The sequence below is a fragment of the Corythoichthys intestinalis genome, chromosome 19 (genome assembly GCF_030265065.1).
Source record: "Corythoichthys intestinalis isolate RoL2023-P3 chromosome 19, ASM3026506v1, whole genome shotgun sequence".
Lineage (NCBI taxonomy): Eukaryota > Metazoa > Chordata > Actinopteri > Syngnathiformes > Syngnathidae > Corythoichthys > Corythoichthys intestinalis.
The window spans coordinates 33342818-33588057 of NC_080413.1; the positions used below are offsets into that span (position 1 = coordinate 33342818).

The 245240-nt window shown below is 39.1% G+C and overlaps 4 protein-coding genes across 9 annotated transcripts; 3 read left to right on the top strand and 1 right to left on the bottom strand.

Moving 5' to 3' along the window:
* Positions 1 to 14081: 14081 nt before the first annotated feature.
* si:ch211-63o20.7 (Serine/threonine-protein kinase pdik1l-B-like) lies at positions 14082 to 40659 on the top strand. The gene is made up of 4 exons (XM_057823558.1): positions 14082 to 14229; positions 17940 to 18634; positions 21405 to 21630; positions 38492 to 40659. The coding sequence occupies exons 2-4, from the start codon at positions 17951 to 17953 to the stop codon at positions 38716 to 38718; spliced, it is 1137 nt and encodes a 378-aa protein (XP_057679541.1). The 5' UTR covers positions 14082 to 14229; positions 17940 to 17950; the 3' UTR covers positions 38719 to 40659.
* A 10894-nt stretch (positions 40660 to 51553) lies between these two features.
* LOC130907930 (uncharacterized) lies at positions 51554 to 63041 on the top strand. Of its 3 annotated transcripts, none has more exons than XM_057823472.1 (3): positions 51554 to 52142; positions 52239 to 53447; positions 62986 to 63041. In XM_057823472.1, exons 1-2 carry the CDS (start codon positions 51891 to 51893, stop codon positions 52974 to 52976), a joined length of 990 nt encoding a protein of 329 aa, XP_057679455.1. In that variant the 5' UTR covers positions 51554 to 51890; the 3' UTR covers positions 52977 to 53447; positions 62986 to 63041. The 3 variants fall into 3 exon arrangements, with proteins under 3 accessions (XP_057679455.1, XP_057679456.1, XP_057679453.1); XM_057823473.1 differs by having other exon boundaries at positions 51556 to 51909; positions 52005 to 53447; positions 62986 to 63039; XM_057823470.1 differs by having other exon boundaries at positions 51556 to 53447; positions 62986 to 63039.
* Positions 58049 to 116977, bottom strand: elp3 (elongator acetyltransferase complex subunit 3). The gene is made up of 15 exons (XM_057823469.1): positions 116836 to 116977; positions 116438 to 116537; positions 115952 to 116090; positions 115807 to 115877; positions 115482 to 115545; positions 112891 to 112959; positions 107932 to 108086; positions 95477 to 95638; positions 95262 to 95388; positions 63516 to 63709; positions 63100 to 63190; positions 59270 to 59335; positions 58978 to 59205; positions 58815 to 58896; positions 58049 to 58661 (listed from the first exon to the last, which is right to left on the bottom strand). The coding sequence occupies exons 1-15, from the start codon at positions 116855 to 116857 to the stop codon at positions 58570 to 58572; spliced, it is 1662 nt and encodes a 553-aa protein (XP_057679452.1). The 5' UTR covers positions 116858 to 116977; the 3' UTR covers positions 58049 to 58569.
* Positions 100699 to 230186, top strand: LOC130907928 (kinesin-like protein KIF13B). Of its 4 annotated transcripts, XM_057823465.1 has the most exons (43): positions 100699 to 100928; positions 113314 to 113392; positions 119441 to 119546; positions 119914 to 119996; positions 127211 to 127304; positions 138271 to 138283; positions 138384 to 138444; positions 138834 to 138926; positions 143913 to 144093; positions 146136 to 146223; positions 148397 to 148531; positions 148671 to 148783; positions 152948 to 153059; positions 153194 to 153406; positions 153674 to 153784; positions 153922 to 154056; positions 155183 to 155313; positions 159887 to 159973; positions 160108 to 160292; positions 169414 to 169645; positions 169726 to 169888; positions 170018 to 170164; positions 170317 to 170466; positions 177076 to 177189; positions 177281 to 177454; positions 177549 to 177706; positions 181839 to 181971; positions 182065 to 182205; positions 184676 to 184705; positions 184815 to 184914; positions 185062 to 185188; positions 185279 to 185334; positions 185416 to 185534; positions 185661 to 185837; positions 186097 to 186189; positions 188832 to 188984; positions 192005 to 192082; positions 192219 to 192275; positions 193572 to 193668; positions 193824 to 193906; positions 213497 to 213559; positions 221437 to 222502; positions 229501 to 230186. In XM_057823465.1, the coding sequence occupies exons 3-43, from the start codon at positions 119530 to 119532 to the stop codon at positions 229740 to 229742; spliced, it is 5805 nt and encodes a 1934-aa protein (XP_057679448.1). In that variant the 5' UTR covers positions 100699 to 100928; positions 113314 to 113392; positions 119441 to 119529; the 3' UTR covers positions 229743 to 230186. The 4 variants fall into 4 exon arrangements, with proteins under 4 accessions (XP_057679448.1, XP_057679447.1, XP_057679451.1 ...); XM_057823464.1 differs by lacking the exon at positions 113314 to 113392; XM_057823468.1 differs by lacking the exons at positions 100699 to 100928; positions 113314 to 113392; positions 213497 to 213559 and having other exon boundaries at positions 118176 to 119546.
* The last annotated feature ends 15054 nt before the right edge of the window (positions 230187 to 245240 follow it).

Below are 245240 nucleotides of genomic sequence, written 5' to 3' on the forward strand. Positions count from 1 at the left end.
TCCAGCCTCAACCAAAGCGTTGAGGGGGTCCAGTTCGGTGGTCCTTAGCATTGCATTTCTGCTTTTTGCAGAGGATGGGGTGCTGTTGGGTTCATCAAGCTGTGACCTCCAAATCTCATGGGAGAGGTTTGCAGTCGAGTGTGAAGCGGTTGGGATGAAGATCAGCACTTCCAAATCCGAGACCAATGTCCTCAGCCGGAAAAAGGGTGGCGTGCCCTCTCTGGGTCAGGGATAAGATCCTGCCCCAAGTGGAGGAGTTCAAGTATCTTGGGGTCTTGTTAACGAGTGAGGGTAGGAGGGAGCGGGAGATCGACAGGCAGATCGGTGCAGCGTCTGCAGTGATGCGGACTCTGCACCAATGTTCCATCTAAGCTGCGCGCATGCGCAACCACGCATTACTTGCACAGACTCAGCGCACAAGAAAATCGATACAGCGCACAAAATAAAATTCAAGAGAAACGTATTGTAGTGTCACTAGGATTACTGTCGGCGCCGCAGCTATATTGATGTGTTCAATACGGCAACGCGACGCTTTTATTGGTGCGTTCGATACGGCAACATGACGCACATTGGTGGGTTACTACACCATTATTGTATAGAGTTGTGAGGTGCATGACCTAGGTGGGTGCGGAGAAAAATAAAGAATGAAAAGTGAGCTAGACTCCTGTGATGATTTATGGAAGCTACATTCCACTGCAAATTTTTGCAAGCGCGCAAGTATTAGTTAATATCTAATTTTAGGACTGAAATAATCTATAATAATCTAGTTAATTAGACCAACAAAATTGTTTTCAGTACCATTTTGTAATGTAACTCAATGAGCAACAGGAATCTAGCCAATAATGTGACACAGTTCACTTCACTTACGCTACGCAGCCCATAAGTGCCTTGCAGGTTAGCTAGCTAACAACAGTGCAGCGGAGTTGAGACATATAACATAGTACACATCTCATGAACAATAAGACTTTTGTCCTTTTCATTTTAACAGGACCAAATCAATTATATTAAAAGTAAATTGGTGCTGTGTTTTAATTCTTTTAACAAGCAATGTAACTTGCTATTATCTAAGGTTTTGAACAGGCGTGATAATGGTGTGTGGCCACAGAGTAGACATGTGATGTTGCTCACAGTGGTCCTCAGTTTGCTCAGGGAGCTTGTGTGTCTGTTCAGACACATGAAGGATTAGAGGGAACATTGCTCTGCACCGGTGCGAAGTGGTGAAGAGGGAGCTGGGCCGAAAGGCGATGCTTTCGATTTACCAGTCGATCAACGTTACTAACCTCACCTATGGTCACGAGCTGTTGGTACTGACCCAAAGAACAAGATCCCGGCCGAAATTAGTTTCCTCCACAGGGTGTCCGGGCTCTCCCTTAGAGATACGGTGAGAAGCTCAGTTATCCGGGAAGGACTCGATGTCGAGGCGCTACTCCTCCGCGTTGAGAGGAGCCAGTTGAGGTGGCTCGGGCATCTGGTTTGGATGCCTCCTGGACACCTCCCTGGAGAGATGTTCCACCGGCTGGAGGCCCGGGGATGACCCGGGACACGCTGGAGAGACCATGTCTTTCGACTGGCCTGGGAACGCCTTGAGATCCTGCCGGAGGAGTTGGTTGAAGTGGCTGGGGAGAGGGAAGTCTGGGCTCCCCTGCTAAAGCTGCTGCCCCCGCGACCCGACCTCAGATTAAACGGCAGATTATGGATGGATGGATTAAAGACTCAATAAAAACACAAATAGTAATTACTTGCCGCTTTTAATCGATGTGCGCATGTGTTGGACGCCTCGCCGCGGAGAAGGAATTGCAGTAACCCGTTATTATTCGTCGAGTGACAGTGACAATCTACATCATCACCCCGAGCGTCCATTGGGCGCTTAAAACATGGCGCTGTAGGTCAAAACTTGTTCTAAATATTATAGATTTTTAAATCAAAGGCAATATTTTATGTGTTTCTAATAACATATTTTAGTAAGAGTCAATGGTGGCTTATTAGAGCCTACAAGTCTTTGAGTCAGAGGTTCCTTTAAATGATGACTGTTGTGGAACGTATGACGGCAGAGGAGGTTGTTTATTGATGTTCATTTTGTGTTGGGTAGAGCTCAGGACAGACCTTTCAGGATTAAACGGGAAGGTGTTGACCTCAATCAAGGAAATAATTACTGTTGCCCTTCCTATTGCTAGAATCTATAATTAGCCAACAAAGCTCCTATAGAAATACAGTGAGTCAGGTTTTAAATTCTTATTGAATCTATTATCTTTTCCGAAAGCTTGTAATGTCATGTTGATTTTTTTTTTCTTTTTTTTAAACGGGAAATTCAATTTGGCTTCTTGGTTTGTTTCCCCCACAAAATATCTCTAATAAATTCCCTAACTGGAATGCACATTTTGTACATTACAGCCACCGTCTGCGTCTGTCAGTCGGTGACATATGATAATAGAATAAAGGGCATTTGCTTCCAAGATAAAAGCAAGTCAAGTGTGACTGACTTCATCCTGCCCAAGTAATGAAGACCATCTAAGATTAGCATCACTGATATAGGCAATGGATCACAAATGCACATACTCACATGCACGCTCCTTTTGTGCTCCATTTTTCATATTCCCTCAGAAATTTAAACCCCAGCTTAATGTTATGTTAATATGCAATGAAAGACACCATTCACCTGCTAATGAAAATTAGCAACATGTCGCAGTGTTTAACTCTCTAAACAAAGAATATTTACACATAATAGCCTCTGGACATTCTTCGACAATAAATATAACAACACTCACAGGCACATGCTCTTTGTATGCTGCCAAAAACAAGTTCTTTCAACAAAGCTATATCGGGACGTCTACTACTATGCTACTTTCAGTGCCGCAGTTTTCTCTTTTGAAGGCACCAAAACAAATCCTCGCTCAAATAGTCACGAATCACAAACCTTCGCTCCAGAACCAAGTAGATCACAGTGGTGTGGACTAAGGTCATACAACAAACAGACTTGTATCACTGACGGTGACAAGTCTCCAAACGTAATTGTCCCCTTTCAAGCTCTTGTAGAATATAGACAGATGCCAAACACTGGTGACGTTTTTAAATGGTTAATGACGGATCGTTCGGACGTGTACGGATAAGCCTTTATAATGTAGAGCAGACATGTCCAAAGTCTGGCCCGGGGCCAAATGCGGCCAGTGGTCAAATTTCATCCGGCCCCCAGCCTCTGCAATGAAATCAATAATGTCTGGCCCGCACACAGACCGAATAAATTGCTCAGCAGTACTGCTACCAGTATATGAAGTAGCTTACACACTAAATGCTGCTTCTCATTTACCCACTAAAAGGCAGCAGCACTCTAAGCAACATCACCCCGCATGACATTTTACTCCCAATTTTCTAAAATGGCGACGACCAACAAAAAAAAAAAAGTTGACTGCGACGGCCGACGCTTCAAGCATAGGTGGAAATTGGACTATTTCTTCACTAAAATACGCAAAAACTGTGTCTGCCTCATTTGCGAAGAGACAGTCGCTGTTTTTAATTAGTTCAATGCAGGGGTGAAAGTGGGCCAGAACGGTCAAGGAACGCAGTTCCGGTATAAGATTCACGGCCGGAACGCAGTTCCAGTATAAGATTCACGGCCGGAATGGTGTTCCAAACCACGGTGCTTTGATTCTGAAAACGTGACGGCAGCAAAACGTTATGTTTCAAAAAAAAAAAAAAAAAAAAAAAAAGCTAAGCTGCCACACATGCCTTTCATCTCCAAGAAGAAAACAATTTACCAACATCAGATTTGCATACACAAGTGTTAACTACAAGCATAATAAAATGGTTGTGTAGCGTAATCCGTTTCCAACAATATTTATTATTAATTTTATTCCACGGACGGGATGGAGGTTTCCCCAGCTGCTGCTGTTATCTGAGTCTGACGATGATGAGTCGCGTCAATGTGCGAATGCACGCAGCAAGGCAAAACGACTGGACTCATTTATCCGTTCAACTGGCTGACATACTGACATGTGATCAGGGGTGATAGTTAGCTCTGATTGGTTCAGATGTGGAAGTTTTCTGGATCAGCAAAAAAAAAAGTTTTTTGAATTGATGCGACAAAAAAGGGCAATGCAACATAAAATGGATCAAATCTTTAAAAGCAAGGAAAGAGTTGAGGTTTATTTATCATATTTAGTTTTATTTGCTCTGATGGGAAAGTTCAGAACATCTTAGCTGTCAATGTGCACTTTGGACTTATATTCGTTCATTTATATTAGGCAACTCATTCATTTCCCTATGATTTCAATAAGTCAATGTTTGCGCGATCTTCAAAATATATTCCATTTCACTCTGCATAATATTAGCCTGGTACACCAGACTCAACGCTGTTCCAGCTATTGAGTCTGGCCACCCTTCCCACGGAAACAATTTCCAGGGCGGAGCAAGCCACAGCATACAGACAGCGGAGTGGACCAATCAGCGACGGGCAGACGTGACGTTAGTAAAATGGCGACTTCAGGATGACGGACTTGCGCGCGGAAGTAAACATACGAAGAGAGCGGAGTTTATTCGACATGGCTAGCGCGAGACAGATTGTTGTCAGTGACTCGTGTCGATGTGTTTTTGGTCATTTAAAACTGATTTTACCGTGGATTGGAACATATTCTCGGCTCTGCCGTTCACCGTCTGTGTTGCTGAAGGGACGACTTTCGACGCGCAAGAGTGACGTTGCTTGTGAAGAACACGTGACGCAAATAAACGAATCTGATTTGTCGATTGATTTTGTATCTGCTCGAAAAGGCCGTTAATGGGAGGGGTTCCAGACTATTTCTCTGAGTGTTTGAAAAATACAGGGAGAATAGTCGAGAGGAGTCTGGCTGCAGCCCGCCTCTCTCAGTACCCTGCGCCGCTCTTCTCAGTACCCATCCCGCAGACAGGAAATGACGCAACACCGCAGCTCTCAGTCCCCTCAGACCGGAAATGTCGTCAACCCTTGCGACGAAAACAAGTTACGTTATTTCACCTCTCGCGAAAAAAACACGGTAAGTGGCCGCACTGAAAAAAAGTTTTTAAAAGCGTATGCATGTTTAAAAATGTTAAATAGTTAAACAAGACTTGCGGTGAAAATATGAAGTGTTTATTCTGAGTTGAAAAGACCGTACTTATATCTAGTATTCTTAATGTAATTTAAATAATGTCTTCCTTTACTAACTGCATGTGACTTTGCTCTACTTATATTGTTTAATACGTACTGATGAATTCAGCAGCGAATTCGCTAATGCTGCTAATGCTTTTTACATTTTTTTTTCACAATGAACAGTCTTCTTTGTGTAGTTTTCATTATATTGCACTCTTATTTTTCATTATGTACATGCCTGCAATTCGCAGCTCGCTGTTTTTGTTGTTGTATGGTATTGTTGTTTTGCCTTCATTTGTTTTGTCTGGTCCTTTGTAGTTTGAATGTTGTCACATGATCCAAATAGGACAAGGTTGTAATTTTTTCTTGATATTGTTACTCTGCTTAGCTATATATTTTTTCATTATTTTGTTTTTTTTTTTACTAGCTGCAAGATCACCACCCCATTGGGAAGAAACTAAATCACGACCCCCAAATGGTAGTCTTCCCATGCAGATACAGGGATGTCACACAGATCCAAATGGAAGTAAGTAGCATAAATATTAATGTACTTTAGATTTTGGACTGTGCTGAATACTTTTTTTTTGATAGACATCGAACACTGTAAAACCCACTGTGCAGACAGGACCAATGGTGACAATATAAGACCATGCCGAGCTTCATGGACGGTTCAAACTCATCCTGCCCAGGAACGGCTGGTATGTTTTATGTCTGAGACAAATGTTGTGCTCAGTGGAAATCTGGATAGGCTTATTATTCCTTATATTAGTTAACAATTGGACATAATTGATTATTTACTCTTTGTTTATTTAACCAATCAACATTCTCATTAGCTTATGCAAATCTTGAATATAAAGAGGCCAGAAATGGTGTTGATTGTCTAAAAAAAGAAAGTTTGATTGACACGTGCTGACTTTTGGAACGTTGGCCTGAACAATGAAATGGAATCAACTGTGAATTTTGAGGATTTAGTTTCTCTAAAGAACATAATGTCACTTGTACAATTAAGTAAAATGTAACTTTTTGTTTTTGTTTTTTTGCAGATATGAAATGCATATTTATAACTTGTCTAACAAGTAGCTCATTCAAAGGTATAAAAAAGTATTTTTTGGGCGTGTGTAGGGTATTATTTTAACTATGTAGCCTACAGAATGCTTGTATGGGCTCATGTAGGTGTCTGCGTACGTTTGTATTTATATAACATATGTCCGTGTGTATAGATTATGTATTTTTCAGGGAAGGACCATATTTGTGGCTGACCCCTATGTTGTTGCAACATGGTGAAAGCCTACAGGATGTGACCCACACATGCATCTGCCTGTAAGGCTGATTAGTAACAACTACAACTTGGAGCATTGGTTCATTTTCAAAGAACAGTCAAATCATAACAAATTAAATGATCCAAATTCCAATTATTTGTGGGAAGAAAAACAGATCCAATCTTGAGATCAGAGAACTATTGTTATCTCTAATGAAATTCAGTAACCATTCATATTGGCATGGCGTTTCCATGATGATCCAGAATAGCCTTGTTTGGTTTTGAAGGTATGTTCCAGTCGATCCTTTTATTTTGCCCCTTCAATTAAAGCAGAATTGCACTCCAGATGATTCATCCAATCATTTGAAGCAAAATTCTAAAATGCCACTCTAAAATTGCGAATGTTTTGTTTCAAGGGCATTGGCCCGGTCTCAACATTGGTAGGGACGAATATAATGCAAATAAGGTTGCTCAAAAGTTGGTGGGGAAAACTTTAGCATCCTGAAAAGTTGGTCGTGTTATGTCCCTACCGTCCCTATGCAAACCTACGCCCTTGTTTTGTTTGCATGAATCATTTAAACCTGACTGGTTGGTGTTCTTATGCATGGAAACACGTTTGTAATTGTTTAACTACTGTATTTAATATAAACCTATATTTTCAATTGCAGAAAACGTTGACAGTCAATCAACAGGGGGACATGGAAAGAGAGGATTGGAAGTGAAATAGAGGTATTTGTAAAAGTGTGTATTCATTGATTCAAAACTTGAAGGAAGTGACTCGGTTAAATTCTTACGTTAGGGTTTTTCGGGACAGCCATAGGGGAAGGACTGTGGCATCTTCATGTTGGTAGGTGAGTTTAACTGTCCAATTTTGTCCTCTGTTATATTTGTATTCATTTATCCATTTGTAGTATGCTCTTTGCACTGTTCTGGATGCTCTCTTTGAGTTTAACCATTGTAAAATGAAGTTCACCGAATCATTCAAATTGGGCTACAAAATATCCTTGTCGTTATTCTTTATTTACACTTGTTTTTAATTTTTGTTAGACTGATATGCCAACTCTGAGGAAGTGGTGGTGTATATTGCTAGTGGACAATTTCAAACTTGGGTGCATGGTAAGTCTTTGAAACTGTTGATATGGCATTCATAGGAAAGTAGGTGCACAGCACCTTAATTCTTTGTTGGAAAATGTGGAATACTTATTTTTGTATTTTTTCAACTTAGGTGAGCCACAGGAAAGAGTTTGCCCATTGGACAGATAAGGCAAAAGCATTACTGCAGGGTGAAGTGCCACCAGTCTATCAGCTACAGAAGTGAAATTTGAATATAATTGCTGAGGTCAGCTTTTAAAGACTTTTTAGTGTCCATTACTCTGACGCACTTTTGAACATGTCCCCCTTTATTCACTGATTTTTTTTTAGGAAGAGGTGCAACCACAGCTCCTTCAAGTTAGTGGTGGCCCACTCCAAAAAGATATGGCGGGAAAAAATGGTAAGATTGTTTATATATCTAGTTTAATGCAATGCCTGAAAAGAAAAATCAAGTATAAAATTAACAAAGCATCATTTTTATTTTACTTATGTAATATTCAAATAGCTGTTTTCTTTCTCTTTTCCAATGAACAGTTTTGGTAAAAGGATTGTGCAAGACAGCACAAAAGCCTTGGACAGGGCTGGGGGGGGGGGGGGGGGGGGGGGGGGGGGGGGGGATCAATGCAGTAGGAGTTCCCAAGCATTCTGCAGATGGAAGAGGATGAGCACGAACTACAATGTCTTGGAGCCATTCAAGTTCTGTTTCAACCATCTGGAAGATGGATTTACCTTTTTTGAGGAGATTGTTGACCAAAGAAAATATCTGGTATTCTCTCAATAATAATAAAAAAATAATAAAAATAAAGTTTACCATATTAGAACTGGTTGTATTGAGTTCATTTTTCTACACTTATAAATTAGTTGTTTTTTTTCTTTTATCCCAGATGTTAGTTGTAGGTAGTTTTAATTGGCTTGCCGAAAAATGTCAGGTAATTAAAACAACCTACAACTATTGTCTGGGATAAAAGAAAAGAACAACTAACACATGACAACTATTTTGTCATTTCTGTTTGAAATAAAGGTGCCTTTCCTGGAGCAGAAAGTTTAATATAGTTTCTGAATTAGTTAATTAGGATCTTCACCCACATGAATGAATTTAAGTAGCAAAATGAAAGACAAAATTGGTTTGGTTGCAACATTGAGAGAATATTACGTTTTTGATACATTAAATTGTAATGAAGCTATATTAATGTGTCCGTTCATAAAAATGTAAGGATGACAGCAATTTCTAATAATTCTCAATTGGAGTATATGATACAATTGACAAACTAAAGTACACACTGTGATAGGTCACATGCGATCTCTCAGTCACCAATTAAACCTTTATTGCAGTAGTGTGTATTTTAATTTTGATGTACTGTAACCGTGTTTTTCATTTTGGTAAAATCAGCAAACTGACCGCGCTTAAAGAGTTAATCTCCCGATTTCACCAAATCAATTTAAGGAGCATGGAAATAAATTATTATTTAAATAATAATGAGTGATGCTGAAACCGAAAATAAAAGACGTGCGAAAAGGAAAGTAAACTAGTATTTACGTTCGAATGGACGCTAACTATTACGATAAAACCGGAAGCTCGGAGCTCGAGCGCTGTTTCATGTTGTCATTTCCGGTCTGAGAGCTGCGATATTGCGTCACTTCCTGTCTGCGGGATGGGTACTGAGACGAGCGGCGCAGGGTACTGAGAGAGGCGGGCTGCAGCCAGACTCTCTTGGAATAGTCTGGCAGAGCCAGGCTAGCATAATATGTCATTTGTACTTATTTTTCTGAATGTATGTTACTTATATCTCATTAAAAAAATTAAATGTTTACATTAATTTAAATTTTAATATACATCCTACAGTGTACAAGTATTTCATACACTGCCAATGGGAAAACCCATTAGCAGTGTTATCAAATACTTGTTCTCCCCACTGTATGTTCTTAAGTAGTTAAAATTGAGATTTGGCATTTAGTATGTGAGGAAATGAGGGAAAATAAAAATTAGGAGATGGAGGTTCGGGTTATTGCTGTTTTTGTTAACTTTTATTTTGCAAAACATTGAAAAAAAAATACAATTTTGAATGAAAATCCGTTTTTGTATGTCTTATAGAAATAACTGTGCCAAAACAGTTTTATTTGCGTTTCAGTAGTTTTAGGAGGTTTAACCCCCCCCCCCCCCCCACGCACACACACACACACACACCCCAACCCCCCAAAAAGAAAGAAAAATAAGTAAATAAATAAATAAATAAAATTTCTAGGGTTGTTCCGATCATGTTTTTTTGCTCCCGATTCGATCCCGATCGTTTTAGTTTGAGTATCTGCCGATCCCGATATTTCCCGATCCGATTGCTTTTTTTTTTGCTCCCGATTCAATTCCAATCATTCCCGATAATTTTTCCCGATCATATACATTTTGGCAATGCATTAAGAAAAAAATGAAAACAACTTGGACGAATATATACATTCAACATACAGTACATAAGTACTGTATTTGTTTATTATGACAATAAATCCTCAAGATGGCATTTACATTATTAACATTCTTTCTGTGAGAGGGATCCACGGACAGAAAGACTTGCTTGCTATATTGTGACTAAATATTGCCATCTAGTGTATTTGTTGAGCTTTCAGTAAATGATACTGTAGTCATGCCCAAATGCATGATGGGAAGTGGAACAATGATTGTGCGCAGTGCTACAAATTTACATATCTTCTCTGCGTTGGCAAATAACATAAGGTGTTAAGATAAAGATCAATTGCTACCTTGCTTCCCCACATTGCTTCCCATGATATTTCTAATGGTAGGGAGCAGGATTGTAAGGTTTTAGCCAATTAAAAAAAGGCTCCAAAGGCTGCCAAAAATCACTTTACTCATTTTACGCTGCCTTTTATTTCTCTATATAGATAAAACGGCGCCATTACAGATTAAGCGCGACAATGCGTGAGTGGGTTGTGCAGCGCATGCATTAATTGCGTTAAATATTTTAACGTGATACATTTTTTAAAAAAATTAATTACCGCCGTTATTAGGATAAATTTGATAACCTTACCTTAAGCCAAAACTAAATACTCTGGAAGAATGAAACATATTATGTCTGTAACATTAAATACAATTAGAAAACGATTTAATTAAAAAAAAAATATATATATATTAAAAAAAGGCATGGCCGATATTTTTTTACCGATTCCGATACTTTGAAAATGACGTGATCGGACCCGATCGACGATCGATCGTGATATCTCTAAAAATTTCTGACTCCATGGGGACCTTCACATCGGGGAGTTCTGGCAAGAAATTTTAGCCACTTTCACCCCTGGTTCAATGTGAGGCGATATTACCAAACAGACACGCTGACATGTACGACAAGATTACAGGCAAGATACGTAGCGAGAAATTGAAGCAACTTAAAGCTAATTTAATTCTACAGCAGCAGTATTTCGTAAGAGCCCAACAGATGAAAGAAAACACTACAAAGGCGAGTTGCAACACTTTGTGGAAATTATTAATCAAAAAAACAATAAAGCAAATGTGACACACAGAATGGCTTGCTAAAATTTGCTTAAATATATTATTCTACGTAAAGGACGTCAGCTAAGGCCCCCCCCCTACATTTTTACCACACCAAATCTGGCCCCCTTTGTAAAAAGTTTGGACACCCCTGATGTAGAGCAAACTATTCCACATCGGGCCGCAGTGAGTGCAGGTTCTTTCCAATACAACAGGATGACATCTTTGCACCAATTTGGTGCCTTACAAGTGTAATCAGTTGATTGTAGTCAGGTGTTGTTTATATTAGCAGAAACCTCATTGGTTAAACAGTCTGTGCTAGATCCAGGGTTTCCCCTAGGATTTTTTGAAACTGTGGTGGTGGGCTGCATCAGTCAAACAGTCTTCATGTCGTGCCACAGCGAAATTGCATCATATCATGATAAATGATAGTTTTTATCACATTTTCCCCCCAGAACAACCATATTAAAGATCTATTTGAAATATTTCATTAGCCAGGCTACTGTCGTAGCTAGCTGTAAGCTACAGTACATGTACATAAAGCGCGTAGCTGATTACAGCTTATTTACCCTACGGAATAATACGACTTTTTTTCTCGTAGCAATAGTACGACTTACATCTCGAAGTCCTTCTTTTTCCTTTTATTTGGTCCTAATATGTACTACATTAACACAACAATAAGTCCTTCTGTTAACGGACCAATTTCAAGGAGTAGGGGGAAATTCTAATAGCCGTGTAAAGAGTTTTACTAGTTTCGGTGAGTAGGTGAATAGTTTTTTTTTTGTTGTTGTTCGTGAACTTCATTTCCACACAAACGCACATCGAGGTACCATTTAGCTTAGCAAGGGGAGGTATGAGAGTCATTTTTCAAGTGTCCCAGAACTCGCGAAACTTTGGGGGAAAAAAAAGTGTATTTATCAAGGTTTAGTCAGCGATGATTGTGTATATCCGTCTGCCGAAACAGCCTGATGGCACAGATATAAGTGCGCCTGCCCCTCTGCTATTGGATGCGTTGTTGACATTAGCGTGGCGGCACTCTGAAAATACAGTAAGGCTCTATTTTGGGCCCCGCCTTTCGGCGCCAATTCATTCAAACTTGCCATTCCTTCCGAGACGGCCGTCCACCGTTCACTTTCGCCGAAAAGTCCGATCCAAAATACTGTAATGCCCTGGATGGGGGGAAGGAGAGGAGTTGCTATTGGCTTACCCACTTTATTGTGGCAACAATAATAAACAAAAGCAACAACAAAATAACAGCGGGCTGCCGCAACATGCGACCACTATCTCTCGCTATCTCGCCTGTTCTCCCATGCGTTCTACTCGCTTCTCTCTATGTCACAGCTCCGCAGTCCGATTGTCTCTTAAGGGGGCCGCGCTTAGTTACGGACATTACAATACACAATGAATATATTACCGTCGCTTGAGGAGTGGTTTGGGCACCCCGATGTAGAGGCATTGGACACATATCCGATTTATGTCCACATCCCAGCCAGTGGTGGTTCTAGGATTTTTCTGAAACAGGGACCAAGAAGGTGGCATGTAACCCAAGTGTCACTGCAATCTTTGTTCACTGTTTGTTTTCTTCAACAAGTCAATACACAGATTATCCTGCATGTGGCGGTAAAAACATGGAGATGAACCGTAAATTTTGTAACAATTCGTATTTAAACATACTGTTTGCAAGTAAGGATACAATTTGTGGAACAATAACTTTAATCACTTTTTTGAAAGCCATTTTAAAAACGAAAGCAGCAATAATATTAAATACTCTAGAATAGGCCTGAACGATATTGGAAAAAACTATCATTGTGATTTTTGGGGTCTTTGCGATACATTGATATTAAAACTAGAAGAATTTTCACCAGATAACATGAATAGCTCTGTTTGGGCCAGGCCCAAACGATATTGGAAAAAAATAACATTGCGATATACATTGCCAAGGTCCCACACTTCCTTTTTGCATTACATTTTTCTCAAGGTCGCGGGGGTGCTGTCACGCCTATTCTAGAGCATGTTAAATATTAATGCTGCTTTTCGTGTTTAAAATGGCTTTTCAAAAAAGTGATTACAATTATTGGTCCATTTATTATATTGTTACTTGTACACAAAAGTATGATTAAATATGAATTGTTACAAACTTTACTGGTTCATCCCTGCTTAACAGTGTCAAGCAAAGATGTTCTTACAGCCACATGCAGGACAATCTGCATATTGCCTTGTTGACCAAAACAAACACTGAACAAAGATGGTAGCTACACTTTCCAGATAGCAGACCAACGTTGAAAAGATGTTGGATCAACATTCCGGTGTCGATCTTATATCGTTGAATCAACGTCACTTTTGCACCCTCAATTAATGTTGTTTCAACTTTGACATCCTTACAAATTTAAACGTCATTTCCATTATTAATAATATTGGAACAACGCTGAATCATCGTTATGTTTCCGACCAAAACGCTCGCTCATCCATAATTCAATGACTTTTCAATCATATTTCCTTGTCAATCATAAATCAACTATTTGTCAACATTAGTTCATCAACTATAAAACAATGTTAAGTCAATCATCGCCTGACATACCATAGAACAATGATGTTTGAACGCCACTTGACGTCGAAAAATTCGATGTCAGTCATACTGATGATTTTGATGAAAAATCAACGTTTACTCAATTTTGGTCTGCTATCTGAGTTGACTTCCGCGGGTTACATGTGGCCCCTTCTTTGCCCCTGTTGCAGAAAAATTCTATAACCGCCACTGCGCACAAACCTGGTAAAATAGCATCCAAGGTTATGAAAAATAGAAGTAAAAATAATGATAACAATAAAACTTTAGTCAAACTATATTTAAACAAAGTAGGAGACGGATGGATATTAACATGTAAAATATTTTTAACGTTGTGTAAATCTTTGAGGAGCTATTTTTAGAACGTTACTCACGCTAAACTAACTTTATCTAGAACGAGAATATTGAGGCGCTGTGCAAAACGCAAGAGCAACATTGTGATTGGCTAAAAACATTTCAAATCGAGAAAGACCACCTCGGATCAGCCTACTGCTCTTAAATAACCAATCAAAACATACTACTGAATTTGTGTGGGCCAATCACGATCAGCATAAACTCTGAGCGCGACGGTCCGAATGCGGAAGTCTGCGTGCAGTTTTTTTTTTCTAAGTCGTGTCCCGGAAATTTGCAGCAAATATGTTGACATTTTGATATACAGTACTCCAAGGAGGATCGTTTACAACCTTTTCCAAGTTAACTCATCGGCGGTTATCATTTTTTGGGAGGTAAGTTGTGTTACAAAGCGCAATTAAATGGTGCCGCGTCTGTATCTACCGTAGGTTGCGTAAATTTAAAGATGTGCTCGATGTCGTGCTGTGTTATTAAATGACTTGTGTTGTGTCCACTTCTGTTGGTTCGAAGTCCAATATTAGTACAATATTTTGTGTAATTATACCATACTACAGTATGAATTGTGATTAGTAACAGTCTACTTCGCCTTGCTGCTGTGCAAAATGCTGTAAACACACACTGATGTACTAAACTATCACAATACAGTATACACATTTCTATGACATGTCAGAGTTTGAATTCCTGTATTTCTCAGAATTTTGCTCGTAGTAATCTATTAATTTATGACGGAAGTAAAACATCACTTTAAAATGTATGCGTAAAGATATGGTGGCCATATTTTGATTTCCCAAAAAGGGGCCGACACTCCGCCCGGCTTCGAGATACTTAAATTATACTCGAAGTTCACTCAAAGATCTAGTATGTCTTTTCCGTATGGATAGAAAATCCAGTGTTTTAACAAAATAATAGCTATATAACCAAAGACACAAATTCAAATGGTCAGAGGTTAGTTAACAGGCTTTATTATTCCTAAAATAACAATGTTAAAAAAAAAAAAAAAAAAAAAACTGGAATGAGATGATAATTAAATACAAAAAAATGCCTCTTCTGTATTAGTGAATCATCCTTGAACAAAGTAATAGCTGTCTTTTCAATTCCTACTGTACAAGTAATTTTTTAAATAATACCAGTTCTGTTGAAAATCCAGCTTTGACAAAAAGCTATATTCTTTTCAGTAAAATAATGTAAATTAGTGCTGCAATGATTAATCGATTAACTTGAGTAATTTGACTAAAAAAAAAAAAAAACCTTTAAATAAAATTTTGCTGCTTCGAATATTCGTTTAATTAGAGTGGCATTGTAATGGTTTGTTTTTGAAAGTGTTTGCATTTAGTTAATTGATTTTGGGTGTATACACTGCCCTCTAGTGGCAACAGTGAATATGACATAATGGTGTACCGCAAGCAACACGTCACTTCCGCTCATTAATATTCATGACATTAGCTACTGTTGCTAAGTAGGGAAAAGATACCGTTTGTAGGAGATGCATACAGAGCTAAACCTACCAATTCTCTCCAAAAATGATGTGCCTAGTGCCAAATTGACTGGCAAAGATGTGGAAGAACATAATAATGTTCAGTTAAAGAGATGGCTTGAGTGTCGAAGGCTGAAAAAGACGCAAAAAACGAGCCGACCTAAGCATAGCTTCAGCTTTTTTATCGACGCGACTGACAATGGCATTCTCCTGTTTCAACAAGCTACCCTTTACCATCAGCCCTGTCTTTCTTATATATCCTCTGGTTGTCCTACGTCTCTTACCGATCCTGGGGGTAATTTAGTTAGCTTTGTTTCGCGATCGCAAATGCTACTCAGTGACAGCCAATGAACACGTTTAATTTTTTCATTGATAACACATCTTAATCTTATAATTTATTTTCACTTCTCCCTTACTAAAGTTGTTTTATTTATATATATATATATATATGTGTATATATATGTATGTATATATATATATATAGAAAAAAAAAATATATATATATATATGTATATATGTGTATATATATGTATGTATATATATATATATATAAAACAGAAACTGTAACAGTGGCAGTCAGATACCATTGTAATTCTTTTCAGGTAATTCATTGTCAGACAGAGGCAGTACGGCACAACGTTACGCTAAAAAAATAAGTTAAAAATATAAAAATGGCTTACCTCTTTGTCCTCTGAAAGACCATGCCAACCCAACATAATGTTTACTGCATATGAAACGTGAATGGATTCGCCGAGCTGGTGTTAAAGTCCGCGCAAGTTGATTCGGTCTTCACATCTTTTCCTCCCGAGTTCTTGGTTTCCGGAAACGTATGAAGAAAACATCCTTCATGTGTTGTAATGTCTAGAGTCGTTTCTACAAGTTCCAAAAAAGCAATGCGTGATCGGCATGTTCGTTTTTGAAAGATTACCGGAGAAAAGTAGCACTAGTTACGTTGGGTCTATGCGAGGGCGGGTCTATAATGTCCCACTTCGGCTTTACTTCTGCTTTACGATGCGACGTCACGGTCTAAAAATAGCCTGCGTGTGGTACGCCATTCGTTTAACGTGGCTGAGTCCAGGTGATTTTAAGACAACATAAGGTAAGTTTTTGTTTGACCTATGTTATATGTGGTCATATTTAATATGTGTATTGCATACGTAGTTTAGTTTGTAGGTATCTTTAGCCGTTTTTTTTTTTTTTTTTTTTTTTGTGGGAATGCAGTATAGGTTTGAACAATTTGGTAAAAGTGTTGTAAAATAACGTTGGCATTTTATAGCTTTTTTTTCCCAGCATTTTTAAGCTAGGGGACTTTTGCAATGCAAGTTAGCCAATCATTCTTTTGTTGTACTTGGAGCTTCAATTAGAAGAAGAAAAAGTTGTACCGTTTGAGGCTAAACTCAGGTATTTTATTTTTAAATGCAAGTGCAGTTCTGCATGGTTTGAAGAAACACTCAGGAATTTTGTATTTGCATTTAATGCTTTTTTGAAAGTGCAATCTTGGCAAGCCTTTTTTAAATGTCTCCTAAGAAGGCATGCTTTTGTTCTTTATCTTCCTTGTTTGCCCATGCGTATTTTGCTGTAGAACTGATCTTTCCAAGCAGTTTTTGGTTGCTCAACAAATAAGTATGAAAGTCTTTTCTCCAGGGCGAATGTGGGGAATTTTTTTTGCAGTTCATCTGTGAAGATGCACTTGCGCTTAGGCATTTTTGGGGGTTGATGGAACACTGCTCCGACGTCTGTTTTAGTGCTGCAATGATTAATGGATTAACTCGAGTATTCGATTAGAAAAAAATATTCGAATTAAATTTTGTTGCTTCGAGTATTCGTTTGATTAAAGTGGCATTGTAATGGTTTATTTTGAAAGTGTTTGCATTTCGTTTTATTGATTAGGGTGGATACACTGCCCTCTGGTCTGCCTCATTTCACATGGCTGAATCCAGCTGCTCTGTGTTAAGACCAATGTAAGCTAAGTTTTTGTTTGAGCTAATGTTTTTTAATGCATTCATAATTTAGTTTTTAGATACAGTATATAGCCTGAAGAATTTGTTAAGAGCATTGTAAAAAAATACGTTAGCATTTTATAACATTTAAGCTAGCGGATTTTTGCTATGTAAGTTAGCCAATTGTTCTTTTGTTGTACTTAGATCTTATTTATTAATTTTTTATTCCGTTTGAGGCTCAACTCAGGTATTTTAATTTTTTATGTTCCGTATCTGATTACTTGATTATTCGAACTAAGTAGTTCATCGATTAATCTACTACTAAAATAATCGATAGCTGCAGCCCTAGTCCTTTTTCTCTGTTACTGAGCACAGTAGAACCAACCACTGGGCAGGCTCCCTAGGAACACGTCACAGGCAACACAGTACCGTAGTATTCTGTGAAAAGCGTCAGTCAATTTCAACACGCGCTAATTAGTCCTGTGAAAAGTAATGAAAACCGGACATTTTCATGATTTTATAAACTACCCCCCCCCGGACGCCCCAGACACGATGTAAAAAGTGGACATGTCTGGGCAAAAGAGGAGGTTTGGTCAATGGTCAGCCTATGTAAAGATGTATTCCTGAAACGCTTATGTTAAAATTAACTTGTGTCACCTTTGTACATCAGGCGCATGAGACATGGAGGAGCTCTACACTTTAGAAAAAGAGGTAGGACGAGGCAGCTATGGTGTGGTCTTTGAAGGTCATATTGCCAAAACAGGACAAAAGGTGGCAATCAAGCGTCTACCCTGCAAGGACCCGGAATGCATTGAACTCTACCTGCAAGAACTGTGGGCCATGAGAGCTACAGCCAAGAACCATGTCAATGTTATTGCACTACATAGCTGCCTCTTGCAGACAGGGCGGAGGAGTTTAAAGCCCTTAAGAAGGGGGAAGCTGCCTTTAGATCTAGTCGAAAGTGTGTTGAAAGGAAGCATTGTTCAAGCAAGAGGGTCCCAGTCTATAATTCAAAGAAGGACTAGCTCTGTGTCCAGACTTCGAGACAGAACCAACACGCTTCCATCAAACCTTTCAACGCCACAGAAGCCTTTAAACAGAGCAAAGAAGAGACCGACCCAGAACACGGATGAGCAAACTGGACCCCTGCACTGCTCGGCCCTGTGGCTGGTGATGGAGTACTGTGACGGAGGCGACTTGAATCAGTACATACTTTCCCGGCCGCCGGACACCTATAAGAATCACAGTGTGATGCAGCAGCTCAGCAGTGCCGTGGCCTTTTTGCATAACCTCGGCATAATCCATCGAGACTTAAAACCTGACAACGTACTTGTCAGTGTGACACCGAATGGTCCTATTTTTAAGGTAAGTACAACATCTTTGTAATTGAAAAAAAATACATCTTATCCGTGTTTGTAGTAGTTTTAAAGCATTTTATGAAAAGCTTTTTCAAATCTTGCACTGTATGTTCCTTTAGTGCTCTTAGAAAACTACCTGCTTTAAACCCCAAACTGGTTGCCAGCCAATATACACTGCTGGCCAAAGTATTAGCACCTCTGCAATTCTGTCAGATAATGCTCAATTTCTCCCAGAAAATTATTGCAATTACAAATGCTTTGGTAGTAATGTCTTCATTTATTTTGCTTGCAATGAAAAAACACGAAAAGAATGGGGAAAAAAATTAAACCATTATCATTTTACACAAAACTCCAAAAATAGGCCGGACAAAAGTATTGGCACCCTCAGCCTAATACTTGGTAGCACAACCCTTAGACAAAATAACTGCAAAAAAATGCTTCCTGCATCCATCAGTTAGTTTCTTACAATGCTCTGCTGGAATTTTAGACCATTCTTCTCCAGGTCTCTGAGATTTGAGGGGTGCCTTCTCCAAACTGCCATTTTCAGAACCCTCCAGAGGTGTTCTATGGGATTCTGGTCTGGACTCATTGCTACTCCACTTTAGAAGTCTCCAGTGCTTTCTCTCAAACCATTTTCTAGTGCTTTTTTGAATCTTTGGATTTTTTGGATCATTGTTCTGCTGGAAGACTCATGACCTCTGAGGGAGACCCAGCTTCCTCACACTGAGCCCTACATTATGCTACAAAATTAATTGGTAGTCTTCAAACTTCATAATGCCATGCACACGGTCAAACAGTCCAGTGCCAGAGGCAGCAAAGCAACCCCAAAACATCAGGGAACTTCCGCAATGTTTGACTGTGGGGACTGTGGTCTTTTCTTTGAAGGCCTCGTTTTTTTCCTGTAGAAGAAGTTTTGGCAAAGTCCAGCCTGGCTTTTTTATGTCTCTGGGTCAGAAGTTGGGTCTTGCTGGGTATCCTACCATATAATCCCTTTTCATTCAGACACCGACTGATAGGACGGGTTGACACTGTTGTACCGTCGAACTGCTGGACAGCTTGAATTTGTTTGAATGTTAGTCAAGGTTTTTCCATCCGCACAATCTGTCTTTGAAATGTCTTGTAGTTATTGTCACCACCTGTTATGTGGCACATGTAAGTAACAAGTGCTTTTAATTACACAAATTAGAAAAGCATTACATGATTTTTTTAAAGGGTGCCAAGACTTTTGTCCAGCCCATTTTTAGAGTTATGTGTAAAATGATAATGATTTAATTCTTTTCAGATTCAGATTCAGAATATTTATTGTCATTGTTACAAAAAAAAAGCACAACGAATCTTTGTTTGGAGCATCCATCCAGCCCATACAGCTAAGTTGGTAAAGTGCAAAGTGCAAACCCATAAAATAAATACCCATCAGTACCAAGTGTAAACATTGACACAGTTTTGGACATATGTACAGCAAAGATTCAACAGCAGCATGAGGTCGTGTCAGTGCTAAAGTGCAGAGCAAAAATATACCAGTTGAAAACGGGCAAAAATCAGTGCAAAACCCAGATAAGTTAATCAAGTATAATCAAGTACAGCCTACTGGTTGTCAACCAATGGGTAAGTGTCAGGGAGGAGGAAATAGTGGATAGTGATATACTGCAACAATACAAACCAGCTCAGAGTTATTGTTGTTGGTGGATGTGGATTATTGTCCGTAAGGGGGTGGGGGGGGGCAGAGTTCAGTAGCCTCACAGCCTGTGGGTACAGACTGTTGGACAGTCGTGATGTTCTGGCCTGTATGGACCTGTACCTTCTCCCTGAGGGCAGCAGGTGGAAAAGACTGTGAGCAGGATGGTGCTGGTCTCGCAGGATGTTGTGCACTCTTCTCAAACAGCGAGTAGAGTAGATGGTGCTGATCTCAGGGAGAGTCATTCCTATGATTCTCTCGGCAGCTTTCACCACGCGCTGGAGCGCCTGCTGGTCTGCCTTAGTGCAGCTGGAAAACCCATTCTCTTTTGTGTTTTTTCATTGCAATCAAAATAAACGAAGATATTACTACCAAAGCATTTGTAATTGCAATCATTTTCTGGGAGAAATTGAGCATTATCTGACAGAATTGCAGGGGTACCAATACTGTTGGCCAGCAGTGTATATTTGTATAGACATCTCCGTCAGGTTGGCCCAACATCAGATGCAAATTCATAGAAAAATTTTGTCATTCGTTTATGCTAGGTTTGTGCTCGTTTGTGCTGAAAAAAAAAAATTGTTCGGGATGCTATCATTTTTTTTAGATATTAACAATTCCTTTTAGGTCAATCTGAGGTCAACCAGCCCCTCATTTTGACTAAAAATGGTGTCAGTTGTTTGTGCTATAAAAACTTTGTGCTGCTATCGTTTTGGAGATATTGAGATATTACTTTTGAGTGATGACGTCACGTAGCCCCCCATTTATTGCAAAATGGACCCGAAATGGTGTCATTCGTTTATGCTTCGTTTGTGCTGTAAAAAGTTTCGTTTGTGCTGCTATTGTTTTATAGATATTGAGAAATTAATTTTGAGTGATGGCATGACTCGCCCAAATTAATATCTCAAGTCATTTATTTGGTCTTGTATTTTTGATTTTTCAATACAATACAAATGGCAACCCAACAAAAGACAATGGAACGACGCTTGAGCCATTTTCGTTTTTTGCTACACTTCATAAATAATGAAGGTCAACTATAAACCTGTACATGTTTTTTTACTTACTTACATATTGCATGTACACTATATTTATGTCCAAACTCAAGGTCGCTGATTTTGGTCTGAGCAAGATGAGTGAGGGCTTGGCGGATGGAAACCCTATCAGAAAGCACTTCTCTTCAACCTGTGGCTCAGACTTTTACATGGCTCCAGAAGTTTGGGGTGGACTGAACTATACAGCTCAGGCAGATATCTTCTCGCTAGGTGTGATGTTCTGGGCTGTCCTGGAGAGAATCACCTTCCTGGAGGAAGGAACCACGCAGGAACAACTCGGTGAGTTAACAAAGGACAGAAATTGCTGTTCAATAAAATGCCTATGTATACATTACATACATTTATAGTATTTGTAGAAGCAAAAGATGTGAACAACATTGGCTTTTGAGAGGCTGCATGACTTGAAGACTGCTAGAAATGAGAAGGAAACAATAGGCTAACACTCATCTATAGGGCTGCAACTAATGATTAATTTTATAATCAATTAATTGGACGATTAAACAATTAATCCGATGAATGTCACTTTTTTTCATTTACCCTCACAATTTAAGTTGAAGTTGTAAGTAGGCATGTGCCGGTTACGGGTTTCAAGGTTTACCGTGGTATGAAAACGTCTCCGGTTTAAAAACCACAAAAATTTTCCGTCATAGCGTAGTACGGAATTAGCTATTTTTTTTTTATGTCCCAAAAATGCAGCGAGAAATGACTTTGAGCGGAAGCGCTACCCCTTCCCCTTCCGGTTTTTGCTCTGTCGGTGACACTGCTGTTGCTTTTTCAAAACCCGCTCAAAAAATTCACTAGTATGGAAGTATTTCGTTACTGAAAAGAAACAGATGGCCGCGGCTTAGAGGAGGAAGGACAGTCGACGTGCAGGCAACACTTCCAATATGATTTTACATTTACTTTACCATCATGCGTCACTTTACACAAAATTTAAGGTAAGTAAACGCTGTCATGAATGTTTCCCACCAGCTACAAGAGTTCACTCCAGCGTGTTCCATATTTCTAGTGATAGTAAAACAAATACTATAACGTAAGCTTGTTTAAGAGGCTGCTAACGGGCTAGTTAGCATGACAAGACAGCTAACTAGTTTCCTCTCTATTAGTGTACTTTTGTAAAGTTTTCCGCCATTGTAAACATCTGTTCAAAATAACACTTTCATTACACTGCCTGTTGTGTTTTCTTCCCCCTCACGGCTTAGTGTTTAGGGTGTGTGTGTATAATGTGTAAATAATGATACGAGTCATACACACATACGCTGTCTTTTGCTCTCACTCTCCATTAATATTCAACTAAATAATATTAATGTAGTAGTAGTGGTATATTAACCCAGAAAAGGTCAACATACTCACATTCCTGCATCATAACTTGGACTGAGAGAGAAATATGTAGAAAATGAGAAAGTCTCTAAAAGTCTTGAGAAGGAGCTTAAAGTCAGTGAAGTGCCTGCAATATGTATATAATAATTGTTTTTACTTTTTTATTGAAAATAATCATTTTTGTTCTAATGTTTAGCAACTTGAGCTGTGGGTTTAGTCTAAAAGTTGTATTTCAATGTCATTTAAAATATTTCAGTTATTTATTTTTTGTTATTTTATTATATTCATGTTGATGTTCCAATTTGCAAATATGTTGTGAAAAATTTTTAAAATCCTTTTTAGTGGGGGAAAATACTTACCGGTATTTCATCTCAAAAAACAAATTTTAGAGCTATAATTGCAATGCTGTGTTACCGTGAAACCGCGGTATTTTTGCTTTATCATACCGTCAAAATCTCATACCGGCACATGCCTAGTTGTAGGTACCAATGAAGACAAAATGGATGACTGTTTCCTTAAAAAATATATTTTCTGACAGTTTCCTGACTTAAAGTTTTTGATAAAGGTTCTTAGTATAAAACATAATAAGAATTTCTCAGTACACCAATCAGACATAAGTCCTGTTCATTCAAATTAAAAAAAAAAAAAAAAAAAAGGCTGCTGATTGACATTTTTTTTCTTATGGCAAAGAGCTGATCTAAATTGTGTCCCTCTGACTACTAATAATAACAGCCAAGAGTGCTCAGTTAAGAGGCTAGACAAAAAGGGAAAAGGGAAGGAAAATGACTCTTTACACGCCCCACTGCATACAATAATGTTAAAGAGACATTTGAGAGTAAAGCTTTAGCTGGCTTTGATCGCCAAAGAGGAAATCGGTATTTGCTGCTTACACTGCTTTACCAGGCTGAGCCCTGACTGGGAGGTCAAAAAGGTTGAGTGTGTGTGTGCATGCCTGCGTGCGTGCTCTCACAGGTTGGTGATGCTGCGCACTGAATCGAGTTTGACTCCATTAACTGGGACATATTAAACGTGTCAGAACCTATAAATTATGCATTCGTCAAGCATGGCCGATGATTCGTTAATGTAAATGGCACCAAGATGAGGAATGGTCGAACATTTTGGAAACTGATTCAAGCGACGCTGTCTGTCTTAATTTAAGACGACAGTGTTTGCGTGTGCGTGTTCGTATACCTCATTTTCTTCCTGCTGTGGGAGTGCAAGATAAGAATTTGAGTGCGGTAATATTCATTCTAACACACACGCCTTTTTATCAGGGTCTACATTAATGAAAATTAATTGTAACTTGAAGTTAATGCTAAGGTTGAGAATAAGGCTGAGTCAATGAATATGTAGCAATATATGAATATGTTGCAATTCGATATAAAAAGTATATTTTTAAAGACATCAATTCATATACGATTTGGTCCGGAGGTGGCACGATTCCATACGATGTGGAAAACAAGATACCTTTTTTCGGTAGACATCTATCATAAAGAACCCAATGGACCTATCGCAAAACCACGCCCCCAAATCACAAAAGTCGAACACCAAGGAGTAGAGTTGCATAGGAATACCCTGAGGTCGTGACTTATAACATCTTTTTTGTAATTGTAAAATAGCAAAACCAGATGGTTTAACTCCGTGCGTGGGATACCTGTATTTCCGACACCAGGTACCCTAAAAGATTGGAGGGAGGAATTATTTTGTGCCTTCAAAGACTAAAAGAAGGCTCGCAAAATGAAAGCTTTATGCTTGCTCAAAGATAAGTTAATAATCGATTTGTGAAATAAAAAAAATTTGATAGCATGTAGTAGAAACTATTAACGTTAGTTTGCCAACATTTGACTGCCTACTTGTTTACTATCCTGTCACTACACAAATAGAATAAAATATTTAAAAAAAAAAAAAAAAAAAAAACATAAGCTGTCAGGACCCCAGCACTGAAAGTCCAAAGTAAACACCACAAACCTTCAATAAAAAAAGGAAGAAATACTTGCATTTGGTCACAAACGCACACGAAGGAAAGTTTTCCTTACCCACACCTATCATGCTGTCAACGTTGAGCATTTCTTTACATCGTATTCATGTTGCACATGTAATTTTTATGAGGCAAGTTGTTTATTTAGCACCTCTGGATAGGCCTGAACGATAATGGAATGGACGTGCTAACCATTGTCCCACTGTGCCACCTTCATATTTTGAATTATTTTAAAACAATAACGTAGAAAAAGGCTTGTTTTTATTCAGTGCTTCATTAAGGCCATGTCTGCATCTAGCAGTTTTTTAATTTATTTTTTATTTAATTTTTTTTAAAACCCTTATACGTTGCGAAAAAATAATTACGTCCACACCCGCACGTTTGTGGGGAAAAAAAGCTCCCACAGCCAACCACATTCATTCATTTTTAAGTACTTTCATAACAATGCGCGAAAAATAATTGTCCATAATACCTCCATCCTTCGCATGTGTTCTTCAATATGAAGCACTGCAAGAGTTTGTAAATAAATGGAAGCAAAAAAAGCACCTAATTTACTCCAAATGTAAACATGTCTCATATGTGACATAGGGACAAAGTTTGTTGTAATCAATGATGTTTCTCCAGTTAAATCTTCGGTTATCAGTGTCCACATGATGGCGCCACAATTGCAGAATTCCCACATCTTCACTTTGGACGCAGTTTTTAAGAACCCTCTTTTAAATGTGCGTTTGTGTGTGGATGATATGCCAAACCGTAGAAAAAGTTCTTATTTTTGCTAAATACCCTGCTATGTGTAGACATGGCCTGAGTGAGTCCACTCAAATTGACTCACGCGTTAACGCTCACACTGCTAAGAATAGCCTCTCACTTACACAATGAATGAGTTGGCACAACTTCAGACTGGGCTGCAGGTTTAATGATGATCAACACATTTGTGCCTTCGATCGTAGCGCTACCGAGGCTTACCTGGCCAGATCAACGCCACAAACCTGTCAGTCATCGTTAACTTTAAGTCCCAAATGCCAGCTGCACAGGTGACCAAGAAAAACTGTGTGGTTGCACTGCTTAGCAGGAGGGAGGGCCTGTACGAGAATCAACCAGAAAAGTAGCATTTCACCTCGATTATAATAATGGTCTCCTCTCTGTAAATTTTAATACCATGGCCATACTGCTCCACTGCATATTGCATCCCTCTGTCAGCTTCTAGACGAAATTCATTAAAAAACAAACAAACAAAAAAACATTTCATTTAAACAAAAAACAAAACATTTCATTAAAAAAACAAAACAAAAAAACAAGTCCATTGCCAGTTGTGGTAGTGCAAATTCAGAAATTTGAACTCCCACCATCATTCATCAATCGTCTACTCAGTCACTTTCACTGAGAGAATTTGACAGAGCCTTGGGTTGTCAGAGTTTTACAAGGTGGCCGGGATTTGCGATAGGTCCATTACAGTACATTATATTAAAATTACATTTTAAATGCATTTATTTATCTAAATCAAATCAAAGCAAAATGTAGTTCATGAAGGAAGGTACTATACAATGAAATTGGGGGGGACAATGCGTCGTGCTTAAAGTCAATACAGCAAGTACAGTGGTACCTCTACTTAGAAAATTGATTGGTTCTGGAAGTAGTTCCGTAACTTCTGTAAATAAAGACGCGTTTTCCATATAAATGCATTAATCTGTTCCAAGCCCCCCAAAATTCAAACATAAATCTTTTATAATGCAAAAAAAATGCATCAAAACATGTAAAAAATACATGATAAACTATTATAAATAAATTATTGCACAATAAACATGAAATCGTTTGTTCGAGTTGTGCTTAATGTAAAAAAAAAACAAAACAAAAATAAAGGATAAAAGTTTATACACTCATGTAAAGCGGTCGGAACACAAGTGGCGAATGAAGAGGACACTGGGATACACACATACTGTACACATACAGTAGAGGTCCCTCTTAGACAATTGGATGCCAGGAATGCTAGGCAATAGACCCTACCCACGTGACTTCACAACTCCTTCCTCCTGACTGGTGCCGCCCAATTGTCCCTCAACACATCATGTTTCCCTGTTACGGCTACATACATTCCTCCTATTTACGGCGTGTTTTACTGCTCGTTAACATTAATAATCAAAATGGTGAAGGCGTGTGTGGCGGTCGGTTGCAATAACAGAGAAGATAGACGGAGAAGACGGAGAGACTTGAAGTTCTACCAGATTCCGAGAGACCCGGAGAGAAGAGAGCGAGATGGGCTGCTGCAATTCGACGAGAAAACTGGGCTCCAAACGATTACCACAGATTATGTAGTAGTCATTTTATATCTGGTAAGATGCATTTAATATATATTTAGAGGGTTTTGGGCTGACAACCACAATTAAGATCATTGCTAGGCTAATCGCCGACAAAATACACGTATGTATGTAGTGAGAGTGCTATCGCTAAACCATATAAACATTAAAAGCCCTAACTCCATTGACAAATGACATGAAATACATTAGACTTGACAGTGGATGTTAGCAATAACAAAAGATTTTGAATTGAAAATTTTGTAACTCACCTTTCCAAGCACAAGATAGATTCCTGCCGAATTTTCGTGGACGAGGACCTGTTTCACCCAACTAGCAACGAAGTATTTATAAGCCTCCAAGCTCTTAAAGTTTTTCAAACTTTCGTGAGAATAGGCTGATTTTGTGTGGACAAGATAGTTGTACAGTTCAGGGTAGCTAGCAGATGTCAGGCAAACCTAAATATGGCGGAGACAGCGGGTCGAAAAACATCGATTTAGGCATCAAATATGGATCTGGCGAATGGATAAACTGAAGCTTTTCCACATAATGCCTTTTATGCAACGCATCAAGTGAGTTTACGGCATCCGAAAGCACCGGGTCTTCCATGAAATGCATTATAAATTGCTCGATCAATTGAGACCATTGATAATACAGACACAAAATGACGGACTAGTGGGCGGAACCATACAGCGAGCACGTGATTTTGTGACGTCTGTGGGTAGGGTCTATAGCCAGTTGCAGAGAAGCTATAAGTATGTTACGTTCAGTACACTCTGGGAGCTGCGAGTACCAGCTATACTGTATTTTCGCCGTTCGTATCGTGAAATTTCTTTCATAACAAGAGGCAACATTTTTCGGTTGAGGTGTCTTAACCTGAAAATTCTGTCCGAAGAGACGTTTGTAAATAAAGGTACCACTGTGAAACAATAGACAAGTTTCCTGAGCGAAACATAGGCGGAGCCATCTTTGACATTTTCTGCAACGGACTTTCGATTTATCCTGAAGACGATACACAAGAAAGCCTGCAAACAGTTTGCTGAAGACATGTCAACAAAGCACATGGATTACTGGAACCATGTCCTATGGTCTGATGACACGGGCGGGCTTTCTTGTGTACCATCTTCAGAAGAGGCTTCCTCCTGGGGTGACAGCCATGCACGCCAATTTGATGTAAAGTGCGGCGTATGGGCTGAGCACTAACAGGCTGACACCCCCCAACTCTTCAATATCTGCAGCAGTGCTGACAGCACTCCTGTATCGAGTCAGATGAAATGTTGGAGGGAAAAGGACAAGCAGTAATCAATTTGGGCATTTAGGGATGTACGTAGTTTCAATGGGGTGTACTCACTTTTGTTGCCAGGGATTTGGATATTAATGGCTATATTTTGAGTTATTATTAGGGGAAAATAAATTAATTCTATTAGCTGCACACAGACTACTTTTCATTGTATCAAAGTGTCATTTTGTCAGTGTTGTCCCATGAAAAGATATACTTAAATATCTGCAGAAATATAAGGGGTGTAGTCACTTTTGTGATACACTGTATGTCCATCAACGTGGGTGTTGTGGTAAGGCACATCACATTGTCTTCCCTTGCCTAACAGCGTTTTCCTCCTGTAAACAAACGAACAAAAAACGAGTAACACCTGAATTTTTGCATTTAGATTAAAAAGCCTGTGTACGACTTGTAGTAGATTAGTGTTTTCCATTTCTTCATCGTTGAAGCTAATGCACAGCTAATGATGTCTCAGTGGTGACGCAACACAAAGAATTGTCGTCAAATTGAACATAATTGTACCTGTTATTGCTTTGTGGTGGCACTGTCTTGGTTCCACATCTGCCTTCATGAACACAAAATTCCCATATTCATGTATTCGGACACATTCAACTGGATGCTTCAGAGAGTTTGAGGTCCCTGATTATGTTACCATCTACTGCCATTAAATCAATAAAATCCAAAACTATTTTGGTTGTGGCGACTCTTAGGGCCCAAATACACCAGATGCATGATCGTTGCGGTTCCGGTCCGGTTCAGTGTTGACTGTGTGCCACGCAGTACGTCAGGGCTCCGTGTGTGGGGGGTAGAGGGTCGGGGCCCTATTTTGCCCTTGGTTGTGTCGGTGGGTTTATATCTTTGTGCACATTTAGAATTTATGACACATAAAATCTCATAGAGGTGTTATGAACAACTGTTAAATAATCTGTAATATTTATGAAATGGATAGCGAATTATATACTACATGAACTAAAAAACAGCGTACTTGGAATTGGTGTCTCAACACTGCAGATTCCTGTGCCCAGCGCAAACTGTTGTGTTTTCTATGAAAAGTCAAATAAAATGTAGGAAAGAAAGAGAAACATTTTGAATAGACAACCAGGTCGAAACTTGTGGGTGTCTCTTTATTCTCTTTTGTACTTTTCTCCATCGACTCTGTATACAAACCGACATTGTGTGTGCGCCGGGCACGAGAATTTCTGCAGTGGAGCCACTTTCAGATACGCTGCTTTTTTTTTTCCGCTCAAAGTTGTCAGCACGTCGTGTGTTTGATATCATTGCCAGAAAAACACACATAATAGGACACTTTGCAGCTTCCCTTTTAATGCTGTCCTTATAATAACGATCTGCTGCATCGTATATCACTTTGTGACTTTCCACCTCCATGATGAAACGTTCTTCGTCCATGTTTGCTGGTGTTTAAACCGTGAACAAGCAACTGGGCTGTTACGTCCAGGCCCAGCTCCGCCCATTTTGTTGGATGTGTGTCCGGCAAAAATAGAAAATAGCCTATACCATCCGGCGGGCTGCGGCACGCCGGAGATAGTCCGCAGGCAATCCGGAGCACTGACGCGGCCGGTATACGTTGAACAATAGGATATAATGGGAATGGATTGGCTCCGGCGCTATTTTTTTACCGGAGTCTGACCGGAACTGCAACGATCATGCATCTGGTGTATTTGGGCCCTTAGCCATTTTTAATGTTGTCCTCCAATGTTGATGACGGTATATTTTTTGAGGGATTTTGATGAGTAATGCCACTCCCAACTCCACTGTTGTTTTAGATGGAGAAAGTGTAAAACTGAAGTCGCGAGCAGAAATGGGGAACTACCTCGTAAACCTGTCTAAAAGCAGATCAAATCCGAACTCAGTAAAACCATGAATCTACATACTGATCTACATTTATTGCAACATGGTTTGTTGATTGGCTGACAACTGCAGTTGCGCACTTCTTCAGAGCAACTTCTGATTGGTCGACAGCAGCGCAGCAAGCAATTGAAACGTTATCGAATTTGACCTTGGAGATGTGCTCCTTGATGTGTTTTTCACCTGCTGAATGTGGCTGTGAGGAAGGGAATCAAGGATTCATCAAAGTTGAAAATTGATGATACTTTGAAACAACTTGGCTGGTATTTTTCAAAGAGCTCGAATAGGCACTTAAGATTCGAGGCATTCCAAAGAGAGTGAAGTGTTGCTCAAGATGGGTTTTGATGGGACCTGCTATGCCGAGGATCATTGTTACATTGGGAGCCACTTTACAAGCTATTTGTGAAGGAGTGCAAGAAGAAAAAACTGAAGTGGATTCTTTTTTTGTATCTATTTAGGTTCCTACTATCGATACGGTCGTCCAGTATCTCCTGCCTTTAGGACTGATGTTGTCAAATCTTTTTTTTTTCGTCCCAAATGTAGTTGCTACCAAATGCAAGTGAGCAGGTGTTGTTTTTTTAATTTATTTTTTATAACTAACCTTGAGGTTGCATTGACTTTTGATGTAACAATTCAACCTAAGGAAAGATGACCTTTACATTTCTGCCTTTAAAAAAAAAGAAAGAAAAAGGAACAGACGGCTACACTATCATGATTTTTTTTTTTTTTTTTCTCAGGGCCCATTTCTTCACAGAGCTTGACACTTACAGCATAGTGTAAGGGGTTATCGTACAAGGTTGTCAAAAGTACCAATACTGAAATGTTTTACTGTATTTAATTAAGCCTGTCGCAATATGCAATAATTCCATTTATCGCACGGTTAATAAAAATGAAGGCGGTAATTTTTCCGCTGCGATTTATCGCCTTGTGTGCACGTGTGTGCGCGCGTGCGGCAGACGTGCTGTTAAAAGTACGGCTTCCTTGTTACCAACTACGAAAAATGCATCTTCGTTCCGGGTCCTACAAAAAATAACGCAGGAGCCTATCCGTTCCCATTATATCCTATTGTTCAACGTATTCTGTCCGCGTCAGTGCTCCGAATTGACTGCGGACCATCTCCGGCGTGCCGGAGCCCGCCTTTGGTTTAGGCTATTTCTTATTTTTGCCGGAGACGCATCCGTCAAAATGGCCTGGAGTCAACAGCCCAGTTGCTTATTCACGGTTTAACCAGCGAACATGGACGAAGAACGCTCCATCATGGAGGTGGAAAGTCACAAAGTGATTTATGATGGAGCAGATCATCATTATAAGGACCATTAAAAAGCTGTATGGTGTCCAATTATGTGTGTTTTTCTGGGAATGATATCAAACACACGACGTGCTGACTATTGTTTTTGATTAACACACGGCTCTAACAAAACTTCCTATACCTGTGACTCTTGGCAGGCTGTGTCTTTCTCTCTCATTGCGGCATCACATGAACAAAACAACATCACCGTTGCGTGCGCTTCAGGGTGCCTCGGAAAACATCCAATCAGAATATTACACATGGAACGCCATAGCAGCAGCTATCAGGAGAAAATTTTTCATATGCCTAAATGCTTAAGTCATTAAGTGCAATTTTATTTTTTTCCTGAAAAAGACATTTTATTTATTCTGTTTCTGTGCGGTATTAATATTGTTGTCCTTTACTTAAAAGAGATATGGTCTATTGTTTTTAGTTGTGATTTCTTTAAAAGTATTTTTGAATTTAAGAGTAAACATTTATCGCGTTTAAATGGGTGTACTTGATCTATTAATATATACTGTATTTTCACTGTATTATTGTTAACTGGTTTAAAATATATATATTGGGGCAGGGGGATGCAATAATATCGTATATTGATATAATTTATGCGATAAATTATCGCACACTAAAATTTGTTATCGCGACAGGCCTAACTGTATTCAATATTTGATTGGAAAAGTATTGATATTCAGTCCATCCTCTGCTTCTAGACAGAGACCAAAAAAGGAACTGATGTCCAGCATTGAGTGTGTTTCACAGAATTAACCCTAAATATTGTTGTAATTGATGACATTTATTTTATGAATTTATTTGTTGTGTTTTTGCACTACCATGACAAATTTGTACAGTATTCGAGTATGAATATCGAGTTTCATCAAATTTTAGTATTGTTACAATACTATTATCATACAAATTTTTACATTTTTTCCACAGGAAATCTTTCTGACCAAAACTGAGCTGCTCTTGGTATAATATGAAACCTTATTCCCAAATTTAGTGCCTACAAACGTTCTATGGCTTAAACTGGATGAAAATGGATACCATTTGGAAGGGGAGAGAGATTTCAGGAGCTTCCTTCCAAAAAGAAGAGGCGAAATAGAATTTAGCAGATACAATCCTCTCTGTCAGGCAGATAATAGAGGAGGCAGCTGGAAGTAATTCACAAGATAAAATGCTTTGTGACTTGACTCTTTCGTTTTTCAATAGTCACACACTCACAGTGTTTGACATGGCAAAAGAATAACCATGTACTTGTGGATTTTGATATAAAGTTAAAGTATTTAGCTTTTTAGGATTCTATTAAGCTGATTTGGAAAACTTGACGTTAAAATCCAGTTGGGCTGCAGCTATCGATTATTTAATTAATCGATTAATATACCAATTAGTTAGTTTGCATAATCGAGTAATCTGATTAGGAACATTTAATGTGTTGCACAAGAAATTTTCGGAGATGTAAAAAAAAAAGGCATGCTAAGATCGCACTTTCAAAAGAGCATTAAATGTGAATACAAAATAAAATTCCCGAGTTTTTCTTCAAACCATGCAGAATTGCACTTTCATTTCACAAGAGCAATAAATGCATTTAAAAATGAGTTGAAATACCTGTGTTTAGCCTCAAACTGTATGAAAAAATGTAATAAATGAGGCGCTAAGTACAGCAAAAGAACAATTGGCTAACTTGAATAGCAAAAGTCCACTAGGTTAATTGCAGATACCTGTAAACTAAATTACGAATGCATAATAAAAACATATTAGCTCAAACAAAAACTTGCTAATGTTGGTCTTAACAAGGAGCAGCTGGATTCAGTCATGTTAAATGAGTTGTGTCATATTCACTGTTGCTACTAAAGGGCAATGCATCCACCCAAATCAGTAAAACTAAATGCAAACACTTTCAAAACAAACCATTACAACACCACTCTAATTAAATAATCCTTGAAGCAGCAAAATTTGATTCAAAACTTTTTTTAATTCGAAAAAGTTAATCAATTATACTTGCAGCACTAAAATCCAGTCAAAATGGCGAGCTCTTCGGATGAAGTTCTTAACTAATTTGTCACTCCAGGAATCGGTGGTCAAAAAAAAAAAAGTTAATTCATCTGAGAACAATCGGGAAATCTGCGGAGAGAAATTCTTGAAAGTTGTTCATTCATTCATTCATTCATTTTTATCTGCGAATATTTAAAAAATGATTTAAACAAAGTGTCGTCTATCCAGTTGATTTCCTTTTTATACAATGGTACCTCGATGTACGAACGCATCGACATACGATCCTTTCGACATCCGAAGTAAAATTTGACTCGTCTTTTGTCCCGACACATAACATAATCGAAATACGATTTACAACAGTGTCGCAATTTCATTGTTTACCTGAAAGTCGCCAGCACAGTGGATTTTCTTGTGAGAGAAATCAACATGGGGCCCAAGAAGGTTAGTGCAGGTGGTGAAAAAAAAGAAAAGGTGACGCTCACTATTGAATTGGGATTAAGATGGAAATTATAGAAAAATACGAGCGTGGTGTGCGTGTCAGTGAATTAGCTCGACGATACGGCCAGAATATGTCTGATCTGAACGGTCCTCCTCCGACCACCGTTCGGCTGTCTTTAAAAGTTAAAGCAGAAGTTCGCAATTTTTGACATTAGGGTTAATCTCCCAGTTAGCTGGGGTTTAATTCAGGCATGAAAATCTCTCACCTTTCGGCGAAATTCGCCGTTTCGAAGTCAAAAATGGCGACCTACGTGAATTGCGTAGATCCGAGGAGAAATTCTTTTTGGGAGGAGGAGGGGGGGTCGGGAGGTTTTATTTAATTATTATTATTGTAACGAATCGAGTTATAATGTGGCGAGGGTGTTAGCATGTGTTCCTGAATGCACCGCATGACGTAGAGGGGTGAAGGAGGTGCGGGAGAGCGAGGGACGTGCCTTCAGTGTTTACGTTTGTTCTGGCGGGGGAGATATGTGCGTTGGCTGCGGCAGATAGCAGTCGTGTTGTTCAATAAGTTTCCACAAATGAAGAATTTCAATCTGATAAAACGGTTGACTATTATCAACGTTACATTATTATTATCATCATGTGATTAACTTAGTACGTAAACTGAGCACTTAAGAAATCGGTTCTTTAAAAAATGTCACACTTGGACAGTCAGCAAATCCTTCTAGATGCTTCGCTGACGAGAACCAATCATCGGCCCAAGGTGCGTTCCATTATTCCAAACGCGCGCACTCCTTACTGTACATGGAGTGCTCGGAGAGCCTTTGGGTGGCATTGCATAGCTGCGAAAACAAAAAGCAGGCCTTATCCACACCGGGGCAGACCAGAGCGCAGCATACACACTTGCCTGTATTTGCCAGCAGATTGAATTTGGTGAGTAATGCTTTCAATCTTTTTCACATTTTGCGATATAAAAAAGTTACTGCCATTCGTTGCAGCTTGCGTTGAACACTGCCAGAGCTAGCCAAATCTCCCATGAAAAAAAAAAAAAAAGCTCCCGTTAAATTGGCGTCAAGCTTGTGTATTTAGCGGTAATATAAACGAAGAAACACACTGTTGAGTCAAATTAAGCGGCATGCTCTCGGATGGAGGTGGCGCCTCACATCGCTCCCGTCGTCCGCCGGAGAAGCGTTATTTTCGGCTTGGATTTGAGCTGACGGCCGGTGTCGGCACAACACCGGCCCGACGAGTGGTGGGAATGAGTCCTGCTTCTTAAAGCTTTTCAGAAATACAGGGATCCCTCGTTTTTCGCGGTTAATGGGGACCAGAACCCGCCGCAATAAGTGAAAACCGCGAAGTAGCCCCCCCCATTTTTTTGTGCGTGTTCAATGCATTTATTCAGATTTTACATTGGAAAAAAGATACATATATATATATGACATGTTTTTTCACTTTTTTCACCAAAGTATCATTTATAAATGGTTTTCAAGCACTTCAAAATGTAAGAATTATGATAAGTTTTAAACATGTTACTGCCCCACCGAATTATTTTTAAACAAGAATAAAGTAGTAAGAAAATGCTTGGCTTTATTAAATGCTTCATAGTGAGTCTACTCAAACCCTCTCAGGCTTTGGTAAACGCTGATTGACACTTGTGCAAAGTTTTTCTTTTTATATATATTTTTTTGTTTGAAGCAACTTATTGGATTGAATAATAAAGACACAAATTTCCTAGCCAAAATGTGGCCCAAACGCAAAACAACATTACTTCAATGGAAAAATTTGTTTCAATCAAGTAAAATAGTTTTCAAATGCTTTTTTTGTCTCAAATTTATTTTTGCAATCAAAAACAAATTTTTTTAATTGAAGTGACTTTTTGGGGATTAAAAGTATATACTGTATTTTGATTGAAGCAACTTTGTTTTTGATAGAAGGAACTTTGTTTTTTGATTGAATAATAAAAACACGATTGAATAATAAAAACACAAATCTACCTCCATCGTTATTGAGAGAGAAAGAAATTAAGAAAGCTTTAAAACTAAAAGCCACCGGGGAGTCTGTTTTTTTGTTTTTTTTAATATTTATATTTCATTACATAGACATGCCTCGTAGGGAAGGGAGATTGAGGGATAAAAAAAGGAGTTAGATGAGGCTGCTAAAGGCAGTGGATACCTCATCAGCTGGGTGAATAGCAGACCTGGTAAGAACAAGTTTGCAAGGATAGTCGAGTATTAAATACAATTATAAACACAATTACAATGTTATGTTTCTATAAGATTTTATGTCATTGCTTTATTAATCATTAGGTGCTAGAGTTGTTAAGTATGGATAATAATGAAATAATAGTTTTAAGAAAACTGTGCTGTTGGTGGCTCAGTGACCATCTAATGTGGTTTGTTCTCAGATGAACAAGTTGAGGAAGGAAGTTTTGATGCAGAGGTTGAGGGAAGAAAATAGGCAGACTGACTGAGTCAAAGCCAGAAAGTGTTGATGACAGTTTTGATTTCTATTCACTGTTGCCCCCTCCCAATTAAAGTATGTCACAGTCGCAGCCAATTATTATCTAAAGCTGGTTAAAATTGAAGTTATGTTGTTTAAAGGCGTATTAAATACTTGTTCATGTGCTCCTTTTGATCTATGAGCACCCGCCCCTCCACCGGTCTCTGCACGGCCCTGCTGAAACACAGTGTGGGTCGACAGAGCTCAATATTTTGTTGGGGTGTACAGTGTACTAAAACATATTTCCTCCACACCCTTCTCACCTTTTTAACCGCTGACCCATTTTCATGCCTGTTAATTAGTCGGTGGAGTTGATTTCATCAAAGTCTGTGCAGTTTGCTAGTTATTTATTAGTTTCAGGGCTCTGGAGTGGCTAAGCTAGTGCAAGTCAATGGTCCTTTCCAATAGTGCTTCTGATAATTATTACACCACATCTAATCAGTGTCCGTTTGTATTATGTTTTGGAGAAGCATATTAGCATTTCAGTTATTGTTAGATAGAAAAGTTGTCTCATTTCTTTTTATAAAGAAACCACACATATAAACCCATTCATACAACAGCTTAGAATCTCCTTTGAACACAAACTCCCATTCAAACTACAAATAGTCATACAAGAGTGTGTGCTTTGAAATTGGATTTGGATTGTAATTATATGAAGACCTGATAAAGAAAACCCATTAATTACAGTCTGCCTCCTCCGTATTCAATTTTGTTGTTTAGTTTTTTTCATGAAAATTATTCATTGACACAATTTATATCAGCACTTTGCCCACAAGGAATGTCAATCAGCAGTACCTTTTTTCATTTGAATTAACAGGACTTTTGTCTGATTTTGTGTACTGAGAAATTATTTTTATGTTTTATATTCAGAGCCTTTATTACCAACTTTATCAAGTTTTATGTACTTAAAACAGTACAGTTATAGACTACTAAGTCCGGAAGCTGTAATAAAAATTATTTTTGAAGGAAATAGTCATCCATTTTGTTTTCATTGTTACTTACAATTCATTTCGGTTTATAGACAGAATTTCTTGGTGCAGTCGAAGCATTGAGGGAGTCTGTTTTGGTGGCCTCAGCATTGCATCTCTGCAGATGATGTAGTGCTGTTGGTTTCATTCATCAAGTCGTGATCTTCAACTCTCTCACTGGAGCGGTTCGCAGCAGAGTGTGAAGCAGTTTGGATCAGCACCTCCAAATCCGATTACATTGTCCTTAGTAGGAAAAGGGTGCCATTCCCTCTCTGGGTCAGGGATGAGATCCTGCTCCAAGTGTAGGAGTTCAAGTATCTTGCGTTCTTGTTCACGACTGAGAGTAGGAGAAAGTGGGAGATCGACAGGCGGATCAGTGCAGCGTTTGCAGTGGTACGGACTCTGTACTGGTCCGTTGTGATGAAGGGGCTGAGCCAAAAGGCGAAGCTCTAGATTTACCGGCTGATCTACATTCCTACCCTCACCTATGGGTTGTGACCAAGAGAACCAGATTTTGGATACAAGCGGCCGAAATGAGTTTCCCCTGCAGGGTGTCCGGGCTCTGCCTTAGAGATGGGGTGAGAAGCTCGGTCATCTGGGAGGGACTCAGGGTCGAGCCGCTTCTCTTCCGCGTTGAGAGGAGCCTGCTGAGGTGGCTCGGGCATCTGGTTCGCCTCCTGGAAGCCTCCCTGGAGAGGTGTTCTGGGCATGTCCCACCGGCAGGAGGCCCCGGGGATGACCTAGGACACACTGGAGGGACCATGTCTCTTGGCTGGCTTGGGAACAACATGGGATCCTGCCGGAGGAGCTGGTTTAAGTGGTTGGGCAGAGGAAAGTGGGCTTCCCTGCTAAAGCTGCTGCCCCTGCGACCTGACTCCAGATTAAGCGGGAGATAATGGATGGATGTTACTTACAATCATCCTAAAACTACTTAATTAAATAACAACTTAGTTAAATTGAGAAGGTAATTGAAAAAAGTGACATCCGGTTAATCGATTAATGGTCTGATCAATTGAGTATAAAAATAATTGTTAGTTGCAGCCCTCTTTGATAATCTTCCTGATCATTTAACTTGGTTACATGTAACTCTGTTCCTCCTCAAGCCTGGTTGTGACGTAAGCACAGTAACGAAATGATTCACTGTAGTTATTTTCGGACAGGAAGCGTCAGTCTAAGACGATTTTGATGGCTGTATTATTTTTACTTGTGCTTTTCTTGTAGGTGCTTATGTGTGTAAGGGTCGCTGGTTGATGCCCCTGGGTGAAGCCCTATGGGAGAACGCGGACCTCCAGCTGTGCATTCCCGTAAAGCGGAATAAATTAGACCCTCCCGGCTCGGCCGTGTGCGGCCTCCTTCTTGACATGCTCGCCGCAAACCCGGATTCCCGGCCGACAGCAGACCAGCTGGAGTCCAGAGTGCTCAGCGCTCTGAAAGAGGACTCCCGCTGAGACAAAGCGCTCCTAATGGCCACAGCCACCACATGGCAGCATTGCCTGTGGAGCCATCTGACTGTGGCGTTTCCTCTGTGAGTAAATAATAGTGGAGATAAGAGGGAAATGCAGGAGTTCTTCAAACTATTCAAGGAGATTGTTCATAGTGCTTCTGTTAATCATTACACCACAGCATTTCTTTTGTCGTAAGCATGCATCTATTAAATCATTATAGCATTCCCTGCCCACATTACAGAAGCTAATTGTTCCTTTTTTCACCACACTGAAGCAGCGGCCTATCTGAAGCTTGCATAAGAGTTTTGGTGTCTACACAAAGCAAAAACTGGAGCAAGGATTTCTAATCAAAGTTGGGGCCCTTCTATGTCAAAGTACCACTGTATTGTATTTTCGTGACCAGAAGCACTTTATTAAAAGGAGCAGTCTCAGTTGCGGGTGCAATTTCTGTATTTGACACATACATTAGCTGGTCTGTATTTTTAGGTGCAACATATGGTAGCATGTATGCACGCTAAAGCGTGATACGCTAACATGCAATATACGCCAGGATGCAACCACGCTAGCATGCATCCTAGCATACGTTTTTAAAAAGGCAGCAGGAGTGTAAACACGCTAGCATGCATCCTAGTTTACGTTTTTAAAAAGGCAGCAGGAGCAAAACTCAATTCAGTCTTGCTTAATTTAAGTACTGCAGTTAACAATCTACTCATGTTGCATTTTGTTTGGCCAAGTCGTCATCCAACACGTCCCTATCATAGTGATGCCGGTGCTCTGTCGATTAGTGCCCCCCTTCGAATTGATATCTAAAGCGGCATGCGTATGTTAACCACATCCCCCAATGGTTATCAAGGGTCAAATATCCGTCGATTTGATCAATCATTTTGGCTACAACGTCGTTGCTGTTGATGCTGCGAGTAATATTTTTAAAGTACAGGTAGTCCCGGGTTACAAATGAGTTCCGTTCCTATGCTGACGACGGAACCCAAATTTCCGCGTAAGTTCTAATTAACCCTTTAAATAGCCCCCTAAATCGCAAAATAACTATCCCAAAACATGTATAGTACTGTGCTCGCCTAGACGTTTGAGTCTTAGGTAGATAGCGAGCCAAGCCCCGAAATGATGATGTCACACGTCCGTGTGCTTTGCTTTTTTATTCAGCTACCTGTGACATCAACACTTAGAGAATGAAACTAAAATAAAATGAAATTAAATCAGTTTCATCTCAACAATTCAAATGTGCGTTTATAAATAGCTGCCGATACAGCAATAACAATCCACTCAAACGATTGGCATGTATCTGTGTCTGCACATCATCAAAAACAATCGCATTAACTTGCTCCAAGTATTGACCACAATTGAAAACACACAATAAACAGCACAAAATGTGTTATATACAGATGTTGCCTCTGTGGATGCTTCACAAACTACAAATGCGCATGCAGGCTTGCAGCTGTTATCTTTTCCCTCCCTCTCTCACCGGCTATGAATACAATGACAATTAAATGCGATTTGAGTGAGATGCTCTCACTGAAAAGCTTTGTCTAATATTGTGTTAATATGATATGTGGTGTTTGAACTGCAGGGATTCCCCTACATTCAACAGATTGTGGCGCACCGCCACACCAAAATAAAAGCCGCCACGCCTTTTTTTGATTAATTAATTTATTTTAATTTTTTAAATGCCATTTCAAACTAGCGGCAGCTGACTATGAAGAGTTCAGCGGCAACGAATTCATTGTGTATTGTAATGTTCGTAATGTGTATTGTACTATGCGTGGCCCCCTTAAGAGACCATCGGACTGGTGAGCTGTGACGCAGGGGAAAGTGAGTAGGAAGAATGGGAGAACGTGCGATATCGCAAGAGATAGCGGTCGCATGTCGTGTCAGCCCGCTGTTATTTGTTATTGTTTTTCTGTATTATTGTTGCCACAATAAAGTGAGTAAGCCAATACAGACTTCTCTCCTTCTTCCCCATATCCGGGGCATTACAATAGTTTGGATCGGACTTTTCGGCGAAAGTGAGCGGTGGACGGACGTCCTCGACGGAAAGCCAAGTTTGAATGAATTTGTGCTGAGAGGCGGGGAGCGCCGCTGCGCTAACTTCGACAACGAGGGGCAGGTGTACTTATTTCTGTGGTATCATATAGTTTCGGCGGACGGATATACGCAATTACGGCCGACGAAACGTATAAATACTAGGGCTGTCAAACGATTAAAATTTTTAATCGAGTTAATTACAGCTTAAAAATTAATCGTAATTAATTGCAATTCAAACCATCTATAAAATATGCCATATTTTTCTGTAAATTATTGTTGGAATGGAAAGATAAGACACTAGATGGATATATACATTCAACATACGGTATATAAGGACTATTTGTTTATTATAACAATAAATCCACAAGATGGCATTAACATTATTAACATTCTGTTAAAGCGATCCATGGATAGAAAGACTTGTAGTTCTGAAAAAAAAAAAAAATGTTAGTACAAGTCATAGAAATGTTATATTACAACCCCTCTTAATGTTTTCGTTTTAATACAATTTGTAAAATTTTCAATCAAAAAATAAACTAGTAGCCCGCCATTGTTGATGTCAATAATTACTTACACAATGCTCATGGGTGTTGAAGCCTATAGACCCTACTCACGTGACGTCACAGCCACGCCCCCGCGCCATGTTGTCCGTCTACTCGTCATGTTAATGCATTAGCACTTCGTAAATTCCTCCTATTATGGCGTGTTTTTCTGCTCGTTAACATTAATAATCAAAATGGTGAAGTCGTGTGTGGCGGTCGGTTGCAAAAACAGAGAAGATAGACGAAGAGACTTGAAGTTTTACCGTATTCCGAGAGACCCGGAGAGGAGAGCGAGATGGACTGCTGCAATTCGACGAGAAAACTGGGCTCCAGACGACTACGACAGATTATGTAGTAGTCATTTTATATCTGGTAAGATGCATTTAATATATATTTAGAGGGTTTTGGGCTGACAACCACAATTAAGATCATTGCTAGGCTAATCGCCGACAACATACACTCAGACGTTGTGAATGAACTACCTGAAAATATATAATTATAAGGGGATAATAAGACAGTTGTCATACAATTCATTTACAATTTCACTATTGAGGTCAAAAGCCAAAAAATAAATTCAACTAGGGACAATCTGGAGTAGTGCTATGGCACTTCATATTTATTACATATTATATATATGTATGTAGTGAGAGTGCTATCGCTAAACCATATAAACATTAAAAGCCCTAGCTCCATTGACAAATGACATGAAATACATTAGACTTGACAGTGGATGTTAGCAAGAACAAAAGATTTTGAATTGAAAATTTCGTAACTCACCTTCCCGAGCACAAGATAGATTCCTGTCGAATTTTCGTGGACGAGGACCTGTTTCACCCAACCAGCAACGAAGTATTTATAAGCCTCCAAGCTCTTAAAGTTTTTCAAACTTTCGTGAGAATAGGCTGATTTTGTGTGGACAAGATAGTTGTAAATATCAGGGTAGCAGTTGTCAGGGAAAGACGGCGAAGACAGCGGGTCGAAAAACATCGATTTAGGCATCAAATATGGATCTGGCGAATGGATAAACTAAAGCTTTTCCACATAACGCCTTTTATGCAACACATCCAATGAGTTTACAGTGTCAGATAACACCGGGGCTTCCATGAATTGCTCGATAACTTGCACGACTAATTGAAAACTATGAGAATAGGTCTAAAAAATACGGACAATATGGCGGCCGGATACAGCGACACGTCATTTTGTGACGTAGGTGAGTAGGGTCTATAAAATCAGTCGCACCCAAGCGCCAGCAGAGGGCAGCAAAACTCCATAAAACACAACAAGTGAGTGTTTCACTGTGTACTGTCATTTAAATCTCTCTGAGCGGGGCATCTGCGTTAATTGCGTCAAATATTTTAACGTGATTAATTTTGAAAAATTAACGCCCGTTAACGCGATAATTTTGACAGCCCTAATAAATACGCTTTTTTTCAAGTTTCGCGAGCTCTGGGACACTCGAAAAATGACTCTCATACGTCTCCTTGCTATGTCAATGGTACCTCGTGTATGTTTGTGTGGAAATGTAGTTCTCGAACAACAACGAATCTAGTAAAACTCTTTATACAGCTATTAGAATTTCCCCCCCACTCCTTGAAATTGGTCCGCTGACAAAAGGACTATTATTGTTGTGTTAATGTAGTACTTATTAGGGCCAAATAAAAGGAAAAAGAAGGACTACGACGGGGGTCTGCAACCCGCGGCTCTAGGGCCACGTGCGGCTCTTTAGCGCTGCTCTGGAGCTTTTTGAAAGATTTTTGAAAATGGAAAAAGATGGGGGAGGGAAATATATTTGTTTTAAGAATTAGCCCTGTTTCTTGTTCCAGGGGGAATCTGAGTGGAATGCCTGGAAAAAATTGAACTGGTTTATTGTCAGTATTTTTGAAAAAAATTTTTTATATTTATATTTTTTATTATTGGTCTGTTGTTTCCCTCATAACAAGTACAAGTCAACCTCCACTGAGCAAACCAGTTAATAAGCCTTAAATTGGAAGCATATCAGTCTAAAACATGGTCTAAAAAGCCACCTTTGCCCAGATTTAATCAGCGTAGGAAAATATGGGACTTTGTTTTTTTTACCTTCGCCGAACCCGAGACTTACAACCCCTAGCAAAAAGTATGGAATCACTGGTCTCGGGCGAGCACTCACTCAGACATTTTATCATGTAGAACAAACTCGAATAAAAAGCTTGAAAAAAATAATGAATTAGTTCAAAAGTGCAACTCTTTAGCATTCAGAAACACTAAAAGAAATGAATGAATAAAAAACATTGTGGTGGTCAGTAAATGTTACTTTTATAGAGCAAGTGCAGGGAAATATATATGGAATAACTCCATTCTGAGGGAAAAAAAATATGGAATCATGATAAACAAACAAAGAAATAACAATTAAAAACACATCTCTTGTATTTAGTAGCACCACCTCGGGCTTTTATGATAGCTTGCAGTCTCTGAGGCATGGACTTGATGAGTATTCTTCATCGAGTTGGTGCCAACTCTCTTTGATTGCAGTTGCCAGATCAACCTTGCAAGTCGGATCCTTGCTGTGGACCTTTTTTTTTTCAATTTCCACCACAGGTTTTCAATAGGGTTGAGATCTGGGCTATTTGCAGGCCATGACATTGACTAGATGAGTTTTTCTCCAAGGAATGCTTTAACAGTTTTAGCTCTGTGGCATGGCGCATTGTCATCTTGGAAAATGACATATTTCTAATTGAAGGGATAAGAAAGCTGTCTAAAATTTCAATGTAAATTTGTGCATTTATTGAAAATTTAACCACAGCCTGTTGAGGTGGTTGCAGCCTAACTTTGCATTCGTAGGAATAATTGACTGAGAATAAGTGTTCTTTCAGCCAAAACCCGGCGTGTTTAATTTCCACCGACATGCGGATACATCCATCTCTCATGCTGTCTTCACAGGCAATCCCACAAATCAAAGTAATCAAAGTAAAAAAAATGATGTGCATGTAAGTAGCACTTTAGACAATTAAGTCCCATCCTGCCGTCTTGTGCTGAAAAGATAATATGTCAATAATAACACGCAATAGGAAAATTATTTCTACATCAACTGAGGACACATTTATGAATACAAAACATTTCTCTCAACACCCCCACTTGTTCTCATGTTGATGCCCTTTTTTTCCTTTTTTTTTCTTTTACCAAACAAATGAAATTTTACATTTTAAATTCCATAAATAACACTGTCAAACTTCAATTTTAACTTTGTTACAGGTTTTGTCATGATATCAGCTATCATGTCATCCATTGGACAATATGTCAATGTTACTCTTCCCTGATTCACAGTAGATCTAATAAAAATGATATTTTATGTCTACGTGCCTGCATCTCTGTCTGTTAACAGGATTTTTGGCAAGAGCGATTGTCCCCTGGTTGTCATCGTGTACATTTGTTGTAGTGTACTGATAATGATCAATGGTACCTAGTAGTTGTTCTAAATATAGGCATTCTTGTATGGTTGAAGCCAGTGCCATACAATGGGAAAACCCATTGGCAGTGTATCAAATACTTGTTCTCCCCACTGTATATTCAGCTTCACAGGTAGATAGTGCGACTGTAGGTTGTTTCTTTGTTTTCCAAGAAATTGGAGAACAATTGTTGCTCAAGAAAATACAGTATCCTGAAGTACTGCGCCTGTCGCTAGTATCAGCTGCCCAGTCAGCATCTCTATATGCCTGTATACCAAGTTTCGCATTGTCGTCTCTTTTGAAACTAAGGCTCTTTTTGGAAGTACCTTTTAGGTATCGTAAGACATGTTTCACAGTAGTCCACTGCTCCTCCTTGGGTTCACTAAAGTACTGTGATAACCTGCTTACCACATAGCGCAAGTCTGGTCTTGTGCATCATCAAGGACTGAGGGAATTTTGATGTTTTCTTCAGGCAGTCATCGTTGTAAATCTCACTGGAACAGCACCAAACAAAAGTTCCAGCATTATCACCTTATCAAGAGTCAAAAATCTGCATTGGAAGTAGAGCAGGAGAGCGTAGGAAGAGGTGAAGGAGAGATGGAAGTTGATGAGAATGAGCAGAGATGAATTGACTATTAACAATGGATGTCCCAATCTTGAAAATTGATGGCTGAAAAACAAAAAAACCCCCTCACTTTTTTAGAGAAACTTGTATTTTGGTTTAATTACATATATTTTAAAGCCCTATCTCTGACTTTTTTTTTTAATGATAGATAAGTGCTGAAAAAAATCGCATGACAGTGCCCAGCTGTGCCCCACTTGCCTGGTACATCAGACTCCCTGCTGTTCCAGGGATTGAGTCTGGCGACCGTCCGGCGGATCAAATTCCGAGGGCGGAGCAAGTCACAGCAAACAGACAGCGGAGTGGACCAATCAGCGACGGGCAGACGTGACGTTGTTAAAGCGACAAGTAATTAGCATGAGCGGAGAATGGAGAAGTTTATTCAACATGGCTAGCGCGAGCCATGTTGACTGTTGTCAATGACTTTTTTCAATGTGTTTTTGGTCATTTAAAACTGGGTTTACCGTGGATTGGAACATATTCTCGGCTCTCCCGTTTGCCATCTGTGTTGTTGTAGAGACGACTTTCGGCGCGCAAGAGTGACGTTACTCGTTAAGAACACGTCTGGTGAATAAACGAATCTGATTGGACGATTGATTTTGTACCTTGCTCGAAAGGCCGTTAATGGGCTGGGTCCCAGACTATTTCTCAGAGTGTTTGAAAGATACAGGGAGAATAGTCTGGCTGTGCCAGGCAAGTGCCCCACTATTGTATTAGGTCTAGTGATGCCCCTGGCGCTGATTTTTTTATTGGCAGTCACTCTAAACTTGAGTTGAGACAAAACTACAGTCATTCTAGGTCATTGATTGGTTTCTTAAAGGATTTATTCACGTTTAGGTTTAAGGCAGCAGTAATGCCTATCAATCAATTTTCTATACCGCTTGTACTGTAACACATGCATGGTTTTCGATTGATGGAAGAACACTGAGAACACAAGAAAGCGGTGGGGAACCACGGGGAGTGAATTGTGACGTAGCTGAGATCATAACTGAGGAAGACACGCTAAGCAACACAAAATGGATATTAGATAAATTTATAAAGGCAATGTTGTATAAGGTTAACTTGATTAGGGCACACTTTTAAACGTTTAATGGATTCGGGATTCCGACTGAGCTGTTGCCTGTACATCCATTAACATGTATAGCATTCAAGTACACGCTGAGCTCTTTGGGGACTTCCTCGAGTTAAGTTCGATGAAAGCATCATGCTGTTGCCGCCGGCCGTTCATTAAAAAGAGCATGTTGGAGGTAAAAGTCGTTTCCCGTTGTAAAAGACTATAATGAAACCAGAGCACTTATTCCTGTTGCTTTATGTAAATACGTTACGATGTTGATTGTTTCCCTATTTTTTGCCGTTGATCAATTTAATTAAATTACTTTCTTTTAATTGCCCTAATGCAGCACGGAAGCGTTGTGTTCATTGTGTCAGTACGCAAATTTCAAACACCCACAAACTGGGATTTGAGATGTGAAGGCAGAGAATTATATCGACAAGCTTGAATGCCAATTTGGGAACATAAAAAGAACAGGTTAGCAGAGAGGGCCAGAAGTATAGAAAATGGATGGCTTGTATTTAGTATTGACTTTAAAGAGAAAGTAACGTGAATATTTCAATGTAAAACAGTGCAAAGTATTTAAAACGTCTTAATGCCAAAATAGTACAATAGTATGTTTTATTGTTCATAATGATATTACACAACATGATTGTATATTTGATGCGTTTTATTCAACAGTACAGGTAGTCCCCGGGTTACAAACGAGTTCCATTCCTACGCTGGCGACGTAACCCGAATTTCCGGTCGGAATGAACCCTTTAGGTAACCTAAATACTAGAGGAGTGCAAAATTTCCGATTCTTAGATTATTCGCGATTCAGCCGTGGAAGATTCGACAAAGATTCACAAACATCCAAATTCCGATTATTGAAATGTGCCAAGTAAAGCGGAACTAAAACACAGTCAGGACGGTCTTCTGGACGCGATGAGGAACAGACCGAGAGTAAACATCATGCTCAGCTCACGGCTCTGGCTCAACTCATGCCGTTAGATAAAAAAAACTATAATACCTGACTGCGGCCGACAGCCGCTACAAACTATGCCCACAAAATGCTACGGTAGATATCACATGTATGAAGAACTAGATGCGAAATGACAGACTCAACGGCGTTAACAGCACATGTATAGAAAACTAAATCCGAAATGACAGACTCGCCGGCTTTGGTAAACAGCCACCATCTTAAAGGCTGTTTCTGGATGGCGGTTGTAGTGAACCTTGTGAGCGAACCGATTCAAAGTTTACTCAGGTGCGACTTATAGTCCGAAAAATACGGTAAATTAATAGACACATTTGCTTACAAAAACGTAGCGCAATGGCTGCACATTAATACCAAGGGAAATAAGGTCCAAATCTTCGGCAATTCAACAAGGAAAACGGCAGCTATTAGTGGCACCACTCCAGCGGTGAAAACGAAACCTCAGCCATGAGAGACAGAATGTGGGGAAAAAAACCCAGAAAATCACATTGTTTGATTTTTAAAGAATTTATTTGCAAATCATGGTGGAAAATAAGTATTTGGTCAATACCAAAAGATCATCTCAATACTTTGTTATGTGCCCTTTGTTGGCAATAATGGAGGCCAAACGTTTTCTGTAACTCTTCACAAGCTTTTCACACACTTTTGCTGGTATTTTGGCCCATTCCTCCATTCAGATCTCCTCTAGAGCAGTAATGTTTTGGGGCTGTCGTTGGGCAACACGGACTTTCAACTCCCTCCACAGATTTTCTATGGGATTGAGATCTGGAGACTGGCTAGGCCACTCCAGAACCTTGAAATGCTTCTTACGAAGCCACTCCTTTGTTGCCCTGGCTGTGTGTTTGGGATCATTGTCATGTTGAAAGACCCAGCCACGTCTCATTTTCAATGCCCTTGCTGGTGGAAGGAGATTTTCACTCAAAATCTCTCGACACATGGCCCAATTCATTCTTTCCTTTACACAGATCAGTCGTTCTGGTCTCTTTGCAGAAAAACAGCACCAAAGCATGATGTTTCCACCCCCATGCTTCACAGTGGGTATGGTGTTCTTCGGATGCAATTCAGTATTCTTTCTCCTTCAAACACAAGAACCTGTGTTTCTACCAAAAAGTTCTATTTTTGTTTCATCTGACCATAACACATTCTCCCAGTCCTCTTTCTGGATCATTCAAATGCTCTGCAGCGAAACGCAGACGGGCCTGAATGTGTACTGGCTTCAGCAGGGGAACACGTCTGGCAGTGCAGGATTTGAGTCCCTGGCGGCGCAATTTGTTACCGATAGTAGCATTTGTTACTGTGGTCCCCGCTCTCTGTAGGTCATTCACTCTGTCTCCCTGTGTGGTTCTGGGATTTTTGCCCACCGTTCTTGTTATCATTTTGACGCCACGTGGTGAGATCTTGCATGGAGACCCAGATCGAGGGACATTATCAGTGGTCTTGTATGTCTTTCATTTTCTAATAATTGCTCCCACAGTTGATTTGTTTACACCAAGCATTTTACCTATTGCAGATTCAGTCTTCCCAGCGTGGTGCAGGTCTACAAGTTTGTCTCTGGTGTCCTTCGACAGCTCTTTGGTCTTGGCCATAGTGGAGTTTGGAGTGTGACTGACTGAGCTTGTGGACAGGTGTCTTTTATACCGATGGTGAGTTAAAACAGGTGCCATTAATACAGGTAATGAGTGGAGCCTCATAAGACCTCGTTAGAAGTTAGACCTCTTTGACAGCCAGAAATCTTGCTTGTTTGTAGGTGACCAAATACTTATATTCCTCTGTAATTTGGAAATAAATTCTTTAAAAATCAAACCATGTGATTTTCAGTTTTTTTTTTTTTCCCATATTCTGTCTGTCATGGTTGAGGTTTACCCATTTTGACAATTACAGGCCTCTCTAATCTTTTCAAGTTGGAGAACTTGCACAATTGGTGGTTGAATAAATACTTATTTGCCCTCCTGTAGTTATGGTATTTGGTAACACTTTATTTGAAAGTGGTGCCATAAGACTGTTATTAGGCAATAATAATTATGACATGACACTGTCATGGGCATTAATGAATGCTTATAACAGATGTCATTTAATGTTAGTCGGCAAATTATTTAACTTTTGAATGGATGTACAAGATCCGAGCTGGACATAAATGGAGTTGGTAACATAGTTTGCTGGATGACATCTGTCATAAGCATTCAGTCATGCCCATGATAGTGTCATGTCATAATTATGACGGTCTTATGACGGTGTTATGAAGCTGCTGTCAAATATAGTGTTCCCAAATACCATAACAAGCAATTACTGACACAACTGGAACAGTAACTGAATAAATAATTATCACAGAACATGAATTTTGATATTTACATCTGTAGTGCTGCAATGCATGCGAGGAGGCATTTATTGCCTATTAACCCAAATAAATCCACAAATAAGCCACGCTGGACTATGAGCCGCTGGATTCAAAATGAAGCAAAAAAGTAGCGGCTCATAGTCCGAAAATTACAGTATTCCCCTTTTTGAATCTTGCGCCATGAAAATGACTGACTTCTGGCCACAGTCTGAGTGAGGAAGAAGGCGGCTGTGACGTCAGTGGATGAGATCATCTTCACTATACAGCCATACTATTGTATGCAGAAGGACTGCGGATTAATTCGTTTATTTTTCGCATCATGCCAGCCCAATGTGCTGCAGGCTTTTGTTGCTACACCAGAGAGTGTGATGTGAGGCTTTTGGGTTTCCAAAAGATCCTGTTCACCGCGAAGAATAGGCAAAACAAGTCAAACAATCCCAAGACCATTGGACGGTGGAGGAAGTAAGATTAGTGTTTTATATTATGTCAAATACTGGGATCATGGCACATGTTTTAATAAGGTGGCCTGCATTTTGTGGTTGACAATGCTTGACGTCGGCCGTTGAAACAGGGCGTGTTTGCCTTTATCGGCCGATGACCATGGCGTGTGACAAGCCGCCCAATGTCGGCAGGTTTGTCCGCTGAAAATAAGCCATTTTTCATTCGTTCGTTCGCGGCCATCACTTCCACGTCAAATGGATTGGTTGTCCACTCGTGAGAAACTCATTTAACTTCACAGCAGAAGGATGAAAAAAGCGTGTTATTCTATTTATTGGTTGTTTCGTAGAATATCCTGGAATGATTTCCTGACACATGCATCGATAATTGTTATATCGCAATATTGTGAGCCTTGTATTGCAAATGTTATTGTCAGGTACCCAGCTGTTTCCACCCCTACTTACAAAGTTTCAGTACTTTGTGTGGAAAACAGGTGCCAACCTTAACCTCAGTGGAGGGCACCAGGACCTGATCTACTTCTGCGAGTGTTGCAGTCAAGATTAAATCGAGGTGTTGCTCCTGTTTAAGAAAAAAGAGAGTCAGCAGACTGAGAAGGGTGGGAGGGAAAGTCCTTTGCCATTTCACAGCTGGTAAGCTCTGAGCGAGCGTCGAGAGAAAGTGTGAATGAGGCCGAAACCTCAATGCGTCAGGACTGCAACACCAGTCACGACACGAGCGCCGCATACAGGAAATTACATACGGCTGATTTAGTCACCCACAGTGCTCCCCGCCATCACTATGACCCTCCCTCATGCTATGAGAGCTATACTGGAGGTCAAGCCATGAGAGAATTAGTGCTTTATGACAAAACCCTTCCAAGAAATGCTGCTCTGCGTAGCAGTCAGTCAATTCACAATAGACAGAAAACGGATGGAGTTGTAATTGCGCAGGCTGTGTCAAATGAGCCACTAAAACACTCTTATGGGGCAATCATTGACAGTGTCCTGCGGGGACTGGTACACTCATCAGTGGGGGTGAATGACCTTTTTGGGAGGGAAGTTGTTTTGATTTTCAGACCTAGTGACGTCTGCAAACTCACAACTCGTCACCATATTTGGTAGTTAGAACAAAACATGATTACATTTGATGATGATTATCTACCAAACCATTCATGTTGCATCCATTAAATTGGATTAAAGGAATGAATGAAACCAATTTATATGACCTAATTACAAATGAATATGAAAATACACAACAGTTAGAAGGTAAGGACATTCTACAAGATAGCTAATAATTGGTTGTTGAGAGAAATGGTGGAGGAAATGTTTTGTATTCATAAATGTGTCCTCAGTTGATGTTGAAATAATGTTTCTATTGCTTGTTAATATTGACATATTATCTTTTCGCCACAAGATGGCAGGATGGGCCTTAATTGTCTAAAGTGCTACTTTTATTACTTCTTCTTGTTTGACTTTGATGACTTTGATTTGTGGGATTGCCTGTGAAGACAGCAATGAGAGAGGATGTATCCGCATGTCAATGGAAATTAAATACGCCGAGTTTTGGCTAAAAGACAACTTATTCTCCGTCAATTCTTCCTACGAATGCAACGTTGAGCTGCAACCACCTCAACAGGTTATGGGCCCAGGAGTCATTCGAAGGTAAAGCCAGGAGTCACTGTGTAGAAGGTTGCGAAGGACAGCGTGCTCACGGACTGCTGATTAGCGGAAAAAGCTAACAGGCAACATGGATCCACGAGGAACAAGTAGGTTACCTCGACTGGCATTTGACGGAGATGAAGCTAAATATGAGCTCTGGGAAACTAAAATGTTGGGACATTTTCATCTTATCGGGCTAAAGAAGACAGTGCTGGTAGGACCAACCACTGAAGCAGAGAGAGAAAATGATGAGATGAAAAATGCGGACGCGTATGCTGAAATGATACAACTACTTGATGATAAAAGCCTTTCATTAATAATGAGAGATGCGCCAAATGACGTAAGAAAAGCTCTGAAAATATTAAGAGAATATTATGCTGGGAAGGGAAAACCCAGGATTATAAACTTGTACACCATGCTAACATCTCTTCAAAAGGCACAAGAAGAAAGCATAGTGGACTACATAATAAGAGCTGAGACCGCCATCACAGCATTGCGAAATGCAGGTGAAACATTGGGAGATGGTCTACTTATCGCAATGGTCTTGAAGGGGCTACCAGAAAATTACAAGCCATTTACAATTCATGTGGTGCATACCGATGAGAACATGACATTTGCAGAATTCAAAACCAAACTCCGAAGTTTTGAAGAAACGGAAAAAAATGCAGCAGAATCAAGCGACAGAGTGATGAAGACTAAAGCAAGAGCTTCAAAGCAAGCCACAAAAGCAAACGCTCGTGACCGGATCAAAGACGACACAGAGTTGGTGTGCTTCAAATGTGGGATCAAAGGCCACCGTGCAAAATCATGTCGACAAAAGACATGGTATAGTCGGTGCAAAACGGACACGCACAAAGACACCACTTGCAGACGCAAGGAAAAACCGGACGGAGCGAGAAAAATTGCTGAAGATGGAGATCCTGACTTCGTGTTCAAGGTGAGAGATGAACAGCCTGACACCAGGCGGCAGGATACACACAGCATCCGGGAACGAGGCCTGATGGTGGACACGGGAGCGACATCTCATATCATCACTGACGAGACCAAATTCAAAAGCTTCCAGGAGACGTTCAAACCAGAGAACCACAGCGTCGAGTTGGCAGATGGTACCCGGTGCAGTGGAGTCGCACTCAAAAGACGAGATGCGGTGTGCTACCTGATTGACAACGGATGACATGATAGCTGATATCATGACAAAACCTGTAACAAAGTTAAAATTGAAGAAGTTTGACAGTGTTATTTTTGGAATTTGACATTTAAAAGTTCATTTGGTTGTTAAAAAGGCCATCAACATGAGAACAAGTGGGGGTGTTGAGAGAAATGGTGGAGGAAATGTTTTGTATTCATAAATGTGTCCTCAGTTGATGTTGAAATAATGTTTCTATTGCTTGTTAATATTGACATATTATCTTTTCGCCACAAGATGGCAGGATGGGACTTTATTGTCTAAAGTGCTACTTTTATTACTTCTTCTTGTTTGACTTTGATGACTTTGATTTGTGGGATTGCCTGTGAAGACAGCAATGAGAGAGGATGTATCCGCATGTCAATGGAAATTAAATACGCCGAGTTTTGGCTAAAAGACAACTTATTCTCCATCAATTCTTCCTACGAATGCAACGTTGAGCTGCAACCACCTCAACAGGTTGTATTTACTTTGATGTCAAATAATAAATAACGTTAATTATGTCTTATTATTTAAAACTGGGCTGCCAGCAAAAGGTACAAAGATTTAGAAAGCTTTTCTTGGTCAAAGATCTGTTATAGGTTCAATTTACATTACAGTTTAACATGGCAGACATTTAGAGGGTATGTAGTGCCTTGGGAAAATTTTAATATTCCATCATTTATCCATAAACGCATGCCTTTTGTATTCATATCATGCCACTTCGTGTAATTACACACAAGAAAATGAGAGAAATTTGGCTCAATTGTCAAGCTAAAACGACCGGCGCCCGAGATCTGGCAGATTGTGTGCGTGACGTCACGACAAGTGAAGAGAGTGCCACCGGCCGCTAGGGGGGCAGCGCCTGTCTGCATCAATATAATTCCTTCTAGTGAGGGGAAAATTAGGGGTGTTTTGAGCTGTGTATGCTGATGCATTGTGTTCGTCCTGCACATATTCCAGGTTCCCTCATGAAGAAACACCCCTCGTTGTCAATAAAAGAGAATTCAGAATTGACAGTGAGGGGTGTTTCTTCAACAAGAAAAAGGCTCAGTGCTTTAATACTGAATGGCGGCGATGATGGCAGACAATTTCGTTTCTAGTTTCAGCGACGAATCTGACGTAGGAGGACGCAACGAATGTTCATCTAATGGTGACGAGGAGAGTTACGAAGCTTTAATCGGTGTTTTAGGTTACCAATTTGAGCCCAAACGAACGCCAATGCAGCGTAATGAAACGGTCATTGAGGGGAGCAATGACACTGATGAAACACCGGCAGCAGATCGTGTGGGAAACACCAATGATTTGTTTTGCATTTCTTTTTGTGAAGCTGATACACCGTGACTGCAAAATAAAGGAATGCATAGAATAATTATCATTTATTGCGCTATCATAGCTTTTCGCTCTGCCAACAGACACAAATATGAATGGGATCAGAGGATTTGTTCTATATATTTTACGAACGATAATTTATACATGTGTCCAGTCCTGTATCCAATGCGTGACATTTTTTTATCATAAAAGAGTACTCACTCTGGCCATTTCGAGCTTGGCTGCTCCCCTCCTTTAGCCTCCTTTACCAGTCATCGTCCTCTTTCTTGATATCTCGGGACATTTAGGTGGCTGCACCTGTATGGTCGGCACCGCATCTCCTTTGAGCAGCAATCTTTTAGCAAAACCCGATTTCTCTTGTCCATAGTTCGAGAAGCTTTCAGGTGGAAAATGCGCACCACAGATAAGCGTGCCGGAGGCTGTGTCTAGAAAATTAGCCCTCTTTGCACGGGCGAACTTTACCCATTGTCTGTGTAGTCCAGCTTTTTTTTTCGCGTTCAGGAACTCATGGATACTATATTCCGATAAATAACTATTTGTACACCACATAGCACAGCAGTTTTGAACCATTTTTGTGATGTTTTCGTCAAACAAACCCCAACGCTACTCTCTCGTCGTTAAAAAACAATGGCACCTGGCTCCGCCTCGACTGTCAATCACTTGTCGTGACGTCTCCGCCCCATTCGGCTGTTTCCGGAACACTTTCGGAAATGTTCGTCATTTTCGATCTATTTTCGATAATTGCTCATTAATGTGATTGATTTTTTTGTTAACTTTATCAATATTTGTTATCTTGGCACATAACGGTTCTATTGATGTCTCACACCCCCTTTGCCGCTACATACTCTTTAAATAGCAGGGAAGTCCTCCCATTTTAATATTACAGAAGTAAATAATTACATATACCGTATTGGCCCGAATATAAGATGGTGTCATCTTATATTCGCGGTCTAGACTTTATACCCATTCACGGCGCTAGATGACGCCAGATATCATTGAAGCAATGTTCTGTTTTGACAGATCTCAGCCACTCTCCCCATTCACAACGCTAGATGGTGCCAGATATCATTGAAGCGATGTTCTGTCATGACAGATCTTAGCCACTAGTTTAACCGGTTTGCATTATTTTATTGCGATGTTTTTCCTTATTCAGATTTGTTTCAAGACTAGTTACAGTTAGACTTCACTTTGATCGTTAATGCAGTTATTGCAATTTTGTTGTTTTATCACAATAGATTGGTTTATTTACATTTCAAAAACCAGAAGCCATTCATTTACGAATGTGATTGCACTTTAGTTTACATATTTAAATGTTCAGATATTAAGATTTTAATGAGGCAAAATAACATGCTTTTTCTCTCAAATATATCGTTATAATTATTTGTTTCAAATGTACTGTAATTATTTTCAGTATAAAAATTAATTTGGTGTTCAAAAACTTTTTTTCAAACTTGAGTCTTGGAAAAAGAGGGGGTGGTCTTATAATCAGGGCCGTCTTATATTCGGGCCGATACGGTATATTGTTGCCTTTTTAGATATTTAGCATCAGTGTTGGTTTTGACAGCCCTTTTATTTATTGTTTTAGTCTTTTGGATGAAAATATTATTAGTCTTAGTCATATATATATTTTTTTTGGTTCTTTTTTTTTTTTTTAAACCTGTCCTGTTCAGCTGCTTGACATGCAGAATGGGAATCTGAGTGTCCTATTGGTCAGTTACATTTTTCGTGTATCACATGGGAGTATGGTATACAGTGAGGAGCAGAGGTATTTGCACCCCTTGTGATTTTGCAAGTTAACCCACTTAAAAAATAGGTAGGGGAAATTTCAATCATTGAAGCATTTCCACTCATAGAGACATCATGTAAAAAAAATTTTAAAAATCCGGAAAACACATTATATGATTTTTTAAATACTTTATTTGTAATTTACTGGGGTTCATAAGTATTTGTACTGCTGAGAATCAGCAATAATTTTGACACTCAAAGAGTTGTCAGTGTACCTTAAAGTCCACCTTTACCCCATGAGTAACCACCCACCCACCACCCGTTTGAGCTCAATATTGTCACCTTGGCACCCCACAGTCAGTCAAAATCCACCTGGTACCATGGGCAAGACCAGAGAGCTTATGAAAGACACCAGAGAAAAAAATTGTTTAGCTCCACAAAGCTAGAAAAGGTTATGGGACAATTGGAAAGCAGCTAGGTGAGAATAAATCAACAGTTGCAGCAATTGTTAGAAAATGGAAAAGGCTAAAAATGACTGATAATCTACCTCGGACTCAGGCTTCATGTAGAATCTCTCCTCGTGGGACATCACTCAGGATGCGAAATGTGAGGGCATAGCCTAGAACTACACGGCAGGAGCTAGTCAATGAACTGAAGACAGCTGGATGCACAGTTTCAAAGGCTACTGTCAGTAGAACACTTTGGTGCATTGGTTTATAATCATGCATTGCTCATAAGGTTGCCCTATTGAAGACAGTACATGAAGAATGCCAGGGACCATTTGAATGATGCATAGGGGTCATGGGAGAAAGTCATGTGGTCAGATGAGACCAAAGTAGAACTTTTGGGTGCCAACTTTACTTGTCGTGTGTGGAGGAAAATGAAGGATGAGTACAATCCCAAGAACACCATCCCCACTGTGAAGTACGGGCTTGGAAACCTCATGCTTTGGGGCTGCTTTTCGGCTAAGGGGACAGGTCGACTGTACTGTATAAAGCAGAGGATGAATGGTGAAATGTATTGTCAGATTTTGAGCCACAACCTCCTTCCCTCAGTCAGAGACTTGAATATGAGTCGTGGCTGGATCTTCCAACATGACATTGATCCGAAGAACCACTGAGTGACTGCGTAAAAAGCATATCAAGATTCTGGAGTGGCCGAGCCAGTCTCCAGACATCAATCCAGTACAAAATCTTTGGATGGAGCTTTATTGCCAAAATAAGAAAACAAATTTACCATGATTTTGGAGCATATCCTAACACCAGTAAGGATTGGAGGAGGGGCAGCACCTCTCACATACTCCACGTCCAATATGAAAATGCATGTCATGCATTGTGAACATATGAAACTGTCGCATTTAATGTCGTTGTCGTCTCGTCAGACGAAAACTGGTATTCGTTTTATGTTTTAGTCTCCCTAGCCATGTTTTTAATCTCGTCATCGTCATAAAAAATGTTTGTCGACGAAATACTTTCGTAATCGTCATAGTTGATGTAAACAACAATGATTAGCATATTTCAATTGATCGAGCTATCAATCAATAGCACATTTTACGAACGGAAAGTGTAACAAAAATGCCGGCCAGTGGACGTTCTGTTTCGGTTATGGTCTTTCAGTGAAAAAATTATTTACTGTATTAGCCTGAATATACGGCCCTGATTATAAGACGACCCCCACTTTTTCAAGACTCAAGTTTGAAAAAAGACGTTTTGAAAACCAAATTAATTTTTATACAGAAAATAATTACAGTACATCCGAAACAAAAGAGTATAACAATATATTTGGGAGAAAGAGCATGTTATTTTGCCTCATTCAAATCTTAATATCTGAACATTTAAATATGTAAACTAAAGTGCACTCAGATTCGTAAATGAATGGCTTCTGGTTTTTGAAATGTAAATAAACCAATCTATTGTGATAAAACAACAAAATTGCAATAACTGCATTAACCATCCAAGTGAAGTGTAACTGTTACTGTAGTCTTGAAACAAATCTGAATAAGGAAAAACATTGCAATAGAATAACGCAACCTGGTTAAACTTGAGAGTAGCTGATATGTGTCATGACAGAACATCGCTTCAATGAGATCTGGCGCCATCTAGCGTCGTGAATGGGTATGATGTCTAGACCGTGAATATAAGACGACCCCCTCTTTTTCAGTCTTATTTCAATGCAAAAAACACAGTCATATTCGGGCCAATACGGTAAATACTTTAAAATACTAAAACCTTCAGCCGCGAAATTTTTGTTCAATCACTAATATTTTACACTAAAGAAATGCATAAATTGTTTAGGCAAGTATGTTTTATTCGTGTTTTAAGGGTATATCTGAATTTAGTAAATGCTATTTACCCAGGCAGATGCCAAATCCTGTCACCAGCCACTAAGTCATCCAAATAATGCTACGACTTTTATTGAACCAAGCAAATTCTGACATTTCCAGAATTCTAGATGAAATAAAGCTTAAAAAAACTTGGGAAAATCATCTTCAAAAGTCAAAAAATATTCTCATTTATGCTGATTAAGCCATTGAAGAATTTCCAGGTTAATCCATTTGGGGTCCATGTAAATGTTTAACCATGTAAGGTCCTTCCAACTCATAGCCCATCTTCCTGTAGTAGTTCCTTGTTCCTACACCTGAAAAGAAGAGAACTGTAAATTGTAGCAGTATGTGCTCTTGGTATAACTCTACAAGCCATCAAAGGCCCTCTAGAAGGTTTCGCAATTGCCTATAGATTTTTTCACCAGTGAATAGATCAATATATATCATTCCATCTTTGTAATTCTCACCTGAGATGACCGCCAATTTGTCGGAGCCATGTTCTTCGGCAGCAATTCTCTCCGCTTCTTCCATCAACATCATCCCAAATCCCTTTTGAAGCAAGACAAAGACCAGTTACTGTATAAACTATTTTTACCATAAGAAAATTACATCAGTTTCTGCATCATCAACCTGATGTTGGAACTTGCTGGGGTCCCGGCTGCTGACGGGGACCACGCTGCCGTATACGTGCAGCTCACGGACGATGGACACGCCCCCTTTCAGCTCCGGGCGGAATGACTGCGGAGAGCAGCGACGTAGACGCAGAAGTCCGATCAGGATGTCCTGCTCAGGATCCTCGTAGGAGAGGAAGGTCTCCCAGCTACCGTTGGCCACGTAGTCCCTCCGCACTAACTCCACCTGAAAACACGGGGAAACTTTGTTTTACTCTAATAGGGATCATCTCAAGGATGAGTTCACCTACCTGATAAGGCCGAACTTTGTGGTGGATCTCCTGAATGCCCACTTCTCTGGTTCTCACATCTCGACACTGCGCACAAGCACAAGGAAAAGATTTCTTTTTAGAGAGTATTGGTAGAAATGTTGTTTTTGGCAGACCTTTTAATTGTTTTATAATAATGCCTTCTAGTTTTTGTTGATGAAAACTCAAGCCTAATTTCGTCTAGTTTTAGTCGACGTTTACTAAAAATGTTTTTTTTCTGTAAAATTAAAAAAATCTACTCCAAAGTAAATCGAGGTTTCCAGCTGTTTTGAATGAACATTGACAGGAGCACATATTGTAGTGTCTACAAGGACAACGCCAACTTGGTGTTAATACACAATCAGCAGTAGAGCTGGGAATCTTTGGGCACCAAACGATTCGATTACGATGCTCCGATTATTGATGCACCCCCCTCCTTTTTTTTTTTTTTTTTTTTAAATGTTTTGTACATTAGTTCCAAAATTGTTCAAAAATACTCTCAGGCTAAACCAAACTACAATTTCAGTATCAAGTTAACATATAACAGTAAACAAATATACAAAAATAACAGTAAATAAAAAAACTCCAGTCCCCATTCTGTATCAGCAATTCAATTAATTTAATGTTGTGAATCAACCGTTAAAGTTGTTAAAATTGCTCCTGTTATTCCATAATTTCCCTTTTGTCTACTTTCCACATGTGAAAGTTTTAAAACTATTTTAAAGATAGATTCAAGTCAATATTTTACCGATTTAGGAGTATTTTAGATAAAAAGTTAATTAGGTTCGCTTGGAAGGTTCGCTACAACAGCTTTGCAGGGAAGTGTACTGCTTTAAGATGGCGGCCATTAGCTTTCTGTAGATGTGCTGCTAACGCTACAGAATCTATATTGCATCTAGTCCTATATAAATGATATCTACCGTAACATTATGTGGATGTACTTTGTAGCAGCTTTTCGGCAGCAGTCAGGTATGTTGTTGTGTTTTTTTTTTTTTATCTCGTGGCATGAGTTGAGCTAGAGCCATGAGTTGAGCATTGGCATTACCCGAGGGGCCGGGTAATGAGAAGCATGATGTTTAGCTACTCTCGCTCCATGCCTCATTGCGTCCCGAAGACCGCGCGGCACGCTGTGTTGTACGTCCGCTTTACTTGGCATATTTCAATAATTGGAATTTGGATGTTTGTGAATCGTTCTTGAATCTTCCACGGCCGAATTGCGAATAATCTAAGAATCGGAAATTTTGCACATCTCTTAATCAGCAGGAAAAAAGTAAAAAAAAAAAAATTTTTTTCTTTAAAGTAGTTTCAATATGCACGTGAGGCTCTGAATCTACTGCCCCTCCTATCTTGATTTAACTTTAAAAAAAAAAAAAAAAAAAAACAAGGTTCATGGATACGTCATTCAAGAAATGTTTAGGGCATGTGACATATATATATATGTACAGTGCCTTGCAAAAGTATTCGGCCCCCCTTGAACCTTTCGCCACATGTCAGGCTTCAAACATAAAGATATAAAGTTTTAATTTTTTGTCAAGAATCAACAACAAGTGGGACACAATCGTGAAGTGGAACAAAATTTATTGGATAATTTAAACTTTTTTAACAAATAAAAAACTGAAAAGTGGGGCGTGCAATATTATTCGGCCCCCTTGCGTTAATACTTTGTAGCGCCACCTTTTGCTCCAATTACAGCTGCAAGTCGCTTGGGGTATGTTTCTATCAGTTTTGCACATCGAGAGACTGACATTCTTGCCCATTCTTCCTTGCAAAACAGCTCAGTGAGGTTGGATGGAGAGTGTTTGTGAACAGCAGTCTTCAGCTCTTTCCACAGATTCTCGATTGGATTCAGGTCTGGACTTTGACTTGGCCATTCTAACACCTGGATACGTTTATTTTTGAACCATTCCATTGTAGATTTGGCTTTATGTTTTGGATCATTGTCCTGTTGGAAGATAAATCTCCGTCCCAGTCTCAGGTTTTGTGCAGATACCAACAGGTTTTCTTCCAGGATGTTCCTGTATTTGGCTGCATCCATCTTCCCGTCAATTTTAACCATCTTCCCTGTCCCTGCTGAAGAAAAGCAGGCCCAAACCATGATGCTGCCACCACCATGTTTGACAGTGGGGATGGTGTGTTCAGGGTGATGAGCTGTGTTGCTTTTACGCCAAACATATCGTTTTGCATTGTGGCCAAAAAGTTCAATTTTGGTTTCATCTGACCAGAGCACCTTCTTCCACATGTTTGGTGTGTCTCCCAGGTGGCTTGTGGCAAACTTTAAACCAGACTTTTTATGGATATCTTTGAGAAATGGCTTTCTTCTTGCCACTCTTCCATAAAGGCCAGATTTGTGCAGTGTACGACTGATTGTTGTCCTATGGACAGACTCTCCCACCTCAGCTGTAGATCTCTGCAATTCATCCAGAGTGATCATGGGCCTCTTGGTCTTGGTAGATTTGCAGTGGTCTGATGCTCCTTCCATTTCAATATGATGGCTTGCACAGTGCTCCTTGAGATGTTTAAAGCTTGGGAAATCTTTTTGTATCCAAATCCGGCTTTAAACTTCTCCACAACAGTATCTTGGACCTGCCTGGTGTGTTCCTTGGTTTTCATAATGCTCTCTGCACTTTAAACAGAACCCTGAGACTATCGCAAAGCAGGTGCATTTATACGGAGACTTGATTACACACAGGTGGATTCTATTTATCATCATCGGTCATTTAGTTGCACGCCCCACTTTTCAGTTTTTTATTTGTTAAAAAAGTTTAAATTATCCAATAAATGTTGTTCCACTTCACGATTGTGTCCCACTTGTTGTTGATTCTTGACAAAAAAATTAAATTTCATATCTTTATGTTTGAAGCCTGAAATGTGGCGAAAGGTTGCAAGATTCAAGGGGGCCGAATACTTTTGCAAGGCACTGTAGATCCCTATAATGGTAAGCGTGGCTAAACGGCGGATTAAAAGACTAATTTCTCGTCAGCTGCGCTGTGCCATATTGTTGTATATAATCGAAATGTCTCAAAATATGATTTTAATTTACATAATAATGCTATTTAGGACTTTTTTTTATCCTGTTGTACCCACTTTAAAGGCTACTTTGGCCAAGATAAAACAAATCTTAGCATGTGTGCGCAAGCCTTGAGAGTGGAGAAGACACTGCACTGGTGAGTGGGGGGGGGGGGCGCAGCATGTCACGCAAGTGACACAACCAGACACTGCTAAGATGCAGGCTAACTACACATAAAATGTCACATATTGAACATATGATATAAACTATTGTGCATTTTCGTCTCAGACAAAAACTGGCATTAGGGGCTCATTATGTTTTAGTCTCCCAGTTTTTATCACGTTATAGTCTTGTTGTCGTCATGAAAAAAGTGTTCGTTGACGAAATATTTTCGTCGTCATCATTGACAAGAATGACGCTGCCTGGTCGAGGTGATAACTAATGGTACATACATATTTGTAAATGAATAAAGTCGCTGACTCAGTTACAAGGAAAGTACATTTCATGTTTGCGCCTACATAACGAGGTAAATAAAAAGGAAATCAAAATGAGAAAGTTTGCTGACAAATGTTGGAGGTTGCCAGCAGGTCTTGATGAGTCTGATGGTGCCGGTGTTATCCACTGGAGGTACTTCACTTCTATATTATGCTCCACTGGTTCTGCTCTATTCTCGACAGCTTTATAAATGTGTCCTCTTCTCATACCACTGCAGCTCGGGCAAATTCCGCAGGTCACATCAATCTATTCTATGATCTGAAGTCTTTGCTGATACCGGTGAGTGTTTTGATTCCTTTTTTAGTCTTTTAGTTTAATAGGGGCGTCTCACCTCAGTGCCCATGTCCTTCATCCTTGCAAGTGCCAGCTCACGTAGGTTTCCGTGCTCCACTCCTGAGCTCACCAATGGCATGGGGATGTCCCTAAGAGGCAGAGACATAGGAAACCAGTTTATGGGATGTGTGATCCTATGCATTAGAATTGTAATTAGGTCTACTCCTGTTGGAATGTGTGTACAGAAAAAAAAGCTAAATGGGGTTACAAAACTATTAAACGCCCTTTTAGCATTCTGGGTATGCATTCAAACAACCGCTACATATTAACAACTAATATTGCATTATTAAAAGCTACATATTAACAACTTAACGGAACATCTGTTATACTTGATCATAACAATTTGCTGGTTTACAAGTAAAGACTAAACTGAAAGCCTTACAGAGGGGATGCAAATAACTTCATGCACTATACCTCTGCACACGATAAACCCGTGTCCAGGGTGGCACCAGTGCCAGAATGCGGGCCACCAGGTCGACCAGGGTACTGGGTGTGTAGCTCTTGTAGCGACCAGTCTTCCATAGCTCATATAGGCCCGTGCCCCGGATAACCAGAGTTGGGTATAGCTTTAAACCATCCGGCCTGAATGCTGGATTTTCAAAAAACTCCTGCCAAAAGACAAAATGAATGTTGTTTTTTTAGTCTTCAGATACCATAAGTTGTGTAAATTCAAATGTATCCATGTGTGGTTTAAAAACCACTCAAATGCCTTAAGCCTGGGGTCAGCAACCTTTAAAGGGTACCATGGATAGAAAGACATGTAGTTCTTTAAAAGATCAATGTTAGTACGAGTTATATTAATTTGATATTAAAACCCTTCTTATAATGCTTCCGTTTTAATAAAATTTGTAAAATTGTAATTCGTAGGTCGCCATTGTTGTTGACGTCGCAGGGCGGGGATGTCACATGGCCACGCTGCCGGGCTTCCACCGTGTCACTCTTTAATTACATTAATTTGTCCTCGGTTCTGCCCTTCCAATTTGAACCCGAGTGGAACATTAAAGGACAGCAAAAGCAAAATGACCAGGGAAGACGGGATGAGTCGAGTAGTGTTCATGTGTCAAATTCGCTAGTGACAGCACTCCCCTGCTCTAGTGACGAGAGCAGGAGAGTGTTTGATGTCAAAAACTTTGCAGATCTTCATGGTAAACTATTGTGTGATCCACCTTATTCCAAAAATTGCTATGGAGATAGTTAGCATCCAGAGCTGCCGTGTACCTTAAATATGATTAGCGTATACAGTGAAACACGGCAGTTTGATTATTTTAGCTGACAGTCCGTGGCCATGCATCACAACACACGAAAACGTTTGCCTCTACAGAGACTTCTAATGGCGTCTAATTAAGTCTTACATTATTTTTGTCACGTAAAACACAATGTCCAGATTGTTGATAATCCTGCCAGTTGCTACCCGTTGAATAAGTGACACGGAAAACGAATACATGTCTTAATGCCCAACAGATTATAATGACGCCTTATTTTGCACATTGAGATCAAAGAGGCAGAGAAATGCGAGTGGACAAAGGCGTTCATTGGACCGCGCCGTTTTTTGGCATAAGCTTCGGAAACTCCTTCACAAAAAACATAAGTATCATATTGTGAAAATACAACAAAAATAATATTCATACCTCTTAAAAAAATAATGTTCACAATAAAAAAAAAAAAAAAACGCTTCAATCTATATTAATGAGGCCCTATTCTCACACAGTTAAACAAGAATGCAAAGAGAACTGGGATTCACAATCAAAACAGATATGCAAAATACATATAAAACTTGCCCAGACTTTGGTCAAACTCTTTTTATACATTTTAGCAACTCGTTTAGCTCAACAAATACACTGGATGACAATATTTAGTCACAATAAACAAACTATAATGCTGGGAGCCATTATCAGGAGTCTTGTACGTTGTAATGACAACACTCAAATGAACGTAAGTGACAATGGACCCGCAGTAAATAGGAAAGTACGGTGTCAGTCGAGGGACAAAACTCACCAATGACACCTTGTGGTGTATTTAAATTAGAGCTGAAACGAATACTCAAGCAATTCGAGTTTAAAAACTGATCCAAGTAATTTTATTCACCTTGAGGAATCGTTTAATTTTGCCAGCTCTAAGCATCACGTTTTGCTCGGACTACTTTTAATGCGGACGACGCGCTGACGTCACGTGCGTAGAGGACGAAGCAATGATTAAAAAAACTTACCGCAGCCGACAGCCGCTACAAAATACACCGACGTTGCTAAAAACTACGCCTGCAGGATGCTAGTGTGGTAGCAGGTAGTGTCCGATGCGTCTCATAGATATCGCATGCATTTAGGACTAGATGCGAAATGACAGACTCGGCCGCGTATGGGCAGCGTTAGTAAACAGCCGCCATCTTTAAGCAGTACACTTCTCATCGCTAATAAATATAACGTTACTGTCACTCGCTCAAGTAACGTTAGCCCTTCGGAGGGCTAGGTTTCTCTTGATTATGACCACTGTCGATGCGTGGCTAACGTGTCTTACATACAGGCTTTATTTAATCTGTAAAAACACAGTGCTGTAGAGTGATGAGGGTGTAAAATTAAAACATAATTAAGCTAACTGTCTGTTTTAGCTCAGTAGTCATTGCTGAATAAAACACCAAGTAGCACTGGTCCTTAATGTGCTCCAATACAGCAGGTATCATACATTTATTTTGAACACTGCAAAAACTCAGAATCCTATCAGTACTTACAATTTAGACAACTTAAAACTTAACTAGAATTTAAAAATAGCTTGACACAAATGGAAATTAAATTGAAACACGTGGGAAAAACACGGTTTTTCAAGTGATGTGTGTTATCAAGCGTAATTACATTTTTAGGTAAGAAATATGTTTTTTTTTTTCATAAGATCTATAAGTTTTTTGAGTGAAAGCAGTGATTTTTTTTTCTAGTCACATCTTAGATGCAATTGTCGGCTGTTTTCAACAATGTACATCGAAAATAAAGACATTGACTGAAAATGGTTCAGTATTGGATTAATTTTTTTCCCCCTCATTTATAATTGTTATTTACCTAAAAAAATCCGATTACTCGATTACTAAAATATTCAATAGCTTCTGCCCTAATTTAAATCACTACTTTACCTATATAAAATCATTATAACTCGGACTAACATTTATCTTTTAAGAACTACATGACTTTCTATCCGTGGTTTCCTTTAACACTCAAGGGCAACTTCAACATAGTTTATGTTTATTTGAGATCCCCATTATGAGAAATAGCACACCAATTCAGCTACTCTTCCTGAGGTCGTATCACATCACACACTGCAAGAACAAAGAGTCATATTTACAGACACAAGGAGTCATACAGAACAACAATAATAGTATGTACAGCTATGAGCATTCATTTCTCATACTACACTTTAGTTATGGATTTAAGAAGCTACTCATTTTTTGTTGCTTTTTCACCAAAGGCAAGGAATTTCATTGCTGCATTGCTCGAAACAGAAGTGTACGCTGGCTGGCTCAGTCTTGTTTTACATTTCGGCAAAGGGAAACTGCCTTTCAAAGTTTTTAGTGAGGTAGCCGTGTGTATTTCTCCAGAAGGGCAGCTTTTGGTAAAACAGAGACTGTGTTTGAGTTGTAATAGTACTCCTTAGGAAGTTAGTTAATGTATGGAACCATCTGTTTTTCACCAACATCTATGAGAGCTGTTTATGCATATTTGCAACACTAGGTCTATAAGAACATTTTACAGATTATATATTTCGGTAAGAATTTTGAACATCAAACAACTGCAAGGCTGTGACCCATTCAAGAGACAACACGATTTACTGTATCTAATGGTCCCACGACAATCCAGAATCAATAGGAACCCCAAACAGCTTCGCCTTCTCTGTTTGAGTTATCGCAACATTATTCATAGTCAGGTTGACCTGAGTATTTGCTCTTAATGAGTAGTTAGTACCAATCAAAAAACTTTGTAGTTTTTTCCACATTTAAAAATAATTTATTGCTTTCAACCCAATTAACAATACTTAAAAGTTCTTGCTCTAGTTTGGCCTTTACTTCATGGTCTGCCTTAACTGCTAAGTACAGAGTTGTGTCATCTGCAAGCATTAAAATCAATGATGGTAAATAATTTGTAAATGTCTCCACAGGAAAGACAAGACTGGGAGCACCACACACACACACACACACACACACACACACACACACACACACACACACACACACACACACTTATTGACATTAGAAATTGTTGCATCAGCTGCACTTGACAGTGGTATGAAAAAGTATCTGAACCTTTTGGAATTTCTCATATTTCTGCATAAAATCACCATCAAATCTGATCTTTGTCAAAATCGCACAGATGAAAAAACTGTCTGCTTTAACTAAAACCACCCAAACATTTATAGGTTTTCATATTTTAATGAAGATTTTATTCACAGAACAGTCACACAAGTCATGGATTCACCTACTATGTAAAGGCATGGTTGCCACACACCGTCCGAGTGGCAACCGTGACTTTACGTAGATGGTAAATTCATGACTTACTTGAGTGTCCTGTTGACAAAGAAAACTACTAAAGGAAACTTCTTTGTTGAATCTCACTAGCGCCAGGATAAATTTTAATAAAATATTCATGTATTTCATATAAAATTGAGCTGTAGCGCCTTTCATAAAAAAGCGTCACAAAGCGCTTTAAATATGTGTTCACATTAGGACTGAGCAATATGGCCTTAAGTACATATCACAGTAAATTGAACAGATTTACCTCGATAACGATAAATGACTAAGCGGACTGACAAATAATTTGAAAATCTGAATCAATGCATGAAATACAAACTAACCGTTCCTCGTTGATTTATTTAGCAGCTTTAATTTTAAAAAATTAACAATTGTACATGCAGGCTAAACATTAAGTATATAAAAATGTATTGTAAACAATAAGAATTCAAGTGTGAACATTTATAACAGCTTGTATGGCTTGAACAATGTCCAACATTATACAAATTAATATGACGACTGTGCAAATATGTCATTTTAACATAAATGATTTACAGCTTGAACAATACCCTTCAAACAGACAACTTATTGTTAATGGCTGCTGTGACATAATTACTCAACACAAGTGTTTACTTCAAGGTTTCAGGTTTTTTTCCCCTCAGTTTAATACATGCACGCACACATGCACCCCCACAAAGACACTCACACATTAAAGCTATATTGTTCTTCTGCCAATGAAACAGTGAAGATTTTATAATGGCAGTAATGACACAGAATAAAGCAAGCACATACAGAAAAATAGCTATGGCCATTAAACGGTCATATTATAGGGTTTCACTGTTGGATTGTACTTTACGCTGAATGCTTTACCATCACAAAACCAATCAGAGAAATCACACACACGGATACAAAATAACGCGACATACAAATTGCTAGATGCAGTCCGTGCCCAATCCACTGATTAGGTTCAGCCGTTTCGACAAGGTTAGAGCCGCTATCCGACTCATCAAGTTCATTTGTAGCATTAGCCGCTAGCGTTAGCCTGTGACATGGCTACCAGTAGAAAGCACTGAAAGCACCCTCTCCGCCGCCAAGAGTCTACTAAATGCCGGGCGAAAGTTTGGCGAAGCTCCCTTAAGCCACACTCCATCACGTTTGCTTGTTGCGTTAGCCGCTAGCATAAGCCTACGGGGCTTCTGTTTGTATGACTTCCTGATAATCACGTGACTCCAAACATAAGCACACTGACTGCTTTCTTAAAGGGGAATGAATATAGCCGAACACCACAGAGTCAAAGCGGGATGTAAAGACCATATTTTCTTGTTTTATTAAAATACCGAATTTACCGACATGGTCAAAATTACGTCGGTCATCGTGAAGAATTTTGGTAACGGTAAATTTTCGGTATACCGCCCTGCTGTCGTTCACATTGGCGCACACATTCATACACCAACACTGCTGCCACCATGCAAGGCTGGGGCCAACTAGGGAGACGTGTCTTGCCCAAGGACACAACGACAACGTGCACAAGCAGGAGATAGATTCAAGTCCCCGATCCTTCGATCGAAGGAGGACCCACTCAATCAACTGTGCCACCGTTGCCCCTTATACAGTTCTTTCATTTAAAGGACATTCATCCAAATCGATGTGGCTTGTCGTTATGCATTTTTGGTATTTCCAGTCTCATCAGTAGTTTCACTGACCACCATTCTTTGACAGAAATGTATTTAAAATTTTGACCACACGAGTAGTTAGACCACTTTTAGTCCAAGTACCACAAAATGCATGATTCCACATGATTAGTAATTGTGGCTATAGAAGAGCTCCACAAGCTTCAATCAAGAAAACTGTAAATCCCTCCTGTCCGCTGACAACAACGCTACAATGAGTTTTAATATATAGCCATAAAATCTGCACCATTAATCCAGGATTTGCTGCATTGCCTCACAAGGATACACAAGTATATAAAGCTTTTTCAACCTGAATTACTCGACCACATGAAGAAGAAAAAACAGACTGAGGGCTACTTGATCAGACATTTGAAACTCACACATTTCTGGTAAGACATAGACTAGAGGTGTCCTCTATCATCATTATAATCATAGAAGATGTCAAAGGGTGTCTTATCTTATGTCTTTACTTGATATGGTAGTTGGGTAAGTTTGTATAGTATGTTAAGTAAAACACTTGCTTACTAAAATCACTCCTAGCAAACAATATGGTTTATACATTTAGATAGCAAATAGAGGTGGAACCTGTAAGGAAAGCACCCCAGGTGAGGTCATTCAATTCAGTATCTGAGGAAAATTGGTCAGGAAATACATAACCCTCTAAAGTCACAAAACATCATTGCTTGAAATGCTGTCATGCCTGTGATCACTCCATCCACTTCAAGTTAAGCAAGTATCAAAATGTAAAGTGGTTTGACACTTATCACAAAAGAGGATCATCTTCAAAGCGTGAGAAGAAAGAGAAAACAGAAAACCAGAAGGTATGTGAGGTTGGAAATTCATATTCGAAATAGTAAGCAGCACTCTTCCAGCATGACACACCAGGATGTTTTATTGTACTTAAACCAAAAATAAATAAATGAAATGGTAGAAACACATGTAAAGTATATAGCTATTTGATACTATATATCCTCATTTACCTATTGATGACGCAGCATCAAGGTTCACTTCCTCAAGTAGACTAGGTCACCAGAGCGTGGAATCGAACCCACAACCTCTAGGTTTGGGAACGACAACCACCGATCCACACGGCCCTTAAATGACCTCAGTGAAGTTGCCCCCCCACATCCCACCATCAGACACATATTTATATAAAATTTATGTCATTCGTTTGTGATGAAAAAAAAATGTTTGTTTAGGCTATCGTGTTTGTGATATTAATTTTCTTTTCCGGTCAATTTGACGTCAACCAGCCCCCATTTTGATAAAAAATGGTGTCAATAGTTTGTGCTACGTTTGTGCTGTAAAAATTTTCGTTTGTGCGGCTATCGTTTTTTAGATATTGAGATATTAATTTCGAGTGATGACGTCACGCAGCTTCCCATTTATTGCAAAATGGACCCGAAATGGTGCCATACGTTTATGCTATGTTTGTGTTGTAAAAAATTTCGTATGTGCTGCTATCGTTTTTGAGATATTGAGATAATAATTTCGAGTGATGACGGTTGACGAAGCGTACCAACTCTCTCAATAACAGAGGGGTGTCCTGACAACTAGCGCAAACGTAGCACAAACGAATGGCACCCCTTCGGGTCCGTTTTGCAGTAAATGGTTGGCTACGAATCACGTCATCACTCTAAATTAATGTTTTTTTAATGAGTTTTCAGTTTTGGAACTACGTATTGGCACCTTGTATTTCATTTTAGACATTATAAAAATCTTATGTAGGACTGTATGTTCACTGGTAATGGTTTACAGTTAACTGTGTTTGATCCAACATTGAAAATGGTCGTTTCTTATTTTAATTTTTATTTAAAAAAAAAAAAAAAAGTTCCCAAGGTTACCAGGTGGCGAGTGCTACCTGACTTTAACTATTACCCCAGTCAATACCTGCAAAAAAGAATGTGTTGTCTATTTTTGCACATAAACTGTGAATTAAAGAATGTTATAAAAATAAAAACACAGGTTTACTAGTTTGATATTTCCTCCAACTCATTTTGCACTTTAATGAGAGCTGCTTTTTAGCTTTATGCTGTGATTTAAAAAAAAAAAAAAAAAAAAAAGCCTTTTTATTCTTCCTGTTGTGCTGAACCCGTACCGAACCATAATCCCCGTACCGAGGTATGTACCGAACCCTGACTTGTGTGTACCGTTACACCCCATATGAACAGTCAAGTGGAAAAAATTAGGACACCCCATTAAATATTCAGTTCTTGATTAAGAAATGTTCACATATCAATGTCGGATCTTGTTTTTCTTTATCTCTGGAAAAGAAAGTGATTGAATAGAAGGTAAACAACAAAAATCAACATTGTTTTACTCATTGTATCAAATTTATCAACAAAAATGCATATTATAACTGAGGAAAAAGTTAGCACACCCTACCACCTAATAGCTAGTGTTACCCCCTTTGCCTGAAATAATTTCAGTGAGACGCTTTTTGTAGCCATCTATCAGTCTTTGACATGGGTCTAAAGAAAGTTTGCCCCACTCCTCAACACAGAATACTTTCAGCTGTGAGATGTTTGAGGGTTTTCTTGCATGTACAGCCCATTTCCAGTCACCCCACAGCATCTCAATGGGATTAAGATCTGGGCTTTGACTCGACCATTCCAGGACTCATTTCTTCCTTTTCACCCAGTCCTTGGTGGATTTACTGGTATGTTTTGGATCAGTATCATGTTGCAGGGTCCAGTTTCGCTTCAGCTTGAATTTTTAACAGATGATTTCACATGTTTCTCAAGCACCGTCTGATACACGATACAATTCATGGTGGATTCTATGATGGTGAGCTGGCCAGGCCGTGCTGTAGCAAAGCATCCCCAAACAGTGACACTTCCACCTCCATGCTCTACAGTTGGTATGAGGTTCTATTCCTGGAATGTTGTATTGGGTTTACACCACATATGTCCTCTGCTCTAGTGTCCATATAATTCAATTTTAGATTCATCTGTCCAAAGAACATTATTCCAGAAGTCCTGGTCTTTGTCTACATCAGTACTTCTCAAATAGTGGGGCGTGCCCCCCCAGGGGGGCGCAGAGCGATGCCAGGGGTGGTGCGTGTGACCTTGGGGAACATGCTTTTTTTTTTTTTTTTTTTTTTGCCGCACTAGAATAAAGTGTACTTGCACATCCACTCAGTGGGTGGCAGTGGCGCTCTCATTTTCAAAGTGCGCGCAGTATTTTTGAAGTAAGCAAAAGCACACGGAAGAGACTCATGAATGAAGAGCTGGAGAGCTGTGCGCCGTTTTTGAAAGACGTTTTCCGGCCGGACTCACGCAGCGACCCACTGTCTCCTCCGGTTCTCGCGTGTCCGTCCGAGAAGTGCCATTTTCGGCTTGGGATCGTCACGACGACCGCCCTCACCTACGGTTCTCCCTCGGCTGCCGAGAATGCGCTTTTTTCGGGCCGTTTGCCTTTTGGCTTTGACATTTAATACAGTGCTAGACGATGAAAGACCACTGTTTACTGTCTCTAAAAATGATTATAGCGGACAGCCGGAAGCCAAATCAATTAGGACGCCACTTAAAGACATTAGACCCCAATCTCACTGATAAGCTGCTTGGTTGTTTTTCAGCGAAAACGTGCCAAATATTGCCAACAATCGTCCCGCTTTGTCAGTGTTATATAAGTAAACCAGTGAGCACTGTTAGCATGCTCAGTGCAATATAACCCCACATCATTGCAAACTGGAGGTTATACTGGGAGCAGCGAGCAGCGAAAATAAAAACTGTCCTTCTGTCCATAAACACTTCTTTTTTTTCTTCTTCTTCTATTCAGTTTTGTTTTTTCGGTCATTTTTTGGGGGGCATATTGTCCTCATGAATTAATGTTTCTAATCAATTTGACTTTGTTATTATTTACTGATTTTATTTTTCAGTATCAAATGGTCAAAAATGTACCTTGAGTCTATTTTTACTGTTTGGATGTGACTTTTTTTTTTTTTTTTAATTCAGGCAAATTGATGCGCGTTAAGTTTTTTCTGTTACAAACGAAACAATGTTAATAAAGTTATACTTTATAAGTTGATCTCTGTTATTTTCTCTAATAGAAAAAATGGATACAATGTGAGGCAGAGGCGTACTTATAATAGTAATATTATAGACAAATGATACTATTTACAGTGGTGGCAGAGTTTGGGGGGGCGCGAAACATTTACATCTTCCTTGGGGGGGGGGTAACAGAAAATAATTGAGAAGCACTGGTCTACATTCACTCCAGCAAACTTCAGGATGGTCTTCATGTTCTTCTTGAAGAGCAAAGGTTTCCTCCTTGTACACCTCCCATGACGGTTAAACTTGTGAAGTCTCTTGCTCATTGTATAGGCATGCACTTTCACATCAACAGTAGCAAGAGCCTGCTGTAGGTCCCGTGATGACATTTTAGGGTTTTTGGAGACTTCTTTTAGCATATTGCGGTATGGTCTCGGGGTGAACTTGCTTGGATGGACATGTATGCAGTTGTTTTTTTAAGTCCTCCACTTGTAGACTATTTTCGGGACAGTTGAATGGCTAAGTTTATATTCTTTTGAAAAAAATCCTTTACCAGACTCATAAGTAGAGGCGTGCGAAATGTCCGATTCTTAGATTATTCGCGATTCGGCTGTGGGAGATTCGAGAAGGATTCACAAACATTCAAATTCCGATTATTGAATTATACCAGGTAAAGCGGAAATAAAACACAGTCAGCGCGGTCTTCGGGACGCAATGAGGAACAGACCGAGAGTAAATATCATGTTCAACTCATGCCGCTAGATAAAAAAACAAAACAAAAAACAATAATACTTGACTGCGGCCGACAGCCGCTACAAACAGCGCCCAGTTGCTAGTTGCTACAAACATATTGCAACATACGGCTATGGTAGAAATCACATATATGTAGAACTAGATGCGAAATGACAGACTTGTCGGCGCTAGTAAACATCCGCTATCTTAGAGCAGTACTTCTCTAGAAGGTACCCTAAACCGGCAAAATCTTGACTTGAATCTATCTTTAAATGATGAAACAGTTTTAAAACTTTCGAAAGTAGACCGAAGGGAAATTATGGAATAACGGGCTCAATTTTAACTACTTTAACGGTTGATTCTCAACATTAAATTAATTGAATGTAGTTTAAAGCTGCTGATACAGAATGGGGACTTGAGTATTTCATTTAATGTTTTTAACTGTTAACTTGACACTAAAATAGTAGTTTGGTTTACCCTGAGAGGATTTTTTATCAATTTTGGAACTAATGTACAAAACATTAAAAGCGGGGGGGTTGGTGCATCAATAAGCGATTTAATAATCAAATCTGAGCCTCTGAATCTTAATCGAATCGTTAGGTGCCCAAAGATTCCCACCTCTACTCATAAGGCCTCAGACAGCTCCATTGATCTCACCATGGTGTTTTGACTCACTTCAACAGTCAGTCACTGTTGAAAGTATTCTGCGTTGAGGAGTGGGACAAACTTTCTTCAGACCGATGTCAAAGATTGGTAGATGGCTACAAAAAGCGTCTCGCTGAAGTTATTTCAGTCAAAGGGGGTAACACTAGCTATTAGGTGGTAGGGTGTCCTAACTTTTTCCTCAGTTAGAATATGCATTTTTGTTGATAAATCTGGTTTACTGAATAAAACAATGTTATTTTTTGTGGTTTACCTTCTATTCAATTACTTTCTTTTCCAGAGAAACAAGATCAGACATTGATATGCGAACATTTCTTAATAAAGAACTGAATATTTAATGGGGTGTCCTAATTTTTTCACATGACAGTATGTGAAAATGTCTTGACCCAAAAAGTATGAACCTCCATCTATTGTATAAAGTAGATGTCAAAGGGGAGAACACTACAAGACAGCTCTGACTTATTCAATAAAACCAAAAAGATGAAACAATCTGGACCAGTGTAGTGAATCAAAATCCCTTCATGTCATTTCAAACTTATTTTTTGCTGACTTTCAAGTTTGAAAAGAAGCCGTCATCCCTGTTCTAGTGTTCTTGGCACTAAATCTAATTGGACCAGGAAGGAAACCCGACTGCAATAATAATATCATCGACCTTAGTCCTTACCTATAAAAGAGATGATTTTGGTGGCTATTTGTTTGGGTGACTTTTCACTCAATTCTATGTTATTTACTGGTGATATCATAGCTCTTGCCGCTTAAAGCAACCCCGTTAAGGACAAGTCTCCCTGGACAGAGAGCATCTGTAAACCAGAGATAAGTGCGGGAGGATCGCAGGCTGGAGGGGAATTGTAATCGAATTTCACTATCAGGACAACCATGGGAGACGCAAGGAGGATGCAGAGTTGAGCTACAGACATTTTTTTTGCCGTAGTGACCGTGATCCGCTCTGACGGCTGTGTTTCTATAAGATCACATTATGAACAAATTGAATACATTAATTCAGGACCAAAATAATATCTGGGCTTCCTCTTTCGCAATGCTATTGGAGCTGTGCCAATGAGGCAAGAATTTAATTTTCAAGAAAGCTCTATTGATTCCACTGAAACATCATCTGGTGCTTGCATCATATCAGAAGCATTTGATTTGTTCTTTCCAATTAGATGATAAAAATACATACCACATTTTAAGATGGCAACTGTGTGGCATAATATGTGGCTTGGCTGCTTCACAACAAGCAGGTTCGGATTGGGTTGGTGGTCTGAATCTCGATTTGGATGTTTTTGAGTTAAGATAATACAGCCCATAGTTTGTGATATCTCTAGGTACTCTTGTGTTCTCCCAAATAATAACCACAAAGTAACAAAACCTAAAAACTATCGCTTGCCAGTAGATGTACAGGTGCGTGTAGATAAATTTTTTTAAAATGTGAAAATTTTCACTCAAATACAGTATATTCCAGTAGCTGAGGTGGGTAGTAACGAGTTACATTTACTTGAATAACCTTTTGAGTAAAATGTATTTCTAAGAGTAGTTTTACTAAGCTATACTTTTAACTTTTACTTGAGTAGATTTTTTTAAGAAAAAAACAATGCTTTTACTCCGCTACTTTGGGGTACACTAGTCATTACATTTTTCCTCTTTATTCCACAACCCCTATCAAAAAGTATGGAATCACCAGTCTCGGACGAGCACTCACTCAGACATTTTATCATGTAGAATAAACTCAGATAAAAAGATTGAAAAAATAATGAATTAGTTCAAAAGTGCAACTCTTTAGCATTCAGAAACACTAAAAGAAATGAATAAAAAACAAGAGTCAAGAATCTGCATTGGACAAGGTGTCAAGAGTCAATAATCTGCATTGGACAAGGTGTCAAGAGTCAAGAATCCGCATTGGATGAGGTGATGATGCTGGAACTTTTGTTTGGTGCTCTTCCAGTGAGATTTACAAAGATGACTGCCTGAAGGAGATATCAAAATTCCCTCTGTCCTTGATGATATGGGGCTGCATGTCAGGCAAAGGCACTGGCGAGATGTCTGTGGTTAAATCTTCAATAAATGCACAAGTTTACATAGAAATTTTCGACAGCATTCTTACCCCATCAATTGAAAATATTTTTGTCATTTTCAAAGATGCCACAGAGCTAAAACTGTGAAAGCATTCCTTGGTGAAAGACTCCTCCAGTCAATGTCATGGCCTGAAAATAGCCCAGATCTCAACCCTATTAAAAACCTGTTGCGGAAATTGAAAAAAATGGTCCACAGCGAGGCTCCGATCTGCAAGGATTATCTGGCAACTGCAACCAAAGACAGTTGGCACCAAATTGATGAAGAATACTCATCAAGTCTATGCCTCAGAGACTGCAAGCTGTCATAAAAGCCAGAGGTGGTGCTGCTAAATACTAGAGATATGTTTTGATTGTTATTTCTATGTTTGTTTCTCATGATACCATATTTTTTTCCCCTCAGAATAGAGCGATTCCATGTATATTTCCCTGCACTTGCTCTATAAAAGTAACATTTACTGACCGCCACAATGTTTTTTATTCGTTTCTTTTAGTGTTTCTGAATGCTAAAATTCATAGTTTTTTCAAGCTTTTTATCTGAGTTTGTTCTACATGAGTTCTCGTCCAAGACTGGTGATTCCATGCTTTTTGCCAGGGGTTGTACATATTAGATTTTATTTATTTATTTGTTTTTGCCACAGTAGCCAACAGTGGCACTACCGGTTTTACCAATGAGTAGGGATGGGAATCGAAATCCGATTCCAATTCGGAACCGGTTCCGAGTGTTTCGAGGCCTCGACATCACAATGAAAAAGCCTTAACGATCCCTTTAACGATTCCTAAAGACGCGTATTGCCTCGTGACGTGTGTTGTTGTCCAGACGCATCAAACTAGCATGGCGCCAAGAACCGCTCGCTCCAAAGTTTGACTACACTTCACCAGGAAAGAGTGTGAAAATGAAAGGTTACGACGGGTAAGTGCGAGCATTGCAGCCATAAACATAACAATGACAGCACGTAGGTTCAAACGCTCAAAAGTGTGTCTTCACTTCACGAGGAAAAATTACAACAAAGCGACTTGCAGTCATTGCAAGGTGGAGATAACTGCATCGGGAGGGAATACGACTGCGCTGTCCTCACAGAGAGGCTAAGGCTCAGTCCTGGCTATACAGCTAGCTAAACTCCCTAATGACGTTGCAGAAGACGTTGGTATAATTTGCTAACTTTATTCAACCATCACTTGAAGAGTGAAACTAAGAATAGAAATGAAACAAATCAATTTCGTCCCCAATAACAAACAGGTTTGCATCAACGTAAATCAGCGATGATTAGCTGCTAGTAACGGTATGGTTAGCATTCGTTCGCTAGCATTAGCGCATCGTTCAAACCACTACACAACTGGATTTAAGTGTCCGATCGCGAGTGGAAACACAACAACAACAACACAAAAGATGATACATACAGGCGTTGCCTCTGTAGATATTAACATTAACAAAGAACGTAGGCTTGTAGAAGTGTTTCCCTCTCTCACTAACTCGCTCACTCACTTGGATGCTGCATTTCTTCTTTGGGTGTAAGCGCGCTCTTCTTCACGTGAGCGCGTTCGTCTTCGCGTGAGGAAGCGCAAGGGCGCCCCCACTTGAGCGTGTAAGCGCCACAAAAACTAAAAGGCATGCAATTCAATGTAATGGTAAAATAATACACGTTAACCCAGTAGTCCCCAAACTGCAGCCCGCGGCCCAAATACGGCCCGCCTCCACATTTGGTCCGGCCATTTTGAATTTTTTTTTTTCCTCAATCGTGTTATTTATTTTCTGGCCTTTTCCTTGAAGAATTCAGAGAGGGTTATTTGGTTATTATCTATTTAATTAATAGTGCTTTTATTATTAATTATTATTATTATTATTATTATAAAGAATCCAGAAAGGGTTATTTGATTGTGGCTTTCTGAAAAACAATAATTTTTTACATTTATGCACTTCTGCAATCGTCACACTTTTTTTGTTACAAACTGACCCCGGCCCCTCATCAGAGAAGGGAAAAGTTATGTGGCCCTCACAGGAAAAAGTTTGGGGACGCCTGTTTTAACACATATTGCCAAAGGCAGAACAAAAACCTATCTGCCAAAATATACCAATATTTTTTATTTCTATTAGATAAATGTTTCAGTAAAATTTTACACATTCTTGTGTATTTGCCACTTATTGCCACAGTTAACATTGAGGCTTTGGGCCTCTTTTGATCTCGTTGTGAGTTTGTAAGGTTGTGACTTCTGATTAAACAAACTCGATGCCAATCAAAACGTTTGTTCTTCTTTTTCCCCAAATTAGAATCGATAAGAGAATCGATAAAGAATCGAATCGTTAAGCAATATCGATAATGGAATTGGAATCGTAAAAATCCTATCAATTCCCATCCCTACCAATGAGACGTCGCAACAATAATCACATGACTCCATTATACCACTTGGACTCAAGCTTGCCGTTCTATGATCACTCTGGCCTGTTCAATCATGTGGCGTCTTTAAAGCACCGTAGAAAATTAAGTATTTGACATAGAGCGTTGCAGTCATCATGACTGGAAAGCACAGATTTTAACCTCTCTCCCAGTTTTTATTTGGCACCGATAGACCACCAAGATATGATCCTTTTAGTTTCATAAGAGGAAATATGCTTTCCCCCAAAAATAAATAAATCAAACATCAAAAGCATTTACTCACAATGTTACTCATTATTTGAGTATTCTTTACACACTTTACTTGCACTTGCGTACATTTTTTGGATGATTAATTTTACTTGAGTAATATTTTAAAGCAAGGCTACTTTACTTGCGTAAAATATTTTGACAACTTTACCCACCTCTGTCCAATTGGTAAATCTAATGAATATTGAAAAATATACGGTCTCCTTTGTTTTCAATGAAAAGGCTAAAATAGCTTGAAAACTCCATCCACAAGCTAGCTTAGCCTTGCCACTCTGTAGCCCTGCAACTTCAATGTAAAGGTTCAAATAGTTTGAAAACCACAGTGAACAACAACATCCACAAGCTAGCTTAGCTTAGCCACTCAGTAGCCCTGCAACTAACAAACTGCATGGAATTTATTGAAACCAACTTCATCGACTAATTAAACCCCCGCTAACCGAAAATTAAGTCAAATATCAAAAATTCTGAACTCCCCCTTTAAGAAAGTGTTGGCACCGGTAGCATAAAATCCTCAAAGTTTCCACAAAAACGTGACAGCTGAGAACTCCCAAAGGCCTTGTGGTATGAACGTAGTCCAAGGCTACGTTCATAGCCGCACCACACGCACACCATAGTCTACAGAAGAATAAATATTGCAAAGTCGGAATGGCGGGAAGTTAATACAAAGAAAAGGAGGAACTGAGATATTTAGAACCAAGATAAGGTGTCAAGTGAGATGGGAGTGAAAGTGACATTTAATGCCCCCTCTCATTTCCATCTTATTACCATAACATTACCATACCATCACATAAGAAAACCAGTCAACAGACAGAGAGGCAGACATACTCACTATGTCAATTTTCTGTCATTTGGCAATATGTCGTTTAAAGGGTCTACGCTGGATATGGATCAGGGTTTAATAAAAGGCTACTTCAGAATAGTCCAAAATGTTCCTCTTAGCCATTCTTGGGGGTTTAAGCTGTGTGATTTGGGTCATTATTCTGTTGCAAGAACTGACGAAGGATAGCGTGAGGGAGGGTTAGATGAAGGTAGACATGAAATGATCAGTGTTGGGCACGTTACTTTAAAAAAGTAATTACTTATAGTTAGTCACTACTTCTTCCAAAAAGTAACTTAGTAATTGAATTATTCTATTGTAAAAGTAACTAGTTACCAGGGAAAGTGACTATTTCCATTACTTTAAAAAGAAGTTGATGTATGTCAAAGAATTTGAAATTTTCTGAGCAGTATTCGAGTCAGTTGAATAGAGAAGAACAGACAGGTAGTTGTGGTATAGAACCTTGCAATATATATTGCACCTCACCAGCAACAGATTTGTCCTACACTTGAAGTGCAACAAAAATAAACAGATTTGAATTGCTTACCACATATGTCGACAAAAACTTTGCCCCGGGACATAAATTACACTTTACATGCACGTTCTTTCCTTTAATTTCGACCAACTTGAAATAGTGTTTATATCTCCACCACGTAAAGGACAAATTTTCCTCTGAATGCTCTGCCATCATATCCCTCTGCATGTGTTTTGCGTGTGTGTTTGCCGCACGCGCTGTTCCGGTTGGTGTGTGAAAACACCGGCTCTGAAGTACGTGCGCTATTAGGCCCGAGCGTTTACGTCACAGAATGGGGGATCACGTGAGATTTGACAACAACACAGCCATATTGGAAGCAGGTCTGGCTCGCGGGACATTCAACTTTAACTTGCCAGTTCGATAAAGAGACAAACTCACTACTAAGGCGAAGAACAGATATGTGATCAAACTTAAGGATGTGAACAATGTTGACCCTTACAAGCAAGCCGAAGACAAATGGAGTAAAGATGTCGACTAAGCCTGTCGCAATATGCAATAATTCCATTTATCGCACGATAAGTAAAAATGAAGGGGGAAATTTTTCCACTGGGATTTATCGCCTCGCGTGCACGTACGTACGCGTGTGCGGCAGACGTGCTGTTAAAAGTTCGGATTCCTTGTTACCAACTACGCAAAATGCATCTTCGTTCCAGGTCCGGCAAAAAATGGCGCCGGAGCCAATCGTTCCCACCATATCCTTTTGTTCAACGTATACCGGCCGCGCCAGTGCTCCGGATTGACTGCGGACCATCTCCGGCGTGCCGGTATTGTTGACTGTGGGCGCTCCTGTCAGGGGTGGCCTTTCACGCGGGGCGGCTATTTTTCGGTACAACACCGGATATTTACAACGAAGTCCGCCAAAACATTGTTACTGACTTGGCTGCTCAACCTCACTTTGACAACAGACAGCTGACATGATGAACATTGAGTGGCAAATTAAGAGCGCTATGCTTCAAACTCGTCCTGTTTATGAAAGTCGATTGTCATATGCTGATGTTGTGCAGTAATGAGCAGACGCGACTGTGGCGTTTGCTAACTTTTTTATGAGCGCACACACTAGATATCATGAAATAGCAAACTAGATGTGCCTCGTCCCGTGCCATTGGCTACGTGAGCCCAGAGTGACTATGGGACACGTAGTCCATCGATGAATTATAACCACCATGACTGAATGGAAGTTAAGAAGGCCAAATCAATCCATACCAGTGACTATAGATAATGCTGCAAATATTGTTAATTCAGTACGTGACACAGATGGATTCGGACCACAATAAGGTTGTCTTGCTCATGTAGTAAACCTAGCTGCTAAGAGAGCTGTAGCAATCAACAGTGTGCCCCGCCTCACTTTACAAACAGTAAAGATTGTTCTCAGCACTTTTATACAAAATTTCTTCAGATCAGTAAGAAGTAAGCACATAAATATTATGCACTAAAATGCATGTCTATATGAAGGCAATTTAATTTTTGCTCATTAGCAAATAAAAAAAAAAAACGAAACAAAAAATACAATTGTTATTTTTTTTCCCCAGAGCATTAAATGTATTGAATCGGGTCGAAAATCGTGTCCCCCGTATCAAAAATCGTACCGAACTGTGAATTAACTGTATCGTTGCATCCCTATGGAACACCATAGCAGAAGCTATGATGGGAAAAGTTTTCATTTGCCTAAATGCTTAAGTTATTAAGTGCAATTTTATCTTTTTTTTCATGAAAAACACTTTTTATTTATTCTGTGTTTCTGTGCGGTATCAATGTCTTTTACTTAAGAGGCATGGTCTATCGTTTTTAGTTGGGATTTCTTAAAAAGTATTTTTGAATTTAAGAGTAAATATTTATCGCGTTTAAACAGGTGTACTTGATCTATTAATATATACTGTATTCTCACTGTGTTATTGTAAATTGGTTTAAAAAAAAAATGGGGGGGGGCGCAATAATATAGCATATCGCAATAATTTATGAGATAAATTATCGCACACTAAAATTTGTTATCGCGACAGGCCTAATGTCGACGGGCTTCCACAATTACGCGAAATGGACATTCTGCTGTATTCATTGTTTGGTGTATGTTACTAAACTCATCAGCGATTCCAAAATTACAAATCGCTACAAAACTACGAACAGTTTTGCTGCGGATGGGTGCAGGACCTGCACATTATGACTGTATCAAACGGCAACTCCATCGTTCTTGCAAAGGTAGGCTATGTGTGTTTACGATTTTCATTGCCATGAACCTGAATGCACACCAAGTCTTGGATGACAAATAAACAGAGCAGAGTAAACTCGCTACGGCTAGTAGTTTCTTCAATTTATTCAAAGTAAGTAACGCACCGCTTTTGACCGTCAGTAACAGTAACGGCGGAAAAAATAATTAGTTAGATTATCCCGTTACTGAAAAAATAACGCCATTATGTAACGGCGTTATTTATAACAGCGTTATTCCTAACACTGGAAATGATACTCATATATAGATGATCGATAGACATTCTGGCATGAAACAATTGCCAAGCCACACGTTCTCAATAGGGCTGATGTCAAAACTATTGGGAAGGCATTCCATTTGGAGGTAAACACTCTAAGAGGTGAGCATTGTCATTTTGGAAGATGGAGTTCGGTTTTCAGACTGCAGGAATACGGGTTTGCTACTGGAGATTGCCTCTTATGATAAGCCTTGTTTTCCAAGTGATGGAGATCCTGCTCTAAACCACCAAATTAGCTTCAAGAAAGGTAACGTTCTCCGTGTCTTCTTTGTTTTCGACCCAAACATATAAACAGCCATAAGCAGATATGGGTTCATTGCTGAGCATCTCCCCATATGTTCATGTTCTAGTGCATGTGATAGTGAAGGAAAGTTATTAGGTTCTTGAAGGCCCTTTGAGACTTGAGATTGGCTGTGTGCAGTCAATTCAGAATATTCTAGAGCTGAAACGAGTACTCGAGCAACTCGAGTAACTCGAGTTTAAAAACTGATCCGAGTAATTTTATTCACCTCGAGTAATCGTTTATTTTGACAGCTCTAAGCATCACGTTTTGCTAGGACTACTTTTAATGCGGGACAACGCGCTGTCACATTCGGAGAGGAAGAAAGGGAAAAAAAAAAAACTTACCGCAGCCGACAGCCGCCACAAACAACGCCGACGTTGCTAAATACTAGCCCGCACAATGCTACATTGGTAACAGCAGGTAGCGTCTGGTGCGTCTCATAAAGATCACATGTATGTTGAACTAGATGCGAAATGACAGACTCTGCCGCGTCTGGGCAGCGTTTGTAAACAGCCGCCATCTTAAAGCAGTACAGCGCTAAGCGCTAATAAAGAGCGCTAAGCGCTAATAAATAAGATTAACGATACTGTCGCTACTAGCTCACGTAACGTTAGCCCTGCGGAGGGCTACGTTTCAATTAATTATGACCACTGTCGATGCGTGGCTAACGTGTCTTACATACAGGCTTTAACAGAACATAGCATTGTGGGGTGATGAGGGTGTAAAATAAAAACTTAATCATGCTAACTATCAATTTTAGCTCAGTAGTCATTGCTGGATAAAACACCAAGTAGCACTGGTCCCTAATGTGCTCCAATACAGCCTGTATCATACATTTATTTTGAACACTGCAAAAACTCAAAATCCTATCAGGACTTACAGTTTAGACTAACTTAAAACTTAACTAGAACTTAAAAATGGCTTGACACAAAGAGAAATTCAATTGAAACACGTGGGGAAAAAAATCCTAACTTTTAAGTGATGTGTGTTATCAAGCGTAACGACATTCTATATATATATATATATATATATATATATGTATATATATGTATATTAATAAGATCTAAAAGTTTTTTGAGTGAAAGCAGTGAATTAGTCTTTTTTTTTTACTTTTTTTATTCTAGTTACATCTGGGATGCAATTGTTGGCTGTTTTCAACAATATACATCGAAAATAAAGACATTCATTGACTGAAAATGGTTCAAGATTAGATGAAATGTCTTGTTTTCTCATGTATATGTATAATTGCTCTTCACCTAAAAATATATTTGTTTTATCCGATTACTCGATTAATCGATAGAATTTTCAGTCGATTACTCGATTACTAAAATATTCGATAGCTGCAGCCCTAGAATATTCTAGTACAGAGCCATTGACCATATCCACCTTCAAATCTCGTAATCTTTATTAACCCACTCATAATGACAGGAGCTTCGGTATTTTGCTCAAGGATACCTGACATGGCTACAGGAGGTCAGAATTGAACCAACATCCTTATGGTTGTGAGACTCTTAAGGCTGATATATGCTTATTCGTTGCGGTGACGGAGGACCTACGCCTTTAACGCAGACCCGATTTACGACCGTACGTCTTAGCCTGACGTGTGCCTCCCAAAAATCCTGACTACACGTCACGTCAACACGTCGTTACATGAACATCAAAGGACTGTAATCGGTCCACGCAGAACGTTGTTTCCAGTTAAGCACATTAACACCACTGTTTTCAAGTATTTGCAAACGGCCTATGTGTCCCCTACGCTTTAACATTTGTATTAACAACATTTGTTATTGACTATTGAGTAGCTACAGCGGCAAATACATATGTTCCATCTCCGTTGCCATTGCTGTCTATGCCCTAAAGAAAACTGAAGGACTTCAACATGAGTCCCCAAAAAACGTACAAAGACGAAGCCACACCTCACTAGTGGCTTGGCGGTAAATTACAGGGCAACGCATTCACTTGACGCAGGACTTTAAATGCCTAATGACGACGTAGGGTCTACGCCGTCACTCTGCCGTCACCGCAACGTAGAAGCATAATTCAGCCCTAAGGATTGGCATCCCCCATTATATGAAACTTAGCCTTAAGTTAGGAAACAGTACAATGGCTCACTTCAAACCATCGTATTTTTGACTCATTTTTGCTAAACACAGTGGTCGAGCTGCTTATGCTACATCGTTGCTTGCTGCATCACACTTAACTTCCTTTGTAGAAAACAAAGCGACCTGATTCGGTGTGCGCTCACTGCAATTAAACTTATAAATTTCACCATTTTAATTTCTTGTAAACCAATTGTATAGTCCCAAGAATTGTACAATGACGACAGGAAAACAAAAACAATGCACAAAAAAATAAATAAAAAATAAGTTGCGGATCATATAAATGTTCAATTAACCCTAGGGACACAACAGCTCCCATGATTGGCAAAACAAATATTTGCAGGAGAAGTTGCCAGCTGTTAAGAGAAAAATATGGAGCTCAAACGCACACTGTACACTGTTACGCAAACCCCCCAAATAAAAAAGACTGGAGACAAAATGGCAGACGAGACTGCGGCATCGTAAAGTCAAAATCATGTAAGTCGGGTACGTCGTAACCAGGACACAACCTGTACTGTGATGTGTTTGGAAGTTTTGCTACACAAAAACAACAACAACAAAAATCCGGTATCGGATTGGGAATCTGTATCGGCAGATTCTCAAAATCGGATAACTCTGACTCTGGTGTAAAAATATTCGATCGGGACAACTACTAACTAGGGTTGTTCCGATCATGCTTTTTTTCCCTCCCGATCTGATCCCGATCGTTTTAGTTTGAGTATCTGCCGATCCCGGTATTTCCCGATCCGATTGCTTTTTTTTTGCTCCCGATTCAATTTGAATCATTCCCGATAATTTTTCCCGATCATATACATTTTGGCAATGAAAAAAATGAATAAAACTCTGACGAATATATACATTCAACATACAGTACATAAGTACTGTATTTGTTTATTATGACAATAAATCCTCAAGATGGCATTTACATTATTAACATTCTTTCTGTGAGAGGGATCCAAGGATAGAAAGACTTGTAATTCTTAAAGGATAAATGTGACTTTGTATATTGTGACTAAATATTGCCATCTAGTGTATTGGTTGAGCTTTCAGTAAATGATACTGTAGCCATTTAACTTCTGCCCAAATGCATGATGAGAAGTGCAACCATGACTGTGCGTCATGGTACCAATTGATATATCTTCTCTGTGTTGGGAAATAACATAGGGTGTTATGTATTGCTTACCACGATTATTCTACTTGTTGGGAGAGGGATTGTAAGGCTTTAGCCATTTAAAAAAAGGCTCCAAAGGCTGCCAAAATTCACTCTACTCATTTTACGCTGCCTTTTAGCTCTATATACTGTATGGGTAAAACGGCGCTATTATAGATTGAACATAACAATGTGTGAGTGGGTCGTGCAGCGCATGCGTTAAATATTGTAACGTGATAAATGTAAAAAATATTAATTTTTGCCGTTAACGCGATAAATTTGATAACACTACCTTAAGCTAAAACTAAAGACTCTGGAAGAGTGTAACACATTATGTCTGTAACGTTAAATACAATTAGAAAACGATTTAATTAAAAAATATATACATATTAAAAAAAGGCATGTCCGATATTTTTTTGCCGATTCCGATAATTTGAAAATGACGTGATCTGACCCGATCGATCGCACATCTCTACTACTAACCACTATAGTATGGTCAAAGCAACAAAAATATTTCCCTTGCATGAATTTCTAACTCAAAATGAGCACAAACAACCACTTCTTTCAATGACATTATTTTTATGTTATAAAATCATTATTATTATTATTTTTTTTTTTAATTTTGGGTTAGTGGATTATTCATTAGCTTCAGAGTAACTCAATTATTTTTTTCGCTCTGTAGCATCTATTTTCAAGTGATCTGTAAGGGAAATTCAGGTTTAGAACGCTTTCACAAAGCAATGACTCACAACTTTGCAGGTATGACACATTAGACACAGAGATTAAAGTCGTAGCGACACTAAAATTGATAAAGTGCACCAAACATTTAATGCTGTGACTCTGACTGACACATTCCCATAAGAACCGTAGAGGCGTGTCACAGTCTCACACTTACTGATTAGTTATCACTCTTTGTTTTGCCTCATTGCAGTTCTTAATTACTTCATTTTGAGTATTACAGTGCAAAAAAACAACCAAATAAACAGAAACTGTTCAAGGTATCAAACTGAGCTGTTGATATCCTCCAGTCACGATCTGTTCTGGTTTGTCACGTTCAAATTATAGCTGTGTTTCCAATCAGAGGAGCAGTGCGAGCCTACTGTTGAGAGACATCTGACAGTCTCTTCTTTTTGAGTCACTTCACAGTCGGGAATGACAGTGTTGCTATTTTGGATTCTACATGAAGGACTTTTTTGATTCTACACGACTGTGCATTAAGTAGCAATGACGCATACTGAGGTGGGGCAAAACCAGATGTGACAATGCCACGAACAACAAATCACCTTTCATGCTTCACCTTAATCACTGCATATCTTGAACTTGAAGAAAGTAGCCAATAATAACAACCTGGGGGGAATAAAAAATTTCAGCGCGGAAATAAGGCATAGTCGTGCTTGAATACCATGCCGCGAGAAGCTTTAGGTTGAACATGAAACGGGAAGTATATGACACTTTTCACCCTTGTCATTCTACTGTGCGGTTTAAGAAAGGGAAAAGGCTTTCTTATACAGTGGTATGAAAAAGTATCTGAACCTTTTGGAATTCCTAGCATTTCTGCATAAAATCATCAAATGTGATCTGATCTTTGTCAAAATCACAAAGATGTAACAACAGTGTCTGCTTGAACTAAAACCACCCAAACATTTATAGGTTTTCATATTTTAATGAGGATAGCATGCAAACAATGACAAAAGGGGGGAAATAAGTAAGTGAACCCTCTGCCTATGGAGACTTAAAAAGCAATTGAAACCAATTTTTACCAAACAATTTAAGTCAGGGATGTGCTCAATCACTGATGAGTGGTTTAAAGCCGCAATGCCCACTATAAAACACACACCTGGTAAGAATTGTCTCGGTGAGAAGCATTGTCTGATGTGCATCATGGCTCGGTAAAAAGAGCTGTCTGAAGAACTGCGATCAAGGATTGTTGATTTGTATAAATCTGGGAAAGGATACAAAGCCATCTATAAAAGTCTGGATGTTCATAAATCAAAAGACAGAGAAGTTGTCTATATATTGAGAGTTTGGCACTGTTGCTTCTCTCCCAAGGAGTGGCCGTCCACCAAAGATGATGCCAAACATTTTCTGTAACTCTTCACAAGCTTTTCACACACTGTTGCTGGTATTTTGGTCCATTCCTCCATGCAGAGCTCCTCTAGAGCAGTGATGTTTTGGGGCTGTCGTTGGGTAACAAGGATTTTCAACTCCCTCCACAGATTTTCCATGGGGTTGAGATCTGGAGACTGGCTAGGCCACTCCAGAACCTCAAAATGCTTCTTACGAAGCCACTCCTTTGTTGCCCTGGCTGTGTGTTTGGGATCATTGTCATGCTGAAAGACCCAGCCACGTCTTATCTTCAATGCCCTTGCTGATGGAAGGAGATTTTCACTCAAAATCTCTCGATACATGGCCCCATTCCTTCTTTCCTTTACACAGATCAGTCGTCCTGGTCCCTTTGCAGAAAAACAGCCCCAAAGCATGATGTTTCCACCCCCATGCTTCAGAGTGGGTATGGTGTTCTTCGGATGCAATTCAGTAGTTTTTCTCCTCCAAACACGAGAACCTGTGTTTCTACCAAAAAGTTCTATTTTGGTTTCATCTGACCATAACACATTCTCCCAGTCCTCTTCTGGATCATCCAAATGCTCTCTAGCGAACCGCAGATGGGCCTGGACTTGTACTTTCTTCAGCAGGGGGACACGTCTGGCAGTGCAGGATTTGAGTCCCTGGTGGCGCATTGTGTTCCCAGCTCTCTGTAAGTCATTCACTAGGTCCCCTCGTGTGATTGTGGGATTTTTGCTCACCGTTCTTGTTATCATTTTGACACCACGGGGTGAAATCTTGTATGGAGCCCCAGATCGAGGGAGATTGTCAGTGGTCTTGTATGTGTTCCATTTTCTAATAATTGCTCCCACAGTTGATTTCTTTACACCAAGCGTTTTACGTATTGCAGATTCAGTCTTCTCAGCCTGGTGCAGGTCTACAATTTTGTCTCTGGTGTCCTTCGACAGCTCTTTGGTCTTGGCCATAGTAGAGTTTGGAGTGTGACTGACTGAGCTTGTGGACAGGTGTCTTTTATACCGATAACGAGTTAAAACAGGTGCCATTATTACAGATAACGAGTGGAGGCTCGTTAGACCTCGTTAGAATAAGTTAGAGCTCTTTGACAGCCAGAAATCTTACTTGTTTGTAGGTGACCAAATACTTATTTTCCACTCTAATTTGAAAATATAAAATCAAATAATGTGATTTTCTGTTTTTTTTCCACATTCTGTCTCTCATGGTTGAGGTTTACCCATGTTGACAATTACAGGCCTCTCTAATCTTTTCAAGTAGAATACTAAATACTTATTTGCCCCACTGTACCTATAAATGTTTTGGTGGTTTTACTTAAAGCAGACACTGTCATTACATCTGTGTGATTTTGACAAAGATCAGATCACATTTGAGGGTGATTTTATGCAGAAATGTGAGAAATTCCAAAAAGTTCAGATGCTTTTTCATACCACTGTACCTCAGAAACTTGTTTATTAGACTATTTAATTGACAAATGTAAACAAGTTCGCTATCGCAAGAGACTAGGAAAACGTGGGTAGCACTGACGTCTTGAGCAATGGCGCAGTATCTAAAATACCAGAATTTGACTGGCCAAAAGAGTTCTGGCATTTAAAAATATCTGCTCACAGCTATTTTGTCTACTTGATGATTTGTTCTGAAAACATGCAACAGTAAACTTGGCCAGTATTTATTAGCCTACTGTGGTCAAATTTACATTTCATGTGACTGTTAGTGACAATGTTTAAATAATAAAAAAAAAAAAAAAAATTGCACATCTGTAGTTTACCTTTCGAGCTACTATTGTCTGCTAAAGAGAAAAGCAGTGTAACTTGTAAGGGATACTTTCATTATGTCAATTTGTAATGCTTAGCAATGGGTGAAATAGCAGGGCGGGGTGGTTTCCGGAAATCCCAACAAATATGGAGTACGGACTAGAGTGAGATGTGCGAAGCTTTTTTTTTTTTTATAAACAATTAGGTATTTGTTTCTTTTATGTAGCCTATCAATATTGTATGATTGACAGTAACATAGCCACACGCACTTTTTGTGGGCCTGTTCTCCAAAGCAAAAGGCTTAGTGGGACAAAGAAAAAAACGTTCTCTCTTGGTATTAAAAATGAGATAAGAACATTGCTTACATGGCTGACTGTCAGAGCAAGCTGAAAAATACTACAAGCTAGTCTGCAAAGTCTGATATTAGGCGTAGAGTTTAGCCGAACAGCTCCCAGAACAGAGTTGAAAGAGTTGACAGACAGGTTAATGTTTGTGACGCAATCAAAAGACTTGCCTTCAAATAGAAGTCTGACGAGAGTGAATTAATTGTGGCAAGCGAACGTGTGCTGCGCTGCTTTCTTTAAATGAGGCAATCAATCAAAAAATGTTGGTAGATGAACGGTGTCACGCGTTTACCAACTGACTAAGCAGATCCACTGACAAGCCATTATTGCCTACGTTTGAGCTTTAAACTAACAATGTGAAATGTATTGTTAGGCATAGGAACAAATAGCAAACAGTTGCAAAATTTACCTGAACACTAAGTATACTATTTTTTTTTTTGTCAGGACACTGCTAAGTGCCAACCCTTCAATCAATAGGGGAGGTTGGGGTAAGATGACACACTTTTTACAAATGTTTCCCTGCATGTAATGAAAAAATGTACAGAGACAGATTGACAACATATTCTTTTTGTTTCAGGATTAGAGGTGTAACGGTACACACGTCACGGTTCGGTTCGTACTTCTGTACGGGGGTCACATTTCGGTGCGGGTTTGGTACAACGGGAAAAACAAAAAAGGCTTTTTTTAAAATAATCACAACATTTGAAAGTGAACTCATTTGCTCCCTAAAACGTATAAATATGTTCTATTTTTATTTTTTTCAGTGTCCCAAAGACGTATAAAATATGTCCTATACGTTGTGTTTTTTTTTTTTTTTTTTTCTTTTTTCAAAAAAGACATCTCTGGGTTCTGATTCAATTTAGCACCAAAGCACAAAGCTGAAAATCCATTTTAAAGCAATTAAACTGGCCACTGGAGGGCAGTAGCGCATTTGGTAAGACCTGCAACCCGATTCAACAGGAACGAACGACCAAGCTGCACAGCTGTGGCGCCGGCAGAAGACGACCAAATGGATACCAGGCAGCGGACGACCGAGCAGAACAACCGGTAGAATGCCTGGGTTGCCAGGCGCTGGACGACCGAGCAGAACGACCGGGACCACTAGTGCAGCGGACAATGCCTTTGAGTCTGTGCTGCTCGCGAGCACAGCCCGCAGAGACTCAAAAAAAAAAAAAAAACTCTTTATGAGACAGATAGCGATGAGGGAAAAGTTTAACCAGCTATCGTGGCCGGAAAAGCGTCATCTTTCGGTTAGTTATGTGTAAATAAATTGTTACTTTGTTATCAAAAGCTCTATTTGTCTTGTTGTTTATCTTATTTTGTAGAAGGAAAACATTATTCAGATGTTTGGGATGTAACTAGAGCAAAAAATAGCTGTGTTAAAGTCAAAGTTATGTTTGAAACGTATGCTTTCACAAAAAGCTCAATTTCTCTGTATTTTCATGAGAAATTGGAAAATTGCTCAAACTAAGCTAGTTTCTAATGCTGGATTCTAAAGAATAGGAGAAGATATGAAAACTTTTTTTTTGCTGAAAGAAGAGAGTCTAATCTTTCTTTTGGTGGGTTCCATGTTTATGTAGCAATAGAACAGAATTTTCTGTGGGCTTTGCAAACAGTCAAAATCCAGTTCTATTGGCTAAAACTAAAAAGCAGCTCTTATTAAAGTGCAAAATAAATAGACGAAAACATCAAATTTGTGAAAATGTGTTTTTATTGTCCTAACATTCTTTAATTCACAGTTTATGTGCAAAAATGGATAACACACCGTTTTTTTTTTTTTTTTGTAGGGATCGACTGAGGTTACAGTTAAAGTCTGGTAGCAGCCACCAGGTGGGCAAACTTGGTACTTAAAAAAAAAAAAAAAAAAAAAAAAAGATACTACTAGACGTGTCTATTACCGGTTTCAAGGTATACCGTGGTATGACAACGTCAAGGTTTCAAAAGCACAAAAATTTTCCGTCATACCATCCCTAAGGTATTCGCTATTTTTGATGTCCTAAAATTTCATGGAGAAATCCCTCGCTTGCAGCTGTAAGGCTCAACCCTCCCCCACCGGTTGTTGCTCAGTGTCAGTGAGTCAGCTGTGCTACACAATGGCTGGAGGTGAAACCCCTGAACTTTTCCCCCCACCGAAGAGAACAAAATCGCTGGTATGGGAATACTTCGGCTACAGAAAAGTTTCAGACGGCCGCGGCTTAGAGAAGGAGGGCCAACCGACATGTTTGCGGAGGTAGGCTACCGAGGAGGCAACACCTCCAATAAGATTTCGCATTTATACAAAATTAAAGGTTAGTAAACACTGCTGTGAACATTTCCCACCAGTGCTAGTAGTGATCAATGACAACTTCTTCATCTATTTTGGTTTGACTTCTTTTTCCAGCAATGTCGGTTGTTCATTTAGATGTATGAACTCTACTACCTTCTGGATTGGACGAGGACTAACTCCTACATGGATTTTTTTTTTTTCTCAAAATGTATTCCTCAGTCTGACTGCGTGCACCGAACCGTGATGCCCATACGGGACGAATACAAATCTTTTATTCAGGATGTCTCCTATCAAATGATCTCCTCAGGATGCATTTCTGACAAAGCTATCCAAAATTATAAAATTTTATAAATTATTATTTACTTGCAGTTCTCTCGCCATTGAAGTTCAGGGAGCTTTTTCACTACATCACTCATTTTCCTTGAATGCAAAGGTGCTAGTGATTCCTCAGATCCTTCTTAGAAATCTGGCACTCACCTCGTATCCAAAGAGGCTGTTGACCAAGCCAATGTAATGATGGCTCAATTTACCCCATAGCATTGGCTACATTTGCTCCATACCCAGCATTTTGGGGGGATAAAAAAAGGCTAGCTCGGAAATTCATGCTAATCTTCAGGAAAGTGATTCACATAATTTTATAGGTTACAAAATCACCAACATGTACAATTTATAATTTTTGATCTAGAGTAATTTGCCTTGGTTCATTGGTAGTCGTTCCCCAACCCAGAGGTTTTGGGTTTGATTCCCCGCCCTGATGACCTCGCCTCAAAGCGTTTTGAGTGCCTTGAAAGATGGAAAGGCGCTATACAAAGTCTAACTCCATTTACCGTTGAGAAATCTCATAAGAACTAAGATGCAGAAAATTTAGTTTGACATGCAAAAATGTTTGTGTGTGTGTGTAATACAAGCCCTTAGCCTCATCCCAATGATGGGTGTTTCCTGTATGGCGTACCGCAAGCAACACGTCACTTCCGGTCATTAATATTCATGACATTAGCTACTGTTGCTAAGTGGGGGACAAACGAGAGCTTGTCCCAAATAGTAAATGAATGGAAATCGTGTACGAAGGAGATGTTTACAGAGCTAAACCTACCAATTCTCTCCAAAAATGATGTCCCTGGTGCCAAATTCACTGGCAAAGATATGGAAGAACGTAAAAATATTCAGTTAAAGCGATGGCTTGAGTGTCGAAGGCTGAAAAAGACGAAAAAAAACGAGCTGACCTTAGCTTTTTTATCGACGCGACTGACAATGACATTCTCCTGTTTCAACAAGCTATCCTTTACCACCAGCCCTGTCTTTCTATATTATATCCTCTGGTTGTCCTATGTCTCTGACCGTTCTTGGGGGTAATTTCGCAAATGCAACTCAGTGACAGCCAACAAACACTTTTAATTTTTTCATTGTTAACAAATCTTAATTCTAGAACTTATTTACACTTCCCCCTGACTAAAGTTTTTTTTTTTTTAACAACAGAAAATGTAACAGTGGCAGTCAGATACAATTTTAATTCCTTTCGGGTCATTTATTGTCAGACAGAAGCAGCACGACACGTCACGCTAAAAAATACGTAAAAAATATCAAAATTGCTTACCTCTTTGTCCTCTGAAAGACAATGCCAACTCAACAAAATGTTTCCTGCATGAATGTTTACTGCCGAGCTAGCGTTAAAAGTCCGAGCAAGTTGATTCAGTCTTCACATTTTTGGTTTCGGGAAACGTATGAAGAAAACATCCTTCATATGTCGTAATGTCTAGAGTCGTTTCTACAAGTTCCAAAAAAGCAATGTGCGATCGGAATGTTCGTTTTTGAAAGATTAATGGAGAAAAGTAGCACAATTTCAATGGTTTCTATACGAGGGCGGGTCTATAATGTCCCACTCCTGCTTTACGAAGCGACGTCACGGTCTAAAACTAGCATGCGTGCGGTACGCCATTTATGGTCACATGACACAGTTTGTGTACAGCTACCTAGATACAAGGGGTGGTTCAACTTACCCTTTTTACTCCTCTCTCCCCATCTCACTGTCCCTATAAATCACTTCTCCGTTTGCCATCTACCCGAAACTAAATTAGAAACAACAACAATAAAAATAATAAAAGTAGACTTACAATAAACTGTTCCACATCTCTCTCGATCCCGACATTTGGCAGGTCTGGCATCATGTGGGCCACCACTTTAAATCCAGCATCTTTCGCAAGGTGGAAAGACTCGCACACGGCTCGAACTGTATGGCCTCTACAGACATACGTGCACATGCATAAACAAACATCGTAAGGCCATGTCTTTGCTATATCTTGCAGACTCTTGCAATCAGCCAACTGACCTGTTCGTGTCTCTAGCCACGTCTTCATACACACTCTGGACACCGATCTCCAGTCGTGTGCAGCCGTAGCCCAGCATGTCACTCAGATGTCTCTTCAAGCAGTAATCAGGACGCGTCTCAATAGTGATTCCTACACATTTGGTGTTACTGCGCTCAGAGTACCTGTGAATGTTACATTTAAATAATTACATCAGAAGAATCTGTCCTTTTATCCAGCTTTTCTCACTGTCCGAGACTACGACCCGCACGTTCGACAAGCCTGGTGGAAGTGTGTGTGTTGCCCAGAGGAAAAAACACTTTTTATAATAATCCTTCAACGAATGGCTAATAATTTAAATTATAGTATCGATAAGATACGAATCACTGTTTTAATCTCCACAGTGTTGTTTTTGGCAGCCCTTTTAATTTTGGTCTTAGTCCTAATATTTTGGACAATAATACTTATTAGTCTAAGTCATATTCGGGCAATCTCAAAATGTGTTTGTTTTCGTCGGGTTTATTTTGAGGAAAACTCAAGATGTATTTTGTCTAGTTTTAGTCGACATTTACTAAAAAATGTTTTCGTCTGTGAAATTTTAAAAAATTACTCCAAAAGTAAAAGTTTCCAACTATTTCGAATGAGCATTGACAGACGAGCACATTTTGTAGCATCTACAAGGACAACGCCAATTTGGTGATTATACACATTCAGGAGGAAAACAGTACGTTATTTTCAATAAATTACACCCACCTGTACACCACAAACTGTATGTAAAAAATAATTGTGAGTTTAAGAGGACGTTCACTGTTAGCATTAGCCTAATACGAATGCAAACTCTATGCTAAGGCTACAAGTTACATTTAGTGTGTGATGATCATACACACCACAGAACTTTAACCTAAAGGAATATTGCATATTGTCTCTGGCCAAGAAAACAAATCTTACCGTGTGTGCAAGCCTGCATTGGAAACAACACACTAGTGAGAGTCGGGAAGTGGGGGCACAGACACAACCAGACACTGCTACAATGCATGCTAACTACACATAAATGTCACACATTGTCAACATGTGACGGAAACTGTTGCGCATTTTCGTTTCGTTCTCATCCTGTCAGACGAAAACTGGCATTCGTCTCGTTATGGTATAGTCTCCCAAAAACAAGTTTTTAGCTCGTCATGAAAAAAAGTCTTTGTTGACGAAAAATTTTCGTTAGCGTCATCGCTGACGAAAACAACACTGATCTCCACTAATAATTCAACATGTCCTGAATCCTCTACTTTGCCTTTTTGATGATTTACTTGACAGTGGCAACATTATTTGGGGTAATTTAGCAACATCAATTTAAATGCTGAGGGAATGTAAGGCTCATTACTCGCAGAGTTAACATTAACTGCGCATTAAGGACATGCAGACGCAATAAAATTAATATGATGGCAAAAAATGTGATTGCAAAGCAAACAGTGCTAAATGAGATATTAATGAGTATTTTCTTCATGTCAAAAAGCAATTTCAATGATTTACAGAAAGCTTTGATTGTAAATTGATTCACTTTTTTTGAGGTAAGAATCAGTACCAACCGATGGATTTTGATAACAATGAATGGACTACATTATGTGTAATGTAAAATGTGCTCCTTATTAGTTATACAGTTAGCCAAGAAAGCATTATCAGCTAACTCATTATACTTCTGTACAATGTTTTAGTTTAATTGTCCCAGACTTTACGGTTATGATGGCTGTAATTGCTCTCAATCAGGACCGTTTTGCTTTTTTTTTTTTTAACCCATTAAGCAAGCTTCTTTTTAAAATACATTATAGAGGTAAATTCAGGGGTGTAAATAACCAATTTAATGGCAATACGGTACAATATATGCCAATACTGTGAAGTCTGACATGATTGAATTCAGGTCTTTTGATGGATTTACGGTAATATGATGTACACATTTAACAGTGACATTGCATCTAAAGCAATAAAAAATAAAAACCAACCAACCACTTGTTTTAACACAATACCTATAAGATGATGATGTTGATTGATGCGTTGCCTTTTTATATAAAGTATTTGATTGGATCATTGCTTTACCAACCGATGTTTGACTGTTGATGCATAATGACGCATTACAGTGATCCATTTTAACAAAACAAGTCCACTTAAATGCATCTATCCTACAGTAACTATTTTCACTCATTAAAAAAAATCTAAACTTTCAATATAGGCCACACAACTATGACATTTTGATCATCTTACTGATATTTTTTAACTTCAAATTGGTAACAAGGCCTGAATGATGTATCGTTTAAACATCTCATTGGCAATATGTATTGCAATGTTAGTTTTTTCCAATATAGGTCAGGCCTATCCCAATGTGAAAATGATGAAAATTCTTCTAGTTTTAAAGTGCATATGACAACAGAAAGCATGTTTATTTCATATTACGGTATTTAATGCTCCTGAGAGGAAACGGACCGCTTGGCTGTGAGTGGAAGTGGTTGATATATTTATTCAACGTTTTGAATCCTGCGCCATTAAAATGAGTGACTTCTGGCTAGAGTCCCTGGTTGAGGAAGAAGGCGGATGTGACAAAGGTGAACGAGATCATCTCCACTATACAGCCATACTATTGTATGCAGAAGGACTGCGGATTCAGCCGATTTTGCGGATCAATTCGTTTATTTTTTGCGTTACGCTAGAACAGTACTTCTCAAGTAGTGGGGCGCGCCCCCCTGGGGGGGCGCAGAGCGATGCCAGGGGGGGCGCATGTGTCCTCGGGGAACATGCTTTTTTCTTTTTTCTTTTTTTGCCGGACTGGAATAAAGTGTACTTGCACATCCACTCAGTGGGTGGCAGTGGCGCTCTCATTTTCAGAGTGCGTGCAGTATTTTTGAACTAAGGAAGAGCACTCAGCACACAGAAAACAGACATGAAGAGCAGTGCGCCGCCGCCGTTTTCGAAAGCCGTTTTCCGACCGGACTCACTCACACAGCGACCCACTGTCTTGTCCGGTTCTCACGTCGCCGCCCGAGAAGTGCCATTTTCGGCTTGGGATCGTCACGACGACCGCCCTCACCTACGGTTCTACCTCGGCCGCCGAGAATGCGCTTTTTTCGGGCCGTTTGCCTTTTAGCTTTGACTTTTAATACAGTGGGGTGATGAGGAAAGACTACTGTTTACTGTGTCTGAAAATAATTATAGCGGACTGCCAGAAGCCAAATCAATTAAGACGCCACTTAAAGACATTCGACCCCAATCTCATTGATAAGCCGCTTGATTGTTTTTCAGCGAAAACGTGCCGAATATTGCCAACAATAGTCCTGCTTTGTCAGTGTTATATCAGTAAACCAGTGAGCATTGTTAGCATGCTCATTGCATAATGACTCCACACCATTGCAAAGGAGGTAATACTGAGTGTGAGCAGCAAAAATAAAAACTGTCCTTCTGTCCAAGGACACTCTTTTTTTCCTTTATTCATTTTTGTTTTTTCGGTCAAATTTTTTGGCATATTGTCCTCATGAGTAAATGTTTCTAATCAATTTGAATTTGTTATTATTTACGGATTTTATTACATTTTATTTTTCTGTATCAAATGGTCAAAAATACCTTGAGTGTATTTTTACAGTTTGAATGTGACTTTTTTTTTTTTTTAAATTCAGGCAAATTGATGCACGTCAAGTCTTCTCTGTTACAAACAAAACAATGTTAATAAAGTTATACTTTATTATAAGTTGATCTGTTACTTTTTTTCTTTATTAGAAAAAAAGGACACAATGTTAGGCAGATGCGTATTTATAATAGTAATTTTATAGACGAATAATACTATTTACAGTGGCGGCGGAGAGTTTGGGGGGGCGCGAAACATTTACGTCTTGCTTGGGGGGGGCGTAACAGAAAATAATTGAGAAGCACTGCGCTAGAACAATGTGCTGCAGGCTTTTCTTGCTACACCAGGGAGATTGGTATAAGCCTTTTTGGGTTTCCAAAAGATCCTGCTCACCGCGACGAATGGGCAAAACAGGTCCGACAATCGAGGGACCATTGGACGGAGGTGGCTTGCCTTTTGTGGGTGACAATGCTTGCTGTGGGGAAGCAGGCAGTGCTTGTCTTCATTGGCCAGCGACCATGGCGTGTGACAAGCTGTCCCATTTTGGCCGGTTTGTCCGCCAAGAATGAGTCATTTTCGACGTTCATTCCCCTGCTCCGTCCTCAGCAACGGAGGAAGAGCGTGAGAGAGGCATGAAAACTAGGGTACATGCTAACCCGAACCGAGCGGCTAATTAGTCTAGTCTCTTCCTCGCCTTTCGAACACGAAAAATCACACAAAACTACCCGACTCATGTTACACATGCCTGCGGTAGTGATTGCCTACACCGATCGGCCAGCCTCCGGCGGCGAGCAAGTTTCAGCTGCGGCCCAAGCAAGCAGTCCCGATGGACGGTCAGCTGCAGAAGCGTTGGCGGGGCAGTGGTAGGCTGGGGGGGACGGGGAAGCGATTCCCCTTCTCCTTCCCGGCACCCGCCATCACCCCCTCCTGTCCCCCAATTTTTTTTTTTTTTTCCCCCAATCAATTACAAAATTAACATACCTTGCTGTACCGTATTCATTTTTCCCCCAAAGCCCTTTTAACAGCTATATGAACCAAAATCTCTGTCACAACAGCCTGCTTTCATTTTCCAATGACTATTAGCTCCCCTCATGCCAGCTCATATTTCTTCTGATTCTGTAGGCGCTGGCAGTAAATATCCATCTTTTACAGTCTGCTGACCGATCTACACCAATTATAGCAGTTTGTGCTGCCGAGAGGACAATCAGATTGTGTGAAATGAATCAATAAGAAGTCTATTATCTTAGGTGATTATCTTGAGGTATCTCGCTGATGTGAAAAGATATGGAGCAGAGTGGCCATGGCAAGAGGTGAGTGTCAAACGTGGTCACACATCCTATGAACACATAAACATACACATCAAGCTTGTCCCCATTGCCACTGAAACTCCATAGCAATTACTGCAATCAAAGAATCTTAACAAAGGCCTGCTGATAGCTGATAAGCCTTTTCTTAAACACACACGCACAAATGGTAAACGCATACATATGCCGGGAAAATGACGCACAACCAAACTGCCCTCTTTGGTCTTATCAGACTTTAGACGAGTAAACAAACAAAGTCCTGTGAAAAAGCTATTATTTGGTCCAAATCGTCTGACGTCTTTACTCCTGAATAAATGCGTAATTCTACTTTGACTTTAATCTTTTCCTCAAAGTTGCTACTCATCCATTCTGAGCAGGCATGGGCCCGCTTTCATTCAAAGCTCAGTACCTCACTAAGTGAAAAATCAATGGAAGGAGCCCCCAAAAAACAAGAGCTGGCTGTATTTCTCCTGAATTTTGGATCAGACGTCTAATTGAGTCTGCTGACACTAGCATTAAACCTGCATCTAATGGAATTGTCCCTCATCTGATGAAATTGTTGCTGTTGTGGTGAGTTTATGTCAAGACTGAGCAAATGGTCAGTTTTTATGTGTTTTCGACACTCATGAGTAGCTGCAAGTACAGGGTGCACTTCGCCTGAAATCAAGATTGGCTAACAAGCTACAGTATATCACAAAAGTAAGTACACCCCTCGCATTTCTGCAGATATTTCAGTATATCTTTTCATGGGACAACACTGACAAAATAACACATTGACACAATGAAAAGTAGTCTGTGTGCAGCTTATATAATAGAGTTAATTTATTTTCCCCTCAAAATAAAGCCATTAATATCTAAACCCCTGGCAACAAAAGTGAGTACACCCCGTAGAAACTACATCCCTAAATGTCCAAATTGAGTACTGCTTGTCATTTTCCCTCCAAAATGTCACGTGACTCATTAGTGTTACTAGACCCAGGTGTGCATAGGGAGCAGGTGTATTCAAATTTGTAGTGCAGCTCTCACACTCTCTCATACTGGTCAATGAAAGTTCCAACATGGCATCACATGCCAAAGAACTCTCTGAGGATCTTAAAAGACGTAATGTTGCGCTACATGAAGATGGCCAAGGCTACAAGAAGATTGCCAACACCCTGAAACTGAGCTACAGCACAGTGGGTAAGATCATCCAGCGTTTTAAAAGAGCAGGGTCCACTCAGAACAGGCCTCGGGTTGGTCGTCCAACCGTTCAGCCGAAGCTTAGTGCACGTGCCGAGCGTCACATCCAAATGCTTTCTTTGAAAGGTCGTCGCAGGAGTGTAGAGCTGAAATGAATACTCGAGCAACTCAAGTAACTTGAGTTTAAAAACTGATGCGAGTAATTTTATTCACCTCGAGTAATCGTTTAATTTTGACAGCTCTAAGCATCACGTTTTGCCCGGACTACTTTTAATGCTGGACAACGCGCTAATGTCACGTGCGTAGAAGAAGAAGCAATAAAAAAATTTTAAAAAATCACTGTAGCCGACAGCTGCTACAAACGACGCCGACGTTGCTAAAACCTAGCCCACATGATGCTACGGTGGTAGCAGGTAACGTCTGATGCGTCTCATAGCGATCACATGTATGTTGAACTAGATGCGAAATGATATAGTCAGCGGCGTTAGTAAACAGCCGCCATCTTAAAGCAGTAGACTTCTAAGCGCTAAAAAATAAGTTTAACGTTACTGTCACTCGCTCACATAACGTTAGCCCTGCGGAGGGCGAGGTTTCTATTAATTATGACCACTGTCGATGCGTGGCTAACGTGTCTTACATACAGGCTTTATTTAATCTGTGAAAACATAGTGCTGCAGAGTGATGAGGGTGTAAAATAAAAACTTAACAATGCTAACTGTCAATTTTAGCTCAGTAGTCATTGCTGGATAAAACACCAAGTAGCCCTGGTCCCTAATGTGCTCCAATACAGCAGGTATCATACATTTATTTTGAACACTGCAAAAACTCAAAATCCTATCAGTACTGACAGTTTAGACTACCGTATTTTTCGAACTATGAGTCGCAGTTTTTTTTTCTTCATACTTTGGTTGGGGGTGCGACTTATACAGTGGGGAGAGCAAGTATTTGATACACTGCCAATGGGTTTTCCCATTGTCAGTGTATCAAATACTTGTTCTCCCCACTGTACGTGAAATTATTTAACAGATTATTATATCATTTCACATGTAATTTTGGTGTTTTGGAGTGACACTCATGGTTTGGTAAACTTGTTAGCTTGTTCTTTATGCTATATTTATCTGAATAACTCTTAATAGCAATGATTACATTTCCATACCGGCCACGTTTGCATTTTGTTGTTCTTGCATCATGTAACATTATCATACTGTACACTTATTCAGCATGTTTTTCTTTATTATATTTTTATTTTAAATTGCCTTTAAAGATGACGTATTTGTTCTATGTGTTCGATTTTATCAAGTAAATCTCCCTCAAAATTGCAACTTATACTGCGGTGTGACTTCTATATGTTTTTTTCCTCTTCGTTGGGCATTTTATGGCTGGTGCAACTTATACTCAGGTGCGACTTATAGTCCGAAAAATACGGTAACTTTAAACTTAACTGAAACTTAAATATAGCTTGACACAAATAGAAATTAAATTGAAACATCACTTTTAAGTGATGCGTGTTATCAAGCGTGATGGCATTTTTAGGTAAGCAATATATATGTATATATATTTTTTTATAAGATCTAAAAGTTTTTTGAGTGAAAGCTGTAAATTAGTCTTTTTTTTAATTCTAGTTACATCTGAGATGCAATTGTTGGCTGTTTTCAACAATGCACATCGAAAATAAAGACATTGATTGACTGAAAATGGTTAAATATTATATGAAATGCCTTATTTTCTCATGTATATTTATAATTGCTCTTCACCTAAAAATATATGTTTTATCCGATTATTTGATTAATCGATAGAATTTTCAGTCGATTACTTGATTACTAAAATATTCGATAGCTGCAGCCCTACAGGAGTGCTGTCAGCATTGCTGCAGAGATTGAAGAGGTGGGGGGTCAGCCTGTTAGTGCTCAGACCATACGCCGCACTCGACATCAAATCGGTGTGCATGGCTGTCACCCAAGGAGGAAGCCTCTACTGAAGACTGTACACAAGAAAGCCCGCAAACAGTTTGCTGAAGACATGTCAACAAAGCACATGGATTACTGGAACCATGTCTTATGGTCTGATGAGACGACGATTAATTTGTTTGGTTCCGATAGTCTCGAGCATGTGTGGCGGCGACCAGGTGAGGAGTACAAAGATAAGTGTGTCATGCCTACAGTCAAGCATGGTGATGGGAATGTCATGGTCTGGGGCTGCATGAGTGCTGCAGGTGTTGGAGAGTTACATTCCAATGAGGGAAACATGAACTCCAACATGTACTTTGAAATACTGCAGCAGAGCATTATCCCCTTCTTCCAGAAACTAGGTCGCAGGGCAGTGTTCCAGCATGACAATGACCACAAACACACCTCCAAGATGACCACTACTTTACTGAAGAGGGTGATGGACTGGCCAAGAATGTCTCCAGACTTGAACCCAATAGAACATCTTTGGGGGATCCTCAAGCGGAAGGTGGAGGAGCGCAAAGTCTCAAATATCCGTCAGCTCCACAACGTCGTCATGGAGGAGTGGAAGAGCATTCCAGTGGCAACCTGTGAAGCTCTGGTCAACTCTATGCCCAGGAGAGTAAAGGCAGTTCTGGATAACAGCGGTGGCCACACAAAATATTGACAGTTGACATGTTGTATGTTAGTATTGACAACTTTCACTAAGGGGTGTACTCACTTTTGTTGCCAGGCGTTTAGATATTAATGGCTATATTTTGAGGGGAAAATAAATTAACTCTATTATATAAGCTGCACACATACTACTTTTCATTGTGTCAAAGTGTCATTTTGTCAGTGTTGTCCCATGAAAAGATATACTTAAATATCTGTGAGGGGTGTACTCACTTTTGTGATACACTGTATGTATTCCCAAAAACCTTAAAGATACATTTAGCCCCTATCTTGAATTGCAATTTTGCCTGAACAAGAATATAACAGATGGTGAAACAGCTCTCTCTAGTGTCTGCAGAAAGATCAAACATTTATCAAGGGTCGATAAAAATCAAGCATGTTGGTCAACAGTAAGTGTTTGTGTTTAGTTAGTATTTTGTAGATTTAGAGACAATTCATGAAGGAAATAATAGAACTTGACTTACATGAGTGATGTCAATCAAATCACAAACCACATAGATGACAAATTTCAACCAGGTCACACACTCATCTTTCTTATGAGTTTACAGCAATAAAATTGTATACTTTCTAATTTATTACATTGTGTGTAATTATGTTTCCACCTTATGTGGTTTACAATATATGACTGTCTATACATTTAGGTAATTTCAAAATGCTGTAATATTTTCTTCTGAAATTTGGCACACACATACAGTGAGGAAAATAAGTATTTGAACACCCTGTGATTTTGCAAGTTTTCCCGCTTGGAAATGATGGGCGGGTTTGAAATTTTCATCTTAGGTGCCTGTCCACTGTGAGAGACAATCTAAAAAATAAAATCTAGAAATCACAGCTTTTTAACAATTTTTTTTGTATTATACAGCTGCAAATAAGTATTTGAACATCTAAGAAAAGCGATGTCAATAGTTGGTACAGTAGCCTTCGTTAACAATTACAAAGGTCAAGCGTTTCCTGTAACTTTTCACCAAGTTTGCACACACTGCAGCAGGGATTTTGCACCACTGCTCCACACAGATCTTCAATAGATCAATCAGGTTTCTGGACTGTCACTGAGAAACACGGAGTTTGAGCTTCCTCCAAAGATTTCCTATTGGATTTAGGTCTGGAGACTGGCTAGGCCCGTCCAAAACCTTGATATGCTTTTTACGGAGCCACTCCTTGGTTATTCTGGCTGTCTGCTTCAGGTCATTGTCATGTTGGAAGACCCAGTCATGACCCATTTTTAATGCTCTAACTGACGGAGGGAAGGAGGAAGGGAGGTTATTCCCCCAAATCTTACAATACATGGCCCTGGCCATCTTCACCTTAACACAGTGCAGTCATCCAGTCCCATGTGCAGAAAAACACCTCCAAAGCATGATGCTACCACCCCCATGCTTCACAGTGGGGATGGTGTTCTTGGGATGATACTCTTATTCTTCTCCAAACACTATGAGACCAAAAAGTTCAATTTTGATCTCATGCGCCCATTGGATTTTCTCCCATGACTCCTCTGGATCATCCAAATGGTCATTGGCAAACTTAAAACTGGCCTGGACATGTGCTGGTTTAAGCAGGGGAACCTTCCGTGCCATGCATGATTTTAAACCATGACGTCTTAGTGTATTACCAACAGTAACCTTGGAAAAGGTGGTCCCAGCTCCTTTTAGGTCATTGACCAGCTCCTCCTGTGTAGTTCTTAACTGATTCCTCACAATTCTTAGGCTCAGTGAGACCCTACGAGGTAAATCTTGCATTGAGCCCCAGTCTGAGGGAGATTGACAGTAATGTTTAGCTTCTTCCATTTTCTAATAAATTAATTGCTCCAACAGTGGATCTTAACTCACCAAGCTGCTTGGCAACTGACTCGTAACTCTTTCTCTCGTCTTTGGCCAGCTCTGTGGGGTGTATGGTGTGGACAGGTGTTTACTGTTCATGCAGCTAACCGCCTCAAGTCAAAAAGTCAGACTTAAAAAGTCCACCTCCACTCCACCTATTTAGGAGAACAGGTGGAGTGTAGGTAGACATTTTAAAGGCGACTAACAGGTCTTTGAGGCTTACAATTCTAACTAATAGACAGGTGTTCAAATACTTATTTGCAGCAGTATATTACAAATAAATTGTTTAAAAAAATCATACACTGGAATTTCTGAATTTTTTTTTTGATTTAGTCTCTCACAGTGGACAAGCACCTACCATGAAAATTTCAAACCCGCCCATCATTTATAAATTGGAGAACTTGTAAAATTGCAGGATGTTCAAACACTTATTTTCCTCATTGTAAAAAAGGACATTCTTATTAATCTATTTCAGGACATTAAATTATGAGCTGTAGTTTTCAAGTCATTGATAGCTGAATCTTGGACATAACAAGATGCCATGTCAGTGGGATTTTTTTTTTTTAAACAATTAAAATGTTAAATTTAAATGAGTTGTATCAATACTGCAAATTTATAATGGCATAATCAGGTTATTTTTTTAAAATATATATATAATTTTCTCCATCTTGTTTTGAGTGTTTAAGACTAGTTAACAGATTAATGCGTCATATTATTCCACTTAAGTAAATATTTCTATTGGCTCTTATTAAGTCCATATATCAAAGTTGGTCATTTTTCACTTAAATCAAGAAAAATTTGCTTTCAAATAATGTTTTGAACCATAACTTCTTGAATTAAGAACATTTCTGACAAACAAGCTTTTTTTTTTTAAGAATAAATATACTAATTTATTGCTTAAAATAAACCTGTTAAGCTTATTTTCAGCTAGCTATTTTTTTTTTATTTCAAGAAATCTAAGTGAGTAAAACTATTTTGAAGCACTGGCAGATAATTTCATTAATTTCATGTAGATTTACACTGAAAACAAGGGAATTAAACTCATTTTAAGGAGGTGTGTTTTTGCAGTGTACTCACCAAGTACAGTGGTACCTCTGCTTAAGAAATTAATTGGTTCTGGAAGTAGTTTCGTAAACTGAAAATTCAATCAAAACGTAACAAATACATGTTGCAATTAGTACATTGCACAAGAAAACATAAAATGAGACTTGTGCATAATATAAAAAAAAACTAAGAATACAGTAAAGTAAAGAATAAAAAATAATAGAAGTTAATACACTCACGTAAAGTTGTTGGGACACCTCATGGCCCGAGGGGCAAATGAAAAGGATGCTGAAATACACGCATACACATACAGTAGAGGTCCCTCTTAGCCAATTGGATGCCAGGAAGATGCTAGGCCATCGCTAATGACAGAGCAGTTATAAATATGTTACGTTCTATGAACTCTGGGAGTTGGGAGAAGCGGCCCATACTGTATTGTTGCCTTTGGTATCCTGAAATTATTTAATATTTTCCCATTGAGGCATGTCTTAACTTGAAAAGTCCATATGTAGAGACATTCGTAAGCAGAGGTACCACTGTATATATAACGATTTATTGTGCAGGCTTATTGTATACCCTTGTATTGCTGAAAATGTGTTCTTTTCCATATTGTTAGTGTAGTGCCTCTTTAATTCTTTAGTTGTTCACTGAGTTTGAGTCAAATTAGATTCAAGAAGTTTCAAGAATACTAAAATTAGTTTTATTTTATTACTGACGAGAATGTATGATGAAACTTTTATTGGCATATGTCCAAAATAAAGCATTAATTCATCCATTCGTTCATTCATTTACTGAAGTCCTTCTAAAGTTTCATGCAACGTTTTTTGTGTGTGTAGGGGTGTGTGTTTAATCCATATAAACTGTAGCATGCGAGAGTCAAAAACAAATACTGAGAATGAAATTTTTGAGTACCTTACAGCCTCTGCTACGTTGTTTGAAGTATGTCCTGACAAAGCATCGTGGAGATTCCGAATGAAGTAATCTCTGTAGTCTTCGGACAGCGCCATAAAGGTCCCACCCATCACAATGAATTCCACCTTGTCAACACTGTGGCCGAGCTGCTTTAGCTGAAGATCACACAAAAACATAAATACAAATTGCTGAGCACAATTTTGTGAAACCAAAAGATTACAAACAGTTATTGGAGATGCAGAATACCAAAAGTTATAAGGACTACCATCTGTCAAAAATAAATAAATAAATAAAAAGAAAGAAAAAGTGGAAAAAAATTCACAAGCAACATTTTTATCAGATGACTAGGTAAAAAAGCGACCTCTGGTGTCAAAGAGACATAATTTCAAAACTCAGCTGCTGCTGAACATTCTGTTCCAGCCGACATTTAATTGTATTTCAATAATACTGTATATTAAAGCAAGTTTTCCCTAGTTGAGATTTCTTTTTCCTAAAATGAGACAAATTCCGACATTTAATTTTATTTCAATCATACATAAAGGCAAGCCCCATAGTTGACATTTGTTTTCCTAATAAGAGACAAATAAGATGTGAGGGGGAAAAAATTCAGACTGCATATTGTGACCAACAGTAAAAAGGATGGATTTCTGCAAGATTCACTAAATGAGACCACTACAAATAAAATTTAAAGGTCTAAATAACTAATATATCAGAATAATTAAAAGTTCTATGATCACAAATATCTCGTCTTTTTACAAAAAAAAGTGCATACTTTTTGTTAAATCTAAGATTATTTCATTAACGACAAAGCTAATACACACTCAGGAAACTCAGCAATTATTCTTGTATTAATGTCAAAAGGTAAATAAACAGGAGTTTTGTCAGTTCCTATATATGACTAGTACAGATAGGGGTGTGACCAAATATTGAAATGGCGATACATTGTGGTACTTTGTATCCCAAAGGGATATCGATATGCTCCTGCCACGATATACGGTTTTAAGAAGGTGTCACTATTTAAACAAACAAAAGGAACCATCAAGTTGCTACCAAAATCTTCCACTAGAATAGTGTCTCTGTTAACTCAATGGCTGCCATTGACGTCGCGAGACACCCAATCCATTTATACTGGAGGGGCGAATGAACGTAGTTCATTCGAAACCAGAGCATTCGCAGCCAGTCTTCCCGATCTTCAGGGCATTTACAGGTCACTTTCTGTTCTTTTTAGGTCATTTACAGGTCACTTCCTGTTGGGTTTGAGTCGCTGTCTATTCATTTGGGGAGATCCCCGCGTCACTTCCTGTTCTGTAACCCAAAATCAACAAGAAGTGACCCAGAAATGCCCCAAAATCAAAAGGAAGTGACTGAAAATCAACAGCAAATGACCTGAAATGCCCCAAAATTAAACTTATTGTTTGCCATTGACCGCCATAGACGCCCAATCCGAATTGGACGTCTGCTAATAATAAACTCAGTTCAATTCATAGCAGAAGGATGAAAAGAGCTTGTTTTTATGTTTATATAGTAAAATATTGTAGAATCAAAATATTGTTGTAATTAATACGCATTTCTTGGACAAATTAAGTAAAAATTGCAGCATCACTGATGATCTCTCACTGCACACTGTGTGCCAAGGCACCCTGGCTAGCAATCACTGGTTTAGATTATCTGTTCAATGTTATGTTTGAGTATCATTACAGGGCATCATAGCGGGCTCAGTGGAGCAGCAGCTCATAAGTGATTTTCAATTTTGCCAGCAGATTCACGCAAGTCCGACAAAGTGCTCTGTTAAAAAACTATTATAATAGGACAGTTGATTAATGTACCTCCAACAATTCTCATTCCCTTACACAATACACTTAATTTATCATTTAATGCACGGCATTAATAAACCAAATAAAGCTTCTAGTCATTACACAGAGGCCTGCATTGTGAATGGAAAATTAAAAGTTCTGTTCATGTTTGTTCACATTTCTTAGACCAGGGGCCGGCAACCAAAATGTTGAAAGAGCCATATTCGGCCAAAATGACAAAAAAACAATTATGTCTGGAGCCGCAAAAAATTAAAAACCTTATAGAAGAATCACACACAATGTGACTACTTGTTTTTGTACGATACTGCCTCAAGTTTAACTTCATTACAATATTAATGAATTATGTTTAGGGCTGCAGCTATCGATTATTTTAGTAGTCGATTAATCGATGAACTATTTAGTTCGAATAATGGAGTAATCGGATAAGGAACATAAAAAATTAAAATACCTGAGCTGAGCCTCAAACGATATTAAAAAAAAAAAACTGAGGATCTATGTACAACAAAAGAACAGTTGGCTAACTATATAGCAGGGGTGTCCAAACCTTTTGTAAAGGGGGCCAGATTTGGTGTGGTAAAAATGTGGGGGGCCAACCTGGGCTGACGTACTTTACGTAGAACAATGTTTAAGCAAATTTTAGCAAGCCATTCTGTGTGTCACATTTGCTTTATTTTTTTTTTCTAATTAATAATTTCTACAATCTCGCAACTAGCCTTTGTGGCGTTCTCTTTCGATTCTCAGGATCCTGCGAAATACTGCTGCTGTGAAATTAAACTAGCTTCAAGTTTCTTCAATTTCTCGCTGCGCATCTTCCCTGTAATCTTGTCGTACATGTCAGCTTGTCTTGTTTGGTAATATCGCCTCACATTAAACTCTTTAAAAACAGCGACTGTTTCTTTGCAAATGAGGCAGGCACAGTTGTTGCGTATTTTAGTGAAGAAATCCATTTTCCACCTATCCTTGAAGCGTCAGCTGTCGCAGTTCACTTTGTTGTTGTTGTTGTTGATTGTTGCCATTTTAGAAAATTGGAAGTCAAGGGTCACACGGGGTAATGTTGCTTGAAGGGCTGCTGCCTTTTAGTGGGTAAATGGGGATCAGCATTTAATGTGTAAGCTACTTCATATGCTGGTAACAGTACTACTGACCAATTTATTAAGTCTGTGTGCAGGCCAGACGTTATTGATCTTATGACAGAGGCTGGGGGCCGGATGAAATTTGACCACGGGCCGCATTTGGCCCACGGGCCGCACTTTGGACATGTCTGCTATATAGCAAAAGTCGGCTAGCCTAAATGCAATAAAATGCTTACGTTTTTTTTTTTACAACGCTCTTAACAAACGGTTTGGACACATATTCCACAAAAAATGGCTAATTATACCTATAAACTAAATTCCGAATGCATTAAAAAAAATTAGCTCATTAGCTTATGTTGGTTTCAAGAGGGATCAGATAGTCAGCCATGTGAAATGAGGTAGACTAGAGGGCCGTGTATTCACTCAAATCAATAAAACCAAATGCAAACACTTTCAAAACAAACCATTACAACGCCAATTTAATTAAACGAATACTGGAAGCAGCAAAATTTCATTCAAATCTTTTTTTCTAATAGAATACTCGAGTTAATCGATTGATCGTTGCAGCTCCAATTATGATTAATTGCTTTGATAAAATTAAAGAAATGCAATACAGAAATCCAAATTTTGATGTCATTTGTATTTTGAAGGTTCGAAAAAAACAACAACAAAATAGAATGTGCACCTTATGTTTCCAACATAGTTCAACAAAACACAGCTTGCTTTTATAAAACAGCACCCTTTTGAAAAAGGTAAAGTATATACCGGTAATCGGAGTTCACGTACCTGCATAAAGGTGGTGGGTGTTCAATATTGGTCACAGCAAACGATGCATCAGAGTACGGTATGCTGCCGCTGAATTCATGTCCAAGATTTGCTGATTGGTGAAGTTGCCTGCCATTTTTATGGCCATTTCCTTAACTGTCTTAGTGCAAGAGACATGTATTTGATTTTCTGTATTATCTCGGTTTTATTTTTGAAGTCTGCAAATAGGTGATCTGAAAGGAATTTGAAACTGCCGCTCAGTTCACCGCAGTAAATAGTCGCCGGTTCGTTTACATACAACAGCCGCCCTGCTGATAGAAACGTGCGTCGCAGGCTGACGCAAAACTTAGTTGACAAAAATGTTGAAATGTAGTATTTATTCTACACATTTTTACAGCATTGGAAAACGTTAAGATTGTTTGTCATGTTTGTCCTCCAACAGAAACCATGTTTAAACATATACATATATACATACACATATATACAAATATATATATATACATATATATATATATATATATATATATATATATATATATATATATTATATATAATATATTTATATATATATATACATATATTTCCTTCTCCCAACTTTTTCCATTTTTAAACATTTTTAATACGCTCCAAGGAGCTACTAAGGCAGCGCTAAAGAGGCGCATGCGTCTCTCAAGACACGGGTTTCCGATCCCAGTCTTAGACCCTTGTATGGCGATGACTGTGTTGTTATAGTTTAGGTGAATTGGAAACAGTACAGTAGTGTTGCAACGATTAATCGATTAACTCGAATATTCGATTAGAGAAAAAGACACGGCCCTCTAGTCTACCTCATTCCACATGGCTGAATCCATCTGCTCCCTGTTAAGACCAACATAAGCTAAGTTTTTGTTGAGCTAATGTTTTTTTAATGCACTTGTAATTTAGTTTATTGGTACATTTAGCCATTTTTTGTGGGAATATGTGTCTGAACCATTTGTTAAGGGCATAGTAAAAAAAAACGTTAGCTGGCTGACTTTTGCTATGTAAGTTAGCCAACTGTTCTTTTGTTGTACATAGATCCTAATTTTTTTTTTATACCGTTTGAGGCTCAGCTCAAGTATTTTAATTTTTTTGTGTTCCTTATCTGATTACTCGATTATTCGAACTAAATAGTTAATCGATTAATCAACTTCTAAAACAATCGATAGCTGCAGCCCTACAGTACAGTGAGATTAAATGGATAAAGTTTCCATTAAAGTTGTGTGATGGTGCTTTGCATACTGGGACACTAACTTACATCATCACCAAAAGCATACAGAATGACTGACCTGCTCCACACGGTGCCTGGTTTGAAGGAAAGGATCGTATCGAGCTCGGATGGCTCTCATTGATGTTGGCTATGAGAAAGAATGACAACAGATCAATGCAAAACATGTCTCAAGACAAATACCAGGCAAAAATCATCTAAAAACATTTGCTACAGTCGCAATAACGTGATAATTTTGCACAAGGTTATTGTGTAGTCAGAATTTAATACCGTCCCACGCCCAGAGGTGGGTAGCAACGGGTTACATTTACTTAAGTAGCTTAAAAAAAATGTACTTCTTAGAGTAGTTTTACCCCGCAACTTTTTACTTTTACTTGAGTAGATTTGTGATTAAACACTTCTTACTCCACTACTTTGGGCTACACTAGTCATGATATTTTTCGTCTTTATTCTACATATTGACTTTTATTTTTTTTTTTACCAGAGATGCCGACAGTGGCCGTCTAAGTTGACCAATGAGATGTCGCAACAATAACCACATGACTCCATTATATTAATCAGAGGTAACAATGCTTTTTCACCACTAGAGGACACTCATGTTCTTTGGAAGGGTGATGTTTCATAGTGTTGCTCTGGTCTGAATTTGATTATTTTCGTGTCATCTTTTTAGCCTAATACTGTATAGTCATGTAATAGGTTATAGACCAGTATAAAAATAACATTTCATATACAGATAGAAAAATTGCAAATTATAACAGGATGGCACCACTGACTGTTTTATTTAACCATGTAAATAAACATCCAACATACGTGATTACGGTAATTAGTAGAAGAAAAGGCTTTCCCGCTAATTGGTGCATGGTCTTCATAGGCTGAATACATGATATATATAAATGGCTCAGGCCACTAAAAATACAGTGGGGCAAATAAGTATTTAGTCAACCACCAATTGTGCAAGTTCTCCTTCATGAAAAGATTAGAGGCCTGTAATTGTCAACAATGGTAAACCTCAACCATGAGAGACAGAATGTGGGAGGAAAAAAAAACAGAAAATCACATTGTTTGATTTTTAAAGAATTTATTTACAAATTAGAGTGGAAAATAAGTATTTGGTCACCTACAAACAAGCAAGATTTCTGGCTGTCAAAGAGGTCTAACTTGTTCTAACGAGGTCTGACAAGGCTCCACTCGTTACCTGTATTAATGGCACCTGTTTTAACTCATTATCGGTATAAAAGACACCTGTCCACAATCTCAGTCAGTCACACTCCAAACTCCAATACGGCCAAGACCAAAGAGCTGTCGAAGGACACCAGAGACAAAATTGTAGACCTGCACCAGGCTGGGAAGACTGAATCTGCAATAGGTAAAACGCTTGGTATAAACAAATCAACAGTGGGAGCAATTATTAGAAAATGGAAGACATACAAGACCACCGATAATCTCCCTCGATCTGGGGCTCCATTCAAGATCTCACCCCGTGGCGTCAAAATGATAACAAGAACGGTGAGCAAAAATCCCAGAACCACACGGAGGGACCTAATGAATGACCTACAGAGAGCTGGGACCACAGTAACAAAGGCTACTATCAGTAACACAATGTGCCGCCAGGGACTCAAATGCTGCACTGCCAGACGTGTCCCTCTGCTGAAGCCAGTACACGTCCAGGTTCGCTAAAGAGCATTTGGATGATCCAGAAGAGGACTGGGAGAAAGTGTTATGGTCAAATGAAACCAAAATAGAACTTTTTGGTAGAAACACAGGTTCTCGTGTTTGGAGGAGAAAGCATACTGAATTGCATCTGAAAAACACCATACCCATTTGGGGCTGTTTTTCTGCAAAAGGACCAGGACGACTGATCTGTGTAAAGCAGGGGTCCCCAAAGTCCGGCCTGCGGGCCGTAACCGGCCCGCCTCCACATTTGGTCCAGCCCACTGAACAATACCAGAGAGCATTTTAATTTCTTTTTTTTCCTCAATAGTGTTACTTATTTCCTGGCCTTTTCTGTGAAGAACTCAGAGGGTTAATTGGTTATCATCGATTTAATTGTGTTATTATTATTATTATTATATTATTTTTTTATTTTATTTACTTTTTTCAGCATGACAATGATCCCAAACACACAGCCAGGGCAACAAAGGAGTGGCTTCGTAAGAAGCATTTCAAGGTCCTGTAGTGGCCTAGCCAGTCTCCAGATCTCAACCCCATAGAAAATCTGTGGAGGGAGTTGAAAGTCCGTGTTGCCCAACAACAGCCCCAAAACATCCCTGCTCTAGAGGAGATCTGCATGGAGGAATGGGCCAGAATACCAGCAACAGTGTGTGAAAAGCTTGTGAAGAGTTACAGAAAACATTTGGCCTCCGTTATTGCCAACAAAGGGTACATAACAAAGTATTGAGATTAACTTTTGGTATTGACCAAATACTTATTTTCCACCATGATTTGCAAATAAATTCTTTAAAAATCAAACAATGTGATTTTCTGTTTTTGTTTTTTTTTTTCCACATTCTGTGTCTCATGGTTGAGGTTTACCCATGTTGATAATTACAGGCCTCGCTAATATTTTCAAGTGGGAAAACTTGCACAATTAGTGGTTGACTAAATGCTTATTTGCCCCACTGTAAGTGAGGAAATAAAAAAGCGCTCTCTTACTTCATAGCCAGTGTAAGATTGCGTGGAGTATTCAAAGTCTGAGTCCGGACCCCCAGGGCAGTATCTAAAACCATAAACATGACAGAACATAATAAAGACAGAAATTAGAATCACTTCAACAGGGTACAGGAGTAGAGGGTATATATAAACATATCTTTATCCGTGTTGTTCTATGAGATATTACAATTTGTTTGATTTGAAATAGTCGAGGTGCCCGTTTTTTGCCTGTGAGAGATCATTGTGCAACACAGACATTTACACAAACAAGCCATGGAATATCTTCAGCCATGCAATTTTAAAAGGGATGAGGGCAGCTGTCACATACACACATATGTTGCCGGTGAAACTGATGTGGGGACATCGATGTGGTTTGCACATCACAGCGACCACTGCAATCTGTGGGAAGCGACAAAATAAAATCTCACTTTTTTACAGATATTATATATATTACAAGTCAGAGCGACACATACCCCACTGGCAGTGCGAATTGGTTTGGCCTTTAGCTTGGGTACCAGAGCACGGCGGTATTGTGGAGGAACAGCAGCTATAATATCTACCAAACGAGGCTGGAACTCCAGGCCGTATTTGGCAGAAGTCTTTGTTTTTACTCTGAACAAAACAAAGAAAGAAGTGTCATCAGCTCACATATTTATCATTGTAGACAATTGATTCCATGTTGAAAAAACATAGCCTAATCAAGCTTTGATTGACACTATCCGAGAAATATAAGTCAATCCGAGGGTTCCCTATTGTGGTGGCAATTTATTGTTGTGTAAAACTCTCCTGCATCAAATTTAGAGTTGTTTTGGTTACCTGGTTTAAAACCAGAAAATACAATTTAGTCTAATTTTGCCATTTTATTGATGTAAGCATCTGTTGCATTTGTATATTTTCCATAACCTTTTCGCCCATAGACCAAAATAATGATATTTTATTATGTGACATGTGTTACATACTTGTTAAGGTTGATGTCTTTTCCCTCTTCGTGAGCTTCAACCAGCTGTTTGATGACATCGGCGATTGTTATCATCATTAGTTCAGCTCGACTGAGGTCACCTTCGGAGATTTCCAAGTTGTAAATTGACAAGAGCAACAATACACACAATTCTAACTGAACAGTGGCGCTTGCGAGTCAACCACAGGATAACCCATAAAAATGAGCAAGAGATACTCTCGTGGCCACCAAACATTGATGGCTTCCGATTAAAGCTGTACATTTCAACTGCTGACACTGACACACACGAAATTTTAATCATGGAAGATGAAAACAAATAGGAGATGAAGTTAGCTATAGCAATGAGCTAACTCATTGCGATTTTAGAGAAATATTTTAAATAAATGGTGGAAAACTCACTCTTCTTCTTTGGCTTCCCCATGGTTTCGTATACGTTAATCGCCCAAACTCTAATTGGATACAAATTACAGAACTTCACAGAGACATATTCACGTGTCGGGAAATATTGTCAACCATAGATATCATAATAAAGGATAGAAGCCTAAAGGTTGATTCAGCGGCATAAGTAGTGAGCGGCCATCTTGCATCAGAGAACTTCTCTGGCTCTGCTACAGAGGACGAACAGTGTTTTACATACTTTAATTCACATATGCATATATTTGTTCATTTCACATCATCACACATAATCATTTAATGTCCCGATAGCACTGTTTTGTCTACTTTGTGAACACCGGAGACGAGTACTGTTTTGATTGCGGTCTTGTCCAACGTTATGGCCACAGTTTCTTCATTCTAGTGTTTTCCAATGTTTTTTAAGAAATAGGCTGGCTCTTTCCCACCACCTGGCATAATGACAAATATAAACTGTAACATCTCAAAGGTTCTGGGCAGATCTACTTGAGAGCACCTGCGTGGGGCTCTGAGGGGACGTTTGACCTAGCCGGCCAGTTTTTAATTACTTTTTCCTTAATAATTGTATTCATCTTAGGTGATCATTGCTTTCTTATTGTTCCTGAATTGTGTGTCGCCGCCTCCTGTTCGTTAAGAGAATAAAAGAACCAGTGAAAAGGAAAAAAAAAAGAAAAAAAAAATTTTTTTTTTTTTCTTCTTCATTATGTATTTATGAATGAATATGTAGAGGATTATGTGTACTAGGAGTTGCCACCTTATCGTGGTGGAGGGGTTTGTGTATCCCAAAGATCTTAGGAGCTAAATTGTCTGGGGGCGTAATGTCCCAGGTAGGGTGACCTAGGGCAAACAGGTCCTAGGTGTGGGACAAGTAGAATAAATGAACAGCTTCACTCGCTGGGGCCCACTTCTGGAGCCAGACCTGGAGGTGAGGCATGCTTGCAAGCACCTGGTAGCCGGGGCTGATGCACTGTGGATTCCACTTCCCATGGGGCTCACCACCTGTGAGAGGGGTCAAGGGGGTGTAAAAAGAGGTTAGCCGAAGGTGGTCAGATTACCAGCTACAGAAGCTGGCTTTTGAGATGTGAAATGTCACCTCTATGGTAGGAAAGTTGCCATAGCTTGTGCGTGAGGTGCTCCCCCTGCAACCTGAACTCAAATATACGGGAGAAAATGAATGAATGAATGAATGAATATAGTAATAATAATAATATTCAGGGTGATTTTTAAAAATGTGCCCTAACTATTGCAGTATGTAAAAAAAAAAAAAAAAAAAAAAAAAAAAAAAAAAAACAATTAATAACTAGTTGGATACAATTATTGTATTTAAATTCACGGTGTCAAGTGTTCAGTGTGACCACCACCTGCGGCACAGACAACATCAAGCAGATATGACTTTTAATTTGTTAAAATTACTTAATTGTTAAAAAGACTTTTAATTCTTATTAAATTATTACTTACTTTTTATATATTAATTTAAGGAATTATTAAATTTAATTAATTAATTATTTAGTATATTTCATTAATTTTAAAATGAATAAATGTGAGACGATATTGGCACATTCTTTTTCAATCACCCTGTATGATATCTTTTACACTAGTTATAATCAATTTTAAGTATCAGGTGAATTTACTATATCTCTGCATTGATGACAAGCAAAGACGTTTTAAATTTGGTTCAAAATAAAGCAAAATATAGCTACTGAAAAGTATACTTCTCGAATGGCCCCGGCGCAAGATGGCCGGCGAGTGATGACTTTCATCCCTATTAGCTCACAGCGCCCATTACAAATCTCGCCTTATAAACAAGCTATCTATGTTGCTTACATTCACGTTGCATCAGAAGACGGCCTGTCGTTCAGCATTCATGACTGTCGTAAAATGACGTAAAAGAAAAACGGACATACGACTCGTCAAAATACTAAGTTAAAATATCTTTATAATATACCCCCCACTTAACTTGTCCATAGCTAGAGTATAAGGGTTTTTTTTTTCTTCTGTCACGTTTTTTTCTAAGGAGAAAGAGTTTTTTGAGTGCGGGCATCAGAAGAGCGCCGACAGCCGCTCAATATTTCCTACGATATAGATTAAATGTCACACAAACCCAAGCAGACAAGCATAAATATAACATGCATCGTGTAGAATTACAATTTTTTAAAAAAAAAAGATTTGAAAAAAATTAATTATAATAAAATAAAAAAGAACAAGATTACATTAGCTTTCGTAACTTAAAGTACATACTGCATTATTCTATATTTATCATTTCACCTGAAGCATCTGTGTGTGCGTTTGCGACATCTGGTAGTGGATATCAAAACCAGTCTTGAAAAACTTTTGGATCTGTTTATACATTATTGATGAAGTATTCTAGATTTTAGGGTGCCCAGAATGCTGATAAAATAATGTCATTATATAGTTTATTTAGGTACGAATGGCTGATTTCTCACGGTTTTTGGTGGCAAGGAGGTAAATAACAGATTTGTACAGCACACGGAAAGATCGGATGGTGGTGAAGTGACACATGCAGCAGTTGAACAGGTGGTTTACAGATCTGGTGCCGACTGGTAACTTGTTCGCTGGCTAAATCTCACCGCAGTAAATCCCTTGAGCTGCGAGGTGAGAGATGGCTTGACGGATCTCTACCGGAACTTTCAGGAAATATAAACAGGTGGACGAGCCCACGCAATGCCCTGTGGACCGCCGTAAGTGACTTTTGTACACCTACCAATATAAAGAAAGGTTAACTTGAGAAAAATTCAGTTTCGTATCATGTTTGGAATCATATTTAAAAATAGTTACGTATGTTTGTCAACCAGCGACCTTGGCTAAGTCAAAGAGAGATGTCGTCTGCGTGCTTCCACGCAGTTCTTTCTTGAATAATTTCCTTAAGTTTTAAGTGTAGCTTTTGTTTTTGTTTTTTAATTCTAATACAGCTGCAAGCAAGTGCGTAGTATTAAATTTGCATGCGTCGTCTCTGTTTGGCGGCCAAACTCGTCAAACACGGTGGGGATTAACGATATTGACTGGACAGGAACTATCAAATTAACCATTTACATGATTCTATCATAGGTCAGACAGAACCATGGATGACAACAAACTCAATGACTCCAACGTTAAAGTCGCTGTTCGTGTGCGACCAATGAACAGGAGAGGTGAGTTTAAATATCACACAGACCTCTGACAGTCACCATGTACGAATTCACACAGTGTTAATATTTCCACACAGGAACATTGTAGACTAAAATTTATAAACAAATAAAAGTTTGTTTGCTTTTGGAAACGGTTTGATATGCTGGCAGTTTGAATGGAAAAGCAGGTAATGAAGCCGGAGGAGTTAGACCACATCCTGTATGTATAGTACAGGGGTCGGCAACCCAAAATGTTGAGTCGTATTGGAACAAAAAAAAAAAAAAAAAAAAATTGAAAGACTTGTATATGCCTTATAATGAAGGCAACACATGCTGTACCCAGATAGCAGATCAACAATGAAAAGATGTTGGATCAACATTCCGCTGTCGATCTTATATCGTTGAATCCATGTCACTATTGCACCCTCAATTAATGTTGTTTCAACGTTGAAATCCTTACAAAACCTAAACGTCATTTCGGTTATTAATAATATTGGAACAACGCTGAATCAAAATTATGTTTTCGGCCAAAACACCCGCTCATCCATAATTCAATGACTTGTCAATCATATTTCGCGGTCAATCATAAATCAACTATTTGTCATTAGACATTAGCTCATCAACTATAAAACAATGTTAACCCAACCATCGCCAGACATACCATCGAACAACGTTTCAACGTCACTTGACGTCGAAAATTGTAAACCATACTGATTAATTTAGATGGAAAATCAACATTTATTCAATGTTGGTCTGCTATCTGGGTATTTATATTAGCTACAGTCATTTGAAAAAATTAGGACACCCCATTAATATTCCGTTTTTTATTAAGAAATGTTCACATATCAATGTCTGATCTTGTTTTTCTTCATCTCTGGAAAAGAAAGTGATTTAATTCCAGGTAAAAAACAAAAATTAACAGTTTTACTCATTAAACCAAATGTATCAACAAAAATGCATATTTTAACTGAGGAAAAAGTTAGGACACCCTATCACCTAATAGCTAGTGTTACCCCCTTATACCCTCTTAACTTCAGTCAGACCCTTTTTGTAGCCATCTATCAGTCTTTGATATCGGTCTGAAGAAAGTTTACCCCACTCCTCAATGCTGAATACTTTCAACAGTGACTGACTGTTGAAGAGAGAGAACACCATGGTGACATCAAAGGTGCTGTCTGAGACAATCAGAAAGAAGATTGTATACACTTATGAGTCTGGTAAAGTATTTCAAAAGATCTCAAAAGAATATAAAATCAAACATTCCACTGTCCGGAAAATAGTCTACAAGTGAAGGACATTCAAAACAACTGCCAATATGCCCAGGTCTGGCCGTCCAAGCAAGTTCACCCCGAGAGCAGACCGCAAGATGCTAAAAGAAGTCTCCAAAAACCTTAAAATGTCATCACGGGACCTACAGAAGGCTCTTGCTACTGTTGATGTGAAAGTCCATGCCTCTACAATCAGAAACAGACTATACAGGTTAAACCTTTATGGGAGGTGTGCAAGGAGGAAACCCTTGCTCTCCAAGAAGAACATGAAGGCCAGACTGAAGTTTGCCAGAGTGAATGTAGACAAAGACCAGGACTTCTGGAATAACGTTCTTCTGACAGATGAATCTAAAATTGAATCAGTTGGACACCAGACCAGAGGACATGTTTGGCATGAACCCAATACAGTATTCTAGGAAAAGATCCTCATACCAACTGTGAAGCATGGGGGTTGAAGTGTCATGGTTCGGGGATGCTTTACCTCAGCAGGACCGGGCCAGCTCACCATCATAGAATCCACCATGAATTCTATCGTGTATCAGAGGGTCCTTGAGGAACTTGTGAGATCATCTGTGAAAAAATTAAAGCTGAAGCAAAACTGGACCCTGCAACATGACAAAAAATACCAGGAAATCCAACGAGGACTAGCTGAAAAGAAATGGAGAGTCCTGGAAGTGCCCGGTCAAAGCCCAGATCTTGATCCCATTGAGATGCTGTGGGGTGACTTGAAGCGGGCTGTACATGACAGAAACCCCTCAAACATCTCACAGCTGAAAGTATTCTGCGTTGAGGGGTGGGGCAAACTTTCTTCAGAAATCAGAATCAGCGTCTCACTGAAGTTAAGGGGGTAAAAGGGGCAACACTAGCGATTATGTGGTAGGGTGTCCTAACTTTTTCCTCTGTTAGAATATGCATTTTTGTTGATACATTTGGTTTAATGAGATAAATGATGTTAATTTTTGTTGATTACCTGCAATTAAATCACTTTATTTATATATACATATATAAAAAAAAATATGATCAGACATTGATATATGAACTTTTTTTTTAATAAAAAAAACTGAATATTTAATGGGGTGTCCTAATTTTTTCACATGACTGTATATTACCCTACTATCAAAATGACTAAGCTGGCTACAAATACATAATAAGCCTTCATGAGTACCGTGTTTCCTGCACTATAAGGCGCACCTGAGAGCCTTCAATTTTCTCAAAAGCCGACAGTGCCCCTAATAATGCGATGCACCTTATATATGGATCAATGTTGGTTAATCATGGCATGACATTCCATTTAGCTCAGCTCCATCTTGTGGATGCATAACACAACGCTAACCACTACTTCTACTGCGCCTTATAATGCATTGCACCTTATATTGTACATGAAAACGGTTTTAAAATAGGCCATTATTTGAAGCTGTTGCTTATAGTCCAATCCGCTTTAGAGTGCGGAAAATATGGTAAATGTTTATTTTACCTGCAGTTGATCCTATAGAGACGCACCACGTGATTACTCTGTGGAACGATGCTGCCTCAAGGTTAACTTCATTACAATATTATTGTATTAGAAGAATGTTTGTGTCGTATTAAAACAAAAAATATATTTCCCCCATCTTTTTCCATTTTCAAACATTTTTGAAAAAGCTCCAGGGAGCCATTAGGGTAGCGCTAAAAAGCCACTTGTGCCTCTAGTGCCGCGGGTTGCTGACCCCTGGTATAGTATTACACTATAAGGTGATTTGAATTGAGTTGTTAGATGGGCATTTTAAAAACATACATTATTTTCAAGACAGCATACTTCAAGTTTCACACTTTTCCTATTATGGAAGTGGAATGGCAGCATAAATAGAATAAAACTAATTAATTGACTTCTTCAGATTAGGGCTGCAGCTATTGATTATTTTAGTAGTCCATCTATCAACTAGTTTGAATAATCAAGTAATGGAACATTTATTGCGTTTCAGAATTTAAGAGATGTAGAACATAGGCTTGCTAAGATTGCACTTCCAAAAGAACATTAAATGTGAATACAAAATAAAATTCTTGTTTCTTCAAATTATGCAGAATTCCACTTTTATTTAAAACTACATTAAAATACCTGAGTTTTGTCTGAAACGGTTTAAAAAAATAAATGAGGCTCTAAGTACAACAAGAGAACAATTGGCTAAAAGCAAAAGTCTGCTAGCTTAAATGCTATGAAATGCTAACTTTTTTTTTTTTTTTACAATGCTCTTATCAAATCGGTCAAACACATATTCCCACAAAAACATATGAATAAAATAAATATAAATATACCTATAATCTAAATTACAAATGCATACAAACATATTAGCTCAAACAAAGCTTACCTTGTGTTTCTTAACAGGGAGCAGCTGGATTCAGCCATGTTAAATGAATTATGTCATATTTACTGTTGCCACTAGAAGGCAGTGTATACACCCAAATGAATAAAACTAAATGCAAACACTTTAAAAAAAAAAAAAAAAACTTCAGAAAGCCACTAATTAAACGAATACTCGAAGCAGCAAAATTTGATTGGAGGCTTTTTTCTAATCGAGTTACTCAAGTTAATCGATTAATCGTTGCAGCACTACTTGAGATTTCAATCTTCAAATGTGGATTAGAATTAAATATGCATCAAATATTTGTCACCAGAGGCTGGCAGTAATGAACCGCAAATACTTTGTTACATTTGCTGAAATGACTTCATGAATGCATTTTGCTTCTCAGAGAAGTCTTAATGCAGCATATCATCTTTTGTCGTAAACACACATTTTACTCAGTTGCATTCCACTTATTATTTGTGTTTGGTTCGTTAGAGAGGTTTGTGTCACATGACTACTTTATGTTTCACCAATCTACTAGTGATGGTTGACTCCATTTGACAAACCCAATGGAGCCTTGCGACAACTTGACCACTATGAGTGGCCCAACATACAGGGGCATCACTTTTAAAGTGACTGAGTTTAAGCATGGCGGAACCATGTATTTATTTAACAGATTGGTAAATTCACTCATATCCTAAGTGTAAATGAGCAGTATAGAATTCGGATCAATACAGTATACGCAATATATAGTGTATTGTGAAAAAGAAGTAATTCAAAGGCTGTCATTTGCATCTTTTTTAATGTGTCAGCGTTTCAGCCAACAGAAAAAACCCTTTGTACGTAAATAAAAAATTGACAAGAGGCTGTCTCGCTCTGTATTTGCAAATGTACTTGCTTGTGGAATGAAACCAGCTGGTCAAACGCAACATGTGATTGCAAATTGCAGTTTGTTCGACCCACTAAAAGAGCTGTTTGGGCTTTCTATTCCTCACTGTTAAGTTGGAGTTTTATGGTTAGCACCATTCAGAAGGAATGGGGTGAAAAAGCTATTAGCAGCCCATACAAAGTAATGAAGATAAAGTTGGCAGAAATCACATCGTTTTTTAATAAATTTATATACGTATTAGGTCTGTGGTGAGTCTATTGTGTAATGTTTAAACACCCACAATAATAATTGTATTTTGTTTATAGGTGCCATTCAGGCTACTAAAGGTCACCATGCAAACACTTAAGAAAAAGGTGAAATTAAAAATAACACAACATGGCAAAAAAAAACAAAACAAAAAAAAAAGAACAATATGGGCCGCATTAAATAGTCTAATTCCCGTGGCAAAAAACATGTCTACTGAATTTCACACATCAAGAAGAAGAGTAAAGTGGTACCTCGACATATGATCGCTTCAACATACGATCTTATTGACATCCAACGTAAAATTTGACTTGCCGTTTGTTTGTACATCCGACGACATGCTCGAAATACGACGACATGACGGCACCGCAAACGAACGCACAGAGGATTTTCTTGTGTGAGAAATCAACACAGGTTTCAAAAAAGTTGGTACAGTTGGTGAAACAAGGAAAAAAGTAATGCTTACCTTTGAAATGAAGATGCAAATTATAGAAAAAATATGAGCGTGGGGTGCGCATCCTTCACGTTTTTATCATTTATTTAAGAACTTACCCAATGCAAAACGCCCATCGTCCTCCGCAGTTGACTGTGCTCTCAAGAAAACAAAAGTATTATCTCCATTATTATTATCTTATTCCGATTTTTATTCATAACTTATCTCTTTTGCTATGTTTAATTGCCATTTGTAATAGTACCAGCAGTATTTATTAAGGATTTAGTGTAGGTTTTTCGGCTGTGGAACGAATTAATGGAATTATAATGTATTCCTATGGGAAAATCCTGCTCGACATAGAACCATTTTGACTTACAAACAAGGTCCTGGAACAAATTAACTTCGTATGAAGAGGTACCACTGTATTGGTAACCAGCCTTTCAAATTTGTACAAATTAAACAATCACTAAAGATATAAAATACAACACCATCAAATATAGACCGTTTTTTAAACCTAAATCTACTGCTTACTGTATATCTTTCACTTGGGAGAACTTGAACTTTGATGAGAGCAACATTAAAACTCATGAAAAAAGATGACCACAAACTGGTTTTGTACTATGAAAAACGAATGCTAATGTTTATTTGCATTTTAGAAACCTATAGTTGTAATTCCAGTTTGTTTTAAGCTGACTGAATGTTGCCTTTGGACATACAGTTTTTCATTATTTGACACACCAAATTCTGACCAGTGCGTTGTGGTCTACAGGTCTGAGCTGTAAGAAGGTCCTCAATATGGCTTTTTTTGTTGCTTTCATATGATGTGTATGGGATTTGGAGGTGTTTTACCATTTTCGCATGAAAATGTGCAGACTAATTGCAGATTTACACAATGTAGATTTATTGACATTGTTGCACGTAGCTGACATGTTATTTATTTGGGAAAAAAGTTACACCAGCCACACTTTTGGTTGCCTCGGAACACAGCGACATACATATTTCTGTTCTAATTTGTTGATTTGTAGCTTTTTCACTGGGAGTCAAAACAACATACCCGTATTTTTTGCACTATCTGCTTATGAAACGCATCCTTAATGAATGGCCTTTTTAAAAATTGTTTTCATATATAGGGCGCACCGTATTAAAATCCGCAGTAGTAGTAATAGTGGTAGTGGTTGCATTATGCTTCCACTAGCTGGAGCTTCGCTAAAGGGAATGTCATGCCATGATTAATCAGTATTGATCCATGTATGAGACGCATCAAATTATAAGGCTCACTGTCGGCTTTTGAGAAAATGGAAGGCCATTAGGTGCGCCTTATAGTGCATAAAATACGGCACTGAAAATTCAAAGCTACACTCCATTTTATTTTGACAAAACTTGTTTCACCATGCTTTTATCCCAAACAGATAGGGCTCAATTCTGCATCGATTATGTTTACCGATTTGTACGTCTCTGGTGCCTACAGGTTGTTGATGACGTAATATTGTCGGTAATGGAGCTAAAACTACCAACTTTAGCTCCTTACCTGCCCCTGGCATAATACTGTAAACAATGTGATTGGATTGACTTGCAATGCTGTGAATACTGTAACCAATTATACACATAATGTCAGTGATTGTGTGATGATATAAATTGCAATAACTTTTCAGCTCCTAAGGGCTTTTCATGTGTCTCCTTATAGCATGGGTCTTTCTCAGATGTATTGTTATCTAGCCACACCGGAGACAAATTGCCTCTAGAGTGAGCACTTGCCGTCACGTTTTACAACTTTTGGTTTCGGTAACATTATTTCAGTCTAAAAAGTACTTCGGATCAAAACTGAAATGATTTTAGTCACATTTTGGTGAAAATTTTTTAGCAAACCAATTTGTGGCGCACATATGAGAAATATATACAGTATATATATTTTTTAAAATGTTATTGTTAGGTAATAATAATAGTATTTAAAGTTCCATACTGTGGACTTATTATTTATTACTATATCATTTTTTTGTCTGTAAAAATGTTGTGTTACAGTGTTAATAATGAAAAACAAATACATTGTGCCACCGTTTTCCATTTTTTAATATACTTCTCTCCAGAAAAAGACCTCTCAACAAAATGTGTGATAGAAATGGAAGGAAATCAGACAATATTACATCCTGCCATTGCAAGTTTGAGCAAAGGAGATCCCCGGTAAGTGAAAAACAGTTCAAGTCACTCATTTTAAACCAGAAACACTGAATTTGCATACCTCACTAAAGATTATTTTGATCACTCAAAATAGGCCCAGTATATATTTCACTTTAATATTGCAGGATAATTTTCAAACATGTTTAGGGGGTATATTCCATTCAGTATGCATGGTGATTCACAAAGAATATGCTAGAATCATCACGTGGTATTTCAAAAACAAAAAATACAAAACTCTAGCTTCAACACATGCTGAACATAACTTTCAAATCAAATTATAAAGCTTATTATACAGTACATATATATATATATACATATACATATATATATATATATATTTAGCGGAAAACACTGAGGTGACTAGAGGTTCTGCTCTGAGACCCCTAATTTGGACAAATTTCAAAATTGTCCTATTTGCATGTGTGCTACATTATTGGAAAGCTTAAGCTTAATTTTGAACAGGAGGGCATGGTTGGGAAAAAAAAAAAAAAGAATAAAGAATTAAACAGCAAAACCCTATATGGAGGTGAGCGCACGCGAGAGCAGATTTACAGACACCATGACTTTAACGAGATATTATCTCATACACACCCTGTTTTGATCCAAAATCTCCATGTAGCATGTATCATTGAGTGTCAAGACATAGCTGTGAATGGCCACAACTGGATTTTTGGGGGATTTTATGGGTGAAACATGGTAATATAACAAGGGTCGCGATGCAGAAATTGCAGACATCAAAGAGTGGTTGAGATGTTGTTTTTTCATATATTTACCCTGTTAAACGTTTTTTTCAAATTTTCTTTGTTTGGATTGATTATTTATCATCTAACATATCGGAGAAAATGCGACAGTCACAAAAAAATACAATTAAGCTATAGTTATGAGGTATATATCCATGACTTTTTTTTACAGACGCCTTTTTTTTTCATTGTGACGTCATTTTTTTTTTTTTTCCCCCAATGAAATATTTGACATCAATTAATGATTCTAAGCTAAAAACGACAGACATTTTGAATAATAAATATAATTAATTACCTTCGTTTTATGGCTGGGTTGAAACAAAAGCGGTTGCGCGACGTCTGTAAACGGGTTTTTTTAGGGTAAAACGGACAAATTAAAAATAGTTCGGGGGCTTATTGCGTCATGAATCTGCTATGGCAGCATGAAGACATATTGTTCTATCAAACACAACAGTTGTTTTGGCTTAAAATACAGCAGTTTATTTTGAAGAGTATATATATAGTATTATAAATATAGCAAGTGCCTGTATGATATTCTGACGGTATGATTACCTTAAGCCAAAATATCACTGTTTCACGGTATTACGGTATTGCAATTACAGCTCTAAAATGTGTTTCCTTGAAATATCTGGGTTTGGGAAAAAAAATTGAACAGGATTTCGTATTTTTGAAAACATATTAGCAAATTGGAGCATGAATATAACGTTAAAAAAATATTCTGAATTTTAAAAAATGCAGTCCTTTAGGTGAGCCTAAACCCACAGCTCAACATTATTACCATCAGAACAAAAATAATTGAACTATTTTCAATAAAAAGCGTGTGTGTATGACTCGTATCATGTTTACATTATAAACACACTCTCTCAACACTCTAGCAGCTGGTGGGAAACGTTCATGACAGTGTTTACTAACCTTTATTTTGAATAAATGCCACCCTCTGCAAACATGTTTTACATGTCGGCCCTCATCCTCGAAGCTGCGGCCTTCTGTAAATTTTCTGTAGCTGAAGTATTCCCATACCAGCTATTTCGTTTTCTTCGAAGGGGGGAAAGTTAAGAAGTTTCACCTCCTCCAGCCATCGTGTAGCACAGCTGACTCACTGACACTGACAACTGGTGAGGGAGGGTTGAGCCTTACAGCTGCAATCGAGGGATGTCTCCATGCATTTTTGGGACATAAAAAATAGCTAATACCTTAGGGACAGTATGATTTTGAAACCTTGACATTTTTATACCACGGTATACCTTGAAACCGGTAATTGGCACATGTCTATTATAAACCACCCATGTTTTTTTTCTGTTTTTCTTACACCTATTTGGCTAAATATGATATTGATGCGATAATGAACAAAAATGACCCACAAGTTTTCAAATTAAGCGCTGATATCTAGTTGTTTTCTATGGTTTTCATGATATTATCTGTTTGCTGCAATATCATATTATGATGCATTGGAGACAAATATGTATGTGCTGTAGACTTAGACTTTTTCATTAGTATGAGAATAATGACATCATTTGTCAAAATGCCTAATCTTGCTTCACCACAATTCATAAATGCTCTGCCCAACTCAAGTGAGGAAACTTTCTTAACACTAAAGAAGTTCTTATTTCTCTCTACGCTGGCAGCACAGCATGTACAGTACAGGCTGTAACCAGCTTGTCTGGTGAGCAGCCAACTTTGCATTAGAAAGCACATATCCCCTACCTTCACCTTCTTCCTGGGTCATGCCTCTCTTTGCAAAGGGTGTGCCGTTTACTGCCCAGTCTTGTTTGAAAAGAATGGGGAAAATACCCAACGACATTCCGTACTCAGAATTGAACACAATTTTCACCAATTTAATTGTATTTTTCCTCTGGAAGTTGGCAGAATGCAAATTTAGTTGACAGTCTTCACGAACAATAGACTATAGATGGAGAGAATGAAGCTCTTAATAATCATTAGTGAAGGATTATTTCTCGAGTAATCTCATTGGGACCACTAGTGTTTGCCGACAAATTGATTTTAAATAGCGGTCCTCTTTTCTGTTGTATTGTTTTTTCCATCCTATGTACCGTTGTGCGAAATTAGTTCTAATAGAACTGTGCTGTTAAAAAAATCTCCATTGCAAAACAAAATAATGGGTGGTTTTGTTGTATGCAGCAATTTATACTGCATTATTGTAAGGACCTTTTCTGCTGCTGTGTTTACATTTAACTACAACCAGCAGAGCGGATTAATGGTTAGCACGTTTGCCTCTTGGTCAGATGTTTTAGTCCGGAATCTCTAACGTTAAGATGTTCTGATGATTGCAAGGTTTTCGCCGAATACACTTTGACAAATGTGTACTCCGAACAAGATTTGTTATGAAATGTGTCTTTTGAAATTGTTGTCTATTTATTAAGCTCCATTTGCGAGGTCAAAGGTCAATGACGTTGGAAGAGAGGGGCTGCATCGCAGAGTTCTTGTTCTACCCAAAGGTGGCAGGAATGTGCACAATCATGCATAATAAGTGTCCTTCACTGAACTATTTTTCCCAAAGTGTAGAACTGTTTAAAATATATTAGAATTTAATGATCTGTGATTGAAAAAAATATATATATTGCCGTGTCCTGTATAGAGCATACCAAAGCAAACTCTATTAGGCTGTGCAGATATACTTAATGCCGTTCCCAGTGAGTCTGCTCAGTTGTATACTAGCAGTCTGGCCCGGAGTTGCTTGGGTTTGTGTAACGTACAACCGAAACAAATATAAAACATACTTTACTTAAATATGCAGCTTTAATTAAGTAATAGTACTAGGACACCATAAAAGTGTTAATACGCAACCACTTTTCCATATCTGTGCACTGTATGAATATCCATCTGAAATGAATCCCTTAGTAGTATACTGGAAAATTGTACATTTTCAAAAAAAGGAGTACTCAAAGCCACAAAGTATCATCAGAGCACATTAAAATTTGTCCATGAAACCGTAAAGGTAGAAAGCAAACTACAACATCGCAATTGCAACTGTGCTGTTGCCTCCATAATCAATGATTTTCTATGCTAATTTTTTGAGTGTTGAATTAATTCCCTCACTAAATGGAGGCCTAAAAAGGTCAAACCCGTCTAAGAACACTCCCAGACACCGTACAGTACAACTGTGTAAAATTTCGTCAAAATCCGCCCAGCCGTATCGGCATCCATAAAACATGCACACACAGACAGCCACAAAGACGAACTTGCCTTTATAGAGATTAAGATTCCCTGTCAAAAGTTTCCAACAACTATATAACAGGCAGCCTACAAATACATTAGTCAAGTAGATGTTCCAATGGTTAGGTTAGATCAGTGCTTCTCCATTATTTTCTGTTACGCCCCCCCAGGAAGACGTAAACATTTCGCACCCCCCCAACTCTCTGCCGCCACTGTAAATAGTATCATTGTCTATAAAAATATTATAAGTACACCTATGCATAATAGTGTCTTTTTTAATATGAAAGAAAAAAAAAAGAAATATAGATCAACTTACAATAAAGTGTAACTTTATTAACATTGTTTTGTTTGTAACAGAAAAGACAAAGTGCATCAATTTGCCTGAATTAAAAAAAAAAAAAAGTCACATCTAAACTGTAAAAATATACTCAAGGTACAGTTTTTTACCATTTGATACTGAAAAATACAATCAATAAATATTAATACATTCAAATTGCTTAGCAAAATTAGAGTATAATATGCCAAACATTTTACTGGAAAAAACAAAAATTATTATTAGAACAAAAACGACAGTGTCATTGGACAGAGGGGACAGTTTTATTTTTGCTGCAGACTAATTTGAACTGAGCAACTTGTTATGCCACCTTATATGATGTTAACGGTGCTCGCTGTTTTATTGATGTAACACTGACAAAGCGGGACAATTGTTGGCAATATTCGCTGACAAAGCGGGACAATTGTTGGCAATATACGGCACATTTTCACTAAAAACAAATCAAGCAGTTTATCAATGTGAAAAATTCCTTTAAGGCTAGGTTCATACCGCAGGTCTTAATGCACAATTCCGATTTTGTTGTTGTTGTTGTCATATCTGCTTTTGTCCATTGAGCCCGATCAAGTATTATGCACGCGCCCCTAATTCGCAGTCAGAGATGCACGGAGCAAACTGACCCGCATGCGCAAGAGCATCAAAACAAATGACTACACATGCTGACTCAACATCATTCTAGGGTGATCATATTTTGATTTCCAAAAAGAGGATACAAATAACAGATAATTAATCCCCGTTTAGTCTAATATTCAGAGTTTATTTGGATTGGTAACTGCATGCACTGTGCGTTCATGACGCCCACACATACAGGCAGTTTGCCCTGACTCTCAGCTGTGTAAGCAATCTTGAAATATTTCTCATTTGGAGCACAGAAAGAAAACCGAGCATTCTTAGCCTTATTATCTTCCCCGCCATTTTATTTTATTTTTATGACAATGGTCAAGCCCGCCTCTTCCCTAAAAGCCACGTTTAAGCTAGGCGCTAAAGCTAATGCACAGCTCCATCGCTGCGGTCCTCTTAATTGATTTGGCTCTCTGCTGCCTGCTGCAAACAATTTTAGACAAAGTAAACAGACTGGTCTTTCCTCGTCTCCCTCTGTATTAAAAGTCAAAGCCAAACGCTACATACGCTTCGTTGTATTTCCTCATCTTACCTCTTTACATCTCCAGTGCTCTTTGCTTTGTGCTCTTGTCTGATTAAAAAATACTGTGAAAACTGAAAATAAGAGCACCACTGCCACCCACTGAGTGAATGTGCAATTACACTTTATTCTAGTACGGCAAAAAAGTATGTTCCCCCGAGGTCTCATGCTCCACCCCCGGAATCGCTCTGCACCCCACTATTTGAGAAGTTCATTTCATCATTTGGTAAAAAGCCCGTAATAGATATTACGAAATCCCATTTAGTTGTATTAGAGATGCTCCTTGCTTATGTAGTCATGCTATGCATTTTTTGTGTGTCAGTCTGTCTCTTCTGCCCTGACATGCTTCATGTCAGCTGCGTGTTCTTCGCTTTAGGTATGACACCAACCGGTTTTACCAGCTGTCTTAACCCAGATACAAATTTTCACTGTCTTTTAGAAAAAGAAGCACAAGATTTTAACCAAAAGCAATGAAGGGATCGAAATGGGATCTACTGTCATTTGTCATTTTTTAAAAAGCAAAATATGTGTCTAGCAACTAGACTCCAGCAGATGGTGTTGAGCAAGCAAGTCACTGACTAGCCACTTAGCTGAGGCTTTTGCTTTGTCAGCTTGCTGTATGACAGCTTGAGCCTGAGGGGATGTTAATATGTTACAGTCCCCTTGGCACCCAGAGTTAGCCACCAATATAGCAGGTGCTGTCAGACATTCAGGATGGGAGGAATTAATGAAGCCTTGTTACTGTTTTCATAACTTGGGAGTCCAACTCATGGCTGTGACTGTGAATTTGAATTCTGAAATTCTTTTTTTTTTTTTTTTTTTTAAACTGGATGTGCCCTTGAAGTTAGTTTGGAATGTTTATCATCCCTTGAGGAAGTGCACTGGATATGAAACGGTAATTGTTTCTCTTATCTCTGTTTGCTCCTGATAACAACTTTGGTTTGAAAGATGTTTAAAAATCTGTTTATTTTATCGTAATTCTTTCATATGCCAATTCAGAAGCTGCTGTGCATCTTAAGTATGTTTTCATCGTACAGGGTGGCCCTGGAATATCCTGTTAGTGTTTTGTGGGTTAGTTGAGTTGATGATAAGGTTGCACTGGTTTGCTGTTGGTTGGTTACCCTTACCTTCTTCCTCCCTGCCATTTAATGACTCCTTGGAGCTTGGATCCACTGGCAGTTATCTTAGGAATGTCCTTGCCAGCCCATGAGAGGACGGGGCTTAATGTTGCTCTTTCATAGGCCAGTAAATCTTGCACAGAGAGGCCTTGTTTCAGCCAATGGGTGACCATGACTACTTCAGCAGTCTTTTTCCAAACCCTTAATTTGATATGTCTGCCTGCCCCCCTACTGCCCCCTGTTGTGTACTCAGAATGTGTCTTATGTACACCACTCCCTGGCCAATTTATATGTTGCTCATCCTCATTTGACTAGAATCAGAATTGGAATCTATGCGATTTGAAATGATTATATTATTATGATTGCCATGACGGTTGTTTTAAAATTTCAATGGCTTTTAACAAAGCTTTTTTTTTCCAACGAAAATTTACCACACAGCAGTGTTAATCGATTAATAACATTAACTCACATTCCATTACTGCACGCTAGCATTTGATGTCCCACTTGATTGGGTACAACAATTCATACTTAAAATTAGAGTTGTCCGATAATGACTTTTTGACCACTAACCGGATCCCAAGATTGTACAACTCCAAATATTCGATACCGATAAATGCAGTCATGATCTTAACGTATTCATAATTTTTAATCTATAAACATCATAACTGCTGCGCCAAGTTGTGACCAGCCCTTGTACAAAGGCAGCAGGCTTCTACATTCACTTTGAAGGCAACATGCATATTGGCCTAAAACCGATAATTAAAAACCGATGTCAATATTATCAGACGTCATTTTGCTTTTATCGACAGATGTATATTGGACAACTCTACTTTAAATACAAGCAACTTTTATATATCACTAAATGCGTTTTTGAAATAAAACAATTTTTTTCCCATGGCAATTCAAAAAACATATCTATTGATGTTTAAAAAATATCATGCACTGTAATCCCTCGTTTTTCAAAAAGCCGCAAAGTAGAGGCAGAGCTTATTTACATCTTTTTTTTTTTTTTTGTAATTACTATATAATTTGTGTGTGTGTGTGTTCAATGTATTTATTCAGATTTAACAGCATTGGAAACATATACATACTGTATAAGACATGGTTTTCCCCTTTTTCCCCCAAAGTATAATTTAAAATAAACAACCCAAAATCAAATAAAAATAACATTATATGTTATGTATATTTTTATACATGTTTTTTATGCACTAAGTGTAATAATTACGATATAAATGAGATATACTGTCTATAAAAGAAAACAATGATTTGTACACGTATACATGCATACGTATAGCTTAACATTTTTAAGTAAAATACTGTATTGACAGTGGTATAAAAAAGTATCTGAACCTTTTGGAATTTCTCACATTTTTTTTCATAAAATCACCATTACCTGATCTTTTTCAAAATCACACAGATGAAAAAAACAGTGTCTGCTTTAAGTAAAACCACCCAAACATTTATAGGTTTTCGTATTTTAATAAGGATAGAATGCAAACAATGACAGAAGTGGGGAAAAAATAGTAAGTGAACCATCACATTTAATATTTTGTGGCCACCCTTTTGACAGCAATAACGTCAACCAGAAGCTTCCTGTAGCTGCAGATCAGTCTGGCACATCGATCAGTACTAATCTTGGCCCATTCTTCGCCACAAAACTGCTGTAGTTGAGTCAGATTCCTGGGATGTCAGGCATGAATCGCTGTCTTTAGGTCATGCCTCTTTTTAGCTTCAACTGTCTGACAGACGGTCTCAGGTTATCCTGCAAAACATCCTGATAGACTTTTGAATTCATTCTTCCATTAAGGATTACAAGTTGTCCAGGCTCCGAGGTAGCAAAACAGCCCAAACAATTCAACTTGGGTTTCTTCAGTCCACAAAATATTTTGTCAAAATGTCTGTCTTTAGCAGACACTCTAGGGTTCTTTTTTACGTCTCTGACTATTTTGCGCTGAACTCTTGCCGTTATCTATGGTGGACGGCCACTCCTTGGGAGAGAAGCAACAGTGCTAAACTCTCCATTTGTACACAACTTCTCTAACTGTCGATTGATGAACATCCAGACTTCTAGAGATTGTTTTGTATCCTTTCCAAGCTTTATATAAATCAACAATCCTTGATCGTAGGTCTTCAGACAGCGTTTTTGACCGAGCCATGATGCACATCGGACAATGCTTATCATCAAGACATTTCTTACCAGGTGTGTGTTTTATCGTGGGCAAGGCAGCTTTAAACCACTCATTAGTGATTGGGCGCACACCTGACTCAAAATGTTTGGTAAAAATTGGTTTCAATTGCTCTTTAAGGCAGAGGGTGACACAAAGGGGGCGGGGGCACAAAATATTAAATGTGATGTTCACTTACTTTTTTTACCCCTTCTGTCATTGTTTGCATGCTATCCTCATTAAAATATGAAAACCTGTAAATGTTTGGGTGGTTTTAGTTACAGCAGAAACTGTTTTTATCTGTTTGATTTTGACAAAGATCAGATAAAATTTAATGGGGATTTTATGCAGAAATGTTAGAAATTCCAAAAGGTTCAGATACTTTTTCATAGCACTGTATTTATTTATTTAATTGAAAGAAATCTGTGATGGACTGAGGCCGCGAAGTTTGAAGCGCAAAGTAGTGAGGGATCACTGTATACAATTATAGCAATAGCTGTCTGAATGAAAATGCATATACCTGTCATTTTACATGTACCCTTGTCATTATTTACCATGAACTGTATTTGATCTTTTTTCATACTGTATACAGTGCCTTGCAAAAGTATTCGGTCCCCTTGAACCTTGCAACCTTTCGCCACATTTCAGGCTTCAAACATAAAGATATAAAATTTTAATTTTTTGTCAAGAACCAACAACAAGTGGGACACAATCGTGAAGTGGAACAAAATTTATTGGATAATCTAAACTTTTTTAACAAATAAAAAACTGAAAAGTGGGGCGTGCAATATTATTCGGCCCCCTTGCGTTAATACTTTGTAGCGCCACCTTTTGCTCCAATTACAGCTGCAAGTCGCTTGGGGTGTGTTTCTATCAGTTTTGCACATCGAGAGACTGACATTCTTGCCCATTCTTCCTTGCAAAACAGCTCGAGCTCAGTGAGGTTGGATGGAGAGTGTTTGTGAACAGCAGTCTTCAGCTCTTTCCACAGATTCTCGATTGGATTCAGGTCTGGACTTTGACTTGGCCATTCTAACAACTGGATACGTTTATTTTTTAACCATTCCATTATAGATTTGGCTTTATGTTTTGGATCATTGTCCTGTTGGAAGATAAATCTCCGTCCCAGTCTCAGGTCTTGTGCAGATACCAACAGGTTTTCTTCCAGAATGTGCCTGTATTTGGCTGCATCCATCTTCCCGTCAATTTTAACCATCTTCCCTGTCCCTGCTGAAGAAAAGCAGGCCCAAACCATGATGCTGCCACCACCATGTTTGACAGTGGGGATGGTGTGTTCAGGGTGATGAGCTGTGTTGCTTTTACGCCAAACATATCGTTTTGCATTGTGGCCAAAATGTTCAATTTTGGTTTCATCTGACCAGAGCACCTTCTTCCACATGTTTGGTGTGTCTCCCAGGTGGCTTGTGGCAAACTTTAAACGAGACTTTTTATGGATATCTTTGAGAAATGGCTTTCTTCTTGCCACTCTTCCATAAAGGCCAGATTTGTGCAGTGTACGACTGATTGTTGTCCTATGGACAGACTCTCCCACCTCAGCTGTAGATCTCTGCAGTTCATCCAGAGTGATCATGGGCCTCTTGGCTGCATCTCTGATCAGTTTTCTCCTTGTTTGAGAAGAAAGTTTGGAAGGACGGCCGGGTCTTGGTAGATTTGCAGTGATCTGATGCTCCTTCCATTTCAATATGATGGCTTGCACAGTGCTCCTTGAGATGTTTAAAGCTTGGGAAATCTTTTTGTATCCAAATCCGGCTTTAAACTTCTCCACAACAGTATCTCGGACCTGCCTGGTGTGTTCTTTGGTTTTCATTATGCTCTCTGCACTTTAAACAGAACCCTGAGACTATCACAGAGCAGGTGCATTTATACGGAGACTTGATTACACATAGGTGGATTCTATTTATCATTATCGGTCATTTAGGACAACATTGGATCATTCAGAGATCCTCACTGAACTTCTGGAGTGAGTTTGCTGCACTGAAAGTAAAGGGGCCGAATAATATTGCACGCCCCACTTTTCAGTTTTTTATTTGTTCAAAAAGTTTAAATTATCCAATAAATGTTGTTCCACTTCACGATTGTGTCCCACTTGTTGTTGATTCTTGACAAAAAAATTAAATTTCATATCTTTATGTTTGAAGCCTGAAATGTGGCGAAAGGTTGCAAGATTCAAGGGGGCCCAATACTTTTGCAAGGCACTGTATATTGAATTTAGCTGGACCTCAATTCAATTCATTCAAACTATAGCACTAATCTTTTCAATCTCTTCTCTTTTCAATCAGTAATCAGCCAAAGGTTAGTATCCAATCAAAATATCTCGCATCCCTTTTGTTTTCAAAACACTACGTAGATCTGGAATATTAATGCCTTCCATGTCATCTTGTTGTTTCTTCAGGTTTTTGCTTATGATCACTGTTTCTGGTCCATGGATGAAACCCAGAAAGACAAGTTTGCAGGTTTGCTTTTTAGCAGTCTCTGTTCTGTTTTTAGCTTTTGTGCCTGGTGACTCATTTCTTATACTTATCTCATCACAGAATGTTGGCTGAGCTCTGAACTATTTATGGAGTAAGGGAAAGAAATGGACTGTTTTGCAACTAGGATGCAGTCACGCGTTAACTTAAAAACAACAACAAAAAGTAGAAAATGCATCATGTCTATTCTGAGCCATCTTTCTACAATAGGGTGACAATAATTCAGCGACACTCTCAGGGAAAAACAATTGCAAAACAATCTTTGTTCATGCCCTGCTTGTTGCCTTTGAAATGAACTTGAATTTGCCGTTTGTATTATGGAGATGACACTTTGCAGCAGTTTTCCATGTTGTGTGTTTCCTTATTGCTTATAGGTCAAGAAGTAGTGTTTCAGTGCCTTGGGGAGAGTTTGCTGGACAATGCCTTCATGGGTTACAATGCCTGCATCTTTGCTTATGGGCAAACAGGTAGGTACAGTTTTATGCCATGAGCAAAATGCTGTGATTCAACATTGCAAATAATTCGGAGAATCCGGAGGAATTTATACGACAAAAGGGCTCAATATAGATGGAAATTATCACCTCGTAATATGTCAAAGCATTTCTGCATTTCTTTGATTACTTACAACCCCAAATCCAGTGAAGTCGGGCGGTTGTGATAACATTAACATTTTGTTAACACATGGGTGCGAACCCCCTGTCACCCGACGATATGATACAATTTGCGATACACGGCTCACGATAGCAATGATGTCACAATATGGCGATACAACAATTTGAGATACATGGCTCAGGAAATCCTTCAAGGTTATGCGTTTATTCGAAGCCATCCCTCCCACTTCAAATGGACTGGACATCTATGATTGTCAGTGGCAGCCAATGTCAGGCCCTGAGTTAACCTTTTGGGATACAAAGTATCGCGATATATCGCCTTTTTGATATATTGTCACATCCCTAGTAGGGCTGAAAGATATTGTAAAAAAACTGACATTGCGACTTTTTGGAGGTTTGCAATATACAGTATATTGAAATATAAAAACTAGAAGAATATGGATAGATACTTTGGTTGACTTACGTTGACCACATTGTAAGGGGGTTATTTTGTGAACCCTTGTCTCGTGTTAGAAACCAGCCCATATTTTTGCCAGTGAACTAAATTTGATCTGTAAATTGACTTGGCCTGAAAATACTAAATCTTTGCAGTATATTGTTTTCAGGTCAGGACTGACCCGTTTACAAGTTTGGATATGTTAAAAGCAACATATATTTTTGCATACAAAATTTTGAAAACGGGTCAGTCCTGACCCCAACACAGTATTAGGGTTAATGATGAATTGCTATATATTAAAGGCAGAGGTGTTCAGTAACACTTTATATTTACCAAATATACATATATATATATATATTAGAGCCTAGTTCGGGCCTAAAAAATCCAGCCCGACCCGACACGATCCGCTGGTATTGAGGCCCGACCCGGCCCGAGCTCGATCACTTAACTAGATTTGCAGGCCCGTGCCCGAAAAACCCGATTTTTTTTTTTTTTTTTTTTTTTTTTGAGTGACGCGGAAAAAACGCAGCAGCAGCAATTTATTTTCATTTCTTCGAGTTGGCAGAAAAAAAACGCAAGTTTTCTTAATGTTTAAATAATCTACATATTTTTTTGAGAATTATCAAAGCATTCACACAACGAAATAACGCTGGGAAAGTTTGTTAAACATATTTCTGAGTGTGTGGGATATTGTTCTCACATGGACGCGCCTCTCTGACAAGGAAATGAAAATGAGGGCGGCGCCTCGGCCGTGCGCAAACGGTACAGCGGGAGGACAAGAATAAAGAGCGGCCGGCGCCACGGCGTTCGTGCACACACACAAGCAAAAGTGCAATACAGAGAGCCTGCTCTCCATTTGTTTTTTGTTTTTTTGAGTGACGCGGAAAAAAACGCGGCAGCAGCAATTTATTTTCATTTCTTCGAGTTGGCAGAAAAAAACGCAAGTTTTCTTAATGTTTAAATAATCTACATATTTTTTTGAGAATTATCAAAGCATTCACACAACGAAATAACGCTGGGAAAGTTTGTTAAACATATTTCTGAGTGTGTGGGATATTGTTCTCACATGGACGCGCCTCTCTGTCAAGGAGAGGGAACAGGAGAGGGCGGCGCCTCGGCCGTGCGCAAACGGTACAGCGGGAGGACAAGAATAAAAAGCGGCCGGCGCCACGGCGTTCGTGCACACGCACAAGCAGAAGCGCAATACAGAGAGCCTGCTCTCCATTTTTTTTTTTTTTTTTTTTAAATAATTTATTAGTCCGACATGGCGGCCCGACCCGAACTGACCCGAACGTGAATGCTTAAAATGTGGGTTTCGGGCACAAAATCTAACCTCTAATATATATTAGGGCTGTCAAAATTATCGCGTTAACGCGCGATAATTAAGTTTTTAAATTAATCACGTTAAAATATTTGACGCAATTACGCACATGTCCCGCTCAGAAAGTATTCTGCCTTTTGGTAAGTTTTACAGCAAGGCTTTTTTTGCTGTCCAACAGCGAACTCTTGTGGTCGCTTTGCGACATGGTTTATTATTTTCTTGCCAGTTCATTATGGCTGCACGACGTCTCGGGCTGATAATGTTGTGCTTATATGATCCTTGGACAAGATTTGTCCGTAAGTATGGTTGTTGTAAAGAATGTACATATTATGTTAGTAAGCGAAATGTTATATTTTTTGTATGAGACGCTTTTTGTTTATGTTTAGTGAACCTGTATAGCGTGCTAAGCTAACGTTGTTGCTAATGCAATGCTTGTGTACTTTTATTTTGTAGTTTTACGACGGTCTAAAGAGGACAATGATTTGAGGCCATTTTATTAATAAATCAGATGAAAAAGGAAGAGGTCAAATTATTAAGGCGTCGTTCACAAGCTGTCTAGCTTTGGAAAAAGTAGACGCTTCGGAGTGAGGACAGCATAGACAGATTTAAATGACAGTAGAGTGAAATGCCCACTACAGTCCTTATGTACCGTATGTTGAATGTATATATCCATCTTGTGTCTTATCTTTCCATTCCAACAATTTATTTTACAGAATATATATATATAATTTACAGAAAAATATGGCATATTTTATAGATGGTTTGAATTGCGATTAATTGCGATTAATTACGATTAATTAATTTTTAAGCTGTAATTAACTCGATTAAAAATTTTAATCATTTGACAGCCCTAATATATATATATATATATATATATATGTATATATATTATAACTATTGCACTTGCGCACATTGCGATGGTGAGGTTCAAACGATATATTGTGCAGGCCTAATCCCTAGTTAAAATATATGCAAATAGAACGCAACTATTTTCAAATCATGTATAACCTATATTAAATTACAGAAATGAGATAATTCATGTTTAAAAACTGATAAAATTAGAATTAACCCGCTGGAACATGTTCCAAACAGCTGTTGCATGGCCATGTTTACCACTGTATTACATCATCTTTTCTTTTAACAACATTCAATAAACAGATGGGAACTGAGGACAATAATTTTTGAAGCTTTGTAGGTAGAATTCTTTTCGATTCTAGCTTGAGGTACAGCTTTAGACATTCAGCAGTCTGGGGTCTCCGTTGTCGTATTTTACACTTCAAAATGTGCCACATATTTTCAATGGGACACAGGTCTGGACTGCATGCGGGTCAGTCTCTTACCCACACTCTTTTACCATGAAGCCGCGCTGTTGTAACGTGCAGAATGTGCTTTGGCATTATCTTAATTTAATAAACAGGGGCGTTCATGAAAAAGACGTTGGCTTGGATTGCATGATATGTGTCTCCAAAACCTGTATGCATAATTTCAGCGCAAATCGTGCCTTCCCAGATGTGTAAGTTGCACATGCCATTGGTGAGAACATAGCCCCAGTCTATTACAGATGCTGCCTTTTAAACTGAGTGCTGTCAACAACTTAGGTTGTTTTTGTCCTCTTAAATTTGGATGACATGGTGTGCCAGTTTTCCATAACTTAAAATCGTGATTCGTTTGACCACAGTCAGAACAATTTTCCACAGTGCCATAGGCCTGTTCCAGAGAAAACACCTGTGCTTTTGGCTTGTGTTAAGAAATGTCTTCTCCTTTGTACTGTAGAGTTTCATCCAGAAACAGCAGATGGCATGGTGGATTATGTTTACTGGCAATGGGTTCTCAAAGTATTGTTGAGCCCATTCTGTGATTTCCTTTACCACAACATTCCTGTGTGTGGTGCAGTGGCGTTAAAGGGCCCAAAGATCATGGGTATCCAATATGGTTTTTCGGCCTTGCTGCTTATGTGCCATGATTTCTCCAGATTCTCTCAACCTTTTGATTATAACCTTTTATAGACTATAGATGATGAAATCCCTAAATTCCTTATATTTGTATGTTGAGGAACATTTTCCTTAAACTGTTTGACTATTCTCTCACGCACTTGTTCACAAAGAGGTGAAGCTCGCACCATCTTTGCTTGTCAATATTCAATTAAATATAGGTTGAACATGATTTACAAACTGTAATTCTGTATTTATTCATGTCCAACACAACATTCCAGCTTCATTGGAACTGAAGCTGTTCTAGAGCAGAGTTAGACAATACGCCGATCGCGAGTGACATATAAATCTTAAACATGGTGTCAGTCGATCGTGTGGTCATCCAGTAGTTTACCTTTCCTTGCTATTGGATTTTTCTTTTGATTGACACATATGTGAACATATGTAAGCTTTCACGTAGGGACCAATGCCAGAGCCCTTTTAGCATAACCTCAACTTTGAAGGCCTGCCTGCCTTTGATTGACATGTATGAGAGCAAATCAAATCTCGTTTTTCCACAACTCAACGCATGCAAAACATCCAACCTTGTCTGCATTACTTTTTTTCCTTCAAGATTTATATTTGCTCATTTTTGTACTATAATTTCAAACTATGATTTACAAAAAATATATAAGTACATATTAGAAAATTCCCGTAAGCCTTAAGTATAATTTTACTTTTGATTTACTGTATGTTGCTTTTTTCCCCTGTACAGTACATTTCTTAAGTGCATTCCAGTTATATTTAACTTTTAAGTACAATCCGTTTATGATTCATGTTTTAGAACGGTTCATTTTTAAACATTTTAAATCACATTTCATCTGTAGTAGTTTTTTTAATTGAATCATAGTACAGTACACCCACCAAACTGTGATATTTAAACGAGTGTGCCATGCATAATATCAGTTAAAAAATTGTCCTGTGTTTGATGAACACTTTTCTGAATTGGTACTCAGTTTAGAAAGAAACACTGCCATAGTAAATTTACCACCATGAATATAGTGTATAATAAAGTGCTGAAAATACATATAAAGATATTTTGCACATGATAAACGCTTTCTTTGATTGTTGGACTAACTAACACTTTAAATCTGTATGTGACATTTAATGTTCAGGTTCAGGGAAGTCTTACACCATGATGGGCTCAGCAGAGCAGCCTGGTCTGATCCCTCGCCTCTGCAGCTCCCTGTTTTCCAGGACCGTGAAGGAGGTTCGAGAGGGAGAGAGCTTCACTGTTGAAGTCTCCTACATGGAGATTTACAACGAGAAGGTTCGAGACTTGCTCGACCCTAAGGGGTGAGTAAAACTACTGACATGTGTACGGTACATCTTCGTTAGAGCAGCATACAAAATCTTGTCATAAACACAGTTGATTGAATATTCCATATTTCGTTTTAGTACCTACGTATCTGTTTTAGTCATAAACGCAGTTGATTGAATATTCCATATTTCATTTTAGTACCTATCTGTTTTTCAAAATATAATCGTGCCTGAATGTTTCCATATTGTTAAATGAAATGTATTTACTGAACTTTTCAGAAAGTCTATAAAAGTTAAGTAAATTTACTTGCATTCAGTTACGGAACAGATCTACATCCAATCTCTCAATGGGCAAACCTAATCAAAGGTGCTGTCCATTCTTTCTACTGTACAGTGGTATGAATAAGTATCTGAACCTTTTGGAATTTCTTACTTTTTTTGCATAAAATCACCATCAAACGTGATCTGATCTTTGTCAAAATCACATAGATAAAAGCAGTGTCTGCTTGAACTAAAAACACATTTATTTGTTTTCATATTTAAATGAGCATGCAAACAATGACAGAAGGGAGAAAAATAAGTGAACCCTCTGCCAAGGGAGACTTAAGAAACAATTGAAACAATTTTTACCAAACAATTTTTGTCAGGTGTGTGCCCAATCACTGCTGAGTGGTTTAAAACTGCCCCACCCACTATAAAACACACACCTGGTAAGAATTGTCTTGATAAGAAGCATTGTCTGATGTGCATCATGGCTCGGTCAAAAGAGTGGTCTGAAGACGTGCGATCAAGGATTGTTGATTTGTATAAAGCTGGGAAAGGATACAAAACCATCTCTAAAAGTCTGGATGTTCAACATTCGACAGACAGAGAAGTTGTCTACAAATGAAGAAAGTTTGGCACTGTTGCTTCTTTCCCAAGGAGTGGCCGTCCACCAAAGATGACGCCAGGAGTTGAGCGCAGAATACTCAGAGAAAGTGTGTAAGTGTCTGCCAAAGACTTACAGAAATCACTGGCACAGTCCAATATCTCTGTGCACACATCAACTATATGTAAAACTATAACCAAGAATGGTGTTCATGGGAGGACTCCACGCAGGAAGCCACTGTTGTCTAAAAAAAAAACATAGTTGCTCGTTTAATGTTCGCAAAAACGGCACTTGGACACTCCACAGAAGCTTTGGCAAAATATTTTGTGGACTGATGAAACAAAAGTTGAATTGTTTGGGAGTAACACACAATGTCATGTGTGGAGGAAAAATGGAACCGCTCACCAACATCAACACCTCATCCCCATCCCACCCTCATCCCCATCCCACCGTGAAGCATGGTGGAGGGATCATTATAATTTGGGGTTGTTTGCTGCCTCAGGGCCTGGTCGATTTGCAATCATTAATGGAAGAATGAATTCAAAAGTTTTTTAGGATGTTTTGCAGGAAAATCTGAGGCCATCTGTCAGACAGTTGAAGCTAAAAAAAGGATGGATGCTGCAACAAGACAATGATCCAAAACATAGAAGTAAATCAACTTCAGAATAGTTTCAGAAGAACAAAATACACGTTCTGCAGTGGCCAAGACAAAGTAAAGACTTCAACCCCATTGAGATGCTGTGGCATGACCTAAAGACAGCGATTCATGCCTGACATCCCAGGAATCTGACTGAACTACATCAATTTTGTGGAGAAGAATGGGCCAAGATTAGTCCTGATTGATGTGCCAGACTGATCTGCAGCTGCAGGAAGCGCCTGGTTGGAGTTATAGCTGCCAAAGTGGGGCCACAAAATATTAAATGTGATGGTTCACTCACTTATTTTTCCCCTTTCTGTCATTGTTTGCATACTATCCTAATTAAAATATGAAAACCTATAAATGTTGAGGGGGTTTTAGTTAAAGCAGACACTATATTTTCATCTGTGTGATTTTGACAAAGATCAGATCACATTTGATGGTGATTTCGTGGAGAAATGTGAGACATTCCAAAAGGTTCAGATACATTTTCATAACACTGTATATGATAACATTGCTGAAGTGTATTTGGAAAGGAGCATCTTTAATTATTAAAAATCTCTGTGTTTATAGAATCCGGCAAGCCTTGCGGGTGAGGGAGCACAATGTTTTGGGGCCTTATGTTGATGGGCTGTCACGCCTGGCTGTGGCTAGCTACAAGGTAGAGCAATGGTTAGCATTTGTAATATGCTTTTATAATGTGTACCTGTAAGTATGCATACAAAACTGGTTTTCTCTTACATCTGTGCTTCTCAAAGTGTGGTATGCCATCACGATAAATAATAGGATTGTGTAGTATTTTTCCCCGACTGTCATGATCCTACAACATATAGATTAATGATGAAAGAAACACTTGAAGGTCATGAAATGAGATTTTGCGACTCGAGGCATCTACGTACTTCGAATATTAAATAGTGTCTGTATCATATCTGTATGAGTAATAGTTGCTCTGGAGACGCTTCGACTAGATCGATGCCAAATTATGCAGTATTGTTGTATATGAGCATGAGACCCATCTCCAGCAAAGAGCTAGTTTGCTTACAGAGAGAGAAAGAGACAACAAAGCAGTGGCATTGATTGATAATTGATGAAACGTCATTTATTGGAACCTGAAAAACACCATTGGCATTTTTATGCACTGGATGATAGGTCGACTGATAAAATGGCCAACAGTAGTTTTACGATACAGTATCGGGTGATACATCAACATAGTAATTATCGGTTTGGATTAGGGCTGTCAAAATTATTGCGTTAACGGGCGGTAAGTAATTTTTAAAATTAATCACGTTAAAATATTTGACGCAATTAACGCACATGCCTCGCTCAAACAGACTAAAATGACAGTACAGTGTAATGTACGCTTGTTACTTGCTTTTTGGTGCTCCCTCTGCTGGCGCTTGGGTCCAACTGATTTTATGGGTTAGTACCATGAGTGAGCATGGTGTAATTATTGACATCAACAATGGTGAGCTACTAGTTTATTTTTTGATTGAAAATTTTACAAATTTTAATAAAACGAAAACATTAAGAGGGGTTTTAATACAAAATTTCTATAACTTGTACTAACATTTATCTTTTAAGAACTACAAGTCTTTCTATCCATGGATCGCTTTAAGAGAATGTTAATAATGTTAATGCCATCTTGTTAATTTATTGTTATAATAAACAAATACAGTACTCGTGTACCGTATGTTGAATGTATATATCAGTCTTGTGTCTTATCTTTCCATTCCAATCATATTTTACAGAAGAATATGGCATATTTTATAGATAGTTTGAATTGCGATTAATTACGATTTATTAATTTTTAAGCTGTAATTAACTCGATTAAAAGTTGTAATATTTTGACAGCCCTAGTTTAGATACAATATTTATTGAACTTTTATGTATGGAATTTAATTAATACAATTTGTTTTGGCTATATTTTCATAAATTAACATATGTTGATAATGAAACTAATGAGGTCACTGTTGTTCAAATTAGACCCACCACCACCACTTGTCATAAAGTTTGTGGATATTTGTTGTAGTATTTTATGTCGACTCAGTATCTGGGAACCCCGGGTATGTTGCAATCCGGCTCGAAGGACCATTAAAATGTCAAGTTCAAATACAAATCCTTAGGATGACATTTATAAATCTTACACAAAATAAGAACAGAAGGCGCTCAACTTTTTGTGAAACTTGCAAGGAGAACAGGAGGGAACTATACAATGCAATACTAGACTACACAGTACAGTTTCCAAGATCGTTCTGAACCTAAATCTCCCGTAATGTTTCTTTTTATTTGGGTTGTCCCTAGCAACAGATGTGTGTCTTGCCCCACCCCGTGAACTTGTCTATGTGTGTGTATGTAAATGTAATAAGTGCATGTGTATAAAAACAGATTCCACATTTTAGCAACATTATTGTGCAAATCATTTATCATACATCTGCAATTTATTCTGCTTCTTCTTTCTTCTTCAGCATACAGGACAAAACTGGTTGGTACCAGTTTTTTAGAGAAGCTGTTTATTGTTACCTAAATCATTAATTCAACAAGCAAACTAGATATGAAATATACTGGTGATTAACTTGAGCAAATGTTTATTTAACCTAATGATTATCTCAACATTCAGTCTCTGATCCCCCAACTGGAAAAAAATATTAATTTATTTCAATAAACCTCCAAGTTAGGGTTTCTTAAAATTTAGTTTATCCTTGTAATTGTATGATCTCATTTATTTTTCAGGCGATCCTACTACTTATCGTACATCACTAAACTACCATCATAATAATATTGTTTCCCTGAGGCCATGCTGAAAAAGTCATGATTATTCCTGTTACTTCTGACAGGACATTGAATCTCTGATGTCAGAAGGAAACAAATCTCGTACAGTGGCTGCCACAAACATGAATGAAGAGAGCAGCCGATCTCATGCTGTGTTTAACATAATCTTAACTCACACTCTCATGGACCTAAAGTCAGGGGTAAGAAAACAAAACCAACAAATGAGCATGTCAGCACTTCCACCATGTCAGTATTATATTCAAATGCATAAATGGTCGGGGGTATTTTTACATTACTCAATCACTATTTTGTATCCCTCTACTTTTGTGTGTTTACCAGACGAAAGGAGAGAAGGTGAGCAAGCTCAGTCTGGTGGACTTGGCAGGAAGTGAGCGTGCAGCTAAGACCGGGGCAGCTGGTGAGAGACTGAAAGAAGGCAGCAACATCAACAAGTGAGAAACTTGAAATACCAGTGCTAGTGTACATATTGTATACACAGTGGTTAAAATGTGATTTGACAGATGGGGGAGGCCTAAAACTCAGTGTTGCAGCACAATAGGGAAAATTAAGGACAAAATGACAAAAAATTGTATTGGCTTTATTCTCAAAAGAGAAATACAGGCAGGATTAAAAGGAAAATACACATAGCCTTCTAACAAGTGTTGTTAACCCCTTTTTAAAAAAAAAGTAATTAGTTACAAATTACTTCTTCCAAAAAGTAATTCAGTTAGTAACTCGGTTACCTCAACGTAACAGTAATTAGTTACTCGGCAAAGTAAATTATGTTAGTTTTCATTTTCTACATGTTATATTACATGATCCATTTTATAACGTCTTTCACATCAAATATATTTGTAGCATCTACAAGGACAATGCCCACTTGATGATGACGATGCATACTGAACAGGAAAACAGTCCATTATTTTCAATTAATTCTACCCACATGAACGCCATGAACTGTATGTAAAAAGTTTCCTGAGCGTTTAACATGACGATCGCCACGCTAAATGCTAATGCTAGCGATAACGCGAATGCTATTCTAACGCTCCGAGCTACCTAGCATCGCGTTTACAACGGTGTCAGAACCCATTTCACCTCCTCCCCTCTCCCGCTCTGCTCTCCCCTTGTCTCTCAGACATTTTTCGCGCCGTTTAACCAATATAGTAACGCATAGTAGCGCACACCTTTACATCCTCAGTAACGGTAACGGCGTTGCAAAGATGGGAAAATTAATAAGCGACTCATTATAGACAAAAATAACACTTATACTCTAACACCGTTAATAACAACACTGCATCTAACATGACTAACTAACACAAAGAAACGGCAAACTAACAGTATAACACAACGACTTGGTCAAAGACCAAACTAAACCTATATAGACACACAGGTGAGTGAAACAAGACTTTGATTTTGCCCTGTTTTTATCCATGCATCTCTAACAACAAAATGATCAGATATTGACACTGATTATGTTTTCCGGCAGTTATATAAATATTCATAACATTCATAACAATCAAGCAAGTTATTGCCTCTACTTTTAAAATAACTGTGAAAACCATTCACCAGGGTTTATGCGGGTCATTAAAAAGCATTAAAAGTCATTAAATGGATTTTGTTAAAATTATGGCCTTAAAAATTAAATAAGTAAGTGAACCCTCTGCCTAAGCCTATCAAAGTCCTAAATGATATTCGTTGGAATACTGATGCAGGCAAATCATCTGTTCTGCTACTATTGGATCTCAGCGCCGGATTCGACACGGTTGATCACAACATACTACTCAGCAGATTGGAACAGTGGGTAGGGCTTACTGACACTGTTCTTCAGTGGTTCACATCTTATTTACATGATAGGGATTTCTTTGTGTCAATCGGAAACCATCGGTCAGAAACGAAACCAAATTCACGTGTGGAGTCCCTCAAGTGGTCAATTCTTGGACCACTCTTATTTAAAATCTTTATGCTTCCCCTAGCTCAGATTATGGAACAGTATGACAGCCCTATCACACCTATGCAGATGACACATAACTCTACATTTATATGTGCCCGCATGATTATAGTCCCTTAGTCTCCCTGAGTAAATGCATTCATCAAATCAATGAATTGATGTGCCCGACTTTTCTCCAGTTAAATGTGGGGAAGACAGAAGTGATCATGTTTGGGCCAAAAAAGGAAAGGTAATAGATAAGGCACCTTAGCACAATGTCACATACAGCTACAAATCAAGTAAGAAATCTTGGCGTAATTATTGACTCAGACCTAAAATTTGATAGCCATCTACAGTCCATCACTAAATCTGCTTATTACCAACTAAAAAATACAGCCAGAATTAAGGGGCTTCTGACTCAACAAGACATGGAAAAACTTATACGTGCATTCATTTTTAGCAGATTGGACTATTGCAGCGGTATATTTACAGGTCTTGATGAAAAATCAGTCAGGAAGCTAGATAGTGCAGAATGCTGCAGCTAGAGTCCTCACTATACAAGGAAACTGGACCACATTACACCAGTTTTGAAATCCTTACACTGGCTTCCAGTGAGTCAAAGGATAGACTATAAAATACTACTGCTCGTCTACAAAACACTTAATGGCCTTGGACCAAAATACATGCTTGACCTGTTAGATTCCTATGAGACATCTAGACCCCTAAGGTCGTCTGGAACCGGTCTCCTGTATGTTCCAAGAACAAGAACAAAGCAGGGTGAGGCAGCATTTAGTTATTATGCTCCGCACCTATGGAACAAGTTACCAGATGGTCTGAAGTATACTCAAACTGTTAGCTCCTTTAAATCAGGGCTAAAAATGCTCTTGTTTAGCACAGTATATCCATAACTATCTATATATTTCAATCTATTTGCTTTCTATTCCTCTTGTGCTTTATCTCCATTGCTGATTTCAATTATTAGTATTAGTATTATTTGTTCTATTTGTGATTAAATGCGATCTTTGTGTATAATTTTACTTCCTATTTCAATTAGCTTTGTTTTTACGTTGTATTGATTTAATGTGATTTTTATGATCTTCATGTGATGTAAAGCACTTTGAATTGCCTTGTGTTGAATTTTGCTATATAAATAAATCTGCCTTGCATTGCCTAAGGAGACTTACAGAGCAATTGAAACCAATTTTTACCAAGCAATTTAAGTCTGGTATGTGCCCAATCACTGATGAGTGGTTTAAAGCTGCCCTGCCCACTATAAAACGCACACCTGGTAAGAATTGTCTTGATGAGAAGCATTGTCTGATGTGAATCATGAACTACTCCATGGAGGAAGTCACTGCTGTCTAAAAAAAAAAAAACATGGTTGCTCGTTTGATGTTCGCAAAAAAGGTACTTGGACACGCCACAAAAGTATTGGCAAAATATTTTGTGGACTAATCAAACCAAAGTTGAATAGTTTTGGGGGTAGCGCACAACGTCATGTGTTAAGGAATAATGGAACGCCTCACCAACATCAACACCTCATGCACACCTAGAAGCATGGTGGAGGGAGCAATACATTTTGATGACTGCCTCAGGGCCTGGACAACTTGCAATCAATAATGGAAGAATGAATTAAAACGTTCATCAGGATGTTTTGCAGGAAAACCTGAGGCCGTCTGTCAGACAGTTGAAGCTAAAAGGAGGATGGATGCTGCAACAAGACAATGATCCAAAACACAGAAGTAAATCAACTTAAGAATGGTTTCAGAAGAACACAATACACGTTCTGGAGTGACCAAGTCAAAGTCCAGACTTGAACCCCTGTGAGATGCTATGGCATGACCTAAAGACAGCGATTCATGCCAGACATCCCAGGAATCTTACTGAATGACAGCAGTTTTGTGGAGAAGAATGGGCCAAGATTAGTCCTGATCGATGTGCCGGACTGATCTGCAGCTACAGGAAGCGTTTGGTTGAAGTTATTGATGCCAAAGTGGGGCCACAAAATATTAAATGTGATGGTTCACTTACATATTTTCTCCCTTTCTGGCATTGTTTGCATACCATCCTCATTAAAATATGAAAACCTATAAATGACACTGTTTTTTAATCTGTGTGATTTTGACAAAGATCAGATCACATTTGATGGGGATTTTATGCAGAAATGTGAGAAATTCCAAAAGGTTCAGATACTTTGTCATACCACTGTAATTGAAGTTATCGTTATTCATTTCCTTTGGTTTAAACGCCGTTTTAGACTCCCGCGGATAAATTCAAATCACTGACGATTCAAACGAATACTCATGGTTTGACTGACTAGGTAGACGCTGCGTTAAAGAAGGCGGGGCTAGCAAAGGGTGATGCTGCGCTCTGATGTGTTGAGCATGTCAGCGCTTACATATGAGAAAGTCATGCAGACTGTGTGCAAAAATTAATATTTAGTCAGCGGCGCTACCTCTATATACAGTCTATGGGCGATACTGCCAGTTTGAATTGAATTATTTATTTGACTAAGAAGGCATAACTTGACTCCTGAGGATTCCGGCCCACTATAAACCCTGTGTATACCATAATCCTATCATTAATGGGAATGAAGTATCTCATATCAGTTTTCTTTACTATTAAAAATTTCCTGTTACTTTGGATTGATTCCCCCCTCACATTTTTGCATCTGTGTGCCTGCTTCCAGATCTCTCAGCACGTTGGGCTTGGTTATCTCGGCCTTGGCTGACCAAGGTGCAGGCAAGAACAAGAGCAAATTTGTTCCCTACAGGGACTCAGTGCTGACCTGGCTGCTCAAGGTAATAAGAGAAAACTAGGAACATTCTGTTACTCCTTTTTTTTTCGTTTGCTCTGTTCAAAAATCACATTTTTTTGCAGAGTGTGGTCTTGATGTTGCATATATAATTCATAATTGTGGTGACTGTAACTCCAGGACAGTTTGGGAGGTAACAGCCTGACAGCAATGGTGGCCACCATCAGCCCGGCAGCAGACAATTATGACGAGACTCTGTCCACCCTGCGTTACGCCGACCGGGCCAAAAGCATTGTCAACCATGCTGTGGTTAACGAAGATCCCAATGCCAGGATTATCAGAGAGCTGCGAGAGGAAGTAGAGAAACTGAGGGAGCAGCTCACAGAAGCCGAGGTTTTAGATGCTGTTTTAAATTTCAATAAAACAATTTCACAACTAAAATGGGGCAACACCAATATCCGGTGAATGATACAACATTATATGTATACACATGGACGAAATTCATGGCAATTCAGTCATTAAATTACAACAAACAATAGAGATGTTTTTTAAATGCACCACCAGTTTAGTACGTGTGTATTAAGAATTTTAATATCTGTTTGGCGACTAATCTGTATCATGAATCTAGTGCTAAATCATATTTAAAATTCTTGCTTTCAGTCAATGAAGGCACCTGAGTTAAAGGAACGCCTGGAGGAGTCAGAGAAACTTATCCAAGAGATGACTGTGACTTGGGAGGAGAAACTCAGGAAGACCGAATCTATTGCACAGGTAACAAACCCTGCACATAAAAATGTCATTTTCAATTGTTTAAATGTTGTCTTTCTGTTCTGTGAACCACTGTTAATTGAATAAAAAACTAGTGAGAGCAACAATTTAAAAAAAAAAAAAAAAAAATTCTTTTGTAGGAGCGTCAGAGGCAGCTGGAGAGTTTGGGTATTTCCCTGCAGTCATCTGGTATCAGAGTAGTGGATGATAAGTGCTTCCTGGTCAACTTGAACGCTGACCCTGCCCTCAATGAGCTGCTTGTATACTACCTAAAGGTGCTGAACACACCCACAAGTGAAATATACAACCCCTAACAAAAAGTATGGAATCACCAGTCTCGGACGAGCACTCAGACATTTTATCATGTAGAACAGTTTTAGCTCTGTGGCATGATGCATTGTCATCTTGGAAAATGACAAACAGAATTTCAATTGAAGGGCTAAGAAAGCTGTCTAAAATTTCAATGTAAACTTGTGCATTTATTGAAAATTTAACCACAGCCATCTCCCCAGTGCCTTCATTATCACCTTGTCAAGAATCTGCATTGGACAAGGTTTCAAGAGTCAAGAATCTGCATTGGACAAGGTGATGATGCTGGAACTTGTGTTTGGTGCTGTTCCAGTGAGATTTACAAATATGACTGCCTGAAGAAAACATCAAAATTCCCTCAGTCCTTGATGATATGGGGCTGCATGTCAGGCAAAGGCACTGGGGAGATGGCTGTGGTTAAATCTTCAATAAATGCACAAGTTTACTTTGAAATTTTAGACAGCTTTCTTATCCCTTCAATTGAAAATATGTTTGTCATTTTCCAAGATGACAATGCATCATGCCACAGAGCTAAAACTGTTAAAGCATTCCTTGGAGAAAGACTCATCCAGTCAATGTCATGGCCTGCAAATATACCAGATCTCAACCCTATTGAAAACCTGTGGTGGAAATTGATGAGGAATACTCATCAAGTCCATGGCTCCGAGACTGCAAGCTGTCATAAAAGCCAGAGGGGGTTCTACTAAATACTAGAGATGTGTTTTGATTGTTATTTCTTTGTTTGTTTCTCATGGTTCCATATTTTTTTTCCCTCAGAATGGAGTGATCCCATATATATTTCCCTGCACTTGCTCTATAAAAGTAATATTTACTGACCACCACAATGTTTTTTATTCATTTTTTTAGTGTTTCTGAATCCTAAAGAGTTGCACTTTTGAAGTAATTCATTATTTTTTTCAAGCTTTTTATTTGAGTTTGTTCTACATTATAAAATGTCTGAGTGAGTGCTCATCCGAGACTGGTAATTCCATACTGCTTTGCTAGGGGTTGTATAACCCTTAATAATGAGTATTGCTGAGCTGACTTATTGCTGGCTTTATTCTCTATATTTTGTGTTTGCTACATATGTAGGAGCACACACGTGTAGGCTCATCTAAAACACAAGACATCCAATTGTGTGGGATGGCGATCCAAGCCGAACACTGCATTATTGATATCACACAAAACGACGGGGTAGTTCTCACACCTCACCGAAATGCAAGGTATGTACTGAATTAGTTATTTTTATGGAGTATTGTTGATATTTGTTTTTTTATGTTGTCATTCCTGACTTACATGCAGTAATATACAATGAATATTGTACTAATGTTGAATAAGTCTTTCACTAAGAGAAGAACCTCCAATTTTATCACTGTATCAAGGAAAAATATTAAGGAGAAATGACTTGCGGGAAAATGATTGGATATCTTAGAGAAATGACGTGACGAAGTAAATCAGTTGTAAGCTGCCTGTTTTGTCCGTGAACGAGTCATGGTAGAAATCACAATGCATGATTTTTTAACAATTTATTTGTGTGATACAGTTGCAAGTAAGTATTTGGATGACCTGTTAGTCTGCCTATTAAAAATCCACCTCCACTCCATGTATTATCCTAAATCGGATGCACTTGTTTGAGGTCGACAGCCGCATAAAGACACCTGTCCACACCATACGATTAGTAAGACTCAAACTTGTAACATGGCCAAGACCAAAGAGTTGTCCAAAGACACCAGAGACAACATTGTACACTTCCACAAGGCTGAAAAGGCTACGAAGCAATTACCAAGCAGCTTGGTGAAAAAAGGTCCACCCTTAGAGCAAACATTCGAAAATGGAATAAGCTAAACATGACAGTCAATCTCAATCGGAGTGGAGCCCCATGTAAGATATCACCTCGTGGGATGTCAATGATCCTAAAAAAGGTGAGGAATCAATCCAAAACTACACGACAGAGTTGGTCAATGACTTGAAGAGCTGGAACCACCATTTCCAAGGTTACTGTTGGTAATGGTAATACACTCAGACGTCATGTTTTGAAATCATGCATGGCATGGAAGTTTCCCTTGCTTAAACCAGCACATGTCAAGGCCCGTCTTCATTTTATCTATAACCATTTGGATCATGTAGAGGAGTCATGGAAGCAAGTTTTGTGGTCACATGAGAGCAAAATAGAACTTTTTGGTTGCAATTCCATTAACCGTTTTTGGGAGGAAGAAGAAGGATGAGTACTGTCCAAAGAACACCATCCCTACTGTGAAGCATGGGGATGATAGCATTATGCTTAAGGGTGTTTTTCTGTGCATGGTACAGGACGTGTGCAAAACCCTAAAGAGAGGATGACTGGGGCCCTGTATTGTGAGATTTTGAGGAATAACCTTTTTCCCCTCAGTCAGGGCATTGAAGATGGGTGTCATGGCTAGGTCTTCCAACATGATAATGACCCGAAGCATACAGCCAGGAAAACCAAGGAATGGCTGTGTAAGAAGCATTTCAAGGTTCTAGCATGACCTAGCCAGTCTTCAGACCTAAACCCAATAGAAAACCTTTGGAGGGAGCTCAAACTCTGTGTTTCCCAGCGACAGCCCAGAAACCTGACTGATCTAGAGAAGATCTGTGTGGAGGAGTGGGCCAAGATCTCTCCTGCTGTGTTTGTAAACCTGGTGGAATACTACAGGAAAGGTTTGACCTCTGTAATTGCAAAAAAAAGGCTGCTGTACCAAATATTAACATTTGCTTTATCAGGTGTTCAAATACTTATTTGCAGCTGTACCACACAAATACATTGTTTTAAAAAAAATCATACATTGTGATTTCTGGATTTTTCTTTATAGATTCTCTCTCTCACAGTGGAAATGCACCTACAATGAAAATTTCAGACCCCTCCATGATTTCTAAGTGGAAGAACCTGCAAAATAGCAGGGTGTTCAAAGACTTTTCTTCACTGTACATGGAGCTGCTCAATGAATTGTAGTTTGTGATAAAGTGCTCCTTCTGTGAGTGACAATCACATGTAGATTCAGCCAATTGCAGTGGCATTCTTAGCCTACATGGTGCCCTGAGCAACAAGACGCTTTGACTCCCCCCACCCCACCCCCCAAAAAAAGAAAACAACCGCAAAAAAACAACGGTTGCCTCACAAAATACAGCACATGAAATATACTTCGCACATTAAGAATCAAAGTCAACCCAATGTGACTGACACTGTTAGCTGATCCAATCCCTGCCACAACCTCCAACTCCTTTTGCGGTTGCGTGCAGACAATAACTGCGGTCTGCAGGGGGCTTCATTACAATGCTATGGGCACTAGGGGTGTGACAAAATATCGAAATGGTGATATATCGTGATACTTTGTATCTCAAAGGGTTATCGATATGCTCTTGCCAAGAATCGAGATATCGTTTTAAAAAGGTCTGTCTGTAGGTTCCAAAACGTAAAAAGCCCAGCTCAACGCTCTCTTCCTTGTTTTCCTCACCAGTCCGCTGGACAGCGGCAAGAAAAGACTTGAGTTCGTTTGTTTAGTCCAACAAAACGTAATCCAAACGCGAACAAAAGAGCAAATGAGAGAATGAGGAAACGAAAAATAATCCACTTGATAGTTAAATCCAAAAACAAAAAGAGATCGATGGAGAGATTAGATAGAGGGGTCGAAAAACTGTGTGGCTCTCTCTGGCTTATGCCTTAACGCAACTGTCGCACACACAGCTACTTCCGCATACATCGTCAAACGTGACGTCACAAAATAGTTCCATAGAATCAAAATACATTGTTCACAATTAACAAGAATAATTAATTAACTAAACAATTATTTAGGCTCCTACAGTGTCAGTGTCTAAAAAAAAATAAAATAAAATAAAAATGAACAATGAATAGTGTCTCAGTTACCTCTAAGGCTGCATTGATGGTGCTCAACGCCCAATCCACTTAGACTGGGAACGTTTGTTCATTCAAAACCAGAGCATTCACAGTCATTCTGATTTTCTGGGCATTTACAGGTCACTTCCTGTTGAGTGTTAGTCACTGCCTATTCATTTGGGTGATTCCCAGGTCACTTCCTGTTCTGTAAGTCAAGATGAACAGGAAGTGACCCATGCAATACCCCAAAATCAACAGGAAATAACTGAAAATCAATAGGTAAATGACGTTAAATGGCCCAAAATTTTCTCATTGCCTGGCGTTGGCTGCCACTACCGGCCATAGACGTTCAATCCGTTTGAAGTGGGAGGGATGGCAGCGAAAGAACGAATGTTCATTCGCTGCCACCCTCCCACTTCAAATGGGTTGGATGTCTACTAGTGATAAACTCATTCCAATTCATTGCAGAAGCTTGTTTTTCTGTTTATTAGTTGTTTGTAGAATATTCTAGAATGATTTCCTGACCAATGTATTGATAATCGTTGTATCGCTATATCGTCAGATCATCGTTATTGTGAGCTTTGTATCGCAAATCTCATCCGACCGTGAGGTACCAAGACGTTCCCACTCCTAATGGGCAACAATCAAAATAGGAGACAATCACTCACTGGCACCTCACGTGCATGCGCCCCAAGCAATTTGCCACTCCTGGTGACCGCCCTACCCAACCGTGCCAGGAACCGCCATTGGCCATATGTCAGTTCCCTGTTCCATGGAGCTGGAACTGGTGCTTGTTCCGTGCTCGTGCTTGGTTGAGCACCGGTTCTTTCTGTTTTGATAACCCAAGCACGAGCACTAGCCTCAGAAAACGGGTGCTCAGCAGGCACCAACTCATTGCTGGGCTAGACGAGAGCCAGCAAAGGGCTAACTATGTCAATGGGCTTGGGGGGCAGATTGATCGACGGCGCAGGGGCGTGAGGCGGGGTTTTGTGCAGGTAAAGACACGTAAATTCATTCATTTTGATGTAAAATTACAATCACTGGCTAATCAGCTGGACGCACGCGTTGTTGTGGGCTTCCTTCTTTTCTTCTTCTACGTTGCATTTCTGGCGAACTCAACCCTGCCGGTATAGCTTACGTATTACCGTACTGACGTATTCTTGTGGCTCATGACGTGGCCCCAATTTGGATCCTCTGCACATGGAAAGCCAACTGGTGTTTGGGAAGCACACAAAACAGCTGCTGCTAATCAATATTGAAGAACAAATTACAAATGTTGAAGAGTAGGCGACACAGAAGACGTTTGCAATTGTTTGAAAGCGGCGGTGTTATTGTGCTGAGCTGGAAACAACGTCCTGAGTGGACCAATCACAGTCCTTCGACATTCATGACACATGCGTTGACGTGACATGTAGTCAGGGTTTTTTGGAGGTGCACGTCAGATTACGGCGTAGGGTCATAAATTGGGTCTGCGTTAACAGCGTAGGTACGCCGTCACCGCTACGCAGAAGCATAAATCAGCCGGGATTGTCATTTGTCGGACCATGACCCCCAACAAAATTTTTACTGCATATGAAGGTGAATGACTTCACCTTGCTGGAGTTAAACTGGTCTCTCAGACGTCCTTACAAGCTGATCCATTGTTCACATTTTTTCCTTTGAGTTTGGTTTCGTGAAACGTATGAGGAAAACATCTTTTATATGTGAACGGTCGTATTGTCTCGAGTCGTTTCTACAAGTTCCATAGTAGCAGTGTTTGATCGGCATGTTCATTTTTGAAAAACGAACAGAAATATAATGGTTTCTATGGGAGGGCGTGTCTATAATGTCTCACTTCCGCTTTGTGCAGTACGCTATTGGTAGTTTCTTTTTTTTTTTTTTTTAACTTGTCTGTCACTGTGATGCATAGGAAATATCACACTACAATGTTTTCTGCCCTGAAGGACATGGGTGAATGGAACTGCAGTCACCAGTCCAGTGCACCTTCATCACGGGGACCGGATCTTATGGGGAAACAACCACTTCTTTAGGTTTGACTCACTCTTATTTGTATATTTTTTTTTAAATCATGTATGTATTTTATTTCCTATTCACCAGCCTGCCATTTAATGTTTATTCTATTTCCTCTTTCCTACCTGCTCGTATTCACTTTGCGCTCCAACAGGATTAACCTACCCAAGCATTTAGTCCATACAGGAGATGAGGAGGAAGAGGGCAGAGCTAAAAAGAAATCCTGCATAAATACGAATCAGTTGGAGGTCGACACGGATGCATCAAGCGATGTTTCGAGTGAAGTAGGCTTCGAGTTTGCTCAGGCCGAAGTCATGATGAAAGGGATGGCCAACAATGGTGAGTGACTCTAAGGGACCAGTTTCCAAATTTGTATCAATAAACAAGTGCATTTGTAGTTGGAGTAGGGCTGGGCGATATGAGCAGATTTACCTCGATAACGATAAATGACGATAAATTCGCCCAAGCGGACTACATCATTTGAAAATCTGAAAAAATGCACGAAACACAAATTAACTGTTTCGTGTTGATTTCTTTCTAAACTTTCAAACTAACAAATTAAACACTTATACATACACAAACAAGCATTTAGGCATAAACATTTAAAACGGCTGAACAATGCAAGTTAAACTGGAGAAAACAAAAACGTATTTGCTGCAATAAGTGCAAAGGTTGCCAAATGCAAAGGCTTATAAAGGTACTTAAGGCAGTTAGTCTTTTACGAGGTAACGTCACTTGTAAATAATAAATAAGTCATAATCTGGCCAGAACAACAAAACACGCACAATTAACAACAATCAACAACACTGCCATGTGAAAGTTAGAAAATGCTTGATAATTAATTTACAAACATAGTAAATATTGCAAAAACCGAAATACACACACATTAAGCTATACTGCTCTAACTCCTACCAATGAAACATTTAAGATATCATTACAGCAGTAATGACACAGAATAAAGTAAGCACATACAGAAAAATAGCTGTATCCATAAAACAGTCATGTTGGATTATACTTTATACTACGCTGTTGGATTTTACTGTATGTTGAATTCTAAATTGATTATTTGTAAATTCTACTATCATAGAAGCCATCAGGGAAGTCAGAGAAACACGCACAGATACAAAGTACACTAGACTAGTGACTTACAGATTGCCAGGTGCTGTCTATGCCCAAAGCACTGCTCAGGCATCCACTCATTTAGTTCAGCTGCTTTGACAATGTTAAAGTCACTGTCGGTGGTGATGGAGACCAGGTTCTCCTGCTTCAGGTCCCACGCAGAGAGCATTAGTTTGAGGGCCTGAACTATTTGTATATGGCGGAAAACACTCAGGTAACTCGAAGTTCCGCTCCTAGACCCCCAATTTGGTCAACTTTCAAAATTGTCCGATATCGACGTGTGATACATCATTGGAAAGCTTAAAATCTCAATTTTCTTGGGGGAAGAAACATTTTGAACAGGAGGGCATTTAAAAAAAAAAAAAAAAAAAAATTAAAAAAAAAAGTTTTTTAAACAGCAAAACCCTATCTGGAGGTGAGAGCACGCGAGAGCAGAATGACAGACGCCAAGACTTTAACGAGATATAATCGCGTACTTACCTTGTTTCGATCCAAAAACTCCATGTAGCATGTATCATCGAGTGTCAAGACACAGATGTGAATGAACGAAGCCGGATTTTCGGGGGATTTTATGGGTGAAATATGGTATTATAACTGGGGTCGCGATGCAGAAATCGCAGACATCAAGGAGTGGTCAAGATTTTCTTTTTCATATATTTACCCTTTTAAACATTTTTTTTTTTCAATTTTTCTTTGTTTGGATCGATTATTTATCATCTAACATATCGGAGAAAATAAGACAGTAACATAAAAAATACAATTAAGCGATAGTTAGGAGGTTGATATCTGTGACCTTTTTACAGACGGCATTTTTTTCATTGTGACATAATTTGTTTAAAAGTATAAAATATGTTAGTGAATAATTTTTTTCAGTCGTATTTTTTTTTTAAACGAAATATAAGACATCAATTAATGATTCTAAGCTAAAAATGACATTTTGAATAATAGATATAATTAATTACCTTCGTTTTATGGCTGGGTTGAAACAAAAGCGGTTGCGCGACGTCTGTAAACGGGGGTTTTCAGGGTAAAACAGACAAATTAAAAATAGTTCGGGGGCTTAATGCGCCATGAATCTGCTATGTCAGCATATACTGTAGACATACTGTATTGTTCTATCAAACACGACAGTTGTTTTGGCTTAAAATACAGCAGTTTCTTTAAAAAAGAAGTGCAAGAGCAGAAACTGCTTTTTCAGTCTTGTCTGTGTTTTCCGCCATATGTATTTAACATGTCGGCGTCCAGCCAAAACTTTCTCCCTCTCCGTAGTGTACATCTTCGGGATGATGGTTTTGAAAAAGTACTTACTAGATAGGATGTTGTAGCGCTTGTCTGTTATATGCATTAAGCGTTTGAACCCCGGTTATTCCACTGTTGCCATGTCTCTGACAATGGCATCAGTGGACTATGGCATCGTTTATTTCTAACCACCTTTTATTCGCTGCTAAGGTGTGGCCCATGCGAAAGCCTGCGTTATGCTGGGCTGCAGCTGTTTGGAAGCGGCACAGGCAATAACGTTTCTCACATTGTTGCCCTGCTTCTTCGCCAGTTTAACTGCTTCGAACTAAGTATTGTCATTGTACCATAGGTAGTGGAACAGGTTTTAAATGTTGCCTTGGCTCGTGGCAACGGTTTTCCGGCACAGTTTGCACTGTGTGTGCTTTTGATCCACGTCGTCCTTCTGGTATCCAAAATACCTCCATACAACTGACGTTGATTTTTTTTAATTTTTTTTTTTTTTTTGTTTGTTTTTTTGGCTCAAACACATCTTCAACTAGTATATTGTGGCCTGGCTACTGTTAGCCGTTTCAATTTTATGGGCCTCCGTCACATTCGAGGTAGCGTTAGTGATGCAACGTGCTTTTGTTTGTGGTTTCTGATAGCCACGTCACGTGACTTCACACGTAAGCACACAAAGACTATATTGTTTTATTAAATTACCCAATATACCGACATGGTCAAAATTACGTAGTCATCGTGAAGAATTTCGGTAGGTGGTCTAATGTGGTCTAAAGGGCAACACGACTAATCCAGTTTTTCTTTTCATTTTAATGTGTTGTGTATCATTTTATGGATTGTGCACATGTACACAGTTGCAGCTGTTCAAAGAAGCCAGCTTTATCTCCCTGGCTTGTACTATGCAGATGTTTACTCATCTTAAATCCCCTTTGGTACTCATGGCGCCTCTCGCTGAATTCTAGGGGGTGGCTATGTTTTTTTTCATGTAGTGCTACCAATAACAACATGACTGTTCAACTTTAATCACTGTCTTGCCAACAATATAAAGTCCTGTCGTGTAAAATATTTATTCACAGTGACAAACTCAGTGTAGCACTGCAAGTCGGAGGAATCATTAGTCATCATACTTTAATGAAAATTAATACTTTATGAAGTAATGAACACACATAGCCATTGCCACTAAATTGGATAAGAATTTCCCATTAACAAAGACAATCATGTCGTTAGGGTTGAACGATATTGGAAAAAACTTACACTGCGACTTTTTGGGGGTTTGCAATATATTGCGACTTGAATAGCTTTGTTTGGGAAGACTTTGGTTGACTCATCAAGACCACATTGTATTCATATAGTACAGTTTACTCCAGGCTAAGGGGCTTCATCTGTGAATTATGAAGATTGATGTATATAAAACGGATCCAGGACGCCACGTCTCTGCACACTTGCTGCTTATATGGCTCAAAACAAACATTTATGTTAAAAAAAAACCAAAAAAATCCAATTGCACGTCCTGCGATAGGACTATTGCACATGCACATATCACGATGGCGATGTTCAAACGATATATTGTGCAGGCCTACATGCACAGGTAGGTATTAATAACTTTGTAAAAAGATCACTGTGAGGCATTCTGCCTGACAGGGAAAGGATCAAAGACAGATGATAGACAGTACATAGAAGATCTTGTTAGTGACTGCTTGCGATGGAGTGCAAGATGCATACAAAACCACTGACACAATTGAACACTACAAACGGGTGGATAAACATTATCTATTGACTAAATGTCAATCGATAGACAGATTTATTTAACATGCTCAATGTCCAAATCACAACAACACAAGATATCAAAAACATAATAATTTAAAAAATAACAAGTGGACAATTAACAACACTGGGTCTCCCAGTGACCCACTTTTAAAAGGCACATATACGTACATACCAGTGCTTCCAAAATAAGAGTGTGACAATATCTCGATACAGCGATATATCGCGATATTTTGCAACCCGATGGGTTATCGATATACTCCCGCCAAGAATCGATACTTTTATTTAACATATTTGCCATACAATGGAGTATGGATGCTGTAAACTGCTCAATGTTTGTTGAGCAATTCCTTGGAGGTCCACAAGGGGCGCTCGGGAGTGGCGGTGAGGGTAAAGTGCGCACAAGTTGTCTAGAGAAGAAGAGAGGCAGCTCCAAGTGGGTTGAAAAAATAAAAAAGCTCCGTGAGAACGGTGGAGGAAAAAATGAGAAAAATATTGCCACAAATCACACATGGGGACACACTTTAGATTTTACACCAACAAGAAAGGAAGTAAGGTGAACAAGGACTTTGCTGTATGCAACAATTGTCTAACAAAAATAAGGTTCACTGGGAGCTGGTGACGAAGGGCACACCTGATTTCTTCCCTGCTTCGCATTCATCACTTGAGGTAAGAAAGTTTTGCAATGTAATTGACTTTTTAATTTACATGTATTATTTTGATGACATTTGGTGTTGAATGATATAAAATAAACCAGGACCCTAAACTGGATGAAAATGAATATCGAACAAGCCCACATGAATTTACCGATTTATTTGGTAACCAATTTCCATCTAGTTTACTACACAAACTGTTATTACTGTCATTTTGATACAATGAGCTATAAAAATGGTTTGAATAGGTTCCAAGATATATAAAGTGATGTGCATGATAATTAATGTAGCCTACATATTAAAAATAGGTAATTATTGATGTAGCCTACATATTAAAAATAGGTTATTATTGAATTTTTAATTTCTATACATTCAATTCATATTTTTTTTAATTCAATACTACCAACACACACAAAAAATCAGGATTTCAACTCAAACGCTAAGAAATAGCTAATATTTTTGTTTTATTTTGTTGTTTTTAAGGTGAGGAAGACTGTGACTGAGCAAGTCTGACATCTTAAATGCTGAAGCAGATAGCGGAAGTCAGGGGTCCCCAAACTTTTTCCTGTGAGGGCCACATAACCCTTCTCTTCTCTGATGAGGGGCCGGGGTCAGTTTGTAACAGAAAAAGTGTGACGATTGCAGGAGTGCCTAAATGTAAAAATGTATTGTTTTTCAGAAAGCCACAATCAAATAACTCTTTCTGGATTCTTCACGGAACCAAAGTAAATAAAATAAAAATGATATAATATAATATAGTATAATATAATATAATATAATATAATTAGGGCTGTCAAACGATTAAAATTTTTAAGCGAGTTAATCACAGCTTAAAAATTAATCGTAATTAATCGCAATTCAAACATCTCTAAAATATGCCTTATTTTTCTGTAAATTATTGTTGGAATGGAAAGATAAGACACAAGACGGATATATACATTCAACATACTGTACATAAGTACTGTATTTGTTTATTATAACAATAAATCAACAAGATGGCATTAACATTAATATTCTGTCAAAGCAATCCCTGGATAGAAAGACTTGTAGTTCTTAAAAGATAGATTTTAGTACAAATTATAGAAATTTTATGTTAAAACCCCTCTTAATGTTTTCGTTTTAATAAAATTGGTAAAATTTTCAATCAAAAAAATTAACTAGTAGCTCACCATTGTTGATGTCAAGAATTACACAATGCTCATGGTGCATAAAATCAGTCGCACCCAAGCACCAGCAGAGGGAGACAAAAAACACAAGTAACAAGTGGACATGACACTGCTGTCATTTTAATCTGTTTGAGCGGGGCATATGCGTTAATTGCGTCAAATATTTTAACGTGATTAATGAAAAAAATTAATTACCGCCCGTTAACGCGATAACTTTGACAGCCCTTAATATAATATAATATAATATAATATAATATAATATAATATAATATAATCGGGGGTGCACATAATTTTTTTGCCCAGGTTCTCAGAGGAGGACCTGGAGATGTGACTTGGTCCTCATTGAGCTTGAGAGCCGACCCACCTGATGCGATAAATTTATGACAAGCTTTACTTAGAGCCAATTAACTTTGATTAATTATATTAACAGTTAATGCTTGATTAACATCAACTGGCACAACAAAATTGCCATTACTTTGAAGTGAAATGTAAAGAAATAAACATAAAAGCACCAATTCAAAATAAAGGGCATTATGCGGCTCCCACATTAACTCCACGCCTTTTTAAAAGTGGGATGTCCTCCTCATAAGACCTCATTGAACGTGCATGTTTAGCTTTGTAAAATGTGAGCAAAAACACGTTTGTCAGTGCATGTCGCTGTTCATTACCTTTATTCCGCCCTATTCTGCCACATGTCTATAGGGCGAGTGGGGTCCTGTTTGACATCGACAGTTTGCTTAATTGCCACATGCTCTGTTTTTTTCGTGCTTTTCAAAGTTTGGATGGCTGAAATTCTTTGACCCTACATAAAATGAGTTGCTCTAATCGGCGACATTGGGATTCTCACGGCACATTTTGTACCGCATTTCCGTGCGAGCATCATTCGCTTCTAGCCATGGTACCTGCTGTAGCCACTTTTCAGCAAAAGTCCTTTTTTTCGGTAGCTCCGGTGACGTCTCTGTCGTCTGTCTGTCTTTTGACGGGGGTGGGGGAACACTGAAGTAATTACTCAGTGTGGCCTGCCTCATCGACATTTTGCGAAGTTATTTTCTCGTGTCCGCCGCAAATAGAGTGGTCAGCCATCGGTACGCAAAAGCGTATGGAAGCCGTTGAGGGCCAGCGCGTTTGTCTACGTCCAGTACGCATGTGCGGACCACTTATGTGCACCCCTGAATATAATATAATATAATATAATATCATCAGTATCATAATAATACTGTATTAATTAAATAGATAATAACCAAATAACCATTGCTCAGTTCTTCACAGAAAAAAGCCAGGACATAAATAACTCTATTGAGAAAAAAAAAAAAAAAAGGAAAAAAAAAAAAAAAAAATTATTTATTTTTTTTTTTTTACAATTTTTTTTTTTTTTTTTTTTTTTGTTCAGGGGGCCGGACCAAATGTGGCTGCGGGCCGTATCCGGCCCGCGGGCCGCAGTTTGGGGACCCCTGGCGGAAGTGCTCAAACCAAGCAACAAAGTTCATATACGAAGAAAAGACCCACCAATTTTATCATTGTCCCACTCCAAGCTCAACTGCTGACACCTACGGCACTTTTTTTAAATTTATTTTTTTAAAGATTTAAAACTTTAAAGAAATTAAGGGTGCCATTCATCATGATCTCTCCAAGCGATATCAGTGGTCGTGGTTGGTTTCCTCTATATGTGCAGGGGCACAATTAGCAGTAGATTTATATTTTACAGCAATGTTGCACAGAAAAGGTGTCACTGTTTAATAAATGACTTAAACAGTATTTTTTCTATTTTCAAATATCTTTTTTTTTTTTTTTCTCCGTTTCAACAGTTGTATCGTAGAATGTCATGTATCCAATTTCTGACCAATATATCGATAATCGCTGTATCGTGATATAATCGTTATCGTGAGCCTTGTATCGCGAATCGTATCGTATCGTGAGGTGCCCTGAGGTTCCCACTCCTATTCCAAAACCATGAAAAGTAGCGTGTAAAACTGCTCTACGCTTCCTGCGCCAGAATAAAAGCAATCATCAAAAAACAAAAATCAACATACAGTGGTACCTCTACATTCATTCATTCATTCATTCATTTTCCAAGCCGCTTTTCCTCACGAGGGTCTCAGAGGTGCTGGAGCCTATCCCAGCTAACTACGGGCAGACGGCAGAGTACACCCTGAACTGGTTGCCAGCCGGGCACAATGAGACCTACAACCAATCACTCACACACTCATACCTACGGACAATTTAGAGTGTTCAATCAGCCTACCATGCATGTTTTGGGGATGTGGGAGGAAACCGGAGTTCCCGGAGGAAACCCACGCAGGCACGGGGAAAACATGCAAACTCCACACAAGAAGGCCGGAGCCCGGGATTGAACCCTTGGTACCTCTACATACGAACTTAATTCATTCCAGGATCTTGTTTGTAAGTCGAAATGGTCGTATGTCGAGCAGGATTTTCCCATAAAAATACATTATAATTCCATGAATTCGTTACACTGCCCAAAAATCTGCACTAAATCCTTAATAAATACTCCTGTTACTATTGCAAATAGCTATTACAAAGAGCAAAACAAATAGATTATGAATAAATATCAGAATAATAATAATAATGATAATACCTGTAATAATGTAACGAATCAGGTTCTAATGTGGCGGACTTTTTTTTGCTGTACCTGAACGCACCGCGGGACTGACGTGATGCTGAGCAAGAGAGCGCGGTTCTATTTTACTTCCTGTTTTGATGCTAAAGTTGATGGAAGAAACCTGACAAAGCTGGCAATTTCTTTGACGATGTTACTACAATAAGAATTGTCACCTTAACTTATAAAGACTGGCGAACGGAGGAGGACCACCGGCCGAGATCGACATTCTACGGCCCTATTGTCGACCCAGTTCATGGATGCACACACCATGCTTATATTTTGCTATCATTTACATCTTCATTTCAATGGTAAGCATCACCTTTTCTTGCACTTTGCACCTTTCCTGCACTAACCTTTTTGGATCCCGTGTTGATTTCTCTCACAAGAAAATCAGCCATGAGTCCGTCTTCCGGCAAAACAAAGAAACTGTGGCGCTGTCAAAAATGATCATATTTCGAGTATGTCATCGGATGTTGAAACAAATGACTAGTCAAATTTTACGTCGGATCTCGAAAAGATCGTGTGTCGAAGCGATTGTATGTCGCGTTACCACTGTACAATCAAATACACATTTCGCCAAAGGGCAGAACAGTCGTATTAATAAAATAAAGTAAAATATACTCTTAGGTACAATAAGGTACCGTTTATGCGACTTAAAAAAAAAAAAAAAATGGCAGATGAGACACAGGCGTCATAAAGTCGAAATCAGGTAAGTCGGGTACGTCGTAACCCAGGGACTAAGTGTACAGTGTTTTTTTTTTGTTTTTTTTGCATTGATTAATAAATATGGTTAAATAGAGAGAGAAAGAGAGATGTTTCCTTGGGAGTTTGTGGGTAATATAGGGGTGGATTGGAAGGCACCATCTGACTTTTCAATGTGATTGTGATTACCTCCTCAGACCCCTTGCAGTCAGTGTTACAGACCCTCGAGAGGCAGCACGAGGAGGAGAAACGTTGCGCCCTGGAGCGCCAGAGACAAATGTACGAGCAAGAGCTGCAACAGCTTCGCCAGCGGCTCAACCCGGAGAGGTCTCCGAATCTCCTTGACTTGTCAGGCTTACCATCTAGTGCTTCCGCCACTGGAACATCACCAGGCTCTCACAAACGTTTGCGACGCTGGAGCGAAGACAGGTGAGGCCTCAATGTGGAATTTTTTCAATTCTTCCATGGTTGACTTTTCAAGCCTTATATTGAATGTTTTTGTCTTCAAGAGAGGCTATGATTACTCGAAGTCTTCGACGTCTGAAAGAGCAGATTGTTCGCGCCAACCTGTTGGCTCAGGAGGCCTGCTTCATTGCAGAGGAACTCAACAAAAGGACCGATTACCTGGTCACTTTGCAAATACCAGCTGCTAATCTGGATGCCAATAGGAAGGTAAAAGGATAATAAGGACTCCTTTGAAGAAATGCTGCATTTTTTTTTACAAAGTAGACATGCAATCTGGTACAAATCATTTTGAATCATAAAATCACATTTATGCCTCCATTCAAAAACATAAATTAGCGCGACGTGGTGCTGAGCGAGCCAGCCATTCAGGTTCGTCGTAAAGGAAGAGGTAAGCAGATATGGGCAATGGAGAAGATGGAGAACAGGCTGGTGGACATGAGGGATCTCTACCAAGAATGGAAAGACTTTGATGAAGACAACCCGGTGAGTCAGAAGAGTGCATCTATGGGTTGTTTGTTATACAGATAGAAATTGACAAGATTTATTCAGAATTTTTCACTGCTTTCAGATGATGCGGGCAAGTTGATTGAATACAATTTTTTTGTATGTTTTGTATCGTTTTGTTTGAAACACAGGTGATGCGGTCTTATTTCAAACGGGCTGACCCATTTTTTGATGAGCAGGAGAACCACAGTCTGATTGGGGTGGCCAATGTTTTTCTGGCTTGTCTGTTTTATGATGTAAAACTACAATACGCAGTTCCCATCATCAACCAGAAGGGAGAGGTAAGTCTTACCCGGTAACACACTAGAAACGTCAACTTCGCATCAACGATTCCGCCCCGATAACGCAGTGAAACGTGGACGTTAAAGTCAATCAGTCAGTGCAGACCAGTCGCAGTGCGGCCGTGTGTTGGACGCGTCCCAGAAGCGCTCAATGCGTCGCACGCGAAAAGAACGGCAGAGTTTGTTTTTTGACGCGAGACGCGGCCCTCCTGCGTCAATACTACTAGGTAGGATCGGGCATACGGAAGTCATTCGTGTAAAAATACGGTGGATCCGGTCGATTTTCAAAATAATATGCAATCGTAACTTACTGTGAGTCCTTCAGATCTCTTGAGGCGGTGGGTAGATCGGGTCACAGTTTACTTGTTGTTGGTTTACTGCAGGACAGTATCAACTCTGCTTTTAATCTCGGTGCATCAGTACCCCCGTATTCATCTGCTTTTCATCTCGGTGCATCAGTACCCCCGTATTCAATACAAAACCCTCCTACCACAACAAAACAAGTAGGAACTAATATTCACATAGGAACTAAAATTATACTATATCAAATATAGAATATAAATGAGTACTAGATGACATTTGTAAAACATAAATACATAACAAAATAAATGATAGCCGATATAAATAAAATAAATTGAAATGAACTAAATTCCGTATTTTTCGGATTACAAGTCGTACCTGAGTATAAGTCGCACCAGCCATAAAATGCGTGTGAGCGGTCTTCTTCACGTAAGCAAGTGCGAGTGCGCCCTCACGTGGGCGTGAAAGTGCCACAAACTAAAAGCATGCATTTCAATATAAAAAAAGTCAATAATACAATTGAACACACATTGCCAAAGGCAGAATGCTAACGTGGCCATAGCTATTAAGAGTTATTCAGATAACTATAGCATAAAGAACATGCTAACAAGTTTACCAAACCATCAGTGTCACTCCAAAACACCAAAATAACATGTGAAATGATATCATAATGTGTTAATAATTTCACACATAAGTCGCTCCTGAATATAAGTCGCACCCTTAGCCAAACTATGCAAAAAAACTGCGACTTATTGTCTGAAAAATACGGTACCTCTAATTAAATAATAACAATAATACACAAATCCTGATACACAATTTATTAATTTCTGTGCGGTGCTTTAACTTGAGAAAATCAATAAAGCTTTAGAAAAATGTTCATAAGAGGAAAAAAATGCTTGAGGAATTTAATTTGTAAAACACATGTTAAAATCTTTGTCATTGGGATTGCTTTTCGCTTTAGCACACAGGACTTATTTTTTCTTTCAGAAAGAAAGCTGACCAATACGCGGGGTCTGAAAGGCAAATGGTTGTTGTTTTATTATATTTAAAACCCCGCTACTCTCGTGCGATCTTGCAATCCTCGCGTGAACTGATCGAGCCGCTCCACAGACGCGCTGCTCGTAAAACGCGTCCTATGGAAATTGACGCCGAGCGTCACTGGTGAGTTATCGCGGCGGGATCGTTGACGCGCCGTTGACGTTTCTTGTGTGTTACCGGGGTTAGAGTCAAGTAGGGCTGCAACGATTAATTGACTAATCATCAACTAGTTGATTATCAGATTAGTCGACAACAATTTTAACAGATGTTTAGTCATTACGGAGACGTGTTTGACCTGCAAATTGTCCAAATACTCTTTTCTGAGCTTCTAAAAAGTATGTTTTTCATAACATTTGTGATAATATGTCGACTAACAACTAGTTGAGTGACACCCCTTTTATATCTTGAGGGGGTCTGTATCGCTCTTACCGGCACTAATTAACTTTGAGGAGGGTGGCAGGAAACCTGCCACACAAAAAAACAACAACAAGAGTGCTGATTGGTTTACAGCATATGTCACTTCCCCATTCATTATAAAGACGGATGTCGATGCAAACGCTTTACTGCAAATTCTGCAAAGATGGCGGCGCAACAAAAGAGACAAAAACTTTTATCTATGGAGGGGGAAAAAAGCCCGGCATTCACTCGCTGGCGTGAGGACAACTGCCCCCATCGTTTTTCTTTGTTTGGATCGATTATTTATCATCTAACATATCGGGGAAAATGCGAAAGTAACAAAAAAAAAAAAATACAAATAAGCAGGCAGTTATCCGTGACTTTTTTTCAGACACCATTTTTTCCATTCTGACGTAATTTGTTTAAAAGTTTAAAATATGAGAGTGAATAATTTTTTAAAGCCTTTTTTTTTCAAACAAAATATTGGACACTGAATAATGATTCTAAGCTAAAAATGACAGACATTTTGAATAATAAATATAATTCTTTTTATGGCTGGGTTGATTCAAAAGCGGTTGCGCGACGTCTGTAAACGAGGGTTTCCTGGGTAGAAGGGACCAATTAAAAACAGTTCGGGCGCTTAATGGGCCATGAATCTGCTATGCCAGCATATAGACATATTGTTCTACCAAACACAATAGTTGTTTTGGCTTAAAATACAGCAGTTGACTTTATAGAGGGTTGCAAGAGCAGAAATAGCTTTTTCAGTCTTGTCTGTGTTTTCCGCCTTATTCAAGTTTGCTTTTATAAATATATAAGACAAAAAAAGACATTGCTAAATATTCTGATTTCTGTAATCCTCAATGAAAGCAGATGATCTCTGGAAATTATTAAGAATTATATGCAAAATTAGGGCTGTCAAACGATTAAAATTTTTAATCGAGTTAATTACAGCTTAAAAATTAATTAATCGTAATTAATCGCAATTCAAACCATCTATAAAATATGCCATATTTTTCTCTAAATTACTGTTGGAATGTAAAGATAAGACAAGATGGATATATACATTCAACATACGGTACATAAGGACTGTATTTGTTTATTATAACAATAAATCAACAAGATGGCATTAACATTATTGACATTCTGTTAAAGTGATCCATGGATAGAAAGACTTGTAGTTCTTAAAAGATGAATATTAGTACAAGTTATAGAAATGTTATTTAAAACGCCTCTTAATGTTTTCGTTTTAATAAAATTTGTAAAATTTGCAATCAAAAAATAAACTAGTAGCCCTATTCTGTCCTCAATGTGTGTGAGTACACAGATTGACAGATAGCGAACATAAGTTCCAAAAAGAAATCAGACGGTGTGGCAAAGTTGCATGGGCTTTACTGAAGTCATCTCTTTTTGACAGGAGCACGTTTCTTGTATTTTTGTAAAACTGAAAATAACAAGGCAATGTGTCAATAACTTGCATAAATCACAAAATAACATAAAATATACACACACGTGTCCATTTGAGCAGTAGCACTAGCCAATTAGCTCACAAGCATCTAACAATGTAACTGCATTTCACCATATATGTGAACAAATTCAGATACACATCATCAATAACTATCTAATGCTCATGAATATAAACAGGAGCAATATAACTCACAAGCGATGCATGTATTAGACACAAACAGTGTGATGGGGCTATGAGAACTGCCACTGAATACTGGATGCGGACGTTAGCTGGTCTGAATAGCACTGTCTATTAGTGTGAGTTCGCGTCGACATATAATGACGTCAGAAAAGCGCGCTGAAACCCAAATAATCAGCTGCACTGAATCGCCAGCAGAGGGCGACAGTACGACACATCACATATGCAAGTCACACCCAAGCGCCAGCAGAGGGCGGAAAAACTCCATAAAACACAATTAACAAGTTGGCCTTTCACTGTACTGACATTTAAATCTGTCTGAGCGGGCCTAGTGCGTTAATTGCGTCAAATATTTTAACGTGATTAATTAAAAAAATTAATTAACGCCCGTTAACGCGATAATTTTGACAGCCCTATGCAAAATATATGCATTTGTGTTGGAAACCTATGATACTTTGACATCGTTACATTATATTCACAAACCTTTCTCAACAGATAGATTTTGGGTCCAATGCACATTTCCCGCGAAAATGTATAATAACAATAATGTACCTGTAAAAGTAAAAGTAACAGCATGACCCGATTTGTCAACTAATCGGCCAAATTATGGCGATGGTCAGGGGCATCACTAGACCGAATACAATACTGAGGCACTGGCGAGCGATTAAAGTTTATTTTTAGCACTTATCTACCATGAAAAGTCAGAAATAGCGGTTTAAATTATTTATAATAGAACAAAAACACAAATTTCTTTAAAAAAAGAAGATATGTTTTGGTTTTTCAGTCATCAGTATTCAAAATCAAAATTGGGACATCCCTTGTTGATAGTCAATTCACCTCTACTCATGCTCATCAACTTCCATTTCTCCTTTACCTCTTCCTACACTCTGCTGCTCTAGTGTTTCTCAACTGGTAGGTTGTGACCTAAAGGTGGTTCATGTTGCCTAGGTGGGTTACCTAGCTTACCTCTCTTATTTCTCCTTGCCTATTTATCCTTATTGCGAGCAAATAACTTTCTAATATCCATTAGCAAGAGTAATGTTGTTTGAGTCAAATAGAAATATTAAAAATAATACATCTTGTTACAGATTACAGGAACTGCAGTAACAAATAAAATGCTTGTAAAACAGCTGGAAATGATGATGAGCACACATACGAAATTATTAGAGGTTATATCCCAAAGCTAGGCAATTAATTCATACACATTGGTTCTATTCATTTTGGTCATATAAAGAAATTGCGATAAAAAGCATCAGTATCGATACAGTTCAAATCTCACATATCATATCAACACAATATGAGACAAAGCTCTTGAGTGAGAGCCTCTCACTAAAACACATATAATTGTCAATGTGTTCATAGCCAGTTAGCTAAAAGACTTCAGCTAATCTACTTCAATTGGCGAACAGCGTAGTTTACCGCAGTTGACTGCCTGATACGTAAATAGTAAAGTTGAACCATTTGAATTTAAAATTCATGAGAATAGGTGACCAAACAAACATCAACACAGAGGTAGAAACGAACAACAAGGATGGGCAGTTTATTTGGCACTAACCTGTAAAACAGGTAGGGAGATGTCATTTGCACCGTTTACTGTATGATTGGCACACGCACCCTAATATTGATGCTGCATTCACATCTTATTGGAGTAATTGAAAAAAATTATTCTCTATTACTTGGTGTGTATAAAAAGCTCCAAACAGTCACTCAACTTATGATGTATCGTTGGAGCATTAAAATAGGCTGCCCTTCTTAGTAGCAACCATGTTTTTATCCCACAATACGACTTTACAACACATCCGAACGATTTTCCAACTTGGGAAGTCAGATCTCCCGACACACATAGACACCGCATATCTCCCGAAAGTGCTTCAAGGAAGTATCAACTCATATGCTTATCACAGCTACGTGCATAAATTACCATATTAAGGAGCCATGTGCAGATGGAGTGAATAGAGTAATATCACCATTTTAAATCGGCGCATGATGTGAAATATGTCTGGCGACGCCCAGGTTTACAAGTATACGCTTTTGCGTTAGAAAACAATGATATAATAACAAGGATATTTACACCAAAAGATATGAACCGGCAACACTTTATTTGACAGCGGCACATACGACTGCCATAAGACCAAATGAACCATCATTGCTTCAAAAAGCTTCATTTGGCCATCACTGCCCGCTTGGGGGAGACATTCAACCTCTGCTGCCACCTGCTGTCAACACTGTTGTTGTCCAACATGCCTCCTAGCATGCATTGCAGCACTACAGATGTAAATAACAATTAAAATTAATGTCCTGTGCTCATTATTTCTTCAGTTACTGTTCCAGTTGTTTAATTAATTGCTAGTTATGGGTTTTAGTAACACTTTATTTGACAGTGGCACCATAAAACTGTCATTACACAATCAAAACTATGACATGACACTGTCATGAGCATTAATGAATGCTTGTAACAGGTGTCATTTAGTGGTGTCCGGCAAATTATCTCACTTTTGAATGGATGTAAAAGATCAGAGCTAGACATAAATGGAGTTAGTGACATAATTTTCCAGATGACACTTCATAACATCTGTCATAAGCATTCAGTAATGCTCATGATAGTGTCATGTCATAATTATCTTTCTTTTTTTCCCTGTCTTTATTTTCCTTTCATGCGTGACAAATCCAAACAAACATACAGCATTCATTTGTGTTTACATTCAGTTCGATAGCGCTGACGGCAATAGTGGCCAATTCCACTGATCTCCTTTGCCTTTCCAGCACTTTCATGAAGATCTGACGAATCAAGTGGGCTCCGAGCCCCTGCAGAAGAATCGCAACCAGCAGTGCAACAAAAAGATGCACATCCTCGATGTCTTCAACTTCGAGTGTAGTCAGACACAGCGGCCGACATTTTCCCCAGCTATCTTCCACAAATCCAGACTTGAAAGTGTTGCCCGGGCATGGGCATTGTCCATTTTACGACGGTCTTATGATGCCCTTGTCAAATAAAGTGTTACCTATTAACCCAAATGAATCAATAAATAAGCCGCACTGCACCATAAGCCACAGAAAAGTACAGAACAAAAAAAGAAAAGAAACAGAACAGAAAAGTAGCGGTTTATAAAATCAGTCCGAAAATTACGGTAGTCGACTAATCGGCCAAATTACGGCAATTAATCTACTATGGTCAAGGCAGAAACATTAAAAATTTTCCCAAAACAAATTCTATATTATTTTTCTGTCAGGTGGCAGGACGGCTTCATGTTGAGGTGTGGCGAGGAACAGAAAGCTCAGAGGAAGAAAGCCCACAACAAAGTAACTCAGATGGAGATGCACAGGAGCGTGAACTCAACTGTGTGGTGAGAACTCTCATGTAATGAGTATTGAAGCATTTTGTGTGGTATGACCTACACAAAAATGAGCTAAAATGCTGATCTGATTTCCTTTCAGGTGAAAATCCTCCAGGCGACCGGTCTTCCTCGTCATCTGTCTAACTTCGTCTTCTGCCAGTATCATTTTTGTGGGCAGACAGAACCAATATTCATCCCTCCAGAGATGTCTCGGTCCCAGTCACCATCTGCTTCCAAAGACCCACAGTGTACAGTTGTTTTTGACAGCTCCAAGGTATTACTTTACTATTTACAACGATTAATGTGAAGTGTCAGGTATAATTCAAGTTCCTTATGAAATGGTTGATTCAAACTTTATTGTATTTTAGGAGTTGTCTGTACCAGTGTCAGAGGATTTTCTGGAGTATTTGTCTGAGGGTGCGGTGGCTATTGAAGTGTATGGTCACAAACAGGACAATCATCGGAGAAACCTGGCACTGTGGGACCTTGGTGTAATTCAGGCCAAAACCCGCTCACTCAGAGAGAGGTTTGCTTTCACACAATTAAATAACAATCACTAATAGAAGGTTCGAACACTGAAACAAAAATAATTAGAGGATATTTTACGAACCACACTTCAATCCACATAAAAGAATGCTAAAACATGCTAAAGCACTTTCTGAGAAAATTGAGTTACCCTCAGACCAAAAAAAAAAAGAAACTAATATATATATATATATATGAATAATGTATATATATGAGTTACCCTCAGACCAAAAAAAAAAGAAACTATATATATATATATATATATATGAATAATATATGAATAATATATGTATGTATATAATATTTTACTACTAATATGAGCAAAACAACTGGAAGTACCCCATCCACCATTGCTGAAGCATCCGCAGCACACAGCAGCGTTGATGCTTTGCTGCTATAGGTGTGCAAACACCCCAGCAATGGCGGCCAACCACTAGAGGGCAACAGACTCAAATCTCTACTCGGATTAATCAAGAGTAGACAGGCATATTGATGTGTCAAGAGGCATTGTCCAGATTGTGGTCTTTAACAAATTATTTCTCTGCGGCCCGGTAGCAAATGCGTCATGGACCGGTACCGGTCCCTAGCCCGGTGTTTGGGGATCACTACCCTACGTTACTCACTACATTGTTCCAAAGTGTCCTTAGATTGCAATATCGGTTCTTGAAATTGGCTTTTATTAAGTAAGTTTCTCCAAAAAATGTGACTTATGCTTCAGTTTAAGTTATTTTCTTCGTTATTATACATTTTTTGACTTGTGCGACCTATAGCCTGAAAAATACAATATACAAAATAGTTAGCCTTGATTGAATATCTCACTTTACCTCATGCAACCCTGTAATTGTGTTATTTTTTTGCTTGTTATTTACATAAGTAAGTGTGCTCTCTTTGTCAGTTACAATACAGAAGCGCCTAGCTTTTACTCCTTACAAAAAGCTAACATGAGTAAATATTTGCAACCATGTAACATTGATTATGCCAAGTATTGTAAATATTAAACAAATCAGATAATAAATGGTTAAAACTGATCTGCGAACTGAGCTAATCAAGCCTACTACAGAGATCCCCATGGTACTTTGCGCTTCAAACTTTTTTTTTTTTTCAATATAAATCGTCGTCTCGCCCACCCGGGCGGTATGGTCCCTCCTTTCAAGCTCGGGTCCTCTACCAGAGGCCTGGGAGCTTGAGGGTTCTGCGCAGGATCTTAGCTGTCCCTAGGATTGCGCTCTTCTGAATGGAGACGTCAGTCGTTGTTCCTGGTATCTGTTGGAGCCCCTAGTGTTCCGATCACTACTGGCACCACTGTTGCCTTCACTCCCCACATTTTCTCCAACTCTTCCTTCAACCCTTGATATTTCTCCAGCTTTTTGTGTTCTTTTTTTCTGATGTTGCTATCGCTCGGGATTGCTACATCTATCACTAATGCTTTCTTCTGATGTTTATCCACCACCACTATGTCAGGCTGGTTGGCCATCACCAGTTTGTCTGTCTAGATCTGGAAGTCCCACAGGATCTTGGCTCGGTTGTTCTCGACCACCTTTGGAGGTGTTGCCCACCTTGACTCTGGGGTCTCCAGTCCGTACTCGGCACAGATGTTCCTGTACACTATGCCTGTTACCTGGTTATGTCGTTCCATGTATGCCTTGCCTGCCAGCATCTTGCACCCTGCTGTGATGTGCTGGACTGTCTCAGGGGCCTCTTTGCATAGCCTGCACCTGGGGTCCTGTCTGGTGTGATAGACCCCAGTCTCTATTGATCTTGAGTTTAGGGCCTGTTCTTGTGCTGCCATGATCAGTGCCTCCGTGCTGTCCTTCAGTCCGGCCTTTTCTAGCCACTGGTAAGTTTTCCCCATGTCAGCTACCCCCTCAATTTGTCAGTGGTACACACCATGCAGGCGCTTGTCCTTCCATGATATCTTCTCAGGGTCCTCCTCCTTACTGAGCTTCTGTTGCCTGTCGATGTCAGGCTCGTTTTTGGCATACAGCTTGATATCATCCATGTAGAGGAGGTGACTGATGGTTGTTCCACTTCAGAACCGGTACCCGAAACCACTCTTGGTGGTGATCTGGCTGAGGGGGTTTAGGCCTACGCAGAACAGCAGGGGTTACAGAGCATCTCCTTGGTAGATAACGCATTTGATGCTCACATGTGCATCTGGCTTTGAGTTGGCTTCTAGAGTTGTCTTCCACAGCCCCATTGAGATCTGGAGGAAGGTCCTTAGTGTCCTGTTGATGGTATACAGCTTCAAGCATTCCAGTATCCATGTGTGTGGCATTGAGTCATAGGCTTTCTTGTAGTCGATCCAGGCAGTGCACTGGTTGGTGCTCCTGGCCTTGCAGTCTCTGCCGACTGCCCTGTCCACCAGTAGCTGGTGCTTGGCTCCCCTGGTGTTATTGCCAATCCCTTTCTGTGCCCTGTGCATGTATTGCTCCATGTGCCTGCTCATTTTAGCCGCGATGATGCCTGATAGGAGCTTCCATGTGGTGCTGAGGCAGGTGATAGGCCGGTAGTTGGATGGTACTGTTCCCTTCTGGGGGTCCTCCATGATGACGACTGTCCGACCTTGGGTTAGCCACTCTGGGTGGGTCCCCGACTTCAGCAGCTGGTTCATTTGTCCTGCGAGGCGTTCATGGGGTGCAGTTAGCTTCTTAAGCCAGTAGGCATGAATCTTGTCGGGCCCTGGAGCTGTCCAGTTCTTAATTTTGGACAGTCTTGTCTGGATGTCTGCTGTTGTGATGACTACTGGGTCTTGTTCTGGGATGTTACGATGTTCTGACTGCAGGTCTGCCAGCCATTGGGTGTAAGTGTTGTGAGACGCCTCTTTTTCCCAGATACTCTTCCAGTATCGTTCAGTCTCAGCCCTGGGTGGATCTGCTATGGTCTTGCTACCCTGCCACTGAGAGTAGACCTTAGCTGGATTATTGGAGAACATAGTATTTATTCTCCTGCGTACCTGTTTAGGCGGCTAGCTAGGGCTGTGTGCCTTTGCTTAGCAGTCTCCAGTGCCTCAGCTGTGGACAGCTTGCTATATTTCTTGGGCAGTTCCTTCTTAGGTTTCACACCTTTGCTCAGCTCTGTTAGGAGGCTAACTTCTCTCTGTGTTGCCGGGATTTTTGCCTCTATACACACACACACACACACACACACACGCACACACACACACACACACACACACACACACAGATGAGCTTTCCTGACCCGATCGCATAGTCTCTCTCTCTCCCTCTTTGTTGGTCAGGCAGTGAGTGCACTGGAGTTGCTTATTAAGATAAACAATGATTGACAACGTTTAATATTTGAAGTTCGGTTGTCTGGCAAGATCAAAACGCCACATGCGTCAAACATCCTTTAACTTGTTAAACAGTTGCTGCGGCAACTCACTGTGTGTAAGTGAGCAGCTGAGCGGATTTGAGTGGACTCACTCAATGAAGCATTTAATAAAGCCAAGCATTTTTCTGTTGTATTCTTGTTTAAAAATAATTCAGTGGGACAGTAACATGTTTAAAACTTATCATTATTATTATTATATTTGAAGTCCTTAAAAACCGTTCATTACATAAAAGTTTTTTTTTTTTCATTATACTTTGGGAAAGATGAAAAACATTTTCTTATATATCTCTCTCTTTCTAATGCTAAATCTGAATGAATACATTGAACACACTTTTTTGGGGAGGTGGGCGCTACTTGGCGGTTTTTCACTTATCGTGGCGGGTTCTGGTCCCCATTAACTGCGAAAAACGAGGGATCACTGTATTAATGAATATTAGAAAACCAAAGTGAAGACATCAAGAGACAAAATGTCCTCCAATTCTAGGATTATCTACAGTATATACTTAACGGCGGAGTATGATTTTACACGTCTGCATAGATGTGTGTGTTTTTTCCTAAACTTTCTTTGCGTGTCGTGTGCTTGCTCACACATTCTAAAAACAGGAATTTTGGGGTTTTTGAAGACTTTGCTGCTTACACTTGTGATTGTGAGTGCATTGTTGTTTGTCTGTAAGCAGTCTGTGATGATGAATAATAAGTCCCCGCTTCTCAAGCCCTCCTGCTCCCCTGTTTAGAACAAGCAGTAAAAAAAAATAGATGGGCGGGGTAGCAAATCAATTTGTGCTTTTCTCCCATCTTGGCAGGTGGAGCGAAGTGACTCGGCGGGTTGAGCTGTGGGTGCAGCTAATGGAACTAAATGACGCAGGGCAGTTCACACCCGTAGAAGTTCTTCCTGCTAAGGACGTACGCACTGGTGGAATATTTCAGCTCAGGCAGGTCTGTATTTGGTTTGAATTAACTTGGCTGTGAAGGCTACTCATTATATATATATATTTTTTTTTTTCCTTTCTTTCTTACTTTTCCATCTAGGGTCAGTCTCGTAGAATCCAAGTGGAGTTGCGTTCTGTGCCAGACTCTGGCACAATGCCACTCATCTCCATTTCCATCCTCTCTGTGTCCATTGGAGATGTCAAGGTGCAAAATACACCCAAAGGCAATGACTCACACTTGGTAAGGGGATATGATTATATTAATAGTGCAGTAATAGTATTATTTTAGGGACATTGGACTGCATTGATCCTTCGTAATATGCCAACCACCGACTCTTCCCGCTGCCCTTCCTGCTTTAAATAGGACAGTTACTTACACTGTGTTCCAAATTATTGTGCAAAATAGATTTTAGAGTGTAAAAAGAAAATGTTTTTGTTTTTCCATTAAACTCATGAGGGGCATTGTGTCTCATGGCTCCGTACATTATGGACATCAATCTCAGACTCCCAATCTCAGGTGAGCCCAATTAAAGGAAAACTGGTTTCAAGCAATATGGGGAAGAAAAACCGTCTCACTGCTGCTGAAAAGCGTAAGATAGTAGCCTTGCTCAGCGTATGAAAACATTGCATATTTCCCAAAAACGTTGGTGAGATCATCGAACTGCAAAGAAATTAGTTGCTAATTCAGAGCACAGGCAAATTTGTGCAGATAAAGGCAGAATAAAAAAAGACAAAACAAAAAAAGACAATTTCTCACAGGTGTCTGAGATTGATGTACGTGATCTACAGAACTTTGAGACACAATGCCACTCATGAGTTTTAAGTGTATATGACATGACAAATTAAATCTTAAATAGCATTATTATTGGAATTAAAATTATATATTGAGACAATTCGACTATATACAACAATTGGGCATTGCACGGATGATGACAAATACCTCTTTAAATCTGCCGTTTAGCTTCTCCTGTCATTATAGTGCTCTGGCACCTGCTACGACCTTTTGTCACACACAGGGGCGGAGGTAATTGCCTTCACCGATCGGCCAGCCCCCGGCTATGAGCAAATTTGGCTCGTCGTTCCCCTCCTGCGACCCCGGCAGGCAGTCCCGCCGGACCCAGAGCAATGATTGCGGGCGTCCGGCGGGAGTGCTTGTCACCGGGAACGCAGCAGGGGAATAAACGCCAAAAATGGCGCATTCAAGGTGAACTAACCGGCCGACGTCAGAGCGTGTGGCTGCACAAGCCCAAGCCGAGTATAGCGCTCTCTAGGCGGGCACGCGAGCAGGGCCGAGGGGGGTGGGAGTCTCGACACAATTGAGAGCCGGAGACGAGAGCAGGGTGCTCCCGGGCCCAAGCTGAGGATATTGCTCTCCAGGCAGGCAGGCATGCGAGCAGGGCCGAGGGGGGTGGATGTCTCGACACAATTGAGAACCAGAGACAAGAGCGCTAGGCTGCTCAAGCACGGGCGCTCCCGCCTTCACCAGCCGGCGACCAGCAGCTTGTCACACACCATGGTCGCTGGCCAAGGGAAGCGGGTACTCCCGCCTTCTCGGTCGACAGGGAGCATTGTCACCCACAAAATGCAATCCACCTCCTTATTAAAACGTGTACCATGATCCCAGTATTTGACATCAAGTAAAACATGTAGCTTACTTACTTCCATGTCTGTCCAATGGTCCCTGGATTGTCGGATCATTGTTCATGGTGAACACGATCTTTTGGAAACCCAAAAAGGCTCACACTGCTCCCCCTGGTGTAGAAGCAAAAGCCTGCAACACATTGGGCTGGTGTGACCCGAAAAATAAACAAATTGGTCCGCAAATGATCTGACTCCGCAGTCCTTCTGGATACAATAGTATGGCTGTATAGTGAAGATGATCTCATCCCCTGACGTCACATCCGCCTTCTTCCTCAATCCTAGACTGGCCAGAAGTTACCTATTTTCAGGGCACAGGATTCAAAAATTTGAATGAATATATCGACCGATCCCACACACATCTAAGTGGTCCATTTCATTCAGGAGCATAAAATACTGTGTGTAATATGAAATAAACATGATTTCTGGTCTCACAGACTGTACACTTACAGTGTATCACAAAAGTGAGTACACCCCTCGCATTTCTGCAGATATTTAAGTATGTCTTTTCATGGGACAACACAAGAAAGGCCGCAAACAGTTTGCTAAAAACATGTCAACAAAGCACATGGATTACTGGAACCATGTCCTATGGTCTGATGAGACGGGCAGGCTTTCTTGTGTACTGTCTTCAGAAGAGGCTTCCTCTTGGGGTGACAGCCATGCACACCAATTTGATGAAGAGTGCGGCGTATGGTCTGAGAACTAACAGACTGACCCCCCCATCTCTTCAATCTCTGCAGCAATGCTGACAGCGCTCCTGTATTGAGTCACATGACATGTTGGAGGGAAAATGACAAGCAGTACTCAATTTGGACATTTAGGGATGTACATAGTTTCTAAGGGGTGTACTCACTTTTGTTGCCAGGGGTTTAGATAATAATGGCTATATTTTGAGCTGTCTTGAGGGAAATGCGAGGGGTGTACTCACTTTTGTGATACACTGTAAATGGAAAAACAACAGGCATCTTCTTTTTAGACTCTGAAATAAAATTTGCATAATAATTTGGAACACAGTGTGTATATATACTATGTTTACCAAAATATTAATCTAAAAACATTTATTTCTTCAGGCTAAAGATGAAGAAATGGACAGCTACCAAGTAAGTATTCAAGGATTACTCTCACAGATGGCACAGATTCGGTGAAAGTAAAGTGATGTTCCTGCTGAACAGAAAATCAAAAGTTTATTTTGGGTGTGTTTGTGTAAAGGAAGTGGATTTGGAGAGAATGAGAGAACAGTGGTTGGCCACGCTCACTCAGAGACAGGAGTATCTGGACCAGCAGTTGCAGAAAATAGTCTCCAAAGCAGGTACAAATGTAATATTACACTCCACAAAAATGTCTTTGAACTTCACTTCTACTTATAAATTTGTAATTGTAATAAATGCAGTAAAAGATTATTGTTCCTCCAAATTACCAGAGATTTCACAAGTCTCACTCGTGTCTATGCATATAGATAAATCAGAGGATGATTTGGAGAGGGAGTCCCAGCTGCTGGAGTGCCGTCTAACACTCACTGAAGAACGCAATGCTGTTTTGGTGCCTTCAGCTGGCAGTGGGATTCCTGGAGCACCAGTAGAAAGGTGTGTGCATATAAGAACAAACCCTTCCCAGTTCCTCTGTCATCACTAAGTGGTTTATTCAAATAAGCCAAACAAGCTGTTCTGTTACAGAGTACCTGTACCTGGAATGGAAACGCACATTCCCGTCCTATTTCTGGATCTCAGTGGTATTTTGTCTGTAGTCTTTCAACAAAACTCCCATTCACCAAATCAGTGGTGAACTCACAACTTTATTTTTTGCGTTGCAGCTGATGATTTCCAGTCAAACCTCTCAGCCCCTCTAGCAGGCGGTGTGGATGCATATCTTGGTGGGGAGTATGAAGACGACTTCTTTGACCTTCACATTGTGAAACACCACAATTCAGAAGTAAGGTGACATGCAAAACTAGTGTTATTTTCACCAATCTTCTTGAAGAGTACAAATTCAGTAAGTGGTTAAAAAAGTATTTGTTTAAAAGTTTTTTTTATTTGTTTATTTTTTGTTGTGGTCTAGGTGAAGGTTGAGGCATCCTGGGACTCAACAGTACATGAGTGTCCCGAGCTCAGCCGTGTGGCCACTAGTGAGCAGAGGGTCTATTTGACCATCCGTGTTGTGGTTGAGTTGAGCCACCCCGCCCACATGCAGTTGGTCCTGAGGAAACGCATCTGTGTTAATGTCACTGGTAAAAAGGTGAGTTTTGTTTTGCTTAACTTACAACTTTTTCACATTATACGATCGACATTGAGTTTTGAAAGCCCGGTCAAAAATTCTCCAAAACTATGATATAATATCCAACATAATGAATTGCTCTGAAAACGACTGGTAGTGAGTGAGTTCATTGGCGTCATCCAGATGAAGACTTTTTTTTTTCCTACAAAGTATTTGCTTTACTTTGCAAAGAACAATTGAGAAATCATTTTTAGAAATTTTGCATGTGTTGGTGATGTAGGGTTTTGCCCAGAGTCTTCTGAAGAAGATGTCCCAGCGAAGCACCATCCCAGGATGTGGCGTCACCTTTGAAATTGTCTCAAACATACCGGGAGTAAGTGTCTATATCATAGTTTTTTTGTTTTGTTTTGTTTTTTACTTTGGTAAGTAATATGGAATCAATTTTTGTCAATGCAAACTGAGGAACTCAAAAAGCATATTGCTCATTTCTAAAAAAAATTAAAAAAAAAAAAAAAAAAAAAAAGTCAGATTAGTAATTCATAACTACCTACAATCCTATAGTATTTTTTTCAGTCATTCCAAGTATGACTGAATTACACAAGCAAGTGACTGATTACCTCTGAGACCACTGGAGAAGGAAATAGAAACCCATTTCGTAGTTGCACTGTTTAATTATTCATTGATTCATTCATTCATCTTCCGTAGTGCTTATTCTCACGAGGGTCGCTGGAGCCTATCCCAGCTAATTATGGGCAGTAGGCCGAGTATACTCTGAACTGGAAAAGCCATGCAGTCACAGGAGAACATACAAACACCACGCAGGAAGGTCAGGGCCAGTGTTGTTAATAACGGCATTAGAGTATAACGGTGTTATTTTTTTCACTAGTGAGTAATCTAATTAATTACTTTTCTCATGTTTGTAACGCAGTTAATGTTACTGAGGATGTAAAGGCGTGCGTTACTATGCGTTACTTCGTTGGTTGAATGACGCGAGAAAAGTCTGAGAGACACAAAGAAAGAAGAATGGGAGTAGGGCGGAGGGAAGGGAGTTGTGACGCCGTTGCAAACGTGACGCTAGGCTAGGTGGATCCAATAATACCTGACTGCAGCCGACAGCCTACAAACTACGCCCACATGATGCCACGCTACATATCTCATGACTGTATATAGAACTAGATGCAAATTGACAGACTCGGCGGTGTTAGCAAATGTATAGAGAAGTAGATGCGAAATTATGCACTCGCCAGTGTTAGTAAACAGCCGCCATCTTAAAGCAGTAGACTTCTCAGGAAGGCTCTGTTGTAGAAACCCTTCCTAGGGAACTTAAGTGACTTTATATCTAAAATACTCCTAAAACGGCAAAATCTTGACTTGAATCTATCTTTAAATGATGAAACAGTTTTAAAACTTTCACATGTAGAAAGTAGACAGAAGGGAACTAATGTAATAACAGGAGCAATTTTAACAACTTTAACGGTTGATTCACAACATTAAATGACTTACAAACATAGCAAAGGTTACTATCTATTTATCGCAATATCCACAATATCTCTGTGTCTAGTCAAGTTTAGGGTAAAGAATTGGGCTAGGGGGAATTGTCCCAAAAACCCTTTGAACTTCACATAGTGTGACCTATGTTTTTGTTGTTGTTGTTGTTGTTTTTTAAATTGAAAAAAACAAAACAAAACATGAAAAGTAACACCAGTTACTTTACCAAGTAACTAATTACTCTTACATTCAGGTAACTGAGTTGCTAACTCAATTACCTTTTTGGGAGAAGTAATTTATAACTGTAATTAATTACTTTTTTAAAGTAAGATTAACAACACTGGTCAGGGCTCAGGCTTGAACCCTTGTTCACAGAACTGTGAGGCAGACGTGCTTACCACTCTACCACTGGCCACCTTTTTGAATTGTTATTTGTCGAATTTGACGATGTACCTTTGAATCAGAAATTACATTTAGCTTACAGCTCAATCATTGTGAGCCCATAAAATGCCCGTTCAATAGTCTCAATGCTTTTACTACTTTTTAATTAGGTGAAAGAACATGCTGTTGAAAGCAGAAAGAAGTGACTGAACTTCAAGGAATAGACATACAAGTTTAGAAAACAAATCAATTCCAATCAATCCTTCCTGTAGAGGTTTTTCACCGTCACGTGAATCGTACGTGTTTCCTCTCAGGTGTAAAGATTCCTCCATCTTGGACCTTCTAGTGGCGTCGTTTCCCCCATGTGGCCGAAATAGAAATTTCCTAAAAATACAACGATTACCAGCTGTAAATCGAGATTGGACATTATGTTAGCTTTCGCGCTGCCACATTTAGATTACCCGGACATATATAATTCCCTGATAAACACGAGTAATTACAGGACTTATTCAGATAACTATAGTGTGAACAAAACAATATTACAGTAGTACCTCTACTTACGTAATTAATTGGTTCTGGAAGTAGTTTCTTAACTTAATTTTGTAAATCGAGACTGGTTTTCCATGTAAATGCCCTAATCCCGTTCCAAGCCCTCTAAAATTCAGATATAAATCGTTTATAGTGCATAAAATGCACCAAAACATGTAACAGATATGTTACAATTAGATTATTGCACAATAAACATACAATCTGAGTTGTGCATCATGTCAAAACCAAGAATAGAGTAAAGAATAAAAGTCCCTCTAACCCAATCAGATGTCAGGAATGCTAGACAATAGCCAGTTGTAGAGCAGTTACTAATTATGTTACTTTCAGTCAACTCTAGGTGCTGCGAGTACCAGCCATACTGTATTTTTGCCTTTCTTATCCTGAAATTTCTTTAACACTAGGCAATATTTTCCCGTTGAGATATGTCTTAACCTGAAAATTCTGTATGTAGAGATGTTCTTAAGTAGATGTACCACTGTACTTGTTTTACCAAGCCATAGGTCTTACTCCAGAGCAGCCAAATTTAAAAAAGTGTGACTTAAGATTCAGACAATATAGTATTTTTCCTTTTACTAATTTGTACCCTGGGTCACTCAGGATTTCCACGGGCCAGAAGACCGAGAGATGCTGGCCAGATTGGCCGCCAGCACGGATGATGATCAGTCAGGCAACAGTGAAGCAGCTATAGAGAAATACCTGCGCAGTGTACTTGCTGTGGAGAACATCCTCACTCTCGACAGGCTGCGGCAGGTTGTGGCATACAGTGGACATACAACATTTGAATAAACTTCCACACCCACTCAAACATGTAAAATTGTATATTTTAAAGCAACACACAACATGTAGTATAAATTACATTCATGCGAAATATAATATGTCAATAAGCAAATCGCGCATTTCTTAGACCGCTGATAGTGGAGAAAATGTTTAAACACAAAAAAATGACACCACTTATGAGTATAGCCATCGTGTAACCAACTTTATGTCAGTCACACTCCATATGTACAACACATAAACACTGCGACACTTGAAGCAGGGAAAAAGTACCTAATTGAATAGGCACACACTCATTTTAATATCTGTACCTGTTAAATCTGTCACTGTCTTTGTTCTTGTCTGAGATTCGGACAAAGCCTGCTTCACTTCCTTGGTCCATTAAGCTTGTTTTTTCAAGAGCCCCGCACATCACACTGCGTAGCCAATGTGTGACGAGTAGGCGGAACAATCTGTGATACTCTCATTTGATTTATTAAAATAGTATAGGGTGGGGCAGAGCAACTTGCTTGTTTAAATTTGGCAGCCTGAAGAGATGGTTGCTCTGTGGATGGTAGGGATAGACTTATTTGAGAGGGTGGGGCTTAAAGTTTGGTTCTTAACATGCGTTATTTATTTTGTGTTTATTTTTCAGGAACCCCATTGAGCATCATAAAGTGGACAAAGTTGGAACGCGCTTTCGCTGTTGAGGCATTTTTTTCAAGCGGTTGCTCAATCATCGCAACGTGCATTCCATAGACCTTTCAGTATTGGATTGCCTGACATCTGCTACCCTGATATCTACAACTATCTTGTCCACACAAAATCAGCCTATTCTCACGAAAGTTTGAAAAACTTTAAGAGCAGCACTCTAAGCAACATTACCCCGTGTGACCCTTTACTTCCAATTTTCTAAAATGGCAACAATCAATAAAAAAATTTGACAACTGCGATGGCCGACGCTTCAAGGATAGGTGGATATTGGACTATTTCTTCAATAACACACGCAACAACTGTGTCTGCCTCATTTGCAAAGAGACAGTGGCTGTTTTCAAAGAGTTCGATGTGACGCAATATTACCAAACAAGACACGCTGACATGTATGACAACATTACAGGGAAGATACGCAGCGAGAAATTATAGCAACTTGAAGCTAGTTTAATTTCACAGCAGCAGTATTTCGCAAGAGCCCGAGTGTCGAAAGAGAACGCCACAAAAACGAGATTGTTGAAATTATGAATTAAAAAAATTATAAAGCAAATGTGACACACAGAAGGGCTTGCTAAAATTTGTTTAAATATATTGTTCTATGTAAATCAGCCAAGGTAGCCCCCCGCATTTTTACCACACCAAATCTGGCCCCCTTTACAAAAGATTTGGACACACCTGTTTAACTTTTTTCACTTGGTACCATCTAAATATTATTCAAAAAATAATGATGGTGGAAGAAATAAGCATCTTGAATTTGAAACTGTATGTTGTCGGCGATTAGCCTCGCAATGATCTTAATTGTGGTTGTCATCCCAAAACCCTCTAAATCAGTCATGTCAACAGTGCGGCCCGGGGGCCAATTGTGGCCCGTGGTCAAATTTCATCCGGCCCCCAGCCTGTGTCATAACATCAATAATGTCTGGCCAGCACACAGACCTGATAAATTGGTCAGCAGTCCTGCTACCAGCATATGAAGTAGCTTACACACTAAATGCTGCTCCTCATTTACCCACTAAAAGGCAGCAGCACTCTAAGCAACATTACCCCGCGTGACTCTTCTGTGTGACACACAGAATGGCTTGCTAAAATTTGCATAAATATATTGTTCTACGCAAAGGATGTCAGCCAAGGTCGGCCCCCCACATTTTTACCACACCGATTCTGGCCCCCTTTGCAAAAAGTTTGGACACCCCTGCTCTAAATATATATTAAATGCATCTTACCAGATATAAAATGACTACTACATAATCTGTAGTGATCGTTTGGTGCCCAGTTTTCTCGTCGAATTGCAGCAGTCCATCTCACTCTCCTCTCCGGGTCTCTCGGAATACGGTAGAACTTCAAGTCTCTCCGTCTATCTTCTCTATTATTGCAACCAACCGCCACACACGCCTTCACCATTTTGATTATTAATGTTAACGAGCATCATGTGAGTAGGGTCTATACTGGAGTCCTGAAAACCCCAGAGAACTTCATCAACATACTCTACACGCAGCACGTGTAACTGTTTGGTGTGCACTATCGCGAGTTGGCATAACTGGCCCATGTTTTTTTTAAGGAAATGAACAGGCAGTATCAGTGACATCTGACCATTATGTCAACGTGATCAATGAGTGTTTCCTGCCAACACTGAACCAGATTGACTGCCTGCCCGGAACACGACCACATTGAAAATGTCTACGGATTGCACATTGCCTTGCGACGATTGAGCGACCACTTGAAAAAAATGCCTCAACAGCGAAAGCACAATGCAACTTCGTCAACTCCATGATACTCAATAGGGTTCCTGAAAAATAAACACAAAATAAATAATGCATGTTAAGAACCAAACTTTGAGCCCCACCCTCTCAATTAAGTCCATCCCTACCATCCTCAGAGCAACCATCACTTCAGAGCACCAAATTTAAATAACCAAGTTGCTCTGCCCCACCCTGTACTAGCACTTCCAAATGTTTGACAACGGCTCTTTCACCTACATCCAGGAAACATTTTTTATTTACCTTTTTCTCCACTATTACACATCATAAAAAGTAAATCATTTGTCTTTCCACTTTATTAAACAGGACTATTTTTGCTGGGATGCACCTGATCATGCTGTGGTCTATCCCTTTAATAGGTCTTTGCTTGAAAGAGTAATTAAACAAAAATTTAAATCAACAAAAATGACAGAGCAGGAAGGTTTCACAGTTACCAGTTACTTTGATAAATTCACATGACATTTTGGTGAGGTAACTTCATTTACTATATCCACCTGAGTTCACAATGTTACACTTTTCTGCACACAAACTTATTTAAATTTTGCATAGGAGGTAACTGTGAGGGAACAACTTGGCGTCATGGGGAAAGCTCCCAAACGCTCCCTCAGCTCACCGAACGTCAACCGGGTAAGTAAACTGAAATCTTCACTGCTAACTCATCCATGTGTAACATATTTGTGGTATTAAGTGGTTCTTTTCACTCCTGGCCGTAACTGCTTTCGCTAACACTTTACTCATGCTGCTTCTGCAATTCTCTACTCAGCTCTCAGCCAGCAATCTGGACGTATTCGCTTCAGCTCATAAACTTGGTGATTTCAAGGTGAGAAGCACATTAATTTAGCTTCATCTTATTTTCGTTTGTTGTTATTGCTAACTCAACTTTTATACCATATAATCCTACCTTGAGGAGCATAGAGAGAGCTAGAGGTGCACGATAATTATCGGTCCGATAATTATCGGTCCGATAATAGGAATTATGACGTCATCCCAATAAATCTGATAACAATGTATGTTATCTGGGCCTATTAATAATATTTTTGGCTCGGTGTCGGATTGGGATGTGTGCGTTTGATTCCACTCCTTTTTTGCCAGTATGCAAAGTTTTGTTACTGTTCTAGAGGACATACTTTTCCTTCACGGAGTTATAAACCTTACTATGGCAAATAGCAAATGTTAGCATTTTACAGTGTTATGTTTTGGTTATTGATAGGCTTGCTGTTCTATAATTGCCAGGTTAAGAAAGTTGTTTCATAAACCAACGCGACAAAAGTCTCCTCTCCTCACGTCTCCAAGTTTTATCTGCTGACAAAGCAAAAAAACCTGTTTGGTTTATGTTTGTTTTAGATCAGTGCTCATTGTTCAGGGGAACACCTCGTCAATGATATTGACTGAATGATTGTGATTGACTCAAGTTATATTTATTTGAAAAAATTAATATGGCCACTATATTTGAAGTCAAAACTGTTCTTGTCTTTGTTTTGTTCATCATAATAATGTTCATGTCATCATGAAAATTCTGGTTCGGTCAAAGGCAAATCTATGCTGAATCAACCACTAGTATTTTTGACCTACAGGTGTTCAAAAACTCAGGTGAATATACATTGAAAAAGTATATATATATTATCGGTTATCGTATCTGCATCGGGCCTTGAGTTGCAGAGAGTTATCGATATCGTTATCGGTTTCAAAAAATGGATATCATGCACCCCTAGAGAGAGCAGACGTTTACCTAAGCAGCCAAATTCAAAGCATTGGCATATATCTGACCTCTTGACCTTTGACCCCTTTTCTTACCATACAACATACATTGTAAATTTAAGTAAGACTAATTTAGGGGTGTCCAAATTGGTTCTCAAGGGCCGCTGTGGCCAAGGGTGTAGGTTTGCATAGGGACAGTAGGGACATAAAACTAACAACTTTTCAGTTGTCCCCACCAACTCTCTGAGCAACCTTATTTGCATTATATCACGACTTCAGTTATATAGGTCATTTAGATTGTCTTGCCATTTGTGTAATTGTGGACTAATCAACTAGTCTGTACAACCTCTAGTCTTCAGGGACTTAAAACCATTAGCTGACATGTGCTCTTATGAATTTGTGCTGTGTTTGCGAGCAGGGCTGGGAGAGTCACCATGATCTGTCTATTGCTGCTCCTCCTCAGTCCAGGAGAACATTACCCAGCTCTATATCATACAGCCTGAACCCTGAATCAGGTGCAAAATGACTTCCTCTTATTGCTTCTTGTGACACCTTCATTGTTTTTTCCACTTGTCACATTTTCTCCACCAATCTATTGTTTGTGTTTCCATTGCACTCTGCAAACATTTTAAGGCTCTTCTCCATTTTCTCCATCAATTTCTTCTTCCAGTGAAGGCCATGCCACACCTCCTGATGTCGCTGATTTCTGGAGGCAAAGACGATAGTGCAGACCAGGGGACTGTCCATCAGCAGGTAGTCACTTCAGATGAGGATTTACTTTGCTCTTCAATCAGGGGTATTGAGTTCAAATTTTTAATTTAGGGACACATTGACTTTATATTGTGATAAACTAATTTACATATATTTACTTATTACTTAAAATAGAAGATAACCATGATCAGTGTTGACAGATTAGGAGGGTTCTCGCATAGACTTCATAATGATATTGACGGGTCAGATTCTACCTTCACTGCGCCACACCTTCAAGTAGGGGGCCATCTCACAATCCGCTTCAGTTATTCGCAGTCGGTCGCTACCTTCACTGCGCCACACCTTCAAGTAGGGGGCCATCTCACAATCCGCTTCAGTTATTCGCAGTCGGTCGCAGCGACACATGCTGCGATCCAACGCCAGATTTATGTTGAAAAAGTACGAAAGCTGTACCGCATACAAAGAGGAAGGATTGCCTCAGGAGTGATTTGTTTGAGGATTCAAGCTAATTATTATATTTTTATATATTTTTATTAGGGCTGTCAAAATTATCGCGTTAACAGGCGTTAATTAATTTTTTAAATTAATCACGTTAAAATATTTGACGCAATTAACGCACTAGGCCCGTTCAGACAGATTTAAATGTCAGTACAGTGAAAGGCCAACTTGTTAATTGTGTTTTATGGAGTTTTTCCGCCCTCTGCTGGCGCTTGGGTGTGACTTGCATATGTTATGTGGCGTAATGTCGCCCTCTGCTGGCGATTCAGTGCAGCTGATTATTTGGGTTTCGGCGCGCTTTTCAGACGTGATTATATGACGACGCGAACTCACACTAATAGACAGTGCTATTCAGACCAGCTAACGTCCGCATCCAGTATTCAGTGGCAGTTCTCATAGCCCCATCACACTGTTTGTGTCTAATACATGCATCGCTTGTGAGTTATATTCCTCCTTTGTTTATATTCATGAGCATTAGATAGTTATTGATGATGTGTATTTGAATTTGTTCACATATATGGTGAAATGCAGTTACATTGTTAGATGCTTGTGAGCTAATTGGCTAGTGCTACTGCTCAAATGGACACGTGTGTGTACATTTTATGTTATTTTGTGATTTATGCAAGTTATTGACACATTGGCTTGTTATTTTCAGTTTTACAAAAATACAAGAAACGTGCTCCTGTCAAAAAGAGATGACTTCAGTAAAGCCCATGCAACTTTGCCACACCGTCTGATTTCTTTTTGGAACTTATGTTCGCTATCTGTCAGTTTGTGTACTCACACACATTGAGGACAGAATAGGGCTACTAGTTTATTTTTTGATTGAAAATTTTACAAATTTTATTAAAACGAAAACATTAAGAGGCGTTATAATATAACATTTCTATAACTTGTACTAATATTCATCTTTTAAGAACTACAAGTCTTTCTATCCATGGATCACTTTAACAGAATGTTAATAATGTTAATGCCATCTTGTTGATTTATTGTTATAATAAACAAATACCGTCCTTATGTACCGTATGTTGAATGTATATATCCATCTTGTCTTATCTTTCCGTTCCAACAATAATTTACAGGAAAATATGGCATAGTTTATAGATGGTTTGAATTGCGATTAATTGCGATTAATTACGATTAATTAATTTTTAAGCTGTAATTAATTCGATTAAAAATTTTAATCGTTTGACAGCCCTAATTTTTATATATTTTTTCACAAGAATTTTCAACCTAAAAAGCTCTTTGTTGTAAAGCTGCTGCCACATTGTCCAATAGACTAGCATCATTCTTCGACGTATTTACGTAAAATCAATGCTAACTGCGCTTTGTTTTTTTGCTTTTAACCAAGAATCGAGACTGTTTTACGTCCATATCTATAAAGAATTAAGGGATTTAAGCATTTCTTCACAAGAATTTTCAACGGAGAAGCTCTGTTTACATATGCCGGCCACCACATTGACTGACGAACTAGCATCATACTTTGACATACAGTGGGGCAAATAAGTATTTAGTCAACTACTAATTGTTCAAGTTCTCCCACTTGAAAATATTAGAGATGCCTGTAATTGTCAACATGGGTAAACCTCAACCATGAGAGACAGAATGTGGGAAAAAAAACTCCTAACGAGGTCTAACGAGGCTCCACTCATTACCTGTATTAATGGCACCTGTTTTAACTCATTATCGGTATAAAAGACACCTGTCCACAACCTCATTCAGTCACACTCCAAACTCCACTATGGCTAAGACCAGGCTCCACTCATTAACTGTATTAATGGCACCTGTTTTAACTCATTATCGGTATAAAAGACACCTGTCCACAACCTCATTCAGTCACACGCCAGACTCCACTATGGCTAAGACCAAAGAGCTGTCGAAGGACACCAGAGACAAAATTGTAGACCTGCACCAGGCTGGGGAGACTGAATCTGCAATAGGTAAAATGCATGGTGTAAAGAAATCAACTGTGGGAGTAATTATTAGAAGACATACAAGACCACTGATAATCTCCCTCGATCTGGGGCTCCATGCAAGATCTTACCCCGTGGCGGCGTCAAAATGATAACAAGAACGATGAGCAAAAATCCCAGAACCACACGGGGGGACCTAGTGAATGACCTACAGAGAGCTGGGACCACAGTAACAAAGGCTACTATCAGTAACACAATGCGCCGCCAGGGACTCAAACCCTGCACTGCCAGACGTGTCCCCCTGCTGAAGAAAGTACACGTCTATGCCCGTCTGCGGTTCGCTAGAGAGCATTTGGATGATCCAGAAGAGGACTGGGAGAATGTCTTATGGTCAGATGAAACCAAAATAGAACTTTTTGGTAGAAGCATAGGTTCTCGTGTTTGGAGTCGAAAGAATACTGAATTGCATCCAAAGAACACCATACCCACTGTGAAGCATTGGTGTCGAAACATCATGCTTTGGGGCTGCAAACGGACCAGGACGACTGATCTGTGTAAAGGAAAGAATGAATGGGGCCATGTATCGAGAGATTTTGAGTGAAAATCTCCTTCCATCAGCAAGGGCATTGAAGATGAGACGTGGCTGGGTCTTTCAGCATGACAGTGATCCCAAACACACAGCCAGGGCAACAAGGGAGTGGCTTCGTAAGAAGCGTTTCAAGGTCCTGGAGTGGCCAAGCCAGTCTCCAGATATCAACCCCATAGAAAATCTGTAGAGGGAGTTGAAAGTCCCTGTTGCCCAACGACAGCCCCAAAACATCACTGCTCTAGAGGAGATCTGCATGGAGGAATGGGCCAAAATACCAGCAACAGTGTGTGAAAAGCTTGTGAAGAGTTACAGAAAACGTTATTGCCAACAAAGGGTACATAACAAAGTATTGAGATGAACTTTTGGTATTGACCAAATACTTATTTTCCACCATGATTTGCAAATAAATTCTTTCAAAATCAAACAATATGATTTTATGTTTTTTTTCCCCCACATTCTGTCTCTCATGGTTGATGTTTACCCATGTTGAAAATTACAGGCCTCGCTAATATTTTCAAGTGGGAGAACTTGCATAATTAGTGGTTGACTAAATACTTATTTGCCCCACTGTATTAGGTAAAATAAATGCTAACTGCACGTTTTTTGTTTTATTTTTGCTTTTAACTAAGAATCAAGACTGTTTTACGTCCATATCTATAAAAAATTTGGGGATTTAAGCATTTATTCTTAAGAATTTTCACCTTAAAAGCTCTGTTTACATTTGGCGGCCGCCACATTGACTGACAGACTAGCATCGTACTTTGACTTATCTGCTTAAAATAAATGTTAACTGAGCGTTTTTGGGTTTTTTTCTGCTTTTAACCAAGAATCGAGACTGTTTTATGTCCATATCTATAAAGAATTCAGGGATTTAGGCATTTATTCACAAGAATTTTCAACCAAAAAAGCTCTTTGTCTGTTATTCCACTCGGTCAGCTTTGATGGCCACGCCAACAATGCAGACCCCCTGTTAACTGGCCCCGCGCTCTTTGTCCCGTCAATATCATGATGAAGTCCTGCTTGAGGTTCTTGCTCAATTGGGCTATATTCAAAGACTCTAGGCGGGGGGGGGGGGGGGGGGGGTGCATTGGGCGCCAGGTAACGGGAGAGGGAGTAGGTTTGAGCTGGATATAGTGAGTGCGTCCAGAAAGGTAGGATGAGAACCATTTCAACAGGGCGTGGGTGATGCCAATGGTGGATAGCCGGTGGAGGAGGGTGGCATGATTAATTGTGTCAAAAGCTGAAGAGAGCTCCAGGAGGATGAGGATGGTGAGGAGTCCAGAGTCAGCTGCCTTGAGGAGGTCGATGGTTATTTTGGCAAGTGCTGTTTCGGTGCTGTGGAGAGGGCAAAAACCAGACTGGCATTATATATAGAGATTATTGTGGGATAGGTGAGAATGGAGTTGAGAGGCAACAGTTCTTTCGTGGATTTTCGAGATGAAAGGTAGGTTAGATATGGGGCGGAAGTTGTTGAAATTCTAGCAGTCAGCACCAGGTTTCTTGAGAAATGGAGTGATGGCAGGAGTTTTGAAAGAAATGTGTACAATTGAAATGAAACCAATAGAGATGTCCCGATCGATCGGGATCACGTCATTTTCAAAGTATCGGAATCGGCCAAAAAATATCGGCCATGCCTTTTTTTAATATATATATATATATTCAATTAAATCGTTTTCTAATTGTATTTAACGTTAAAGACATAATATGTTACACTCATCCAGAGTATTTAGTTTAGGCATGAAGTAGGGTTATCAAATTTATCCCAATAACGGCGGTAATTGATTTAATAAAAAATGTGTCACGTTATATATTAATGTATGCGCTGGACGGCCCTCTCACTCATTGTCGCTCTCAATCTGTAATGATGCCGTTTTACCTATGTAGAGGGTTAAAAGGCAGCGCAAAATGAGTAGAGTGAATTTTGGCAGCCTTTGAAGCCATATTTTAATTGGCTAATGCCTTGCAATCCCTCTCCTTATGATTAGAAATATCATGGGAAGCAATGTGGGGATGCAAGGTGGTAATTGATCTTTGTCTTAACACCTTAAGATATTTCCCAACGCAGAGAAGATATATCATTTGGTAGCACGACGCACACTCATGGGTGCACTTCCCATCATGCATTTGGGATGGCCACAGTATCATTTACTGAAAGCTCAACAAATACACTAGATGGCAATATTTAGTCACAATACACAAAGTCACAAGTCTTTCTATCCGTGAATCCCTCTCACAGAAAGAATGTTAATAATGTAAATGCCATCTTGAGAATTTATTGTGATAATAAACAAATACAGTACTTATGTACTGTATGTTGAATGTATATATTTGTCAGAGTTTCATTCATTTTTTAATGCATTGCCAAAATGTATATGATCGGGAAAAATTATCGGGAATGATTGGAATTGAAGCAAAAAAAAGCAATCGGATTGGGAAATATCGGGATCGGCAGATACTAAAACGATCGGGATCGGATCGGGAGCAAAAAAAAAACATGATCGGAACAACCCTAGAAACCAATATATTTTTACTTTACTTTTAGGTCCAAAAATGACTTCCATGCAACATCAATCCGACAATAATAAGTCATGCGCAACTATAGTTTGTAAATCATGGTTACTGTCTAGAAAAAGCATCACTTCACTTATATTGCAAATGATTGACGGGTCGCGTGGTGTGTTTCATAATGTGCTGTTTGTGATGAAAGCTGAGATTGTTCCAAACAGCCCCCACTGAGACAGGAACACACTGTGTAAAAAGAACAGTAATTAGGAGCAGGTGAGCCTTGTCATGCTTATGCTATCGAGACGTGACAGCGCAGAGCTCGTCACTGCAGTAAAAACATAACGGCACTCCAGTTGTCTGATTAGCACCTTAAACAGTCTGTGGCTTCCCTCTGTGGCCCACAGACGGAAGCTCATCAAGGTAATCATTGTGCCATAGTGTTCTAGTGCAGTGCAAACTCTCATTTGCAAGTTGCTACTGCAATACCCCCATGCTGAAATGGACATTTTGCAGTGATACAAAAGAAAACTACCTGTTTCCTTTCAAAATAAAGCACTTTTGATAACAAGGATCACGGTTATAATACTGTATTGACTTCGAGGTGAAATGTTTTGTAAAACCAGTGGCGTCGTTAGGCTTATTTTAGGGGGGCCCCCGAGAATATTCTTCAGCCCCCCTAAATAATTTGGTGTTTTATTAAAAAAAAAAAAGCTGACATATTCACTATGAAGTTGCTCGAAATATTAGTTTAAATTAAGGCTGTCAAACGATTAAAATTTTTAATCGAGTTAATTACAGCTTAAAAATTAATTAATCGTAATTCATCGCAATTCAAACCATCTATAAAATATGCCATATTTTTCTGCAAATTATTGTTGGAATGGAAAGATAAGACAAGATGGATATATATATTCAACATACGGTACATAAGGACTGTATTTGTTTATTATAACAATAAATCAACAAGATGGCATTAACATTATTAACATTCTGGTAAAGTGATCCATGGATAGAAAGACTTGTAGTTCTTAAAAGATGAATATTAGCACAAGTTATAGAAATGTTATATTAAAACGCCTCTTAATGTTTTCGTTTTAATTAAATTTGTAAAATTTTCAATCAAAAAATAAACTAGTAGCCCTATTCTGTCCTCAATGTGTGTGAGTACACAAATTGACAGATAGCGAACATAAGTTCCAAAAAGAAATCAGACGGTGTGGCAAAGTTGCATGGGCTTTACTGAAGTCATCTGTTTTTGACAGGAGCACGTTTCTTGTATTTTTGTAAAACTGAAAATAACAAGGCAATGTGTCAATAACTTGCATAAATCACAAAATAACATAAAATGTACACACACTTGTCCATTTGAGCAGTAGCACTAGCCAATTAGCACACAAGCATCTAACAATGTAACTGCATTTCACCATATATGTGAACAAATTCAAATACACATCATCAATAACTATCTAATGCTCATGAATATTAACAAAGGAGGAATATAACTCACAAGCGATGCATGTATTAGACACAAACAGTGTGATGGGACTATGAGAACTGCCACTGAATACTGGATGCGGACGTTAGCTGGTCTGAATAGCACTGTCTATTAGTGTGAGTTCGCGTCGACATACAATCACGTCAGAAAAGCGCGCCGAAACCCAAATAATCAGCTGCACTGAATCGCCAGCAGAGGGCGACATTACGCCAGATAACATATGCAAGTCACACCCAAGCGCCAGCAGAGGGCGGAAAAACTCCATAAAACACAATTAACAAGTTGGCCTTTCACTGCACTGACATTTAAATCTGTCTGAGCGGGCCTAGTGCGTTAATTGCGTCAAATATTTTAACGTGATTAATGAAAAAAATTAATTAACACGCCTTAACGCGATAATTTTGACAGCCCTAGTTAAAATCAATAATTATATAACCTGTCATTATTAACCCACATATGATCATAAATCTGTCAATTTCCCCCCCACTTCACAGAGTAAGGTAGCGAGCCCCTTCAATAGAATAGAATAGCCCTTTATTGTCACTGTACAGTTGTACAATGAAATTGTGGAGCATCTCCCTTTACAGTGCAGGATAAGTTAAAATCTCAAAAGTGACTTGCAAGTATAAAAATATAAAATATAAATAAATATAAACAAGAGTGTGACAATATCTCGATACAGCGATATATCGCGATATTTTGCAACCCAATGGGTTATCGATATGCTCCCGCCAAGTATCGATACTTTTATTTAACATATTGGCCATACAATGGAGTATGGATGCTGTAAACTGCTCAATGTTTGTTGAGCAATTCCTTGGCGGTCCACTACGGGCGCTCGGGAGTTGTGGTGAAGGTAAAGTGCGCACAAGTCGTCTAGAGAAGAAGAGAGGAAGCTCCAAGTGGGTTGAAAAAATAAAAAAGCTTCGTGAGAACGGTGGAGGAAAAAATGAGAAAAATATTGCTACAAATCACACATGGGGACACACTTTAGATTTTACACCAACAAGAAAGGAAGTAAGGTGAACAAGGACTTTGCTGTATGCAAGAATTGTCTAACAAAAATAAGGTTCACTGGGAGCTGGTGACAAAGTGCACACCGGATTTCTTCACTGCTTCGCATTCATCACTTGAGGTAAGAAAGTTTTGCAATGTAATTGATTTTTAATTTACATGTATCATATTGATGGCATTTGGTGTTGAATGATATAAAATAAACCAGGACCCTAAACTGGATGAAAATGAATATCGAACAAGCCCACATGAATTTACCGATGTATTTGATATTATTTGAGAACCACTTTCCATCCAGTTTACTACACAAACTGTTATTACTGCCATTTTGATACAATAAACTATAAAAATGGTTTGAATAGGTTCCAAGATATACAGTGCCTTGCAAAAGTATTCGGCCCTCTTGAATCTTGCAACCTTTCGCCACATTTCAGGCTTCAAACATAAAGATATGAAATTTAATTTTTTTGTCAAGAATCAACAACAAGTGGGACACAATCGTGAAGTGGAACAACATTTATTGGATAATTTAAACTTTTTTAACAAATAAAAAACTGAAAAGCGGGGCGTGCAATATTATTCGGCCCTTTTACTTTCAGTGCAGCAAACTCACTCCAGAAGTTCAGTGAGGATCTCTGAATGATCCAATGTTGTCCTAAATGACCGATGATGATAAATAGAATCCACCGTTGTGTAATCAAGTCTCCGTATAAATGCACCTGCTCTGTGATAGTCTCAGGGTTCTGTTTAAAGTGCAGAGAGCATTATGAAAACCAAGGAACACACCAGGCAAGTCCGAGATACTGTTGTGGAGAAGTTTAAAGCCGGATTTGGATACAAAAAGATTTCCTAAGCTTTAAACATCTCAAGGAGCACTGTGCAAGCCATCATATTGAAATGGAAAGAGCATCAGACCACTGCAAATCTACCAAGACCCGGCTGTCCTTCCAAACTTTCTTCTCAAACAAGGAGAAAACTGATCAGAGATGCAGCCAAGAGGCCCATGATCACTCTGGATGAACTGCAGAGATCTACAGCTGAGGTGGGAGAGTCTGTCCTTAGGACAACAATCAGTCGTACACTGCACAAATCTGGCCTTTATGGAAGAGTGGCAAGAAGAAAGCCATTTCTCAAAGATATCCATAAAAAGTCTCGTTTAAAGTTTGCCACAAGCCACCTGGGAGACACACCAAACATGTGGTAGAAGGTGCTCTGGTCAGATGAAACCAAAATTGAACTTTTTGGCCACAATGCAAAACGATATGTTTGGCGTAAAAACAACACAGCTCATCACCCTGAACACACCATCCCCACTGTCAAACATGGTGGTGGCAGCATCATGGTTTGGGCCTGCTTTTCTTCAGCAGGGACAGGGAAGATGGTTAAAACTGACGGGAAGATGGATGCAGCCAAATACAGGAACATTCTGGAAGAAAACCTGTTGGTATCTGCACAAGACCTGAGACTGGGACGGAGATTTATCTTCCAACAGGACAATGATCCAAAACATAAAGCCAAATCTACAATGGAATGGTTCAAAAATAAACGTATCCAGGTGTTAGAATGGCCAAGTCAAAGTCCAGACCTGAATCCAATCGAGAATCTGTGGAAAGAGTTGAAGACTGCTGTTCACAAACACTCTCCATCCAACCTCACTGAGCTCGAGCTGTTTTGCAAGGAAGAATGGGCAAGAATGTCAGTCTCTCGATGAGCAAAACTGATAGAAACATACCCCAAGCGACTTGCAGCTGTAATTGGATGGAGCAAAAGGTGGCGCTACAAAGTATTAACGCAAGGGGGCCGAATAATATTGCACGCCCCACTTTTCAGTTTTTTATTTGTTAAAAAAGTTTAAATTATCCAATATAAAATTAAAATTTTAAATCTTTATGTTTGAAGCCTGAAATGTGGCGAAAGGTTGCAAGGTTCAAGGGGGCCGAATACTTTTGCAAGGCACTATATAAAGTCATGTGCATGATAATTCATGTACCGTAGCCTACATATTAATAGGTAATTATTGCATTTTTAATTTCTATACATTCAATTCATATGTTTTTTAATTCAATACTTCCAACACATACACCAAAAAAAAATCAGGATTTCAACTCAAAAGCTATGAAGTAGCTAATATTTTTTGTTTTATTTTGCTGTTTTTAAGGTGAGGAAGACTGTGACTGACCAAGTCTGACATCTCAAATGCTGAAGCAGATAGTGGAAGTGCTCAAACCAACGCTTTTGGCAACAAAGGTCACATACGAAGAAAAGACCCACCAATTTTATCATTGCCCCACCCCAAGCTCAACTGCTGACACCTACAGCAGTTTTTTTTTTTTTTTTTTTTAAGATTTAAAACTTTAAAGAAATTAAGGGTGCCATTCATCATGATCTCTCCAAGAGATATCAGTGGTTGTGGTTTGTTTCCTCTATATGTGCAGGTGCACAATTTGCAGTAGATTTATATTTTACAGCAATGTTGCACAGAAAAAGTGTAAGTGTTTAATAAATGACTTAAACAGTATTTTTTTCTATTTTGAAATCTTTTTTTTTTTCGTTTCAACAGTTGTATCGTAGAATATCATTTATCCAATTTCTGACCAATATATCGATAATCGCTGTATCGTGACATCGTGAGATAATCGTTATCGTGAGCCTTGTATTGCTAATCGTATCGTATCGTGAGGTGCCCTGAGGTTCCCACTCCTAAATATAAATATAAAATGTATGAGAAAGTCCTATGTTCAGGCAGTGCAAATAATCGAAGTGAAGTAGCAGCAGTTTGACAGTGAAGGCACCAAATATTGCACATAAGTATTGCACATAGAATACAGTGTATCACAAAAGTGAGTACACTCCTTGCATTTCTGTAGATATTTAGGTATATCTTTTCATGGGAAAACACTGACAAAATAACAGTTTGACACAATGAAAAGTAGTCTGTGTGCAGCTTATATAATAGAGTTAATTTATCTTCCCCTCAAAATAACTCAAAATATAGCCATTAATATCTAAACCCCTGGCAACAAAAGTGAGTACACCCCTTAGTGAAAGTTTTCGATATTAACATACAACATGTCAACTGTCAATATATTGTGTGGCCACCACTATTATCCAGAAATGCCTTTACTCTGCTGGGCATAGAGGTGACCAGAGCTTCACAGGTCGCCACTGGAATGCTCTTCCACGCCTCCATGACGACGTTGCGGAGCTGCCGGATATTTGAGACTTTGCGCACCTCCACCTTCCGCTTGAGGATCCCCCAAAGATGTTCGATTGGGTTCAAGTCTGGAGACATACTTGCCCAGTCCATCACCTTTACCCTCAGCCTCTTCAGTAAAGCAGTGGTCATCTTGGAGGTGTGATTGGGGTCATTGTCATGCTGGAACACTGCCCTGCGATCTAGTTTCTGGTAGAAGGGGTTATTGCTCTGCTGCAGTATTTCACAGTACACGTTGGAGTTCATGTTTCCCTCAATGGAATGTAACTCTCCAACACCTGCAGCAGTCATGCAGCCCCAGACCATGACATTCCCATCACCATGCTTGACTGTAGGCATGACACATTTATCTTTGTACTCCTTACCTGGTCGCCGCCACACATGCTTGAGACCATCAGAACCAAATAAATGAATCTTCGTCTCATCAGACCATTGGACATGGTTTCAGTACTCCATGTGCTTTGTTGTTCTTTCTTCAGCAAACTGTTTGCTGGATTTCTTGTGTACAGTCTTCAGAAGAGGCTTCCTCTTGGGGTGACAGCCATGCACACCAATTATATGTTGAGTGCGGCGTATGGTCTGAGCACTAACAGGCTGACCCCCCACCTCTTCAATCTCTGCAGCCATGCTGACGGCACTCCTGCGACGATCTTTCAAAGAAAGCATTTGGATGTGACGCTCAGCACGTACACTCAGCTTCTTTGGATGACCAACCCGTGGCCTGTTCTGAGTGGACCCTGCTCTTTTAAAATGCTGTATGATCTTAGCCACTGTGCTGCAGCTAAGTTTCAGAGTGTGGGCAGTCTTCTTATAGCCTTGGCCATCTTCATGTAGCGCAACAATACGTCTTTTAAGATCCTCAGAGAGTTCTTTGCCATGTGGTGCCATGTTGGAACTTTCAGTGACCAGTATGAGAGAGTGTGAGAGCTGCACTACAAATTTGAACACACCTCTACCTAGTAAGACTAACGAGACACATGACATTTTGGAGGGAAAAGGACAAGCAGTACTCAATTTGGACATTTAGGGATGAAGTTTCTAAGGGTTGTACTCACTTTTGTTGCCAGGGGTTTAGATATTAATGGCCATATTTTGAGTTATTTTTAGGGAAAAATAAATTAACTCTATTATATAAGCTGCACACAGACTACTTTTCATCGTGTCAAAGTGTCATTTTGTCAGTGTTGTCCCATGAAAAGTTATACTTAAATATCTGCAGAAATGCGAGGGGTGTACACACTTTTGTGATACACTGTATGTGTGAATAGAAGTGAAGTAGCAGCAGTTGACAGTGAAGGCATTGAATATTGCACTATAATATTTCATGTGACTAAGTATTGCACATATAAGGTTGCATGTAAATGAATATTGGATATTGGGTGATTGGTGTTACATATGGCAGTTCAGGGTGGAGATGGCTTTAGCAAAGAAATTTCCTCATTCTGTTTGTTCTTGCTTTTAAACACTTATAGTGTCTCCCAAAGGGGACCTATTCAAACAGCTGGAAACCAGGATGTGAGCTGTCCTTTAGGATGTTTACAGCTCCGGTGAGGCACCGGGAGGAGTAGATGTCCATCAGGGAGGGGAGAGGGACAGCCAATGATCCTCTGAAAAGAGAGTCATTATCCAATTAATTTGACTTGTTCATATAGAAAACGCCCATCTCGCTTAAAATCCAGTCCGCGTGTACAGGTGTTGTACCAAAAAATGCACCCCCTGTGTGAACTGCATCCCCTGACTGACTCATCGAGCCTACTGTATACAGAAATGACTTTTGAACAAGTTAAAAGTATTTACTTTGGTAAAATAAAACAGCTTTTTCTACCAATTGAAATAACACAGCCTCTCCATACCAATCGATGGACATGGAAACGACCTTCTTTTACTGTGAATATGTATTGATAAATGTTATGCACGTTACCATAGACCTTTTTACACCCAAATAAACTGTCAATTTCAAAACACGAAACAGGAGGCATTTTCTGCGGACTTTGTTTTCATCATCCGTGTCCATCGATTGGTATGGAGAGGCTGTGTTATTTCGATTGGTAGAAAAAGCTGTTTTATTTCCCAAAGTAAATACTTTTACCCTGTTCAAAAGTCATTTCTGTACAGGCTCGATGACAATCCAGCAAGCGATCATAGAAGTAGCGTCATTGGATCGAAAGAATTGGAGTCTAATTGCGCTCCCGACACGGGATGCAGTTCATCCAGGGAGGTGCATTTTTCGGCACCACACCAGCCAGTGTATCTCTGCCGCACACACACACACACACCAGAGTAGAGCATGAATAGATGGCTGTACATAAGATGTTTTTTCAAGAACGTGAGTATTTATCACTGCTGGTAGTAACAGTTAGTAAGCTCCAGCCCTCAGCTAACAGCAGGAAGTCCCATGTAATTAATAAACTAAATGCTCTGTGTTTGATGATAAACCTGGTTTACACACTACGGATATTCTATTTATAAATCTATAAATTACCCTACGTTCACCTACATTGTGTAACTCCTGGGGGCTAACCCCCCCTGTTTTTAAAACCTAGTGACACCCCTGTGTAAAACCACTTTTTCATGAGCTTGTAATTTCCTCATGCAGAAAAAAGACAAACTCATTCTATAATTTATATCTCATTGTTTTGTAATAAAACAACAACAACAAAATATTGCACTTATTACTCATCATTTATTCTCAAGTGTCTGATGGCGGGATGTACATAGTACATACTCTGGTACATACATACCACCTATATGTGGGTGCCAGGAATGTTAGGCAATAGCCAATGGCAGAGCAGCTATAAGTATGTTATATTCAGTAAACTCTGGGAGCTCCGAGTACCCTACTGTATTTTTGCCTTTCGTATTCTGAAAATTATTACGTAACGAGGCGATTGAGGCGTGTCTTAACCGGGAAATTCTGTATATAGAGACGTGCATAAGTAGAGCTACCTCTGTATTTGACTTAACAAAGGACATCAAGTTCCTTTTAGTGAACAAAATAAGTACTTGCACTTTTATCGACAGAACACTCAAGCAGGTCATGAATTCACCAACTATGTAAGGTCACGGTTACGACTTGGAAGGTTTATTCATACAGTGCCTTGCAAAAGTATTCGGCCCCCTTGAACCTTGCAACCTTTCGCCACATTTCAGGCTTTAAACATAAAGATATAAAATTTTAATTTTTTGTCAAGAATCAACAACAAGTGGGACACAATCGTGAAGTGGAACAACATTTATTGGATAATTTAAACTTTTTTAACAAATAAAAAACTGAAAAGTGGGGCGTGCAATATTATTCGGCCCCCTTGCGTTAATACTTTGTAGCACCACCTTTTGCTCCAATTACAGCTGCAAGTCGCTTGGGGTATGTTTCTATCAGTTTTGCACATCGAGAGACTGACATTCTTGCCCATTCTTCCTTGCAAAACAGCTCGAGCTCAGTGAGGTTAGATGGAGAGTGTTTGTGAACAGCAGTCTTCAGCTCATTCCACAGATTCTCGATTGGATTCAGATCTGGACTTTGACTTGGCCATTCTAACACCTGAATACGTTTATTTTTGAACCATTCCATTGTAGATTTGGCTTTATGTTTTGGATCATTGTCCTGTTGGAAGATAAATCTCCGTCCCAGTCTCAGGTCTTGTGCAGATACCAACAGGTTTTCTTCCAGAATGTTCCTGTATTTGGCTGCATCCATCTTCCCGTCAATTTTAACCATCTTCCCTGTCCCTGCTGAAGAAAAACAGGCCCAAACCATGATGCTGCCACCACCATGTTTGACAGTGGGGATGGTGTGTTCAGGGTGATGAGCTGTGTTGCTTTTACGCCAAACATATCGTTTTGCATTGTGGCCAAAAAGTTCAATTTTGGTTTCATCTGACCAGAGCACCTTCTACCACATGTTTGGTGTGTCTCCCAGGTGGCTTGTGGCAAACTTTAAACGAGACTTTTTATGGATATCTTTGAGAAATGGCTTTCTTCTTGCCACTCTTCCATAAAGGCCAGATTTGTGCAGTGTACGACTGATTGTTGTCCTAAGGACAGACTCTCCCACCTCAGCTGTAGATCTCTGCAGTTCATCCAGAGTGATCATGGGCCTCTTGGCTGCATCTCTGATCAGTTTTCTCCTTGTTTGAGAAGAAAGTTTGGAAGGACGGCCGGGTCTTGGTAGATTTGCAGTGGTCTGATGCTCTTTCCATTTCAATATGATGGCTTGCACACTGCTCCTTGAGATGTTTAAAGCTTAGGAAATCTTTTTGTATCCAAATCCGGCTTTAAACTTCTCCACAACAGTATCTCGGACTTGCCTGGTGTGTTCCTTGGTTTTCATAATGCTCTCTGCACTTTAAACAGAACCCTGAGACTATCACAGAGCAGGTGCATTTATACGCAGACTTGATTACACAACGGTGGATTCTAATTATCATCATCGGTCATTTAGGACAACATTGGATCATTCAGAGATCCTCACTGAACTTCTGGAGTGAGTTTGCTGCACTGAAAGTAAAAGGGCCGAATAATATTGCACGCCCTGCTTTTCAGTTTTTTATTTGTTAAAAAAGTTTAAATTATCCAATAAATGTTGTTCCTCTTCACGATTGTGTCCCACTTGTTGTTGATTCTTGACAAAAAATTAAATTTCATATCTTTATGTTTGAAGCCTGAAATGTGGCGAAAGGTTGCAAGATTCAAGGGCGCCGAATACTTTTACAAGGCACTGTATGTAAAGTCACGGTTACCACTTGGAAGGTTTATTCATAAGTCTTTGCGCCTATGAATGGTGTGTATTTGTTTCATTAAACAATGCATATATTGATTCTTAATGGGTATGTTGAAGATCATTGTGATATTTAGTCAACACCCAAATCACGTCATATCTAGTTCTATTATCGGGTAGCTCTAGTTCGGCGCAAAGCGGGATGTTTCAGCTTCCTCTGCAGATGTTCAAGAGAATTTAGAAAAGGACTCAGAGAAGGCCACTTAAAAATAGTCGATTTTTAGCCATTTTGGGGTAGTTTTAGTCAGTCAGTCGGTCGCAAACATCAGTTCACGATATACAGTGATCCCTCGCTACTTCGTGTTTCAAACTTCCCGCCATAAGTCCATCGCGGATTTTTTTTCCCACTCTCCCTCCCTCCCTCTCCCTGCTCTTTGATCGACAGGCAGTGCACGGGCGTTGCTTATTGATTAAGTTAACGATGATTGACAGATGTTTGGGTTTGAGCTTGCCAGAGACACGAACATCAAACTGCCGCATGCGTCAATCATCCTTTAATTTGTTTAACAGTTGCTGTGGCAACTCCTTGTGTGTGAGCAGCTTGAGCGGATTTGAGTGGACTCACTCAATGAAGCATTTAATTAAGCCAAGCATTTTTCTACTACTTTATTCTTGTTTAAAAATAATTCGGTGGGACAGTAACATATTTAAAACTCATCATAAATATTTCATTTGAAGTGCTTAAAAATCATTTATTCAAAATATATATGTATATATATATTTTTTCATATACTTTGGGGAAAAAGTGAAAAAAGTATGTCTTACATGTATATCTTTCCAATGCTAAATCTGAATAAATACATGGGGGTTGCAATACTTAGCAATTTTTCACTTATCGCGGCGGGTTCCGGTCCCCGTTAACCACGAAAATCGAAGGATCACTGTACTGTATATGATTGTGACTCAGACCAAGCTTTACGACATTGGCCAGCACATTTTTCCCTAGAATTGTCCCCTGCACGGATTATGTGCTAGTTTCAGAAAAGCAGCCTCTCTATAAGTAAATAATACTTAACAAGTTTTGAGCATGTGTGCACATCATAAAAAAAGCCAAACTGGAATAGAATATTTTTATGTTTCTGCAGAATGGAGAATGTCGCACATTACTCAGATTGGGATGCTAACCGTGCGTGCACTGAATTCATTTATAAACTTATGTTATGCCTTGGAGTCTAACTCATTAAAAAGGGAGAGGAAAAAAAGAACACTACAGATTCAAGATTGTGAAATTTATCATGTTGTCCAATGCGAAAAAAGAACATGGCACAATATTTCATCAGCTAACAGCCCGAGTCGAGTGGCGGTACAAGAAAACTGAATAGGGATAAACAGTTATGGGGCCCAATTATAATTACACTGCAATTATCCTGATTGTTTCACCGTGATTGTCTGTCTGAGGGATCTGATGAACAAATATTTGTCTCATATCCCCATCTTCTCTGTTAATCACTACAGTAAATACGTGTTATTTCTCTTTGTGAAACACCAATATGCAGACCTCATTACATGGATGAAAAGTGCAGGCCTGACATAATGAAACAGATGGCCCGGGTAGCTATCCCGCTTTCATATTCAGTATAATTTCACAATCTGTTATAGATCACATATAAACGTTTCCTCACAGGCTTTATTTTGTTTTTTTATTTTTAGTTTGTTAGTTTGTGTAGTTTTTCTTGCTCCCTCTGATGCAGAGGTAGGTACATTAGCCAAAAATTTTACTTAAGTAAGAGTAGCGTTACTTCTAAATAATATTCCTCAAGTACAAGTAAAAAAAAAAATTTTTTTTAAAAGAATACTCAAGTCATGAGTAACATTGTGTGTAACTGCTTACAATGTCAGATGTTTTTTTAAATAATGGTATATTTTTTTACTCAGCACAACTTCATGTATATGAATTATTATTATACTGTACTATAACCTATTACATGACTATATTAGGCCAAAAAAATGACACAAAAATCATCAAATTCAGACCAGAAAAACATTATGAAAAATCACCCGTCCAAAGAGCACGAGTGCCCTCTAGTGGAGAAAAAAAACATTGTTACCTCTGATTGTTATAATGGAGTCATGTGGTTATTGTTGCGACGTCTCCTCGGTGAAACTGCTCTATTCGAGGAAGGTGGCAAGTCGGAGTTTTCCAAAATCGGACCAGGAAAATTATGGGAGGTCCTCGTTGCTAAGTCAGAGAAGAAAAAAAAAGTACCCCGACTCCATGAGTTACTTCAACGTAGCGCTGCGACCATTAATCGATAAACTCGAGTAATTCGATTAGAAAAAAGCTTCGAATCAAATTTTGCTGCTTCGAATATTCTTTTAATTGGAATGGCATTATAATGGTTTGCAGTTAATTTTATTGATTTTGGGTGGATAGACTGCCCTCAAGTGGCAACAGTGAATATGACATAACACATTTATCATGGCTGAATCTAGCTGCTCCCTGTTAAGACCAACATAAGCTAATATGTTTTGTTAATGCAATCGTACTTTAGTTCATAGGTATATTTAGCTGTTTTTTTATTGGAATATGTGTTTGAACGATTTGTTGAGTATTGTAAAAAGCATTTTACAGCATTTAAGCTAGCAAACTTTTGCTAATCCAGTTAGCCAATTGTTCTTTTGTTGTACTTAGATCCTCATTTATTTATTTATTTTTAATACCTAGCTCAGGTGTTTTAATATATTTTTAATGAAAGTTCAATTCTGCATAGTTTAAAGAAACACTCGGGAATGTTATTTTGTGGTCACATTTAATGCTATTTTGAAAGTGCAATCTTAGCAAGCCTTTGTTTTACTTCTCCTAAAATTGATTTGCAACGCATTAAATGTTCCTAATCCGATTATACGAACGAACTAGTTGATAGATTAATCGACTACTAAAATAATCGGCAGCTGCAGCCCTACTTCGATCTGACGTCACTCGACAAAATGGCACTGCAAACATAAATTACATAATTAGAAAAATATGTCTTTGTTATTAAAGTAATGTAGGTACTCAACTCACAACTTCAAATATGATTTTTACTGACTTTGCATGAGGATATGCTGCTATCTCGTTGCATGAAGTTATCCGATTATTTGTACAAAAGATATTCCTATATTTATAGAAAAACAAATTATACAAATATAATCTGTATTTATTATTACATACTGACTTTGCGTGAGGAAATGCTGTTCTCTATGGCCAAAATAAAAAACAATTTGTCGCAATCATCCATCTTTGCTGTTTAAATTTGCTTGGTACGCTTTGAGGTCGCAACTGGTACGCAACTTCCCACCTTCCTCGAATGCAGAACGAGACTGTCGGTTTTTCTAGCAAAAATAAGACACTATGTAGAAAGAGGAAAAATGTAACGACTCGAGTGTAGCCAAAAGTTGCCGTGTAAAAGTATTGTTTCTTCTTCACAAATCTAATCTAGTAAAAGTATAAACTAATGCGTGGTAAAAGTACAGTTCATTTTTCTCAAAAAGTTACTTCAGTAAATGTAACGTGTTACTACACACCTCTGCTCCAAAGAGTTAAAATGTGCAGGTCGAGAGTGTTTCAAACAGAAGCCCACTTTGGATTTGACCATGATACCCTTTATAAAAACAATTTGAGCCATTAACACTGCTATTCTGTTGCAGGATGTGCCTCGTATCATGGTACAGTCAGCCAGTGTTGAAGAAGGAATGAACACACACCAACAAGTGAGTGTTTATGGTCTCAAAATCTACACATCTCTAGGAATTAGACCCGACTATTACCTCCAAATTAAAAGAATAGATAACAAAAACAAGAAAGAAATAACAACAAAACACAGAAACACAAACATTCATGACATCATAATAGAACATATCCGAAGCAAGAGAATGTCTTGGCTGATCTTTGCGTAATTTTGCGTAAAATGCATTTGGTGCATCGTCTTACCTTTCTGTTTGACCCTCCCCTCAGCCAACCATGCCTACTTTACGCAAACCGGTCACCTTAGGGCCAGGTGCGTTTGCACCCCCAGCACCTTCCTAAATTCTGCCCCTGTCCAGTAGTATTTGACTTAAACACAGATACAGTGATCCCTCGACACTTCGCTCTTCAAACGTTGCGCCCACAGGCCATCGCAGATTTTTTTTCAATTAAAAAAAAAAAAAGTATTTTATTTAAGAATGTTAAACTATATCCAAGTATACATATACATCGTCATTGTTTTCTTTTATATATGTATCTCATTTATATCAATTATTACATTTGCAGTGCTTAAAAACCATTTATTAGAACAGTGTTTTTCAGGCGTTTATGTGTCACGGCGCGTTTTTACATTGGAAAAAATCTCGCGGCACACCACAATCAAAAATGTTCCAAAATTACTTTCTGTACAGTATATTTAATTATAAAATCTCAATATTTATACTTACTCGGTGTGAAACTTGAGCCAGTATGGATAAACACAAAGCTGATATGCTGGCAGGAATCTTCGTCAACAGCGCTTAGTCTCTCTCTGTTTTTATTTCATTTGATTTTTTTGTAGCAGTTAGGCTTGAAAAGTTCAGAAGTGTCAGACAGGGGGACTTTAGAAATGTCTTTAATCGCATCAGGGGCAAGGATCTCACTGACAATAGCTTTGCAGGCAGGTAGTATTGTCTCTTTTTAGATTCAGCAACAGTTTAGCAGTTTAGCAACAAGGTTAGGCTTTGAGGAGTTTCTCATTTACCTTTGTAGTGTTTCTCAAAAAAGTTGCCTTTTTTCTCTCTGTTTTCATGGAGGCGAACAAAATAGTCAATCGACTTGTTTTGAAACGAGGGCAAATGCAACTGCTCGCGTCACGTTCAAAGAACTGCTCGGATTTTTAGCCATCAGCTAAACAATGACTTGGAATAAAACACCGGGAGGATTGACGGTCTCACATATGGATGAAATGGAAAGGAAACTACCGTGTATATTGACACTTGTCGACTCTAATCAAATGATGTACAGTAGACGTGCTGGGGTCATCATTTTCGCAGACAGGAAGATAGCTCATAGCTAAAAATCTGAGCAGTTCTTAAACGCGACACGAGCAATAGGAGTGGGAACCTCAGGGCACCTCACGATACGATACAATTCGTGATACAAGGCTCACGGTAACGATTATCTCACGATATCACGATATCACGATACAGCGATTATCGATATATTGGTCAGAAATTTCATACAGGATATTCTACGATACAACTGTTGAAATGAAAAAAAAAAAGATGTTTCAAAATAGAAAAAATACTGTTTAAGTCATTTATTAAACAGTCACACCTTTTCTGTGCAACATTGCTGTAAAATATAAATCTACTGCAAATTGTGTACCTGCACATATAGAGGAAACAAACCACAACCACCGATATCTCTTGGAGAGATCATGATGAATGGCACACTTAATTTCTTAAAGTTATAAATCTTTTTTAAAAAATTATAATAAAATAACAGTGCTGTAGGTGTCGGTCAGCAGTTCAGCTTGGAGTGGGGCACTGATAGAATTGGTGGGTCCCTTTTCTTCATATATGACCTTTGTTGCCAAAAGCATTGGTTTGAGCACTTCCACCATCTGCGTCAGCATTTGAGATGTCAGACTCAGTCAGTTACATTCTTCCTCACCTTAAAAACAACAAAATAAATTTTAAAAAAATATTAGCAACTTAATAGCTTTTGAGTTGAAATCCTAGTTTTTTTGTGTGCTGGAAGCATTGAGTGAATTAAAAAAATATGAATTGAATGTATAGAAATTAAAAATGCTATAATTACCTATTTTTGATATGTAGGCTACATTAATTATCATGCACATCACCTTATATATCTTGGAAGCTATTCAAGCCATTTTTATAGCTTATTGTATCAAAATGGCAGTAATAACAGTTTGTGTCGTGTAAACTAGATGGAAAGCGGTTCTCAAATAATAGCAAATAAATCAGTAAATTCATGTAGGACTGTTTCGATACTCATTTTCATCCAGTTTAGGGTGCTGGTTTATCTTATATCATTCAACACCAAATATCATCAAAATAATTTATGTAATTAAAAAATCAATTACAAGTAGGCCTACATTGCAAAACTTTCTTACCTCAAGTGATGAAAGCAAAGCAGTGAAGAAATCCTCGTCCACTTCGTCACCAGCTGCCAGTGAACCTTATTTTTGTTAGACAATTCTTGCATACAGCAAAGTCCTTGTTCACCATACTTCTTCTTGTTGGTGTAAAATCCAAAGTGTGTCCACATGTGTGATTTGTAGCAATATTTTTCTCACTTTTTCCTCCACCGTTCTCACGAAGCTTTTTTATTTTTTTCAACCCACTTGGAGCTTCCTCTCTTCTTCTCTAGACGACTTGTGCACACTTTACCTTCACTCTCGAGCGCCCCTAGTGGACCACTAAGGAATTGCTCAACTAACATTGAGCAGTTTACAGCATCCAATGGCCAATATGTCAAAAAAAAGCATCGATACCTGGCCGGAGTATATCGATAACCGATCGGGTTGCAAAATATCGCGATATATCGCTGTATCGAGATATTGTCACACTCTTAACGAGCAACACCCTGCTCATTTGCACACGACCGCAAGCTTCTACCTCCTCCTTTCCTACTGTAACTTGTAACGCATGGTAAGTAGGATGCGTGCAGAAAATTAACAAAAAGGGGAGAAGCTTCCACTGATGTACATTTATCCACAAAATAATCATAAATCCACCTTGACTCGGGAGCTCAGCGGTTCACACACACTCCAACATAAAAGCAGCAACAGAAGAAGACCATATTTAATGTAAATAAAGCAGCGCCACCGCATGGTGGATGTCGGGAGGAACACCATTTAAGGAGGTGACTGTTACAAACTCCGCCCGACGACGCGAAAAAAAAAAAATGCCATATTGGATAACTTCTCACGGCTCACCTGATGATCTCTCACGGCACACCGGTTGAAAAACACTGTATTAGAATATACATATGTATTTTTTGTTTGTTTTTAATAATACTTAGGGGGTAAAAAAAAAGGGGACAAATGTGTCTTATATGTATCTTTTTCCAATGCTTTTAAATCTGAACAAATACAGTGAACACACCCCCCAATTTTTTTTTTTTTTTTTGTATATAAGCTCTGCCTCAACTTTGCAGATTTTCGGGGGGGGGTGAGCCCCATTAACTGTGAAAAATGAGGGATAACTGTACATAGTTGCAGGACAATGACAATTCTAGTAAAAAATTGCATAAAAGTCAACTGCAGTGGTACCTTGACATACGATCGCTTCGACACACGATCTTTTCGACATCCGACGTAAAATTTGCCTCGCCATTTCTTTCTACTGTACATTCGACGACGACATACGACGATTTATGACAGCGCCACTGTTTCTTTGTTTTTCTGCAAGACGGACGCACAGTGGATTTCCGTGTGAGAGAAATCAACATGGGTTTCAAGAAGGTTAGTGCAGGTGGTGAAAAAAGGAAAAAGGTGATGCTTACCATTGAAATGAAGATGGAAATGATCGAAAAATATGAGCGTTGGCGTCCGTGAACTGGCTCGACAATACAGCCATAGAATGTCTACGATCTTGACGGTCCTCCGACGACCACAGTTTGCCAGTCTTTATAAGTTAAGGTGACCAATATTGTTGTAGTGAAATCCCCACTTTCGTCATATTTTTAATCATTTATTTCAGAACTTTTGCAACACAACACGCCTACTGTCCGCAGCATTAGACGCCAACAACAACAGAACATCAAAAGAGAAAATAAAATCTTTACCGCACCTTTCTCACTGTCACGTCAGTCACGCGGTGCATTCAGGTATAGCACGCAAAACACATCGGCCACATTAGTACCCGATTACTTACATTATTACAGGAATTATTGTTATTGTACTGTATTATTATTCAGATTTTTATTTATAATTTATTTGTTTTGCTATGTGTAATTGCCATTTGTAATAGTACCAGCAATATTTATTAAGGATTTAGTGTAGGTTTTCGGGCTGTGGAACGAGTTAATGGAATTATAATGTATTCTTATGGGAAAATCCTGCTCGACATACGACCATTTTGATTTACAGTTGAGCTCATAGGACTAGATGGTACAATCCCTCAGATTTATCAGCACTTGGTGTTTGTTTGTGTGTGTGTGTGTGGGGGGGGGGGGTAATGGGCACAGGCTTCACTGGGGTCATCAGGTGGGCACCCTCCTTCATTGGTGTTTCATTGATAGGCCCACGACACCTCCAGAGGGCTCAACAGCGACATCTTGCGTCCCAGGTGTGCCCCCTCCGCCTTTCCCCTGGATGTTATTTTGCAGCCCAGATGGGGTCCTTTCTCTTAATCCATATCCACCTGCTGCATCTGACAACGATTTGACAGCCCGCCAGAAGGCCTGACCTTTCACTCCCATTCCTTTCAGAAGCTTGGTTGTGGACATGGCAACAAAGCCTCTGCACCCAACTTCAACCGGAAGCACCCGGGCACGCCAGCCGCGTTGCTCTGCCTCGGCTGCAATGTCCGTGTACCTCAGTCGTTGGCGCTCATATGCTTCACCAACTGCTGCTTCCCATGGCACAGTTAATTCAATAATGAGCACAGTTTTCTGGGAGGATGACCACAAGACCAGGTCCGGCCTGAAGCTGGTTGTAATGATCTCAGGCAGGAAGATGAGTTTTTGGTCTAAGTCAACCTGAATTTTCCAGTCGAAGTTCAGAAGGGTTGCCTTCACTGTTGCAGATGATTTTGCCTGGAGTTGTCTTGCTCTAACGAACGGTGTGGTGATTGAGTGATGAGGAATTGGTGGAGGGAGGGCATTGTTTGTTCTTCTCCTTTCTTCGTGGGTGATTGATTGCCAGTTGTCTGAGGACCTGGTTGTGCCTCCAGGTGTAGCGGCCTTGAGACAAACTGGTTTTGCAGCTGGTAAGGATGTGACTCAGGATTGCAGGGGTTTGACAGAGTGTACAAGAAGGATCTTCTCCAAACCATTGGTTTAGGTTCTTGGGTGTGGGAAGAACATCAGAGGTGGCTCTGATGATGAAGCTGATTTGGCTTCCTTCCATTTCCCAAAGGTCCTTCCATGTGAGTTTCCGATGCTCCACGTTTTCCCAGCTAGCCCACTGTCCCTGTTTGGACTGTGCTACTGCTGTCGCACATCTGTCTGCTTCCTCTTGTTGCCGAACCTGATCAACAACCAGCCTTCTCCTCTGGGTTGATGTTGCTCTGTGCCATTTGGGTTGACTAGCTCCAAGTCCAAACCCACCTCTTCCGTTCTGCACCTGTCCCACAATATCTCTGTCTGAGAGCTGATTTGGCTTGCTGTATAGCCTCAGATGGGATCCATTTCCTCCCAGTTTCCAATTTGGGAGCCACCGCTCGGATCACCTCATCTTGAGACTCTGTCAAGGTCATGCTCAGCCTCACCTTGCTGCATTTAAACTCCTCTTTGAGGCTAGAGATGGGCAATTGCAGGGCACCATGACCATATAGGCCGATGTTACTGAGGCACCGTGGGAGGCCTAGCCACTTCTTGATGTATGCACTGATTGTTCTCTCCAGTTTCTCGACTTTGGTCAAGGGGATCTCATAGGCCAGGGTACACTAAATCCGGACCTCGGTGCCAATTTTCCTGTCGTGTTTTCCATGTCTTCCTCCTCCAACACACCTGAATCAAAATAATCAGGATCATTATCAGGCTTCTGGAGAGGTTGCTGATGACATAATGATTTGATTCAGGTGTGTTAGGGGAGAGAGACGTGGAAAACAAGACAGGAAAAGTGGCACCAAGGTCCAGATTTAGTGAACCCTGTCATAGACTGTTAGTTGCCACATTAAACGGGGGAGCAACCCAAACTGCAGGCACCACAGTTTAAACTTGCCAGGAAGTAAGGTTTTGTCTATGCGGACAAGACATTTGATGGTTTCTTCCCTCAGTTGATTGTTCTGGTCCGAGTCTTTGAGACATGCATTGTATGATCGCCCTAGACTCTTGACTGGCAGCTCTGACACCAACGGAATGGGAGTATTCTCGATGTAGAATCTCTGGTCCGTTAGTTTCCCCTTGACGATGGATATACTCCTGGACTTGATGGGTTTAAACTTCATCCGTGCCCATGTAATATTGGCATGAAGCTTTCCCAGCAGATGTTTGGTGCATGCAACAGTTGAGGTCAACGTGGTCATGTCGTCCACGTATGCGCGGATGTGTGGTAGACGTTGTCCCCCTCTAAGACTTTCTCCACCCACAACCCATTTGGAACCTCGTATTATTACTTCCATTGCCATGGTGAAGGCAAGGGGGGTGATGGTACATCCTGCCATTATTCCCTCTTCCAAGGGTTGCCAAGATTTTGTGTATTCTGTTGTTTTGACACAGAATTGCAGATCTTAGAAGCAGTTTCTCACCAGGTATGTGATGGTATTTGGGATGTGGAAGAAGTTGAAGGCTGTCCAGATGAGAGAATGAGGCACAGATCCAAAAGCGTTGGCTAGGTCTAGGAATAGGACGTGCGGGTCTCTTCCTTCCCTCTTGGCAGATTGGATTTGGTGCCATATCATGCTTGTATTCTCCAAGCAGCCTGAGAAACCAGGTATTCCTGCTTTTTGCACAGATGTGTCAATCAAGCTGTTTTGCTTCAGATATGTTGTCATCCGTTTAGCAATGATGCTAAAGAAGATCTTCCCTTCAACATTTAACAGGTTGATTTGCCGGAATTGATCAATGTTTGAGACACCTTTCTCCTTGGGTATTAACACGCCTCCAGCGCGACGCCACACTTTTGGGATGGTTTGCTTTGTCCACATCACTTCATCTGCCTCCACAGAAAGCGTAGTACATTTGGGGAGTTTTTGTAGAACCGATATGGAACTCCATTTGGTCCTGGGGCTGAAGCAGCCCTTGACTTCTTCTCCAAACAACGTCCTAAAACGAATTAACTATGTAGGTAGAGGTAGCACATTCATGAACATACATCTACTATCATTTTTTTCTCACGTTTTACGTATAGTGATGTGTTAAGAGCTTTTTAGATTATTATTTTCTGGAAACCTAATAAAAAATAGACTGAAATAAAAAAAAAGGGATAAATAAGGAATTATATCTTCAACCCATACTAGCCATCTCAGATACACCGTAAATCCTTTTCCCAGGTTTTGTCACGTGACATTCACATTCCTGCATCAGAGCTCTTATGAATTTTGGTGGATAACAAAGGCTGATATAGGACAAAAAATGTTGGGTGCTTGAGATGAATGAAAATTTATACATTTTTCTGTTTATTTTTAATTCAAAGAACGCCCTGTCTTGACGAAAGGCAATACATGAAAACCAATTCTTGGGAAAAAAAAACATGTATTTTGGTTCACCGTTTAGGCCTAATTTCTTGTATGTATGTTGTAAATTATCCTATAATTCTCTGGAATCTGTGTATGGCTTTATTCGGAGACCATAAATTACATACTTATCAAACGACATATTTTGACTTCACTTTAAGTGTGTCCAGCAGAGCTACATAACTCACATGTAATATTCCAAATTATATGTCAATGAAGATTCAAAACCCCGTTGTAGGATCACTAACAACTGGTCACGACTTTCCTTTTAGGTTCCTATTGAGGACATCAGCCCTCTTGACGTTCATCAGGAGGTCTCCAGATCAGTGCCTCTCCCTCCACCAATCATCCCAGAGACCGAAGACTCCAACCAGAGCTCAATGAGCGAGGCGTCAAGTGGTTACATTTCAACGAGCGTCTCCACGGCGACGCTTTCAGATGTCTACACCTTGAGCTGGGATCTTCCTTTATCATCGGGCCACAAAGCCAATGACTTTTCAGCTGCAATAGATGAAAAAGAAATTCAAGAGAGACCAAAAATGCCCTCGCAGTCTGATAAAGCTTCCGGATCAGAACCTCAGGAGTTTTTCCAGCCTGTTCCGGAGGACATCTACCTTCCACCGTCCGAACCAAATGACAGTCAGTCTGATTCAAATCAGAGTCACCAGGAACTGAACCCACCTCTTGTAGTACACAAAGTTGAAAACACTTCTCCGTGTGTAGAGTCCAACATTCCGATAATCCCAGTGCATTTAGAGCGTGATTCAATCGAACCAGAACAATTAGACAGTACAACGCCTGAAGATCCTGCTTCTGTCTCAACCTTAATATATTCTGACTTGCCTCCAAACTCACAGAATGATTCTAATCCACTAGTTCTTTCCCAGGAACAACCTCCTTTAAAGAACTCCAGTGGTTCTGCCATCCCAGCTTCATCTACTGATGAAGTCTGCCGTGAAGCAGCGCTTGACGCTTCTGCTGAACCCAATGTGTCAACTTTCAAATCTCCTGCAGCAGCAGGCAACCCTTTCAAGATCCAGAAAGTCCAGTCATCAGACCTTAAGTCCTTCCATCGTATACTTGGTGAGACAGAGGACAATCCTGGTCAGTCTGGAACTGGCAGCTCGTCAAATTTGGATCCCAATTTCACGGAGCCCCTGGAGCTTATCTTGGACTGTGAGGAAGGAGAGACAACTGCTGCTGTCAAGCTTCCTGACTGGATGAAAGAAGGGGAATTTGTCACTGTAGGGACCAATAAAAGAGGCACCGTGCGCTACATCGGACCCACGGACTTTGCGGAGGGCATGTGGGTGGGAGTCGAACTTGACGTCCCTGCAGGTGAGTGGAAAAGATCACAAACCCTGTTACTTTCTGCCTTTGCTTTGAAACCTTCCTAACGTACTGATGGTATGGACGAGTTGTAATTTGACAAACAACTCTGAAGGACGATTGATAAAATAAAGAGAAATTAGTTATATGTCTGATAGCCGGTGTCCAGCCAGTGACGGATGTCTTTCAATGAAGGGAAATTCAGTGCGTCTGCCTGTGAGTGCTTTGTGACAGTGGAGGGGCTCAGCGGCACCCGCTGCTCTGTAGGGAAAGAAACTAGAGTGCCAGAAGTCAGGTCTCCAAACACAAGCAGCTACAATAGAAAAAAAAACAGTCGCTAGTTGTTTTTAACCACACAAGTGTTGCTAGGATAATTATGAAAGTCTCTAGTTCAACTCAGAACAACAGGATTTAAATTGAATTATGCCTTTCTTTGATGTTTATATGACAAGGTTACTGATTCGCTCATTTCACTGTCAATCAAAAAGGGATTCCGCCTCAGACAGATCATCATGCATAAAGTGCATAGTCCAGGCCGGCCGAGCCCCGCCCACAGACCCCCAGAGACCCACTGCATCCAATGGGCAGGATTAACCCAGCCGTTAGCCAATGACTCGTCTCGTTTCTATGGAGGACCAGGAGTGCAAAAATTAAATATATAAATTAGGGCTGTCACACGATTAAAATTTTTAATCGAGTTAATTACAGCTTAAAAATTTATTAATCGTAATTAATCGCAATTTAAACCATCTATAAAATATGCCATATTTTCTGTAAATTATTGTTGGAATGGAAAGATAAGACACAAGACGGATATATACAGTGGGGAGAACAAGTATTTGATACACTGCCAATGGGAAAACCACACAACCCATTGGCAGTGTATCAAATACTTGTTCTCCCCACTGTACATTCAACATACATAGTACTGTATTTGTTTATTATTAGAGCTGGGAATCTTTGGGCACCTAACGATTCGATTACGATTACGATTCAGATGGTCTGATTCGATTCTAAAACGATTATTGATGCACCCCCCCTTTTTTTTTTTTTTTTTAATATTTTGTACATTTGTTCCAAAATTGTTCAAAAATACTCTCAGGCTAAACCAAACTACTATTTCAGTATCAAGTTAACATATAGCAGTAAACAAATATACAAAAATAACAGTAAATAAAAAAACTCCAGTCCCCATTCTGTATCAGCAGCTTTAAACTACATTCAATTAATTTAATGTTGTGAATCAACCGTTAAAGTTGTTAAAATTGCTCCCGTTAATCCATAATTTCCCTTTTGTCAACTTTCGACATGTGAAAGTTTTAAAACTATTTTAAAGATAGATTCAAGTCAATATTTTACCGATTTAGGAGTATTTTAGATAAAAAGTTAATTAGGTTTGCTTGGAAGGTTCGCTACAACAGCCTTGCAGAGAAGTGTACTGCTTTAAGATGGCGGCCGTTTACTATGTCTGCATCTAGCTTTTTGTAGATGTGCTGCAAACGCTACCGCTACCGTAGTGCATGTAGTCTTATATAAATGATATCTACCGTAACATTATGTGGATGACGTACTTTTGTAGCAGCTTCAGGTATGTTGTTGTGTTTTTTTTATCTCGTGGCATGAGTTGAGCTAGAGCCGTGAGTTGAGCATTGGCATTACCCGAGGGGCCGGGTAATGAGAAGCATGATGTTTAGCTACTCTCGCTCCGTTGCTCATTGACCGCGCGGCGCGCTGAGTGTGTTGTACTTCCGCTTTACTTGGCATATTTCAATAAGCGGAATTTGGATGTTTGTGAATCGTTCTCGAATCTTCCACGGCCGAATCGCGAATAATCTAAGAATCGGAAATTTTGCACACCTCTATTTATTATAACTATAAATCAACAAGATGGCATTAACATTATTAACATTCTCTTAAAGCGATCCATGGATAGAAAAACTTGTAGTTCTTAAAAGATAAATGTTAGTACAAGTTATAGAAATTTTATATTAATGTTAATCTTAGTGTGTTCGTTTTATTAAAATTTGTAAAATTTTCAATCAAAAAATAAACTAGTAGCTCGCCATTGTTGATGTCAATAATTACATGCTCACTTCCCAAACCCATAAAATAATTTGGACCCAAACAACAAAAAACAAGTAAAAAGCGGACATTACACCGCTGTCATTTTAATCTGTTTGAGCGGGGCATGTGCGTTAATTGCGTCAAATATTTTAACGTGATTAATTTAAAAAATTAATTGCCGCCCGTTAACGCGATAATTTTGACAGCCCTAAAATAAATACACAATAAATCATTAAAAGTGTCATTAAGATGCTTTTTTCAATATTTAATAATTTATTTCAATATTTGTTCCAACATTATTTATTTCATTTTTATATTTCACTTATTTCCATAAAATTTGAAATCGGAATGAATAAATGTTGAAATAAATAAAAACGGAAATAAAAATTGGAATGAATAAAAAGTGAAAAATATTGAAATAAATATCAAAATAGAAGCATTTTAATGACACTTTTAATTAATTCTGTATTTATTTAATTTTTGCACTCCTGGTCCTCCATACGTTTCGCTGTAGTGGAACAATGTACTCTCAACTCCAGTTCCACAGCATCCACACCGTGAGCGTGAAGCTGTGCAGATGAATGAAAAGCAAGCTGCATCATAACTTGTGAAAAGAAGCTAATTCTGAGCAAAAGTTGAGCGCGTTGTAGCACATATTTAGTCAATGACATATACAGTACATTTGATCACTTATTTTTTTGACATTTTGGGGGAAGCTGAGCTTCCCTTGCAGAACTTAAGAGCAATTGTCTCGGTGTCCAGCTGACACTAAGCCGGTGTTTCTTCTCAGTTTAGTTTAAGTTTTACATTTCCAAACACTGATTCGAACCAATAATGAGCTATTTCATTGCCCCAGACTCCTGCTGCTGATGTATTGGGAGCCTTGATGATTTGCTGTAGAATGTGAAACAGTTCTATTGAACTATTGATAAATCGACCAATATCGACGGTATTTTTCGGACTATAACTCACACCTGTGTACAAGGGCAGAGGAACTACCAACTTTTCAGGTTGCTCAAATTGTCCCCACCAACTTTTAAGCAACATTATTTGCACTATATCAGTTATGGGAAGACAATCTAAATTACCTAAAAATGTTGTAAGAATAGAATTGACCCTACCATTATTAAGTTAATTATTTTCTATATGTGCAGATTTACATTTACCCCTTTTCAATTGTTAAATGTGCCAGTCCATTTTGATTGGCAGATGACTTGACACACACGCACAGCCCCGACAGAAATACAACATGTCGACAACATGCCGCCTCCTCCGCAGAGGAGGGATATTAGTTTTCGACCAGCGACAGTAAGTAATGTAAAAAGATGACGATGTTGTGGAGGTGGGGAACACATCACTAAATTTTGCTACTTAAAGTCTGACCTGCATCAGAGTTAGCATAACATTAAACTGTGAATTTGCTAATTCAAAACTCAGAATGCTGATAAGAGAGAAGTGTCCTGTATGTGTTTTCTACTGTTGACGTTAACTGTGACAAATGTAGTGAACCGAGGTTTACCCCTTTCTCCCCAATTTTCTTTTTTATTTTATTTATGTGGTCTTTAAGCAGCCGAAAGGAGCTTTCATTTTTTGTTGAGTTTGGCTGTGCTTGTGGACAAAAATAGTAGTGTTGGACTTTTCCTGAAGGAAGAGTCCATTTTTGTTATTCCCTGGCTAAGACGTTTTTTCTGTCATATCTACTTTCTTTATTTAGATATTGTTGAGTGGTCTTAAGGCAAATGTTTATTTTTTGCATTCCTGGATAGATGAGATTATTAACAAGTATGTATTTATTGCGTATGTTAATATAATTGAAGTTCAAATATTCCAATAAATTTGTTAAAGAAAATCCAGACATTTAGTCTGAAATGTTTATTTTAGTGCTGCAACGATTAATCGATTAACTCGAGTATTTGATTAGAAAAAGATTCGAATTAAATTTGGCTGCCTGAGTATTCGTCTAATTAAAGTGGCTTTGTAATGGTTTGTTTGAAAGTGTTTGCATTTATTTTTATTGATTTGGGTGGATACACGGTCCTCTAGTCTACCTCATTTCACATGGCTGAATCCATCTACTCCCTGTTAAGACCAACATAAGTTTTTGTTTGAGCTAATGTTTTTTTAATGCACTCGTAATTTAGTTTATTGGTACACTTAGCCATTTTTGTGGAAATATGTGTCCCCATTCTGTATCAGCAGCTTTAAATTACATTCAATTAATTTAATGTTGTGAATCAACCGTTAAAATTGCTCCCATTATTCCATAATTTCCCTTTTGTCTACTCTCGACATGTGAAAGTTTTAAAACTATTTTAAAGATAGATTCAAGTCAATATTTTACCGATTTAGGAGTATTTTAGATAAAAAGTTAATTAGGTTTGCTTGGAAGGTTCGCTACAACAGCCTTGCAGGGAAGTGTACCGCTTTAAGATGGCGGCCGTTTACTAACGCCCGCATCTAGCTTTTTGTAGATGTGCTGCTAACGCCACCTGGTCTATAGTGCATCTAGTCCTATATAAATATGATGTCTACCGTAACATTATGTGGACGTACTTTGTAGCAGCTGTCGGCAGCAGTCAGGTATGTTGTTGTTTTTTTTATCTCGCGGCATGAGTTGAGCTAGAGCCGTGAGTTGAGCATTGGTATTACCCGAGGGGCCGGGTAATGACATGCATGATGTTTAGCTACTCTCGCTCCGTTCCTCTTTGCGTCCTGATGACCGCGCGGCGCGCTGAGTGTATTTTACTTCCGCATTACTTGACATATTTCAATAATCGGAATTTGGATGTTTGTGAATCGTTCTCGAATCTTCCACGGCCGAATCGCGAATAATCTAAGAATCAGAAAAATTGCATACCTCTATAAGTTAGCCAGCTGTTCTTTTGTTGTACAAAGATCTTTTTTTTTTATACCATTTGAGGCTCAGCTCAAGTATTTTTTTTTTTTTATGTTCCTTACCCAATTACTTGATTATTCGAAGTAAATAGTTAATCGACTACTAAAATAACCGATAGCTGCAGCCCTAGTTTATTTAGGTTCAAACAAAGGTTTGAATGGAACGGAGTATCACCTGAACCAATACAGATTTATTTTGCATTGTTCATTTAGCTTATCCATTAGGTTCATATTCGTGAGAAATGTAGCCCCGCACCCCCCGTTCACCAAATCTTATTAAAGGGTATGACAACACCTGGGGAAATGCTAATATTCCATCATTTATCCATAAACGCATGCCTTTTGGATTCATATCATGCCACTTCGTGTAATTACACACATCGCAACGCCAAGAAAATGATAGAAATTTGGATCGATTGTCAAGCTAAAAGGACCCCCCCACGAGATCCCGGAAATCTAGCATATTGTGTGCGTGACGTCACTACAAAGAAACAACCGGCTCAGTGCTTAGTACTGAATGGCGGCGATGATAGCGGACAATTCTAGTTTCTAGTTGCAGCGACGAATCCGACGTAACGAACATTCTTCTAATGGTGACGAGGAGAGTTATGAACCTTTCTTTGGTGTTTTGGGTTATCAATTTGAGCCCAAACGAAAGCCAATGCAGCCTAATGAAAGGATCATAGAGAGGAGCAATCACACTGATGAAACACTGGCAAAATCGTGTGGGGAACACCGAATGGTTTGTTTTGCATTTCTTTTCGTGAAGCTGATACACCGTGACTGCAAAATAATGTAATGTATAGAATAATTATCATTTATTGTGCTATCATAGGTTTTCGCTCTGCCAACAGACACAAATATGAATGGGATTCGAGGATTTGTTCTTTATATTTTACGAGCGATAATTTATACATGTGTCCAGTCCTATATCCAATGCGTGATATGTTTTTATTATAAAGAGTACTCACTCTGGCCATTTCGAGCTTGGCTGCTCCGCTCCTTTGGTTAGCCTGGGGTGGTCTCATCAGAGCCAGTCGTCCTCTTTTCTTGATGAGATGGCTGCGCGTGTATGGTGGCTGCTTTCATCAGCAATTTCTTAGCAAAACCTGATTTCTTTTGTCCATAGTTTGAATAGCTTTCAGGTGTAAAATGCGCACCACACAAAACCGTGCCGGAGGCTGGGTCTGCAAAATTAGCCCTCTTAGCACGGACAAACTTTACTCATTGTCTGCGTAGTCCAGCTCTTTTTCTCACGTTCGGGAACTCATGGGTACTACATTGCGACAAATGGCTATTTGTAGACTACATAGCATGACAGGTTTGAACCATTTTAGCGATTTTTTTGATAAAACACGAACGCAACTCGTCGATAAACAACGATTGCACCTGCCTCGACCTTTCGTTTCCTTGTTATGACGTCTCCGCCCCATTCGGCTGTTTCCGGAATACTTTCTGAAATGTTCGTAATTTTCGATCTATTTTCGATAATTGCTCATGAATACGATTTATTTTTTTGATAACTTTATTAATATTTGTTATCTTGCCACATAACGGTTCTATTGATATCTCACAGCCCCTTACTGTTTTAATACCCTTTAATGTCCCGTCCCCAGCAAAGTGTACATGCAGGTTATGCTGTTATATCGTCCCTACCAATGTCGAGACCAATCCTACGCCCATGCCTGTGTATACGTCACACTAGCCAAAAAAACTATTGCTAGCAGAGGATAAAACAAGTTACATATCCATGTTTTGCCAGAGTTCAGCTTTAATTACTCTATCAATTCTGCCTTTCTCCAATGTTAAAGGGTCGTTGCTCTCTGATCAAGGTGAATTTGTCTTGGTGCTTTTCGGCCCTGGTAGTCAAGACACCCAAAATCAAAAGTTATGGATGGGAATTGAGCAAAACCATATAACACACATCCCACTGGTCCATCATCAGATCTGACATGCGGACAGCGCAACTTAGACCTGCCAGACGTCAGGATTTCAGAAAATAAAGCACCGATCTTGACGGTGTACTCATGACATCTTTCTTTTACCAGGTAAAAATGATGGCTCCGTTGGGGGGAAGCACTACTTCCACTGTAATCCCGGTTACGGAGTCCTAGTTCGGCCGGACCGGGTGAGCCGCGGTGGCAAACGCCGTCGACAGCAGCAGAAACGCCGCAGCGCTAATTTGTCAGGATCCTCCTCGAACCTAGCTGCTCTAACGGCTCCAGCCAAAGGTGATGGGTCTAGTGGATCATCATCTACAAGTAATGTAGATGACCATAAAAGTTCTTGACAGGAGTGTCATTGTGCAATTTTGGGTAGGCACAATCTTCTTATGTCAGACTTATGATGTAGAAATGACTTACAATGTTCATGGTGTTTGTAAATATGGGGATGTAACCCATTTCTCGCATAGGATTTTAATTCAATGCTTGATGTGTTGTTGTTACAATCTATTTTAACATTGTTAAGAACACATGCACACTACGTTTTTTGTTTTGATACTTGCCAAGGAATGTAAGATTTTCACTTTTACTGTATTTTTAAAATCTTATGGTGGTTTTACCATGCTTTACTGCTCCAGATTTTTTTTAAAATACACATTTAAGCATTATTATTTTTGGATATTGATATTTTGTGCCTTGGCTTTTGTTTAAGTCACCACATGAACTTTGAGGTTTTTATCTTGAGAAACTGCATGATTTAACCAAAACAACTAATAAACGTTTTCTCTCAATATTTTGTCATTTCATTTTCTGACAAACATGGACAATGGAAGTCTAGCTTGGTGCTGTTCTACCTTCAAATGTACATACTAGGGATGAGAATTTCCACTAACTTCCCTGCCGACTAGTCTATAAGCAATTTAATACACATGTTAAATAAAAAGTTTGCATTTTAAACTTTTTATTTACAAGCATTTAAAACATTATTTGAAAGCATTTTTTCTTCTTGATTTTAGGTGCAAAATGACCTTGAAAAATGAACTTTTAGATGTATAAGCTTAAAAAGAAATATTCCACTTGAAGTACAGTGCCTTGCAAAAGTATTCGGCCCCCTTGAACCTTGCAACCTTTCGCCACATTTCAGGTTTCAAACATAAAGATATGAAATTTAATTTTTTTGTCAAGAATCAACAACAAGTGGGACACAATCGTGAAGTGGAACAAAATTTATTGGATAATTTAAACTTTTTTAACAAATAAAAAACTGAAAAGTGGGGCGTGCAATATTATTCGGCCCCCTTGCGTTAATACTTTGTAGCGCCACCTTTTGCTCCAATTACAGCTGCAAGTCGCTTGGGGTATGTTTCTATCAGTTTTGCACATCGAGAGACTGACATTCTTGCCCATTCTTCCTTGCAAAACAGCTCGAGCTCAGTGAGGTTGGATGCAGTGTTTGTGAACAGCAGTCTTCAGCTCTTTCAACAGATTCTCGATTGGATTCAGGTCTGGACTTTGACTTGGCCATTCTAACACCTGGATACGTTTATTTTTGAACCATTCCATTGTAGATTTTGGATCATTGTCCTGTTGGAAGATAAATCTCCGTCCCAGTCTCAGGTCTTGTGCAGATACCAACAGGTTTTCTTCCAGAATGTTCCTGTATTTGGCTGCATCCATCTTCCCGTCAATTTTAACCATCTTCCCTGTCCCTGCTGAAGAAAAGCAGGCCCAAACCATGATGCTGCCACCACCATGTTTGACAGTGGGGATGGTGTGTTCAGGGTGATGAGCTGTGTTGCTTTTACGCCAAACATATCATTTTGCATTGTGGCCAAAAAGTTCAATTTTGGTTTCATCTGACCAGAGCACCTTCTTCCACATGTTTGGTGTGTCTCCCAGGTGGCTTGTGGCAAACTTTAAACGAGACTTTTTATGGATATCTTTGAGAAATGGCTTTCTTCTTGCCACTCTTCCATAAAGGCCAGATTTGTGCAGTGTACGACTGATTGTTGTCCTATGGACAGACTCTCCCATCTCAGCTGTAGATCTCTGCAGTTCATCCAGAGTGATCATGGGCCTCTTGGCTCCATCTCTGATCAGTTTTATCCTTGTTTGAGAAGAAAGTTTGGAAGGGTGGCCGGGTCTTGGTAGATTTGCAGTGGTCTGATGCTCCTTCCATTTCAATATGATGGCTTGCACAGTGCTCCTTGAGATGTTTAAAGCTTGGGAAATCTTTTTGTATCCAAATCCGGCTTTAAACTTCTCCACAACAGTATCTCGGACCTGCCTGGTGTGTTCCTTGGTTTTCATAATGCTCTCTGCAATTTAAACAGAACCCTGAGACTATCACAGAGCAGGTGCATTTATACGGAGACTTGATTACACACAGGTGGATTCTAGTTATCATCATCGGTCATTTAGGACAACATTGGATCATTCAGAGATCCTCACTGAACTTCTGGAGTGAGTTTGCTGCACTGAAAGTAAAGGGGCCGAATAATATTGCACGCCCCACTTTTCAGTTTTTTATTTGTTAAAAAAGTTTAAATTATCCAATAAATGTTGTTCCACTTCACGATTGTGTCCCACTTGTTGTTGATTCTTGACAAAAAAATTAAATTTCATATCTTTATGTTTGAAGCCTGAAATGTGGCGAAAGGTTGCAAGATTCAAGGGGGCCGAATACTTTTGCAAGGCACTGTAAATATTACTAATCTTACCCATTAACCTGTTAACTAGTCTTTAACACTAAAAACAAGATGAAAATTATTTGACTAAAGACAATCTTAAAACGTTATAAATTTGCAGTGGATAGTATATAGGCTACCAAGCGGTCCTTAATATTGAGTTGAATGCTGTAATTGTATGTTTTTTAAAATGGAACATACATTTTACAATATCCTTTTAAAAGACAAAGACCTTGGACCCCTTTACAGGTACAGGCAACCATTTGAAACTTTTTGAAATGGTAAGCGTCTCATTCCATGATGATGCTTGAGAACTCGAGCAATGCATCTTTGAGTTGTTTATTTTTTAATAACCCTGTATGTACATTTTGTGTATATGTAATGCTTATGTGTACATATATACATAGGCGTCAGCATTGTTAAAAGTTCATAACGATATTGCTCTTTCTGTGGATAATGGAAACCCGGCTATCCTTGTTTTACTGGACCTCACAGCAGCATTCGATACAGTTGACCATTCAGTCCTTGTATCTCGTTTAGAACATTTCATAGGTATCCGTGGTAACGCTTTAAAATGGTTTAAATCGTATTTACAACATAGAACATTCTCGGTAATGATTGGGGAATTTTCCTCCTCACAATCTTCTCTGTCTTGCGGGGTACCGCAAGGCTCTATTTTAGGGCCTGTTCTTTTTGCGCTTTATCTCCTACCTTTAGGATCAATTATAAAAAAACATAATATCACTTTTCATTTTTATGCTGATGACCTGCAGCTTTATCTGCCCCTGAGACCTAACAAAAAAACTGCTCTTGCTAAATTGATGGAGTGCATATCTGATGTGAAGCAGTGGCTTGCACAAAACTTTTTACACCTTAACGAGAGCAAAACTGAATTTATTACTTTTGGCACACCTTCCATGATGAAAGCCCTTGAGCCCAACTCTGGTGCTCCGGCTGACATTTTTAAGACGCACGTTAAAAATCTCGGAGTGATATTCGATAGCAGGCTTAATTTTGAAAAGCAGATTAGTTCTGTTGTAAGAGCAAGTTTTTTCCAGCTCCGTCTCTTAGCCAAAGTGAAGCCTTTTCTTAGTCGCCACGACCTTGAAAAAGCAATTCACGCTTTTATAAGTTCAAGGCTGGACTACTGCAATGCACTTTATGTTGGCCTACCCAAGTCCTCGATTTCTCGGCTGCAACTTGTTCAAAATGCTGCTGCTCGATTTTTAACAGGTACACCTAGACGTGAGCATATTACCCCCGTGCTATCATCACTCCACTGGCTTCCAGTCCATTTTAGAATTGATTTCAAACTTTTACTGTTTGTTTTTAATTCTATTTATGGCCAGGCTCCATCATATCTATCGGAAATTTTAACTTTTCGTAACTCTGGCAGAACTCTTCGCTCGACCGGCCAGCTTTTTTTAGATGTTCCGAGGTCAAAACTTAAACAGTGGGGAGACCGATCCTTTGCGGTTGCTGCCCCCAGGCTGTGGAACAGCCTTCCCTCCGAAATCCGCACCACCACGGATGTAGGTCTTTTTAAGTCTCGGCTAAAAACGCACCTTTTTAGACTCGCCTTTTACAAAGATTAGGATAGCCTGGTTTTATTAGCTTAAGGACTTTTTTTTAATGTTTTTCGATTTTATCGGTTTTATTGTTTTACTTGCTGGACTTTTATTGTGATGCGCTCTTTGTTTTACTTTATTTTTTAAATGCCATTGTATAATATTTTCCTGCCTTTTATTTATCTTGAGCCATGTTTTGTTGTAAAGCACTTTGAGGGCCTTTCGGGTTTTTGTAAAGGGCTATATAAATAAATTTGATTGATTGATTGATTGATAGGCGGATCTACTATTCAGGCGAAGTAGGCGATCACCTTAGGCCCCCAACCAGTGGGCGGCCTCCAACCAGCTGCCCTTGCCCCAACGAGCAAGAGCATGGGCCACCGGAGCCAGCAGCACCCCCAAGTATTCGTCATGTATAATTATGTCAGCATACCAAACAAACAAATAACAAAACAAAAAAGAAAGCCATTTGAATGCTGCATTTATATTATCTCTCCCCCACACACACGCACTACAATGGACTGTTCCACGACGACGGACTGAGTATCAGTCGCTTAGCTTCATTTAGCACAGTTTAGCTTCGCTTAGCTGTTCGTTAGCTTCATTTAGCTCTCCCGCGTTTTTCACGCCACTAAGCTCGCTATTTTTACAGCTCACTTGCTACTTTGCACGTCGGCTATCGTTTATTTTGAACACATGAGCGAACGTGCTCTCCATGAGAGCCAAAGTGCAGTGAGGGAGAAGTTGAGAACAGGCCGCTAATGCCTCTTTTGACTTTCTTCATCTTCACACTGAACATAAAATACATGACAGCACACCCTGTGGCGAAACAATGCAGTACAGTTCCAATCAGTCATCCAATAACACTCAACAGCTGGTCAACAGCACTTGCTAACAAAAAAAAATTAAATCTATTAGTGACACCAAAAGCAATGACGAAGAATGTGTTTTTACGGACTGTAAAGCTTTCGGTTAGCGGTTTAGCGAACGTACCTCCGGTGAACATTTCAAAATAATAGCACGTCATGTTCATCATATCAATAACGATTTCTTGAGTTAATCCCACATACTTCAGAATTAATATTATAATATGTTGAGTAAATATTACAGAATACAGATTCTACACTAAGAATAGCTTTCAAATGACAAATATGATTGGCAACGAATAATTATTATACTTCTATTATATATAGTAGCATACTATAATTAGTGTTGTTCCGATCATGTTTTTTTGCTCCCGATCCGATCCCGATCGTTTTAGAGTATCTGCCGATCCCGATATTTCCCGATCCGATTGCTTTTTTTTTTTTGCTCCCGATTCAATTCCAATCATTCCCGATAATTTTTCCCGATCATATACATTTTGGCAATGCATTAAGAAAAAAATGAATAAAACTCGGACGAATATATACATTCAACATACAGTACATAAGTACTGTATTTGTTTATTATGACAATAAATCCTCAAGATGGCATTTACATTATTAAAATTCTTTCTGTGAGAGGGATCCACGGAAAGACTTGTGACTTTGTATATTGTGATTAAATATTGCCATCTAGTGTATTTGTTGAGCTTTCAGTAAATGATACTGTAGCCATGCCCAAATGCATGATGGGAAGTTGAACAATGACTGCGCGTAGTGCTACCAATTGATATATCTTCTCTGCGTTGGGAAATAACATAAGGTGTTAAGAAAAAGATCAATTGCTACCTTGCTTCCCCACATTGCTTCCCATGATATTTCTAATCGTAGGGAGATGGATTGTAAGGCTTTAGCCAATTAAAAAAAGGCTCCAAAGGCTGCCAAAATCCACTCTACTCATTTTACACTGCCTTTTATCTCTGTATAGGTAAAACGGCGCCATACAGATTGAGCGCGACAATGCGTGAGTGGGTCGTGCAGTGCATGCATTAATTGCGTTAAATATTTTAACTTGATACTTTTTTTTTTTTTAATTAATTACCGCTGTTATCGGGATAAATTTGATAACCCTACCTTAAGCCTAAAGACTCTGGATGAGTGTAACATATTATGTCTGTAACGTTAAATACAATATATATATTTAAAAAAGGCATATTTTTTTGCCGATTCCGATACTTTGAAAATGACGTGATCGGGACATCTCGAACTATAATAATAATGCTAGAATTTTTTTTTAAGAATTGTTTTGAATAATGTTGGAAAGGCAAAGCCAGTGTTCTGAATCTGTTTACTTTCCATTCTTTTGCACTAGTAAATGCTATCAGCATTTAACCTCATTGTTAATTTGTGATTATTGTTATTTACATGATTATTTGTACTTTAATAAAGAATTTAAGTTTTCCAAAATGGTTTTGTGAATTAATAAGCATCAACAAAAATGTCATTGCTAAATAATTAAGAATTAATAGATCAGTCGACTAATCGTAAAACTAGTCGGTTGACTAATCAGGAGAAAATTTGTCGTTTAGTACAGCCGTAGTGTACCGGAACATATTTCCTCCACACCCTTCTCACCTTTTTAACCCCTGAGCCATGAAGAGGGCCCCTAGATATGTTCGCCTTAGGCCCCAAAATTGCCAAGTCCGCCACTGCATATATACAGTGTCCATAAAGTCCATGTACACTTTTAAAAAATATAATTGTCCATAGAATCTGTAAAAAGTATTAAAACTAGGTAGATTTAGCTTTCTAAGTACAATTGTTGAGCAGTTTTTCACCTCAATATTCGTAACTTTAGCGAAGGAAAAACAATTTAAGAATTACCATGACCCACAGCTTAACTCAAAAAAGGAAACCATCCTTTGTAATGATGACGTGGGGTTTGTAACAATAAAAAAAAAAAAAAAAAAAAAAAAAAGGCAAAATTTAAAATTACTGTATAGTTTTTTTCCCCCTAAGACCGAATGAATTTTATGGGGGCAGTTTAATCAATTAACTCGAGTAATTTGATTAGAAAAAGGCTTCGAATCAAATTTTGCTGCTTTGAGTATTTGTTTGATTAGAGTGGCGTAATGGTTTGTTTTGAAAGTGTTAGCATTTAGTTTTGGATGGATACACTGCCCTGTAGTAACAGGGCAACTGTCGTAACTGTAGCAACAGTGAATATGACACAACTCATTTAAATGGCTGAATCCAGCTGCTCCCTGTTAAGCCCAACATAAGGCAAGATTTTGTTTGAGCTAATGTTTTCTTATGCAGTCATAATTTAGTTTATAGGTATATTTAGCCGCTTTTTTAGGGGAATATGTGTTTGAACGATTGAGCGCATTGTTAATAAAAATTACCGTACTTTTCCTATGCAGGTTGACGATTGTTCTTTTTTTGTAATTTTTTTTTATACCAATTGAGGCTAAATTCAGGTATTTTAATTTCATTTTAAATGAAAGTGCAATTCTGCATCATTTGAAGGCTTGGACGATCCGCTTTTGTCACGATCCGATCCCGATACCTGTGTGGTGATCCGATATGTATTGCGAAACTTCAACTATGGCAACATATTACCTTGTAAAATTTATAAAAACACAGAGGCATGTACTGTATCTTAATTTAAACTAGATGCCATTTGACTTTTTTTTTTTTTACATAGAAAAGTGCAATAGCTGTTGCAGCAACTGTTCCTGTGCAAAATAGAACAAATTCTATTTAAAACCTTCACATTTTAGTCTCGATCCAATACAAAAAAAAAGTTTTAAACATGTTACTGTCCCACTTAAATATTTTAAACAATAATAATATATAAAAATACTTGTCTTTATTAAATGCTTAATTAAGTCAGTCCATTCAAATCTGCTCATGCTGCTCACTTACATACACACAATGAATTGCCACTTACACTATCGCAAGTGTTTAAACAAGCTCAACGATACAGCATCTTTCAAGTATAGCACTCCCAGGCTTCGCTGGCAACATCAAAGCCTCAACATCGTTAGGGTTGGGCATCGAGGACCGATGGGATCCAGGACTAAACACTGCGGTTCTCCCGGATGCGTTCGAATTTTTTCATTTCGATTTCGAAGTTTTGATGCCCTGACCGCCGGCCGGAAAAAACAGCTGCCGAACACCACGAAGAAGCAGCAATATGAAAACTAGCTTCGTTATGAGCAAATCATATGAAGTGGCTAATTTAGCTTAGCACAAAAACGTGTTGCCTCGCTTCACATAAATGACAATAGAGTAACAGAGTAAACACACCGAAATGATATGAGATCTTGTTAAAACGTGCAAACTTGACAGATTTTGTTTTATCAAGGGTTCCCAACGATGCGTAGTGCATAGGTGTGTAGCGTCTGTACACCTAAAGGAGTCTTTTCCTGCTAAAGTGATGTTCTTTTTGCCTGCGCTTACAGTAAGTCACCACTAGGTGAAGCCAAGCCCACACAGCAAAATCAAAGTCCGGAGTTACAATCGTGACATCTTGTGGACAATATAACTATAATAATAATAACAATATACAGTGGGGAGAACAAGTATTTGATACACTGCCGATTTTGCTGGTTTTCCCACTTGTAAGCCATGTAGAGGTCTGTAATTTGTATCATAAGTTCTCTTCAACTGTGAGGGACGGAATCTAATACAAAAATCCAGAAAATCACATTGTATAATTTTTAAATAATAAATTTGTATTTAACTGCATGAAATAAGTATTTGATACATTACCAACTAGTAAATATTTCAGCTCTTAGTTGTTTTTTAAGAACCCCTCCTGTTCTCCACTCATTACCGGAAGTAACTGCACCTGTTTGAACTTGTTACCTGTATAAAAGACACCTGTTCACATGCTCAAACAAACAAACTCCAACCTCTCCACAATGGCCAAGACCAAAGAGCTGTGTAAGGACATCAGGGATAAAATAATAGACCTGCACAAGGCTGGGATGGGCTACAGGAAAATTAGCAACCAGCTTGGTGAGAAGGTAACAACTGTTGGAGCGATTATTAGAAAATGGAAGAAGTTCAAGTTGACTGTCAATCTGCCTCGTTCTGGGGCTCCATGCAAGATCTCACCTCGTGGGGCATCACTGATCATGAGGAAGGTGAGGGATCAGCCCAGAACTACACGGCAGGACCTGGTCAATGACCTGAAGAGAGTTGGAACCACAGTCTCAAAGAAAACCATTGGAAACACATTATGCCGTCATGGATTAAAATCCTACAGCGCACGCAAGGTCCCGCTGCTGAAGCCAGTGCATGTCCAGACACGTCTGAAGTTTGCCACTGACCATCTGGATGATCCAGAGGAGCAATGGCAGAAGGTCATGTGGTCGGATGAGACCAAAATTAAACTTTTTGGTCTAAACTCAGCTCGTTGTGTTTGGAGAAAAAAGAAGGATGAGTACAACCCCAAGAACGCAATCCCAACCGTGAAACATGGAGGAGGAAACATTTTTTGGGGCTGCTTATCTGCCAAGGGTACAGGGCGACTGCACCGTATTGAGGGGAGGATGGATGGGGCTATGTATCGCCAGATCTTGGCTGACAACCTCCTTCCTTCAGCGAGAGCCCTGAGGATGGGTCGTGGCTGGGTCTTCCAGCATGACAACGACCCAAAGCACACAGCCAAGGCAACTAAAGAGTGGCTCCGTAAGAAGCATCTTAAAGTCCTGGAGTGGCCTAGCCAGTCACCAGATCTGAACCCGATAGAAAATCTATGGAGGGAGCTTAAAGTCCGTGTTGCCCGGCAGCAGCCCCGAAACCTGAAGGCTCTGGAGAAGATCTGCATGGAGGAGTGGGCCAAAATCCCTGCTGCAGTGTGTGCAAACCTTGTCAAGGACTAGAGGAAACGTTTGGTATCTGTAATATCAAACAAAGGTTTCTGTACCAAATATTAAGTTCGATTTTTGTGACGTATCAAATACTTATTTCATGCAAATAAGTGCAAATCTATTATTTAAAAATCATACAACGTGATTTTCTGGATTTTTGTATTAGATTCCGTCCCTCACAGTTGAAGAGACCTTATGAAACGAATTACAGACCTCTACATGCTTTGCCAGTGGGAAAACCAGCTAAATCGGCAGTGTATCAAATACTTGTTCTCCCCACTGTATCAGTTTAGAAAGAAATCAAACAAGGGACAGAACACTCCCACAACTTGTAGAAATACCACCTAAAACAAACGATGCAATTTAATAAATCCCGAAAGCATAAGACACTCCAAAACATAGGCAAAAGAATGTGTAAATGTTTTCTCCGTGAGCTTTTGAAAAATAAACAACTTTGTGAAAGTGCAGTCCTGTGGAAAGAAACTATCATATTCAAGTTCAGACTGATATTCATATACAAGTTAAAAAAATAGCCCTGTGAGAAATTCATAGCAAAGTTAACTGAAAGTTCATATCATTGAAAAAAAATAATAATCCAAAAGTTAAGAAATTGATATAAACTATGCAATTCTTTTGACCCGGCCTATTAAAAGAATGAGAATTGAGAATCGTTTGGAACCGGAATCGAAACTTGGGATCGTAACCGTTCAAATTCAAGCGATGCCTAACCCTACTCATCGTTAACTTTAACAAGCAATCTCGAGCGTACTGCGGACCTAGAAAAGCAGCAGTACGGAGAGTGTTCAAATCGGGACATCTTTAGTTTGTTGGCGCAACACATTAGACGTATCTAAAGTATCGATACTCAGATCGTGACATAAAAGATCGCGATATATCGCCAGATGATTTTTTCCCCCAGTTCCAGTTTGCAGAAACACTCGGGAATTTTATTTTGTATTCACATTTAATCCTCTTTTGAAAGTGCAATCTTAGCAAGTAGGGTTGTTCCGATCATGTTTTTTTGCTCCCGATCCGATCCCGATCGTTTTAGTTTGAGTATCTGCCGATCCCGATATTTCCCGATCCGATTTCTTTTTTTTTCTTCTTCTCCCGATTCAATTCCAATCATTCCCGATAATTTTTCCCGATCATATACATTTTGGCAATGCATTAAAGGGTATGAAAACACTAAGGGGCTGTGAGATATCAATAGAACCATTATGTGGCAAGATAAAAAATATTAATAAATTTAACAAAAAAAATAAATCGCATTCATGAGCAATTATCGAAAATAGATCGAAAATTACGAACATTTCCGAAAGTATTCCGGAAACAGCCGAATGGGGCGGAGACGTCATAACAAGGAAACAAAAGGTCAAGGCAGGTGCAATCGTTGTTTATCGACGAGAGAGTTACATTCGTGTTTTATAAAAAAAAAAAAATCGCTAAAATGGTTCAAACCTGTCATGCTATGTGGTTTACAAATAGCCATTTGTCGCAATGTAGTACCCATGAATTCCCGAACGCGAGAAAAAGAGCTGGACTACGCAGACAATGAGTAAAGTTTGTCAGTGCCAAGAGGGCTAATTTTGCAGACCCAGCCTCCGGCACGGTTTTGAGTGGTGCGCATTTAACACCTGAAAGCTATACGAACTATGGACAAATGAAATCAGGTTTTGCTAAGAAATTGCTGCTGAAAGCAGATGCGGTGCCCACCTACACGCGCAGCCACCTAAATGTCCCGAGGTAACAAGAAAGGACGATGACTGGCTCTGATGAGACCACCCCACCACCCCAGGCAAAGCAAAGGAGGGAAATGGCCAGAGTGAGTAGTCTTTTATAATAAAAAACATATAACGCATTGGATATAGGATTGGACACATGTATAAATTATCGCTCGTAAAATATATACAACAAATCCTCTAATTCCATTCATATTTGTGTCAGTTGGCAGAGCAAAAAACGATGATAGCACATTAAATGATAATTATTCTATGCATTACTTTATTTTGCGGTCACGGTGTATCATTCAGCTTCACAAAAAGAAATGCAAAACAAACCATTCGGTGTTTCTGTTGCCGCCGGTGTTTCATCAGTGTGATTGCTCCCCTCAATGATTCTTTCATTAGGCTGCATTGGCTTTCGTTTGGGCTCAAATTGATAACCCAAAACACCAAAGAAAGATTCATAACTCTCCTCGTCACCATTAGAAGAATGTTCGTTACATCGGATTCGTCGCTGCAACTAGAAACAAAGTTGTCCGCCATCATCGCCGCCATTCAGTACTAAGCACTGAGCCGGTTGTTTCCTTATAGTGACGTCACGCACACAATATGCTAGATTTCCGGCATCTCGGGGGTGGGTCGTTTTACCTTGACAATCGACCTAATTTCTATCATTTTCTTGGTGTTGCGATGTGTGTAATTACACGAAGTGGCATGATATGAATTCAAAAGGCATGCGTTGATGGATAAATGATGGAATATTAGCATTTCCCCAGGTGTTGTCATACCCTTTAAGAAAAAAATGAATACAACTCAGACGGATATATACATTCAACATACAGTACATAAGTACTGTATTTGTTTATTAAGACAATAAATCCTCAAGATGGCATTTACATTATTAACATTCTTTCTGTAAGAGGGATCCACGGATAGAAAGACTTGTAATTCTTAAAGGATAAATGTGACTTTGTGTATTTGTTGAGCTTTCAGTAAACGATACTGTAGCCATTTAACCGTTCTGCCCAAATGCATGATGGGAAGAGCAACCATGACTGTGCGTAGTGGCACCAATTGATATATCTTCTCTGCGTTGGGAAATAACAGGGTGTTAAGAAAAAGATCAACTACTACCTTTCCTCCCCACATTGCTTCCCACGATATTTCTAATTGTTGAGAGTGGGATTGTAAGGCTTTAGCCAAATAATAAAAAGCTCCAAAGACTGCCAAAATTCACTCTACTCATTTTACGCTGCCTTTTAGTTCTATATATAGGTAAAACGGCGCCATTATAGATTGAACGCGACAATGCGTGAGTGGGTCGTGCAGCGCATGCGTTAATTGCGTTAAATATTTTAACGTGATTAATTTTTTAAAAATTAATTACCTCTGTTAACGCGATAAATTTGATAGCCCTACTTTAAGCCAAAACTAAAGACTCTGGATGAGTGTAAGACATTTTGTATGTAACAAATACAATTAGAAAACAATTGAAATATATATATATATATATATATATATATATATATATTAAAAAAGGCATGTCCGATATTTTTTTGCCGATTCCGATACTTTGAAAATGACGTGATCGGACCCGATCGATCGGGATCTTTATTAGCAAGCCTTTGTTTTACATCTCCTAAAATGTATTCCGCTACGCATTAAATGATTACTCAATATATCGAACTAACTAGTCGATAATCGGCTACTAAAATAATAGATAGCTGCAGCCCTAACACAGTGTATCTAGATTTTGTGCTTGCCAAACCTCAGCTCAAACATCAAATATTTTGAGATGTACTTTGCAACATTGGTGAACAATACACAATAATAATAAACCCAAACGTTTCAGTGATATAGCTTTATTCTCTTGTACATTATATATATATTTATATATCATACTAAAATAAACACAAGTTAAAAAATGAACAAAGAAACTGTACAAAAATGTATATATACTACATCTTAATTACAGAACAGTCTACTGTCCAAAAAAGGCACTAAATTCCAAAATGGGCAATACAATAAAATTGAACATAACATAGCTTTTGAGATTGATACAACAGCATTCAGTCCTCTTTATCTGAGCTATATTTGGATGAGGTGTTTACGGAGGAGGGATATGTAACATGGAAACCCTGACGTACCACGAGAGGACATCCCTGGAGAAGAAGCACTACAACTACAGTAGTACATGTAGATGCTGTGGGCGGACAGGTTTTGGCTTCTGGTCTATCTTTCAGTAGAGTCACCGTACTAAAAATGCGATACAACCGATTCGCTACTTTAGCACCTGAACACGCTTTTCTTCCTCCTCATAATGGCTACTGCCAAGCTCGAACACTCATGTGAAACACTGATTGATAGGAATTTGCACTGCTATTTAATCTCTGCAACATAGACAATTTCTAAATAGTTTTACATGTAAATCTCCAGACACTCTTAAGTGTGTGGCAATGACACAATGAGCTTTGTATACATGTATTTTTTTTTTATCTCTGCTAACATCCTCATGCTAAAATTTCCAAATTAGCTATTTTTGGGCCATTTTGCTTTTTAGGTTCTAAAAACTAATCACTGTCAAATGGATTTGGAAGAACACGACGTGATTGGATTAAATTCAGTTTGAAGTTGTTTCACACATGCAACACATTTTTTTTTGACAAAATCAAACCAGAAATGGCAATCCATGTTCTGACATTCCATTTCATTATTGCCGGATGGCATCAAGGTAAACTTGTATCGAGGCAATGTTATGCCCTGGTCATGTACAGCTGTTGATGGTGCATACTAACTGTCATTCAAATGCTACAAAATTCAAAGTGTAGTGCTTAATAATGCAGATAAAGCATTCTGAGGACCATTGGAAAGCAGAGAATAATTGCTTTTGTCCAAAATACAATTTTAAATCAGTGGCTCTTAAACTTGCTAAAGGCACCGAACTCCCCAGAAGTATCACATGTGGATTCACTGAACCCTTCGGAATTAGATAATAAAGCATTTTTTTCACTTTCAAAACAGATATACAGTTGTGGTCAAAAGTTTACATACACTTGTGAAGAACATAATGTCATGGCTCTCTTGAGTTTCCAGTTATTTCTACAACTCTGATTTTTCTCCGATAGAGTGATTGGAACAGATACTTCTTTGTCACAAAAAACATTCATAAAGTTTGGTTCTTTTATGACTTTATTATGGGTTAACAGAAAAAGTGATCAAATCTGCTGGGTCAAAAATATACATACAGCAACACGAATTAGCAATTTCTTGTGAGTGATTATTGACTTGAACAAGTCAGGAAAGTCACTTGGAGCCATTTCAAAGCAGCTGCAGGTCCAAAGAGCAACAGTGCAAACAATTGTTTGTAAGTATAAAGTGCATGGCACTGTTTTGTCACTGCCATGATCAGGAAGAAAACGCAAGCTATCACCTGCTGCTGAGAGAAAATTGGTCAGGAGGGTGAAGATTAAACCGAGAATTACCAAAAAGCAGCTCTGCCAAGAATTAGAAGCTGCTGGAACACAGGTGTCAGTGTCCACAGTCAAGCGTGTTTTGCATCTCCATGGACTGAGAGGCTGCCGTGCAAGAAGGAAGCCCTTGCTCCAAAAGCGGCACCTTAAGGCTCGACTGAAGTTTGCTGCTGATCACATGGACAAAGATAAGACCTTCTGGAGGAAAGTTCTGTGGTCAGACAAAACAAAAATCGAGCTGTTTGGCCACAATGCCCAGCAATATGTTTGGAGGAGAAAAGGTGAGGCCTTTAACCCCAAGTACACCATGCCTACCGTCAAGCACGATGGTGGTAGTATTATGCTGTGGGGCTGTTTTGCTGCCAATGGAACTGGTGCTTTACAGAGAGTAAATGGGATAATGAAGAAGGAGGATTACCTTCAAATTCTTCAAGATAACCTAAAGTCATCAGTCCAAAGATTGGGTCTTGGGCGCAGTTGGGTGTTCCAACAGGACAATGACCCCAAACACACTTCAAAAGTGGTAATGGAATGGCTAAATCAGGCTAGAATTAAGGTTTTCGAATGGCCTTCCCAAAGTCCCATTGAGAACTTGTGGACAATGCTGAAGAAACAAGTCCATATCAGGAAGCCATCAAATTTAACTGAAC

Excerpts from the sequence above, each read along its gene's own strand:
- si:ch211-63o20.7 (XM_057823558.1), top strand. The coding sequence starts at position 17,951 with ATGGAGGAGCTCTACACTTTAGAAAAAGAGGTAGGACGAGGCAGCTAT. Across the intron at positions 18,635-21,404 it reads CGAATGGTCCTATTTTTAAG|GTCGCTGATTTTGGTCTGAG; the intron begins GTAAGTACAACA and ends TCCAAACTCAAG. Across the intron at positions 21,631-38,491 it reads AACCACGCAGGAACAACTCG|GTGCTTATGTGTGTAAGGGT; the intron begins GTGAGTTAACAA and ends CTTTTCTTGTAG.
- LOC130907930 (XM_057823470.1), top strand. The coding sequence starts at position 51,891 with ATGGATCCACGAGGAACAAGTAGGTTACCTCGACTGGCATTTGACGGA.
- elp3 (XM_057823469.1), bottom strand. The coding sequence starts at position 116,857 with ATGGGGAAGCCAAAGAAGAAGA. Across the intron at positions 116,091-116,437 it reads AAAGACATCAACCTTAACAA|AGTAAAAACAAAGACTTCTG; the intron begins GTATGTAACACA and ends TGTTTTGTTCAG. Across the intron at positions 58,662-58,814 it reads CAAATTGGCGGTCATCTCAG|GTGTAGGAACAAGGAACTAC; the intron begins GTGAGAATTACA and ends TCTTCTTTTCAG.
- LOC130907928 (XM_057823465.1), top strand. Across the intron at positions 160,293-169,413 it reads GAAAGGGATGGCCAACAATG|ACCCCTTGCAGTCAGTGTTA; the intron begins GTGAGTGACTCT and ends TTACCTCCTCAG. Across the intron at positions 169,646-169,725 it reads CGACGCTGGAGCGAAGACAG|AGAGGCTATGATTACTCGAA; the intron begins GTGAGGCCTCAA and ends TTTGTCTTCAAG.